The sequence below is a fragment of the Cygnus atratus genome, chromosome 2 (genome assembly GCF_013377495.2).
Source record: "Cygnus atratus isolate AKBS03 ecotype Queensland, Australia chromosome 2, CAtr_DNAZoo_HiC_assembly, whole genome shotgun sequence".
Taxonomy (NCBI): domain Eukaryota; kingdom Metazoa; phylum Chordata; class Aves; order Anseriformes; family Anatidae; genus Cygnus; species Cygnus atratus.
The window spans coordinates 40,215,810-40,484,286 of NC_066363.1; the positions used below are offsets into that span (position 1 = coordinate 40,215,810).

At 38.9% G+C, this 268,477-nt stretch overlaps 1 protein-coding gene across 1 annotated transcript; it reads left to right on the top strand.

Annotated features, from left to right (window-relative positions):
- Window positions 1–14,289: 14,289 nt before the first annotated feature.
- Window positions 14,290–226,607, top strand: LOC118252782 (ubiquitin-conjugating enzyme E2 E2). The gene is made up of 6 exons (XM_035556441.2): window positions 14,290–14,587; window positions 18,375–18,563; window positions 26,495–26,545; window positions 188,367–188,499; window positions 201,906–202,053; window positions 225,856–226,607. Exons 2-6 carry the CDS (start codon window positions 18,388–18,390, stop codon window positions 225,951–225,953), a joined length of 606 nt encoding a protein of 201 aa, XP_035412334.1. The 5' UTR covers window positions 14,290–14,587; window positions 18,375–18,387; the 3' UTR covers window positions 225,954–226,607.
- Window positions 226,608–268,477: the final 41,870 nt, after the last annotated feature.

Consider the following 268,477-nt stretch of genomic DNA (forward strand, 5'->3'; position numbering starts at 1 on the left):
ACAAAATTTTCCCAGCATTGTCTGGGTGCGATGATGGCTGCTGTCATGAATACAAATTACATGGTTTAATATCTTCTCTTTGCTGTGAAAAAGTGATTAAAATAGAATTTTAAATTGAGTTGGTTTATAAAAAGGTTACGAGTTATTAGAGAAAATGTATTTTTACTGTAGAATTATTTTAAAATGACAGAATATGGAATGGAGAGGCATTCTAGAAGGACCGGAGACCTGCAGAGAATTTTTTTTTTTTGAGGTGAAAACCCTGGTGTTTTAGTAACAGCCTTCTTTGATAATCAGATTTGTTTTCAATTAACAGTCCGTTCAACATGTGCGTTGCATTATCAGGAACCATTGTGCTTCAGAGACCTCTCAGTGAAAGCAAAGACACAGTGGAGGGTGGTGCAAAGACATTGGAGGTGGAGTCAGCCACACTTGGGCTACACCTGGGAGGAGCAGATTCACATCAGCATGGTGCTGTGCACTGCAGCTTCTGCCAAGGAGCATTTTAGCTTGGAGCTAGTGTCTCTGTGCAACTGGCATTGCCCAGGCCAGATGAACGTTACCCACTATACGGTATGGACAAACCCTATTTCTACTAGGATTGAAAATAATCTGGAATCAGGTTGCACAGTAATACAGCTGACCAAATCCACAATGGCCAGGTTGAATAGGGTAGCAGCTAAGAGTAAAAAAAATTGTTGAATCATTTCTTTGTAGAAAAGGGACTGAAAATAAGAAAAAATAGCTTCTTTGTATTCATACCCTTTCTATTCTTATCACTTCCATAACTGACCTCACAAAACAGTCACACTAGACACCAGTTTGCAGCTATTTCTGATGTCTTTATATGTTCTCAAGAGAGCTGAGATGAGAAGGGGACAAAAAATCTAAGGCTTAGCCTACGTGAAAGAATAAATATTGGTAACTGATGCCCACGGGAGGTGAAGCTGAATGCTTATTCTGGCTGAGGAGATGCCAAGATCACTGCATTTATTTTTACTAAGAGTACCATCCTGGTGTTAACTGTGATGACATGTATCTCATAGAGTCACATAAATTAATCTGTATTTACATTGGTGTCATCTCTTGTTACATTCTGCTAATCTTACTGATGCTGAGTTCTGTATTACCTTCCCAGCCCAGATCCCTCCAGTAAAAGTGTTTAAGAACATGCCCTTCTACCCAATTTGTACTACTGCTAATTACAGAGGTATGAACTGTCCCTGAGTGATCACACTAATTTCCTTCAGCAAGTGGATGTAGGAGAGTGCTCAGCCTACTGAAGGTAATGTCAATGCCATCTCAGTTTACGGAGTTGATGTGTTAAATCACTTTGTGACTGCAGAATATTGACTATAAAAAGATTGAGATTCTTCTGGGTGATCACCATCTGGGATCGCTGATTTGAGACAAGGGTGTGAAAGCATGCAGCCTGTGTGAATTGTCTGTATCCTCCCAGTTGCTGCTGCTCTGCGTCATTCTTTGAAGTATTCCCCAAGGAATGGCCTACTACCCAGCTGAATCAAGTACGGTTAAAGCTTGCCATAATATCACATTTCCAAAACTGGTCTATTTTAGCCTGAAATGAGTTATTTGTCCTTTGTTTGTATATCTTGTTTCTAAACCTTAAAATATGCCTTTAACAGAACAGAAAGAATTCCCCCCTGAAAGCGTGTTGAAAGAGATGTGATAAATCAATTAGCAATAAGATATGTAGGGCTGGCTTGTTCAAACAATTCTCCTCTTGACCCATGCTTTCTCTGAGTCTCTCTGAAATTTAATTAAAGAATATTTCAAAACACTAATTCTGAAAATATGGTTGATGTTTTGTGTTTAATCAAACAGGATGGGTTCATTCTGCATGTAAACTGACTTTAAGAAATCACTTTATTATCACTTGAAGTTAAAGGAAACTCCTTCTCGGTATTTGTCTTCCTCCCCACTAAGACTGATTTACCAAAGCATCCAAGTTCAGCACTTAAATGGCGCCTTGGACCAAAGCATTTGTGCACAGATGTAAAATTACAGTCTGGGTCATGGCAGAAAACATAGGTATTACTCAAAAAGTAGTAGAGGAAAAGACACAGAGAGAGAAGTCTCCTCCTTATTTTGAGTGCTCTAATACAGCTGAGTTGTTCGGTTTGCTGACCAGTATTGAAGGGAGTAGAGACACTTCTTGTCTTGGGCAGTGCCCAATGAAACTGTAAGACAGTTGCCTTTCTTATGGTCCTTCACATCCACACACCTCAGATCTAATGTATAATTTATGTCAAGTCCACCACCCATACGATCCCATGATATTATAATTAATTACAAAACAAAACAAAACAAAACACTTCTGACAGTACTATTCCTGTTTTAATTCAACTCTCCATCTTATAGTTCTTCTAAGTTGATGTTAATCTAGAAATGTTTTCCACTTCTGAAATCAATCATCACTGAGACTGCTACTACTGTACATTAGAATCCCTTCTATAGGTTTCCAGATGTGTTAAAAGCATAAACCAAGGCCATCACAAGGTCTTCAGACTAAAAAGGAAGACTATCTGGTCATAAATGCCATATTTTGAGAGGTTGGAGGCCCTATATCACTAGATTATGATATATCCCAATAGAGAGAGGGTACAATTTCAACTACTGACTTGGATTTCGAGGAAATCTGACTTTTAGTGTGGATGGTATCATAGCAGAACTCATGCAGGGGAATAAATATCTGCTCTTACAACTGCATGTCACCTCATGATGTTATAACAACAAATACAGTCATGCAGGAAACAACACTAGATAGGTACCTGCTTTGTGCTTTGCCTTTGAAGGTAGTTTAGATACTCAATGCCTGGAAGATAACAGTTCTCTCTGATTAACAGTCTCCCAATTCATCGTCAACCAATGATCTGTGAGTTAGTTTGTGAAGTGAGGGACTAAGGCATTTACTTACATTATCACATGGAAGGAAAATATGCACAACAGATTGGACTGGAGGAGGGAAGATCATCCAGGGACAAAGTCAAGAAAAGAAAACACGTGCAAAAAGACAACAGGGAAAAATAGAGAGTGGCTGGAAAGGGGAAGGGAAGCAGGGAGGAAGAAAAATAGCAAGCAGTTCATGTAAAAAGGCCATATTTAAAGAAAAACAGAGAAAAAAGTAGCAGGTAAAAGAAAGTGACAAAAAAAAAAAAAGTGAAATGAAAGCCAAGGCAAAGGTACAGAAATGTGTAAAAGGACAATGGGAGGCTTATTCAAATAGAAAGAGTATGAAATGCTCTTATTATTCACCATAGCTTTTTTCTTCCTAGTGCAACTCTTTTCCACTTGCTGTAGGGGCTTTTTTTTTTTTTTTTTTTTTAGTTTTGTGGTTTTTTAAAGCTTGAAATACTCAGCTCTATGAGTTTTCTCAAGGTTAATGAAAGAGAACATCATTCCAGATGTGAAAATCTGTTTGCTACTAAATAAATAAATGAATAAGGCCATAAACTGACAGACAAGTCAAATTTATAATACAGTATCATCTGTTTGTTGAAGGGATAGAAGGAATAAAATACTTTATTTGTGCATAGATACATTTTGCCTTGGCTAGCAACCTTTTAAAGCAACATCATGTGCAAAACAGGTTTTACACAGAGTTCCCGTAACAGTCATATTGCCTGCAGAAGGCCAGCTATGAAAGCAATCCCTGCCTTCAAAAAATAAAGTGTGAAGCCTCAGAAGGAAGCACAGAGGAATGAGACAGGGCTGTGGCTTTTCTATTTGGGCAGCTATATGAAGAGTCCTCTGAAGCAAACAACAGGCAACCTGGGGCTTTGTGTTCCTGGAAAATCTAAAAGACACTGGGAGCGAAAGAAGAGGAAAGTCCTACTGAGGCACGTGCCTTCCCAGAGTACATTTTCTTGGTACCAAGAGGCTCTATGTGACTTTAAAACTGTGACAGATGTGAGGTTTGGATACTGGGATATTTTAAAAACTATAGGATTGTTATGAAAGACTGCAAGAAAAAGAAAACCGCAATAGGATTCATTAGGAACACTTAAGTATCCAGTAAGGACAAAGCTCACGCACCTGTACCTGGTCCCTGCCAGGCACTCATACAGAACGGCAGCATGTGGCAAGCAAAACAAGTTTGTAGATTGGTTATTGTTTTGAAATACATCTTTTCTGTAATACTTTTGCCATCAGTAAGTAGTAAGGTTGGTCAGTTGTTGATTAATTCCATCTTTGTCCCTGATATTCAAGGCCAGATGCTGAAGCCCCTGGGATACCACATTGGGGCACGCAGCTATAAATTTTTGCTATGAACAGCAGGGAACACAGGTCCTAATCTTGAATCCCACCTAAAAGAATACGATAATGCAAGATCTACAGCTTGTGGCAAATTATATTGAAGGGGTTGAAGTGGTGACTGCTCTTCTCAAGGAGTCCTCATAAAGGTTACCAGACTGCTCCCGGAGGTTGCCACCTCCTAACAGGGTGGGCTGAGCAGCTCATGAATCAGCTCTGAACCACCACAGCTTACAGCTTGGCCTATTAAGGTAAACCAACATTGATTTTGGTTTATGCTAAACTGTAAGGCTCAAGAGCTGATTCACGAGCCGTTCAGCCACCCCTGCCACAGGGCAGATGCCTCTGGAAGGCAGCTGGGTTGGGGGCATTAATTAAAATTCACGGGCCACTGCATTTTAAACTGCCATTAGGTGTGTGTCAATGTGTTTATGGGGAGTTCCCTGTGGAGAAGACCACAAAAAATAACAACCAAACAGAAAGTTACAGCTCAGTCTGAAACTGTGATAATCATCATTTGTAGCTTACTTAGCATCTCTGTCTTCCCATATAATTTTTAAAACTGTACATTAGTGTTGTTATCAAGAATACAGCTGTCATCTGCAATCTCAGATGTAAGTTTTCTTCTATTTTATGAGTGAAAAAATGGTATCACAGTTTACCTTTATAGCTATGCTGTGGAAAATGAAAGTATTCACTGGTGCTTTCAAGAGCTATATTAATATTTTGCGTCTTGATCTGAAGGACTCATAATTCTTTACAAATATTAGGGGGGGGCTGAGCTTTTTGAAATCCATGTGACTATTATGAATATGTTATGAAAGGGAAACTAAGGAAAAGCTACTCAGTTTTTGTAGTCACACAGGTAATCTTTGCTCTCCTGACTTTACATCCCAACATTTACCAGAAAAGACCATTCATAACAAAAACTGAAACCACATGAAACTAGGCTGGTTTAGGGTTTCAGTGCAAATTTTAAACTTAGCCCATTTTTATAAAAAGTCTTACTATGACATTCATGAGCTTTTGATTGAATTTAGATACGGTTCTGAGCAAACTTGCCTATAGATCTGGTTTGATGACCAAACTATGTAAAGTACATGAAACCAGATCACCCAAGCTTTGATACTTCTTAGTCACTTTTGGTTTGCATTTTGGAGTTCTAGACCAAAATCGTATTTGAGGGAATGAACTGTTATGAATCAGAATAAAGAAAATGTTTATGTGAGGTTCTCCCCACCCCATAAAAACACAGACTTCTGCACAGTTCTCTGTTTTCCGTACAAAATGAAATAGTGCTTTAAGCCTTCCTTCAGAAATAGACTAAATTCTTCTGTCAGAGGGCTTACCCTTGGTGCAGTTTCTAAAAAGACATCCATTTTAAGGAGCACATTCCCTATAGTACATTCAGGACTGCTTTATTAAAATACATACATGGCAAATAATGTATGGCGTCAATAAAAAGGTTTTATAGTGGCAATTAGGATTTGATCCAAAGTCCATTAATGTCAATGGAAATGTTTCCACTGATTTCAAAGGAGTTTGAAGCAGGCCCACATGAAGAAAATGTATAACTGCTTCTAGGCCTATCCTGGCCCACCTAGGTGGGAAGAAATCCGTGTGTGTTTCACATCTGCCCTACCTTCTGTGCTCTCACCAATGGATTTTTAATTGCCAGTAATGGCCAGACCATTATATTTAAATTGCCAGCCAATTTCTGGTCCATTGTTTCAGATTTGTGGGCTCTGCGAGCAGATGCCGAGGCAGCTGTGAAGCTCAGAGCTTCTGTGGCATTCACCTCACAGGAGATGTAGCATTGCAAGCCGTATAGCTGGTGTCCCCCGCAATAGGGAGCTCTGGTCCACTACAACTGAGCTATCCAAGCTGCAGGCTCACAAGAGTGAAAAACTATTGCTGAAACTCTTCCAAAACCAAATTATATCTTCCATTGTCTCAAAGGAATAATAAACCCTGACTGGCTGATTGTAGAATATAATAATCATCTAGCTGAATTAGTGGGCATTCCTGGGAGTGACTGATTTCTGCTTTTCCCAAACAGAACTTTTTTTTTTCAAGATAATAGTTCTTCTTATCTAAAAATCGGGATTTCTCTATACATAACTACATGACAACTAAAATTAACGTATTTAGAAGTGGTGAGATTCAGAATTATACTCTCTGGGTGCTCACAGTCAAAATGAAAAAAATATGGCTGTTGAAAGCTATTTTAGCCAACACACTGGTGGGGCCCCCAGGGCACCACCAGGCCTGACTGACCCTGCTCCCCTTGGGGATTGCACATCCCAGGGTGGGGAGTGGATCTGGGAGTAGATCCCCCACCCAGGCCCAGGACCCCCAGCTGAGGCTGTCAGCCCCTGCTCCAGCGAGGCCACAGCAGGGCAGGCCTGCCAGGCCAGGCCATGGGCCCCACCTAGGCAGACCCATCCAAAGGCCCGTAGCCTGGCCTCAGTTTGTCCCTGTCCCCAGGAAGGTGACAAGTGCTGGTGCTGCCCTGGTGCCCCCAGTTGCCCTGCTCCTGTCTGGGGCAGTGGGACGGGCCTGCCTGCCAGACCCTGTGAACCCCATGGGGAACCCCTGGCCCCAGGGAACAGCCAGCCATGGAAGCGCCCTGACACACAGCACTGCAATAACATTTAGACAAAGATGCCTTCATTGAGACTGGCGATTCACCTGGAATACCAGGTCTTTTGGGCTCACTCAGTCTGAACTGGGCGCTTGAAAATCCCCATATTGAGTAAGTGCAGTCTCATAGCATGTGTGAATCAGTAACATGCATTTTGTGACTTCAATTTATTTTTTCCAGATAATGGTGCCTTGTGGTATTTTCTGCTTTTAAGTAAGTGATGTCTTTGATCTTGTGAGTGGAACCCCAAATTTTGATGGCACCAAGCAATTTAACACCTATTTCTAAGCCCGATTATGGTTTTTCTATCCCACCTACAAATACTGGCCTCATAGAGCAATCATTCCCACCCTCATGAAAGAACAGGCATAAACACTATTGAAATGGGAAGCAGTTAGACTTTTCACCAAAGATGTCAGAGACATGGGCACAAATTGTCTGTTTTCCTGAAGGAACACGTTATCTCAGGTTGCTGCCTTGAAAACAGGCCGCGGCATGGAAAGGGGATAGGGGACTTCTTAATCTCTCTTGCTAATGCTGTTCCATTTTGAATGGGATCATTAAATATTAAAAGAGTGAAAGATCAAAAGATACAGAATGACTTTTAGCCTGTTTGTTAGGCCTCTCACGTTTGCAGTTCCAATCCAGCGTATACGTAGATCTTTTTTAGAGATAAGAAGAGTTGCAATGAGAAAGACCAAATAAGCCAGGCACCAAAATGCCATAGTGGTTGAGACACACTTCTGGGAGTTAGAAATGGTGTGTTTTTGTCTTTTCAGTCAGCAGACAGAATTAAATCTCCATTCACCACATTCTCAGTGATGCCTCCATCACCAGAAGATTGAATGGGCAAGGGTCTTCTGCTCATTTAATTCCACGAGATGGATGTAGGAACCCCCTAACTAGAGGCCCCTACCAGATATAGCTACCTATATTTTTGGAAGATACTGTGCTGCTGTTATCTGTCTGCTTGCCACTTCCTAATGACTAGGTTAACCTGCTCACTACTCAGCCAAGTATTTGTGGACCTCCATTGTATTAATACCTAGCTCTTCTGACGTATTTCACTTGAAACATATGGTCCTATCTGAGAACTGTGAATTTCATTAGCCAATAGAGTTTTTATAATTAGAAATTGCAGCCAGGATCCCAAATTGTCTTTGTGGGCATAGTCCTCAACAATGCTTTAGATTCCAGTTCAAAGAACCTTGCCTAAAACAGGGAATCAAGACAAAGAGGCATTTCAAAGAGAAACTATAGGTTGGATTATCTAATTAGTTTCCACTAAACTATTAAACTATTAAAACTAGGTACTTTTATTTTGCCAGATACCACCTATTATATTCATGTGGCCTGCAGAATCATTGCAATATCTTATCAACCCTTTTTGCTGGAGCCCATCTGAAATATGTAATCCCTCTTTTTATTTCAGGTCTTAGTCAAGCATCCAAATTTAGACTCATGCTCAATGATTGCCTCATATCTGTTCAAGCCTCAACTAACAGAAAAGGTTTGAGTTATGTCTGTATAGCTGAGATGAGCTGAGTCCAGCAATGTCCAAACACCTGCTTGCACTGCTTAAAACTGTGGTACAGGAAAAAGTCTGCTTGCTTAGCAAGTAGATGTACACCTGTGCTGTGCCTTGAAGCTTTTTTAAATGAAGTGCATGCTTCACCTGTGTCCTCCCCACTGCTTCTCCATGACTTCATCTGCAGCCCTGGGAACAGTCCCAGTGTGATTAAGAGTGCCTGTCCCTCCCCGAAGCTGCTGCTTTCACTGCTTGCCTACTTCCTTGCAGGTCAGTGAGGAAGAGAAGCACTAGCTGTTCTGTTTCCTTCTCCCTGAAGCTGTTCTGTTTCTGCAGGAGAAGCTTAGGGAACAGCAGACAGGAGTTTGTCAGGGTCTACCTGCCTATAGGCAAAATCTTTTACTCGCTGCAACAGTAACCACTGAGGATGAGACAAAAGATATTTGTTTCTTCCTCCATTTTTCCTTGTACTTAGAAACTGGTTAGCTACTTTATTGGCATTAGTTGTGTATAAGGTGCCATAAACCAGAAGGGATGATTTAGGCTGATCATACTGCAGACATTCCCTTTTATTCCTTCCAAGTACAGCCCAAAGCAGGCTGTCTGGCCAGGATCTTCAGGAAAGAAGTGCAAAACATGAGTAGTCTGACTTACTGCTGCAGGGGACTTCCATTTCACTGGGGGAATCCCCAGCAGAGAACATGTGGGTAATTTCCACTCTCTACAAGGCAGACAATCTGCTTCAGACTGATTGTGGTCCCTTGGGTTTCTGAAATACATTTGGTCAATCATATTGAAAGGATTGAACGAGCTTGCTGTATGGGGTTTGGTTTGCCGTGGTGACTGCGCTAGCCTACTCCTTAAGCATGTATTAATCATGCATTAACCATAGAGAATATTAGCCCACATTCTCCTGGAACCTTAACTTTATTGAAAGGGAACAGGAGTGCCCACGGCTTCCCTTTCTGTGTAAAGATGTAACTTTCCCTACAGAACCACAAGAGATCCTCAGAATTTTACCCATTTCTAACCAGAAAAACAACTTCTGATCCTGTGAATTAAGATGCTATGAAAGCAAAAGGAAATAAGAAGAATGTGGAGGTGCTGAAGAGGGTGCAGAAATAACACCTAAAAAACCACAATTTTCTTTTCTAACCTATCATCACTTTTCAACATTCTCTCCCCCATATGGTGATGAATTAACACAGGCAATGCAGGGAATTTTTCCAGTTACAGGTCACTGCATTACAATAGCTTTGGAAATAAAGATTTTTCCCTTCAGTACATACAAGATGAGATTTTTAAAACTGTGTCTTAGTCTAGGAGTCAGTTGTTAACAACTTCTGTCTAGAAACTATCAGAGAATTATCCTAATTATCTTAAGTTGGGCTCTAAACCAGCACAAACTTCCATTCTGGACACTAAGCAGGGGTTTATTCCCTGTCTTAAAGAAAAATCCAGGCTTTCATTAAGGACATGGAAGCAAGTTAGTACATCTCCCTCCCACTCATCCCTAATATGTTTTATCTTTATTCTTTACAATCCTGGATAGCAATGCGCCTGAGAGCCATGAGGATCTCTGATGCTGCATGGTTATTGTCCCAGTTGTTTCTTCTGGTTCCAGCTGAATGACAGCAGGAGCTGTTCTGCTTCTGAGCAAAGGGGAGGAGGAGGAGCTGCAAATTCTTATTTTTTTTAGGTGAGTACAGTGAAAGAGATCTTAAATTGTTTGCATCACAACTTACAACTCTTTTCATATTTAATGGCTTGAAAAGATTAAGGTGAACAAATTCTAATAATTTGGGGGTTTACACTATTGTAGAGCAAATAAAGAAGGCTAGTAATAACTTGTCTCTGTGCCCACACAATCATTTTACTTCAGAATGCCATGAAAATACTTTAAACAGATTTCTGTCAAGGCAGTATTTGAATAATAGGCTTACCTGGTGTTCAGGATTCAATCATGTTTTCCATGACACAGGGTGTCATTTTTTCAAGGATGAGGACATATGCAATTAACTGAAAAATCTACTAAAATTTCTGCTGCAGATACCTTCCGAAAATCTGTCCTTGCTACTCCACTTCATTCTACATGATGATAGCTGTAAAACAAAATGAACATGAAGAATCCCCATCTCTGAATCACTCAAACGCTACTTCTTCAGACACAGCTTCAGAGGGTTTCAGAGATCAGGGTAACTCTGAATTTCAGTTTACATTCACCAACATACGGTGTGGCATTTGGCCAAGTAGTGACAAAAGCAAAGCAGGATCATAGAACAAAAAAATAAAAATAGATGTGCTGTGAAAATAAGCTAACTACAAATGGGAGGAAAAATTATCAGGGAGAAAAAAGAACAGAGAACAGGCCAGATCCTCTGGACTGTCCTTGTGGCTTTATGCCATCACAGTAGTACAAAGAAAGCCAGCTATGGGAGAGGAATCCCTTAACAGCATAAAGCTACTGTAAAGACATGCCATTCTGTATTCCCCCTTCAACTCAGGATGAAGGGCAGGAGGGATGTCCCACTGCAGAAAGCTGCCCACTATCTGCTGTGGGGCCCAAAATGCATCAAATACATTAAGCAGCAGGGAAGAAACAGGGAGAGGGTGACACAGGCTGGGGTAGCTCCTGCAGAGCTGACACTGATACAAGGTAAAGAATGAAAAAAGCACTGTCATCCCCTTTGCTCCAATCCTCTGCTGACAATGGTTCAGATGGATGAAACAATCTAGTTTGTCATGATTTGGTTGAAAGAAACTGACAGAACAACAGGACAATCCATGGATGATTGAGTATCTTCAACCTCACTCTTTAATATAAAACATTAAAGTTTTGAAAGTCAGATGCTGAGAGTTGCTGTTATATTTTCAGCACTATCATGGTTGAGATACTTCCTGGTCTTTTTCTACCTCAAAAAAACACAATCCCTTCAATTTGATTGGCCAAGCATGCAAATTTTTATCAGGTATAACTTGATCATGATGTACATTTACCAGCTTAAATAGCACTATTAAAAGGATTTCCCATTTTAAATGTGAATGGACAATAACTCATAAATGCAGAAGAAACCTCAAAGTTGCATTTTTCTATTTCTTAATTTGACATCTAACAATAATTCATCATCTAATTTCCATGGTTTTTTAACTGAATAAAGATGGGTGAAACTTGCCAGAGATGAGATCTCAGTACAGCTAAATATGTCTAAAAACCTAAATTGATCCAATACAACCTTAAATTAAACACTCTTAAATGGAAACTTGGCTCAGGTTTCTCCAACTTCATGAATTTTGATTGATGTATCTGTCCTCATAGCAGACACTCTAAATCAAGAGGCCTTAACAAAAGTGTCCTTAGCTGTAACGGTCTGACAGCATGACTATCTGTGCCAGGTGAGCTGAACCCTGGTGTGCTTCTCTGAGGAAGCTGTAAGCTTCTGTGTGAGTAAAGGTTGTTTTGGATGTGTCCAGTATTGTAAATAGTGTCAGCTGCTAGAAACCACACAAAGCTGAGCAGGGAAAAAAAAAAAAAAAACAAAAAAAAAACAAAAAACTGTAACCCTCCAGCATGGTTGAAACACTGGAGTATTGCATCCAACTTCAAGAGGGCCAGGATTTCACGTTGTGTGATCTAAGCTGACAACAGCCTTCCAGAGAATTTTAAATAACACAGTGTTGTACAACCTTTAACATCTGAGGGCCAAATGCATTATTTCAAAAGGTCAAAAGGATAAATATGGGAGCAGCTGACTACCCTGCCCTCTTTGCTTTACCACTGCATAGGCAGGGCTCCTTCAGAACCTTCACTTCTAAAATCACATGGCACACCTCAGTGTGCATGTCCTGGTCGTGAGGCAGGACAAGCCTTCTCCCTCGTTTGGTTGCCCTTAATTTAAGCTACCATCTAGGGCTCTGTGCCAGAGGTTATGCACCAAAAGAAAAAATCGGGGCCTAACTCTCAATGACTCAAACCCTTCATTTGGTGCTGGAACGCTTCAGCACTCCCTTGATTTTTTTTGGCACGGGGAATTTGTGACCCAGATTCTGGGACATGGTTTGGCCCCATCCTACCCGTCTGAATTAGGCTATTCACGGCTCTTCTCCCTCTGTGCTTCCTGTGGATTCTAGCAGAAAAGAAGAGAGACAATGAAGCACACCGAACTGTCACTGAAGTGAAGTCCTGACACAGGCTGAGGAGTTTCAATAGGAGGGGTATTCTAACAGGAAAATGTACACCTCCTTTAAGGTACCTTTAAGCGATATTAAGGAAATGTGGCTGGAGACTCATTGAGAAGTGTATTTCATAGCTTCCTGGATGGCTTTCAGGAGGTCTGTTTTGGAGTGCCTGAAAGAAAAAGGCACGTTTTAAATGATTTTAGAAAAGGGAACCGTGATGTCAAGAGCATGCAATGCAGCCAGCAGCCTTCCAGGACGATAAGAAGCATTGCTTGCAGAAGATCTGCACTGTTTAAAATATTTTTATGCATTGTATTCTGTTGATTACTTAGTTATTAGTGCTTGTAGAAGTCAACATGTGCCCACTGATAGAAACCCACCTCGATGACATCAGGGGCTCAGTAAAAGCAGGGAAATATACTGTAAATGCACACAAAATAGGTAGAACTAGCTGACTGCGGCGTTTTTAAGTTTTCACCTAAACGTCACTGGGATTATTTAACAATGAAACAGGAAGAGGCAATAAAGCAAGTTATTTCAAAACAATTTATCAACAAAGAGCAAGATTAATTTTATGTACAGAGAAACTGCAAAAATCACTTCTGCTGTCCGGATATAGCACGAGAGCCGGGTGCCAATAAAGCTCCTAATCCTTAAACGTCTCGGCAGCGCTTCAAGTTCTCAATTTCTGTATGTTTGGTAGCCTGGACTCCACCTACACCATAACCATGAGTCAGAAAAAGTATAATGCCCTGCAGCTCAAGCAGGGAGAAACTTTTCCTTCTGCATGCGGGATGGCAAGAAGGCGTTCGTAAATTCCCTTTCGCCGGCAAAAAGGGGGAAATATTTTGACTCCTCGACCCGTGGCCGGCGTGTTGGCCGAAGCCGGGCTCGATGAAGTAAAAGTTGACACAGCACAGGTGAGCTCCACTTGCTCGCTACGCCCCGAGCGAAGCAGCGGCGGCGGCCCAAGGCTCTCCCTCAGCTAGGCCAGCGGAGCCGGCTCCCTGACAGCCCCGGGGGCTCTGCCTGCCCCGGGGGGAGCCGCTCGGGGGGCAGGCGGCGAGCTTTGCCCCCGGCCTCCCCTCACCTGGGCGCCGCCCCCAGCCCCCCGCAGCCCCCTTGAGAGCCCCGCGGGGCGCTTGGGCACCGTGGGAGGGTCCCGCAGAGGAAGGGCCGCAGCTGGGAGGACCGGGGCGGGGGACAAAGGGCGAACAAAGTTGGCACCGCGCGGCCCCGCGGATGCCGCCCCCTGCCCGGGGTCCGAGCCGTGCCGTGCCGAGCCGAGCCGAGCCGAGCCGTGCCGACCCTGCTCCCCCGTCCCCCCCCCCCCGCTCCTTCCTGCCCGTCCCCGCTGACCCCGCCCCGTCCCCGGGCTTCCCTTTAACGCGCGCTCCCGCGGACGGCTCTTCCCCCCTCCTTTCCCTTCCCCCGCCCCAACCACAGCGGGAGCGCGCACCCCCTTCCCCCATCCCCTCGCCCAAAGCGCGTTCCCGCGCGCCCCTCCCTTGAGCGCCCGGGCTAATTGGCTGGCGGGGGCGCGCGCGCGCGCGCTCCCTGCCTCCCTCCCCCCCCCGTGGAGGGAGGGGGGCGGAGAGAGAGAGGGAGAGGGAGAGCTCTCGGGAGCGCGCGCGGCGGAGGCGTCGGCGTCGGGGGCGCGCGCGCGCGCGTCCTCGGCGGCGGCGGCTTCACTTCTCTCTGGGCAGCGGGGGCAGGAGCGGCGGCGGGAGCAGCAGCAGCACAACAGCGGCCGCCGCGGCTCGGGGAGGGGGGGGGGGCAGAGAGAAGAAAGGGAGCGGGCAGCGGGCAGCCGGGGCAGGGCAGGGCAGGGCAGGGCAGGGCAGGGCAGGGCAGAGCGGGCTCATGACTCAGTGACCGGCTGCTGCCCCCTTCCCAGCCCCTCGCCCGGCCACGGATCGTCCCGCAGCCCCGCAGCAGCGAGAGCGACCCGCGCTCGCCCGCAGGTAGCAGCCCCCCCCATCCCGCCCCGGTCCTGCTCCCCCCCCCCCCCCCCCAAGCCTTCCCCCCCTCCCCATCCGTTTAACGGCGACCCTCGCTGCCCACCTTCATCCCCCGTCTCCCCTTCTCCCCGCACCCCCGAGCGCTGCCCCCCTTCCTTGTCACCCCCTTTCCCACCGCTGTCCCCCCCATCCGGCCCCATCCATCCCCTGGCTCCAGCCTCCATTGCTCCCCGGGCCCCCCCCTCGCACCCCCTCCAACAACTCTCCCCTCGCCCCGCTGCCCACCCCCCACTCCCTCTCTGACCCCCCAAGTCCCTCCCCCCCCTTCTCCTTTCCCCACTTACCCCCCCCAAGAGCCCCGCTCGCCCAACCCCCTCCCGTGCCCCCGCCGCCTTCCTCTCGCAGTCTCCTCCTCCTCTTCTCCCCCCCCGCTCCTCTCCCTGCCCTGCCCCGGCAGAGGTGCGGGGAGCACCGGGGGTGTCCCCCCCACGCGTGTGCGGGGCCGGGGGTGGGCCCACGGGGCTGGGCTGCCCCCGCGCTCCCCCCGCTCCTTTGCGCTTCCTACTGGAGATGGAGGAAGGCGGCTGCTGCTGTCTCTGCTCGCCGCGGACCCCGGAGCGCCCAATTTGTCTCCGCTCCTAGGAAATTAGGGGCGCCTTGGGAAGGCATCATCGCCTGCTCGGCCGCCCGCGGGACCTTGCCCTGCCCGCCGGCTCTTTTCACTCCGCTAGCCCGGCAGGGCAGGGAAGGGACGGTCCCCGCGGCAAAAAATGACAGGGGCCGGCTCCTTGGGACCCCCACGGCTCGCAATTTACCGTCGAGGCAGCGCTTGTAACCCCCGGCAGTGCTGAATCATCCCGCGGGGTGCTGACCTCGCAGCCCCCTCCGGCCGCCCCTGGGGTCCGGGGGGGTCCCGGGGGTCCCGATCCCCGCAGCCCCTCCCGGCACCCCGCAGCCCCTCGTCCCCTGCCCCTGCTCTCCGGCTTCAGGCGGCGCCTCGATTTTCTCCGCCTGGCTTCGTGGCAGCGAAATGTTTTCCTAACGCCCTCATTCCCCGCTTGATTTATTTATTCCCCCCCCCATTTTTTTTTTATTCGTACCTGCGTTTGTCTCTTCAGTATGACCGCGTTTCAAGTGTCTGACTTGGGGCCCTTTAAAATGCACTTCGCCGAGCATCCCTGGAGCTGTGCGTTATTGCTAAAACTGCAGATATCGGGAGGAGAGGGCATGGCCAGAGTTGTCTGGGTGTCAGAAAGGGGAACAGAGAGAGGAGAAGAGGGGGGAGGGAATAAGAAGCTAGCCAGACATCGAGTGACAGATTTAAGCATTTTCTTGCTGTAAATGCTGGCATTACATGTTACTGTAATTATATGCTCTGGGCTACTGTTACAGTGTTTGTCTGCTGGATAGTAACCTGAACTTATGAAGTGATACAGTTGTTTTGGGATAATAGTAATATTTATAGCCGAGATTATTCGCAGCAGATGTCCTATGCATATAGGCTTCATTAAAAATGCTTTTAACTTTCTGGCCTGCAGTGTTAAAGCATATGTATGTCGTGGAGAGAATTTTCTCTTTAAAATTAAACGTATTAAGCAAAGATCAGAACTAAAATCTAAAGTAAATGAGGGCCATCAAAAGCTTTATTAAAAGAGACCAGATTGTGTTTTAGCTATATGTAGAAGACTGGAACCTACTACTGAAATTTCATTATAGCTATTAAGTGCATATCTTAACTTGTCAGAGTACGGTACTTTTGTGTTTTATTACCTCTAAGTCTTCTGTTTCTTTTATCTTAACATCTGACAAGCAGGATCTAAATATCTAGATGTTAACCTGTGTACATATGTGAATTGTGTTAATATGTTGTAGCTGTACTGTAGGGAAACTTATTCCGCTAAGAATGAACAATTTCTTAATTTTCGTGTTAGGAATCAAACCCGCCATTATTTCAGTTATCTCGTGCAGCAGGCTGGCTGTTGTGTTTTAATATAAATTAATACATGAAAATATAGTTCAAAAATATTATCTCAAAAATGAAATCCAAATGTAGCGTAAGCTGATGAGGGGAAAGCTTGTACTATATCCATCACTTACTATTTCTTCTAGCGTCTAAACATTTTGAATGTTTCAGACGTTCAGGTTTTCCTTTCTGTTTAGCTTCATCAATTAGACCAAAAAACCCTTAATTCCTCCTGAAGTTAGTTGGATTGAGTTGTGTGAATAATGCCTGAAAAGATTAGTTCTTCCACTCCATGCCATGTGCTGGTTGATAGCATCAGAGTTTGGCAAGGCTTCTGCAGGATAGAAGCAAATTTATTTTGTTATATGCAACTGTAACACTTAGGCCTTTTTGAAAAGTGCCCTTTTTAACATAACCCTGTTGGCATTGATGTTACTTTACTTTTCCTTTTCTGCCTCTTTCCATAAATAAGTGCAGGGAGACAAACTTTGTTTAATCCACTGAACAAGCATGGCTGAGTCTGAGCCTGCAATCTTTTTATTCTCCCTGGAGAACATATTAAAATGAATAATTGTCAAGGTGAATGGTTATGTTCTTAATTGTGATGGTGTCTGTACATAGGTAAAAGGAAAAGCAAGTCGAAGTTCACAGCAATTTAAGCTCTGTGTGTATGAGAGAGCAAACTCCTGATTCAGACAGATTCGATCAGAAAAACCACCCAGATACATGGGGATTGCGTGGGTGTAAGCGAGTAACGTTTGGGCCTGTGTGCTTTCAAGGTGGCTCATTTGTAACAGAGGAAGATAGATAAAATACATCTATAAGCTGTGGATGTGGCCTTAAAGGAAGGACAGTGTGTGTTTTTCTTTTCTTTTCTTTTCTTCTTTTTTTTTTTTTTTTGGTGAAATTTTCTAACAGTCATTGCCACCACATATGCTAATTTACTAAGAGTTTTTCATGGACATCTGCCCTTCATTAGAGCAGTTTGAAGAGTCATGACAGCTGTAACAGTGGGCTTGTAATTCCTCATCTGTCGGCATATTGTTATACTATTTAAAATGAAGGAAGAAATGAAAATAGCTAACTAGTATCAGAAGCATGCAAATAAAGTGTTAACTTGACTTCTGGAAATATACTGAGATTTCTTGTAGCTTGTGTTCCCTGACAGCTTTGTCATCTCATGTCGCTTGAACAGAATTTGTCAGAAAAAACTTCTTGCATCCCCTACCAGCGTGCTTACCACTCTAGCAGCGTACCGTTGCAGTAAACACAAACAGATCTGTGTTAGTGCCTTTTGGTTCTGTGAATGTTTCCATCAAGCATGCCAAGATGTGGATTTTGTAATGTGGAAACCCACATTATAGACTTGGAAAGAGCCCACAGGTTTATTTCATATGGGATAGCAGAGAGTCTTAAGATAGTCATAGTTCTCGGTTTTTAACAACTGTGCTGGATGTAGACTGGTGGCATGGTGATGAGAAAGTTAACTTATGATATGGCCGAGGGGTTGGAAAATCTCATTTACAGCAAATGGTATTATACTTGCACAATCATGTTTCTTGCTTAACTACAATAACTTATGATTTTCATATATAGAGAGGATAGGTTTATTATTCACTTGTTATGGGATTTAAAATGACCAACTCCTGAATTATTGTTAGGATTTTTATGGCAAAACTCTACGGTACCTCAGTAATCTTAGTACTGAAATGCAAGCATTTCTGTATGAAGGCCTAAATCTTGTGCCCTATTTCCTTAAGCGTTGCAAGAAATACTGTTGGACAGTTTCTTCTGAAAAAGCTAACTTTTGTTGTTTGTGTTTTTCAGTGCAGCATCTGCCATGTCTACGGAGGGGCAGAGAGTTGACGATAGTCCAAGCACTAGTGGAGGCAGCTCTGATGGAGATCAACGTGAAGGTGTTCAGCAGGAACAAGAAAGGGAGCAAGTTCAACCCAAGAAAAAAGAGGGCAAAATATCAAGCAAAACAGCTGCTAAACTGTCAACTAGTGCTAAAAGGTACAACGTTCTGTTTCTCTACCGTTCTCATTTTTTAGCTGGCCATCAGATGTATGTAGAGGTTCAGTATATTCATTCTCTTATTGTTTTATTATAACATTATTGTGTCAGTGTAATAGTCTTTTGAGGCTGGTCACGATAATGAGACCTGTATATTTTTTTCCTTTCTTTGACAGATTGGCTCTTTCACATGGTTTTAATAGTAGCTTGCATGATAAAAGCTGACATTTTTTTATTGCTAGTAAAACTCAGACAGTTTTGTAGCCTTATAAAATATATCTCTGTATGTGTACGTATGACTGATGTTGAAACTTGTCAGTGTAACTTACAGTTAATTAACCATAAACATTTCAGACAGTTCAGTAACTCAGCATGTTAGGACTACCGTAATACCTATTGCTGTAAAGTACTGCATTTCCTTTTCCCAGATGGTCAGGTCAGAGATATTTGAGTGAACAACAAATGCATGTTGGTTTCATTACTTTAAACTGTGGTCTGTTTTAATACCCATTTCTTTTCCGTCTCTTTTCTGCTTGAGAAGAAAGGTGGATTTGTGAAATAGCTATTTAAATTATTCTAAACTATCACGTCAATTTCCAGATAATGACTGTCATGCTTGGACCAGCCAGAGGGAACTTACAGCTTAGCATTGCTCCATCAGTACATGTAGGGGTGTTAGTCCAGGCAGCAGAATTCTAATTGGAGTACAATGATTGTAGTTAAACGCTTCTAAAAGAATCTGGTGAGACCAATTCTGCAGACTGTCCTGATGCAGAATTCCCAGATCCTGTTTTTCACTAATTTAAGGCAGTGTAAACTGCAAGAAAAAACATTGGAGTTGTGCCACCGTGGTAAAGGAGAAGCATCAAGGCCCTGACACTGTAATTTATAACACATGCTCATAGGAAGAGGCCATAAATGCCGGTGTATGAGCATGTGTCTACATCTCATCAAGATTCAAGCCTGTGTCTTGGCTTAGTCTGGCCCTTACCATTTGCTTACTTCTCTGTCCTGAACTCTTCTGTCTTTCTGGTGCAGTGGAAAACGCGTTTTATCCTGTTTCTCTTCTACCACAGGCACCTGCCTTACAGCTAGCCTCTGTGAGGCCTTTGCTTTTTTTTTTCTTTTTCTTTTTTTCCCTCGTGAGATGTTTTCTCGAGAATCATTCCTACTATGATGCTGTTTGGAGATTACCTAGTCATGTTGGTTGTGGGATAGCTGGCAACGTTTCTTTTTGTGACTAAAAGAAAACCAAAATGAAACAATTTTCACTTCAAAGTGCGATGTTATTCATGTAGTTAATCCTCATAGTCATTATTGTTTCTGGGCTTCTTCTCTTTTGCCTGCTTCCTGCTATTGTTATTTCACAATATTAGGAATATTAGACTAGACAGGATTTTTAAGGTCATAAAATCCAGTTTTTAACATCTTTAGTAAAGAGTCTCTGTATTCTGAATTTTGTACAATGCCTAATGTGATGGTGCCGCAATTCTGACAAGGGCCTGTGGACACTATCCTATTAAAAAATTAATAACGATATGTCAGAAATTGGTCTATTAATCTTAGCTTTGTATCTTCAAAGCTTAGAGCTTTTATCAACACGCATTTCACAGTGATAAAATTACTTAAACCTTTTAAAGTTTAATCATATCTGCTTATGGTTCTGCTGAAACTAATTATACCAGCTGCTGACATCAGTATGTTTGCCAGTTAGACTCTAAAGCAAGTTTCACATGTTTACTAATATTGAAGAAAAGCCTTTGATTCTGCATTTTAAAGCTGAGATGATTTTTATAAATATGAGAGTTCTGTAGAAAAGGACATAATAAATAACACTTTTGGAAAAAAATATGTTTTTAGGAATGCTGGTTGTCATAGCACTGTGTAGAAATCCCAGCAATATAGTCTTTATAGTAGTATAGTGGTTTGTTTGTTTGCTTTTTTTTTTTAATAGTAGTATAGCTTTTTTTGTAGTATTCAGTAGTTTGTGAGTGTGTTGGAATAAAGATAACCTTTCCATAAGCATTCTTAATCTGGTCATGTTTTCATGTTACTTGTTGTTTTTGTTGTTTGCTTTTTAATTAAAATCACTAAAGCCTGAAGAAAGGAAAATCAGAAATTAGAGTATAGATGAAGAGGAAGGGAGTAACATCAAGGAAGGAAAAATATATTGTCACATATTGAGGATTCTATGCCTATGTGGTTGTTTTATATGGACAGTTTCTATACTACTCATTTTTGTTCATTAGAAATGAACAATATTGTGGGACTAAGGCTACATTCCTTCAGTTGGAATGTTGTTTGTGGCCAGGTTTAAAAAAAAAAAAAGTGATCTTTTAAAAATTGAAACAAATTGCAGCAATTCAGCTGTCCTAGTGGGGAAAAAAGACTGGATATAAGCTTAGTGATGTTTTCCTTCATTAGCTTTGTTAACTGTGGTTTTGTATGGCATTACACTAAGGTGACAATAATCTTCACGTAGTTAAGTGTCAGCCCTGCTGAAATCAGTGAAAACCCCAAACAGCAGAGCATACAATAGTTAAGGCTTTTGTCAAAATTCCTTAATTTCTATTTAGAACAGAGAGTGCTAACAAGTTAAGAGAAAATCTTTCTTTGGGCTTTAATTCGCAGACTACAGGCTTGGTTCTAACCTGAATTTGGAAGCCACGTTTTCACACTTGAAGAGCTTTTTCATGCATATGGAATTGTAGTCACAGTAGTTTTGGATTACATTATGCTACCTAGTGTATATAGGATTAGAATTAAGATTTGTGCATTTGTAGTTGGAATAATTCTGTTCTGCTTTTTATTTGCATGTTTGTGTAGTCAATTAGATTTACTTTCAAAGAATTTCCAGTAGTATTGACTTTATATAAGTCAAGATTTAGCAGTGCTCTTTCTTTCACTGTGTAAACATACGCTGCTACCTTGTCTTGCACAGGAGTGTACTACACCAGCAATTTAATGCTTTCTAAAATGATTTTATTATGAAGGATATATGAGACTGCTTGAATTTGTATTTAAGTCACAGCAATTTTGGTTTTCTTCTGTTAGCATCACCATAGATGGCATCAAGAAGGCAGAATGCCATCACAAGCTGCCCTTCTCTGTTAATAGTTTTAAGGCTAGCTGCTATACAGGTGTAATAGCTTACAGCATATGTCGTACAGTGTGCCGGTCCTTCAATTTTCCTCACCCAGAGGGCATCACCCTAAATAGCAACCTTTCTTACCTAACATGTCAAGATTGAGAAACTCACTGCATATCACAATTACAGTTCGGACACGGAATTGAATTGCTGTCCTTGAAAACAGCAGGCATCTTGTTACCTCTTAAGCAGCAAATCTTAGCCTGACCTTTGGATTGAGAGAAGTGTAACCATTCTTGGCTGACACAGTAGCTCAACAAATAAATGTATTGTTTTGCTTGGCTCTTGAAGTTGATAGTTGAAAATCTGTCAACTTTAGTGTCCAGTCTTGGATTTCTTTTTATATATATCTGTACTTAAAATGAATTGTGAACTCTAAAACTTTAGTTGTAGGCTTTTCCTGTTACGTAGAAATAGCAACTAGGTAATGGATTAAACTTGATTAGAAATCAAATTAAAATGAGCTGGTTTTTTTCACCCCCTTTTTTTTTCCCTCAGAAGTTTATCACAGCACTGTTTCAAGGAATCTAGGAATTACATTTAGCATGTTGAATATGGTGGAAAAATGGAGTGCTTTTTCTTATATGAAATATCGTTGTCATTTACATATGCATCTAATATGAAAGAATGAGTATTTCTCTTCTTTCATCATGAATCTAACCATCTTTGGATAAATTTCATGCTCAGTCACAGTTTCTGTAAGATTAAAATTTATACTAGCAATTGCATTTCTTTATAACATGTTCTTCAGTATGGTGCATTGGTTCACATAACTTTTATGCATAAAGAGGTATGTATTTTAGAAAAGTAGATGTGGTAAAATAGGTTATTGTTATTAGTCTTTTCTTGCTGCTTCTCCTATGAATTATATCGGGGAATCCTCTAACGTGTTGAGTTCTCCCTAAGATTTAGAGAACTTCAACTGTTTCAAGAAGGAAACACCAGATCGTCCCCCTAGGCTTGGAACAGCAGTAAATATATGTCTGTAAGAATTAATAATATCTGAAATCCACAATGTACTCTCATGCTTCTGAATTTAGGGGTAAATTAACCTTTGCACTATTTCTTGAAGGCAAGTATGCTTGTTCTTTCCCATTAGTAAAATGAAAGGAAAACACAGTAATAGTAATTTTATATATGTATATGTGTGTGTGTATATATATATATATATATATATATATATATATATATGGAGAGAGGGAGGCAGGGGAGACAGGCAGAGGTCAAATGACTTCTTTTAAGATCAAACAAAGAGCATCAGATCTGACATTGCAGATTAAATGTCCTATGTGTACAGCTTAGGGCTTTGATTACCAGAGAGACTTCTCTTCACTGACCCACCTCCTCCCATCCCCCAAATATATAGAGTAGACCAGCATGTCATTAATTTAAATCTAAAATGTGTGTGTGTATAATTATTTTAATTTAGAGTCCTTTTTTACTCGCTGACATAACAGTACTTACTGAGCCAGAAAATCCAAAGAAAGAAGTGTCAGAGAGGACCCTGCAAAAAATGTCATGTTGCCAGAGGCCACACGCTCTCGCGGTGAACCCTCTGTGGTCAGCAAAGGAAATGAGGCACATCCTCTCCTATGCCAGATTCTGAAGACAACTCAATGGAGATATGAAACAAGTGCCAGAGCAGTGGAATAACTCATGCAGACAAAGGCTAACTTGCGCATCGGAGGTCTCTGTCAGTGCAGGGCTCTCCGGGATGTTATCTGGTGATTTAATTGTAACTTTGAATGCCGTGACATGTGAACAAGCTATTGCATGTCAGCCACTCTACAGAAACTGTTTATGAATGTGCTCTCAGCATGAATGCAAGGTAAATTAAAGTTGCAACAAAAGAATTGTAAGGTGTATATATTAATTTCAGTCTGGATATGCCACAGAGGAGGAGAATAAGCATGGAGTACTTGTTGAGGAGTAGTTGATGGACAGTATCATATTAATGTTGCAGCTTGTTTGTGTAATAATAATAATAATCATGAATGAAACATCGTTTTATCTTAGATGCTTGCTAAAGCAATTAGGACTTCTGAACAAAAATAGAAAGTATCATCAGATCAATTTTTATTGCTTGAAGCAGCAAGGTGTTTTGTTCTTGCTTTCTGAATCATGGGAAAAGCTTGATCTAGGATTATTTTAGTGCTCTTGGCATTTGAAATTAGAAATTTTTTTGTTAAGCTAGAACAGAGGGAGAAAAAGAAAAAGCTCTGTACCCATTTCTTTTCAGAATGGAAAGGAAATGGACTAGGATTTAGGAGGATGATTGGAAAGCTTTTGATCTAGGGCTTAAGCTACACTTGCCAATCCATTCTTGATGTCTCATGGGCTCATTGTAATGCAATGAAATATTAACTGCTCCTATTATTATATGTAAAGCAAAAGAATCATCCCTGACTCTGTGGAAGTTCAATACCATCACTCGCTCACTTCCCAAAAGGCAGAAAAAACAAATCAACCCATAAAACATGAAATTGAAGGTTTCATGCTATTTAAGTTTTGTGTTTTGAATTTGCAATAGCATAAATTTCAAAAACATGGTAGAACTATGTCATAGACAGAAGAAATATTTTCAGTGTCTCCCACAGCTGTAAGATCTTCTCTCTTTTAAAAGGTGTAAATTGTTAGGATTGTTTAAATCCAGTGACTTTTTAAAAGAAACATAAATGTTTGGTGTGCTTAGACTTCACTAATGAGATTTTTCTTTCTAAAAAAGGTGTTGGGCTTGCAGTATTACTACAATGACTTACTGCAAATATTGATTAAGCAGCCTCTGTTTGTATCTTTACAAGAAAAAAATATAGATACTTATTGGTAAAATTCTACTTCCTGGAGATGTAAATATTTCCATGAATAGAATAAACAAATAAACATTGAATTTGTTTCTCTCTACAGGAATAACTGGTGTTTGTATGTAAGGTTAGGATGGACAGGGGTTGAAAGAAAAGCTAATGTGTCTGAAAGACTGTTTTTAATCTTTTCAACTATGTTGGCTGGTCTAATAAAAGATTATTACTTCTACCTAACAATCTTGCCGATGTATGTCCTAATTATTTCAGAATGTGAATGATAAAGAGTTGGAATTTCTGGTTCAGGCCAGTTCCTCTACTGCTTTTGGTTTGTTGATTCATTACGGCCATAAAATCAACACATACTGGCATAAGGGGAATTTTGATAGTGGCTGTGAGACTCCTTAGCATGTAAGGTTGTATTTGGATCTTGACATTATGTAGAGAATTAGTGTAAACTGCTCATTTCCATGTTATATGTGCCAGTATATGTGAATGTTTATTTTGAGATACTTTTTTTTTCTGTATTTATGTGCAAGATGGGTGGCAGTCATTTTTAACAGGATGTGTGTGTACTTCGCATCAGACCTGAGATTTTTGGTTGTGGCTTGAGCACCTATCTCAGGAATTTGAGTGGTGTTGTCATTTAGGTTTTCTTTCTTAGTGTGGGGAATGCAAGTACCTGTAGTACATGAAATCTTGAGCAGGAGAAAGGGAGAAGAAAATACGGAGGGAATGCTGTCTTTCTTTTCCTTCCTCCTTCTAAATGTTTGTGTTTTTGCCCAGAAATAGCAGCCTATAAAAAGGCCTTGGGGTATAGTTTATAGGGAGAGTGGCCATTGCAGTCCTGCGTATGGCGCTCTGGCATATCTTTGGCAAATGTACAACTCCTACAAGCTCCTTTGGGAGCTCAGTGAACTCCTACCACGTACACTTGCATTTTTATGGAGTGGGAGATACTGACTTCCATGGAGATGCTGGTATAAAGAAAAGGAGCCATATCACCAGATGTGGTGCAGATTAAGAATTCAAGGGCTTGGCATGGTAATATAAGCCTTGTAGTACCCAGAAATCCATAAGAACTGCATTGCAGTGCCTGGAAGAACAACTCCAGCAGGGTGCCAGTAACAAGTGAGCACCGCTGTGTCGGCCTGCACTAGGCCAGTCCAGCCTCAGGCCTGTATCGGTGGCCGGGAGGATGTGGCCGAGCACACGCTCTCATGTTTGCGGATGACGGTGAACTAGGGGGAGCAGTTAGTATGGGCGAGGGTAGGGCTGCTGTTCGGAGGGACTTAGGCAGGCTGGGTTGACGGGGGACTCAAGAAATTCAACAGCATCCTGGCTGCGTTAACTGGAGCATAGTCAGTAGGTAGAGGGAATCAGTCACCCACCTTTACTCACCACTCGTTAGGCTGCATCTGCAATAACCTTTCCAGTTTGGGGCCTATTAGTACAAAGAAACGGAGCACGTTCAGCAGCAGGGGGGCTTTGTAGCAGCCCCCCGACACCTGCAAGAAGGCTATGGAGAAGGCTGGACCAGGCTCTGTATGTCAGAGCAGGGGTGAGGATGACAGACAACAATGTTGTACTGATGGAGCAAAAAAACTGAACTGCACAAGAGATATCAAGCTAAATATTCTGGAGAGCAAGGCAGAGGGCTGTGAGGCATATAGACAGAGGGTAAATGGAGAAGTAAGGTGTATGAGAGCTGAGAACCCTGACCTCTAGGAAAAGCAGGGTTTTGTAGGTTGCTGTGCATGGAATAACTCATCCGATATTTGGGTGCTCATTTAAAAAAAAAAAAAAAAGTTTGTTTTTTAGCATCTTGATCTCAAGCAGTTTCATGAAACCTTATAGCATCAGCTTTCCATTAGAAATGTTAAGAAATATTATTATTAATTACTGTAGAAATGTTTATGAAGTTGAATGAAATATTTTGCAAAAATAAAGTCCTGACACCTTTTTTTTTTTTTCTTCTTCTCAAGAATTCAGAAAGAACTTGCAGAAATTACGTTAGACCCTCCTCCCAACTGTAGGTAAGTTCACATGGATTTCTTTTAATTTGGAATATGGAAATGGAATATGTGGAATTGTGGAAAATACATAGAGGCTGGGGGTAACTGTATCCACTCCTTTATGGTAATGAGCAGTTTTGGAATAAAAGATGACAGATAACGTTTGCCTACATTTGAATTGATGTGACATACTTCCTGGTAGCAAAAGTAATGGTAAAAACTAATGAAAAATATGACGTGTTGATAGATACAAGGTAAAAATCAAATCATCTCTCATTTGAGGTATTAAATAGCATTTTTTTTTGATTCTGTAAAGTGTAATTTTGGTGGCAGTTACTGGTGTGTTTGATTCCTTTTTCTTGCAAATTGTTAACACACTGTGAATATAATGGAGAAGGAAAAATGCTACAAGCGCAAACTATTATTAATCTTCTGACTGTGTTTCTGGTGATCAATTATGATAGTGGAAACTTCCTGAAATGGAGGCTATCATCACATATGCTTCTTAATAATTACCGCTTTTCTTTTTTTTAATATTTTTTTTGGTGAGGTATTTACTTAATGGCGTTTTTTAAATCTGCTTTGAAAGGAGTAATGAGGCAGGCCTAGAAAACCTCATTGCTTTGCAGCTGGGGTGGTGTGTGGTTGTTTTCAGATGTCTGTCCGGGGCTTCTTGCCTATCAGCTTGAGACGTGGTCTGTGCAGGGCATGCACGAGGGCTGCTCGGCACTGTTTGGTGGAGCTGTGCAGTGGTACTGCTGGCAGTGAGCAGTCGGGCACGGGGCAGGTGAGCAGCTCCATCCTGTCCTGCCACCTGACTCCAGCTGATGTGGTGGCTCGCGTTTGTTCTATCAACGTGGTAAAAGGCAAGATTGATAGAAATGGCTGATTGCACGCAGCTTTTGTAATGAATCCCAGTACGTTTCAGTATCGAATTAACTAAGCAACTGGTAGTAAAAATGACAGTTGGCTTTATTGTTTTGGTTTCTTGACAAAAGCATGAGAAAATATTCTAACAAGATTTGATGTGGTTGTGCTGGGTCTCAAGATGTAAGTCAAGTGGCTACATACTAAAGCACTGCATAGCAAAGTAGCCTTGCAATAATAGCATTCAAAGAGTATTTCAGTCAATTAGGATGAACAGTTCTTTGCTAGATGAAATATTTTAATAGCTAAGCTGTTCTGTCATACTTACGACTGTGTGCGATTCCAATCACTTCAAAGCTGTTTCAAACGGCAGGTCTTTACTTAGGTGTTGATGACTGATGCCTATTAGTGGATTGATTTGCTGAGATGAATATAAAACTTCAGTCTGTTGTAGAAGAATGCGTATGTCTTTGAACTGAGTCCAGAAGACTTATAGTTTTTACAGCAGTAGCATTTGTTCTGGTTTTCTGAATCCTTCCCTTTGTAACAAAGAAGTTGTTTCAGTATACAAAATACTGTTGTTTGCTTTTCTTTTGCTAGCAAATGTAAACTGAGCATTGGCTGTCTTAGTAGAAAGCCCTTTGGTGACTTGCAGTTTAAAAAAAAAAAAAAAGTGAGCTGCAGATTTCCTGTTTTGCTTTGTTTTTGAATTATTTACACTAATGATAAAATAGCAATGAAATGCACTGCATGATGCTGTTTTGCAAAATCAAAAAATTGTATCTAACTTAGTGTCTGCTGTGATCCTGATAGATAACCATTAGTAATTTTACTATTAGCAAATATGTTTTATAGTCGATTCGGAATTACTTCATTTAGTTTTATGCTCTGTTGACACAATCTAAACAGTGTTTTCATTTGAACTTCATCTATTTTCTATTATAGTTAAACATTACAAAATAAATACATCAGCCAGACATGGTTCTTTAGCATAATGAAGAAAGCCAAGCTGCAATAGACTATCTCTTACCCTAAAGTATTGACACATACTTTCTTGTTTTTAGTAGAAGTTAGGTCATTGTTTTAAGTGGTGGTATCTTTTCAGTTAAGAAGTTACATTTCATAAAAATAAGTTCCTTACAAATTAAGGCTGCTTGAAATGGTTGCAATTCCAGCCTCCCTTCACTATGTGTCCTTTTTTATTTCAGTGGGGAATTTTATATATATAAAAAGTCATGCTTGGGCAATAGCTATCCGATAAAGCTCCAAACTAAATGTCACCAGATGCAAAGGAAAACGTCATAATTCACGAATACTATCTAAGCAGGTTTTTAGGAACTTTTGATACTCAGGATATTGAGCTGAATTGGAACTTGGGTGGAATATCGCAAGATATGCTGGAAGACTTCCAGTTAACTACAGCAAGCCAAACCTTCGTGTCTTCCTCTTTCTGGGAGGAAAAAAAAAAAGAAAATGGAACAATTCCTCTAGTACAGTAGCATCTCTTAATGGCATGGTAGGCTACAGAGTCGATACAAGCTCCAAGCGAGTTGCAGCTTCCACTTCTGTGGCAGCTGCAATGTTAACACTTCCCCCGCCTCATCCCCCAAAAAAGAATAGGCTATGTAATCTTCTTGTTTGCCTGAAAGACCAAAAAAAAAAAAAGTCTTGCATGCACATGTGCTTTGTAATGGGCAGATTATCACTGCTGTGACTTGCAGCATCTTTTCCCAAAACTATGGAAAGCTGTGTATTTCAGAATTAATTAAAAAAAAAAAAAAAAACTATCACATTCCTCTTTAAAAGAGGATTTAATCTCATAAGAAGTCAGGGTTGCCTGTTTCCCTCAGTAATGTATTTTGTATGCTGTAGTTTGTGTTCTGGCAATAAAAGGAGTCCTATTGACAAACTTTGGATCATTCCCCAGGACTGAGAATATATAATGTACTAAGTGTCAGAAAGTCAGGTCAGGGGGTGTGTGGGAGTTGAGCGGTGTAATCATTGCTATTTTCGGAGGAAGGCATGTAAAATAAAGTCTGTTATACATTACGTTTTACAGAAAGAACTGGATGTTTTCTGGTGTGTGTTCCCCCCCCCCCCCCCCCTTTTGTGCAGAGCTTAATTTACTGTCAAGGAGAGTCATGAATGCTAAGCAGGTACGTTTGTATTTTAAATCAGCAACATTGTGACATTTTAGTTTGTCAGGAAACAATATAGCTAAATTGTAGAGATTTTGCAGCCTGCTCTCTTTTTTTTTTTTTTTCCTTCTCACTGGAACACCACAACTTGATTGCTGAAAATGTTGCGCATCTGATACCTCAGAGTAATACAGAGTATACCTTTTCTCACAGGTGATTAAAAAAAAAAAAAAAACAAAACACTAATCTTTCAGTATCATTTTCATATGTTGCACTGCTGGAATATAGGACTAGTTGGGAATTCCTGTAGCTAAAATAATGCCATTTAAAACTTTCCTATATTTTGAACAGCATCTTGTCAAAGACAGCAGATATCAGAATACACCTATTGTCAGCATTGTATACTATTTCCCTTCTTGCTAGCAAGAGAACATCTCTGTGGCAACTAATACCAATTGGTTACATGGGAAAATAATATCTGGAAAGCATTTCATGTATTTTTAGCTTCTTTCAATCTGAACTTAACAGCTGGAAACAAGGAGAGCCAGCATAAAGCGAATAGCAGCTCTCTGTGGACAACATTTGGAGCAACTGCTCAGAATTTTCCTATTAAGTCATTGTTGTTCCCCATCTTCCTCTTTGTGTTTTCTTTTGATGTCCTCTGTGATAGGTGTCACCGTCCTTCTCTTTTCTGTGTATTTACTGCAATTCTTTTTATGTGTATTCATTTTATTTCCTTTTCCCTGTAGTGATATGGGTGATGCTTGAGGCTCAGAAATAGACTTTAAGCAGCTGTGTAGCTTAGTGGACAAAATGACTGATACACGTTCCAAAATAATCAATTTAACACCCTGCATGTAGCTTTCTCTCTTCTATTCGTTTGGAATCATTACATTAATTCATTGCTTCTTATGCTGTCTGCAAAACTGACAAACAACCAACATATCTGACCGTCATATTTCAGCTCTGAAAGCCAATCACACTGAAAAGATTATTAAAACGCAGTTCTTCTTGGGGTGATGTAGAGAGGAGTCAAGTGGAGCGGGAAAATTATTTGACTTGGTTTAGGAGGAGAGGTCAATGTGCCTCATGCATGCCTCTTGTGCTATTAATGACTACATTAAGGCTGACATTCCTGTTCAATATTGCTCTGGCTCTGTTTTTGTTAAAATGGTGAGGCCATGATCTTCACAACTCTAAGGGATTACGTGAATCCCGTCGATCTAAGTTCTTCTCTTGGGGCCATTTGTTTAAGCTCTTGCCTCATAGTACTTTAAAGCTAAGGAGATGGCACGTGTCAGGAGCAGAAAACAAACGTTAGCACGATTTCATAGGAAGACCAGAGGGAAAGGACTGTCAGCATTGCTCCCCAATGCAGAGTGATAGAAGTGCAAGGAGTTAGAGCAGTAGGTACGGTCACTATCTGTCATGCTACCCTGGCATACCCGATTCTCCTTCATTACCTCTTGCTCAAGGAGATCTTCCCCTCTTCCCCATGTGCATACACCCATCTCAATCATGGATGCTCACATTGCTTTACAATGTGAGCAAATAGATGCCTTACTGTTTTTTGATTCGGTTTTGTTTGTTTTGTTTTAGATCTTGTGCTCATGACATCAGTTTCTTCTGGTAGGGGTTTCATTGAAGGAGAACCTGGGTGCCAAATTCAAGTGGGGAAAAAAAAATCCCTCAAGATGTAGCAGCTTATATCTCTATTTTAAAATAAACTGCTATCAGTGACTTTGATTGTTTTAGTTAAGGATGCATCAGTTTGTTGCCATAGGCACATGACTGTGATGCATGTGATGCTAATGTGTGAGCAAGATGAAAACTGGAATAAGGAATGCTTTCTTTGAACATTTTTCTTCACAAGCATTTCCAGCTTCCTTGGCATGAATGTGGGCTCTCTTCCTGTTACGTTACATTACCCGTGGAGTTTACCTTCTGCCTATGTAGGCTTACTTTGATCTGCAGCTAATTTCCTATACCCTTTTAGAGAAAGTGTGACACAAAACTATATATAACTTCTCCTGGCTGGACCTCTTCAGAATTTATAGCAAATAGCAAAAATTCATCAAAAAGATGAGCCTCAGAGCAGTGATGTTAATGCACAGGATCCCGTTGTTTTAAATCTATGAGGTATCAACATTCATTTGAGGGTAGAAGAATGAATGTAAAACCTTTCTGAGTGCCATTGCAACTGCTTTATTTTTTAATGTTGATTCCCTTTCTGCTTCAAAAGCAGCAAGGAACATATCCTAAGAACAAGTAAATTGATGATTGCACTGGGATTATATTTTATAATAGCAACTATATTATATTTTATCACTTGAGTTTGTCTGGTTTTTTATAACTATTATTTTGGATTTATTACCATGATATCCTGAAGTACCTTGGATGAAAAGGGTCAAGTTACATTTTAATATATAATCTTTTAATTCCTTTAGCTATTTTCTTTTAGGACAATGCAGGAAAGTGTCAGTTGTGCCTTAAAGTCAAAAATATGCAGCTCTACTAAAACATATTTTAAAAAAATATCTAGTTTTGAATGTTGAAATGACCTTTTGATGGAGTATTGTTCTTGAAGTATCTGTTATTAAAAATAATGCATGCAAGTTTCCTTTTGCGGGTTTTCCATGTGTCAAGATGCACTGTACTTAAATATCTAAAATATAGCTGATGTTTCTTAGTGATCTGATATCTTGGAAGATGTATGTTTGAGATGAAAAAGTACTAGACAGCACTTTGCTGGCCACTGCCCTTCCCTTTCATAGGTGTAAGATAGCAAAGAAACAAATTACATATTTTTTTTAATTTAATAAACTAAAATTTGAATCTCCACTTGAGTCATTTTCTGCTTACTGTAGAGGGGGTGATTTTAGGATTGGCTAGAGGCAGCCCTCAAAAGCTGCAGGATCCGTTGCAGGCATTGGTGGCTAGAAGCCTAAGCAACTCTTAATGAAGATCACTGGGGAGAGAGGAGGGGCAGGGGAAGCAGTAAAGGGATCCTGCCACTGGCTGCTTGCCAGAACTAGCAACTTCACTCACCCATGACAAAACAAGGAACAGGCTGACGGCACCCATGGGTACCTCCCGGTGTAACAATACCACTGTATTATTCCCGTCAATTCTGCCAGTTTTCCAGTGGTGACCCCTTCTCTCCTAGAAGGAAAAGAGAAGAGAGAACTGTATTAGCAAAGAATGAAAATAGTTCAGCAAGCATTGTGTTAGTGTACATTTGGAAGAACAAGGGGATGCCATAACTTATTCCCTGGAACAGCTGAGCCAGGAGTATGGGTGGAGATTTGGATGTAATGAGGGGTCATGATGATTGCCTGTTCTTTGAAGCAGAAAAAGACATGCAAGTGCCCAGAAAGGAGTTTATAGGGGACATGGAAGGATCCTTGATATTTGTAGTGTGTTTAGTGTACAAGAGAATTAAAGCTCTAGTTTAAACCCAAGTATTGGGAGGGTGGAGTGGATGATTATACCAAGGGTAAAATAAAGTAAAACAAAAAAAACACTAATATTTATGGTGCAGAAAATTCTGAACAGAGAAATTTTTCTTCCAGTGGGTTTATATCTGGTTCAACTTGTCTTTGTAAGCTACCCTGTTAGGAAGTGTAACAAGGACAGTCCTCAATGCTTTCTGGTCCAGAATTTTTCAGACTACCTTCCATAGACATTTCTTTTGGCCTCTTTTATTTACCTGAAGAAAAACTTTTCCTGCCATCCTGAACGTGGTTTATAGCATAAAAATGATATTGTATGCATATGTTTTTGTAATCTCTTCAATACAGCCATCATAAAACACCAAAAACCAACGTCTCCCCACCAAAACCTAAAATAAGTGTGTCAAATAAACAGTCATTGCTTGCCAGCAAGGGAAACAAAACCATGTTGGCTAAGACTTTGCCTAGTTGTTAGGAGACTTTGTGAAGAAGTAGTTATATTTGTAGCTTTTAAATTGTTAGCTATTTCTGTGGTGCTTTTTTTCTATTTTTTTCTAAATGTAGTCTAGTGTTTTGTATGAAAACCACATAAGAGTCAATTTCTTTGCAGAAATTTCATAGAGCAGAGTTATTTGAAAGTGACTGTAGTAAGTATTGTTGCACTGAACAAGCAGTTACTTACATTTCATAATAATCATGTAAGAAACATGCTTTTATTAGCAACTCATTACCCTTTAGTAAATTACTCATTATTGAATAAATGGGGGAAATGGAAGGTACTTTGTCTGTTGGTTAGGACTGACAGCATTACTGATAATGAAGTATTTGTTTCCTTAAATAAATGGCACAATCTCAGAAGCGCCGAGTGCTGTTGAGTTCAGTACGCCCACATTTGATCAGAATTTGAATTCTGATCTTTAAAGTAATACTGTAAAAATATTTCCTTTTTAAGAAAACTTTAAAAAGGCATGTAAAAAAGTCATGTTATTTCCTGAATGCTGTTGTGTATCTTTTATGTCTGCCAAAGAAAAACTAATGATTTTTTTTTTCCCTTGGGAATCTTAATAAATAAATAACTAAATAAATCTCTCAGTTTCAACACCACGATTCTGCAGCTTTTTAACAGCTGTTAACTTGCATACTTTATTCTTTCATCTCTTTGCTTGTTTTGTTTGTTTGTTTATTTTTACACAGGCATGACATTCTAAGGCAATGCTGTAATTTGTCTTTTATTCTTGATATACGCCAAATGTTTACAGATTTACAATTAATAGTCTAATGAAATAGGAGATTTTGGAAAACTAGCAGGCAAGCTGCAGTTTAAGAATAAAAAGTCATGAACTAATAACAGAGCATGCTTTACAGCCTTTCGGAAACAAACTATGAAATTGATCTGGGTGCTGTTTTCTTGGTGTGCAATAAAACTTATTTATGCTGTAGTTACACATTTGCAGCTTTGTTACAAGCTTTTTGGGGTATCTAATTGGCTACAGCTTTGAATCATATCATGACACATGCCAAATGTTGCTAATTACAATTAAGATATCTACTTGAAATAATCTTTGTTTTCATTTTCTCTGACAATTTATTTTTTCACTTATTTACATGCCTTTAATTTTTCATTTTAACAGTTCTTGCAGCACTTTAATTTATTTTTGTTTCAAAGCTGTGGAATTGGATTAAACAGGGTTTTTTAAACACTTCCATGTTGCTTGGAAAGAAGCCAGTTACTGTGTATCGGCTTAATAGAAACCATGCTTAGCAGCGCCTCGCATATGGCAGCTCGTGTTTGTGTGGTAAGGCATTATGTATTTTAAATATTACCTTTTATGTGATAGTCAAATTTATGCCAGAATCTGAAGTTTCCTCTGATTAATGTTAACAAAAATAGCAGAGCGCCAACTGTTTCTGTTTTTTACAGAGAAATATGTAATTAAATACATGATTTACTGTCTGCTATGCACAAAAGCTGTATTTATGTGGCCTTTATTAACTTGAGATGTATACAGTGCCTCGAGAAGGCTATAGGTGAGTGATAATATGCTTTCTTGATGTTTGTAGCCTTTTAATGCTGTAAACATTGTGGAGGCTGAGATGTTGATTCTCTAGCTAAGACTAAAATAGAAGGGTTTGTACCTAATTTAGGAGATTGAGTTATATTTGAAGAATAGGCTGTCTACTATTACATCAGTTACTCTGAGTAACACCTGACACAGCTGACAACTTAGAGCTTACATCTTTCATGTTTATTTTTTAAGTTTAAAGCTTAGCATAACAGTTATGAAACCTGGACCTTAGTATGGCCTTTATGAAATTTAGAGCTTTTAAAAGCATTTGTTCTAAATTGCCTGAATATAGACAGTCTTCTTATATAAAATCCAGTAGTGTCTCTTCATACAGAAATTTGTTTAGCTGAAAATGATGATATTGTTCAGTGGAGAAATAGCCAAAAATTTCATTCTTTTGAAATTATTGCATTCCTTTTAGTATAGGTCCACTTTTATGAGAGTAGGGCTTTTTATATGTTCAAGATTAGATGATATTCAATTTAACTTTTGTTGGGGAATCATCGACAGTAATGACCACTGAAAATCTATGTTCTGAATCTAAGAAAGGTGATTATCCTTCTTATTAGAATTTTAAAACTGCCAAAGAAAATTCTTTTTTTTTTCCCCTATGACACCAGGGCTGTATTTAATACATCTGTCGTAATTACATGGGTAATGCATAAAAACATGTAGTAACAAATTAGATTTATTTTACATTTTACTGTGTTCTAATTCGAAAATGACAAAATAAATGTTTTATTACACTAACTTGTGATTAGTCTGCTAACAAGTAAGAAGGCAGTGTCTAGGACTTTATACTACTGAGCAAAAGAGAGATTTTTGAGTCCTGTTTTACCATAGATGTGATCCAGAGAACTTAAAAACGCTGTGCACATATTATTTGGTACCTTGGGTAGCCTGCATAAGACAAATAAATATATGTATTACCTGTAAAATTAGGCATGTTATATCCCTTCAAAATTGTATGGATAGCATGCAAGTAATGCATTTAATTTCAGAGAAGTTTATGAATGAAGTATTAGATGTCTGCCTAGCACAGAATTTCAGATTTCTTGATTACAAATAACTGGTTGTTAGGCTCATGGCTGTGGTATTTAGGTATTTGCAAACCTGAAAAAAAAATCAGTTTCAAATGTGGGGCTTGCAGCCAGAGCGGCTTCACAGGAAAGCCGGTTTCAGAATTAAGGTTAATGCAGCACTAGTTGGTGTAGTAACAGAAAGTAACAGCGGGTGGGATTTGCTAAAGTTTCTAGGTTAAGCCATTGGCTGGAGTTAACTGGACTTAATCGTTGCACAGAAATTTAGCTGAAGTCTCCAGTGTGAAAATGAACTGTTCCCCTTATTTCAGATTTTGCTGGGTAGCTTGAAACAAGTGGCGTTCTTGATTGAATTGCTTTATAGAAGCATGTCTGGCCTCTGACTATTGGACAGGCATTAGCATTGATCCATGTTATACTGGGATAAGTTCACTTTTCTGCAGCAAGCATTGTAGGAAACATCCTGACTTGCTCATTCACAATTCTTTGTGGGAGCATGGGCACTGTTATCTCCCACCCAGGAGGAGTGGCTTTGGCTGGGTCAGCAACACACCTGCTTACACCTAATCTGCCACAGTGCTTGCCAAAAATGATCTCCTGGGGTCACTTTGTGCCGAAGGTACAAAGAGCATGTTCTTCATCTTGCTTCTCTCTTTCCTGAGGTTCTTGGATAAGGTCTGCTGTAATTTGGCTCAAAGGTAGTAGCTATCTCTAGGGGGGAGGAAGAAAAAAAAAAAAAAGAAATAAACACCAACACCTGCTTGGCCCCCAATTAGCTGTTTGTCTTAATTATTTGTGTTCCGTTGCAGATAAAATAAGACCTGTCTATAAAATATTTGTGAAAGAGAGCTTGCTTCACTGCCATATCTTATTCACAGGGATGTCCTGTCGGTAGCAGTGAGAGCAGTAAAACACTTTGACACGCAGTGCGCACGTTACAGAAATGAAGCGTCATATCAAAAATGGCTGTAAACATTTTCGCAGTCCCTTGTCATTGCAAGTTTGAAGGTGGGAAATTTTTAGAGGGGATGACTCTATTTTCTTCCTTCCTTCCACGTCTGGGGTGCCTTAGAAGGGAAGAAGCATCTATATAATGTGGCATCACAACAGGCTGTTGTGGACACAACTACTGTAATCTGTCTATCTGGGTATACCCTCCACAGTCTGATCTGGCATTAACTGAATTATAGGTCTTCTGATTTGTAAGCTGTAGTTGTGAACAAAAAGATCAGGTGATCAACGCTATCGTTGGGATGGGAAACTGTCTAGCTGATAGGCGTCACGTTATCAACTTGAAAATCTCATTTGGGTCTGGAATTACTGTATTGTAAATCAGATTTAAATTCATGATTGAAGTATAATGACCTATTGCATTACAAACCTCCCTGAGAGATACTTAGTTAATAATGTATATTAACTGTGAGTGTTTAGGCATACATGTATGGCATACATTTTCAAGTAGCCACAAACACAGCCTCAGAAGCCCACAGTGTGAGGGCTCTAGGATGATGCATTTCTAAACTGCTCTGCAACAACCTGCTTTGCTTCTTGCTGAACACAAATAGCTGAGGGATGACAGCTATCTCAGTTTCAGTAGAATCTTTATGATTTATATGATAATGATAATTCTATTCAGCTGCCAGTACAGAGCACTTTGCAGACTGATATCAAGGTTAATTGTCACTTTGAGAAGTGAAGCACAGTCTGCCAACCTGATGCTCTGCTCAGCTGAGAAATTTAATTGTTATTCAAGTAGTATTTAAATGAGCTCAAATGCTGATAAATATACAACCAAAATATTTTATTTTTTTCCTCTCATGTTCATTCACTGTGCTAAAGAATGAGGTCATCACTGTGTATAAATATCACTAATGGACGCCGTAGTAAAAACATGCTGAGTATTTACAGAACTACAAGGAGTGGGTTTCCCCCAGTGTGGGCTGTGGGGAAATACTTTAAACTTGAGTTCCTCTTGTCAACACATCCTAATTTTTTTTATGTCTGTGGTTGCTTTTTGCAGCTATACTGTTACCTTATATGTGGCTTCTTATGCACTGTGACTTGACCGTACCAAGGCATCTGGGAGGTCATAATTTGTGCTGTGCCTTGCAAGTTGTTAGCATTACTCCATGTATTTCATGCAGATTTGAGAGCCTTTTTTTTAAAAAAAAATAAAATAAAATAAAAAATTATTATTTAGGCCTTGGTAGCTATGCAACTTTCTAAGGGAGCTGATCAGCTGTATAAAACAGCATAGTCCCATGTCCCAGAGAGCCTGTCCCGAAATTTGGAACTGGCAATGTTCAATTTACATAACTCTTTCTGCCTTAGGGTGTTCAAAATTAAGATTTTACCACGTAGCTTTTCTTCTTTTCATAATATTTTAATTTAATAGAATGCATACGTTTTGTTCCACCTGCTGTCCCCCTGGAGGTTTTTTTTTTTTTTTCCTGTGCTGTTTAAAAATTATTAGCTGCAGGGGTCTTTTAGCCTTGAGAATTGCTAATTCATTTTTGTGCAGCAGTAGCTGTATCTAGATACTGGTGTTCCTTCTTGCACTGCAAAACTGACTTTACCCTTATTCACATGAGTACCCTTGGGTTTCTGATCAGTGATTTACTTGTTTTCACTAATATTTCAACGAAGTAAGTTCTGTTCCTTTTTTTTTTTTTGTTAATTTGATGCTGTTTTTGTAGTAAATTTGTAACTGGTATAACTCTACTAGACAGACTATATTGTAAATATGTCTAAAAACTTGTACAAAGCACATTAAAATGATAGAATAGTTACTTTAAAGACTTCAAGAAGTAAAGAGAAAATGAAGTTATGCTGGTAATTTTTTTGCCATGACTATCTGTGGATTCATGGCTAAGGTGTTTGCATACTACTTGTACTTACGAGTAAGTCATTATTACTGGTAGGAGACTGCTTTCTTCTTAATTTAATTCTGTCATTTAATATTCATTATAGACTTATGGCTAAGAAACAAATTCTGAAATGGTTTCTTTTCACTCCTAAACACTTGCATACGTTTTTGTAACATTTTTAGATTCTGTAAGGCTTAGTAGCTTTCCACATGACTAATGAAGATTTTAACAAACAAAATGGAAAAGGGCCAACTTGTAATTGTTAGTGCAGTGGCATAATCAGCCATACATGGTTTGTTTGTTATAGCTCAGCAATAGAACAGTGTTTCAAAGAGAAAACATGCAGAGATGATTAGTAAGTACCACAATGATGTGAGACTGTCCAACTGCAGAAGTGCTCTTGTTGGGTTATTCATACGAATACTTAAGTATATGCTTACATTTTTCTTATCATAATGGACACTGCTAATGTCTAATTTTAGTAGCCATTTATATTGAGTTACTAAGAAGAAATAAATGATTAGATATTTTTTTTGCTTGGATAAATGGTTGTGTTGCAGACATGCAACAAATGCCATCTGGTAGTTTGTACAAAATATCAAACTGATTAGAGGTGACTTTATGCAAATATGAAAAGGTGATAAATATCCGTCAGGAGGACAGTTACTTTTAAATAACTAAATGTTTATCAGACATTTATCAAAAATACAGATAAGTAACTTCAGTTTTTATGTCGTTGGCAATTACCAAGGCTACAAACAGGCATCTCTTCTTTATTTCATTGTCCAAAATAAAGAAATTGAATCAGAAATAGCAATATGGTGTGATAAGTAATGGAGAGAAGACTCAGTTGTATAATAGTTGTTATTATTACTTTTGACTCTATTTTGCACGTGTTGCAAGCAAGCTTTAAACCAACCAACCACCACCACCAAACAACACACAACCCAAAGCACAGCCAGGAAGGAAGTACCAAACATGATACTGAGAGTTTAAGCAAGAATCCAAACATACTGATTCTTAAAACTGTGCCATTGCTTGGTCACTTGAATAAGTTTAAAACTTCTCGTATTTCACTTTTAGAAGTTTCATTCTCCCCAAGAATTTCCAGTGACTTTGTGTCCTGCATTAAGGTAACGTTCCTCCAGCAATTCCTCCTGCCTTTCTCTCAGTTGTAGAAAGTGGTCAGTGACTTGAGAATTCAATATCAAATACAGAATGCTTGTATAGTCAATAGAAAAGGTACGTTTGATGCTTATCTATGGAGAGACAATATATTACTGTTCATTTTTCAAGAATAAATGCCGTTCAGTCCTAAAATTTCCATTGAGTTTAGAGTTTGATTTTGCTTGCCTTTTCATTCATCTAGTTGGCTTGCAAGCCTTATGCTATTTTCTTCCAGCTTCTGTTACATGTTTTTATCCCTTTCATACAGTGACTTGATCCATCAGCTTTATCTAAATATGCAAGCCATGCAAGTTGATGAATTGGTTGAATTAGTTTTAAACTGATTTTAATTAAAAAGTGTCGAGATAGATTTTTGAATTCTTTTGTTTCTGTCTTATTTAGCATTATATTAAGTCTATTGATTTTAAACTGAATCAATGTAAACCTTGTTTCTAAATGTTCCTGCAGCTTTTTGACTGGTTTATCTAAAAATAGTCTTAAATCTTGTGTTTTCTTGAACTGTGCAAATTTATGCATAGGAGAGCCTTCATGTAGATGTCCGTTTTGCTATTTTCTCCTTAATTCTTCCTGAAGAGAAAAATAAAAAGTTGGAAACTAAGTAGTATGCTGGAGAAACACCAACTAACCATAGTTAACTTTTTTGTCTTTACAAATTTTATTGGTTTCAGTGATTTTATTTGCTGGGAGCCTTGTTTTACCACAAAAGATATTTTTTGATGGCAAGCTTAATATCTGTCATACAACTTGATTTCTTTTTTGGTGGAATCTGTTTTATGATTTTCATTATAATTATAATGTAAATTGTTTTGTTGAAAAGTATGAATTTTTCAGCATTTTTTGAACTGATCAATCATTTAAAAACCTAAAGGTCAGTTTATATAGTTTTGTGGTTTTTTTATTGAAACAATTAGGGTGACATGCAGCTGGCTCACATTCTGTGAGTTTTGCTTTATTTCATGTATAAACACATTCATTGCATATTTTGCTATTGTTGCACCATACTGTGCAGTGTTTCTTGTTAGACCTGAGTGCAGCTTGTGTTTGTGGATAACGAATTGAAACTAAAGGATGTACTTAAAGAAACTGAAATGAATGTGCAAATCTTTTGCCCTTTTTGAATTCTGTTAATTCTGGCCTGACATTTAAATTCGTTAATTAAACCTCTGTTTGAGAATTTTGCAGAACTATTTTGTTTGAGCAATATGTAACTGCTTTACTCACCTGTATTGCGTTATTTTATTTTTGGATTTCTAATAAGTAAGTGTTGGCCAACTGTTGTCTTTAACAGTGAAGTTTAATGCTGTTAAGTGCTTTCATCTGCTTACTTCAATGAAGTGACAGAGATGAAGAACTCTGTTCTTTTTCCTGAACATTTTTTTTCTACACTTGACAGTTGCTGGACTTCTCTGCAATTATTGTATATCCTTTTGAATCAGAAACCAAGAGTCAGCCACAGTTCCTTAAGGGTTTCTAAATGCAGCTCAAATCCCTCTTAAACATGTAACCCATTTCATGTACTCAGACACATCTCACCCCAGTTGTAGATTGTCCAACAAGTAAATTTGGAGCACTTCTACAGAGTTGCTGGCCACCTCTTACCAGCAATGGTGTGGCTCCTGCCCTCCCTTTCTCTCACTGACACAGCAGAATGGTAGGAAGTGGTTTAGAAAAAAATCCCACATTACTCAAAATTTTCTTTTATATCAGAACAGTAAATATTCTATTTTTTTGTTTTCTGCTTTGAAGGAAGTAACTAAATAGCTCCATTTAAAAAAAAAAAAAAAGAACAGGTGACTTGCTTAGACCTTAATTGCCTTGCAGTAGTTTGATTGCAGTAGTTTGATTGAGCCATCAGAAAGGCCTTGCTGATGAGACATTGCACATGTTGTGGGTTAGGTGAAGAACTGGTACTGAATAAGAAAAATAACAATTCTGGACTTGCATTGTCTCTGTACAAAGCCATCTCATGGGCCACTGTACTCTTTCTGAAAATCATTCTTAAGAAGCACAAGTAGTATTCTTGAGATGGAAAGCAGAAACATTTTCCACCAAAGATGGGAGAAGAAGAAATGATTTTAGAGCAGTGCTGCTGATTTTCCAGGGAGAGACTCACCCTTGCTCTCCCTAGGGAGAGAAGAAGATGATTTGCTTGGGAGACAATAGTGTAGGATTCAGACTACATTAAAAATGATAGTTATGCACTGTTTTGTTTCCACTCACAAATAATATTCATATGTTCAATTGAAAGACTATTTCAGATGAATACAAAATGCATATAATGTAGGGGTGAAATTCATTAAAAAGTTTAAAAAATTGTAAAGAGGATTTTTAAAATGGCACCCATGTTACTTTAAAAAAAAAAAAAACTTTTCTGTTTTAGTACTTTTTGTTTAAAAAAAATATATTTTTAAGAATGCCTTTGACAGGCTGTGTAGTAAGGCAAGGTGTATTTAGCAATCAGGAATGCAGTTCTTCAGTGTTTGCATGATTTTGGTGTTGCTTTTTTGTTTGTTTGTTTTCAATTTAATTTAACCAAATAAAAACAAAAAATCAGTTGTTCCTTTCAGCCCAGTATCTTTCTAAACCACTGGGATTTCATTTGTGGACAATTTGGTTCATTATTCTTACCGTAAAGATTTTGTTCTCTAATTTTCAAGACTTAACTGTTAACACTTGTGACTTTCATTTAATTGTCTTGCTCCTAGTAATTTTAATAAGTGGAAATTTTATTCTTTAACTACAGTTTAATGGAGAGCAGACAGCATACTCTCAACACTGTTTTAGATGAGCGTTAACATCAGGAGGGGTATGTCCTGTTGCTGACAGTTCAAATACTCCTTTAAAAGAGGCGTTTACCTGAGTTAATGATGTCTAAAGAGCCATACGATTCCTCATGTAAGAGCTATAGATTCCTGAAAAAGCTTTTGAAAGTATCCTTTAAATTGTCATCCATTTTGAAGTAACCTACTTGAAGATCCAGAGGATAAATTTAACAAGACTACCTTTGCTGCCAATTTGGTCTTGTATAAACATACGTATTGTAAATAGACATATGTTTAAGCAAGAACTCTATTTAGACCTTGTGGTTAGTGAACCTGTTCATCATTAAAAATGCCAGTGGTAGAGCATGTGACATAGCAGTGGCCTTTTCATACCATTGAAACTAAAAGAAATGATATTCACAAAGTAATCTGGCTAAATGTCAAAAGCAGGGGGAAAGCTTTGAGTATATTAATTGGGATTTCACTGGGCTCTATGAACATGGCAAGAATTTATATCTAGATCAACCACTGAATTGCAATTGGGATTAGATTGTAAATTATCTGCAACAGAATTTGGGGAAAAATACTTCTTGCAATGTTAATTGCCCTGAAATACTAACAACAATAAGACCAATAAAAATATATTGCTTCCAATATTTCTCCTGAAGTAACGGGGTGGGAGGTGGGGGAAGGCTATTTAACATCTTTGGTAACAAGATGTTCATCCCTTGTGTTGCTTCTTGGCTTGTCCTAACCCCTTCAGTTACCTCCCTTTATTTTTTATGTACTACCACTATGTGTTCACAGGGCAGGTAAGCCCTCTGGGCTTGTCACTTAGGTCTATAGTGATAAAACAACACTACCAGAGGGCATTCTTGAACCATGAAACTCAGTTGTTTATATTACTAAATTATTAGAACAGTCTGCCAAGGTGTTGGACAGCATCAACCAGTGTTCTCCTGAAAAAAATTCTGCTCATGGGTAGGGAGAGGCAAAGCTGAAAGACATTCCCATCAAACAGTTGTATATGTTGAAGGGTAAGGGTGTATGGACACAGGCAGTTCTGTGTCAGCTGGCCTTAGTGCCAGCAGACAGTCTTGGCATATTTAATTTACTGTTATAGGCACAGTCTTTGTCTTGTACACCACCACGAACAGAAACTGTGTGAATCTGGGCACCTTTCCATGTTGAGGGTGTATATATGAGGGGTTATATATCACTTGTCTATTAGATTGCTTTCAGGCTTCTCCCTTACTGCTGGGTGCTGTTGAAAGTGTAACTTTTATAGCTGTGATTGGGCCATATTTATTCAGAGTGAAGGCCACCAGGTGTCTCTGGGAAATACCTCCGTGGGCCGTGGTTTTGCATAATTGTCTAGACAGGATGTTTTCGGAATGTAGCTTGCTCTCCTGAATGCAATGTTGTGCTAGGAGTTTGGTAATGCTCTACAGCAATAATATAGTTATTAAGTTCACATTTTAAGAGACATGAATAGCACTGATTTTAAAAGGTGATAGAAATTTCATGAAAATTGTGCATAAATTCAAAGAACCCTGTGGAAAGGGAACAAGGCAACTGCGTGCCTGGCCTCTACTGAGAGATTCAATCTTTGACATGTGATCCTAGCTGGCTGCCAAGAAATATCACCCATATTTTATTATTCAGGGTTGTTGGCATCAATAATGATCACTGTTGCTGGCCGTGCAATGTGGAAAGACTATTCCAAGGCTGTCACTTTAGGTATGCGTCTGTGGACTTTTCAGATTACATTAAAGGTGATACGGATAAAAAAAATAAAAAAAAGTTTTACTCAGAAGAGTATTGGTGTCACACTTTTAACTTGTGTTGGCCAGAAGTATGAGACTTAGCTTTGCAATGGCAGAGTTTTATGAGTTTTAGTCTTCAGATGCAGAATGTCTGAGAAGAGCTGCCATCCTCTCCCAAAGCAGAGCCATTGTTAACCTGGTCAAAAGTTACCAAAATGTGCATTATAATTCTTTAAATGGCTGCATGGTGACATATTACATGGGAGTGTAATTGATGGTGTCAGTTTTAATAAATAATTCAGTAGTTCTTTCTCTTTGATTGTATAGCAGGATTTGTAGATGATAGAGGTCTGAGGACTAAGTGTGACTGATGAGAATGGATGGCATATTGTTATCAATCTTGTCTCTTTCTACCACATGTAAAAATTGAATTTGAATTATTGACCATCCCGCAGCATACTTGTCCTCTCATTGTGTGTGGACTGAAAAATGCTCAGAAGGTAATTATTACACTTTGTGTGCCTGAAATAACTGAATAAATGCTGGTTATATAGCTTTACTGATATATTTTTATTATTTACATGCTAAATGGATAAGCAAGCAGTAAAAGGAGAATCTGAAAATCACTTAATTCTTAATTTCATTGAATTTAATTTTCTTGTAGTTTAGCTGAAAATGGTTACATGTATTTACTGTTCTGAAGTCAAACTACACTTCATGTAGCAAAAATGAGTCTAGTAATTATGATGAATGTTTTATAGTAAAATGACATGGCCAATAAATGAAGATGTTATAATAGCATTTATTTTTCTGTGTCTCTCTGCTTGACATAAGAATAACCGTCTTTGGCTAAATTTGTCTGATTCCCCATAATTACCTTTTTTTTTTTTTTAACCTTTTCCCTCATTTTTGCCTCCATTGCATTTCAATACTCATCAGCTTGGAGTCTTTTGCACTCTCTGTTCATCTTCAGTTCTTCAGTCTTACCAGGAATGTTGGCCAATTGCTCTTGATTCATAGGCATACCCTCGTGTATGGTGATGCCAAGAATTCAAAATATTACCAGATATTTCTTTATTTGGGTGTGTGCAGGGAGAGCATGAGATCATTTCTGCCTACCACATTTCTTGTGGTTTTGGTTTTTTTTTGATTTTGTGTGTGTGTTTTTTCTTCCATTGGAGGATTGTGTGGTTGTGGTTTTGTTGGTATTTTTTCTTCTTTCTTTTTATTTCTTTTTTTTTTTCCTGGATCTATCACTCATCCTTTCCAGGTTCACTGAGCCCTGAATATGTTTGAAGTAGAACAAATAAATTATTTTTCTCCTTTGAGAGACAATATATTATTGCAACTTTCGAAGCTGGTTTGTTTAAGGAGTACCATAGAAGCTTTCCATTCTCTTAGGTAGTTTCCCATAAAAGAAAAGAGAAGCTATTCCTGAAGATGTGGGAGTAGAAAGCTTGCCTTCTTCCATGTACACATAAGAGTGCACATGGAGAGATTTTGTCACATCATGACTCCTCATCCAGCGAAAATTCCATTCATCCCCAAAGTTGCCCCTCTCATGACTCTTCCCTACACCACTTAGTCAACTGTGCTGTCTCTCTGCCCAGTGGATAGTGCTAGGAACACTCCTGAACTTACAACTCTGAACTTTAGGCCCCAAGCTTCATCCTAACTCCTTAAATCTTGCTACCAGATCTCTCATAGTCCTTTTCTTGTGGATCCTGAGAGGATCCATGGGGACGAGCTCCTCCCAACCACTCTCCAAGAATCTACATGGTTACCAAGTCAAGTCTGCAACTTTGGTGCTTGGAAGGTGGACCGTTCTGTGGTCTTCACTGGCATCATGAAGCTGGCTATGTGTTTGATAATGAGCCTCTTTCCTTTCCTTCCCCCTGCAAGACTTTTTTTCTCCTAAGCACCAGCAATAGGGAATAATATTCTGGATGTCAGTTGCCCTGTGCTGTGCCTGTAACTCTCTTGTTGGTGTACCTCTCTGTCTTTGTGAGTTGTGTGTGTTTGTTTTTGTTTTCACTTTGGCCGAACTGTCTTAAAAGACGAGTATTTTAATCTCTGGCATCTATAAGCTGTCTGCAAGAGCAGCAGCTATACATAGAATCATAGAATCATTAAGGTTGGAAAAGACCTCCAAGATTATCTGGTCCAACCAACCCCATACCACCAATATCACCCACAAAACCATGTCCCTAAGCACCATGTCCAACATGTTGGACATGATGCATTAACTGAGAAATCTTCAACTGCCAAGTTGGTCTTAAATGATTATATAATGCCACAGCATGCTCCAGGAGTTATTCCTGTTCATAGCTTCAAACTTAATGTACCTATGTCTGTTCCAGTAGAGACCAGAAAGTTACTATAAGTTAGTGCACAAGTAGTAAGGAGTACATAGGTCTTGTAGTCCAAATGGGTCAATGGCTTTATTGCCTCCCCTCACTATGAGGGATGCAAAATACTAGGGCATATTACAGAACTTCTGTTAAAGATAAAGCAAGCTTGAATTTAAGATTTGGTTTTTGATTATATTAATGAGAAATCTGTGGTGTTGAATTTCATGTTTTGATGAGGGACGACAGGATGGAATGGCATTTTGGTAGACAACTGGAGCGCCATCAAAAATAATGCAGAATGTTGGCACACATGAATAGAGAGTATTGTGAAGTTGCTTGCTCTGTGATGAAACTTTTTCCACTGAAATAAAATGCTGAGGATGTGCTGGTTGCATCAGTGGATAAGGAACTGTGTCCTTTTTAAAATGAACGACACCACTCTCCAAAGTTGTCTACGCTCATTCAATTTCATTTATAATCATGATTTACAGTTTATATACTCTCCAGATTTAAAATCTATAAAATACAAATATCCTGAATAAATGTAGTCATAATACATTTACAATAAATCCATTTGTAATATGACTATCTGGAGGCCAGAATCATTTAATCAGGTGTAGACCTCAATACTGTGTTATTTTACCTGATGTATTGTTTCATTCACAAGCCAGCATTTGTATTATTTGCAGACATCCTAGCATAATATTGGGTTCTAGAAGTAACTAAATGGCAAATAAGATTATATTTTTGTATGTCAGTCATATACACTCTGTACTATTTTCTGTAAGGATAATGAAATACTCCTTTATGGCTTAAACTGGCTTAGCTTCTGAACTCTATTTTAAACCTTCATAGCAGTAAGCTTGTACTCTAATATTGTACTAATTTCTGTAATGCTAAGCTTACATTTATTAAAGCTCCAGCTTCCAGTAAACATTTCTGTTTGTGAAGCTGTCTCCTCTAACTTCTCCTTCTAGCTTTCCTGAATAATAGAAATATTTATTGTTTTATGCTGGTTTTGTATACCTTTTAATCTGATTTTCAACGGTAAAAGATTATGCAATCGCAATGTCATTTCCGAAGTTTTTAGAGAGGAAGCTCAGTGGCTAATTTCAACCAATTTGACAGGAAAGTAGGAGTCTCAAAGATGCTAAATTCCTACAATAAGCCTACACAACATATGGCCCCGAGCCCACATGTAATCCTTGCAGCTATTGCTTTCGTGTGCCAGTGGCCAGGGGGCAACATGTTCTCTCCCATCAAGAATTCAACAAATTATCCAGAAAACCAGAAAGATGATTTCTTCCAACAGCTTCTCAAGTAAAATAAGCTCAGGGGTGACACAAAGGATCTACGCATACTTCTCTACTTTCTTTGGATAGTCAGAAGTTCCTGTTTAGGGATGTGTTAATATTGTAAAGGAGCTAGTGTTTGGAAGTACTTCCATCTGTGTTCACGATAGTGAAGGATCTGCTGTTTTTGAAAAGAGCTAAAACAGAAACTTTCCCTTGTACCTTTTTTCTCGCTGTCTGCCTCAGATTGCCAAATATCAGGTATTGTGAGAAAACAATGAGCTGACTGGTATTCTTTAAGTGTTACGGAGTTTCTTCTTTGAACTTTATCCTTCAGAGATATGATAGCTCAGTTCTTATTCAAGCAATAATTTTAGAAAAAATGTGCTTCTGTTAGGGGAGTGTAGAGTACTGTTTGGCTTATGGTATGGCAGTTGACTGCCAGTGAAGTGCATTTACCTGGGGTGAGATTCATGGTTCCTTTGGTCAACAAGGATGAGAAGATACTCATTCCTATGGAATTATGAGCACTCTAAAAAAGCAGTTCTCTAACTATTGTGATTTTGATAAAAAGATATTGCAGTATCTTTTTGGATCTGCAGATAAATGCTGTGGCTTCTGGCATGCTGTAGTCAATGAGATAAAAGTGCCCTCCGTCACAATTTTCATGCTTCTCAGAAAGTAACAGAGTACTCTCCCAATACTGAAGCATATGTGCAAAACTGCATTGTTTTTTCTAATTCAGCTGTCAGGGGTGTGGGATGAGTATTCATCTTCGAAATCATATGGCTGTTTCACTCTAGCATAGACCACATTTAATGGTAGAACAGAGAATCCCCAAACTGGTGTTAAGGTGTAGTGGTTGGTGCATTCTAGAGAAAGAAGAGACAACAAGGTGCTTATTCTTCATGTTATTAAGGAAATTGAAATTTTGGAATATACTTCCAAGTTAGTCTATTGTGAGGGGGGGGAGAGTTCTACAGCAATGAACTACTGGTGTTAAACTAAGGAAGTTCTTGATTCTTTTTCTTTTCCTACTTTTGGTCTGTGTAGAGGTGTGAATTTTTAATGTCTTGTTCAGGTGATACGATTTTTGGGGGGGGGAGAGTTCTTGTGAAACGCAACTTATGCTCTTAGTTTGCCTAAGTATCCTCGTCAGTCCTGTCAGCTCTCCTTTCATGCCAGTACTTTTTCTCCCCAATAACCGGTCAAATTTCAACCAAAGCTGACAGAGGGAAAGTGGTTTCAGATATGTTAAATTCATATGGGGTTTCTAAAAATAAGAAAACTGATAAAAGAGAGACTTTCACCCTGTGGGAATATTAATGTGCAAATACAACTCATCTTAGACATTAGAGAATCCACATGGCAGTTCAGTCGTGCGACACAAACCCATAAGGAACTATCTGTTACTCACTGCCACTATCTTGTTTTCTATTTTTACCCGTTGATTTTAATTTTTTCTTCTTTCTTTCTTTTTTTTTTTTTTGCTTTGTGAGAATGGGGAAGAAGAGGGAATAAGAAGACACTGCTCTGTAAAAATAAAAACCTGTTTCACTTCTGTTTCCTTTAAAATTGTAGCAAATTTTGAAAATGTTGTTGCTGTTCTTTAAAGATAATACAAGGACTAGATGTCCATGATTAAACACAGGTTGCAGTCATCTTTTTTTCTTTGAAAAAATCTTATGCTTTAATTGTTCTCTGACATTTGTGATTGGAAATACCTATTGTATCTCAGCTCTTCAAATAAAGTTAATCCAGCAGTTAAGTGTTGTTATAGTTTCATTTTATTTTTAAATGAAAAATTAAAATAAATCACTGCAATTAAAGTGCAACTAAATTTTAAAGACACATATGGTGGTGGGAGAAACCTTCTGAAAGGGAAGAACAGTGGGGAAAAAAGTTATACTGCTTAATTCTGTGTTTGTGACTGACAGTTATGAAAAGCCCTAGGTATATCTGTGTAAACATATTGACACATTTCAGACTGGGCTGTAATGAGTCTCTCTCCCTGCACCGAAACTGAGAACTTCCTAGTTAATGTATTGATGTGCAGGGGTCTTGGATCTACCACAGCAATATACCGCTGTAGGTGCGTTATATAATGTTACTTAAATGATTTCTGTTTCCAGACAAGCACAGGAAGGTGCTGTATAGAATTTGTACCAAACTATGTATACTTGGTCTTCAAGTTTGTAATGTAATTTTACATCTTTTGTTTTGTTTTGTTGTTTTCCCCCTACCCCTTTATCCCTCTCAAATACTACTCAAGGCATTTTGCTTCTTGACTATATCTGGCCTACATTTGTGATTCTCAGTTCTAGGTGTCCTGCAGGCTACTGATTAGTTCATTCTGGGTTGAATGTTAGGTTGATAGGGATATCGGTCCACTAAGTTGTTACATAGAAGGGGTGACTGATGTTACTCATGGTGCTGAGCCAGGTCAGGTACAGCTGGGCAGATTTCGTTACAGGCCGTTTACCCAGGACTCTAGCACTTCAGTTGAGTACCCAAGGAATTGTCTGTAGGAAGAATATGCATCAGCCTCCACCCTCCCTTGGATTGTAAGCCACTAAAGGAATTGCCTTTCTGCTAGTCCTAGGAGAGGAGTTTGTTTTGGGCCCTCTTTTATGCCAGATACCATTACTGAATCCTTACGGTTGCTGCTTATGTTTCACTGCCCACATTTATTTTGCTCTTATCCCTCCCACCCCTGCCACACTTTGCATGTATGCTGTATGTTGTTAGGAAATAACATGGCGTGTCCTTCTGTCCCCTGCAACGTTTCACGCACTCTGCAAAGGAGCTGTGCTGTGTCAGGTGTTACAAAGCCTGCATCTATTGAGGAGCTGATTAGTATTAGAGCTAATGGGAGGTAGTTTTGCTGATAGTGCTGAAATCCAAAGACTAAATGCAGCTTTGTGTAAACAGATATGACACTGCTTTTTAATGTAATGTAAACAGAAGAGAAGCAGCTCCCTTCAAAAGCACTGGATTTCAGCATTAGGATATATTAGTGAAATAAGTAAATAGTGTAGAAGCAACGTCTGCTGACTTCTGAGTAGGTCAAGTAGTATACAAGTGTTTTGAAAATGTGTATTTTGTGCATGAGTATGTCTGCAACTCAGACATAGCTTCTGTAAAATGAAGACTTTCTTACTTAGCAACAAGCTTGCATTGATCAGAATGCTGCAATGTATTCTTAACCTGCACTCTGTTACTCTGAAGTTTTGTTTTGTTTTTTATTCCCTCAAAGAACTAAAATAAATGAAGGTATCTTATATTAAATATCTGTATTTTAGCAGGAATTACCATACCAGTGTTCAAGACTGAAAGTTTATAATGCTTTTTATCCTGTCTATGCTTATCTATTTTAAGTAGCTTCAGTGCTCTGTGAAGACAAAGGCACTGGTGTACATGCCACTGATAATAGACAGTGTGACCGTATCATGTATGCTTCCTTAATAATGTCTGACATTATCAGATTGATTAACTCGGCAGGGGGCCTTAATCAGATTTAACTACTGTTGGCAGCTGTACACTAGCAGAATAGTAATACATCAGGGAATAATATTGAACTTCTTTTATAAGCTGTATTAAACACGAAACTAAAAAATGTGCCATAGAGATGATCATTATTTCTAGTACTAATGTAAGGAAAAGTGAAAGCTGTACATTGTTCACCCAGCAATGATCTCGGTTCTCTTTTGGATCACGTTTTCCCAAATATTCTGTGGTCAGTAGTTCCAAGTACCAATCTTCTTTTGTGAAGAGAGTGTATTTTAAATAGTTATTTCTCTTTAGATTCAATGACCATTAAATCATTTAAGACTGAATGACTTAGACAGGCAAGAAGAAAATAATAAAAACATTTGTAGCTACAGATTTAAGTATGTATGTATATATGTGGCAAAGTAATAGTAGTTGTGTTTTGTGTTTTGTTTTTTTCAAGTCTAATGCCACATTATGACACGTTTCTTTCATTTCATTTGATACAGAATATTCCTACTATTAATAAAGAAAATGTAGGCCTCAAAAATGTTAATGTAACATTCATTCATAGATTAATAGGTCAGGAGGGACAATGGCGATCATCAAGTGTGACCTTCTGCCTTTTGCATGACATTAAGACTTTTCTGAGCTCATTCCTGTTTGAATTAAAGCATGCCTTCATGAAAAGATTGAGTTTGGATTGAAAAAAAAAAAAATAAAAATGTCTCAGTGATCAGTTATCCTTTCAGGAAAATTGCAATCTGGATTTGTTTAACTTCAAGATACTGCATTTCTTGGTATCTTTCTATTAGAGCTAGAATATAGTAGAAATGTGTTACAGTTATTTTATAGTTTTGTTAGTTTATAGTTAATGTTATTTAACTATAGTTAACAGCTGTTGGTAATGATGCCTTGTGTTTCTGCGTTAACTTTTTCTTTGAAATCAAAATAATTCAAGTTCCTAGAGTCTCTTATTCTGAAGTAAGCTTTTTAGATTTTAATTATTATTGTACAATATGTTTGTGTTCAGCTTGTAGTGACACATGACTCTTCCTTTCTAAACTGGAATTTCTTGTTGTTCTGAAAGCACAACCTTCATTTCTGCATCTGCCATGTAAGGATTTGTGTTTCTCCATATTCCAAATCGTACTATTTGCTTGCACACATCTTATCAAGAACTTCATGTTGTTTTACCTAGGCAATTGAGTGTTTTCCATTTCTTCCATCTCTGTCAAAGCTGTAATTGTTATCAGTGATGATTTAGTTTACTTCAAGTCATGAATATAAATGTTAGACAGCAAAGGACCAAGACCTGATCTTGTAGGTTGCTGCCAGGCTGTTTCAATTCCTCCTTTTCTGACTGAGCAAAAAGCCCTGCCATCTTACTTTTTGCCTTCGTTGTATCATAAAGGGATTTGGAAGAGTATGGCCTTCTCTCTTCCTTTCTATCCTAGTAATGTCTTCTAGATTTCAAGTCCTTGATGCTTGAAGACCTGTAATTGATGCCCTAGACTAAGCTGCATGTGAAGAATCATTTCCTCATTAGACTTTTTTTTTTCCAATTTTGTGAAAATACTATTCATAAATAGTCTTCTCATTGCTAAAATACATGATGGGATGAATAAATTACCCTCTAACTTGCAGAGTCTTCAGTGTTCTGTCTGTTTTTAGCTATCTGTCTTAGATACTAGGTAATAGCTGCTACAAGAGCGAATTTACAGAGATAATGCGATAAAGCTTATACAAATTCAGAGGGGTTCAAGTACACCTTTACTGTCGTTGCTGACAGAACAAAATCATTGGTTGTAAGTTGGGTGAGAAAATTATTAAAAATGCTGATAAATGAATAATACAATTATAATGAAATATGCAAATTATTTGTAATAGACATCTAATTTAGATTTTTTTTCTAGAATACCTAGTTTCTCACTCCAAACAGTAGTGGTGATTACTGAAGTGATATTGGAAGTACAGCGATATTGCTGCTTTGCTGAGTTTGGTAATAGAAGTGCCTTGGGTAATGACAGCTGTGTGTGCTTCACTATATATAATAAAGACATTTCATTTATATAGTGTAAGCAAGCAAAGAGAAATTGTTTTGAATATCTTTGTAATTACACAGGAAAACACTGTCAGAGACCTATGAAATAGATAAGCATTGATCACTATAGCAGAGGTGAAAGAGAATCAATGTTAACATACACTCAGACAAATCAAACTAGCATTTAAGCAATTCAAAAATATTATGATTTCAATCAGATGCAGTAAGGACGATCAAACACGCTAATAGTTCTCCAGTATGCTTGCAAACCTGAGGGGGAGGGAGGTGGGAAGGATGGCAGGTTGATAACTGTCAGGTACAAGAAGGAAATGTTTCTGAGAACAAGCCAATGTTTAAGCAGAACGTTACTAACATCGCAAGAAATGTTGGCATCTGGCAGTCGTGTAATTTATGGCAATGTATATTTAACTAGCAATTGCTCAGGAAAGCAACATATTATAAAAGAATACATACAAATGTTTTCTCTTTCTTGTTGTGGTTTTGTTTGTTTTCCTTTCACGCTTGTCCTTGTTTACCAGCGTATTATCTATGGGGCTGCCTTGCAGATCATGAAGGTGTTTTGAAACTGCTGTTGGATGACATCCTTTTACAGATTACTTTCTTTGCATGTGACAGAAAAATATAGTTCCATGGCACTGTTATGATAGATATAATTGTTACCAGTCTGATGGTCTGAGAGCTCTGTAGGGAGTGCTTATATGTATTTACCGTGAACTGGAGAAGGTCTATTATTTATAGGTTTCATTCATTGTTTCACATCTCAATTCTCTGTTTTACTTAAGGCCAAATGAAAGTGGTTTGTGGGTCTGACTGAGTCACAAGGTAATAAAATAGTACAAACAACAACAACAATTGAAACATCCCCTTTATAGACATATTTCATGCAGTGTTATGCAAATGCTATACCTAAATCAGTATTTCCAGCATTTATAGCTTCTATTCCGACTTGTTCAGGATAGACTTGAATAGCCCTGAGTGTTCAGGGTCTCCTCACTAGTACTTGTATGTTATTTTTGGCAGGTCAAACTTAAATAAGGTAGCAGAGGGAGGTATACTGAAGGGGTTCAGATAATCCAGTATGGCATAACATGGAGTCAGTTGTCGTCATTAAGGCAGAGAAAGGAATAGATCCTCTGAAAGGACGTGGAAGGTTTGCTCAGTGCTGCGTAGCACAGTGTATGGGATGCAGAGATCAATCCATCTGAATTTCTACTCGCTGGTAGATGCTTTGCACCATGTGCCCATGAATGTATGTACTAGTAAGAGAAACGTCCTGTTAGAGACTTTCCTTCCTTACTGGTTAGATTGTGTAAATGATTTTTGCCTTTCATATCAGTCTCTGAATACAAAGTATCTTATGAATTTGCAGCTCCACTTGCCTCTAGCAGCTGGGAGGAACAGGCTGTCCAAAGCATTCTGTAGGCTGTGAGGCTGAATGCTAGGATTAGATCACTTGCTTCTTTTGCAGCCTGCCTGCTGTTGCTTTAAAAGGGGATTTTTTAAAGCCTTTCACACAGTTCCCCAGGGTTATCTGGGTTATCCTGAGTTATCTTTCCTTCCAATGAGTCATTGCTACTACTCATGATGTTTTCTTTTTCACTAGTAGAGTGAGATCCACATGCTTCTTGCTAGTTGTCTTCAATCATATGCCAAAACCAAAGAATTGCTAAGAAGAAGAAGAAGAAAAAAGTTAATTTTCATTCTGCTCCTGTGTGCAGCCAGATAGAATTTTCTTTAGACTTGGGAATACAACCTTGCTGGCTTACAGTTGGTTATTAAGTTCATAATTGGAAAATTACATTTTTACCATAGAAAGAGAGGAAGCTATTTTTGCTGCAAAATGTAATTATTTTTCATAAAAACAATTCTCGAGTTAGATGACAAAGTGGTTATAAAGCATTTTCTACTTGTCGCTACTATTCAGAAGAGTGGGTTTTTACAGCCCTATTGCAAAGGAGCATCAGATTTTGTTCTAGGTGGTTGAGTTAGGATTCAAAGATAGGGCAAATAAATCCTGGAAATATAATCCCAAATAAAAGATCATACACTTTCTAGTAGGATGGAGGGCTCAATTTATTTAGTGTCTTAAAAATATCAGAACTTTATATCTGGTGACAAAGCTTGTCATTGTCAGAGAAAGCAACAGTAGTGTCTTGTATAAGATCTAGGGGAAAAAAACCACAACTGAATATGAAAGGACAAAGAATGAGAGCAAACAGCTCTCATCAATAGGTGCGTTATAGTAAACTCAGCATGCTGGTAGATGTGTAGAACAGATCATCATTCCTCTAATGCAAGTGACATTTTCAGTCTAATATTTGAATGAATAAAATAAGAAATATGTTGAAAATCTATTTTTATGGGAGTAGTCTTGCCTTAAATGAAAAATTTCCTTTTTATATGAATTATATCTCTAATAAAATAACTAGAAATAAATTATAGTATTTTGGGTCAGGTTACTGCAGCAGAAATATTACCTTTAATATTCCTGTAGAAATACTTCCAGAATCCCCATTAAATCTGTGAAACAGTGGGGCATTCATTACAGTGTCAAACATTGTTCCTTAGGTTTGGGCACTGAAAGAGAGAGAAAGAAAAAAAATCTGTTGTCTGGGAGGGGGAGGGAATTACTTTTACTTCAGTAGTCTTGAAGCTAAAATGCTTATTTTTTATCAAGAGTAAAGAAGCAGTTAATTGTTTTATAGAAGTCTATTGAAAATCCATTACTGTAAGGGAGGGCAAAATCAGTTATGCATCTGTTCACATGTTTACTGATCCTTGTGAAGAATGTCACCACGGATTAGAAGGGTTCTGTCTTGGGATCTAAAGATTTTGTCTTCCTCAAACTTTATGAGAGAGAGAGAGAGAGAATGGCTTGCAATGTCAAGGAAGACACACTATATCCATTAACTTTGCAAGAAGGACATTGGAATTATGTTGTATTATCATAAAAAGTGCTAAATTGTTCCTCTTGGGAAAATGTATCATGAATTCGGTGGCATTTTACCTCAACTAAATAATTGATTTCTCCCTTCAATGGATAGGAAGCTTACTCCTGTAGCTGACTTTAAGTGAAAGTAAGCTGATCCGATCTCATCATTGCACAGAATTATGTGTTTGATAAATGGCTATTAGGAGAAGTGTGTGGCTGAGGGTGACTGTGAATGCCCAGAGACATAGCTAGATGTTGAGGACTTCTGCTTAGGTGGTCTTAGCAACAACCTTGGGCTATCTTGGGCTCACAGAGTTGAAAACTGTGTCCCCCCAGGAAGCAATTGGCATTGTCCCATAAAATGATGGGGCTAGACAAGGATTCAGACAGAGTTGTAGGTGGTCAATTAACACATTGGTATTGGTTGCTCCAAATTTACACTGGTAAAACTGCTTTAAGAGAATGAAAGCTGCAGTAGGAAATGAAATCTGTAGTAGTGTGTCTAACATACGTTTTGCTCTTGTTTTGTTTGTAGATCCTTTTCTAATTCAAATCTTAGCAGGCTTCCTTGCACCTCCATGAAGTTGCAGATCAGATCTATAGAATTCTAGATCAGGATCTTACTTTAATCAACAATTAATCTTAAATGAACATACTCTGTGGATAATTCAGAGTAGCTTGCCATATGTAACACGGATATTATGTAATTTTATATTGGAATTACCTTCTGAAAATATTACAGTGCTCAATTTTTATATGCTGCTATTTAAAACACCAAAGAAAATAAACACAGATTTAAAGAGTCATCCGAGAATCTTTTTTTTTGTACACTGGTGGAGTATCAAAAACAGAAACACGTTTACAGATGTAGTTCATTTTAGCTTAAATGGTGTTTCAGGTAGTTGGACTTTCAAAAAACATATTTTAGCCAAATTCTTTACACAACTTTTCTATATAAAAATCTTGTAAATAAGCATCTCAACAATGAGGAAAACATTTTCAATAATTACAGGTTTCTCTCTATTTAATACTTTTCCACAAAACTGTTTTCTCTTGACTTTTTCTCTAGACTACCATGACAATCCTGAGTTGTTATTCTCCTGGATGCTGAGGTCTGCCTAGGTCTTTCTGTGTCAGCATGCAAATTTTCATAACAAATTCTTTAAAAGAGGAGGTTGCAGCCCCTGCTATGTTTTGCCAATGTGTTCAGATAAAAACTGCAAGACAGCGTCAGGATAAATTTTTGTGATGGATACAGCTACTAAGCTTTGGGGGAGGAGAAAATAGCTTTAGTTTAGGTTTTAAACTTTGATCCTGTTCTGGACAGAATTTCAGGTTTCATCTTTAGGGAGAATCAACAAAAGCAAGTATTGATTGCTCAGTTAGGCTAGTAAGGGGACTCAGCTACAAAAAGATTTTGGAAGAAACGTGAAAGAGAAAAAGTATGGACAAAAGAAATGAACAAATAGGGATGTTTTCTTTGCAGATGAGTGCTTATAATTGAATAACATATCACAGCAAGAACTGGCAGGAGAGAAGAGATGGGGAGAGAAATTGCAGCATGTACAGATAGACTGGATCCTGTTTTCAGATCCTTAAAATTATTTGATTAGGAGATAGTTAAACACCTACAGAGAAATGGGGAAGTGGGTGTTTCACTGCTTTGTCTAGTACTGTGCCTGTCCTGTCCTAGTTAAAATGAAGAGAGAATGATTTCTAGAGGGCTTTGCATGGTGCCCAGAATCTCCATTTACTTAGCTTTTGTGTGTGTGAGCTGAGAGAGGGGAGCTGTAAATGTAGTGTCCACAAGGATGAAGCTCTGGGAAAGTGTGATTAGACTGCTGCAGCATCTGTAAGCCAGCACCTAAGCTTGTTTTCTCTGCAAGGATTTTCAGACAAAGCCCTTGACTCCAGGAAGCATCCCAGAGAGGACGAATCAATACTTTAGGCCAGAGCGCACAGTTCCTGTCTATTGGGGACCAGCTGAAAGCAAAGGAACTTCATCAGGACTAGGGGAGCCACATTAATTGTGCTTTTCTCAGAGTATCTGTGACACGTTTCTCTCTGCTGATGGCCACAACAGCAGAGGAATGCAAACCACATCTGGATCCCTAAGGTAACATTCAGCCTCCAGCAAAAGTGTATGCAGTTCTTCTTCTGAGCAGCTTCCCACGGGCTGTGGTCAAGCCAGTGGTTCATGTTGTTCCACTGAGTCGCTCACTTCAAGAAACTTAATTATCTCTCACATTTATTCCAGATACAGAGAGTGTGCCTTGCCCGCCAGCTCATACAGGATTTTACCCATTTTTCATCATGGCAGTATGTCTTTAGAATATAAAAATTACCATAGGTATCATGGTTGGCAATGGAGGCAGTGAAGTAATCTATTTTCCTAGTGATGCAGCAGTGCCTTCAGATGGAAGAAATTCCTTCATACTTCATTAACATCTTTTCTTACATTAGCTAAGTACCCTAAAATCCATTATTTCGAAATTGAAATGTGAAGTTTGATCTTTGTGTAAGTCATAATGGTGGTGATTCAAAAGGATTTCAAGACAACAAAACAATAATGACATTCTAGTTAATGCAATAAGCATGCTGTTTTAAAAAGCTGTGTTCTTGCAGTCGATAACTGGGGATATTCTATTGAGTGTGCCATTATTTTTCTCACTTCTTGTTAAGCTTAGAATCAGGTAAGGCTTAAGCATCCTTGTAAAGCAGTGTTCTGATTTTGAGTTCATCTTGAATTAAGTATGTTGCAAAAATGAAACAAGGTATAGGGAACAAATGTAGATATTAGAAATAGAGTGCCAGGTTTGTAAAGGATTGTTCAAACTCTGGATACGATTACGTGATGTCAAAATTAGTGTTTATACACTTAAGTTCCAGAATGTGACGCAGCAATTGCATGTTTTGTGTTACAATCCTTATGCTTGATCTCAGCCTATACACAATCTTTAATGGATTGAGAATAGACTGCCTGAACAAATAACGGTTATGGAATTAGTACTGGGGAAAGGAGTGCTTTAACCAAAGTACTGAAGCCCCTAGTCCTGTTCTTAAGTAATTGGATTCAGTCACACTTTCTGAGACAATATTGAAAGCATAACTGTCTATATTTACTGGCACTTAGATTGGTTTAATATGGTAAGAACAGATTCAGACCAGCGGGAATGTCACTTTGAAATACCCTCTTGTACTACATGTTTACCACTGTGTTACAAAAATGGAAAAATGGGTCTAGGTATGTAGGTGGATTTTTTTAATCTCCAACAAAAAAACATATTCCTTACATGTATCATGTTAGAATATTACCCAGTGTGTGTATATGTTTCTTGTTAAAATTATAATTACTATGTAGTGTTGTACACTTTCATTGTTGCTTTGCCACACTGACTTGCAGTTCAGCTGTTTTTCTTGCTTCAGGCTGGGTTAAAAAAAAAAAAAAAAGCCTAACTTCTATTTCTCTCTGGTGTTGTGTGTGTGTTTTTTTGTTTTGTTTTTCCCCTTAAACTGTGATTGAAACACATATATGATATGATACTTTTTATGTATCTATATTGTGGATGTATCCTGCTTAGTATCTCCAGAAAAGTAACACACACAAAAAAAGAAACATCCTGTTTTTGAAACTGGCTTCTGTAAATTTTCTTTAAGGACTTTGTAACAGAACTTAATGTATTCAGGGAATTTAAAAAAGGCCTTGGTCATGTGTAAATATAGTAGACACATAGAGTAAACAAACGAGCATAGTTTACTGGGTCAATAAAACAATTTTCATGAGCTCTAAGCTTGTGTTTACCTGGTCTGTTGTAAACAAAAGAATTACCTCCCTTTGTAAATAAAAACTGGAAAATGGAAACAAGTAGTGTAAAGTAATAATAAACTTTTAAGCACTGATTAGTTTTAGTCTGCATGGATATCCTCCCCAAAGTACTTTGTCCTGTGAGAGGAAATAGGAATCACATCTTTTTCAAATGAACTTTATGAATCATGAGCAAACACTTGGATCTGAACTATAACCTGTTCTCCTGGAGAGTACTTTCCCTTTGTCCTGGTAACCGTGATACTGTGGATTTGCCTAATACATTGGAAGAAGCCCCTTAACAGCCTTTGAGTGCAGAAGAGGGGAAGCATCTTCTCCAGGTGGTGGTTTTCCCTCTTCATGGAGCAGGTACAGCAATGGCTGGTGTGAAGTAGTTCTCTCTTGTGGGACGTTTTCTCCTCCTTTACCTGGTTTGTGTCATTCTTTCTCCCTGAGCCTGCTGCTTTTTATAAGACCAGGCTTCAATGTGGAAGCAGTTAATTGAAGTGAAGGCCAGCACACAGAGCAGTACAGACCAAAAGAGCCTCCAGCGGTGGCATCTGGCCTGCTGGGACTGCTGGATCACACTGTGGTTGTCTGTTCTCTTGTTCCCTATCTAGCTCCTTGAAGTGTCTATTTAGATAATTATCTCTCTTCTGAATTTGTTGCAGTTTTTTGGCTTATTGCACCTCTCAAGATGATTAAGCAGGCCTTCCTAACTTCAACTTTACTTTGCAAGCAAAATTCGAGTAGGATTGGATTGTAAATGTAAAAGAGATGGCTAACCCGATAAAACATGTATTGCCTCAATTTCTATATGACAGTGTTTACTGCTTCAGCCTGCTGGCTTTTTGCTTAACTAATCCACCATGATTTTACTTTTCTTCTTTAGTGCCAATCACAAATGTCAGATAATACACTGCATTTTAATTCTGGTTTGAATCACTCCTTAAGTGACAAACAAAATGACTGCACATGAAGTGCCATATGTTTGCATCATTTCTCAGTATAGGCAACTTCAGTATAACTATTTCTCCTATAGTGATATATATATATCACTATATATCACACAGGGTGTCTACATGTGGGTTTGTATCTATTCTTCAATCACAGCAATAATGAGTTTATTAAGGAAAAAAAAAGGGCTTTTTGCTTTAAGCCTTCAAATATGCTTTACAAATTCTACACTGAAGGCTTCTTGATTTTATCGTTTTCCAGTCCAGACATTTATTTTTCTATTAACTTAATTTTTAAACATTTTTTATTAATTTAATGCAAACAAAACACACGATCTGGTTGTTTTGACTGACTGCAAATTCTGCTTACCCTGTTAGAGGAAGAAAATTTGAAAGTATTTTTAAAGCTGCTCTCCCCACCCTGTGTTCCCTGTGGTAGAAATGTGCCTGTAGTGCTTTTGAACTGCTGATTTTAGCTACCTGGTAGAAAAAGGATTTCTTGAGGATGGTGAGGAAGAAAGCATAGAAGGTTGTCATGTGACATAGGTCAGAATAATTTCCGGACATGTATTTTGGGCTGGAGAAATGTAGTATAAAGAAGGTCCTATTCCAACTTGTGTGCGCTGATCTGACCAGGTGCATTAAAGGCTCTGTCCGCTGGTGAATATCATCAGTTTTTGTGGTATTCAAGGCCTTGTAGCTTTATTAAACAACCTAATTTCTTGCCAGTTGCCAAGTATTTGTCCAGTTACGTTCTCAGGACGATCACCTTTGAAGATGCTACTTGTATAGAAGGTGCCTTTTGGCAAACAGAAATACAAGTACTGTAATTTAAAGTTGATGTGTTTTTGCTGGACCTGTGACCAGTTATTCAGCCTCCTATTTGTCATGAATGCATTAGGGTAGCAAAAAAAAGGGAACCTATTAGTATATATGTCTAGCTGTGCTGGTGAAATAGACTGTTAAACATCTAGTACCTCCTAAATATCTACTGTGCAAGCTCAAGTGATATAATGGTATGGATTTCCAGAGTAAGTAGTTTCAAAATAAGACAGCTCAGAAGTAATTGATTTTCTCCTCTTTTCTCTTTATCTATATGTATGTGGGTATAACATCAGAATAGCGGTTGCAAATGCTTATTATAATTTAAAGTGTTTCCTAAAAAATTTGCATGTAAAGTGCTCTAATACTAATCTACTATTCTATTTGTGATAAGAAAGCAAATATATCGTACTTGCCTGATAGAATGATAGAGATCAACCTGAAGTGGGCATCCTCTGGTTTCTGGCAACAAACCTGCTGTAATTTCCCCTCTTTTCTGGGAAAATTCTTAACTATTGTTGATTTCAAAAAATGCATAGAATCCTTTAAAAGTAGAGAACATTTCTGGGCATTTCAGCTTTTGCTCAACCAAAATACTAACATTTTTACACTACGTTTTCATAAATCTGCGTGTCAGGACTTCAGGGTGCTGGTGTGTGTTTTCTGCTGGGGTGCCTTCACTCGGTGCTCCCTGGGCAGCTCTGGGGGGGCTTCCCTCCTGGTGCCAACCCCTGGGCTCCAGTGTGGGTATGGGGGCACAGCCTCTGTGGGGTGTCTGGCTGCAGCCTGCTCCCAGCTGTCCCTGAACACCAGCAGTGCCTGGTGAAAAGCACTTCTGGGGGAGCAGATGAGTGACCTCTAGCCTATAATGGATTGCATTAGTTTTCTCTTTCAAGAGTGGAAGTCGAAATCTGGTTGAGAGAAACCCTTTTACTGGGACTTAATCTTTAACTTTGGCTTTTAGTTACAACTGGCATTGGAAGCCAAGAGGTTGAAGGGGCAAAAACAGCCTTGAAATGGATGCTGTATCCCTCAGGCCCATGCAATTTCACACATCTTGCCTGACCCACACCTGGAGAGGCAACAGCAGCTTCCTGCTGCCTCCCAGCACTGACAAATGGGTTCTGGCAGGCTTTAGTGCAACAGCTTAAGGTGATAGCATCCCCAGATGCTTCTGATCTCTCTGCTGGCACATGCTACCTGGGAGAGGACGGGCCTCTGATGAAAATGATTTTTTTCACTGTGATGCCATGATGTAAAGTGTGAAAATCGGTGTGTAGACACATGGACTGTTTTCTCATGGCATTGGTAATCAAGGAGAGGTAGTGGGTAAAGGGAGATGGATAAGTTTGTCTTAAGCTACTTCTACTAAATACATGTAAGCTCCTTTGTTAACACCTATGCAGCTAAACCTTAACTGGGAATTTACCACTGAACTTCTATTAGGTGTGGGCACCTACTTGAGGACACTCACTGGTACAGAGTGACCTATCTCATTTTCTGGCATTTAGTCATTACACACCATTAGTCATTCCACAGTAGGAAAAAGCCTAACCTTGCAGAAAAATAAATATAAATTAAGAAATATGTGTGCCCTTGCTGGAATACTGGCAGTTTTTCCAAGAACAGAAAATATATTCAAGTAATGAGATTATCCATATCCATCAGAGATGACAGAATTGTTCTGATTCTCATTAAATATGGCAGAGGGTTTAGTAATCAAAGTAGGAAAAAAAGGAATGGATAGATCGCATAGTTCCAATCATTTCATTTGCTCTGAAAATTTTGCTGTCACATCATGGCACTGATTTATGTTCAGGCACACATTTTCCCAACTTTACTATCCCTGGTTGGCTGCATCATAGTGCTGTTCCTTCATCTGTAATGATGGGCAAGGAAACAAATTTGGAATAGCAATAACACAAAGCTAGTGTAGTTCAGACAGTCTTCTAGTGCTTTATGGACAACGGTCTTTCTCTGTTTTTGCTTGCTCAGGAAGTGCATCATTGCTACACTATGTTCAGCTTTTGTTTCCATGCTACCCTTGATAGTGTGCCTGCAGTGAGGCCAATGTGCCAGCAGATCACCTGCTGTCATTGAATGTTCTCAGATTTTTTTTTTAAACCTAATTCACAACTGATTGTTTTGATACATAAGATATTCTTAGTAATGTTTTTTTTTTTTTTCTTTTTCTCTTATGGAAGAGAGAAAAGGCTGTCATGCAGAATGTACAGCAAGAAATAAATTAATATTTCAAAGCTTCATTTCCAGAAAGGCAGTTTTAAGTTGGACTAGGGAATATTGCTTATCATGTTAAATTAAAAGTGGTATTATTGAAATAAGTTCAGAAGGTTTATTGAACTTCCTTACTGTTCCCCCACAATACAGGCCGAGTGAAAGGATATACAGAAGTGATTAATGCTTCATCTGCAGCCTGTTCTGTTTTACTGTCATATAACTGCCAAGCGTGTTGCTGTTGATCACTTTTGCAGCAATGGCACATTAAGGTGTAATGAATTAGCCAATTAAGCAACTTATATTTATATAAAGAATGCAATTGGATATATAAAATAGAATCAAGTGATGTTGTGTGCTGCTTGTCTCTTTGCTTTCACAATAATTAAGCAACATCCATGCTTTCAGTGCAAAGTGAATAGACAATTGAATACGGTAAATAGTGAGGCCATTATGCAATTACTCACTTTTTTGGGTTATGTTCTTAAGGGTTTTTTTGCAAGAATATTCACCTACTGTATGCTGTGGACACCAATATTAGCACTATATATTCTTCTTTTTATGTCAGTCTCCAGATTTAAAGCTTTGCTTCATGTTTTTCATATTTGTTAGATGGAGAAATAAATCTCTGTTTTACTACATATTTTGAAAAGTTTTCAAGGTTTCAATTTGTCTTGGGTAATAGCTTGCATGAAAAAACTTTCCTGAAAGTGCTACTGATTTTTAACACATCGAGATTAGAGATCATGACCCAAGAGAAGTGAAATGATTTTTTTCTATTAATGTTTTGGTTTGTGTTGCCATTTGAAGTGGGTTTCATAATCAGAAGCATGGTCAGAGCTGGAAAAGTTTGTTATCCTCTGTCCTCCAAAATTAAATTAAAGAGACAGGCTATCATACTATATTGTGAAATAACAATAACTATTTTATTTAATTTTTGTAAGAATTCTGGTGTAAGTATAATAAAACTGAAAAAAAAAATGATGGAAGGATCATTTAGTTTCAGTTCTGCTTTGTGCCCCCCCAAATTAATATCTCCTTAAGTAACACTTCTAGTGATGTACAGAATTGTGCTTTGATTATATTGAGATTTCTGTGATGTCTGTGCAATGATTTGCATTGCTGTCAATAACCCTCACCCATTTTGGATTTCTGTTTAATTTCTTTGGCATTGATAAAAATTTGACTTGACTATTTGTATGATTTAAGAGGATTCAAATTGTTGAATGTACCAAGTGGTAGAATATAATTTTTGACTTATTTTAAACTTTGTGCTTCTAGCTCTGTAGCTGGTTAGGTGAATAGGTGCTGTGCTGTTTGTAAATTAAGATCAGATTTCAAAGTTCTCCTAATGTATTCTGTCTTGCAAGGTAAGGAACAGTTTCCCTCATTTAAGGAACAACTGAATAAAGTTCTTCAGTGTGGACCAAGGACTACCAAAGATCCAATATGATAGAATTCTATAAAATCACCAGTTTCATAAGGAGGTGGCAGTTCTCAAAATTTTTAGATGCACAAAGTAAGGACTATCAAATGAAATTAGCAGGTAACTCATTTAAGAATAGTTTCACAGAATGCCCATTGAACCTGTGAAAGTCCTCTTTGACAGCTGCAGCGGATGGTAACACTTCAGGTGGAATCAAGGAAAGACTGGAGAAATGCACAGAAGAGAAATTCGTTTTACATCCATGGTGCATGTAGAACCTACTGTTGCCTCAGCCACAGAAGGTCTCTCAGCTGCACTGGAAGAAGTCAGAGATACATTGCATATAGTGACCCTGCTGTGATTTCAGGGAGTGTAGTGATAGGATGAGGACTAATGGCTTTAAACTAAAAGAGAGTAAATTAGATTAGATATTTGGAAGAAATTCTTTACTATGAGGGTGGTGAGGCACATGAACAGGTTGTCCAGAGAAGCTGTGGATGCCCCATCCCTGGAGGTGTTCAAGGTCAGGCTGGATGGGGCTTTGGGCAACCTGGTCTGGTGGGAGGTGTCCCTGCCCATGGCAGGGGGGTTGGAATTAGATGATCTTTAAGGTACCTTCCAACCCAGACCATTCTATGATTCTGTGATTGTATGATCTCTTCTGTGCACATCCCTTTAGGCCACTATCAGAATCAAGATCCTGACCTTGGGTGGCTGCTTTATGCTCCTGTATAGAGATGAGTATGTTCAAACTTCCTGCTCAGCCCACATTAACACCAGTGGAAGTTTTGTGTATTAATTGGTGAAAAAAGGACGCCGCTAACTGGCAATCTGTACAATGAGAGCCATGCGCCTTTTTTGAACGCATTTGATAGATTACTTTTTGCTAGAAAATACTAACTTTGGTGGCTGAAATCAGACCCATAGTTCTGTTTAACCAGGCATATTAGTTATGTTTTGATTCATGTTTTAATGAACACAGATTTATGAAGTTTCTGATATGACAAACCTCTATTTTGTTGTCTTGCCCAGTAGCATGTAACCTGTCATTTAACGTGGAAAAATTGCTGACTTAGTAGATGCAGTTAAAATAGAAGTTGTAGAAAGCAGTTGGTTCACTGAGGCCTGTTTTTTGCCTTTTGTTGACACGAGTGGTTGTAGAGCAAAATCTTGACGGTCCTCAAGAAGTATCCTATTTAAATCTGAATGACACAAATGCTAAAACTGACCAGCAGGCATTACGTGTATATGAATACAGGCGCATGTTTAGACTGTTTCGTACAGCACTTGATGTTGAAAGTTTCCTTCTCTTGGCCATATTTTTGGAGGTTTACAATCTCCTTTCTTAACTGCCTGCAAACAGTCACCAGAGCTGAAGTGGTTTTGCATCATCAAAGTGGAACGATCCTGTGCTGTTCAGAGCTCTTCACAGCTGTGTGTAAATGGGCCTTCTGCAGTCACCGACAGTGCCAGCTTCTAGGCATGTGTAAGAAAATGGGATATCTTTTTAGTTTGCTTTTCATTATTTTTGAGAAGTGAACTCAGTTTGATATCTTTTTAGTTTGCTTTTCATTATTTTTGAGAAGTGAACTCAGTTTAACTGCCAAAAGAAAGAATAATCTGTGAAGAAGTTAGTGTAGAAAAATTGGCAAAAGAAAGGTTAAGGAAAACACGGCAAGTAGCTGATACCTTAAGCTTATTTTGACCATTTTAATTTCTTTTCCAATTATTATGGTACATTACCATCAAGATTTCAAGGTTATAATGTAGCATCTTGGATTAGTGGAGCAAAGCACAGCTCACAAAATCTCAAAAAGCCATGGAAAAATTAATGTCAGGTTGATAGCAGTAATAAAATTTAACATTAAGGCCACTCACCAGGATTAATTTAAAGGCTGCTGTCATGAAATACCAGACTGCAATGAGGTACTTGATAGCCTACCTGAGCTGCTGATAGGATGCACAAACATTTGCCCTCAGCCACAAAAACACAGAAAGCAGCTGATATCGCTGGTAGCTCCACTCCACCTCTTTGATTCCAACAGACAATGTTATTTGATGCATTCTAGGAAGACCAACTTCTTTTTGGTGGTAAATCATGCCAAGTTATTTCACAGCGTTATTGTTCATGAAGCATATACCGTGATTTTATATGAATTCATTGTTTGGCTTCATTTTTGTGGTATCTTGCCTGGTTTCTAGTACCTATTTTTGTTTGTTCTGTTTTTAACTAACTATGGAATTTGACTAGTTTACAGAGTCTGTTGGAAAAACAAAGCGTAGATGATTTTGCAGGTTTTGAAAGTTGAATTCTTCTTTTGCTGTGTTGCTTTGCTTTTTTTTTTCCTTCTTCTCCCCTACCCTCACCTTTTCAAAATAAAACTTAACTGAAATTAGAGCAAGTATCAGTAATCAGAAGATAGAAAATTTCCTTAGACTTTGGGATTTGCATCTTTCCACCTGTTTTCTGCTTCTTAATTACATTAGATTACATTAACAGCAGAACATCACCTGCTACGCTTACAGTAGGTTCTAATCTCCTCTGCTCTTTAAGGCAACATTTCTTTTAGATAGCCTTCCACTGACTGCTTTACTTTAGGTAAACATATCAGAACTGAACACCAGTGAGCAACCATTAACAGAGTCTCTACATCCCATCTTGTGAACCGAGTTGCTTTAGCCTGACCCTTTATTTCGAGGCTTCTGTTCTTCCTTTAGCCAAACTGCTTGGGCTCACGCTTCCCATGCAATGTAGAGGGCCTCCTTTGCTTGTTCCCTTAATTCCCCTCCTCATTCATCATCACTCACTGTCTTCCTTCGTCACGCCTACATGTGACAGATGCATGGCTGCTTAACACACTAAAAGTTGAGCATTGAAATGGGTACATCCAAAACCAGAAATTTAAATGGTTTAGTACTGGATCAGAAGAAGCGGTGTTTTCTTTTACCACATTTAGTCTGTATTTGGTTTGTGGGTACCTAGATTACTCAGTTTTCAGTTTACTGGCATTTATAACTAGCACATGCTTATTACAAGGTGTATGTCAGCTTCTTTGTAAAGAGGAAATCTCTTTTCCAAGGAAATTCCAAACCTTTCCTGCTTTGCTATGTCTCTCTTATCTCATCAGTTTGCTCTGTGTCATCCTTTTTTTTTTTTATATGTAATAGCATATTTTCGGTTTCCATTGCAAAAATCTTTATGTGAAGTGGTTTTTGCTCTAAATAAGTGCTTTCATGAGGACTTGTATAGTCTTTACTGGACTAGCAACAAGAGAGGAAAGTGGCTGCTTGTCTTTGAGGGTTGTAGGTGCTCCACTACTAAGTTTCACTGACAGATGGCTTGTCAAGTGGACAAAAAGAACAGAAAAATTAAAAAAAAAAAAAAAAAAGTGAAGGGGTATGGTGGTTTTTTATTGTTTTGATGGCTGTTCTACAGAATGCAGAATGAGTGCATTCGTTAGTCTTCAGTGAAGAAATGTTTTTTTTTAAATGATTTATATTTATGTGAAAGAGGGAATTAACAGGTCAAATTTGTTCTAACAAACTCAGAATTATTTGGTGACACTCGAAATTACTGACATATGGAAACTGTAGTGAACAATATATAGAAAATGTTTATTTCTTAATCTAATCTACTTCTATACTATTAATCTGTTCATAATGACAAACAGAAAGATAACTGCATTAAATACAGTTGTTTTTTCTTCAGCTCATTGGTACAAGAAAAGCCTTATAGGTCCTGCTATTTCACACTTTTCGTAGAATAAAAACATGGTGATTAAGTACTATATTAAAAGGTACACATAGCTGAAAAAGACTATAATTATGTGTAATTTCATAAGAAAATATTTTTACAAATCCTGTATTTCATATTTTATGTTCATCCTAATTAGTTCAATAGAGAAATATTAAATACTAATTTTGCCATGCCTGCCAAGATACCTGAAGGGTTATTTTAAAAGATATTATTAATGGGACTGGATACAATGTGTGTGGTTCCTTAATGATAATTAATTCACTCAAGAGACAGTCCTAATAAGCAGATGTGAAACCAGAATTTGAGACAGAAACATTCTGTTTGGTTGTGAAGTTCATCTGTTTTCTAGTACAAGTTTGCTTGCTCGATAAGTAATTCCAATCAAACTGTTTTGTGTACCCATCAAAAAGTGTTTTATCAGTATGCGTTGAACTGTAGGTGAAATTTTATCATGAAAAATTACACATATACTTCATAAATATTCCCAAGATTAAAGCTAATTTTGCTAGGCCTGCTGGTATGATCACAGTTCATTTACTTTGATTGCACTTATTTTTTTTGCTTTGCACCCAACTATTTCACTGTTACGCCAGCTAGGTAATATTGATTCCTCACTGCAACAGTACTTAAAAGCTTTTGTGAAAACTAAAGGAGTTTTTATACACAGCTGCCAATTTCATTTAGACTATTTTTAGGTGTCTACTAGAGTAATGGGAGATAACTTTTATTTCACTGAAAATATTAATTTGCTTTTATTTAAGCTTAGCAGTTTGACCAAAAAAAAAAAAAGTGTGGAGAATATTGCATTAAATATTACTAGTTTTTTCCATCGGGGTATTGGAGGCTTGTTTTATTTTATTTTTTTTAAGAAATAGAAAATCTTTTTAAACTGGTCATTCTATGTCAATCTTCTAGACACTGTTCTTTTTGTCCTCAGTTGAAATATAAATTCATAGTGTCTGTTCTAGCTGGCTTATTATGTTGCATGGTTTCAATAATGATAACAATGCTTTCTTTTGTATTTAACTCTAAAGAAAAATGTTGGTATACAAATCGTACACTTATGAAAATAGAAAGAATTGTGTCTGAAAAATAGGCCTATTAAATAACAATAGCATTAGTTATGTATTTACTAAAAAATATTTACAGTAATTTCTATGGCCTTTACAAAAGGAGAAAGAAGGCTCAGTCATACTTGCTGCACTTGTTATCCTTCAAATTGCAATGTTGAAAAATCTCTGATTCATTCCGTAGATAGCTGCCAGCATCTCCTACCTAAGACAAAGCAGGAAATTATCCATGTTGTTTTTTTGTAGTGCTGTTGAATCAGCTAAATGGATCCAAGTCTTAGTCTGAAATAAGGTCATATACAAGTTGTCTTTTAGAGCATCTCGACTGTCATGTGCTCACTGTTTATGCCTAAATATACTATTACCTCTCCTAGTTCTGACAAAAACAACAAAAGCATTTGAACAGAGATTATTAATTCACATAGTATGCTTTGGCTATGAGATAAATAAATTTCTTCATTAAAAATTTTGCCCTCATTTTTTAATGCTTTAATTGAAAACAAACCCAGATTTTTGAGTCAGACAAAATCTGCCCTGATGAACACGATAAAATCTTGCAGTGATAATTTATGAGCTGCTGGCTCTGGAGCCCATACCAGCTTCTGTTCCACCATGATAGCTCTTTGCCAGCAGGCAGTATCAAATCCCTTACAGTACTTTCTGGGTTGCTTTCATACTTCATCTTAAGTGGTATTGGAATACCAGTGGTTATTCTCATTGAATGGTGCTTTTCCCATTTCTAAATGTCTTTTTGATGTATATTTTTATAAGTAAAAATTAAATAAGGTTTTCTTTTGTATATTTTTTTCATAATGTCAGGAAAACTGTAGCCTGAGGAACAATTTTCTGTTATGATTTAAAACTAATTAGGTATTTTTAATCTATCTTGATTTGAAAGTTCATTCCAGATTCTGTCCAGTGTGAATGTCTTCACTTGCTGTCCCATGTTTTGTTCCAGTTTTCTTAGCTGTGTTTGCTGAAAAAATACACTTCGTTTTGGTAGAAATGAATACCTTGGTACCTACTGTCAGGTCCACTGAGGGCTTTGAAAGTAAGGACACTTGGCGTAAGGTTTGGCAGTATCATCCTAATGAAAGATACATAGTTCTATAAACAGAGGGCTCTGGAAAGGTGCTCATATTCAGGACGCAGAATTCATTCTTAAATAAGGTAAATTCAGAGAATTACAGAATGTTTGGGTTTGGAAGGCACCTCTGGAGATCATATAGCCCAATTTCTCTGCTTCAAACAGGATCAGCTAGAGCAGGTTGCCCAGTGTGCAGTTAGGCGAGTATCTCCAAGGATGGAGACTTCACAACCTCTCTATACAACCTGTTCCAGTGTTTGACTGCCCTCACAGTTTAAAAAAAAAAAAAAAAAAAAAAAAGTGTTTTCTTCTGTTGAGGTGGAATTCCCTGTATTTCAGTTTGTGCCCGTTGTGTCTTGTCCTGTCATCAGCCTCCACTTAGTGTCTCCCTCTTCTTCGTTTGCTCCATCAGGTATTTATACATACTGCTAAGACCCCTGAGCCTTTCTGTCTCTGAGCTGAGCAATCCCAACTCTCTGTCTCTCCTCATTGACAGATTCTGCAGTCTTTTAATCATCTTTGTGGCCAGTAGCTGGACTTGCTTCAATGTATTCCATGTCTGTCTCATACTGAGGAGCCTAGATCTGAACCAAGCACTGCGGGTTTGTCTCACCAGTTCTGAGTACAGGGAAGGATAACGTCCTTTGACCTCCTAGCAATGTTCTTCCTAATGCAGCTCAGGATGCTGTTGAAAACTTGCTGAGTGCACTGTTGCAGCCATCAGGTTGGTCAGGCAAAATTTCCCCATCATGAGTCTGTGTCAGCTACTCACCCTCTTGCACTTCACGTGTCTGGAAACATTCTTTAGGTTAAATTGTTCTATTGCCTTCCCAGAAACCCAGCTGAGACTGACTTGCCTGTAGATCCCTAGATGCTCCTTCCTGCCCTTGTTGATAGGAGCAATGTTTGCTTTCTTCCAGTCATGAGGAACATCTCACTGTCACCATGACTTTTTGAAGATAATTTTGGGAGTGGCCTTTCAACATCAGCCAGCTTCCTCAGAATCCTATCTGGTCCCATGGATTTGTATGTGTCCAGTTTAAGTGTTCCTTAACCTGTTCATCTCCCACTGAGAGTAATCTTCATGCTCCAGACTTTCTCCCTGGTTGCAGGGGCCTCAGATTTCTGAAAGCTTTACCTTCTTTATTGAAGCAATATAACCTTTATGATCAAGACCCATGCCTATTCAGCAGCGTGCCCACATTTCCCCATGTCTTCCATTTACTGCTCACATAGAAGACCTCATTGCCCTTCATGTCCCTTTGCTAGCTTCAGCTCTGGGTTGCTTTGGCTTTTCTAACCCAATCCTTGCAAGCTCAGACAGTGCACATATATTTTTCCTGGGTTACCTGGTCCTGCTTCCATGTCTTGTATACTTCCTTTTTGTGCTTGAGTTTTGTCAGGAGCTCCTTGTACATACTTGCAGGCCTTCTGCAGCCTTTACTTGTGTAAATTGCGTTAGTCCAGGCAGGAGGTAACAAATGGGAGGATCATTGCCATAATTTCATTATGCAAAGTTGTAAGTTTGAGTGGGGATTGTAATGGAAGAAGAAAGTTAAGGGTGAAAGAAGGAGGGATTTGGAAGTATTGCTGCAGACAGTGCAGTGGAATATATTGCGAAAATCTTATTATGAGAAAGATTTCAAAATAATTCAGTACACATACAGTAACGGTTATTGTAAACAGATAAACCAATAGAAGGTTATAAGGTGTTATACACAAAAATTTTAAAGTGATTTAAAATATTTCCTGTAATTTACAATGTGCATGTCAAATTCTTAAGTGAAAATAGCTTGTCTGTATTTCAGTTGAAATGGCTTCCTAATAAAAGCAGGTGGGTGAATGAGTAAGATTTAATGAGCTCGTTCTCAGGTAAGCATAGCCTGTCACCTAAATAAATACAGCGTACCTGCCCATGATGCAAAAGAAAATGGGAAGATTTAATGATTAATGATGATTGTCAGCACTGCTTCAAATACCAGATAAAAAAAAAAAAAAAGAAAAAAAAAAGAAAAAAAGGAAAGAAAGAAAGAGGGGAAAAAAAAAGAAGTATGACACATTTGCCAGGAAATGGACAAAGAACTTGGAATTTTCACAGTCAATTTGACTTTTTTTTATCAGGTTGAGATCTGTGCTATGATTTCAGTAACACAGTCCTCTGTGCATGCTGTAGAATTAACTTTATTTACTTTACTGCAGTACTACGTAACTGTAATTACAGAGCAGAACCCTAGACTGCTGCTGTACTTAGGCATTTTACAAGTGAATGATGGAGGGAAGCAATATTGGCAAGTTGGAGATAAAAGCTGATAAAAATGAGAAATGGTCAAGTGGAAATAGGGCATGAAGTGAAGACAAATAGTTTGTATTTAATAAGATGGAGGAGCAGGTGTCAATGGAAGGAACTTATAAAGAGGGTTGCATGGTGATTCAAAGAGCTTAGGAAACTGATCCTTGCAGGCGCACTACGAGCAGATGTGATTGTGGTAAAACTGCATTTGTTAAAGAAATTAGAAAGAAAAAGGCCAGAGAAATAAGAGATGCAATAAAGAAATGTGATGTGATCAGATCCCAGATGGGAATATGCTTGGTGAGGGATGGGAAAATGTAAATTATGGGGCAGTGACAAAGAAAACATTTAGAAATGGTTGAAATACAGAGAGCTAGAAGGAGACCCAAATAAGAAATACCACCTTAACTACCAGCAGCAGGTTGAGGATAGTGCTAGGAGAGATGAAGGAAAGAGGATATGTTTGGTATGAACTGGCAGATGTTTTGAGAGATGTGAATATGTTTTGATTTGCTCAAGAAAATGCAGGGTATCCAAAAGAATAGCAGATGCCCCAGTGGTCTTTGAGAAGTTTGTTTGGTGGTGGCTTTATCCAGAGGTAATGTGCAAATAATGAAGGGAATTAATTGGAAAAAGACAGAATGCTTCTTTCCTGCCTATCTTGCTTTCTTCCCTCCCCCTTGAAGGGATGCTTCAATTCTTGAGTCCAGATAAATAAACTCCTCCTAAGGAGACACTTGAATGATTAATTAGAGAAGTAGGAAATGGAGAGATGTGACAGTTTTATGTCATGTGTCACCTCCAGTATTGCGTTGTGATCTCATTTTACATCAGCTCAGAAGACCAAACTTGGGAAGGAAATGTAAGTATTATTTCAACAGCCAATCAATCATTTTTGACAATGGTGGAGGGCAGAGGTGATGAAAGGCAGAATGCAAATTTATACTGTGAGAGGGGCATGAGTTTTCCTTACTTACTTACATGACTTCTGTCATGTATAAGTCTCATATTGTGGAAGAGGGTATTCTGATGGTCAAGTGTATGTGGAAAGGTAAGTTTCTTTCTATACTTCTTAATGAAAAATAGGTGACGTTTATTTTGTAAGAGAAAAGATTAGAAGATGGAGGGGGAAAGAGAGAGAGAGAGATGGGGAGGAGGTTGTGGAGGAAAGGAGGAGAGTATGAAAGGGTGGATATACGATTCCTACTCGTTATCTGTCCATCTTCCTCATACCTTTTATCTCAACAACCTTGCTGTTCACTGTAAATTGGTCTGATACCAGAAAATGGTGAGATACCAGGAAGGCACGTATATAATTGTCCGTATGTATAAAACAAATGAGAAAGGCTGAAGAAGTAAGTGATTGTATTCAGTATTATATTTTACATAAAGAGAACAGGACCATGAAGTATTTCATTAGTAATTGTCAGTAAAATCAGCAGCTAAAAGAAATATGTGATTCTTTTTAATGGATTTCTTTAGCTTCCTCCTCTTCCCTTCCCTAGCTACAATAAAAAGTGATGCATAAGGAGAATGTTATCACGTGTATCAGCAAAGCACGTATTACAGTGATGCTCGTGCTTTGCAGCCTGAGGGTTGAACATATTCTTACAGAAAGGTTAAGAGACCACAAAGTATATTTTGACATACTTTCTCTACCATGTTTTGTCTTCCTTTTTTGCACAAAATAAAGAAGGAATGCAAGTGACAGCAAGGACCCAACAAGGACAGTTAGTCTGGTAGTGCACAGCCAACATTGCTGAAACCCAGAAGCAGGCAGAATCCTGGGTGCTGTGGGAGGAAAGCATCAATCAAGATGCACACGAGATTTACCCACAGCAGTCTGATGATCTAACGTAGAATAATTTCTTGTATAGCTTGACAGGGAAGAAGAAGTGGAGCAGCGATGCTTTTAGGTTCCCAGACTATCCACTGGCTTCTGCTAGGCCAGCTACACAGGTGAAGTAAAAATGAACTCATTTTAAGGAAGCGTGTGCTGTAACTGAGCTGTGGTTTTCAGCGAGAGCCGTCATGCCCTGAGAGGCAGCGGAGCAGCTGGGCTCCCTCCCCTTGCGGTGCTGCAGCCGGTGCTGAGAGCCTGCTGAGCAGCTGCGTTTGGGACAAGGCAGCAGTTGCTCGGATGGGTCAGCCCAGACCCGCTAAATTGTGTATGACATAAGAAGTCTTTCATGCAAGTAATTCTGCTTTAGGTAGTGAATTTATATTGCCTCCAGCTGCAGGACTGGTTTTAAATTATGGAGAAGTACTCCAGTGTGTTTGAAACTTGACATTTCTCCCTAAATATTTAGGGATAGCAACTGATTCTGAATAATAAAGTTAGCATTCTTTGGGCTTGCTGTAGATAAACTAGGCAGAAGTTGTGACATAGGGTACTAAGCTTAACAATGTCGACAAACAAAATTGACAGTGTTCTGAGTCATCAGATTCTCAGCTGATGGTATCACTGGCTCATGCGCCAGGAAAACATACCATTGTTTAGGGGTTTGTTCTAACAATCCAAGAAATAGTTGCTATTTCTGCACTGATTCAAAACTTTGTAATTTGTTGTGATCAACAAAAGTTTAAAACTGAAATATTTCCCTGAATTTTCTTTCTCCTAGATTGCATGCATAAGGATTTGTTGTATCTATGCTGTGTGTGAGAGTTTTGGCTGATGATGTATTGTTATACAGAATATATGGGTATATATTATTTCAGAGAAAACAGTTGCAATGTTTTACATTAAGAAACAAAGAAATGCCCATCAGCATGGTCCTTTTCAGATGGAGGTAATCTAAGGAAGAAAAGATACTAAAGGATGGTGCATTATATAGTTTTGACTTGAGAGCTGCTTAACAGTTAGATTCTTCTTTTTCTTCAGTGCTACAGAACATAAATTGCCAGCATGAACTGCCCTTAAAACTAAAGGACAATTTAAATCCATTAATGAATTGCTAAGGATCTGGAAACTTTTAGAAATCATTGAAATTATCTTAGTCATCTAGGGTTTCTTTTGAGCTTATATTGTGTGACAGAGCTCTGTAACTGACAGAATCTTTACAAGCATGTAATTCAATGAGGGAATTCTGCAGGTTATTTGCTGCTACCTGGCTTTCTTGACACGTCCTAAAAACACTCTCTATAACGTAGCAATACAGCAGACTTCTAGGATTTTCTTGAATTTTTTCTTGAAATTATTGTAATACCAAGACCATGCTTTGGATTTTTTTTTTTCTGTTACATGTGGATTAAGCACTTGATATAGTCAAATAAATCCAGACTAAGTGTTTGAAGTTTTATGTAAATTCTACTTCACAGAATTAAAATAAGAGTGTTCAGAATCCAGGGCAGGAGAACACCACTTGTCAGATTTTGAGGTGCTTTTTTTTTTTGTTCATTCTCCCTGGGAATAACTTGAACAGCTTGCTTATACTGATGGTAGAGAAAAGCCAGGGAAAACATAGGGGAAAGGGAGGGCAAGTAGAGGGCAAATGAGAGAGTGCTCCTTGAACTGAATCCTCTCCCAGCTTTTATGATCAGGCCCTGTACTACTTCCATCGTTACATGGATCTCTTAGGTGTATTTCCCAACAGAATGGGTGTATGCAGGCTAAATTCAAGGTATACAGTGAGCTACTCTGCCATTGCTGCCTCACAGAACAATGAAGGATGTCTGACATCACCCTTTGGATAGGGTTGTCCCACCACATTTTGTAAGTGTGATAAATACACAGCCAAAGATTTCTTTTTTTCTTATTCAGAATTTTAGTGCTCTTAACTGGAAAAGATAATCACATTAGGGACACTAAAAAAAAAAAAAAAAAAAAGGAATATTTTGAGGATAATTAGATGTGAAATTATCTCTTCATTTGGGGAATGTTAGAGGTTTTTAGAAATGTTTTAGATCAGGACACCACAGAGAGGTCTTCTTCCTTGGCTGTCTGAAGTCTAAAGGACTGTCACTTTGTGCCACCAGCTGCTGCACATGGCTTTTAACCAGCATACCTTACAGGTACAGTTCTCCTACTCAGATGTAAAATACTAATTAAAACCCACCATTAGTGTAATATGGACTTCAATATATTTTTTTCAACCAAACAAACTGAACAGCAGCATAGGGAGTACTCTGCTGGATTTGTACGTCTTCTTTGTAGATGAAAAAGATAAGTAAATACATCCATGGCAATGGGGCTCAACCATCTAGACCTTTTCAGGCAAACCATCCTGCTGAGCATTTTGCATCTCCTTCCCTTTTGAAGTCTGCAGAAGGGGGTGGTTATTTCTATGTCCATCAGTCCTGACCACAGCCTTGATCACCAGTTACACCAGCATCTACTGGTGCACATCTTGTGACGCCTCACTGCTTATGACATTTTCTCCTTCTGAAGAAATACCATCATTTTCTTAACACAGCAGTGACTTGTAGGATCCCATGTGCTGCCGTCTTTGCTTTGCCTTTTCTGTGGTGTGTGTATTTGCAACTCTTGAGTGGAACATCCGTTTCTAATTTAGAATTAATTAATTGTTGTTTTCAGTTTTAGAGAATAAAACAGCAGCAGGTGACAGTCTATACTTCATTACTGTCACTCTGTACTTGAACAATGCTTGAACAGTATTGGAGTTGCACCAGAGTTGGCCTTTTTTCGGTGAGCAACTAGATCTTTTGACACTTCTTTCCATTTATTATTTAAAGGAGAATAAGGAATAGCAGCCACAGTTTTGAACCCGTATGTAATGCTGGAACTATGGCTGCTTATTTCCTTAGTCTTCATTTGTGGATTTAGATGGATAAACCAATTGGAAACACAAGTTGATCTGTTCACATATGTGCTGTTAACCAGCAGCAAGAGCAAGAATTTTCAAGATAATGAAATATGAATAAAGTAACTCAAATTACCTCACTTTTTCTAAAATTTCGCAATTGAAAAGGAAAAAGAATTTGAGGTTTCAGTTGGGACACAAGTTTGTTTTCAAAACCACTTGTTTTCTTTAAAGATTGTAATGATAAATATTGCATTTTGGGTTATTTTATTTGTTTGTTTCCTTTTTTTACACAAGGAAAGTATATGGTTCCTTCTTAAATCATACAAATTTATATTAGTTTCAGCTTCTAAACTAACATAATACAATACCTCTGGTTTAGAAATATGACCTCAGTAGATTAAAATGGTCATGCTTTCTTCTAAATAGACAGTGGAAGTGCCATGTGAATGACAAATACTTTACCTGGGACTATCTGGATTCCTGCCAGGAATGCAAGACAGTTATCCAGAGCTTTTTTCCAATTATTTGGAATAAAAATTAATCTAGGATTATGTTGTCTATTCCAGCAGCACCTCACTGTCCTATCAAGAGAATAGGTCTGGCCACTTACACTATTAGATTCTGTAACTTTGCCTGCTTGACAGTAAGCCTCTTTGTATGTTTCCTGCACTTTAGCAGCTGTTAAACTAGGTGTATTTTGAGTTTCAGAAGTCATCAGTTTAATTTGTGTTTTCTCAAGAGCTCAGTTACTGATACCTTATTTTTGATAAGTTACCATAATGTTCCGGTAAGTTATGAGACATTTTCTCTGACGATGATTCAGGAGAGTTCTCAGATTCAGTTTCCACAATGTACCAATAATATATATACATGTATATATATTTTTTTCTTTTCTTTAATCTCTTTAGCCTTCATCAGGAGAGTTTAAAATTTTTAGATTTAGTTTTGCATTTTTTAATCGTAGTTTCTACTCAGAACAACAGAGTGTGGAAGGGAGGGTACCAAATGTTGAGGCAATTATACCTGAGCCGTAAGTCTTTACCAGGCAGGAAAAAAGGTAGAAAAAAGAGCTCTGGGACTGCAGGGTTGGAGTAGAGATAAGCGGTAGATAGAATGAGGAATACTCCAGATGTTAAAAAGACCTGTTAAGTTTGTGCTAACAACCACTAAGGTGCCTTAAATTTAATTCAGTTGCAGTGAAATAAATTTAATCCTGTTGCTGTTCTGGTATGTTCACATGAGAGACTGGCAAGATTTAGTTTGCTAATGGTAGTGTGCCAGAAATAAACATTTTATGTTAATAGTCATGGCAGAAGTTGCGTGTAAGGGGAGTCAAATTGCAGTGAACGTGCCCGAGCCTGACCACTCACTGTTGAAGACACGTCTTTCTGGTCTACAGGTCAACTTTATGCTAGGGTCCCCTAGAGGCTTCTATTTTCTGAATTTGAAATGATTTCCCAAGTAGGAATAAATTAGTCCTCAAAGTATCTGGAAAAGTAAACAAATATTATCCCATTTAAATTGTGGGAAAAGCAATTTAGGAAGATGAAATTATTTGTCACAAAGAAAAGCTGTATCAGGGCCAGCAATTGAAGTCAGATTTCCTTACGGCATGTCCTGCTTTTTTAAACCTCCCTCCCATGGCTGACATATGACATGCTATTGTCCGTCAGTATTTCCACTTTGGATATTATGCACATTGTAATATGTTATCAGAATGCAATGCCTTCCTGAAGGTGACCCTTCAGTCCACCCACTGCAATACTTATGCTAAAGGAGTGATACCACAAAGTAAAGAAGTGAACAATCAACTATTAGATCAGCCAGAAAAGTAGGACACAACATACTCTTTGCCAGTGTCTTATTTACTTTTCAAAGTAGCTGTTTTCAAAAACAGTTTGTGACATTTGTGTATACAGAAGAAAAGAGTTCTTTTCAAAGAGTGAATGTATTAAATATTCATTTATTCAGAATTCATATTTACCTACTTTAATGTATTTGTACAGCAGGAAATCATTTGTACCTTTTTAATTGTTATTTTCTCTAGATATTTAAGTCAATTACCACTGAGCAGTTACACTCCGGTAGCTTTTGTTAAGTTTGGAAAGGAAGAATTATGGAACTCAAAGTAAAGCAAGCAGCTGGTTCCCTTAGAATTAAACTCCCTTTTCTTACGATGACAGAATGTTCTGATGTCAAGGCTGATCATTTTAAAAATAGCTGCTTAAAAATAAACCCTTAAATGCTTTTTCTTTCTAAAGCTTTTTTCTTGTCTCTAAATAGATGATAATTTATTTTTGGATGCTGATGCTTAACATTTAAAGTTTGTTTACAAAGCTCTCACTACTTAATAAAAGTGAGGAGCTGTGAAAGTGAAATTCTCAGCTGGTGTGGTGCTGGATTGGTTGACACCATCTCACCTTCCATCTTCTGAATTCAGAAAGAGGCCTACTGTCAATGGAACAGAGTGCCAAAGATTATCACACAGCTACAATATTTCAAGCCAGATTGAAAAAAAATCAAATATAAAAAATGAGAATTGTTTATCTTATTTTTGGAGTCATGGCTTTCTATTTGGCTGCTATTGCTATTAAATTACCTTTGAAGCAATAATAACGGATGGACTTTTCTGATGAGATTTATAATCACTGTAACATTTACTATGGTAATTGTGGAATTAACAATATATACCCTTTAAAAAGTGAAGTGATACAGCTAGATATGGATAGATGTATTTTTTCTCTGATTTCAGATTGGGGTCATGTCCAAGTTATGTACTTCTAGAAACTGAATAAATAATATTGCCATCCTTAAAATAAAAGGAAAACGCAGATCATCAAAATATCTTTTCTATTCAGATATATAAATTCTGGCCATCACAGCATTGTATCACTAGCAGCTTGACTCCTTAGTCATTTTGGATTGGATTTATTCCACTTTGAATTGGCCTCTGACTGATTTTGTTAAAGAAGTTATAGCTCTTTTACAGCATGATTATGATGGACTACTTCTACTTTAAATTCTTCGGAGTGGTTTCCAGACACACGAGGGCCACCAGAATAGCTACAGACACCGATGATTCTGAGTTACTCTTTAGTCCACACATGCTGTCATACTACCATGAGCCTGTGTGTATTCATCCCCAAAACACGGGGACGTTATTTGTTAGTTATAAATCAATAACAAGTTGTTACATCAGATATACTGACTAGTTGCAGGGGGGAAGAGGTAAAGCATGTGGAATGCAAAGCCTAAAAAGGCCCATTTCGTAAATGTCAATCTGCAAGCATCTACAATATTCACACGTAATGAATCTGTTTCTCTAAAGAAATCTGCATCTATTCAGTTATAACTTGTTTTTTGTCATCAGTTTCCCAATGGGTGGTTTTGAAAAAAAATAAATGCATCCTGAACAGACTGTATTTTCACCTTTTTAAATGCTTCAGAATTTAAAAAGGGCTGAAGTATCTACTTCTAATAATTTATGATTTATACAACTACAGTGATTTTTTTTCTATGTTCCATTTTACATAGATATATTTAAGTGTAGGTTTTTGAAATACCACTGTATTATGATAAATACATTAAGGGCATACTTGGGCCTGCCTATTTTGGGATTCAGTTTGCATGTTTGTGGCCAGCTAAGCCAGAGCTATTTGTTCTGGGCTAAACCCTAGTGTGCAAAATATTACTTGTTCCAGCAAGTGTTGGCATGGTCTCAGTGAGGGCTGGATTTTACAGGTGCAAACTGCCTGTTTCTCTTTCCCAAAGCTTATCATGTAATGATTGCAGCTAGTGAATATTGCAGCAGGCAAGGCTGAAGTTAGAATTATTAATTAAGCTCCGAGAGTCTAACTACAAATTACCTAGTCATTGTCACCAATGCTTTTTAAGTATACTACTCTAATTATAATTCATTACCTGTGCTGATCGAGCAGTATGTTCTGCAAATTCTCACTTTTAATTATTGGTATTGGAGCATGGAATCATTAATATAGTCTGGGACTTCGTAGGCTCCTGTGACCATTTTTCATACCTGGGTTCTACTTGTGCTTCTGTGTGAGAAAGTTACCGTATCAGTAATTAAGTAAACGTCAGAATATATTTTTTATTCAATATTTTGAAAAATATTTTAACTCATTTTTTGCATAAACATGAGTTTATTCTTTTATATTCCTTAAATTGTTTTTGAAAGCATTTGTTCATCTGCCTTTCCTTAATTATTGCAGGTATTCACTGGGATTCAGTTCTGCCTTTCATTTTTTCATATGCAAGACTAAGTGCAGGTTTAGTAAGAAACAACAGAAAATGTGACTGCAGATTTTTTATGAACTGTTAAAATATTCAACATAATTTCCTAAATATTCCATGTTATTTACACAGTGTTTTTACTGTTTTGTATTCTTACTATACTGTACTGTATTTTTAGACAATGTGTGGAGAGGAAATCACTTAAAAGCATTTCCAGGGAAATTTATGTATATGGCAAAAATATTTAGCACAGAATATTTTTAGAAGGCTAACAAAAAACCTCCTTCTGGCAAGTTTCTGTACAAAATACATTTAACTATGCGTTAACTTTAAAAGGCTTGTGAATTTGCAGGAAGAAGCTGTTGGTAAGGTCTATGTAATGAGATTTAATAGTTGCACTCCTAAACATTATATGTATATTTTATTAATTTATTTAAAATAGAGCAGTTATCCATTGGAATATCATAAGACTTAATGAATAAATGTTTAATTTATTTAAAGAGATTTGGTATAATCTAGAATCATTTTATTTTTATGCTTAATATAATCCGAAACTTAGCAACTGTAAGTAGATTTAACTTGTTGTCTATAGAAACCAATACGATCATAATACTTTATTGTAATAATTAGGATAAACCAACAAATGGAACTCCACAGAATTGCATCATTTTTCATGGCACAGCTAAGGTATGCTTCGCTTTAGGAAAAAAAATCATATTTTTGCAAACGAAAATTGTGACAATAAATGCTAGTGATTGTATCGATTTCAAGACTGCTGAAGTACAAGCTATCTAATATTAAACATTTTACTTCAACATGAATCCTGATATTTTAAACTTCCTTGTTCGCAAGTTGCAGCCATGCTGTGCAGGTTTCTCAACAAGTATGTCTGCTACACATTCCTGTATCTGGGAGAAGTGTTGCATTTAAAACTGGGGTATTTAGGACTGGTAGTTTTTATTGCTCTTTTGTTGATTTTAATCAAATAATCCTTAATGTTTCATCTTAATCACAGATTGTCAACCGGCATTTTATGTCTGGGCAATGAAAAACACTGTTGAAATTCAAATTTCACACCAATTATTAATTGTAACACATCCTCAGGGCTTTAACAAACATGGTATCCGAGGGTTAATAAAAACGATTTTCTAAGAAGGCTGTGCAGAAGCTTGCCTTCCATAAATAACCTTCATGGGTTACAGTACATACATTAGCAGCTCTTTAAAGTGTTAAGAAACAACGAACTTAATTCTCATTTGTTTCTTTTTTGTTAAAGTATTTATAAAATAGGTTATAGGCACATTGATCTCACGCTCTTGCTTGTGACTGCGAATGTGTAGAATAATTGGCTTTCTGTCCCATTTATAAAGTATTCAGTCATTATCCCAGCGCATAAGGTAATACTGATGTTTAAAGGGCTTTCACAGGAGGAAAAAGTAGCGTGGCTCAGTTTAGTGCATTGCCTGTCAGCATTTTATTTGTCTACAGAAGCATATGCCACAGCATTTCAGTTTTACTGAAGAAGCGCTGCGTGCTCTTCAGCGATGAGGAAAGCTATAATAGGAAGTAGGTCAGTGTTTGAACGCAAGCCTCTCTCCTTTTTCCTGGATCTTTACTGATATTTTGAGTCTGTGAACATTCTTCCTCCTGAAGATGTTGCTTTATTTAAAAGAAAAGAGAAACCAAGTGTGTTCTTCACTGTGTGAAGCTTTTGGGGAGTAAAATGAAAACTCCAAAGTTTTGTACTTCAGGTCTGGTCAGCTAAGGAAGGTATGTGGCACCATGAATCTTAATTTATGTCTTTACTAAAACGTGGCCTATTTACTCCAACAGACCAAAATCTCCATTAAACTGACTCTAAGGCATGTATATGAAAAGAGATGTCCTGTATCATTGCTGCATCTTCAAAAAATTCTGGGTGAAAGGCTAACAGTTAAAATGCTGCAGAGGGATGGCATTATGTTTGTTGCTGCATTCACTCGGTGTGCTCTGAAACTTAGTTTCTCATACATCATTACAAACTTGTTTTTTCTAGACTACCTGAGAAAGCAGAGTGCTAAGGTTTAATGGCTCTTGCCCCTGTTCTAGCAGAGATGGGATGCTCTCGAATGAACAAGTTATGGAATCCAAGTATTTCTTGACCCAGCACTGGTATAATAAAGCCTTTTGTGCAAACTTGTAAGTTATACATAAGGAGTTTTAGAGATAAGGACAACTACTCTGTTCATGTTATGAAAATAGATGGTCTAAGGAAGAAGCGTGGTGATTGTTTGTGTTTGAAAAGCAAGTGCACAAGCCAATAGATCTGTTTTCTGTTGCACTTTACCATCATTCAAAATAAAACTTCAGTTTGGTAGTGCTTATAATTCTGCTTATGAAGAGCTTCTCAAAAAGTCCTCTTTATTCATTTGTTCTTCAGCAAAATGCCAGCTTTTTTTTTCCTGCCTTTTTCCTTTAGTGAAGGAATAACTTCATATTCATAAACCACAAATATAGTTTTCCTCTTTTGCGATAAATCCAGTTAGGCATTAACAGAAGTTATCAATATAGACCTTCCATAGTGCTGAAAATACAAGGCGTGTTAACTTGGTTTTTGGACTAATGAATGGGAACAGATATTTTCTTGAGTGACACACATCCACAGGGGAAAAGCAGGGTAGTCATGTTATAAGAGAAAGGCCATAATGCTAGTCTGCTGCCTTGTAGTTTGGGGTATGCGGTTTGCAACTTTTCTTTTCCTGGACCCATGCGTTGGATCTAGTGGGTCAGCAAATTACATGTGTGTCCCCTGCTCTCATAGGGAAAAAAGCTGCAGTACTACCCACAAAAGCAAGAATTTCAAAGCATTAGCAGGGTCATGGGGCATTCAGAAACGGCCAGCTGATCTCTTTCTCTTGCTATGCACACTATTCTTATCACAGTGCAGTGCTTACTGGACCCACCAGGGATTAAGTCGTCTCAGGTACAAACAGAAGCAAAGAACAGTCCTTATATTAAAAAGCTGTAAAGTACAAAAAAAGGGAGTGAAGAGGTGAAATTGTTCAGCCTGACAATGACAGGGCATCTACACTAGTGAGTCTCATGTTTATCACGGCAAAGTTTTTATGCCTATGAAGAAGGAACTCCAGGTCTGTGCATGCAGCAGGAACTCAATTCCTTCTTCTGGTTTCTGTAGGTGAGTCTTGCCTGTCAGCTATGTGTGGCAGAGGGTGCAAAGAAGAAGCAGAAGAAGCTCTGCACCAACTTGCAATAGTCTTAGTGTCATAAATGGTTCTTCTATCCTCTTTGTCTTGTCTTCTGTAAAATTCAGAGGTAGAAGTGGAATGGAAGGGCAGAAGGTGATGGAGGATTTATATGAAGTTTTTGAGAACTAAAAACTTAGGTTGCTGCTGTAGTACTGCAAATCTGGTAGTTGTCTCTTTTTTTTTTTTTTTTTTTTGGGGGGGGTGCCATGTTCTGTATATCTAATCAATTTCTGCGTGGATGGCAGGGGGGAATTCTGGTCAACATTCATAAAGGATATTGTCTTGAAGGGTTTTCTCCATAGCTCCTCTTTTCTGTCATTCCACATGTCTTTTTTCCAGGCAAACTGGAGAACTGGATTCTTGCTCTGCAATTTCTCAGTGAAGGTTTTATTTCAAATAAGACATCAAATACCAACAAAGAAGATGCATAAATTCTGTCTCAGAAAGTATCTGTGTCACATCAGTAAAGCTTTTTATCCTGCTCTGCTTTAAATTGCAAGCACTCTTGGTCAGAAAATCAGATGATAACCCAGTAATTTCATTCTCAAAGGGTGGTTCTGAAAAGGCTTTCATAATAGCTCAGAGACTAATAGGAAGAAGTATGAAATGTTGTTTATTTTTGTTCCCTAACTTGCTGCATTCATACTTCTCTAATTGCAAAACCTTGTGGAAACTAGATTTCAGACAGGGCCTGTTGCCCAGCTCTTAAGAAAAACAGGCAAACTACAGTTTCCATGGTTTCAGACACTGCTGTTCATCCTCTCAAGGCTGTTCTACTCTTGGTAGGACAAATTCAAGTACTGGGAATGTGTGAAAGGCTAAAAGTGAGATTATTTGTTTCAGGGTTATTTTTTCATTTTCATCTCATGCATGATATAGCAGGTAGAGTTTTTTCCAGATTGTCAGAGCTGTACAGATATTTCTCCCAGCCCCATAAAGATTTCTCTATGATATTAGGAATTTGTCTTTCTCAAACAAAGCGGTCTTGCAAAGTTTTTTTTCTGAAAAAAGTTACATTAGTATTTGCATTTGAAGTGTTTTTCTTTGAAATTGGAAGGCAGTTTTCCTTTATTTATCTTTTAGTATGTTTATTTCAAACAAAAAGACTTAGGTTCATTAACCACAGGTTTCTGTTTCCAGAGGAGCAGCCTCCTCTTTTGGTAGGTTATCCCATTTCTTTGAAGGAAATTGCATTTCCTGGGAAAGAAGAGAGGAGGGGTGAGGGAGAGGAAGGAGAACTCATCTCTCTTTTTTGCCTGCCATTCTTTGCCTTTTTCCAACACAAAAACACTTAAATGGTGTTCAGAATGTTCAGTCACCTCTGAAACAGCTAAATGTAGCTCTTGAGGATTGACCATTGCTTGCAAACTAACCTCTGTCACTGATTTTCATTTGTATTTTAATTATTTTTGTGTCTCCTTGGTAAAAACTTGGGAAGGAGAGGATTTGTGATTTTTCCAAACTTTTGATGTAGCAAGAAACCCAGTCAGCCTTTGCTTTAGCTCCCACATTTAAGACAAGTTCATGGGGTGTCAAAAGTTCCAGCTGGCACCTGGGTTTTCCTGATGGCTGTAGAAGTGGTGAACTGCAGTTAGCAGAAGTCCTAGCCCTCCTCAGAAGCTGTTTCACATGTAGTTGAGTTGCAGAGGTCTTTATGCAGCCAGAGGCGATAGATGAGCATCACCAGATCCACATCACCTAGGGTGAGCTTTCCTGGTCCGGCTATCTGGATCAGATTCCTTCAGTTAATGTAATTGAAAAGCTTCATGCTACTTCAGGTTGTATCCTTGATAATTTTGAGAAGATAATAAGTTAAAGCAATAAGTATAGAATAAAACTGATCTTTTTTTTTCCCCCAATCCTTCTGGGGCAAGAGGGTGATGAGAGAAACTGCTGAGAAGAGACATCCTTAACCACCAGCCCATAAGAGAAGCTGTGAAAGCAACCACTTCTACGAGAGAAAAAAACAAACAAACAAAAAAACACTTATTACCAAACCTCTGCCCCTGACTAATTAATATTGAAACTAATGTAATACTTGGATACTTGGTGCATCTCTCAGTTCAGTGTGCTGGTGTGTTATTTGCCTTTCATAAGAGTAGAATCTCTTTGGCTTTTCAAGGCAGGAAATGACAAAATTGCTCATCAGAAAAGGGACTCCTCCCTGCATACTCGTAAGCATCACAATACTATACAGAAAAGAAATAAAGCTGAGGAATACCTACTTTTTTTTTCCCAATTAGTTTGCATGTAATTTTATGACATAAAACCTAATAACTATGTTTTTTAAAAAAAAAAGTTTTTGTTGATTTTATTTTCCAAAATCTGTCTTTTCTATTAGATATAGGCTGGCTTTATTATGAGAAAAATGCATTACTGGCACATAAATTATGTAAAAATGAGTTCTAGCTTACTAGAAAAATGTTCAGTGGTCTGTAAGTTTGGGGAAAAAAAATCCTCTACTGTAGCAGAACCTTAATGTTATTGGAATATTACTTTGATCCAGTGGCCTATTATTTATGTGAAGGCAAATTTAAGTATCTCACTGTACTATTTCCTTCTTGGTGTGTCACCAAATGTCTTCTCCCCCAGGTCTCTGCTTAATTGCTGCTTCCCAGCACCACCACATGAGCTGCTAGAAGTAGTGAACAGCTGCTTTCCCCACTGCCAAGTGCCACTACTTGGATAGTTAGCAAAAGATGCTGATTTATGGAGTGATCGGTTTCCTCTATCCCAGAGGCTGGATGAGTCACTCTGGAAGGAGCCTTGTGCTCATTGTCCCTGAATCTGAGCTCATACTTCCCCTGCCTTCATGTTTCCCACTGCTAGCACAATGAACTGTTCCCCAGGGAACTCCTTCACAGGGGGCAACCGTACCCTTTCCAGCACAGCTTAAAAGCTGAAAATAAGTATTTTCAACCTACACTGATGAATTGCCTGTCCAGCTGATTCTGTGCTTTCAGAATTGCTCACTCCTTTAGAGATCCCACACCACCCTTCACTTCTCATCGGCTGCTAACCCTTTGAAGGGTCTTTGAAGGGTCTATCGTTTATAGATGCAAATAAAGTCTTCTGGGGCATATCAGCTCTATAGAAGGAAGAAAATGAAAATAAACCCACTTCAGAGACTTGGGGATGCTTGAACTAGAAGAGACTGAAAATAGAAAGCAAATAGAGGAAAGAGATTGTGGTGCAGGGGAGGGAGACCCAGAACAAACAAGAAAGGTGACAAGTCTCACTATTTTAATTAATTTCAGGAGTTAGTTTTCACTGATAACTGAGCAGGTTTCTGGGGTTGATTTTGACTTCTTTATTGTTGTCAGAGGGGGTCTGCGTAGGAAGCAGGGGAGGAGGGAGCATGCATATATTGGAAAGTGTGTCAGTGCTCTGACTCAACCTCATAAAGTGTTTCCATTTGCTTTGCTGAAAAGTAATAGTCATCATCTTTGTTCCTCTTTCACCAGCCTCTGTCTGCCCCGATGCTGGGATCTTCTGGGGTTAGGGACTTTCCCTTCCTGAGTGCCTTTGACAATGCATCTTGTGTGGCAGGCACTGCCATCAAAAGGGACATAAAGCTGAACAGTGTAAAAAGTGAAATGCGGTATGGGGTGAAAACGTTTTCTTATGCTGCTTCTCTACCACAAACACTTTCACTAGACTTTTTAACACCAGTGTTCCTCCTCTGAATACTTCCATCCTAAATTAAATGTTTTGTCTGTGTAAGAAGTATGTTTCGCTGATCTACTTAATGAGCCTTTAGTCAGAATAATTAGTATCAAGATTTGTAGATACTTAACTAATGAAAACGAAACTCCTAGATTACGTTCAGACATGGAACTGAGCAGAAGTTTCATTATAACTTGATTGGTGGACCCCCAGTTTTGGGGAGGGGTGAGGAACGCGGGGCATGCTTTCGGATGAGCAGAGCTTCCAGACTCACCCCAGCCCCGAGCTTCGAGTGAGTGGCTGCGCTGCCTGGGCAGCTGCACTCATGCATGGGCACAGCTTCAGGAGACAAATTTCATGGGATGGTGCACCTCTTCCGCCTTTGTGTCTGCACTCAAGCATGCACCAGAGCTCCTGAGCTTCCTTTCTTCTGGGAAGAGCCTACAGAGTGCCACCAGCAGTGCAAGCCGTTGCAGGCCACATGAGTGAGGAGAGCTAGGCCTGAGCACAAGCCATAGCCACCGAGTCACTCTTTGGTGCCCATCACCTCTGTTTCTTTTCTTCTGTGCTTCGAGCTGTATCTAGTATAAAATGCAGTTCAGTTTCATCTGAAACCTCCCATATATGTGGGTATTAAATGTGCCTGTGCTTTTATGTAACTTGCATTTATGTCATCTGGGGCTTTGTACCATGCTCAGGAGGACTGGAGAAAGATGATAAGCGGCGCGTCCTGTACTGCTTTGGCTTTCTGTATCCAGTGGGACAGTTTCTGCTCTCTGCTGTGTTTCAAAGAGGGCTGTTGACATGGTGATTGTCCTATGTGCCAGGGCCTTACCTCTCCCAAAGGGCAGGGTGTCTCATAGTACTCTTCCTGCTAACAGACCTTAAGATCTCTCCATGCACTAATGCAAAGGAGACAAGTAGGTTTCATTATTCCAACACCTCAGAATAATTCCTTTTGCTTTGGGTAAAATCCTTCCGATGATGTAATTAGACCAGATGTTGTGCCCTGACCTTTTCTTTGGTCAGCTTAACCTTTAGTTATTAGATATCAGCACATGTTTGAGATAGATAAATGCTGCCATTATCATGTGTTCCGAAAAAATCCATAGCTTCCTCTCTCAGAAAAAAACCTTCATTATTTTCTATACAGCTTTTCAAGAGTGAGCGCTTTAAAACAATAGATATTTGGTATTTTTAAAACTCTTTATTAGTGAGAAGCAATGGTTTCAAATTTAGGACTGTTTAGAATATGCTGAAAGCAGATTTAGCGGACAAGAAACACAAGTAATTTATTACTGCTTTTCTGGTGCTAATTAGCCAAGATACATTGTGATCTGATTTGTGATGAGATTATAATTTTCCAGTATTTCAACTGTCTCATTAGCTTAATGTTTAAGTAATAACTTGCTTCAGAGAACGTATTTGATGTTTCAGTGTTGGTTTTTTTGTTGTTGTTGTTGTTTTGTTTGTTTCAAATATATGAAGGAAATGTTTCTGTGTGGTTTTTTTTGGAGGTTGTCATGATATATTGAAAATTGTCATCGCTATAAGTTGTTGAATATAAATAGTCAAACCAAGACCTTTCAGTTTCATGAAAATGTGAATGTGTGTATAGGCCTCTTCTAAGTTCCCACAAATCTATAGTTACTAAATTAAATGTTTTTTTTTACCCTACTGCTGCCCAACAAGCTGTGTGATACTCATTCTGTTGTCTAAGAAGAATTTAGTAACATTAGTTTAGAGATTGTGCACATGAAAAAAAGGTTTGTAGAAGCAGTTAATACTTCTGTTTGACCTTTTTGGTGGAAACAGAGACCACTTAGTTAAAAAAATAAAAAATAAAAAATAAAAATAAAAAAGAAGTTGAAAGATTTACAATATCAAATTAAAGCTGTAACATTTTATTTTCTTCCAAAGTACCTTTAAAAAAAAAAACAACGGGGGGGGCGGAATTGGAAATGACTTGTTTTAAGTCGTGTGTAGTCACACCTGAGTTTCATATAGGAAATTCAGGACTGCTTGAGCATCTTGGATTCTGCCGAGGCAAACCAGCAGTGTATAAAAACACATCTGGAATAGCCTTTGTTTTTGCATTTAGCTGTAAAATAGATATTTCAAATTTGTACTAATTTTGGTGTGGCTTATTTTATATTTTGTGTTTCTAATGCTACAATTAGATGAAATAGTTTGTGCAAAAACGCATAATTTTCTTTACAGTGGAAATAGGCAAGGTTTTATCGCAAATGTGTAAGCCAAACAAATTCAAAGCCTCTTAGCTCACTCTTCTATTTTTCAGATTTACAGAGCTTCCGATTGGACAGGGCTCAATGCATCTAGGATACAGACAGGGAAATTGCCTGGAGCACATGGACTGTACAGTAGTCCCTTCAGTCTCTCCATCAAACCTGCCCTTGTTTGGAGGACAAGTCTTGATGTTTAATTCTGAAGCAAAGCATTAATTTGTGAACAGATAGCCTTTATCATCCTGCACACAATTGCATTTTCTTAATAGAATTCTTTACTTCAAAATATTAAATGATTGTTGTCAATTAGTTATAAATGAGACTGTTGCTGTTATCAAATAGGAACTTACACTATTATTACAGCAATATTGAATGATTGTCAGTTTTTCTCTCCAGAAAGCAATCCGCTTATACTGTTAACAGTAAATAGCCTGGGAATTTCCGTCTTGATTAGCTACTGCTGAAATAATACTCAGCCTCTCTTCCCTCACTCCCACCCCCCAGCCACACACCAACCACACACACATACGTTTATGGTGTCATTAAGAGAAACATCACAGACATCACATAATAGTGAATCTGATCTGCAGAAAGCCCAAACTGAGACTGTAGTAACCTTCTAGTCCTCAGAAATAAGCGAACCAATCTGAATGTGGTAATAAGGTTGTAATCCTACAAAAACTTACGCGCCTGCTTAACTTTACTCACTCTACTTAGTCCTCATGCAGACATAGTAGTACATATATGCAGAAGTTTTCAAAATCAGGGTCTGATACAAACTTGTAACACGAAAAGTAATTCATGCTTCTCTCAGTCCTAACACCATTTGCAAGAAAATGCCTATAAAACCCTATAATAAACTTTGGAATTATTCTAGTTTTTAATACTCATTTTAACAACTCTAAATAAAGTATGCTCTAAATAAAGTATGAAAGGCAGAAGGACTTAGTGAAATTGGACTCTAAACCTGCTTTTCTGTATATTGTTTTGGATAGCAGGAACTCAAGGTATTACACATAGATAATGTAATAAAGAAGACATCATTTTGCTGAATTTCAGCTTTGGTATTTCTTGTTTTTATCTCTAATCCCTCAAATTAAAAAAACAATCTGTCTTTTTAAAATGTATGATGTTAAATTTACAGCTGTTACTATTTTTATTAGAACATACTTTTAAATATTGTTTCCAGAATTGTGTACCCTTTGGTTAATAATTTTATTAGGACTTGCTATGTGGAAGAAAGAGATTCTCACAAAGGAAATAAATGCCAACCAGGTGAGGAGGGGAGGAAGAGCAGCAGGCAGAATTTGTTTTTAACTGAAATCTTTCTTTCCCATTAGTCTGAAGTAGTGTTTTTAGATACGTTTGGCTGAAAGCATTAGCTAGCAATAAGTTTTGGTTTTTTTAGTCAAGTGTTAGTAACAATCTTTTTAAATTCCTGAGTCTTAAAAAATGTTTAGTCATGATGCTTTTTGTTCAGCAAGACATACAATTTAGTACAGTTGTAATGCTTTGAAGACACTTTATAGCATAATTATAATAACCAGCAGATCCTTTCAATATTAATAGATGGCTGAAAGCAGCGCTTTGACCTGCTTTCTAAATTAAATAAACTGAAATGGTGGCTTAGAGTCATTCAGCCAATCTAAGTCTAGCCAAATACAGCTTTACATCTAGTACATCCTCTTTTCCATGATAAGACTCTGAATGAAGGACAATCTGCTCACGTTCCTTATAATCATATCCTTGTAAATATTTTCAACTTCTGTTTAACACAGGTAGGCCTAATGTTTTCCTGTGTTTCTAAATAATAGGTGTTTTGCATACATTGTTAATTTGAAAGTAGTCTTAAGTTTCTTCAAGGTGTTTCCGTATTATTCTACAGAGTTGTTCAAGAAGCTATATCTGCATCCACTCTTCCATGTCTTGGGTGCAACCAAGGCATAACTGGAAATTGCATGTGTCAGAATGGGGGTAATTAAAATACAAAACAGATAGATATAGTACATGCTTTGGGTTGCTTCCTATGTGAATCTTGATTTAGAATCCTGCCTTCATAAAAGCAGGGAAATAAGATTCAGGAACGAGCATTAACAGGGTTGCCAAAGTAAGGTCATTATGTTCACTTAAAATGTGTAACTGCACATCTGAATTTTGGTCATTTGAAATGGGATTTTAAAACAGATGGGTTGGACATGAGCTCAACTTTGTGTTCATCTAAATGGATATCAGGAGAAGCTGACGTGTGTTGGCAATCAGAACACAGAGAGGAGGACATCTTGGCATATGTGTTCTGTACCACAAGAATTTGAAGTACAGTGTTATGATACCTTGGAGTGAGTATGTGGTGGCTAGAGGTAGGAAAAATGTAGGTTGGAGGTAGTCTTTGAAGTGAAGTATGGCATGCATCAAAGCAGCGTTGCGTTCTCCTGCAGCTGCCGAGGGAGTGCTCTGCAAGTTCATGGGCAGAGAGACCAGTCAGCCTGTAACCAAAGCCTGACCTTGGAGTTGTTTCTGCTTCCACGCAAACAGTGGACTTAAAATAAGTTGTTATTCTTCCTCTTTCCCCTTTGCTTTCTTTCCTCCCTCTTCAGATGTTTCCCTGCATCATTTTGGCAAATAGAACATCAGAAATGGCTTTGATAATGTCAACCAGAAGATCAAGATAAGAAGAAAAATAGCTGTTTGAAATCTTTGAAATTTCCAATCTTTGTTCAATTTTGCAGTAATCACATATTAATGGTAAGCTGATCAAATATATGTTTGGATGCAGTGGTCATAGGATTTTTTAAAAACATGGACTGTCTGCAGGAATGGAAATGATGAATGCTTTGCATTGCTAAAGATCTTGTTTTTGTCAAGCAGCTTCCTTTTCAGTATCTCAAATGGCCAGCTTTTGAGTCTTGCCATTTATTCCTTATGTGAGGCATGTCATAAGTTCCTGGAGAAACAGGAATACTAGTTCAGAATTAGTATCTAACATTCAGAAATCTTCAGTCCAGCAAGCTCTTACTAGTGTTCTTTTCTCCTCCTTTTAACTTGGCTGAAATTTGGTATCTTTCTCGTCTGTAAGTAACTATTTAACATTAACAAAAATTATTGTTGTGATTATAGCCTGTCCTTGATATCAGTCCCAGGTGAAGAAGTAGAAAGGCTGATGCAGGTCTCTCTTATTACACCTCTTTCCTTTACTTCTTTATCGTATACTGATCAACATTAGTTTAACTGTATATCCATCTTTATTAGATTACAGCTTTGGTTGATGAAAGATAATATTTTTGATACAGGATATAGAGATTGCTGTAAGGCTTTATATAGTACTTCCTGAAATTCTGATTTAAAAATAATGATACAAGATCAGTGTGGAATTCTAAGTGGATTAGAAATTGACAAATGAAGGGATGTCAATATACCTGCAAACAATGAACTGCTTCTATTGGGATCTTGTTGGAATCAGTTCTTCACTCTGCATTGTATAACATTTTAATCAATCAGCTGGTAGAAATAAAATTGTTACTTAAAGTGTACACTTACACAAGTAATTGGGGAGGTGATAAACAATGAACAACATGGGGTATACTTACAGAACAGTTATCAGATAACATAAACTGAGCAAGCAAGATGTACATACAGTACATTATTCTTCAAGGAACAAGCTGAGGACATCTTCTGAAGTTCAGCTCTCAGTAAAATAATTCAGAAAGGCTGATGTACTCATTCTGAATTATGGTTGGTTTGTAACTTTGGTTCATAGTTGAGATTGTTTTGGCTTGCCTTATTTGTAGATTTGGGTAGTTGTTGTGGATGGGTTAAGTTGATGGGAAAAGGAGTTGGTTGAAGGACCGTTTAATCTCAAAAATAGTTTAGGAATACATTCTGTGGGAGAGACAATTTCTGCAGCTGAACCATCTACTATACTCCTTCAGTTAGTTTGGTTGTCTGCTGTTTATCTCCACAAAAAGAAGCAATTAGACTTGTGTGATGTGAATGCTAGTATGTTATTCAGAAGACAGGTTCACTTCCACATTCTTTCATAGCTTGGCATGTTGCTTAGTCTCTGTGTTTTAATTGCCTATATGTAAAATGGGAATAATTACTTTTCCTATCTTGCAGGGTGGTTGTAAAGGTAAATTTACTGAAATTTTTCATACGCACTGATGCTAGAACAGTGGAAGCTATGTAAATGCATCATCCTCCAATAATATTTTCTTCAAAAAACATTTTCAAATACTTCCTTGTCTGCTTTTTAAAGCCTAGATAATAGGCTCTCACAGTTGTTTTTTTCATTGGACGTCTTTAAGAAGAGAGTTGGCAAGCAAACAAGACAGATTTTAGTGGTCACTAGTCCATGTAAATGTGCAGAAAAAATCCATTCCACTTAAAATATGCAGTCAATATAATTAAATTTCAGTTAAAATCATTGAATAGACGATGCAAAATGCAAAACATAGAAAATAGATTTGGGAATGTTGAAGGTATGAGGACCGAAAAATCAAATGCGGTAGTAAGAATTTAAAATGACCGAGAAGGCTTTTTGTCCTCTGTTTCCTCAGTTTTCCTCGTGTGCATCTGTTTTGCTGTGATCTTATGTGGAGAGCACATCTGAAGAGGAGCATTATATTTCGTAACTGAATCACAGAAGTGGCTTGAACATATAAGAGCCTAATTAGTACAAGCAACTCCTCACTGTAGAAAGCTGTGTTCTGTATTTAAACCACATGTACATAATAACCATATCTGAGCAGGCACAGACTTTGTCAAGAGAGCAGCAATGCAATTGTCTGCTCTGTGCCCACATACATTACAGAGCTAAATACATTGTACTGTAAGGTTAAACCATACTTGTTACCTTGGCCCGACTGTGTCTTGTGTTGATAGCGCACAAAAAAAATATCTATAAATATCCTGTTTTGCTGTGAAACTAAAGTAAATGTAGCATTTTCATTAACAGCATTTTGGCTTGACAACTTAACCCTTTTGTAGCACAGTGAGCAACTTGCTAAACATTTTAACTGGGCTCCCGTCAGATAAATTTGGTGGTGTAATGCAAGGTACAGCATGATATGTAGGATGGAGAAACTCTGAAGCAGTGAAGCAGTTTTTTTTTTTGGTAGTATTTTAAAACTTCAAGGAAAGGGTAAGAACTGAATGTAGAATTAAGAACTTGCAATCATCTAATGTTCGCTGAAGTAATATGGTTTAAATATATGCCTCAGAAAGGAATGTATGCTAGCTGATGCAAAACATACTCATTACTAATACAGCGGTAAGTGCTGTAGACTTGCGCTTCTAAGTGCACGAGGCTTGACTCACTAAGGCCTGAAGCTACTCCAGGAAAGACATAAGCAAACCCAGTGCTCTTTTCCCTCAAGATTCATCAAAGGATGAGTCATCTGTTAAAAACAGAGTAATCATCAGGCTATTCTGCTTTTCTGCTGACTATTACTATTAGAACAAAGCCTTCAAGCAAAACAAAAAAAAAAAAAAAAAAGAGAAAGAAAAGAAAAGAGACATGGCTTTGATCTCATTCACGGGACTCAAGGCTGGTTTATGCTTTAAAGTTCTGCCATTTTGATTGTTTCAATCATACGTTGGAAAATATTGTGCCATTACCAGGCATAGCTCCAATGGCAAAACCTCTTGGTTTAGATACAGCTAACAGTGTCAAAAACCTCCCTTTCTGATGAAGTAATGTGTTCCATTCAAGACACTGGTATAAGCTCCAGTGCAAAGCAACCCTTTCCTTTCTCTCCTTAAAGCTGTAGTCTCTCAAATGTGGATATACCTTATTTCAGATGGCAATTTTAATAAAGCGATCAACAGTGAAATGACTACTTTTTACTTGGAAGTTTATGGAACAAATGACAACACCCAAGACACAGCATACACAAAGCAGGGATGAAGACCTTTAGACAACAGTCCAGGTGGGAAATAAACACCCATGAGTAATTACATGAAGTCAGAGTCTAAACAGTCTTAGGAAATTTCTGCAAGATCATTTTCTTGAAAAAAAATCTTCCTCTCACAGAAAAGGCAGTGTTCTTATTAGGGGTTCCCCTTGCCCCAGGCCCTTATACTCAAGAAACTCTCCTGTGTAACAGGCAGATGAGCAACTTCAGAAAAACCTTGGTGTAGTATTTATTTTACAAAAAGAGAGAAATGTAGATGATGTTTTGCGAAGTCCACTGAGGATTTTTAACATGAGGTACTTCATGAAGCAAGATGCTAAAACTAAGTAATATCACTAAGCTGCCAAATAAAAAGCCATTATTATGAATAAAGACAGTTCACACAACTCTCACAGTTCAGGGCTTAGATAATCTTTTATGATTGCAGGTAATTTTTCAAATCCTATAAACAGACTGATAACCAAGATTAGTACTTCTTTTTTATATACACTTAGGAGGGCTTCAACATTGTGTTTAATCAGTTTGCAATTATTTTTGAAGCATAGTTTTCAAAAATAGCAGTAGGTGAATTTAACAAGGTGAATGTCCTTCTGAAAATGGTACTTATTTAGGTGCTATACTTTAACTGCTGTTTGATGCTTCATTACTGGTATCTGTATCTGGTATGATAGACATTGAGATTATCCTCCATTTTACAAAGACAGAAAATGCAGAAAATGGTAATATACCAGAACATTTTCCAGTCTGGTTCCTGAGTGACAGCTGTGAGCTACCTCTTTGTTAAGGCATAATTTCTCATTTACTCAACAAGCCTCTTTTGCCTTGCATATTATAATCTCAGGTACAAGGAGAGAGACCTAAAATCACTGTGCTGATCCTTTGCTCTGGTGTTCTAGACAGGATGGCAAAACGGCCATCGCCATAGAGTGGTAAACTCAAGTACCATCTCCCTAAGTCTGTATACACCATTTCATCAAATGAACTAATTCTCAATTCTTTTTAAAAGTTGTTTTTATTATGTCTTGCACAGTTGATTCTACAGCACTTTTAATACTTTCTTTGCTATAGAAATGTAAAAGTTGAGATGTCATTCACAGTCAAAATTGTCTGCTTTGCGGGAAGTTGAAATATCTTTCAAAGCAGCAAATGTAAAATAACTTTCCCTTAATGACATCACATGCAAATTTGTAACTTCAATGATTGGTTACATTAGCAATTAACAAAGACCTGAACGTAATTTCCTCCTTTTATGTATGGTGCAGTTTAACATCAAACCCTGTACCAAGAATGTAACCTAAGTAAAAAGTGTCATGCAACTTCTCATACCAGTAAGTGAGTATTGTACTGGCCAGAAGCTTAGATTTCTCCCCAGACAGTAACTTTCCTTGAAGCTTAATCATGAACTGAAAATTAAATTCATGTCAGAAATACTTTCTTATTATTTGGTCTTCCCCGTTGTCATCTTGGCAGCAGGATTTATTTCAGTCCTTTAAACACTCTATGCGGATGGATGCCATGTGTGCAAGCTCCAAAGCAGTTCTCATTATAACCTAACCTAGTGATAAGATGAAATAGCCGATGAAGTTGTATGGTTTTCTAGATTAGTTTGTCAGTGGATGATCTTCGAGTCAGGAAGGGAGGGTAAAAGTCCACGAAAGCTCTGTAGCCTCTCTTTTTTTTCGTATTAGAGCACTCCAGAATCACCAGTGCTCTTTAACATGGGCTGCATTATTCTGCAAGCTGCCAGGGGGATTAAGACCAGGACTCTCATTTGAATGCCCTTTCCTGAGAAAATATACTTGTTTCCACCAGCTGTATTTCCTACTTGCACTTTGCTGCACGAACAAGATGTTTTCAAAATATTGGTTTTGTTTGACTTAAGAAGTATTTCGCTAAATATGATGCAAGCCTTACATTAGCTTTTACCAAATGATATTCATCTTTTTTTCTACTCCTGCTAACAATAAGGAAAAAAGGCAAAATGATAGTCCTTTGGTACTACTTGTGATGAGACAGGATTTCCCAATATGTATATACTCTAGGAAAAGGAGGGTTACAATAAAAAATCAGTTATGTCTCTATTAAAACAGAATACAGGCCTAACTCTTTACTTAGAACACTAATTATGTATGTATAGATCTATATTTCTGTCTATCTCTACGCAGTTTTGTTGGTGTTTTCTAGCTGGGCTCTATAAGATTCCAGCTTTATTCTTCAGTTGAAATTTGGAAAATGTAGTATATTCCCAGGGGTTAAAAAATACATAAATATGTAAATAAAAACTTTTTGTCATTCTGTATCTATATTTCTTAAGGGTTGCAAGCCTTCTGATGCCAAAATCTAGGCTAATAATTTTCCTGAGGTCAAGGGCTTAATGGTATTCAATATATACTTCATGTTTCAAGAAATAAACACAGGCATATAGTTTGCCTATGCTTATGATAGTTTTAATAGATGAACACATTTGTCTCATTATAGCAAACCAAAATCAGTATTCAAGCTATTCATAATGTCAGGAAAGAGTAAGGATTTGTGAAATTGTTCAGGCAATACTGTAATATTTAACAGCGTGGCTATTACAGCTACATCGGGAAATACTGAGAGCTGGCTATCATTCGATATATGAAAATTATGTTCCTCGTAATAAAAACAAAAGCAAAAACTGCTGTTCCATTTTCATTTTTAAATGTTCTTCCTAGGTTGAAAATAAGCCAGCAATTTAAAATTTTACTTGTGATGTAATGTATCTGTCTTCACTAGAACTTCAGTCACTGGTCTTTTGAATCCCATTGTAGTTCTTGTTCTCAACTGTTGAATTGATACTACTTACTGTAGAGCTGAATATTTCTGCAATGTGATCATATATTTCCTAAAGTAAACAGGTATTTTCTTATTAATTAGAAGAAAGAAAAAAAAAAAAAGAAGCCTAGTCTTTCACTGAGACACACGTTTTGTATTAGAATGCCAGGAATTTGTATTTTTATCTGTAACTGTTCTGTCAACACAGATTTAATTTTTGATTTAAAAACAGGACATCATGAGCCAGTTTATATGGGCAATATCTTCTCAGCTTTTATGCCTTGCCACTCAAGTATCTGAATAACAGATACAACATAAAGAAACATCTCAATATGAATTAACTAACAGAGTGATTTATCTACTGTTTCATGGTAATTTATAGGCATATATTTGTCAGCTGTTTCACAGTAACACATATTCAAAACATCTGAATTTTAAGGAAAGCCTCCTAGATTTCAGGTTTACATTGAAAAAATCAAGATTAATTTAAAATAGGCTAGATTCAGTGAAGTTAACGAAAGGAGGCATTAAACCATATGTGTAACATCTGCATTAAGTTTTTTGGTTTTGTTTTTAATCATGGTTTGCAGCGTATTTAAACCTGCACATAAGGAGTTATAATTGCTTCTTTAAATCGTTCTTACTTTTAGCCTTCAATATTAAATAAGGCAGATACTTTTTTTTTTTCTCCAGCAAAAATGCAGTGTTTTATATTACATCATTGTTGGGGAATACATCTTCTACATTTACTATTCCTCTGTCCTCAGTTGAGCAGTCCTTTTTTTTTTTTTTAAAAAAAAAAAAAAAGAGAGAGAGACATACATAGTTTTTAAAGTCCCTGTTGACACCAGCTGAATTTAAAAGTTTTTTCCAAAACTGGGAGCATGGGGGGGGAATTGTAATTTATCCCCCTTGAAATGGTTATGCAGCTTCTTCCTTATCCTCTGTGCAATTTATACAGTTAATAGGGAAACTAGTAAAGTTTCAAAAAATAGATATTTGTTGTTGTTCCTTTACTTTGCTGAATTCAGTGACAGGAGCTCTCTGAAATAAAGACATTATAACACCTAAGAATCTATGAACCTATAATACCTATTTCACTATGAAGTGATCTGTGATATTTTCTGTAGCTACAAATATTGTTACTTTATAATTCTGAGACTTAAAAATCTTCAAAAGTACTTTCTCAGTGATCCACAGAAAAGATGAAAATCCCCCATTTGGGGCGATTCCACATGCCCCAGAGATACATGTTTATTGCACTTGGAAGTCAGGGTGCTTCAGGAGGATACTAAACATTTATTTAGTAGGCTAGTTCCAGGCTTAGGGGCTGTGGTAGTGGGCACTTTGTACCAAGCAGAGCACTCCTGTGTTTGGTGCCCGAGAGCTCAAGCCGAAGCCATGCTATTGCTTGTGATGTATCTGAGACTGGAGCAAGCCCAGTTCCCTTCCAGCAGCACTGGCTTGTGCAGTAAGGACAAGTTTAGAGAGAGGAATCTTGAAAGCTTTAAAAGGACCCTCCTTTGTTGCTTTTGTTTTAAATATCCATGTCTGTGCAGAAAAAATGAAATATTGTTCACACTCCAGGCTGGCTATTGTAAATGCACGCCTTACCAATTAACAGAACTGCACATGTAGAGGGAAAACAACGCTTTGCGTTTCACTGATCCTGAGATAGATGGTTGCATTGTTCTGTCTTCACCTTTTCTCCACTCCACCCCATTCCCTCCGTTGCACAAGGACTTTCCCTAGTTGTATTCCTTTCGAAGACACAAGCAAATAGTAAATGACACTGAAGCATGAAACTATAGTCCTGTAAGTCTGAATTAAGTTAGGACAACCAAAGAAATGTGGATTAGCTGCTATGAATTAACACAAAATATTGTCATTTTTCTGTTTTTATTATTTACCTGTCATTAATCATACACAAAAGGGTAAGGTGGAAACTTTCACTGCAGAATTCCTCTGAGTGTTACAAGTGGCTCTTGGCAACATGATTTCCTACAATTTCTGCTGAGTTATAGGTACTCAGGTATTCTGATGATGCCAAGTGATGCAGCAAAGGGAAGGCCATGGGATAAGAATGCTTATGAATTAAAGGCTTGAAGGCATATCTCAGATATTTGTACTTGTCTCTTCCATCCTAACCACAGAGTGAGCTCTGTCAGACGCAAAAGAAAGGTATGAACAGAATTTTGATGAAGATGGTGAAGAAAACACTTTTTCATTGTCACTCTAGTCAGAAGGGGTCATAATGCGATCGTGTCTGGGACAGAGATACGGGCGTTAAGCATCTCCCGTCCTCAGGGAGAATCACCCAAGCGTGCCTGTGTTGTGCAGCAGAGCTCTGCACAAACTGCTGGTGACTTATTCGAAAGCTGGCGGCAGCATGGGCTTGTAGGTACCTACACTGAGGAGTCCTAAAGGCACAGCCTGTTGGCCTCAGTGTGGCACCAGGCTCTCACTGGCTCTGCTGCCTCTTCATCAAATTTGGGGGCTGTTGTACTATGTGCATGTCCTGAATGTCCCGTGCAAACATTTCTGGTTGGTTTAGTCCTATCCTGTGGATCTCCTCACCACACCTCTTTCTTTGAAGCAGGCAGGCTTATCTCACAATTGAACCCTGTTAACATAAATCAGTGTTGGCATTTCATTTCCCCTACCCCCTGCTACCAAAAAAAAACATATTTGCTTACATGGTTCCTTATGTGGGAGGCATTAATTTAGCCTAGGGTAAGCAGTGGTGTTCCTGATATTTCCCACCCAACAGTTTGAAAGCCTGTAAAAGCAGCCACCAAGATGACGAAGAAAGGGAGCAGCACTGAGTGGAGAAAATAGAGTTGACAAGCTACTAAAATGATCCTGCCTGAGGTTGAGCCATTAATGAGCAAAAGAAAACAAACCTCATCCAGAAGAAGACCGCCTGTCACTTTGAATGTTTATGTTATGAATATTTAAATTAAAAAAAAAAAAGACACCAGTTTTCTCATCTGAAACTCAGAAACTAATAAATTGTTCTGTAGATAAATTATGTAAAAAGATGTCACATTTTTAAGGAAGGCAATGTGTTGCTAATTTGAAAGAAAAGAGAACCAAGTGAAGATAGTATGGTACTTTGGGGACAGTGCAAGAATCCAGGGAAAATGAGGAGAACAGCCTCTCAAGAACTTAATTTTGTTTATTTTCCATAAAGTGGAAGAAGAACAAACCAGTGCTGTTGCTGGGTACGCATGGGAAGCTTTTCTTGCCCCAATTTTTTTTCCCATATGTATGTGGCTAGAAACCAATTAATGTGACTAACATGAGGCGACCATCTCACACAAAAAAAAAGAATGAAAACATAAAGACATATCTGACACTGTAGTGAACAATTTTGGCAGCTGAAGCTGTGATTAATCTGTAAACAGGTTAGTAATATTTAATACTTCAATTTGTATGCTGGGAGATTTTCTTTTGTTCCTAACAATTCTATATTTAAGATTACCAGGGCTTCAGGCAGAACTGTTTGGGTAGTAAAGTGATAAACTGACACCAGAATACTGAGGGTGAAAAGAAAAAAAAAAGAAAGAAAAAACATTACGCTAACAGCAGCCAACAGCAGTTAATGGTTTTCAGCTGTTGCAGATCTAATTGATCTTGTTGCTATAACAGAAAGCAGTTCTCTGTGATTCATGTGCTTTCTTACTGGAACATATTCTACTCTCTTGCTGTTTTTAAGCCTCACTAACTCTGTTTTTTCCCTTTTCTTAAATTCCATTGCTAACAACACGTTCTATTTAGAGCTAATATTAGTCAAATAAAAATTCTGTTAGTTTGCTGAGACTTAAGTTTCTTCTCTTGATTAAAACAAAAGGCCAAACTATTTAAATTCAATTGTACATTTCTTATACTTACTTATTCCCTCCTTTGAACTGTCACAGCCAGCAGTCATTATTCTTGTTTTATACGTACCTTGAAATCCATATCTGCCATGGATGTATCAGACCAAAATGACGTAAATATTTGCCATCGGTTGCAGTCTGATTTCAAAATCTCTTCTCAATTCTGCACGTGGAACTTCCATTGATTTCAACAGCATACAGTACGTTTTCTGCAGGACGTGCTTTGACTGATGCAACTGATAGAGCTGCCGGTGCCATTTGAAATCTGTATGCAAGCGCTTTTCACTTTTTTTCTCTATAGTGTTTGTAAACTTCTGAAGTATTAGTTACATTTTCATAGAAGCATTAATTTGAATTATTTCACTGGAATTTTAGTGTTATTGTTATTTTATTGGGGGAGTTGTTTTCTTGGTGTGATTTTATTTTTTGACAAAAGGAAACTGGAAAAAAGTGTGAAAATAAATAGAAACTTGCACTGGTAGTTGTAATTCTAACTAGAAGAGATTTTGTAATTCTAAAAGAAGAGACTGTTTTATTCTTATAAATGTGAGGACATAGCAAAGGGGAATTTCTATTTAAAATGTCAGGAATCTGAATGGAAATGCACACTACTTTTTGGTATCGTTCAGATTTCATCTTCACTTTAAGAGCTGTGTGTATTCCTATGCAGGCAGACTGCTCTACAGAATGATTTTGCCTGCCAGTTTTGTGTGAAAAGAATCTTGGCTTCCAGCATGTGCTGTAGCTGCATTGCTCACTATATTATTCAAGTAATACTACGTATTAAGAAACTTGAAGCATCTTTCTCTAGAAAAAGAATGGTTTTGCAACTGTTGAAGTGGTGGAATGTCTCATTATACCTCCTGTTCATTTCTTTTTGTTTTTGCAAAGGCATCCATCGCTGTACTGGAAGACAAAGTAACATTTGCAAACAGAAAAGAAATGGGGATTTTTTCCTTTCTTCCTTTTTTGCTTTTGTTGCTGTGTTGTTCTGATATATTTTTTTAAAGGTTGACACAGAGCCCCCTGAGAATTTTTAACATATGAGAGTAGATAACCTTGTTCTTTTGTTCACTCATCCCTGCCCTATTCTGATTGCCTGGGGCTGTTTTCTGAATATTCCATTTCATATCTGTTTAACACTTTCTCCATTCTTCTTTCTGCCTTCATTCATCAGTTCAGAATAATGTTACATCCAATGTATCAGCAGAAAGCATAACAAGGACCTTTCAGACATAATCTCATCAGTGTCTCATTGAAGGAAGAGTCCCTAAGAACAAACCAAGGTTGTATAAACACAAACAAGAACCTCATTTCAGCAAAATGCCCAAGTTCAAATTTAGCATTTCCTGGAGTCCTTTTGCTTATCAGAGACTTGACATTTGTTAAAAGATTTTGCTGCTTCACCTATGACAAAAAGCGGTTACCTCCATGTGCTGTCCTCTCTGGTGTCCGACACGTTTCTCACAGAATCAGACACCATCCGGCTGGGGAAGTATGGCGACATACAGCTCAGAGTAAAGCTTGGGCTTTACTCTGAGCCCAAGGCTAAGACTAAGAAAAAGACTAGGAAACTCCAGTATGCATAGTTCAGAATTAGGAGTTTTCCAGTTATTTTGAATAGTCATCTCCGTTTTTGACCAAAAGAACTGCAGCGTCTTGTCATCCTGGTTGAAGAAAAGGTCTTTTAATGAAAAGCTTATAAAGGAGTATCTTGCTTTTGTGAAAAATGAACAAAGAAAATGAATTTTCTTGAAACATTAACGATTTTTTAAGTCACTCCTAACTGTGGAACAAAGTGCACACTTAAGAAACACCTTTTCCTGAGCACAGTATTTCCATTTTTCCATTCAAATACTTTCACAAAAGGGTGTAAATTTAACAATTATAGTTAGGCAGGGCAGAGAAGAGTACCTAGCACAGCTGTGTAACCGTGTAAATGCAAATAACCCATGTTCATGGACAACACACATGTACCGTTAGGAATGGCATATGCACTTTTAAGAATAAGACAACATTTAAAGTCACATTTTGTATGTGAGCTTAGGAATATGCCATATCAGATCTTAAATTTCAATATAAAAACTTTATTGGCAATATAAAAGTCTTCAGTTTCTTAGAGGGAAAACTGGAATACTTATAAGAATGTAACAGTAAGATAATAGAAGGCACAAATTCATCTCCTCTGAATTTTAGAAAGAGGCCAGAGACAATCACAAAGTAAGGTTTTCAGGAGATGTACAATATTTTTTAACCGAAAAAAAAAAGTAAAACTTACCCTGCAAATGACACAACAGCAAATAAAGTTTACACTAGAAACCAAAGCCATCTGGCAAATTAAGTGAAAATTAATGATTAAAGAAAATCTCACTGTGTTTGTAGTGTATTTTCATCCATCTGTGCCCAATTATAAAAGAGTTGTCAAAGAAAGGAAGCCACTGGTGGTTAATTCCAAACTAATCCAGAAAGCCTGAAAACGTCCATCAACGCATTTCTTACAGTTTCTAATCTCTGCAGGTTTCTGATAAGAGCAGCATTAAACCATGGTGTCATGAATCTTGGCTCTCACATTTGAAACTAACAGAGATGTACTACCTGTGATCATTTTAGATTAAGGAAATACCATCTTTCAAAAGCACACTACTGATAGAATTTATAAAAAGGAAAAAAATATGTTCAGATCCATTTCTGTCATACAGTGCCAACATAGCAATTGTAGTTAACAATATCTAGACTCTAAAACCGTCAGCTGTGACCCGAGCAGATAGTGCTAAAGTGCTGTATTATATTTCCAGAGTAGGCGGTGTTGGAGAGGCAGCATGCCCTGCAGCAGGTCCATGTTGTGTTAGATTCAGACGGCTTTGCTGCCCAGGGCACCTTGGTGCATGGTAGTTTAAGCTGTGAGTCTGCAAATTTCCTGACACTTTACATGCTACTGCTCTGCAGTTTCACACCCTTAGTTCATTGCACATGCACCTATATAGATTTGCTCGGCATCCTATGAGTCACAGATCAGCCATACATTGTTCTCTCTACAAAGAGGACACTGTTCTCTGTTTCAAAGGGAAGGAGCTGGTGATAATTTTGCTCCTAGTTTGGGCTCTAAGATTATTTTCTTGTAAGGTCTAACTGTGACTGCAAAGCTGTTGGGACTTCTGACTACTCTTGCTTCGTAATAGATAACCTTCCTTGGGTAGGCTATCCTATGGTCTTTCTCTAGAACAAATGGAGAGGGGGATGCATCCAAAAAGCAATTTCAAAGAGCTGTCTACCTCATAAATGCCTTTTTGAGGTCCTTAACCACTAATTGAAATGGGAAACTTGTCTCTGTATTGTAAAGTTATCCTTTATGAAACTCCTCCTCCATAATGCAATTTAGTCTCAACAGTAGGTGCACAGCAGCAGAATTAGTGAGGAACAAGCATTGGGATGGGCAAGTAATTCCATTTGTGTTCTGTGTTTCCAGATAGGGGTTTGGTGTCAGAGAAGTGAGTGACAGAGGGACATTAGGTAACAACATTAAGCAAGTAAGCAAGTCCCTTTGTGTGGATTTTTTAGTAGCTGGTTGAAGGGCATGAGCTTGCTCATGAGCCTTCGTTGAGTTGGAGACAACTTTTCTACCATGGCTCCTCTCTCATGAATGATTTAAGAGAGCAGTTTGGAACTGTGATCAGGAAAAAAAAAATAGGAGAGGTGTCAATAGGAGAGGTGTCATTCTTCTCCAGCACTACCCTGTTCATTGTCAGACTCCTAGCATTGTCTCTGTAGGTTTTTTGATTTTTAGTCATTCTCAAGGTCTTTGTGCAACTTCTTGCTACTGGGGTTCATCTGACATGGTCTCTATTAGAACTCAGCCAGACTTGAAAAGATCATATGTATGAAATATCTACAGTTGTAAAACTTCAAAACTCAGTGACATCTGCTTTCTTAAATGAGCCCATATGAAGCTGATGTGCCCAACCCTTTTAAATAATGCACTTGAATTAACCCCTTACAATCTTCTGATAGTAGACAGCATAAATCAATGCTATCAGCCAGCTATGTAATCATAACATTTACAGACATCTCAACATCCTTCATATCTAGTACATTAAAATTGTCTGCTCAAACATAGACCATAGTTTGACATGTAATTGCTTTTGGCTGCAGTTCAGGCTTATACAGCCCTTGTAGCTCCTTGGTTGTGTTGGTAGAAGTATTTGTGCAGCCATGCAGTGAACCAGATCAGAGAGCTGAGCCAAGTTACAGAACAAAAAAAAAAAATATATATATATATGTATATATGTATATGTATTTAATAAGGTTATTTTTGAGCTAGATCAGTTCCCTGCACTGGCAAACTGGAGGCAGCAGCAAAAAGGTAGGGAAAAGTGAGAACTTATGCCAGCATACCATTGAAATGGAGGCATGTCAAGCCATGTTTTTGATGTAAACTTCCAGTGCGGTGTAAAAGATTGCTACATCTAAATACCAACATTAAATGGTAATTCAGGAAAGCTCTTTGTTATTGTCAAAGTAGAAATTACCACATTAAAAAATTTATCGAGAATGCAGAACTCGTTTTTTAAGCTTGGCTGTCACATTCTTTAGTAAACATTATTGTTGTTCGGGGGGGTAAATTTATTCTTATGTTTCAGGAATGACTGATAATGCTATTTTAATATTGCAAATTAGATTCTGCTTCAAATGGAAAACCCAAACATAGCTACCAGGGGCTAGATCATGCCTGAGTTACACCTGTGTATTCCTATTTACTTCAGTGATGCTGATTAAAAAGTAATTTAGGGCAAAATTTTGTCTGACAAGTTTCAGTGTAGTTCTTATGTACAAAGCATTCATTACTGCATATCTCTTAATATCATCTACTCCAATAATGGCTTCATATGTGAATTTTATTTTCAAGCCCTATAGGGATTTCTGTTATGCATCCATCCAGTATTTCTGTAGGCATATGCAGCAGTAAAAGAGGAAATCTTAGCATGGTGGTTTAAAAGTCCAGATGTATGATTTCTTTTCTGCTTCTTCACTTCTGTAGACCAGCACCGTTTTGAGCGTCATGGTGCTATGCGCCATATGAGCTTACAGAATTTACTTGACGCGTTAAATATTTAACATCATCTACATTAACTGAATTTAAAGTTCAGGCCAGTTTAGATTGGAGGTCCTGAGGCCAGGGAGATACCTTCTACAAAGTCAGACTTCTTTTTCCTATTGAGAATCTTAACAGTATTAGAATAGCTTTTGAATACCTTATGAATACCCCTTATGAATACTTTTTTTTTTTCAAGGTAGGACAAACATTTTATGACGACTTAAATATTCCTTGAAGACAAACTTTTCTAAAATAAAATAACATTGTCAAATTTTGAATGGAAATTTACCATGAGCATACTCAATTTCCAACCTGATATTACTAACCTTAGAAAGAAGAGATCTATGGTATTTCTGTAGCAACTCTCACCTATATAATGTTACGAAGAGAGCTGCATGCTGAAAATTCACCCCTTCTCAAAGCTGTTCCCCTTCCAAACCTGTCTGGTGGGAAGGACTGGCACAGTTACTATTCTATAATGAAGCCGTCATCCTTCCAAGATTTATTTTGAAAATTAGGAAAGGTCTGCAAAAGTTTTATTGTTTTTCCTTAAAATTATTACAGCTAATTTTCTGTAACAAAAACCGATGCCTGGAAATAAAAGCAACACTTGGCATAGATTCTGTGTGTCAGCCCATTTTTTCATTCATGTATAAGTACATATTTTTTATATGTAAGAATATATGTTAGTTCATTCATAGATATATATAAATCTATCTATGTATAGATACATATAGAAAACATGAAGTTTTTCTTGCATTTCTTTTTCTTTTTGGAGGGACGGGAAGCTAGAGCAGATTAGTGCTTCCTGAAAAATAAATAAGGAATTGCTAAAGCAGTCACGGTAAAATCAAGCCACAGGCAAACTTGTATCTTGTACAGTAACATGATATTCTGGTTGTATGCCTGTTTAATATCTTTTAAGCCACCCTTGGGCAGGACCCCACTGTAAACAAGCTGTCGAGTTTGACTTGGAACATCCTTTTAAAAATAACACTAATAAATAAACATTCTGTCTTCACACATTTTGCTGCCAGGGATTCTCCATTTCTAAACTTATGAGTGTAATGATTTGTAAAGGTTTTTTTTGTGTTAACTGCACTCTCCATTTTTCATAAATATTCTTCATTTTTCATTTGTTTAATTCTTTAAAATTAAAACTTCAATTTTACTTTATAATTATATACTGTCATTTTAATAAAGTTTTTTTAATTGAAATCAGCCCCGTCTGTTAAATTTTCTTTCTGGCAGTGCTATATAAATCAATAATAGTAATATTAGGTAATAATAGAAGAGGAATATGAGTCTCCGATTATTAATAGCTGAAGTAAAAGGCTGCACATAGAAAATAATTTGCTGTGTACAGCAAGTTCCACTGATTCAACAAAAGCCGTTGAGATGTGTAGCACTGAATGCCTTCTGTAATACTTTATCTGTGAACATTTGTCTAAATGTATTCTTCAACTCCTCTCTGCTCCTCTCATATCCTTGTAGCTGCTCACTCTTCCCTGCTAAGTTTGGTTTGATCTGGTGTTCACTGCCCCCAGGGCTGTGCAGTGGGTTTGGGATCTCTCTGCTCAAAAGTAAAGGGCTTTTGGAACTGAGTAGTATCATTCCTTGTACCCTCAAAAGGCAAATGAAAGGTCCCAGGTTCTGCTTTCATGAATGGCCAAATGTTGCCTCCAGTAACCAGTACTTCTGTGCAAACAAACAGGAGTCTCCTTGGACTCCTTCAGTTTTTGTGAGCTCCATGCATAACTGAAAGAAGAATTGAATTCTTAGTGTGGCGTTCCACCAGGGCTGCCTCTGAATTAAAAACATATTTGCTGAACAGCAAGTCCAATGGATGTATTTAATTAGACGAATTTGTGAACATCTGAGATTCTGTTTCTGCCGTGTTTGATAGGAAGCAGTTTGCTAGACTTCAGAAGTGACAAGGTTTCACTCCACATTATTTGATACTTAATTTGTGAATGACTGAGTCTTGTTTGCAACAACTCCTTAACATTTTCTAAAACTCGTTTTTTTAAGCTGTACTAGTATTTAGTTTCATTATACCTTTTCCCTCTGGAGAAAACATAGGCATGGATACACAACGTTGACAAAACTTTCAGTTTTATTAGGAGTGTATTTTACTCTGTGTGTGCACATGCACAGTGCTTTAGAAAATATGTAGACCCATTGAAGACTCAGCCTTTGATTAAGAAGAGTAAGATATCTAATTCTCATGGTTGTAGAGAAAGCCAAAAGAGTGTGCTCTTAAAAGTTAATAATGAAGTTAAATAAATGGAATCCTGAGCAAATCTTACAATTTTATCACTTCTGTTTGAGTGCTTCAAGTTGGCAATGCTGGGTTGAGTATTGTTTTTGTGTTTAAGATTTCTGCAAAGTAAGAATATAAGATAATTTTAAAATCCATGGAACAACTTGGAACAACATCTCTCTTGGAACAATGTCTCTCTTACAGTAGCATAGATGACACTGCTGTCAAAATCAATGAGAACTGCAGTAGAATTCAGTGAATTCTGTGTTGCTGTCACTTCACATAAGTATTACTGGCCCTGTAATGCTGTTATTTCTTACCGGGTCACAAAAGACCACAGTAGCATGTAAGATGCTCTGCGTATGAATGGTACTATGATTACAGAGTAGTTTCATTGAAAGACCTTTTAATCCTGCTGCTGGAAGTTTAAAAGAAATTCTTCAGCAGTAGTGGAGAATCTTTAATGAACGTTGTTGCCAAGCTTTTGCTGGTTCTTTTTGAAAGACATATAAATACGTTTTAGAATGAATTTTCTCTGCTGTGTTTCTCTGCACACAGGATGAAAATGGCACCTCAGTATGGGCAATTGCAGTGTTTTTAAAGGGTCCTTGGCACAAGAAATATGCAGTGCTTTGTGCCCACATTGCTTTGTTTGACAGTGCGATTTTTGTGACAGACTGGAACCGTGAGATAAATTTCATTTATGATGCATGTTTGACTGCCTCACCTTCACTCTCCTCACTAGTCATTTTGATTTGGACTCAGTGTTATCTGGAAGTATCATGCTGTAAAATAAAGAAAAATAGCTCTCCGGGAAACATTTCTTTTCTCCTGCACCATACGCATTTTCCAAAACAAATCTAAAATGCTTTTGCCTTACTTTGTCTTACTGAGAGGTCTAAGAGCCAATCTTTCGTGAACCATTAAAAGCCTGATCTATAGAGCTGCAAATTCTGTTTGCAGGTATGGCAAGACATTCTTTTCAATTCCTGGTAGGTTCTGAGTTATTGGATGTTAAAACTGTACTACCATGACTTATAGGGAATATATTTTAATAATTTTCACAGGTTATTGAAATATATTCATTATCATTTTATTCTCCCTTTAAGGCCTATAAAGTTGAACTCATGACAATAAAATCAAGTGGCTTTATGTGTAGATATTTAAGAAATAATAAAAAAGTAAAACTCTCTAACACAGATCTAAAACAGATTGTCTGCAAAATATGTTATAAATATGATAAACGGTGGCACAAAATAGAGGTATTATGAACACTCCCTTGGGATGATCTCCATTAAAATAAGGGAATATCACCAGGTTCATATATAGTAAAACCTTAGCCATACAATTCATTAGGACAAGTGTAACAATTTATAGCCACATGAGTGTATTACACTCATATATGTGTATCTGACTTTTGTTATAGAATTGACAAACTTAATTTTCCTGCAAGTTCTGTTCTATCTTTAGCCTTCCTCTCAGCTGCATCAAGCATATTAAGTATTTGTTTTACTTTGTTTTCTGTGAATATCACAGGTGTTGGAAAAATTTAATGTTGTTTTGATATAAAATTTGACTTACAATTTGAAATGAGTTATTGTTTTTTGATGAATCATTATTTCTTTAGTTCAGTTGTTTAATCTTTGCTCTAATCTTTGAGTGCAATTGCCTAATGACACTCAATTGGAATTTCACATTAATAAGAATAGGGTAGAAATGATGTCATAAGAAACTTGTACGGATCACATTGGACTTATAGATAATTGCTTCAAGATTTTGATTTTCTTATTCTGAAGTGCTATTTCCACCTCCTTGCCTCCAGTTTCTGCATTTTACATAAAGTCTGACTTCAGCACTTAGGAGATTAAGAGTATGTATTAATAAACCATGTACCTTTGAAAAGAGGTATGGAATATATTCCCTGAAGGCCTGGTGGTTCGTGGTCCACAGATTATTTCAATCCTTCAAACCTAATAGAAGCTTTCATTCAAAGAGTTAGGTACGTAAGCCTCTGGATTCATACCTACCTGCCTAAACAAGTGGATACACCTCCATATTTCTCCTCCATTCCCTAATTTAGGTATGGTCCTGGATTCATGGGTAGGAACAGGTAGCTTTGTAGTAACGTTATGGCTGCTTCACTCTATATTCATGGCCCATTTTAATGGTGTTTTTGTTTGTTTGTTTGTTTGTGTTTTGTTGTTGTTGTTGTTGTTTTGTTTTGTTTTGTTTATAGGAAGGAAGGGAATTCATATGTGTCTATCCAGATGAAAGTTGCTAGGAATAGTTAAAAGGCAGAAAAAGAAAGTAACAGAGAATGAATGGCTAGCTTTTGAAGAAAGTTATTTGAGAAGGAGTCTGAAAGTGGAAAATCCTAGTAGCTTGGAAGATACAAGTGCTGATCAAAACTAAACTCAAGAAGGAAGAGAAAATCAAAAACAAGGCACTTCACAAATTGAAAGAAGTCTCACAGAAAAACTAAGTTTCCTAAAACACTCAATAGCTCACACACTGTAAGTAAGAGTGGAAATAGGGGAATCTGATTACTGAGCTCAAGCTGAAGAGGCAGACACAGAAGTGGAAAAAGGAACCAGAGCACTCTGCTGTAAAGGGAAATAAAGAGTTGACAGGATAGAGTGCAGAAATGACAAAAGAGTGTAGGTAGGCAGCAGAAAGGCAAGCAGAATGAAAGCTTTAATTTGGAGACAGCAGTCAGGAGAGACCCAGAATAGGAGATGATACAGAGTTTGCAAGATCGAGGAGATAGTATTGCATTAGATAAGGTATATCGAATGGAGAAGAGAGTAGAGGAAAAGATACATAGTGGAGTGACCATGTAGAGAGAAGGGAGGAAAATTCAAAGCCTATCTCATTCCTTAGGTTTAAAGGCATAGAGAAGAAAATAGGAAAAAAGAGCAAAGCAGCACTTTCTTTTGTCAAGTTAGGGTGATACTGAGACATCAGCAAAGTTTGTTTTTGTTGCTCTGAGGAAGTGCAGGATTAATCTGTACATGGCATCATTTCTTACAGTGGTAAGAACAGTGCATCCAGGTAGTTCTGCTTCATCACATGAGAATGGGAAGTGTGGGTTATGGGCTTGCTGACTTAATGATGAATAGTTTTACTAGTATTATTTAATTCAATATATACAGTTTTCTATTGTATTCATTGTTCAATCTATTTATGCTTTAATATTAAGGGGTAATAAATAAATTGCTCAAGTAACAACTAAAGTACTGAAATCATCACAATGAATTAATTAGCTGTTTTATTTGTGGGTTCTGATCAATGATTTAAATGAGTATCTTCGGTTTAGTGTGCACACTAAATATACAGGTACGGAGTAGTAGCGAAAAATGCATTAGTACAAAAACAAAATTTACTTTATGATTTAACACTAATCAACCATTGCTAATGCGCTATAAAATACTACTTAAGGTAGATACTGATTTCCATTATTAAAGTTAATGGTCTTAGTTGCCTCATCTGCCTTATTCCAATATATTAAGCATGCAGACCCCATAATTTAATTATCACCTGTTAATATTGGTTCTAAATTCATTTTTGTGCTTTTGGGCTGAAGCTGCAATGATGAGCCAATTAAAAAACATTATCTGGCTGCTCAAAGCATCACATTTGTAGTTATGCTCAATAGTACATGATTCTACAGGGACTTTCATGATGGAACATGCTGCCCTAATGCCTTTAGGGATTAGCTAAACAAAAGAAAAAATGTAAAGGAAATTTTAAATATTTTCTCTTCTGCAGGATTTTAATTTTCAGATCTCTTCCTTTGCTGTATGTTACAGTTTTCCTTGAAGCTAATTTGCATAGCTGTAAAAGTGTAGTGTGTAGCTGAATTACAAGAGAGACTCAAATGAGACCCTGGGTTTTCTTTAAATCCCAGAGGAAGAATTTGGTTCGAGAATGTACATAAGGTACTAATTACAAGGATCATGTTAGATAGCTACTATTTGAATGAGAGTGGTGAACTAATAAAATACAGCACATCATGACCTCAGTTGATAATGAAAAAACGAGCATTTAATTTATGTAGATGTTCTCAAAGCAACTTGAAAGGACAATAGCCACACATTGTATCAGTCTCATTACGTTGTTTATTAACACAAAAGACTCCTTTTTCTCTTATGTTATCAGCTTGCTGCTGACAGGGAATTTCAAGTGCAGGTATTTCAAGTTAATTTAAATTTGTGCTTTTATAATGGATGACTGAGAAATGGCTAATGTATACAATGTAGATTTGTTGGTGGAATATATGCATTTGGTGTAGAAACGTGTTTGTTTTTTTTTTCTCAGTCTGTAATACTGTGATATAAAATTCCTGTCTCTTTGTGCCATGTAGTGACCTCCTGGCAGAATACAGAAATTAGACTATTTGGTCTCCTGTAGCTATGCCATCCTGCATAAACACAAGGATGGGTCTTAAAGTTTCTTGAGGAGTCAGTGAAATCTTCCTCCACAGAAAAAAACCTCTCTTCTGAAGTGCAGCTGTCCTATTATCTCTTTCAGGGGCCTTTTTTTTTTTTTTTTCCTTATGGTATAGTGGGGGAATATCCCTTTGCTTCCCTAATTCATATGAGGTATCAGGGACTTGAAATTGACTTTTACAGGACTAGTTCCTCAAGTAAATCAAAAGTCATGCCTCAGGACACTGCAGCAATTCCAGGCATCAGTATAGAAACATCCAGTTATTAGCCACTTAAAACTAACAGAAAGTGGAATTACTGCTGAGCATCCTCAGCCAGGTTTTAAATGAGGTTGGAGCTTTTCAGGGGAAGAGAAAGCTGCCAAAGATAAAAGTAGCAGCAGCTGAAGTCTGAGGGAATTCTTCAGCTGATGTGTGTGTGTTTGGGTGCTGGTTTGCTTTGGTTTGCTGGCTTTCTGCTTACCATTTTTTCACTATTGTGTTGTGGGCATGTGTTCTTTTGTCAGCGAAAGCTATTAAAAACAGAACAGGAACCCTGCTGTGTCTTAAAATTAAAACAGGGGGGAAAGGGTTCAGGCATGAGGAGAAAAAATCAAGCATAGATAAGAAATAAATGTAAATTAAGTTATCAGGGGTAAGTAATTTTGACCGCAAATGGAGAAATAAATACAGCACACTATTCTTAGAAATTCTTCTGCTTCTTTGAGTTGGTCTGGACAACTGTAAAATAATAGTCTGCTTTTCTCATGAAATGAGATGTACACAGCTTTTCTGTCTGTCATTTGTTCATTAGTTTGTTGTACAAGTTTCAACAGTGGAGCAGATCTGCTGATTAGCTTTTCTTTGCCACTTTGCACCCACTTAGAGAAAGTCCACAGCATTAACTTGAGAAATTCATCTTCATTTGGCCCCCATTCGGTTTCTAGCCAATCTGTGCCCATACATCTGTGCCCAGAAATATTTGTAAAAAAAATGATAAAAATCTGATAGGTAAATGCTGGGCAGGTTGAGGAAGAGTAGGGAGATGCTGATGGTATTGCACTGAAGTGAAGCGAAGTCATGAAGAACATCTGACAAGACAAGAGATTATTGTGACAAAGTTTTTGGAAGGTGTAAGACATATCAGGACAGGAAAAGTTTTCTTTGTATTCACTGTTCATATAATAACTTGGCTTTTTGGTATTCTTTAAGTCTGAAGGTATCTTTTAATGTAAACTGTAAAATTGCATTGTGATAACTCAGTTTCATGAAACTCAATTTGCCTGAAGAACCAGAGTGGTATTTTTTTAAGTAAACAGAGTATCATTAGTATTTTCATCAATCACTGTGACAAGTGACTGTGTTATATGTCTTTATTAGTAAGTTGCCAAGACAGTTTGGCAAAATTGTAATGATCATAGCGATAGCACTTGACCTTGCAATTGCAAAGCAAGTTGGAGTTTACAGTGAACCTCTGCTATTGTTGCTTCACTGTTTATTTCTAGATGGACATGTATTTGACATGATCCCATACTTTTCTTAGCTGAGCAAATCTAAGAAATCTAATTGAAAATTTTCCAGTTTAACAATTTGATCTCGTTGTTTAAAAGTAAAACCGTTTCTTCAGAATCACAGCCACCTACACATCCCTCTGTGCATTATGAAATTTCACCATATATACAGATTTTTTTTATAAATACACATATATGTATTGGGCACAGGATTATATACAAGAATTAATTGATTTGATATGTCTCTCTTTTTTTAAGAGGCATATGCCCTTGGTTCAGATAGTGTTTGAAGGCTTGGTCTCTCAACAAATTTTGTATTATTAAGCTATACTTTTTTTGTATTTATTTAACAGTTGTTAAGTTATTTAGCATTTTAAAATGTTTGTAATGTGTTCTGATGAATGAAAACACATTAACCTTCTGAACAAGAGAGTCACAGGCTCTGTATAGTAGTTCTGGTTTAGATAAAGCTCCAAATATGCCTTCAAGGCTTGTTCTGAAGCTGCAGGAAATGAATTTGCATTCTAGTGGTACTGACTGGCTTTGACTGAATAGCTTTACTTTATACTTAGAACAGGAATCAAAGTGTTTTGCTCTGTACAAAAAATGAGGTCTCTTCTAATGAAGAGTAATTACTCTTTGAGTAGAGAATAATTTTGCTGAAAATTTACATTTGGATTAATATTAAGAACTCTAGCTTTTGTGTCATTATTTACTTTATTCTGGCTGGCCTTAATGATAGAGTGACAAGCTCTTTATGTAGAGCTAAAATCAGAGCATTTCCAATGGGCTATTTTAGAAGGAATTATATTGTTGTTGAACTAAATTATTGAGTGCTTATCTTCCCCATTGTGTTTATATAAATGTTGTACAGACAGCACAACAGTTTGAACAACTCTTTAGTAGAGCCATGTGTCTTGAGAAATTACTTAGGCTGCCATGAATCTTCCTCTACATGGGGAGGTAGTTCTCTAATGGTCTCTGAATTTCAGCGTTGACTAGCTGATGCCTTTTCAACATTAATATATTAACTGCTCACATTTTTAAATAGTTAAAAGATTCAGTCAACATTATGGAAATGCTCATATAGAAATCTTAATAGTACAGGAGGTTGTGAAACTTCTTCTCCCTCCCATGTTATGACTCCTACGTATCTGATAACTCCATTTAAGAATTGTGAGAAATTATTTCTATCTTGAGATATTCTATTTTATCTGGAAGAACTTTCACATAGGGAAAACATAGAAAATCACAAAAAACTGTGGTAGTGAGTGTAGAGACAAAAAGGAATAAAACTAGAAATTAGTATTTATCAAATTTTTGTTCTATGTAGATAATGTAGCTTGGATTATGACAGCATGTAAGTGCACCTGCTGTAACTGGTTAAACAGGAGGAGAGTTGATAATAATGATCTCAAATGGAATTATTGTTTGTCATGTATTTTATTGGGATAGATTCTTTTTTCTCTATTTATTTAGAGGCTTTGTTTTGTAAGACACAATTATTTAAACAGAGAATACCCAGAGGTCATTGTCCTATTAGCATCCTCACTTTTACAAGGTAAGATGACTTATCTTTTAGGATGTTATTTTTTCCTGAGGTGGACTGGCTGCTTTCAACAAGGAGTCAGATTTGAAAGCCAGGCATGCCCACTGGATTCAGAGCATTTCCAACTTGCACCCTTTAGACTTAGATAGTTTGTGACACCAAATCTGATCTTGAACTGCATGACTGTAATGCTGCTGTGGTTACTAAAAATATGACTGAGCACTTGTGCCTAATTGAGGTATGACAAGTGGATATTTGAAGTATAAATACAGATCAGAATTTAAAAAAAAAGGCTTTTTAAAATAAGTTTAATCACTGTGCAGACTGTGGTGGCTGTGGTGCAGGTATCTGCAAACAGCCATTTAAGGACATGAGGGCTTTCACCAAAGCCAATATAAACATTGGATTTGAAGGAACTTTAAAGGTCACCAAATCCATTCCTCTGCTGTGGCATGCAATATTATACAGTCTTTTCCATAGGCTGATCAGGTTCACCTATTAGATTCTCATTCCCTAATCTCTCCTTTAGGAAGATTGTTGTAGGACCCCATTCCTGTAATGAAAATTGCAATCCTTCATTAAATTTCCATCCTTGATTTATTCATGTCTAGTTTCTACCTGTTTGTTCTAACACCAACTTTCTCTCTTAGATTTAACAACTCTTTTGTCCCCAGTACATTTGCTGCAAGCAATCATCTTTCTTCTTGGCCTTCATTTTTCAGCATTAAAAAAAAAAAAAAAAAAAGTTCCTTCAGTCTCCTCCCATACGATACGTTTATATTTGATCTCTGTAATAATCTTATTTGGCACCTGTTCAGATTTAAATTCATCTTTTTTGTTTGAACTTGTATAACTGGAATTATACACAGTACTTCAGATGAGGTCTCACTACAGGCTACACAATGGTATGAATACTCCCCCTTCTTTATCAAAATACCTTGCCTTGCCCTTTTCATGGTCAGATTCAATTAAGTGGCTCATAGTCATCCTGTGACTGACTAAAATAGGCTGCTATTTCCAACTAATGAGCTCCCAGTATATATCAGAAATTCTTGTTATTAATCCCGTGTGCCCTTTGGACTATTACATTCAACCCAGTTCTGTTTCTGGGGTCTTTGAGATCATGCATTCCCCCCACAGGACATTCAAATCCTCCTCTACCTCCTGACTTGTATCCTCAACAAACTGCATTAGTGCATCTTTATTTTCATTCCAAGGTGATTAGCTAAAATATCAAATAAAATGAATCCCAAACTATAAACCCAGTATTTTTAGAAGATGTTAGTCACCTTTGTCAGGTAATGATACTAATGGCTCCTAAGTGACCCAGGAGGTAATTTCTTTTTAATACAGTATGCACCTCTGTGAATCAATTCATGTTACTTTTGAGCTCAGTATTTTATACCCAAATATTCAGTACTTGAAACTTAAACCTAGTGTTTCAAAAATTGCAAGGTCACGTCTGATACAAAGGCGTTCTTCTCTAAGAGCATAGCAATCTGTCCAGATTTTCACCAAACACCATGCAGGTTAGATAAATGGGCCTCTGTGGATGCAGCGTTTGGCAGATTAGATGCCTGTTATCTGTTCTCTCCACCCGCTAACATATTGCTAATTAGGTTTGAGAGTGAGGTGAAATGATTCATCTTAGCAGAACAGTGAGTGTCTTTAGTAAATCCTTACTCTACTTCAGTTCCAATCCACTTGAGAGAGGAAAGGAGAAAGAAAGTGAGAAATGTTTGTCAGATTGTGCATGTATTTTTACATTTGTTTCTTTCCTGTCCTTACCTCTAAAAGTCCTTAGATTATCATTAAGTTGGTGAATGAGATGTTTGTGTCAATTAGTAGTAAATGCAGAATAAATTCTGTGTAACTGATAACTGTACACTGGAAATGTGAACAAAGAAGTACTACAGAGAAATCGTCTGTGTATTTGTGTAAATAAAATGGCGAGACAGCTAGATTATCTTTATGTAGTGCAGAAGATGACTGCACGATGTGTAGAAAATACAAGTGCACAGACGACCACCCATAAATCTGACATTCCTGAACTTTCAAGCACTTGATTTTTCATCTTAATTAGGATTCTTTGAACACTGGTGGCTCTTTTTTGTTTGTTTGTTTTTGTTTGTTTGTTTGTTTGTTTCCTTTTGCCTGTGTATGATACTGCATTATTGAGTTCTTCCTATAGCATCTCCTGTGACAGTTCCTCTTCCCTCATTTTCTTCACAGCCATAATTGTGATGAGTACGTCACATCTAATGATCTGTCAGTATGCCAGCTCCTTCTCCCTTGGGATAATCAGGCAGGTGATCTTCCCATACATGTCCTGCAGTTTATGCTAAGAATGGTTCCCCAAACCGTACCATATGTACATATTCCAAGGCTGGTGTTTATAAATGCCTATACAATGCCATTTGCTGTATGTGATACCATTCTGCTATACCGTAGTGAAGAGCAACATAGACAAAGAAAGTAATTGCAATATCTGCCTGAGATATGACTGGTTGGATTACAGATATTACATTTATATTCAACTAGGAGAACAATGAGATTGATTTAGTGCTCCTCACTTGCATAATACAAAATGTGCTATACCATTTAAAACACTCCGTAATTGTTTTAGTCCTTTGTTGATATATAAATGGCATGTTTGTATGCATCTGTGTAAGCACCTCAGAGAATTTAACAAGTTGAAGAAATGTGTGACTGAATGAATAACATGAATCTTTTCATGAAAAAAAAAAAATGTGCCTCTCGTGGAGATGTCTAACTTCTGTATTTATTGATGCAGGGGATGATATATTAGATAAGTGCCCCTTGGTCTGTGGTTTCACGGGATGAATATTGTCTGAATATTAATCTGTCAGTTTGTGGTTGTCTGGTGTTGAGCAAAACAGCAGTGTTCCTGCTGTCTGTAGTGGGTATGAGCTTTGTAGATCCAACTGATACTTTTTCTCCATTCAACTGTGGACAAGGAGCAAAAAAAAATGTGCCCTACGCTCTTGTGCTTTGATAAAGAGAGGGGGAAGATGACTGTGAGCTCTTTCCTATTTGAGCAACTTTCTCAGAGATTGAGGAGGGGGAAGATAATTCACACATAACTTTGTGTCCTTGCAACAGAGAGGGATGCTGCAGAGGCTGAGAGTTGTTCCTCCTAAAACTGCTCTTTGCTGTGGGAATTTCAGTCCTGTGGTAATGAGACCATTGATGTCACAAGCTAGAGCGACGGATATCCCCATGAAGCTACTTAGATTAATTTGAGGAGAGTGACACTACCAGCTGCCACCTTTTGAAGAGGCTTCTGAAGGTGTGGAAGGGGATTGGAAGTGCTTTCTTAGATCCTGGAACACAAAGGTAAAAGAAGCAGTGAGGGGAATCAGGGTTAATTAAGGCAGTCTTAAGACTAGTCATTGCTTCATGGCTCTGTTAATCATACAAGAGCTGCTGTGAGATTCTTGATGGAGAAGGCAGGGGCAGTAGCAAGCGATGTCTTTGCCTCTGATAGAGCAACAGCCTGCTCTCCTTGGAAAATGCAGATTTCCTGAAGCAGTTATAGCTACAAAAGAAACCTTTTGGATGCTAACTTAGTAGTTAAAATGTAACTCCAATTATAGGTGGTAAGGTTTTTTTTTTTGATTTAATCCCTTGGCATGTGTTCGCCCCCCTGCTTCTGCTCCTGGTGGGATTCCCTAGAGCTTTGGATTAACACTGAGAAAGCTTTTGTCCTGGACTTTTTATAGATTTGTGAAAATGGAACTGTATTAAATACAGTTTTCTTTTAATTGAGGGTATAAAGCATATTTGCTTATTTAAAGGAAAAATAGAGTTTCAATCTTGAACTCTAGGACCCCGAGCCTTCAGATGAAGCTTGTAGTGTTTGTGCTCTACTCTGACATGCTAGGGAATGCAACCATTCAGGTGTGTTTAATGTGAAATTTAGTACAGTGGTAAATCCTGTTGGGTTGCTTTAATTTCACACCTGAACCAAAATATCAGTGGGAGAAGAGAGTTTGAGATGGCAGAGACAGAGGATCTTTGAATTAAACTTTTCAGATTCTTTCAGTTTTCCTTTGGTTTCCTTTCATTCTTCTTAAAAAAAATAAAAATAAAAATAAAAATAAAAATAAATCAAGTATTTTTAAAATTGTCCTAATGAAAGTGTAAGAAAAACCAACAACAGCAAAAAAAGAAGGCATGCACAAAAGAGTGAGAAGAAGAACTGGTTTTATTTTTACCCCTTAAGAAGGAGAAATGCATCCAGATGCAGGAAAACCTTGCTTAGTTTCCTTTATGGCCTGAATAGATTTGAATCAACACTTTCCGTTTCCTATGAAGGTGTCTGGGGAAACACTGTGCCCTGTGGCATATTCTAGGAAGGGGTACTCTTTGTGTTTCCTCATGTGCTGTTTGTGTTTCTATAAATAATCAGTCATCGACTGGAGGAGGAAAAGGAAGTTGGGCATATCAGGACTGCCTATCTTTCTTTTACTTATTTATTTATTTATTTATTGGGTGTGTGTGAATTTATTCAAGGGGGGAGGAGAATTCCTGTTCTTCTCTCTCCCGTTTCAGAGACTAGAAACTGTATATTCTCAGAGGAATTTCTATTTATTCATTATCTTCTCCATAAAGGGGGGCTCAGGAAGAATATTCTGTGGAGTCAAATTATAACCTGAATACAGATCTAACTTAATTTTTCATCACAAATTCATGACAATTCAGATAATTACTCTTAGAGTCTTTGTCAAGGTACTACGACGATAATGAAAGAAAGTAGATATTCTGAAATAAATAAAAAACATTAAAACATTTTATTAGACATTTAACACATTACATTAATCTTCTGATAGCTAATATTACGAGCAAAGCTATGTCTGGAGAGAATAATAGCAAAGATCTTAGGAACTGAAATAATGTATTTTTAACATCCAAAAGAGGATTCAGAGGGCTGGTTGATTGTTATGAAAACTACTGCTCTTAGTGAACACATTCAATTGGCAGAGCACTAATCTGATGAAATGTAAAACGTTGTCCCCTAAGAATGTAATTTACAATGTGGAAAGCTGATTTAAATATGTAAAATAAAGCCATGAAAATGGACAGCATTGTTACCAATGAATTCTTGTAGATTTGAATGTAAAACTTGGCATCTATAGATACCTCACATTACGCATTGAATCAGTAAAGTAATATTTTAATTATAAAATTCAGTATATCTCCATTTATTAGATTAAATGTATCAGATAGTATTTTTCAGATATTTTAAATAGTGTGTTTGATCTGCCCATGATAAAAAAGTGGAAGTTGCAGAAAGTAGTCACAGTTAAGAAAAGGACTCCAAAGCCTGAATCTTTTAAAGGTACAGAAGCTTCCTAAAATACTTTTAAAAGCTTCAGTTTATCCTTTAGTCTGACAAGGTCTTCTTCTCTGGGCAGTTATGTGCAGCATTTTCTATTTTTTCCTTCCTGAACAAAACCTAGCTTCAAAATGTCTTCTCCTGTCTGCTTCTAGGTGTCCGCAAGGTGTTGTTTAATGGACTAGAAATCTTGAAAATCTTCCTGTTATTAAAGGAGTGACAAAGTCAGCAGTGGGAGGATAGAAAATGGAAGTGCAATTCTTCAGGGTTAATTGTTGCTTTGTTCCCCTTCTACAACTTTTCTCCAAGGTCAGGCTTTGTTTTGCCTGATATTTTTGTAGGAAGGGTAAGAAATTTTTCAGGACATCTGTGTTTAAGTGGCTAGAGAAGCCCAAAACTTGGGAGGCTAGATTCAAATTTGATCCTGGTGTAACAGTACTGATTTCACTTGACTTAATCAGAGACTTAGTTGGCCTTTGTGGTTTTACAGAAGCCTGTTTGCTAACCACATTGTGTGTACTACATGCGCTCCAGCTTGTAGGCACTTTGCTTCATCTGTTCCTGTAGTAGGGGGTGCTTAAAACAGTGTTTGAAGGATGATGTGTTTAAAAATTAATATTCAGCAGTTTTGCAATGAGACGCTGTGAGCGTATCAAGGTCAGGTGCGGCAGCAAAGCAGGATTTCCAGTTGCTGTTTCATAAATTAAAACATCAAATTTGCCCTTGGTTGTTTTTGCTTATATAATGTTCTGTGACTAAAAACACCAACATGTTCACATGACGATTACTTTTAAATATTGCTAATAACCTTCTTCACAGTGATAGATACCGCACATTCAAAGCATAGCCTAGAACCATCTTTAATTCCCTGAAATTCCCTGGAAGTCACATGTGTTCAGGAGATTTTACAACAGTTACAAGCCTCAATCCCTAATTTCGTGGTTATTTGAATCAGGACCTTATGGCTATTTTACAGCATTTTTCTGGTGCTCTGTGGTTGTTATTTAAGTTTTACTGAAATACCTAGCTATATTTATACTGGGTGTGTTTTAAATAATATGTCAGTTGTAAAATGTATTTGTCACATAACATATGTATCAGCTCATGGAGATTTGAGTCCAAATTCAGCAAAGTTGCCCATGTAATTTATAAGAAGTCAGAGATCCTTCTGATTTTAACTGTAATCCCAAATCAATGAGATTCCACTTCTCCATGAAATTAAATTAGGATGAAATCATTATTTTGGGTCCTGCTTTGTGGCATTTTCTCATATCTCCGTCTATGCCCTCTGAAAAGAAGTGCAAGGATGCTTTGGTAGGCAAAGGTAGATAATAAATCAGTGTAATAGAAGCTAGTAATGGGGTCATACACAAAATCATCTGGTTTACAACCCAATACATCAGGTACCTTTGTTTGCTACTGTCTTACAAATAGTTGTGTACACCTGGAACCTGTCTTTTACCTGCTGGTGCACAAGTAACCGTTGCAGACATCCTCTCACAAAGACTCTACTTGCTCAGGTCTTTTTTCAACAGCAGTTCCAGCCTCTGTATATTCAGTTAGCCTTTCAGGTTATTATTACCATTATTATTGCTTCTTGTTTTATAACTGTGTCACTTCATCCTATAGCTATATCAAGCGGCTATGCCAGCATAGATCATGACACCACAGACACAGGGACAAGAAATGCTACCTCTGAACATGTAATCAAGGCTTGGTTTCTCCCCAGATCTGCAGAGAATAAAGCATGTGTTTTAGATGGGAACTGTCAGATTCAAATACTCTGGGTAGTCAAATGATGGAGGGAAATGGGAGTTACTGTGAGGAGCTTGGAACAACTGCAGGATTGGTTTTAGATTTTTGAATATTTTACTTTAAATGGCTTGCTTTGTATTTAATGCTTAGTCCGTGCTTTACTTTTTCATTTTATTATCTGTATTTGATAATGGGAATGGTTTCTTCATGAGTACGTGCCAGGTTGAAAGAAGTAAGTGGGAGATTTTGTCCAAGTGCAGAAAAAGAAGCAGATCCTGCCTACGCGTCAGGAAAGTTCGGCTGTGTTAGAGAACAGTGTCTTTTCAGAAAGCACTGATTCTCCTCTCGGTTAGTGTTTGTAATAGGCTGGATGCCACAAAGCACTGCTAATGGCCTATCCAGCCTTTGATCTTCGAGTCTGAATCCTGTCCAGGCCAGCCTTTTGTGGCCTGTATACAAGAGGAGCTTAATCCCTGTTTATTTCTCACTTCGCAAGTCATTGTTACACTGCTACTAACCTATGTGTTACTCACAGAAAACCCAATCACTTTAAGAATGTTTATAGTGTGTAATTCATTGGGTTTTTCCTCTTGCCTGGGCCTAGCTCAAGCCCTGCAAACAGATCTTGAGAAAAGCTCTGCAAAAGTGCAGTTCAAAGATACGAAACATTTCTTTTTTATTATAATTTTTTTAGAGTCTTGGCAACTCATTTGTGAGTTTTAAACTTTTGCTGATGGGAACTGATTGCTTCTCCCTACAAAGGTCTTGGCCATGAATGCAATATGCGTTAAAAGATACTACTAATTCTGAAGAGTATCAGTATCAATATTACTACTTTATGTAAGAGCTACATTCCATACTGTTATGTCAACTTCTTTTCAAAGGCTAAAAATGTCACATTAAAGAACTTAACTTCTGGAAGATCTTTTTGACCCAGCCACTTATTCTATTCACTCATGCTTCAAGCTGATTTTTGAATCTTTTCTCTCTGTTGATCTATTTATTCAATTTTATTTTCCAAAAAAATTGATGCTTTGTACTCACATTTCCATTCTTTGTACTTCAGGAAAGCAGCTCTGGGAGCAGGTAGTTTTGTGATTTTGATCTTCTTAAAAATCATTTACACTAGTAAAACAAAACCAGCTTCATATGTCAGAGATTTTTGCGTATTTGTACAATAGAAATATGTGCTTTGGTGCACATATGCAACATAGTTGTTCTTTAAGAACTGAGAAAGTACTTGCAACTTCATGAAAATCTTGCATAATGGAAGAAGAGACTGAGAATCCCAGAAAATACTTTAAAATTTTAAATATTGCAGCTATCCTCTGCATTTCTGAGGTGCTACTACTCTTCTTTGCCAGACACTCCACATCTCACACCATTTATTCTGTGGATTACCGGCTGACTTGAAGCAACCAGTAAAATGTATTTTTAGACCTTTATGTAACTTAGAAACAAATTCTTGTCATTTTTGCCAAAAATCAACAACTATGCAGTTGTCTGCATAGAAATCAGAGAAGATGACAAAAGGTGGAGGAGGATTACACAAGGGTGTGTGTCTTCCAGCCAGTCAGACAGCACTAAGCAAAGAAATAACCCCACAAGAAGAGCATACAATAAGGATGGAATGGCATTAATTCCCACACTGAGGTCACCCTTCTCCATTGAAGTATATGAGAAATCTTCTGGATCTAACTTTGTTTGTTATCAGTGTACACTGTTGTACACATACGGAAATAGATTCAACTCTCTGGCTGCAGTTATAACCGGTGTTTGTGGCACTCCAGGGAGTCCTGCTTGGTGTTAACTAAAACTAACAAAAGTGCAACAGTTTATAGTGAAAGATGGGTCACGAAGATGCATTTGCACAGCCAGTGTAAAGTAATGCAGATTTTTTCGCATATGTATGGTCATTTATTATTGAAGTTTTACCAGCTTTATGGATAGGTAGTATTCACATACTCCAAAGGCATCCACACACCTTTTCCTCTCTCTACTAGAATTTATTTGTGTGAAAAGAAAACAAAGTAAAGAGAGGAGCATTCTCCAAGAGGAATAGACTTTTAAAAGGAATTCATGAAGACACAAACGTGCTGTTTTGAAGCAGCATGCACCAGTGGGCTTTCAGACTCTACTGTATACAAGCTGCAGAAATTGTTTAGTTGTGTGTGATGTTTTCTAAGGACTTGCACAAGATTCATTTCAAAGGAGCTGTAATTATATTTATATGTCTTTTGAGAGGATCTCTTTTCCTCAAAACCAAGCATTTACTCTGGTTATAAATGTAATCTTAGCATTATTGCTCAGGTATGCATGTGTTAAGCAATTATTTCCCGTTACCATTTTTCATATTTCATCTTTAAAGATTTTTCCTATGATTTGTAGCTACACAAATGAGTCTCCAGGGATAAGGGAGTTGTGTTTTCATGCCATTTACAGTCTGAGGAATTTGAGCTCCAAATTTCCAGTTTCATCTGACTACAGTTTATTCTTATTTGGGAAGCTTTCCATTTCTTGTATTCAGACTGTGAAGAAAAGGCTGCAGGAGTCATTTGAAGGTTAGAATAAAGCAGCCAAATAAACCAAACCCAGAGATCTTAGTTACATCTAGAAAGTGGAAATACCTCTCTTATCACAGTTATCCCTAATATATATATATATATATATATATAAAGAAAACCTCTATTTGAATGAGAGCTTCACTTTCTAAAACAAAACAAAATAAAAAAGCAAGCAACACACACAAGTCAGAACAATTTCTTTCAGCAGGTGCACCACTCTGCGTTTTGTCACATCTCAGATGAAATCATCCCTTTGATCCCCAGTTTGAATCTCTCCATTCTGCCAGCCTGAGTAAGCCTGGAAATGTAGGGCCAATTCCCGTGCATTTGCTATGCTGTTTGAATACTACAGTATTAAAACAGAGATCATTTTCTTCTTGTCTCTTTGTTTCCCTGACTTTGGTAAGCGTGGGAATTTAATGTGGACTTTGATCGAGTTCCATTTACTCTGAAATAACCAGTGAGAAAGGAGTCCAACAAGGATCAAAAATTCCAGTAGCAGAACCTGATCTAGCCCCTTATTTAGGATTTATTTTGTTGTTTTCTGTGTTACTTACATTGTCTTTGATTCCTCAAGTGTGTCCTTGACTATGAAACTCCCTTTCTGTAGCAGCATAAGGGTTCATTCTAGCTGCCCTGACACTAGTGTAAGCCATCTGAAATGTATGTCAACAGGTGGGGTGGAGTGGCACACACTTGGGAGTACAGGAATAGGCAAGGAGACATGGGGTGGATTTCTCTTTTCTTAAACTGGTTGGTTGTGTGACCCTAGAGAAGTTGGAGGACCTTGTATTGAATTAGTTTCCCTCTGAGTAGTGGTAAGGCACCTGTCATAAAGCATGGGAGCTTAGGTTAAAAAAAGCATGGAGAGGATTATTTTAGGAAGAATGGAAGAGACCCAGATCTTTGTTGTCCTTGCTGTTCCAGCTGTGTTTCTAGTGATTAGTCTAGCACTCTAATTTTATTTGTATGCCAACTTGATTCTATTTTGTCTTCTTAAGATATCTTTAAAGATTTTTAAATGCTTGTTTTTTCCCATCATGTTCCCATCTACAGCGTAGGACAGTTCATTTCATGCAACTCTTGTTTGTTTTATTTGAAGGAAAATTAGATACTATTTTGTTTTAGGCAGTGACTGTTTTGACACCACTGTCTTGCAGTCATTACTCAAATCACAGAGTAACACTTTCTGTGTATGCACACAAGCATATTATAAAGGAAAAGATGAAAGACGATGGTTATTTCATAACCAGTGGATTTTTTCATTTTGGGTGTTACTTGCTCACCTGCTGTTAAATTGACCCACTGTAAAATTGATAAAAAGATGGTGTGAAATTGCCCTAACATACAGTCAGCTTGAGTTTTCTCTATGCCATTTACAAACACTAAACAAAGAGGGTTTAGTATGCAGAAATATAAGTAGTTGGTTTTGAATGTTCCTGCAGCAGAGGCAACCTGTTAAATTTACCTCAGATGTTTAAATAAAATAAAAATGATAAAGTCAATTTAATATGAAGGTTTATTTTATTTTTCAAGTTGAACATCGTTAGAAAGAAATTATTTGTCTGCTTGGGGAATTCCAAACTTTAAAAAAATATTCTCTCTTTTTTCATTTTAATCTGGAAATCTGGAACACTTTGTTTTAATCAAGAGATCAATTACTGTGTTGAAAACTCAGCTTGACGTATTAGCCAGCTTGAAGAGAATGGAAACTGAAATTAACTTCTCTCCTACCCTCAGCCAGATGTTAAGATCTTCACCTTTTGATCCTCTGGGCCAGGCTTTGGGAATTGCGAGCTTCCTCCCAAACTGTTTGGTGTGCAGAGTCTGTAGTAGTCACTTATATGTTCGCTTAGTAGGGATGTGCTCTAGCTGTCTTTGGACCCTTCTGTTGACACCCTCATCTTTACTTTTAAATTCTTAGATAGAAATGAATCTCTTCTGAATACTACATTTTATTTCTAGAGAAAGATAATTCTCTAAAACTCTTATTTATGTACCATTATTACAAAACATGATATTACTAAAATGCTAGAAACAAAAGCTCCATAAATTTCTTCTCTACTGTGTAATACCTCTCCATCCCTGTTGCACCCATCAGTGCCCATCCTTACACTCGCTGCAGGGAGTTCCTGATCCACAGAGACAGCAGAGCAGAGCAACTGGTTGCCTTCTTCAGGACAGTCCCAATCATTTCTCCATTGCTGAAGTGCAAGGGCACTGTAAGAGTACAAGTTTTGTGGAGATCCCTGAAATTCAGATCTCACTACTAGTCCTAGGCAGGGGCTATCTGTGACAAATCAGCTCATCCTGAGATGCAGTTACATGTGAAACCAGAATGACTTTTATAATATTAGATGTACAAAACTAGATTGGCAGAACATTTAATTGAATGGGATAACCCCAAACAATGCTGCTTCATCTCCTTTTTGTACAATGTGACGTGAGTTACTTGGTTCTCTGCTTGCAGGGCAGCCTGTCTTAGGTGGAATCTGGCTTATTCTAGCAACGTACTTGGTATGTCCATAATAAATGCACATATATTATAACAACCAAAAGAATTCATGTAGAAAAGGCGTTTCTAGTTATATGGGTAAGAAGCTATAACTTGCAGGTGTTTGCAGCCCAGATGTGGCTAGACCACACCACCACCACCAGACACACTACACCAATTAATCACACCAAAGCTTTTAGTGAATCCTTAGCTCCCCTGTTACCAGCGTCCACTGACATCTTTCAGCTCATTGAAACTGCACAGTGAGAAAAACTTCTGTTTTTAACATGTGAAAGTTGTGTGGTTAGAAATCGAGGTTTTCAGCTGTCCTGCCTGCTCCACCAAGAGGAGTTTTCTGCAATACCTGGTCTCATGTGCATGTGCAATGCCAAGCTTAAGAGCATGTGGCTCGGGAATTACATAAAATGGTGAGCTTACAAATAATTAAAAGGCATTGGGGCTGCAAGTTATACTTACCTCTTACTGTTTACCTTGTAGAAGAATTTGTACATAGCAAAGTGGTGTGGTTTGCCATATGTTAATGTTACTGCACTTTGCTTGAAGTTTGATACCTGTCAAAATGCTTTATTTTTACAGCTTTTGTCTGCACTTTCCTTAAGAGACCAGCTCTCTTTGAAAGTGTGAGAAATACTGTTAAGTGTGTCATGAAGGGACTGAAGGGAAATCCTAAAGCAGTTATGTTTCACAGAAATGCTTTCACATATTATTTCTGTAAAAGCCTTTGAATCAGTGCTGTTTCAAGTACTGAAATTGAATCCTAGAAATATAACTCTCATAGGTACAATATTTTTGTAAACATTAATATATAATAGAAGGAGAAATAGGGTTAAATCTGTCTCTGTGAAGTAGAAAAATTTAATGCTAAAGAGATTGGTGAAGATGCTAAAACCAAATATATTTTATGGTATGTGATATAAAATTAAAACACTCCTGAAAGAAAATGTTTGTCAACCATAAAAGGGCATAATTTTTATTTATAGCTTTTTAATCTTATGGCTGAAATGGTTTACCTTCTAAGTGGTCCATTGTATTGCTGTGATACTATGGGCACTGCTTAAATTCTTTCCTTGCCTTTTTCTTAAAAATTTGAAACTATAATGCAGTTTACTATTTCCAGAGTAAATATCTACATAGCATATTATAACATCCACAAATCCAGCATTCTCTTAGTTTACAAAACCTTCTTGGCTGGCACTTGACTTGAGAATCATATTCTTTATTATTACACAGCAGAACAATTTTAATTGCTCCCTTGAATGTTACAATACTTCCAACCATGAAAAAAATAGCATAACAACCAGGAAAGTAAGTCTGCGCTATTTCAGTCCCTTTTCCCATTTGACAGTGAAAATCATATGTTTAAAAAAAGAGAAGCTGCAGTCATGGAAAAATAATTTTAAAAAGGTACTGCTGATGTATTGTGGAATGGAAGCAAGGAATTCCTGTGAGGATATGATCTACTTTGCTCTGCAAAAAGAGAAAAATACTAGGTAAAACATAGGAAATCATCCAGTTAACTTTTAAAAGCTGTCCCTTACATGTCATGAGTGCATCAGTTACATGAAGTACCAAAATATGTACAATAGAATGGACGGAGTGTTATCAACAAAATCATCTAAATGACAATTAAAAAAATACTTTGTGTGCTGTTAAAGAATAGTTTAGGACAAAAATACTCAACAAAATTGAGAAACATTATAAAAAAGGATAAGCAAATACTAAACTGTTGAGGATAATTTAGGATAATGATAGTTTTAAGACTTAGGTACAGAACTTACAGAAGTTATATGGATGTTCTTATGTTGTCAATCCTTCTGTGAACATTAAAGAAGGCCCTATCTTATCCTGATATTGATTCTTACTAAAACGAAGGCACTGATTTCTTATTCCTCTGTATTGCAGAGTTCTGTTTCTTGATGAAAGTGTGTGTTCTTTTTAATGCCTGTATGCAGGCGCTAAATGGTGGGTATGCTTTAAGGCAGTGATATTGAGTTCTAAGTCTGAAACAGAGGTATTTCTCCAGTAACCATGGTGCCCCAGAGAAGTTATCCAGGGAAGTGAGCCACAGTTTCTCAATACCCAAAAATTCTTACCACATTCCTTTTTTAATATCTGCCCTCCTTCCCCTCCCCACCCCCTCAAAAAAAAAAAAAAAAAAAGCTAAAATGAAATATGTTGTGTGGCTCTCCAATCATTCTATGTGCACATATGGTCATCAAGAAGGCATATGCTGTTAAAAAGAAGTCTTTGTATCTCTTACTTAAGGTCTTGCCCATTTATCAAATACAGAAGATTCAAACAGTGGAGAACAAAATTAGTGCCTGATAATTTACCTGTCTCTTCTTACAGAGATAAGCACCTTATCAGCCCTCTTCCTGCTAATACCCTACTTATTCCCCAGATATTGAATCCCTTTCATTTGAGGTGCTCTGACTGATTAATGCATGTAATTAGAACAGTTTCCCCCACTTTGTATGTAGTTTTGAAGATGGTTGCTTCTAATTCAGGGTGGTAGGGGTTATGCATTCTTTAATCCCAGTATCCCAATGGGGACCTAATGCTGAAGACTCCTTCTGGAAACTCTCAGCTCCTCTATAGAGGTGTTTCTTCCAGGTGAGTGCCTGAAAGTACAGTTTAAGGCAGCTTTACCTAAAAATACTTTAAGGTCCTGCTCTTGCTTTGTCAGTCAGAATATAGTTGTAGCTGAGGATATGTGATTGTACCCAGCTCTGTCAGACACATGCTCTATCTGGGCCATTGAAATCACTGGTAAATGTATTCTTTCTGCAGTTTTTGATAACCTGAGGAAAACTTTCTTCTCTGAATTAAATTATCACCTAGTTTCAGTTCCACAGTGTTGGTCATATCAGTGGAGACAGGTTGATTTACAAAGGAATTGGGCTCGTGCCCACTCTGTATTCATATATATAGCAATTAGCCAGTAACACCAATGTGTAATATTGTATGCTTATAGGTAATTAAAGTTGTACTGCTTTCAGTATACTTTATGGTTAGAAACTGATGCAACACCATTTTCAGGATTTCCTTCGTGTCTGTTCGAAATTAGAGCTTGGTAAATCTTCACAAGCTGAAAAGAATGGACGTGGGCACAGTGAAGGAGGAAACCTTCGGGCAGCAGGGAAGGCCAAGCTTTTCCGTGTTCTTTTTCAAACACTTCTTAGTCTAATGGTTGTGCTTCTTTTTCTAAGCACTCTTATGGACAGCAGTTGACTCCTGTAATTTGGGTATGAAATTTCAGTCTCTGCTCTCAGACATGCATCTCAATGTGATTACTCTAGAAGCTGGATTCAAACTTCATTGCACTCAACAGGAAAGAATCTGGTGCACTTCAGTGAGCTTTAGATCAGCCTGTTAGGAAAACCACTTGAAAATATGGATGTACTATTTAGACAAAAGGCTTGGCCCCAAATCTGTTGAAGTCAGTCCAATTTTTTCCTTTACTAAAGTGCTTTAATGAAAGAACGTACTCTGTAAGAAGACAATGAATCCTCAGAAAGTTCATAAATGTTTTGGTGTGGGTTTTTTGTCTTTTTTATTTTTGAAAAGTAAAATTGACTTTTTAAGTCCTGAAATGAGTATGGAAATCAATTCCCCTTTCAGTTAAAAAAAAAAAAAAATCATGTCTAAATTTTGGCATGTTAATCTGCTGCCATCAGTTTCAGATAAAGTACTTTAGTTGAACATCATGATCTGATATTCAAATCAGAGTGCTACCTTAAATATACCCCTCTAGGGTGAGGTACATACACCGTACATCTCACTGTGAGTTATAATGACTGTTCCAGCAGCCCAGTACAGAGCTTTATACAATGTCCTTGTGGAAGCAATGGAACCGTTTGTAGGGCACAGCTTTGAGTTACACCTACCCTCCGGGCTGGCCCATGGTGTCACAGAGCAGTGGCAGCCCAAGTGCCCTCCCCTGGCTTGGTCAAAATGGTGCTCTGCATCAGAAGACTGCTGTGCACTGATGTCTCTCCTGCTAATTGATGTGGAAGAGCAGTGGTAAAATTGATGGTCAGTAAAGGCATGCTTGAGGTGATTAATTTACAAGACTCATTAACATTACCTAATGTTCATATACTCAGTGCAGTCATATGAAACAATAGTCATTAAGTACAAAACAAAAGAATATTATTCTAAAAAAAGGTTTTTACAATATGATATCCTCAACAACCTTATCTGAGGTGGAAAATGCACAGGCCTTTCACACAGCGTGGCTAAATACGACTCTTAATCATATTTCATTTCCTCTCTCACCTCCTGTGTGACACTGCTTACAGATTTTCCATGTAATTACTGACCTCTGGCTATCAGTGGAAAAAAACATCTCACTGCTATATCTGCCTATTCTTCCTTTCTCTCATTTTGAGTACTTGTTTACCAGCTCTTAGGCAACCTTCACAATGTTATGTACCATTCTGAAATAATTCCCTGGCTTGATGACCAGTTTGAAGTCATGTTCTTTTTCCTGACCTAACGAATAAATTCTGTATTCAATAGTTTCCTTTCATTGAAGATAGGTCTCAAAATTCCCTTAGTTTACCTCAAGTTACCTAAAAATATCAGCCTTTCATTTTGTATCTCTTCTCATTTTATCAAACATTACAATCATTTGTAGGATGATTTGTAGTCAAAACACAGATGCCAACTTGTTACTTTTAGAAGATGTAGTTACCAGTTTTAGAGCCAAACTTCATTTTCTTTTTGTGAGCCTGCACTATTGATCCATTTCTCTCCTGGGAAAAATGGGATCAATACCTTAAACTATAACTATTAAATGAAAGGATACAGGAGAATCTTATACTGTTGTTACCTGTTTTTCATTTTTTTAGACTCACAGGCTTTAAGTCAGAGGATACTACAAGGCAGGCTAATCTCCTGTTTATCGCAGACCCTCATTTCCACCACTTACCTTTACCTCAAGATTAATCTAATTTTTTGTCCTCCAGAAAGAGACCTTCTCTTCGTTGTAAAACATTAAAAGAATCCACCACTTCCCTGGGCAGTTTATTCCAGTGAAATCACTTTCACTACTAAAACACCATAGTTTATTTCCAGTTTGAATTCATCTGGTTTCAGCTTTCAGTTGTGCATTACAACACTCTTTTTGCTAAATGAAGCTTTCTTTAGAGTCCAGTATTCAGCAGTTTATATCTTTCACTATAAAGCATTTTTTTTCCAGACCTTGACCCATTTTTATGGTTCTTTTCCTCACGCTCTCCAGTTTTTCCAATAGCTTATAAAAATATAAGCTCCAGAACACTATTCCAATGTCATCTATATAAGTAAATTTTTTTTCTGTATTGACTGTATGTCCTTTTTGCCATGGCATAATGCTTAATTTTGGTGCTACATTGCTTATCCAGTGCCATTTTTTAGAACCGTGATTTTACAGTCCCCCATTTTGAAGACCTGGTGCAGAATGCCCGCACGGTGCGTTCCGAAATGTTTGAGCGGGTTAAAATACTGAGCGTGACTGAGCTTCGTTTATGATACAATCCAGATCGCTCCGCAGTCCTTTCTACCCCCCAGATCCAGATACTCCCCAGCTGTATCTGCATGAGACAATGTCGGCTGGAGGCACGCAAGGCAGCCACAATCTAAAAGTAGCACTGCTGAGTCAGCACCCGTGCGCTGCGTCGCGCCAGGAGCTGGGCTGCGGCGTCCTCACTGCACTGCAATGTGCTGGGAATGCTTACCGATCCCCCCTGGGTCTCCATGAGCTCTGGGCTTCTGCAGCATCCTCACATCATTTTACTCACCACCTGTCTTTGTGGCATTCTTGGGGTTTATCAGAAATTTCAGATCGCTGATGAAAATGATTGAATAGTGTCGGTTCTAATACAGCTCCCTGGAAACGGTGTTAGAAACACGCATTTAATCATGAGCTTCTCCTTATTCATGGTCATTATGTGAATGCAAAGCCTTTAGTAGTTGTTCTCGGATGCAGCTAAATTAACAGCTAAATCAGGAGTTTACTCAGATGTGGGACTCCACCTTTACCTCAGTTATTCACGTTTCAATGCACTTTCCCATCATTCCCATCTTAAGCCTGTCTACTGATGATCTAGAAACAGTGTAATTCCTTCTGAGGAAGCAAGCCTCCTTTTCTCGTAAAGGCTTTTGAATTCATTACTTACTCCGAATGTGCAAACTGCTGCCCTGGAAGTTCTCCACAGGATTTGTAGCAAATCTTAAAGCATACAACTGTATCCAGTAGTAATTTGAGTATATACATTTCAAAATGGTACTTACAGATATTAACCATTTAGACCAACAATAAGGCACAGTATTTCAAAAGGCTGTTAAAGTGTGGAAACAAGTTTCTGCTACATGCAGAGCATTTCCGCTATCAGTTCTGTGATGCAGTGCTTTGAGCATGTAAATTGTATGTAGTAAATCACAGAGGGAGAAGTAAAGTGAAGGTGTTAAACTCGCGATGACATGGCTGTTGTCAGCAGATGACAGGAAAAACTGTAAAATAATCTTTATGAATAAGTAGAATAAAGTTTCTCAAGTATTATTTCTGTGTTCTGGGTTGCACAGAATTGTGTGGTGTACTTTGCAACTTCTCTGGTGGACGAAGCATTTTACAATAAAATATTAATGTTTCTGACATTTTGCCATGCTGAGGGGAAGAGGCTGTCCTTTGAAAGCAGTCTGCATTAACACAAATACCAGTGTTTTTTTTTTAATATTGACTTTGACATTCTTGCAATAAATTAAGATTCAGTGCCAGGATTTTGAGTTTCTTCCTTCTTATGGTTTCTGCTATATGACACCCATTTGTCAAACTTAAGTGGCCAAATCAATAGAGTGTTTCCGTAGCATGTAGTAATTGCTTTAGACTTATTACCTATACTAACAGACTTTGAGTTCTTACCATCATTCTTCACTGGATATCCCAAGCTGCCTTTTACTAAAAGGTCTAGGATACCACTGTTTCTTTCTTAATACTTGTTAAGGATTTAAGATTGCTCCAGAAGAACTGAAACTGGTGGGTTATTGAAGCCTACTGTTCTGTAATACTTAATGTGTGTACTTATGCAGTAGCTGCAGTCTTCAGTTGTTTATGTTCAGTCAATACTGTGAACACATTTGCAGTTAATTTTACGCTTTTGTTCATTAGAAGAAAAATTGTCCTAGATAATACTTTAATTGTGCTCACCCTTAACAAGCACTGTGCATTTTCACATTCACTGAAAGATTTATTGGTGCTGGTATTAGAGAAATTTAGCTTTTATGGCAAGTAAAAAGTGTTGTTTTCTCTCCTGAGATAATGACTTGTACACCCTACACTTCTATGGCATCCACTAGATTTTTTTTAAAAGAGCTTTAATTAAGTTTGTGGTATCGCATGACATAAGGAAGCAATGTTTTTTGCCTTATCTCACAAATCAAGATATTAAAATGAATTAATTAATAGATAGCTATGGACTGGAGATCTTATTAGTAGACTAAATAGCTTATAGATTAGGAACTGGAATATAGGATGTTGTAAAGTGCAGATATTACAGCATCTTTAAGTACCTTAGGTTCAGTTAATGCTTTCATAGCTATTTGGCTAACTTTTGCTTTTTGACTATATGCCTAAATAGCTCTTTCCTTGTTCATATACAGGCAATAATGTTAAGCTCCTCACTTGCGCCTGAGTGGTGCTGCTGCAAAAAAACAAAGATCCACCCTGCCAGAGTAGGCAGGTCAACTAAAATCCAAATAGCTGGACTGCTACTTTACTGACATTTTCCTTATTCCTGTTTCCGCCACCTTACAGAGGGAGAAAACCCAGGGTGACCTTGTTGCACTGAACAATTGAACAGCAACAGGAACAAAATATTGTTGTTTTAGTTTGTGTTTTTTCTCTTCTTCTTGAGGAAGTCTTACTTTACTCAACAAAAGTGATACTATGCATTCCTAGCTTTCTGTCCAAATTTGTTTATCTGTCATAAGGGACAGAAGGAAATGTAAGTGAAGGAAAGGAAATCACATGTGGATATGTAATATTCATACGGACTAGCAGACCATAATGCTTTGTGCCAAAACTTGTGAGAAATATGTGTAATTCTTAACCCTGAGGAGAAAAAAACATACAAAGCTTTAGAAGTCCAATCAAATAATAAACAGAATATTTAAATAATACAGCAATGACAGTAAATATTATGGAGGAACGTTTTTATTAGCTGTTAAAATTTTAATGCCTATTCCATTTGAGCGGATACTTTTTTCATAAGAAACAGAAAGATCATTCATTAATTTCAAATCGCAGCCTTAAACTCCCTGGAACAGGAAGCAACTGCCAGTGTCTGTGTGCACAGCTCCTGCCACAGTGAATTTCCAAGTAAATATGTATCATGTAGTAAAAAATGGGTGAAAATAATGCAGATTCATTAACTTTGTGAGCCCCTCACTATCACAGTAGTGTTTAAAATCTTCTGGCTATCTAATCCTACAGCATATTTAGAAAACACACCAGCAGCAATGCTGGGAGGCCAGCACTTTACATTGAAAGTTACACGCAAAAAAAATAATACCAGGCCAGCAAAGGATAAATCAAATTTCCCCCACATCTCTATGCATCTACTTTCCTAAGCTGGTAAAGCAGTGGACTTCCCTAATATCTGAAAAAAATAAGATCCCTAAGTTAATTCTTGTGTAAAAATAAATGTGTCATTTATCTATCACTTTTAATGTTGTCATTTCTTACTAAAGTGAATGTTCCTATGTTATTTATAGAACTTCAGATTTGAAAGCTTACCCATGCAGCCTGAACATTTGCCAGAATTACACTATCAGTCTGTCTTGGTGATGGCCAAAAAAGACAGGAAAACATCTTAAGATAGCCTAATAAAATAAAGTTTGAAAAGGCAGGAAAGAGGGGGTGTATGTGTATTGTCATTCGAGTTAGCATTTAAAAGCAGGTCACCAACCTGTCAGCAAATTGGAGTGGGAGTCTGACCAAGAAGAAGAAAAACTGGCAAAAAAAAAAATGCTACACTTTGAGCAAATGAAATTTCAAATACCTTTAGGAAACTAATAAACATGATTTGAAGTAGTTTAGCACTGTTCAGTCTTCTGTGAGTTACTCACGGGCAATTTAATAAAAGTGGTATATTTTGAAAGGTACTGCCAAAATGCTGAGCAGTCTCTTTCCACAAAGCATTTATTAATACCATGAGAACACCACAAAAAAACTGTGACATTTTATGAGCATGTCTATTTTGCAGTGGTGTAATGTAAAAAAAAAACAAACAAAACAAAAAAGAGGTATTCTAAAAATTCAGAATGGCCAACTTTTATTTATTTAGGAAATAGCATGCTCAGCTGATAAACAAAAAGGCTATTCTTAAATTTACAGCACCCTTCTTATGGAGATTCTCATTTCATCGTGAGTGTTTCTATGGGATGTAGCAGAAAAGATAATACTTAAAAGCACTCTCCACACCTTTATGTTTCCTAGTTCAAAGACATCTTTGGGGATGGTTGCCACCTAGTTGTTAAAATTCGAAGTAATAATAGTTCCTCTTCTCTATCTTTCATGCCTGTGCTGATTCTGCATTACCAATGAATAAAGTGCAGTAATAAGATTGTGGCTTTTCTGCAAAACTCAACAGATTGTTGAATTCATCCAGAGAGTAAAACTGTTGAGAAAAAATATTGTTGTTTTTACTTAGTTATTTTTCCAACCACAGTTGTATTGTAACAGCTCTTTTGTTTTTTTTTTGAGTTGTTTCATTAAACAGGTTGAGAAATATTTCCATAGTTTCATACCTTCCTAAGCTTATAAAAATATGACTTATGTGTTTGTATCTAATCAAATTCTACAGACATGGCCAACATTAAGCACAGAAAGTCCCATTTCTTAATATTTGGGGAAGAAAAAAGTCCATGCCTATGATCCTGAATTTCAGGTCTATATTGGGAAAAGGAATTCATAATTATATCATATGTGATAGTCTCAACTAAAGTAGCAGATGAACAGTCTGATGTTTCAGCCATTTGCTAAGATGTGTCGCCTCCTTACCAAAGGAAATAAATTACCATAATGACAACCTTAGAGGCAGCAAAGATACGGTTTATGAGGAATACAATATGGTCAGAAAAAAAAAAACAGTTGCTTTGATTTGTGTATTGTTGTGTTTCCCTAAGGATGTCATCTGTAGTGGATAAGTATTTCTAAAGATTGCCAGAGCAGTCCTGTAACCTCTTTATTTGTTATCTTCGTAAGTTTACTGGGCACATGTAAAATAGTGTTTGCTGGTAGTTCCTGTAATCAAAAAACTACTTAATTTGCCTGAAACAGGCTCTGCCATCAGCAGGTGAATGGCAGCCCTATCTAGAAAGAAGGCTCCAAGTTCTTCTGGTCGCTGCCTTTACCCTGCTGGCTGACTTTCCAGGGTGCCCTGCTCCATTTGTGCAGGTCTGTAGTGGGGACCCCCGACTACATTGCAGCCACCTGGCCTGCAGTGGGTGCCCGTAGGTAGATGAAAGAAGAGCATGTACCCAAACCCACGGCTCTTCTCTCCACCTGTGTCGGCTGATCTAATATTCTTCTTAAATTCTTCCCTCCTTGAAATTTCATTTGCCTATGTGTACACTGGCTTCTTTGAATTAGTATGATTCACGGCTCCTCTGCTGTGAAAAATACTGTTTATCTTGTTGGACTGGGACCACGCTTTCATTAAATGCAATGACTGTGTTACCGAAAGGGACCTCGACCTTTGATTTGGTCGACACGTGGTTTGACCTCTTGTTATTGCTATATCAAAAATAAGAAGCGTCTCTCATGGGTTTGGTGAGATCAGTGTGTTTAGCTCTAGTTACTGGACAGGTGAGGTACTAAACTGAGTTGACTACCAAGTGATAAGTCAGTGTTAGCAAAAGGATACCTGTCATATAAATATTTAGAGTTAAAATTACAAAGATGTCGGACAGGTCTGCTTAGCAGTATACTTGAGAAAAAAATCATTCTCAGTAGCATGTATTCTGGAAGCTGAGGGGGATGAAGCTTCACTGTAGAGAATTACAAGAAAAACGTTGCCCATCCCTGTAGCTTGGTGTGCGTGTCCACAGCAAGCAAGTGAAATACATACATAACTGAGTAATGATTACCCCTTCCGTAACAGCTGAAGTTATTAAGTTATTAAGAAGTATTGAAAATTTAAAAAAAAAAAAATAAAATTAAGAAGTATTGAAAATTTAAAAAAAAAAAAAAAGAGAAAAAATATATGATGTGGGTACAGGGAGGCATGGGCAATAAGTCCAGGCACATTAAACACACTTATTTTATTACTTTGTGTGCATGGACTTTCTTTTGTGCAGCTGTTGGTTTGTGTTCCTTGTTGTGGACAGAAAATTTCTCCAGCAATACACCCTTAACTGTGTTGTTCAGATATTGCAGTCCCTTTTCTGAAGTATGTCATCAGGTTTTACAAGTATTTAGTTCTGCTTTTTTTAACCTCACCAACATTTTGTATGGTATGTTAGCTTTGAAGGTTTGTAACTTTCCGTGAAGTTAGGCTTGTGTCATTTTTTTACATCTTTTTCATTTCTGTATGTGTCATGTCTGAAAATAGAACTTTGTTACTGATATTATCATGGCCATCAATGCCTGAATATCTTTAAAAATCCAGACTGATGAGCCCTATTGCATTCAGAGCCTGAAAATTGAACTCTGCATGCGCTGCTTCAATTGCAACTACTATTAAAGGCTTTAGGAAGCTATTGCCTTCATCAGTAGCGTTTAGGCTATCTAAATCTCACAAAACAGAGTTTAAGTTCCTGACAAAATGGAAGCTATTGCATTTAATAAAGCATCACTGTGTGAAGAAGTTGTTTCTAAGTATCAGGAGAGGAAAGATGATGGGTTTACAGGAGCAAGCAGGAAATGTGTAGAGAATGTCTGAACTAAATAATTGTACAAGAGAATTAATTGATGCTGAGCTCTGCATTTCTAATCTGCTTTGTGAAGTATATGTCCCCATAAGCACTAAATGCCACAACAGACCTGTACCTCAAACTCTGGATTTTGTTCTTTGGGCACTCGGTCTTTTACTTTCCCCCTCCAGAAGTCAAGTGTTAGCAGTCAGGTATTACACAAATATCTTTAAATTTCTCAAATGTTTGTTTCATCAAACTTTTACTATGTTTGATGTTTCTCATAGTTACAGAGAAAACGAAGACCATTTCCCAATATATTTAATAAATTCCAATCCAATCTTTGAAATTATTGCCCAATTGAGTGCCAGCAAAATACATGTTAATGTGTCTTTAATTTCAACAGTCCATAATTTTGATATATTTCAATCTTTATGCTGATTTAATATTTTCAAGAGCATGCCTGCCATTTGAGGAAACATTCAGAATATGTTTAGCATAATATTGTGTGGGTTAAATATTCAGCCCTGTTATTTATGTTCTTTGACCCTGTCTAACAGAGATGTAGTCAAGGACCTACCCAAGGATCATGGCCACTTAGGTACTGAATGATGCAATAAGAAAGACTTTTTGAATGCTGGATCATTTAGTCTCTGTTGTAGTGAAAAGCAAGTTTATGCTCATGTAGGGTTTCTATGAATTTTTAAAGCACACTTGAGGTTGTACAATATGATAATGACTGCATTAATGTCTCCAAGTGCCGTATTTGGTCACATTCAAATCAATATTTGGTATTACTTTGAAAATGATACTTTAATTCTTAAAATATGTTTAGCAATATACAAATGAGATTAAAGAGTTAGCATCTGTCTAATCAGAGGTCTTCATTTTACAATACCTGTATTTTTAGGGCTTTGATAGCATGAGTTAATAAATCAAAATCATATACTTCCAAAATAGGGCTTCATAAACATTGTTTCATAAAGAGAATTTCCCTTCAGTGGCATGTTTCATTTGCAGATTACAAAACATTTTTATGATTTATGATCATTAAGGAAATTAAGGTACTTCACTTAATGCTTGCTTTATGGATGGATGTAAAACAGATTAGCATACCAAACACAGAGATATGTTCTATTAATGAAAATGCCAATTCTTTTTTTTTTTTTTTAATGATGTTGGGACTCAGTTTCCCCACTTGATACAGATTTTTAATGCCTTGGGAAAAGTAGGAAAACAAAGATATATCAGTTTACTTGATAATCAAGTTCTATAGCTATATGCAAAATATCAAAACCCTGATCAATTTAATCATGATTGTTACCTTTTCAATTATATAATTTAAGAGTTAAAAAAGAAGAAAAAATAGAAATATTCCCAACAAATTCTAGAGATTCATCAGAAATAAGCCATGTCAATAGTTCAGATGAACCACAACTGATTCGTTACATTACAAGGAATGAAGAAAAGCACAGCTACAATAATACAGAAGTCAGCTGCTTTTTATTTTTATAATACCACTAAAATAACCTCAAAGGAAATTTAAATAGCTACCTTTAAAAGAGCAGTAAGTATGTGCCACATCTAAAAGGAGAACACGATGTTTAAATTACTGCTGTTTGTATGTGGCTTCAAAGTATTTAGGAGGGGAAAAAAAAAGGCAAAATATCATTGAAAGTACAAATACACAATTTAATCCTTTAATAATAAAAATAAATAATTATCAGGCAGCCAAATATTTCATTTAGTCTGATATCCAGGGTACTACATGCATCATCTTCATGCAAAAATGTTTGTTCTTTTTAATGGTAAATTAATTGAAGAAAGAAACTAAAGCTGATTCATTCAAGAAAGATCCACTCTATAACTTTCATCTTGAGTAAAATTTCATTCTGTGGAAAAAAAAATGAATTCCTAAAAAGCTTGTTTAGACACATAAGAAATGATAAAAGGATGAGGTATACATCAAGTACTTTATGGCAAAAAGCAGTGTTCAGCCAGACTTGAGCAACGGGCCTCTTATTGCATACTGTTTGTTGAGTGCTTGAAATTCCCCAGAACTTAGCTGAAGATGAGTCAAAAACTTAAAAAATCTGTTTCTTTTTGGCCAAGTAGTTTTCTTTTGTTTGTTCCTCGACCATTTAAAGTTATTTTGGGAAAAAAGAAAGGATATAAGCTAGAAGAAATGTTAAACAAATAGACTGAAGGAGGCAAAGACAAAATCAAATGAGATGTAAATAAGACACTTTCCAGGTACAGTTTTTAATCACCTAGTTTTTGTAATGAATTATCAATCTATATGAATATAATCATGCAAGATATCCTGCAAAATAATCAATACATAAAAGCTTATTTATGTAGCTACGTAAAATGGAGACTGTTATAAGTCAGTGGTTTGAATTTAGGACTGTTAATTTAATTTTACACACTGTTCAGGTGCAAGAGTCTTGTGCCTAACTGTTGAAATTTCTGTTTTCACACACAAATAAAATGCTATCTTTGTAGTATTTCTTTAGCTTAATGCTTTTGCTTGTTAATTGTTGAATCCAGATGTTTCTGAGCCTCATATAATCCAAACAGAATGATTTTGTTCATATTTATGAAAGTAATGCCCCGTAGCTATAAAATAGTAAACGACTATTTCTAGCCCCCACTCCCAATGCTTTCTCGGGGTACATCACTTTTAGGGCCTAACTTTTGCCTAATTTATTATTTCCATTTGTGTACATCGATACATGTAATGTTACAGGACTCTATTAAAATATCATCATGCCAAACAAACTCCAGAAGAGGTAACCACATTGAAAACAGACCCCTGGACTGTTAATGATGAATGCATGCAGTGTTCCAAATGGACACAGCCACTTGTTTGCAGCTGGCTTTGGTCCTTACTAACGTGCAGTGAGAGATGATGAAAAATACACGTGTGTTTTCCTAAGACATGGTATATTTTCAAAAAGCTGCAGTGATGTCCACATGTGTGTATGCATCTCAGTAGATAAGGATGTTAGCTGGTTCCCACAGATGCAAGAAACAGGCTTCCCTTGCGGCAGTGTTTGGTTAGAGAAGGTCCACGTTGTAGACAAGCTGTAGACGTTCCCAACAAGATTCTTTCAGGGAAAGACACGTCCTCATTGGCTTTATCTTCTTTTTCCTCCCCATTCCCATACCTGTGGGGTATGGCCCAGTTCAATGACTGCAGAAATCCAGTCAATAAATCTAGCTAGAGTTCTCCATGTTCAGCCTTCACAACCAGTTTCTGGTGTGATGCAGACTCCTCAGGAATATTCCCTGTACTTGTCTGGTGGTTGTAATGTAGTTGATGACACACACATTATACTGTTTATGCTATACTTTTAATCACAGGGTTATCGCTGTTTTCAGAGGATCTGTGTAAATAACAAATTTGGGTGGATTACACTGAATATCATCTGTTGTCCAGGAAAAATGGAGATGATAAAAAAAAAAAGTAATTTGTTTTCCTTGAGATAGATTCATATAAAAAATGTGTGACAGTGGAAATCTGGGGTCTAGTTTCTGGATAACACATTCTTAATCTTTCTACTATCTGTACTAATTTTTATAACCTTAAGTTACCATTAACAGAAGTTTTTACCCCAAGGCAATGTTTCATTTAAACTATGGGAGCAAAATAAATAAACTAAAGCACTGGAGGTTTTCTAAACTGTGAAAAAAACAGAAACAAGATATCGTAGTCCTCCATGGAGGAAAGACGCTGTAATGACAGTCTCACATAACTAGCTGGAAGGATTTGGGCAGATTTCTAAAGATAATCAGTTTAATTCTAAATATTATGACAAAATCCTTGTTGTCTTGGCAAATCCTAAGAAATGGGCTTTATGGAGGTGACCTACTTGGAGTTGGTGGGAATGGACTCGCATCTGTACACCAGTTGAGCCCTTACTGGAGCCATTCAGAAGGGAGGAAATAACTAGCATTTACCCGTCTTCAGGGCAGATGTTACATAAATTTATTTGTTATTAAATCAGCAATTTTTATTATAATTGCATTGAGTCTAGTACACTTATTATTAAATTCACAAATAAATCATACAGACAAAAGCTTACAGTGTTTGGTACACTAAAGCCATATAATATATGTATATAAGATAATGAAATCAATTAAATATGGTACAGGTCATCGAAAACTAACAGAAAATTCAAGATTCCAAACTGTAGCAGATAATGAGCAAGTTCTTAGTTATATACCTGTATAGTTATTGTAGTTTTACAGAAGGCATAAAAACAGGCTGGTTGTAAGTTTTAATAAGGAGAACGATAAATAATAATACCATCTTACTCTAATATTTTTGTCATTATATGAGATAAAGACCTCTATGTCTGAAATTGATCTAGGCTTAGAAAAATCATTCTCCCACTTGAAGAAAATGTCTGGTGCTTTTCTAAAAATACTATAGTTACATTCAGGAGGAGTGTTTTGTTTGTTAAATTTTTTCACATAACACATGTAATCCATGAAGTTAATAGTTTAAGTGGATTGGGAACTCATCTGTCTGCGATTTGTCCAGGGTAAATCTTACTGAAATAGTCTCATGCCTCATAATGTGGAGACAGGGAAGGAAAACTGAATACAGGGTGTTTCATTTGCTGTATCTACGACTAAAAGATAATGAGATTTTTCCCATGTTGTTATAACAAAACAGGTTTGTCAGTATTTATTTCTTCACTTAACTAGAGTGGGGTTTTGTTTCACTTTATCGCTTAATTTTGATATGAATTGTTTTATTGAACTGAATAATGATTCAGTTCAATAAAACAATTGTAGATAACAAGAATGTCCTTATATAAAATTCCAAGTGCCTGAATAAGGCATTTGAATAGCATTTTTTTTTAACTATGCTGAACTACGTCATTTTTTTCATAAGTTTTAGCTTCAGCATAAGTATTGATTTGGAAATAGAGAACTGAGTTCACTGACGTATTTTGTCTAACTCCTATTTCACTTGTCTAGACCCAGGAATATTGTTACCAGACGTGTGCAAATAAAACACTGTTTTCTTCTTTTGAAGATAGTTAATGATAATATATCAGTAAATAAAGCGGTAGACAGCGTGGAAAGGAGTCTAATTTCATTTGTTGGAAAAGGGAGGGTGAAGAAACCTTGGCAACATGAAGCCATCTTTGGGAGTGTTCAAAATAGTTCATGAATAGCCTGAAAATTGGCAGTGTTAAATAGAAATGAGGAACTTTTTATAGGGATGGTTTAATTAGCTTTGCTAGTTTGTGATGGTTTGTGTGAACTAGGAAAATTTTAATCCAGTTTTAAATACCCATTTCAAATTAGTACATCACTTTCACATGTGTATTAGCCTTATGTAAGGCATCAACATTTTATTTGATTCCAAATCCCTACAAAATGTAAAATAATAATGCTTTTTTTTCCTTTTAATCAGAATACTTTATACCATCTTTTAAAATTGCAACTTTCAATGAAAATACTTCACATACAAATCCAGAGCTAGCTAAAATAAAAATTTGTTTGTTTGTTTACTTATAATCATAGAGGAAGGAGAACTAATAACATATTGGAATTAAAAACAACAACAAAAACACACAAGATCTATATGTAGTTCAAATTATCTATGTGTTTGGAGACATTTTGGCAATTCTGATTCACCATTTCAATTGTGTGTTTAAGTGATTTGGAATATTTTGTAAAAATCCCACTATGAACTTAACAACCAGCAGAATCTTCACTGAGTTTTTTGCTGAATGTTATTAAAATCTTTGTTATTTTGTTGTTTTTATATTCTACTAGCTGTAACAAACAGAAATTCTGACCTGTGTAATGAATATTCACAGACCCCATCCAGAGAATCTTTTGAATCTGGAGGGACTGATATTTTCACTTTCTCTTTTTAGATTTTATTTTCCACAATTCATAAATGCTTATTTTACATTATTGGACACTGCAACATCAGAAGTACTATGTGGTTCTGACTGCCTTTATGAAACTGAATTTTGTTTAGATAACACTGTGATTGAAAGATAGGATAATAGAGCAAATGATAAAATAGTCTTTCATGCAACAGAAAACTCAGTAGGATAGAAAGAGAGGACCCAATTATGGCTTATAAATACTGAGTAACGGTATAGATGAAGGAAGGAATTACTCACAGTCTGGGAAGATATCAAGACAAAGAATAATGGCCTGAGTCCACTGGAAGAAATTTTTAACAAGGGACTATAATGGTCAGCTGATGCAAGCGGTAAATCCCTGCTGCAGTCAAACCGAGGAGCACTCGGTTGGAGTAATCACTGTGACCAGTCATTCCCAGTTTGCTGATTGTATCGGTTTTGCAGAGAAATTTAGCTCTCTTACTAAGAATGAGGTTTTGCCGGGCTTGAACAGAACTGGCTGATGTCTTTCTCCCATACTTTTTACAACCCACTGCCTTCCCGTCACATGTCCTGGTGGTCTGTTTTTCTCGTAATTTTCCTATATTCATTCTTAGCTACCAAGGTGCTGTGGTGTGGCCCAGTTCTCTCAGGACTGTGACTGACACCAATGGAGCCTTGAGCAGCAAGGTGAGGATGGTCCCTCACCTCATTCAGGGAAATAATAAAATCAGATCACAGTAAAGCAAACTAAAAGCCACCTTGGAGCTACAGGCCCTTCACAGTTTCTTGTTTGTTTTTTTGTTGTTGTTGTTGTTTTTTTTTGCGGAGAGGCAAGTGGGAATGCTGCTGGAGAAGAGGGGAGGATGCAGGCTGGTGTTTGGAGAAAAGGGGAAGGGAAAATGAATGACAGCACTGGGTATTTGGACAAGAAAGGGAGAAGTTGTCATGTAAGGATGTGTTAGTGTATGGAGAGCTGCTCTGATACTCACCTGGCTGATCCCTGCAGTAATCAGATCAGTCAAAATAATAGAAAAAATCTCATTCTTGAATGCAAGATGTGATAGTATTCCTCTGGCACCATATGACACTGCTGATTCAGATCCCACCTGTTGAATTACCAGGACCTTTTGAAGTGCCTCGATCCTTTCGGCAGGTCTTCCTTCCTCTCATAGTATCAGCTGTGTTTACTCTACCGTATAGGAAGATCACAGATTTAAGATTGTGGAGTATGTGTTGTTTTGCAGGGGTGCAGAAACATAGAGCAAGTTCATACAAGGAGAGGAGACCTGGACAAAAATACGTGAGATTTGCAGATGGACTACCAGAACATAAAAAAAAATAGTGGGATGATAGGCGCTGAGTAGCTGTAGTTACGTGTGTTGTTTTGTGTTATTCTTTGCTATATAAACACGGTTTTATCATTCAAATGGCATATGGTGAATAAAGGTAAGAGACAGAGTTACTCCTGCCATCTGCTGCTCCAGAGATCATTGCCAGCATATTCTAACTCCCTTTCTGCAAGACTAACACACTTTCAGATCTGTTTCTTAAAGAATTAGGTTCTAATTTACAAGCCTTTATGCTGTTTTTTCATAAAAATCAGGTTTAGTCAGGTTTAAAGATTTCAGGAGTGATTGAATGAGATAGTTACAAACTGCGTTGTTTTGTTTTGTTTTTATCATTTTATTAACTCTTGTATAAATTTCACCTCTAAACTATTGTTTTCTATTCCAAAATGAGGAAGTGCTGGGAGGAACAGAACCGCTGTCATCTGTTCAACTACTCATCTCAGAAACAAAACAAGTAAACCAAATTACTGAATTTGACCAAAATATCATAGAAGTTGCTTTCATTTTAGAAGTCAGATACTCACTATACAGCATGCTTTTGGAAGAATTAATTGATCAGATTATTTGCAAATCCTTTTGACCACTACTCAATCTGCCTTAAGGCTATTATGTTAAGAAAGAGGAAAAATCTCATGAGAAGAATTTTAAAAATTAGTTTTTCAAAGCATATTCATGTTTTTGCATTCTGTTAGTCAGGACTGAGGATTTCAAACACTTGTAATTATAATAGTCTTAAAGAAAATGTCTTCAACTCATCCTCCCAGCTTTACCTGAATTTTCTGCACTCCTTCAGTGTCCCAACTGCCACTTGAGCTCTGATTCTTGTCTTGCTCCTCATCAACCTGTGTTGTTTCAGGAAGAATATTTCATTTTGGTAAGCCATCTGGAGGACTGTATAGTTTCTTCCCTTTGGTAAACTATGTATGTTATGGAAGCATATGTATTTCCATTAAGATGAACAGACATTTTGGTGATGATCAGGGATTTGAAGCTAATTGTTTTGCTGTCTCTAATTGGCTTGTATATGCTTTTATTGTGACAAGATGAGAATTAAATGGCAGCTTTTTTAAGACCCTCTTGCTAATTTTTGAAGTCAGAAGAAGAGTGCTTGCAGTGTAGAAATACCTGCCTATCTGTCGTGGAAAAGTGAGGAAAAGAATAACCAGCAGTATTTTTCATATTTTCATCCCTCAGAGTGATGAGAGGTTTTCTGAAAAAGAAATAAAAGCACCGTAACAAAAGAGGTGAAAAAGAAAACATTTCTTGCAGCCTTTATTCCAAGGGACACACATTCTGGCTTTCTGCCAAAGTAGGCTTTCCAAAGAGAAAGGAAAATCCTCAGTAGCCTCTCTAGAAGATGCATTTCTCTGTTGTTGTTGAAAAGTTGCTATTTGAGCCCATGGCAGAGGGATGCATGGCAGTGCTACCGCTCGGCCCCAGCCCAAAACCCCATGGGAGCTGAGGTTGCTGCGTGCCAAATGATGGTCATCATTTGAGAACGTGTAGAAGTAAAAGACACCATTTGACAGTTTTTACCCTTTTAGTTGCATTTTTGCTTTTTTTCACTTAGCAGTACCACCGAACAAAACATAGTGATCTTTAATACTGTTGCTAACAGCAAATGCTTTGAACACACAGCATTTTTCCTATATGAGGTAGTTACAGCCTAGCAAAATAACACCTAGCAGCACAGTGCCTAGCAAAATAAGAGGTGTCCATTCTCTCTCTCTGCCATTCTACATCTCTCCCTCCCTGGCTTCCCCTTTCCACTCTCCCCCTCTCCTGCCCCTTAATTTCCTTTTTTTTTTTTTTTCTTAATTCCTTATTCCTTAGCTTCAGAGGGTTTTAAATAGCTCCTACAGGAGAAGAAATGTGCTTTAAGGAGAGATGCACATAGGTCTCCAGAGTACAATAGGACCATAAAATCTGTCTCAAAGGCTTAATTAAGTTTGCAATTAATTAATATTTGCAAACCACTTTGAGAATCTGGGTGCAAATTATTATTATTTTCATGGCGTCACTGGTGAGACACATGGACAGGAAGTAGAAACAAAAGGATAATCAGTAAATTTGTGAAGAGCTCCCACATTAAGATCATTAACAATTGCATCTTTTTATATACCATTTTTATCCAATATTAATTTTCCCGCTTCAGTGAACAGAAAAGTGCAAGAGCTCAAAATTTATGAAGACTCACCAGCTAATAAGGTAGCAAATACAATGAAAAGTGAGAGGTGGGGGGAAAACAAGATTTTTTTCAATGATTTTGAATATTGGGTAGGGAACAGGGAAGAGTCATTTGTAGGACTAGTGTGTAATTTCATAATCTATTATTATTATTATTTGTTTACACCTTGTAAAATCTTAAGTGCTGTCCCCACACAATTTCCTAATTTTGTGAAACAATTTTGTTTTAATACATACAGGCATAAAGGCTTTAGATAGTCCCCAACTGATTTTCTCTGTCTGATAATAATATATTGGACAAAATAGCATTGCTATTTGTGTGGGAGTTAATGCTTTTGAAAACAGCTAATACACTTAACTACAGTGTATTAACAGTGGGCGTTCTGCTTATTTTTATTGCAAGCTTTAGCACTGTGCAATTTTCCTGCAACACGTTAACAATAATCCACTTCATGCTGGCACTTAAATATTTATTGAGCATTTCAGTAAAAAAGTTACAGGAAAAATGGTTATTTAAAAAAAAAAAAAAAAAGAAAGAAAAGAAAAAGAACAACAAATTACATCTTGGTGTACCATGCTGTCCATAAAAAAAAAAAAAAAAAAAAAAAACAGTGATGATGAGAAGGTTCAATTCTTAAGATGAGTAAGAACTATTAAAAAAAAAAAAAGTTTTAAGCACACATGGAATGTTTTTTGCATTACCTTCACTAAAGAAATAATGGTCTGACAAAGAAACGAATTCTACAAATTCACACCAAAAATGTTATTGCAATCCCTGGTTAGCACTGAGCTGACCATTGAGGAAAAACTGATAAAAAAGCAGAAAAGACTTGCATGTGTTCCCTTCCATGTCAGTGGGGTCCTGATGCACTGTGGAATGGAGCTTTGATTGCACCTTCATGCAACAGGATGATAATGGCCACAGCAATGTCTAAAATGCTGTGATGCTGTAAAATAGCCTTTTAAGTAATTAGTTTGAAAAATGTGTTTTTACAAAGCCAATACTGTTACAAGTTCCTGGAAGGAGTGAATGCTTACAGTTGGAAAAAGCTCTGCATGTAGGCTTCTGAATACAAAATTTGAATACAAAATTTGGCAGCTTGGCTATAATCTTGGAAGTGTACACAGAAAGTAGTGGGAAGCAGTATCGTATAGGGTGTCCTCCCAATTTGCGTAGCAGCAGCTCATGATATCCAGCAAAAGTAGTTCTACAAGAAGGCAGCAGTACAAATGAGCAAGTCTGCATAAAACCACACAAGCCTGCTAAGACAACAGGGAAGCAGTGCTCAGAAGTCAAATATCACTCAAACATTGTACAGGACAGCTGAACACAAGGAAGCTCAGGAAGGGCTTGTTTCATTTGGAGTTGTTGCATACAGCCCAGACACATTGGGCAGCGCTCTGGAAAATAAGACCCCGCATCACTGCCTCTGGTTGTTCAAGGGAAATCTCATCCAGCTCCCATGGCAGATACACCTAAATGAAGGGTAGAATAAGTAGATTATATTTAAACTGCACATTTGGTAGACAGGTCTAAAGCCATCTGCTGTCTTTCGAGCTTTTGAAACAACTAATTCCCTAGGAAAGTCATACTAATTTATCTGCAAACTTGACTGATTATCTGTGTGTTTGCTCTTGCAATTATTGTGATCATCAGTCATTCTTTCTGGTGTCCTCACTGTGTTGTAAAACAGGACTGTAAAATGTCTCTCCATAATCAGTTTCTTCCTTGCCCTATATGAGCTTTCAGATAAAATTCTGTTTGGAAGGTGATGAAGTAACCATGAAACTTTTTGTTTTCAGTTGAGTAAAGCAGGAAACCTGGCTTACATTTGTCACTTTTTTAATATATATTAGAAAAAACTCCTTCATGTAATAATACCACAAAAGTTTTGACTTGCAAGTCTTTCTTTCATGCTTCACTTAGTCTTATTCAAATAAAGTTGCCTACACAAGTAAGACTGATAAATCTCTGTGCCCCCTACTTTCCAGGGTCTCTTGAAAGGTTTACAGCAGTTGTTTACAGTTGTCCTTCATTAAATTTCATTTAATGAGTTAAATGCATCAGTAGTCCCTCTGATACCTGACAAAAATTATAAACATCAGAGAACAGAAAAACTGAAGGCCTGTTTTACTACCAGTCCAGACTCTCCTAATGAAAACCTCACTAAAGGTGATCCTTAGAGAGAGAACTGTGCAAGCATGGAGGAAAATCATTATCAGATACGGTCTTTACATTGCTTTATGCTGTGTGCTGCATCTCCTTTTACTGTGCCAGGCTACAACCTATGTTAAATAACTTTCAGAAAAAAAATTTTGCTTGAAAATGTAGAAACATGTCTGTGCCATAGTCCCTGGTCCCCATACATGAAGTGTGGAATGATTTATGAAGTCTGGAGACCAGCTTCTCTGTACCCCACTTTGAAATTATGCCCTGAGTCTTCGGTCCCATGAGCCCATCCCTTAAGATGTCTCGGTGTACAATAGGTGTTTAAAATGTTCCTTGAACATTTGACATATTTAAACATACATTTCATCTTACCTGCCTTCAAAGAGCACTTAAGTAGCTCAATACATATAATCAAACATTTTTTTTCCAGATGATTGATTATCATATGCTTTAAGGCAAGATTCTTTCAGTCTCATCTTTTTCCTGGTCCAAACTAAGGCCTACATTAGAAGGGTATGGATATGTGTAGAGTTTATGTGGTAATCATCTTTTGCTGTCACCATTTCAAGTCACCTTCCAGACAAAAGAAATGCTAGCTGCTGAACAATCTCCATAATTAACACAGGATTGATTGCTCTTCCCTCAGTCCCTACGCTAACAGGCCGCAGTGACCGGGCCTGGTTGTGTTTCACACGTGTGTACCACCACCACTCCTGCCCTCCCACAAGACAAAGTCTCTGGCTTCTGACTGTCTTGCAAGCATAAGGATGACTTTCTTAAGAGACTGCAGAAAAAAGATTTCATCCCAATTTTGACTTCATCAAAACTGAATTGAAGGCCCTCTGCGTGGAGGGCAATGGCTAGGAAATGTGATCCAAGCATGTTACTAGCTGTAACTGTTTGGGGTAGAGAGATCATTTGTATCTTCTGCATAATAATTGTCACAGATCAAGCTCTGTGTTTTGTTTTTTTTTTTAATGGCATTTAGAAGAATTATAATGTTATCTTTTATGAAAATGTTATATTGGAGAAATGAAACTAGAAATTTATGCAAAAATGGTTAGTAATGATTCAATCGCAATTCCTATTATTCATACTCATGCCATAATTGATACTGATAAAAAAGCGGAAGCCTTTTGTTCAGTCCCTCAGTGGTTAGAACAATGCAATCATGTATTTTATTTAAAACTTTGTAAATTATCTGTTTTCTTAAATTGCAAATGATCCATTTCCAAACATAAGCATTCTGAATTATAATCCCTTGATTTTATTTTAATGTGAACAATGCCATTCATTGGCTGTAAGCATATAGCTAAAGATCTTAAATTTTAACAATGAGCGTGTTCTGTGTTTAATACTGACAAAGATATTCAATTATATGCAGCTATTTATTAAGTGGAGAACTAATTGAATGTCACTGTTAAGCAGCGTGTCCCTGAAATTTAAAAAGAAGTATGAAGAACCTCAAGAGACTGTCACACAGTGAGGGAGTAATAATATGAGAAGAATGGGTAATATACTCTTAAGAAGACTGTTGTCCAAAATGCAGTAGACTACTGTAAGCTCTCACTTGTTTTAACTCATCTTTTATACTTTCACATGTCATTGAGTAAGATACAGACGTAATCCTGGGCAGAGGGCTGGGAACTGAGAAGAACACTTTATGAGTGGAAGATTCCTGGATAACCCATGCGGGATGTCTTCATTGCAGCACTGGCACAACGCACACAGAAGGGGTCCAGTGACCCCTTCCCCTTGCCCATCCCTGTTTTTCCCCAGTGTAACAGGGCTGGAGCGTTCTGGGAAGTGAAGTGTGTGGATTTGAACCACATCAGGCTAAGGAAGGGATTAAACCAGGGCTCCCCATGTCCTCATATAGTGACACTACAACTCTGTTTGACGAGGAGGCATATATCTTTTTTTTTTTTTCCTTTGGTTTTCAAAGGAAGAAGCAAAGCCCCTAAGCAAGTTAGGGTGGATCTAGGGCTTGAAACCCTGTCTGACATGGGCTCTGCCTTGCAGGCCATAAAAAGATACCTAAGCTCGCAAAAGGAGAGGAATTTAAGGCACACCCTTCTCTCAGTGTTTCTCTTGGCCAGTTTCAACAGCTCCCAGCTCAGCCTTACTGTCTGCTCTGAATTCCTTTCCGAGGCATCTCATTCTCCCAGGGGCAGGGACCTCAGGCACTGAACCCAGTCAGGATCAGCTCACTCTAGATGCCAAGCATTTAGCATGAGAAGCAGTGCCCCTCGGTATGGCGGAGCCCAAATCCCTTCATACATTTAATGCCAAGCACATGCTAATCCCCTGCTGTTACAGAAAACATCCCCATTCACTCAGTGACAGACTGGCCACAAGCTGTACATGACACTGTGTATACCATAAGAAGAAAAACAGGCAAGAGGGAAGTTAGCCTGTCCATTAAAAAAGGATATGGTGTTCAGCCAGATAATAATGTAGACATTGCAGATGTGTTAAAGATGCAAACAAAGTGACAGCAGTCATGCCTTAAAAAAGGATGTGATGCGCAGATTCCAAATGCGGGCTCTGGTGAGTGTGAAACAATTTTAGAGAATACCACTTTCACAAAAATACTACATGGGAGAGGGAAAGGAGGAAAGAATAAAATCTGATTGCTGTATGGTTTTGATTCTCCCTTGTAGACTTTAACACTGAGCACTGAAAGTGCAGTATTTGTACAAAGTGTTTCACCGTCAGGAAAAACAGGAGTGGTTGTAATTGAAATAGCACCTGGTTTTACTGCCTGGTTTTATTATTTTTGTTACAACATAAATTACAGCTGATTATCATTGATTGTTTTTGCCTTATTTACATTATAAAATGTTGTCACTTTAATTAAATCCCTACATGTATTTAAAACCATCACTGCCATGTAGTTCACTTATGCTGATACAGAGGTTCCTTACATTTGTGTATTTTTTCACTTTCACAAAGGAAGTAACTACAACGCTGCAGGTATCAATAAAGCCCTACAGTTTTATGCTCACTGAGTCTTCCAAGCAGAAGTGTCTCCGTACCAAAATAGTGTCGTATAATGAGTGAATTCATTGTACAGGAAGAATTTCAGGTAGAAATTGCCAGACTCCCAGGCATAAAAATGATGCCAGCAAACTTCCTCAGAAACCCAGCTCATCCCTGAAGTTTTGAATAACAATAACAGCCCCATATGTGCTCCCTGCAGTACAGAAGACACAGCTGGTTGCCCAGAGCTCCTCGCCTTAGCATTTCTTATGGTCCCATTCCTGAGGTTTATGATCAGTCGGGAAGAGTGAGTTGGACCTCAAGTGACACTGGCCTTCGGGCTGCTCCCACTGGTCTTGGTAGCTAGGCTGAAACCACCCTCAGCTCTTCCCTTAGCATGGGCGTTAGAGCACAAAATGCTCTTTTGTAGCACTGGGGGCCTGGCACTGTACCTGCAATCTTTGGGAAATGTAATTTTTTTGGCACTCGGTCTTTTAGCTCTTTCATAAACCTCTTTTTATATCTATATTATTGCTGAGAAAACCAAACATATTTTTCTCTTCCAGCTTTACAGTGTACCTGAGAACCAAATAAATATACAGTCTGAGTCTCCTTAGATTCCTATCTTCAGGTTATTATTGTGTTCAGTGAGTTTGTGGTTTGATATACTGATAGTCAAATGAAAAGATTGCTGTCATTACTGGTAATTTACAGCTTCTGTGTTTGATCTGTGAAATGTACTTTCAAAGATTAAACATGGTCTGTTAGTTGTACAATTACCTGAAACTTTTTAGGCTGCAAATTCAAAAAAGAGAAGCTGCTATTTTCCTTTAAATTCCTGTCTTTCCCTCCCAGCCCTTGGTACTGTGAAATGGCACCTTCTGCCCTTGAAAGGGTGTAACTCCTAATTCAGATAGCTGGAAGCATTTTAGAAAGTAATCTTATAGCCCTGCTTTCTGTCTTTTATGAAAAGTAATAATTATCATATTTCTTGGATATGGGTCTCAGTCATCTCTCAAGCTGCATAATATGGACGGGAGCTCCACAGGCAACACTAAAAAAGATTTCATTAGCAGGCCATGATCTTCAGGCTTTCCTTTTGCAGACAGCTAAATTGACCATATGGTCTTTGCTTCACATGGACTAGGACTTACTTTGAAAATATATGCCTAATTTTTTGATGAATTAATTAAAAGATTTTTCATCTTACTATAAACTTAACAATAACTGGTATAATAAGTAATACAAGGGATGCACCAAGGGGTGCACCAATGTCTTATTCTGGCTTTTTTTTTTTTTTCGTAATCCATTTCAGTAATTACAGTGGTAATATTTAGGAAAAAAAAAAAAAACAGCAATATTTTTAAAACTTTTTTGGTTTTATGTTGGGAGAATGTATCCTGATTCTCAGAAGTGTTTACAAACACTGCTAGCCAGAAGAAAAATATTTTTAAAGGTTGATTTGTTGATAGTTTAAATAGTAATACTGGGCTTTGAGAGATAGTGTGGCTGTTTTTTCTGTACAGCTAAATTAACCAACTAAATTTATATTATAAAAATGGAAAGGAATAGATAGTATGTTAATTCAACTGTGTTTCCTCAGCCCTATTCTGATACTTGCTATGTAGAGATGTTGGGAGGGGGTCTTTTTTTTTTTATCTTTAATTTTCTATGTTTTAGAGCATAGCCTAGTCTTCCAGTTACTACTAATTCTAGGAAAGTTCCACCTGATGTACCAAAACAACTGCATGGCAAGAGGCTATAAAGAAGAGCTCACATGGTGTGGAGGGAGTCGGCTAATTTCCTCCCAGTGAACGAATGACCCATGTGACCAGAAAAAACATTATCCATTCTACTTCGTGGAAGTGGTCTTCACTGAAGTGTTAGAAACAATGAGCTGGCAAACATGTTAAAAGCCTTCATGCGAATACCAAACCATGTTTCACTTGAGCTAATGTTTTTAAGAACTCTTAAAATAATAAAAATAAAATTAATGTAGGGACAGTACTTAAAACAAGAGACCCAACTCACTCAAGAGCACTGATTTATGATGGAATAGGCAGGTATAGGGATGGAAAACATTGTTCATGTTTAATCAGACTGAGTGCTTTTAATTAGCCAGAGAGGAAGATTGTGAATATTTCTATTTAAGTGAGTGTTACTGCTCAGAGAAATGCTTTCATCATCAGAAAATGATGGGCTCACTTGGCATACATGAAGAACTCATTATTGGTGTCTTTTAACATATGATGTCTTTTAACATTGCATGTACTAAGCAATAACAGGGAAGATGAGGCACCTGATAACTCTCAGCTTTTTTCTTTCTTTGTCTTTCTGCCTTTTTTAAAGCTTGGGTAATAATTGAAGTATAATTAGAATATTTCCTAAGATCTGGATCTATTTAATTGATTTAAGCATGACTATGCTGAAGATTCATTTCAGTTGTTGGTGTTTTTAAATCACATGAAGACATTTATCTTACTCTCTCATTTTTTGAGCTGCTCATAAAAGAATATTAGAAATATAATCAACATAAGACTAAAGTACTAATGTGTTATTGACATCATTAAAATTAAAGTTGTGGATATTACTGAATTATGTTTTGACTTTCAATGAAATGACATTCCACTTCTACAACACTTCTGTTGCAAAATATTTTCTAAATCTGCAAAGAATATGCTGTTAATGTCACTAGAGACTCCTTTTTGTCTGAGAAATAATAAACACTTTTATCTAGGATCAAACATGTAATATGAAAATTGAATTTTAGGAAAATAAGGTCTTTTTCAAATAAAGTATGGGGCTGTCCTGATGATGTTAGTATTTGTATTGAAATCAGTACTCTCTCAGACTCATAGAAGGAAAAACCGCTAGGAATACTGTAATTGTAATACTGGGGAATTCTTCATAGGAATATTTAGATTCCTACTAAACTCCTAGAATGTTTCCCTGGACAAAATATTTTGTATGGACTCAAAACATTTTCCTTTTTTCTAATTTATTTAGTTGGGATTTTGTTCTTGTTGTTGCTGCATTTTCCCTCTTACTACATTACTTTAATTAATTTCTGCAAGACGATATTTTTCCCACATTGTATGGGAGATATTGAGTTATCATGTATTTTCTTCTAAGTAGAAAGTTGTATTACTAAAATGGCCATAAGTTCAGCAGATACAATGCAGTGGTGACTTCCTGTTGCCAGTCTGTCCCATGGTAAATGCAATGGCACTTACCTCTGCTTTATTCCAGGCCAAATTGTCTTGAATAACTTTGCATTTCCAGTGTTTGCACATCTGTGGGAAGTAACTTATTAGCCTTCTGTTTGTGTGAAGACGGTCTCCCCCAACCAAGGATATAAACAGATCCTATGGCCAGTGGTTATAAGACTGAGGAAGTGGTTTCATGATGGATTTAAGCCTATTTAAATCCCTGGGATCACTGAAGGAGGTTGTCCCTCCCTCTGCTTTATCCTTCAGCCGTTCACTGCTCCCTCTCTCCATGCCAGCACCAGGCCTGTCAATTCAGGGAGCTGCTTCAGCTGAAGAAAATAATTTTTCCTTTTTCTTTCATTTTTTTTTTTCTGGTCAGATTACTTTTCAGACCAGCTGCACAGCTGCTCAAGCACTGATGCCAGCACAAACAAGGGAGCTGGAGCACACAGCCACAGAGAGCAGGAAGGGTAGGACTGCTGCTCTCAGTAGCAGTAAATAAGGTTAAGTTACTCATGAAACTGCAGACTGAGTATGAGACAAAGTCTAAGTCAAGATTTCAGATTTATTTTTTCAAATCCTTGAATTTGTGGCTAACCGTATGTGAACAGAATTGGGTGTGATTTGCTGTTTTTTTTTGTTTTTTTTTTTTGACTGAAACTATTTTTTCCATAAACCAAGTAGTTTCACTGGAAAATACATACATACTGATTTATTTTATTTCCCATAATGAATTAAGAGGACTTTTTCCCCTGAAACTGTATTAACCTGGCATTTCAGTTTCTCATTGCAAAATATTTTCTCAGGACATTTTTCCTCCGGAGGGAAAAAAAAAAAAAAAAAAAGGAGCTTCATATCCTCATTTTACAACTGGATAAATGAGAGCAAGTGAAATGAATTGACTCTGCTGCCCTGTGTGATTGCCCAGGAACCTGTGGCAGTCAGGAACTGAACCCAAATCTATTGCATTTCATTCCAGACCAGTATGAATACAGCCAGGGACTGCAAAGCCAGAACATTTCCTTTGAATGGGTTACCCCCAACAAAAGTATTATGAGTGAAACTTCAGAAGAAGTCCATCTTTTTCCCAAAATTGTTATGTAGTCCTTTTGCAGCAAGCATCCCACAGTACTCTCCATCGCTTTAGTTCCAGCAGATGCGGATGTTCCTCTGTTTGGAGATGACCACCAGAGTTTGTTAGGCAGCAGCGTTCCTGGGCAACCAACACACTTCTGTTCACCTTCCCTCACTTGGGAGAATTATGGTCTGTATTAGAAAAATCAATTAACAATTTGAGAGGAAATTTCAAATTTAGATGTTACCCACAGTGAGGAGAGCAAAATTAACTCATTTAATGTCAGGCCTTCCATTAATTACAGAATTAGCCTCCTGGCACTTGGAAATAATTTAATATGAGTATACATTTAAGGTCCAGAAAACTCTGTGACCTTTTGCTGGCTGTCATGCGGCCTTCGGCCTTTGAATTTGATCTTCTTCTGGTTAGGATGTGAGCTGCAAGGCACAGTCTACTAGAGGCAAGAAGGACTGTCTGAGAGTATTGCAATTACAGAAGATTAAAACGAAATTGCAGCAACTGGGGGGATTAAGAGAGTCACTCAGTCAGGACGTATGTCTGTTCAGCCTGGCGGGAGGAAATAAAGAATTCTTCTCTTTACTGTAGAGTTGCCTCCCGTTTGTTTCTTTCTTTCCTTTTTCTTTTTTCCTCTGGCTTCCCTGAGGATAAGGTAGACTTGAGTTTTACAAGCCTTCAGCTATGCCATGGATGTGCAGCGTACACCGGGCAATGACTTCCTCCTATGGACAAAATGATGTCTAAGTATGTTGCGTCACTCTGGTTGACAGTTGTCCTGTGCGCGGGTGGCCTGTTGGAAAACAAAAATCTCTTGGCCTTGCCTTGAATGTCATTAGTGAAGATACAGGAAATGAGTTAGTACAGGTATACCTAGAATTGTTTCTTTAACAGATACAAGTGAAATTTATATATATAAAGTCCCCACATTTGTGTGGGTGGAACAGATGTCCATAGTTACCCAGTAATACTGTTTTCCTTCATACCACTTGACTGGCCACAACTGAGCTCCAGTTCTCCTCAATTACCCCCTTTTCGTTTCATTTGAGTCCATGGGCTGCGAGACTCAAATCTAGAATTTGTTTCACCTTTACAGTATAGGAATAGTTTGACATATAGCATCAGCATATGCCTTTTAAACATAAATTGCTCTGGTCTATACCAAAGAATTTTAACTTTCTAAAATGTTGTAGCAGGGTTTTTTATCTTAAACTACCCACAGACGGAGGATAAGAAAATATGGGTATTTCTGTGAAGTGTTCCAAAGCTTCTGCAGAACTCAAAACTGATCAAGTGGCATTCTGGGCAAGCTCTGTAATACATACCTCACCCACTGGACTGGAGTGAACTCAAAAAGTATTTCCTGTGTTGGGCGCCGCTGTTTCCGGAGTCTGACTTTGAAGATCAGAGTAAAACATATGCGTTTGGGTTAGTAATTAAGCAGTTATTAAAAGCTTTCTTGAATCATGACCTAACAGACTAATTTTGGAACTGCTGGTCAACCACACGTTGGCCTCAAAGGTATTTGTGAGGTCTTCGCATAAAAATGTCTAACATAGTTACTCAAAAACAGAGGCGTCTCAAATGGGAGATCAGTTTGATAGTTTGAGACTGAACTTTCTTCTTAACTACAGCTTGTATATTTGTCAACATTCTTGGAACATGTTTTGGAAATCTGAATATTTTCCTTTTGCTGGTTGCTGGTTTTTTGATAGCAGCCAGGAATTCTGTAATCTAAAACAGTGTCTTTAGTCTGTCATTGTGGTGGACTCCATTTTCTAGGAGGACGTTTTCCTCATCAGAATTTGATTCTACCAATGGGGATACAGCAGTGTTGAGCAACTGTTACAGTTCAACTAGACTGGACTCACATAATGGTATTAAATTTTTTACCCATCATTTTGCAAGGAAAATACATCAACATCTTATTTTGCTCTAATGCAGAAACTCCTTGAATTACATGATGCTTGGGTTTATTACTGGAATTTTTAACATGCGAAATTTATTTTTTCAAAAGCAGTAGGATATGTAGACTGTTGAGATAAAGTACTTAACACAAGGAGGTTTCAGTCTAAAATCAATTAAAGATGCTTGTGATTTGGTCTCTTTGGTCTCTTTTTTTTTTTTTTGGCTTATTTGTCTGTCCATTTAGGTCAGAAACTTGAAAATAACTTTCCTACTGCTTTTTTCCTTTTGTGTTCCAGAAGCACTTATCCCCTTTCAGGTCCCCACTCTAAAGGCATATAAATTTGCACAGCTTTCCTGTTTGCCTCTTGTTCTTCACATTGTCATCAGTTGTGACAGCCCGTTCTAGGAAGAGAAATGGTTGAGCTATACCGCCTCTGGTGGCAAACGCATTTGTGCATTCAACTATAGAAAATGCAAAATTATATTTGTAAAGAATATTGAAATGAATACAAAATTCCTTCCAATTTTGTTGAAAGCAGGATTGGGACAAATGGTGAATGTTTTTAATCTCTATAGGGCAAATCTTAATCCCAGAGAATGTTCCAAGCTTGAAACACTTTATCAGGAGCCTGTGCCACCAACTTGCCTGTATTCAGCAGTAATAATCTTGTACCTATTGCTAAACAGTCCTTGCAAGAGAAATTTTGCAACTATTTTGTATCACCATAATCCCTAGATTTCAAATGTGAGCCTGTAACACAAGAGAAAGAGCCGAAGAACTTCTGCACACCAGAACTCTTTCCCATTTTGCATGCCTTTATTCTTCCCTTAGATCCAGGCAGAAAGTGCTAGGAATTGCTCACTGGTGCTGTAATCTCTGAAGCACAAGGTCTGAACATGTCTTCCTCACTATGAGTTTGAATTTGAGTTCACACTTTCATAGAATGAGGAAATGAATCCAATTTAAGTGGTCGAATGGTACTCATATTCGGTGTTTCATTTGTTTGTGCTTCTATTGTTAGACACCCAATGGACAGTGTATGAGCACGCTCATCAGTTAGTATCAGCACAGGAAAAAAAAAATTCTAACTGTTCCTAGAACTCATATTTCAGAGGATGAGTTTCCAAATAGAGTGAAAGAAGTTCAGAGTATGATGACTTTTGGCACAGCAATTATCAATAGTATGAAACTGGTAGGATTTAGAGAGTATTTCAATGTCAAGTTCTCAGATGTTTGCTTTTATACACATTGTCGGTTTGAAGGTAAAATCAGAAATCTTAGTTAAACACAATAGGATTGGAATATATATAAGATAATTCCACAAGAGGATAGTGGTCTAAAAGGAGAGCATATTTGAGAAGTCAAGTATTTGTCAATGTTCTTTCACAGAGTTAAGACTATGAAAAACACATAGAAAAATCATGAAACTGCAAAGTCAGCATTAATCAGCTCTAACAGCTGCATTCCCTGATTTGATATGGCTTTGTGGATAAGTGACAAACTTACTATATTTCAAATGCAATATTTTTTGTGCTTTAAAGGTCAAATGTTAAAAGGTTAAATGTTAAATATATTGCATTCCTCATCAACATTGCATTTCATTTGCCAGCTGGAAATTTACTTTGACTTTGTATGTTAAAAAAGGGAAATGGCTGTGAGCTGTTTTTTGGCACAAAACCATAGTAAGGAACAAGTTCAGTAAAAAAGTATCATGACCTGAGTCATTTCTTGCTCCAGAAAATTATTAAGTAAGGACAAGAAGATTGTATTTGTCAAGTCCTCTGTGTATGTGACAAATGCTGAACAAGTTAAGTCAGCAAATACACACTTGCAACAAATAGGTAATTCTAGCTGCTGATGCATAGGTTGTATGCTTGTCAGCAAGCAGAAACCACTGAAGAGGTAATGAGAAATCTTAAATAAGAAACAGGTGCCTCTTCTCTTACAGCCTTTAATTTTTGCTTAAAGGGGTAGCTGTCAAAGCATTTGCTTGGTGGCTAGCCCTGCTCACTCTAGAGGGTGCACTAGTGTAGTAGGGCCAATTGGCCATGCTGATACTTATTTAAAGAAAATCATCAGGATACAGAAAGGCAGCTGATCTCAAAATGATTCTGAGGTTACATCACTTCTGAAGATGTCACGTATACAAAAAGTACAAAATTGTTGTACTGATTTTAGAAACAATACATGCAAGAAACTATCACTCCATAGCAACAGGTCTGATATATTTGCCTCACTGTCACTGGATGCGGACGTTGATCTGATACAGAACAACATGATTGTATTTCCCAAATGGCCAGTTAAATTGAGACAGGTTTCAGTGTTAAAAACTTCAGACTGAAAATATAAGAGGGTTTTCTTCCACATACATGTCTTTAATAACATTAACGTAATATGAAAAACAGTAAATTCTTTCTACTGTCTACTGCAGTCACACGGTCCGTACATAGATCTTGCAAACACACAACGTAGGTAAGAATGAATGAACGTGATACTGCAAAATCTTGTTTAGCCTAGTGAATAAACACCTTATTTCCAATTCACATACCTTCTGTCAGAAGTTATTTTTGATGACTGTCAAAATATAATGCCAGGACAAATTCACTCCTTCTTCTACGTTTAGACATAACATTCTCTTTAGATGCTCCTATGGTAATATTACAAATTTTAGTGTTTATCAGGATAGCAAACCATTTGGGAAGCTGACTGAAACCTCTAGGTTTCATAAACAAGTTTTGAAGAGATCATTTCCTCATAGCTTTTTAATGTGACTTTGCCAACATGTTTTGAGAAGTCCTCCCTCATTATAATTTATCTCTTCTGTGTCCAGAGCCACAGAAGAACCATGATAGTAATATTCAGTGGTCACCATATTCAGCTGTGTCAGGCAATTAGCCCAGAATCAACGTCACACCACTGTGACACACCTATTGCTTAAATGATGCTTTTTCCTCTTGACTTTGAGAAATTCCATAGAAATTACCCTCAGGGTAGATGTACGTGATTCTGTAGGGTAGATGTGTCTGGTTCTGTGAGAACCAGATTAGATGGTGCCAGGTATATCCTGAGCTGAATACATCAGTGCACAATCCATTTCTCACACATTTATGAGGTCAGAAGAGTCTCCTTTACTTTCTGCAGATTGGCAAAGTGCAGACCCAATGTATTTTCTGAGACATAGATAAGTGAGTTGACTGACTTTGAGCAGCTGTGTCTTTTTCCTCATCTTGTAATGCAACATTTTCATTTTCTAAATTTCAATAATGTTTAGAGATGCAGAAATTTTACCTACTTCATTCCCTTTTTTACTTTTTCATTCCCTTTCTTTCTGTTGTCTTGTCTGAAGAGAGCAAGCCTTTCATAAAGTTTTCTCTAAGGGGAAAATGTCTTCTGCATTGAACTTCAAGGAATTATTTTATTCTTAGTTTTGTGGTAGTGTATGTGTGCTACCTTTCATCGGGTGATATACTGATAATGGTGGTCTTGGTGACCATACAGAGTTTTGAGTAACTATCTTTCGGCTTGTATTTAGACTTTTACACCTCTGTGATTTTACACAATTCACTTTCATGATTTCCAAAGATTATTTCCATAGTCTTTTGTTTTTCTAGTAATCTTAGTGAGCTAAATTTAATTCTTAAGTAAGCTAGTACCACTCCAGTGGAGTCAGTGAATTGCATCATGACAATGTTGGGCCCATTACTTTGATTTATGAGAGGGTTTTTACATACATATGTATTAGAACCTTTTTTTTTTTTTTTAATTCTGCTGCAAGCAGCTCTAGTTGGTACACATAAACTCTTGAAAGTGTATATATTCTGATAAGAACACGCTGGGGAACATGCAGAGGAGTAGGTGTTCATTCTAGTGAAAATGAAATCTTGGAAATGTGTGTATGCCCATCGAACTTCATGTACTGTGATTGTCCTGTTATTTTTGAATATAGAGTGACAGTATATATGATAGGTACTGTTCAATTTAAATGGGAAGAACAGAGTATATGAAAGCCCTTTTTAAAGATAACTTCAGAGTTAAAACTTTCTTCATTTGAGACCTTCCTGTTACTATAAACTGCACACTAGAGCTAGCAATGAAACTCTCCTTATCAACACCCGGCAGTTTTCTGTGAGAGTGGACTTCATCACTTCAGGTTGTGTTTTCACTGGAGCAGATTAAATTTGTGCAGAACTCCTTTAGGTGTCCCCTTGAAAGACAGCCTTGTTGACATTTTGGCATTGTCTGTCTGGCCATTGTCTTACAAGCTACTGTGTAGACTACAAAACCCTAAGTAACCCCTCTTTTTTTGACTGAACCTCTTGCCATACCTTCATGCGGGGGGGGGCGGGAAATTAAGTGTAAACACTGTTTCTAAACAGTCAGGTATTTTCTTCTCTTCAAAAGATTTTTTTCCATAAATTTTTGTAGAGTTACTTTTAATTTATATTTTATATTGTCATCTGTTCTGAAGAAAAGATGTTGATTTTAACTATATGGGGGTCTTACATTTACTTTCTTGCTCTGATTGCATTACTATAGACAAGTGTGATATAAAGGTAGTATTATTCTAAGCTCTATTATTAAGCAAAAGTATTCTGTGCATCAGTTTTCATATCTCTAATACAGGGACAAAAAATCACAGAGCTGCAAAATCCTCATATGAGAGATGTTATATTATTCATTAAGGGAAAATTTCCAATTAAAGCATATTACAAATGGTTCCACTCTAAGTAGTGTTTATTCTACCCGTTGACAGAGATTTTGCTCACCCAGCTTAGAATAAATAGATTCCTTATAACCAGTGAAAATGGGCAGAAGTATTCTGCTCATTAGAGGTACCACAGTCTGTTTTCTCATTTTCCTCTCCCTGCAGGATGTATTGCAATGAGGCTGAGCCTGTTTCTACAGCGAAAAGTCAATTACAACAGGCAGCCACTAGCATGCCAAAGTATTGTGGTGAAGCTGTTAGGTCCCTTTGCCCAGTCCCCTCAAACGTGTTTCCCACGCAGTACGGCAGATGCAGATGTTCGACACGGGACGTCCTGTTTGTGAACTTCTGCTGAACAGATGAAAACCTGATCATAGCATTCCCACTGAACCGATAACAAGCCTTGTGCTCTCTGCCTGCTGTGGGTACTAATCTCATGTTCCATACCCACAAAAACCGACAACAAAACCCCCTGAAAATCCAACATGAATCTCTTAGGACTTGTTCCGAAATATTCCAGCTTTGGGTAATTGAGTTTATTCATTGCCCGACAGAATGGGATAGACCTTTCTCAGTAGTGTCTTGTGGTAGTGTACTGGCTGAAAAAATAATGCTATAAAATAATGTATTTCAGTTGCTGAAATCAGACTTTTCACTTAGCTGTCAAAAACTGCAAGCTGCAGCTTGGAAGCGTACGTCCTACAAAGCTCTCATCCTTAAGTAGCTTTCTGGGCAAAAAACATTCACATCCATATATATTTTTGGTGCTAGGTCCTAACATTTTGTAAGGTCTGAAGATAATTAATGAGTCGCCTTTAGAGTATTGTGAATATTTTCATTGGCATCGCCCATGAGAAAGTATTTGCAGCAACATGCTATTAAGTCTTACGTACTGAAGGGCAATGACTGCAAGCCGTGGTACATGTGATTGTGGGGAGACAGCTTTATAGCATTATTCCATAACACTTGGAACCCAGGCCTTCTCCACAGTAGTAGTTGGAAGCCCATGGGAAAGGACTGGGTATTGCTCAGAACCATGCTCCTTTCCCTTTAGCCTGTCTCTATACCTCGTGCTATTGAATGAATGAGGAGCTCCCTGACCATGGGTTGTCAAAGTGTTTGAAAATCTATTCAGCAAGGAAGGAAAAGGCTGCATGCCCCTGCTCTCTGGTCAGGGGCTTCTGGTTCAGTTTCTGATGAGGTGAACTGACAAGAAATGTTTTTAAAGAAGCAAAGTCTTTTATTTAAAATGATGAAGTAGTCTCGGATTTATATTTGCCTGTCTATTTTTTGGATGTTTATTCTTGGGCATTGATATTGGCTAGTGTAACAGAAACTCCCTGGAAAAATCATATTATTAGGCATGTAAATACGTTTTCTAAAATTTGGAAGTAGTTTTAAACCCCAGAGTGATAAATTACTAGAGAATATTATAGTGAGTTTCACTACAGCTGCCTGAGCATGCAGTAAGAGTTACAAGGCCACTTCTACTCCTGATGTGATTATGGGGGTAATAAGTTAAAGTGTCAACTGAAGCCCCAAACCACTTGAATTTTATTTGATTCATTAGTAGTATGTTAAACTGAGAAATGTATTTTGGTATTGAAATGTACACTAGATAGCTATAACAAGTATGCCAATGCCATATGTAATGAATAACTATAATGTTTTATAGCCCACAAATGAAAAATACTTGTGGCTATTACAGGGAAACAGATGAAAAAGGATGAAAAAAAAGTCACAGATTTCTTAGACAAGAGATGCGTCAATACAAAACTTTTGATTAGCATTGTTGGGAAATCCTAATTTGTCTAAATTGGTAATCATAAGTTGAAATTGTATTTATGGCAGTGTCATCTAACTTGCACTAAATCTGCCCTGTCATTTTTTGGAAGTACATGAAAATTTCAGGCATAATATTATTTATACAATAAGATATATGGGCTTCTGAGTAGTAGCTGTTGATGTTGCTAATACTAGCTCATTTGCAAAAACAAACAAACAAACAAAAAAACCAACAATAATATTTTTAAGCCACTGCTATTTCCCGCTGTTTATACTGTTTTGTTTACCACAAAAACCTCTGGACAATGGCAGACAGATTTTGAAATACATGCTGTGTCTAATTTCTATTTGTAAATATTATCATCCTGTATTTTAATGAAGTATTTGTGGTCACATCCAAGGAGGTGGCTGGCCACTCACATTTGTGAGCCCCACTCAATCACACAATCATGTTTTTAAGGAACATAAATTTAGTTCACCTGTCAGTTTGCCAGGATCTCAGTTTTCTGATTTTCAACAGAAACAGTATTCCTTTGCTCAGGACTTTTGAGGTAGAAGTGGCTGAGAAGTAGGGTGGGTTTCTGAAAGGGTATGGGATTTTTTGGCATTGTTTCTATTTGAGTAGTTTATTCACTGGTAGTGCAGCAAGCCAGAGCACTGGATTGGCATAGATAAATTGGCAAGTTTAAAAAAATACACACTAAAATAAATAAATGAAAGTTGACCTTTAAGCCAGACTTCTTACCTTCCTTTTAGTTTCTTTTTCTCATTTCTAGTGCTATTCAGTGTAACTTTTTACCTCTCTGGAGAAAATATTCAAGCATTGCGATTTTTTGAAACTGTAAAGATTTGCGTCCTAAAGTCCACAATAATCACTGTGATTGATGAGTTGAAAAGAAGTGTAAAAATCCAAATTAAAATACAGATACTCTTTAAATAGAGAAAACTCACTTTCAGTAGTGCCTATCTCGGGTGGATGCCCCTCTTGGAGAGGGCCCCCAGGGAGCCGCAGGTGGGGCTCTGGTGGCTTGGTGGGCTTTGGCATTGCTGTGGAGCAAGTGTGGGAGCACCTCCATGCTCTGACAGTCTTCCTGTGCCTCTTCCTTCACCTCTTGAGATCACAGAAATACTGGAGTTGTCCCTTAACAAGGGGCAAAGCTTTCTTGGAAAGCACAATGGGAGAAATTGTTCCATGAATGCACTGCATTTTTCACATCATAGTTATCCACTCCCACCTTTACTGCATTGGGACTGATCTTGCCCCAGATAATTTGAGATTTGGCTCTCTGAAGTGTTCCTAGGAACATGTGGAAGGGAAGCTGTTCATCCAGCAGTTTCACAGCTGTGTTTCTCTACCTTAGCTTCACAATCAACAGCTCTCTGAAAACACACATTGTAATTGTGCTTAGGAACTTCATATTTGAATATTAAATAAAACAATGAAGAAGTTTAAAGCAACAGCTGCCCTTTGTGCTCCTAGCAGACCCCATAGAAATCACCGCAACATTTAGCAGGCCCAGAATCCTGTGCTGGTTTTAAGCCTATTTTACCATTGCTGTAGTGGAGGGATGCAGAGCATCCGAGTGCCTTTGATGAAAGGATGACACACAGTGTAACAGAAGTGAGATGCTGCAAAGGCTGTGCAGGTTTCCTCCTGCCCCTGCTTATTAGTACATTGGATTTTCCACAGCTACATTAATTTCAGTTGTTTTTGGTAGGAGCTTTCTTGACTTTGAAGCTTTGTTGGTTTTTTGTTTGTTTGTTTGTTTTATAATCTGAGAATACAATTTTAGAATATACTTCCGAATGTGGTAAACTGAAAACAATTTAAAGTAGGTCACCACAAATTTGAATATACAATTGCACATGCAAGATCCTTTTATGAGACTCACTAAAATGGGAGATTTTAAAATTGAAAGCACAAATGCTTGCACATCGTGTGTGCTTACCGGTGGCTCACCAGTGCTCTTGTTTGTGCATCTCAACATAGTGAAGTCAGTGGGAGTTTTGCCACTGCCATCACTGAACACAGGATCAACTCTTGATCTTGCGCTGAAGTGAGCCTTTGCTTCCCAGGGAAGTTGACTTTCACATCTTCTCTGCCTTGTGGTTGAATACACTTAGTTTGGCCAACAGCAGAGTGCCTTAAAGGAACACATAAATCACAGTGGTCTTTTTAGGAAAAAAGAGGACAAAAATAAGTCTGAAGTATCCCGTGAGGGAAACGGTGCTTCGGGTATTAAAGACTGCTGAGTTGACTGTTTCTTTGTGTATGTCGTATCTTGAGGTAATTCAAGATCAGCTGCGTGTGGAGCTTGTGGTATCTCTGTTACACAGCAGTGTCACTTGACACCAGTTAAAGTCTTCAGGTAATTTCTCTGTTCTGACATTTTCCCCGGTCATTTTTGCTACATTTCGTGAGAACATTTGTTAGTGTGGCTGAGTGGTGGGTGGCTGTCCTCAGAGCACAGCTCCAGCCTTGCATATGCTATACATTTGGTTTTAAATACAGCATGTATATGTTTCAAGGGAACTGCGCTGACTTGATAGTGCTGCCTGGGGGAGAAAAATGCTTTCAGGCAAAGATTGTCATGGGCCTTGGAGTGATAGCTGAAAGTAGCTGGCCTTATTAAGTGAAGTTCCTGGAGGTGTTTACATGTCTATGCAGCTGTAAAATATCCTGTCTGCAGTCCTCTTGTTTTTTCCCCCCTTTCTCTCAGTTCTGTGTTTTAGGTTGATTTATATATTGTTGTATGTGAGCTTCTGTCTAGAAGAAGATCAAGAGCAAGAACTAAATCCCATTTGTGTTACTCATGTGGTTAGTTTGGTTGCTTTCAGTGTGTCTACTTCAACAAGTAAAATAAAAGCAGATTTAATTCCAAATCCTTTTACTGACTGGCAGGGAATTGTACTTGTTGACCATAATAATATATTAGCTGGGAAATACATGCCATCTATAAATGATACACATTTTTTGGTCATTAAGTCACATTACAGAATACCAAGTTTTGCCCTCAGCATAAGTACTCTCTTGCAGCCACATCTGTCTCTTCACTATGCAGAGAACATGAAAGGAAAATTGTTTTACCCTATTATCTAAGAAATTGCAAAGCTATGAAAAACAGATTACTATTAATAAACAAATTTTTCTTCAAAAGGCTGTGCATACAGTTGTGAAGAAACAGCTGCTCTCCCTTCCAGAATATACAATTGACAAGTATATTAATTTTAAAAAAGATTATTTTGAAGGCATCAAAAGCAGAAAAAGTGCAGAAACAGTGACAAGAATACATATGCACACTGTTGTGATTCAATACAATCTGACAGAGAAACTCTTTTTCCTCTTAATACATAAAGTTGTATATTTATATCTTTCTCAGACAGCTAGATTTCTGCTAAATTCTCACAAACAGTGCAGGTGAACCACTGCTGATTTTGATCGTAGCTGAGTTATTTAAACAGTCTTTAAATATTTAAAGGCTTTAAATGTCTCCACCGCAACTTCCCTCTGCATTAGGAAAAAGAAAAAAAAAAAAAAAAAGACCTTTTTCTGTTTAAACTATTACACTCAACACAGTGGTTGTGGAGAGTACCCAACTGACCATTGCAGGGATTAGTACAGACACATTTCCACATACCCTGAGAATCACTGGCAAAGACAGGCAGCTGCACGGCACGTTTTCCCACAGCCTTCTCAGCACCTCAGCCACGAGGTTGTACATGCAGCCAAGGAGCATTTCTTCTTCCATACAGGCAGAGTTGCCGGAGAGGTTGCAATCAGCAATGATATTCTTATGACCTGGGACATTTGTCCACTAAGAGGTGGATTTGTTAAAAAAAAAAAAACTATTCATCAGACACAGACCACCAAAGAGCCTCCAAGTACTCACAGTTTGGACAAATGCCATCTAGGCTAGCACTGAACCAGAAACCACAAGATGAACATTTCTGTAGCTCATAGCCAGTTACTCCAGTCATATTTGCCCTCTTGTGAATACCACAAGGAGGAGAAAACAACTTCTCTTTTTGTATAAATCCAACTCTTTGCTAGTGCTTAATCTTTTTCCTTTATTTCCTCACATTATGCTCCTATCCATCCCGCATGCTCTTCAATCCCCCACCATTTTGTACATACATATTTTTAAATCCATATTTTTAATTTCACTTATTAAGTCTTTCTGAAAGTAATAAGTTGGAGGGAGCCTGAGTGTAACAGACATTGTTCATAACATGATTACATGTGTCACTATTAATCATTTATAGAAATGCATCCATGTTATTGTGAATCCAGAGTGCAGTAATTGGAATCATAATTGGAATCATCTGCTGTTTGCTTTGAATATACAAGAATTAAACAAGCATGATTAGGACAATAAAGATAAGCAGTATGATAAAGACAAGTAATATAACTCTGGTGTTCACAGGTTAAGCGACATGTTTTTTTTTCCTATTGTGAATTTCAGAATGACTAGCATCATGTTGTGTGGTCTAGCTCTTACTCAGACTGGTCGTTTGTCACTTACTGCAGTGAATGCACACCACCAGTAATATTACAAGTGAATAAACACTGATGAGAGAAGGTATCACGGGCAGCTGAACCAGGGAGATGAGCTGGAACTGAAAACGGGAAAGAAAATAACAGTAACGTAATTTTTATCACGCAAAAAACATCTGCGTGAGTAAGGATTCCAAACTGTTGTTGCAGAGGAAATTATAATGGTAATTTCAACTATTGATGGTATTGCATCTTGATGTAGGGAATGTACACCATAGTTATATACATAAATATAAAATAAAATAAAAAAAAAAAGGTTTATCTTGGTGAAGTTTAATTCTTCTGCAAGATTGGTTGATTACAACTTACAGGTTAGTGTTGCCTCTCCTGTACTAATTAGAAATGTTGACTCTTCATTAGAGAAGGTATCGTTTCTAGAGTAGATCGTGCAGACTGATCCCAGAGACTCCAAGTCTATGGTGAAGACTGCTTTTACAAACAGGTACCTGCCCTCAGCGGGGTGCCTCCCTGTCCCCAGACAGTCCCAGTGGTTGGGAACTTGCTCCTACAAGCCCTACACTTCCATGACAGCTCTCAAATGACAAGCAAACATTCTTCTTTTCTTGATCCCATTTTGCCACCATCCCTCCCAGGACTACTTTTCATCCTAATGCTTTGGAATAAAACCAGGAATGAAACTAAGCCATTAGGGTTTTCTAATATGAAGTCCAGGTCCTGGGATTGCAGTGGAGATTGGTGTACTGAGAAGAACGTAGCCTCATATGTCCTAAACAAACTCACCTCTACTGCAAAACAAATCAGAAAGCTGTTCTTATGGTGGAGGCTGTGGCACAACCAGCATTTCTGAGCTGCTGACAGTGCTAGCAAGTTTACTCCGTAACTCCAGCTCTGACTTTGAGAGGATTTCCAGTGACCTGAAAACACAAAGCTCAGTCCAGCATAAGCCCCTTTGTAACATCAGCCTCAGAGATGCCTCCAAAAGATTCTTGGAGATAATTATCCTGATTGTTAGAGAAATGAGAAATTCCTGTCTATCTTATTTTCTGTTTACCCTGTCATGGATAACTGTCCATGTCCCGAAAGGTCCCCCACCCCAGAAAAGGGGTACTTTTCAAAGTCCTGGCAGTTTTCTAATGAAGCAGAACAAGCACCAAACCAGCACCCAGTCTTAACTTAAACACTCCCGAAAAATCTGCAAGATCCCCATTTATTTGGACTGGTCAGTCAAGTGGTACAAATTCATCAGTCCTCACAGAAGCCACAGAGAAAACTGCCTGTAAATAGTGGCTTTTTTCTGCTAAATCAGAATGTGGTCTGCAATGGGGGTGACCAGTCTCAGTGAAAAGTTGGGAAATTTTAAGGTTTTTTTTTCACCTTGGTCCTGTGGCTGCTTTCCATATCTGAAATAAGAGAATAATTTCAAATGAAGAACAAATGTTGCAAAAACGTGTCAGTTTGCCAACAATTTCCAAGTATATTTTCTTCTGTTTACCAGAGATCTGGAGAAATAAGACAGCCTCTTAACTAAATTGACTAAATAAAAGGAATCTGCTTTTGAAGTATATGGATTTCAGAATCAAATTTCCTTTTTCTGTGCCTGTTGGCTTTATAGGCTTGTTTACTCAGGAGGAAATGACTTGTTTTATAATGTGTTTAACATCATGTTAGTTAATCTATGCCATAATATAGAGTTGTTTCCTTGTGTAAGCAAGCAATTCACATGTAAGCATGTGTGAATCTCTTGCCGAAATTAGGGGAGTCTGTATTCAAGTCTGTTTCTCTGTTTACAGGATGGGCAGAAGAGCTGTGCTGCTGGTCACACGGTTGTATCAGATGCTTGAGATCTCTCTGTGAAAACAAACTTCTTTGATTTTTCCTCTCATTGCTTTCCCTTTTTAATATTTTGGGCCAGTTTCACAACCAGCTTATCTGTAGAAACTAAGACTCTAAAACATAGAAACTAAGACTCTAAAACATAGAAAAAGGAAATATCAGAATCTGGACACTTCAGAAAAAGCTACACAATCACTTTTGTTGCATAAGGTTTCAAAATTTCCAGGCTCCTATTTAGACAACTGCCTGTAGATGGGATTATTAAAGATGACAGGCTTGAGCAAATCAAACCTCTTTATAGGCAATTTGATGAATTATTTCCAACTAGGGGAAAGAAACAATGACTAGTGGTTATACAGAACCAGCTTTCTGAGGAACAGAGAATATACAGTCATTGAGAAATATTTCTGCTTTGCTTGTAGTATTCATAATCATCAGAATATGTGTGTGTGCATATATTAGAAATCTTCCTGTATAAATCTTTCTCAATTACCGAACTGGATGAGTACTGCAGAATATCTTTACACTGACGTTCCTTAAAATAAGATACTGTAGAGATCTTTTTTTGGATACAACTAAAAAAATCCTTATATAACCACGTTGAATTTCTCTGGCATTTGATGTTGTCTAAAGAGATTTTGCTTCAGTAGTTAAGTGTATGGAATCATAATTATTTTATTTACTTAATTTTATAATTTAATGGCCAATAATAACATGAAAATTTGAATATGCTAAACCAAAGGTAGTCAAATATTGTCAAGTTTAAATAGATTGGAGGTAGCAGAAACAGAAAAATTCCGCAAAAGCATAGTTATACTCTGGTTTTATGTATTAAATTTTATGTATTATATTAATTTTATGTATTAAAAAGTATAGAACCATCTTTGCTCTGATGCTGGAAACCAAAATTAATGACCTCATTAGTTTGAATTTATTTACCACAGGTTTCTGCAAGTTATATCATTATATGGTATGGTTTTGGATGTCACTAAATGCAATCTCAGAAAGCCGCTATTATCTTGTGTCCAGGATCCTGCATAGAGAAGGATGAATATTAGCTTAGTCACAATGAAGGATTACAATTAAATACCTTCCTTATGTATTAGGAATATCTGAAAAAAACATTAAAAATGCCTGAAAATCTTTTGCCATTTATACTTAAAATGTAAGCTAATCATAAGAAAATCAAGAATACTGGACGTGGAACAGTTAAACAGTTGATGAAGTTTAACACAAGATGTTCATAAAGTTAGTTCACCTTCTATAGTTTCAAAGCAGAAAATTGGAAAAAGAGTGAAAGTCTTTGTTTTTATTCCACTGGCATTTGATACTGTAACAGTAGGTAAGATAGACATGTTATGGGCAGGCATTAAAATATGTCTGATGTGCTGCTGCTTTGCAGTTAATTTTGTAAAAATTGTAAAGCATAGTAATAGTCATTATATAGTTATTAGTTTTAACGTAATGCACAACTGAGGATGAGTGATGGAAGTGCGTTTTTTTCCCCCACCTCATCTACTTCTGTTGAACCCCTCTATGTGTGGTGGAAACAAAGAGCCTTCTACCCATGGGGTGGGCTGGTATGCACTGTTGTATGTTAATGCACCTGCCTTCATCTGAATTCTCCCACCCCAGAAGCTGAAAACCCAAGTCTGCTCTTGATGTAAGGTCTCCCGATCAGCTCTGTGGGGAAATCCCACAGTTCCTCATCAGAAAGTGAAAGAGACTTTAGTTGAAGTTCAGCCGATCCATCCATCACTAGTACCTTGTGTGTGGTTGTTTTCTTCACTTTTCATCGTTTCTGATGAAGAGCAGGAGTTTGGAATTATTTTTATATGAATGATCGCTTATGAAATTGATTTCATATCCAAAGGCTTCAATATATTCCGTGCGTGAATTACAAGTCTTTCTTGTCTGTTTGAGCTGGGCTGCCTTAGCCCTGTCTCTCTCTCTCCCCTGTACTCCCTCTAAGGTTTCCACAGAAACTAAAAAGGCAGTGCTGTTTTAAAGAATGCTTTCTTCCCCACTGCACCTCTTAAATCTTCTGGCTGCTGTGGGGTTTCTGTGCTATCTGTCCACACTCAGTCACCTCATCCTTTTAAATTAGACTTAGAATTTAAAAATATAATGCCTGATGGTGCCACCCCACTGTTTTGGGTCATGTTTGCTGTTTGACTTGGAAACGATAGAACACTAAATTACAGCTGGTGTAAGTAAGGGGAAATATTGTGAAATTAAAAACTAGTTACATTTTGGAAAATAAATTATTGTACCGGGAAAGAAAAAAAAAATCTCAGGGAAAAGCAAATTGGGAATTACAAGGAAATAGTGCCATTTCTCAAGTTGCAAGGTTAGAGGTCATGTTAAAAGGTCCCAGGAATGTCTATTCATTTATTTGTAGTGTTTTTCATTCCTAGTTACTTGTGTTTTCCTCTTTTCCTAAAATTTGGCTACAAACTATGCTTGATAGTATTTACTGTAGAGAAAAATCATCCTGATTAATATTTTATTTAAACTATACAGGTCATTTCTGGTGTTATAAAGGAGCTGAAACTGCAGTTAATGGTATTACTCTAAAAGAAAGGAAGAAAGGAAGAAAGGAAGAAAGAAAGAAAAAGAAAGAAAGAAAGAAAGAAAGAAAGAAAGAAAGAAAGAAAGAAAGAAAGAAAGAAAGAAGGAAAAGAAAGAAAACATGGCAAAAGGGAATCAAGCCCATAGATATGTAATAAGAGGCAAATCATTGTTTCCGGCGCTGAACAAGGAAAGCCTTCTGTGAAGGGTTTTAAGTAATTTTGTTCAGCTGAACAAAGTGGAGAATACTTAACAAAATTGCCATTTTAAAAATCTCATTGTGAATACTCAGCATGCTGTGATCATACACTGTGTAATGGTGTTTGCAATGAATAAATTGCTGTAGATACTATAATATAAATAACTGTTTTGTGCATTAAGAAGCAGTTCTCTTCATGATGGTTTCTGTCTCAGGAACGCTCTGAAGACAGGACTTTAGAGAATAAAAGCATCGAAGTACTCTCTGAATAATACCAGTCTACTAAAGTGCTGGGATACCTTTAATACTTTTTAGTGTTATTACTTAGAAGTGAATAATAAAATCTACTAACTAAGTGACATTCGCTTTGTTCTTAATCTATTTGTTGTTTTTACTGTGGCCAAAACTCATGAATTTTAAACACAACACAGCTTCAGCAGGAGGGAACCTGTGTTTCGGGTTCCCTTAATAATTTTTAATGGCTCCAGTGACAGGCAGGCAGAGAACTTTAATCACAAGAAAAAAAGAATTTGCCTCATACAGACTTTTGGCATGCTGAGCTGGTGTGCTGCAGGTTTGTTGCAAGGAAGAAAGTGGCTGGAAGCCCCAAAGTTAAATTGTGTATCACTTTTGGTGATAAATGTACCCCTAAGAAACATCTTGCTAAAACTAGAGGAGGCTAATGGTGAAACAATGCCATACTGTATGGAACACAATTGCTCTCAGTAAGTACACAAAACAATATCTAGCATTACCCAGTAATACGTTGCTGCGCCTTTGACAGCTCATTGGGATCAGTTGTCCTCGGTGTTCTTCCAGTCACATTTACCACAAACACATTGGTTCCAAAGTGCAGATGAAAATGGTAACTGGCTTCAACAAAAAGCATTTGATAAAAGCAGGATTTAACCACTTTGAAGGGATTGTAGCATGAGTTAGAAAAATGTCTTAATAGCCTTCTATTACTGATTGCCTAAAAGTACTCTATTTTTTTTAATTTTTTTTTTAAGTTTCTTATGGAAAAATGGTCTCAGTCACAAAACTGGAAGAATGTGAAGAAAGTCTTATCCAAATTTTTCAGCTGAATTCTCCCACTGTAATAGAAGCTAAGTGGTATAGGGGATTGGTCTGAGTCTCTCTTCCTGCCAAAGCCTTTCTGAGTGACAAGTGGCCCAGTTGCTTCACCCTCAGTTTCCATTATGAATAATTAAGTCTAATGAAAGATACATACCCCAAAATGGTGCTTACCTCATCTAATTATGCTGATATTCCAACATACATAAATTCCCAGTAGTACAGCAGGATGACCAAATATGATGGATCTAGCATAGACCCAAGTTTGAGTGTTAGATTATGGAAAGCCAAGCTTTTTCACTGAAGTAAGGTCTAGTTAAAGGAAAGTGAACATGTCTTTAAAAATATTTTTCCTTAGAGTAATTCAGATCTCTTGGGCCTCAAATTTAGTGCTGAAAAATTCCCAGATTTGGTCTAGATTGAATCTAGTAAGAACCATGAGTACCTTCCAGTATTTTGATAATAACAGGTTTTGCACCAGATAGATGAACAAAGTGAGATAAAGATAGATGAACAAAATGAGATAAATTAAACAAAAAAAAAAAAAGAAGAAAAAGAAAGAAAAAAGGTCTTAGGAGTTTCCAGAGGAAAGAGGAGAGGTTACACATTCTAAAGGTACAAATTTGGGGAAGGTTTGTTTCTTTATGATAGGTTAAGTCTTCAATATTATAGCCAAAGTACAGCACTTCTAATTCTGAAGGGGTTTATGTCTTTAATTGTTCTTTGATTTTACTGCTAGGAGACTAGGCTGCTAATTTTATTCATAGCAGAGATGTTATTAACCATACAACTGTGCCCATTGCCACAGGCAGTCTCAGTGCTCGCTGCTATCTCTTTGTTTTTGTTTTGTAGAAATGTATTCCTTTGGCTGCTGTGGCAACTGTTTATTACATACATTTATAAAAGTACCTACTGATATCACTGGAGCATCTGGGTAGGCAGCTGTGACTCCCTTTCCCTTCCCTACCCCACTGTTGCTGCAGCACCCGTTCTGCTTGCTCTTCATTTTGTATGTCTCAGAAGAGGGGCAACAGAGAAGGAAAGAAACAAAATCAGTAACTGCTGTACTGTAATAAAATCCCCCTGCACTGTTTTCCACCCCCTCCTCCTTTCTGGAGAAAGACAAAAAATAGCAGGATGTGTTGATGACTGTTGATGAGAGAAAAAGAAAGAGAGTGTTTATGGAGAGGTGGATCTGCATGAACCTGAAAGGAGGAAGCATCCTCCATGAAGAAGGAGCAGTGAATTCTTACCATGCAGAGAGAGAAGCAGGGAAGTGGACCAAGTGGCTTCCAAAATACCAAAAAGAGAGAACTGGGAGGAGAGCAGATGACCAGATGTCTGCATCTGTTCCAATGCCAAAGATGCAGCAGTGGGAAATCCGGGCGCAGAACCACAGTTGCCCATAGGAGCATGATGCTGATGCTTCTTGGTGGTACTATTTTTGTGTTTTGTTGAACAGGGCTGGGCTGGTTGTGCAGGTCACCTGGTAATGGTAGCTTCAGCAGGCCTCCTGCTGATTTACTTCTTCCTGTCAGAGGTCTTCCAGCAACCACTTGGCTAGCACAGACCCACTGCTGGTCGCTTGGCAGTCCCCAGGCACAGGGACAGCCCTGAGCTGTGGTGTAGACCCAAGCAACACTTTTGCTTAGCACCATGTTCAAAAAGGAGAGCAGAGGTATATACCAGGCTTATTTTAAAGAGGCTTCATCTGAGTTTCTCAAGAGATGTATCTCACTGAAAGCTGAATCTGCAGTCTTCTGTTTTGTCACATCCATCCTCTTGTCTCACCAGCTGCACTCTTAAATTATTTTGCCAATCTCCCCATCGTTTTGTATCCACTTTGCCCTCAGGGCAAGTGGCTTCTCAGAAGCATTCACTGAGGGCAGCTAGAGGCGGGATCAACTCCAGCATAACTTTAGATGTGCAAGAAACAGGATTGCAAGAAATTATGTTGTATGTCTTATAAGTGAAGGTGATTCTGTGGTGGGCTTCCCTCCTCAGAGAGAAATCTCTTGAATAGTAAAGTCAAGGCTCCATGTAGTAATAGGAAAGCAAGAAAAGAGTCTAGGGTGTGACCCTCTTCTTTCTGCTGCTGTATGTTACCAAAGAGAGTTGAGAGGGTCTGCGTCTACCATGGACTACACTTCGTGCATGGGAACCCCAGTTCTGAGGTGTGTTTCTGTGTGCCGGTGCAGTTCAGACTAGATAATGCCATACTAAAAGTGAATTGCCATAAGGAATGTCACAGAAAGTGAGTTACCATGAACAAAGTTAGTATAGCAGCCTGGTCCTGCTTTATTCTACCCTGTTATGAAGGATGAGGATAAAAATGAACTTAACTCACTCAGTCCAGAAGAACCTTTCCAGTTCTTTCTGAGTCCCGAGGAATGGGAAGGCTTCCCGACCATCCTGCTTTCCTGTTTTATTTGGCTGTATTGCCTCCCTCCACACACCATTTGTGTGTTGGAACTAGAAGGTAACTGAAGTTAGAATTTCTTTTCTTCCTTCTTTGTTTTGTGCTACAGGCTTGCCTTTCTCTTGTGCTAAAGAGTACAGTTACACTGTAAAAGAAGTGGATTCCAGCAAGATTAGAGACCAAGAGTAGAAAGGAAGACATTAAACTAGTCCTTATTTTCCACGTCACCAGAAACACAGAATTGAGATTATGCTGCCTCAGTTATAGATGCCGGGAAAGCATGCAATCCCTCATCAAGAAACATAAGTTAGATTAGGAAATAATAACATTATTTTGACTAACTTATTCCATATGACTGCTTGATAAACATGTGGGGTACCATTATTTCTTTGACCTTCTATATTTTCATTGTTTTGATTTATACTCTGGAAATGGAGTAAATTTATATACAAATCAACTCTGATAAAACTAAAAATCAATTGTACTTTCATAACTTCTCCAGATAGGTTTTCATCTGGTATGTCTCATAGATGCTGTTGTTTACATACAGCTTGCAAGCATAATTTTAAATTGAATACTTTAGTATGTTCTAAATGCAGTGAAAGCCACCTGTTTTTTTGTTTTGTTTTGTTTTGTTTTGTTTTTTTGTTGGTTTTTTTATGCATTGTACCGGACAAGCAGTTTTTAGCAGCACTACTTTCAAGTAACTACCTGCCTAAAACATGTTGAGGGAATGGAAAATACTCAGTGCATTAAGCGTATTTAAAGCAAAATGAATTCAGTTATAGTAGCATTTAAAGTATTTTGCAGCTAAGTGCAACTGATGTGCATACATTTCACTTGCAAGTATGTATGTAGGAAGCAGAGGCAGAACTGAAGTATACAAGGAGAGGCAAAGGAGGGTGAAGTACAGAGCAGACCATTTCACATGTATTGACTTAATTCGCCTAAATTTCACACACCAGTACTGCTATCCTTCTGAAAGGGGCTCCACATCCAGCCTCCCCCAGCTCCTCCAGCGAGCAGAGCCTCCCTGGCAGGTGGAGCAGGCATGGTTCTGTGGGATGTTTCATCAGCTATGGGGGAGTAAAGGCAGCAAGGAGCTATCCCTTGAGCCATTGATAACTTGAAGTCTCCAGGGCCTTCCTGCCCCGCTGCACCCCTTCAGCTCCCACCTGGGAGGTGGCACGGGCAGTGCTGAGAGTGCCATCCAGCGTGCCACAGCATCCGTATTGCCAGAATCCTTGCTTGTTTCACTCTGCAGTCACCAGGGCTTCAGAAACGCAGCTTGAACTGGGAGGCTGAGCTGCTGGTCAGACAGCAGCTCTGTCCTTACCCTAACTTAATCCTTACAGCTCAGCCACCTCCACCTGGAGCTGCCACAGCCACCACTATTTGACCCCTGATGCTGACCAAATTAGCACCAGGTTACCAGCATGCAGCATGTATGTGCTCCGGCTCGGGTCAGTTCAGTTCAAAAAGAGTTAGCCTGCCCTTTGCCGAGCAGGTGCACATCTGAATCAGTCCTTCCAAAGATGACAGGACTTCAGGCACTGAGACTTTCAGTTTGCTTTCTTTGAGATCCGTGGTTTGGTTGCCAGTAATATTAATAGAGCTGGAATATAAATCACAGTGAATGTAAACCATTTGGGCTGCAGCGTGCCGGGCAGATATCCATGCAGAGAGAAGGGCAATTAAATCCTCTTGCATTATAAACCTTACAGAATCAGGCTCTGGCTGAGGTCTTGCACATATGGGAATTTTCTCTGGTGAAGCCTGATGAGTTGTCGTTCTTGTTGCCAATAATGTGGATAAATAAAAGGCTTAACAATTAGGAGAGAAAGGAAACAGAGATAATACACCTGTCAAACTTTTTGTATTATTAATGTGCAAGTGAAAAAAATGTTATTCCTGTGCATGCTGTTGCCCTCAATACCAGCTGTTGACTGTGCACATGAATCAGTATTTTACATGGGCTGAAAAGCCCTGCTGCCAGCAAGCACTCCAACAGGCAACATCGATAACAGCAGTCTACCCACACTCCATACAATTCCAGCTATTCTTCAAATTAATAATAATACTTAATAAAGCTTCATCTCTCATTTGCAAAGAAAACCTTCAATTAATGTTAATCAGCATCCTCAGAATGTGATCAGGCTGGGCTTGTAGCTGGACGTGCCGAAACAGTTCAACTGGCAGATGGAGCATTTTCCAACTATTTTAATTAATGACTGCTCATTTCAAATGTTAATGCAATTAAATAAATAGGCAAAACAAATAAAAATAATGTACATTATGAAAATGCTACTACCAGAGGCAATTTTGATCAAAAAAGTGAGCCTTGCTCAAACCCAAGAAGGGCCCAAGCATACCCTGCTGGCTAGATAAGCTCTAATAAAGACAGGACTTGCTTTTGTTACTTGCTTTTTCCAAACATTTTTCTGGGATTGACATTTATATCACTTCCATTTTAACCTGCTGGCATCAACTGAGTCATTGCTTCTCCGAGTATTAGAACATTTTTCTGCAGAAAATGGGAAAGGATTTCCTTCACATGATATAGGCTTTTTTCCGTGTAAGATTTAGACTGCCCCTGCTTCTTGGCTTTTGTATTTGAACTAATTGCCTTATTTTTATTTTTTTTAAAGGGCTTTACTTTCTGTGAACCTTGTATACCATAGCACTGATGTAGTCCCACATTCATTCGGGCTTATAAAGAGTTCACTTAGCCCCTTAATGCCTAGTTCAGTCACAATTAAACCACCTTCCCTGTTGACTTGGGATTGGTCTTTCTAAAGGCAGTGGAGGTGTTTTTAATTATTTGTTCTCTGGTTTGTTTCTTACAGCAGCCTCAGCTGTGCTTTATTATTCAAAGGTTAATGCAAACTGAGAACTGGGTAAATTAAATTTGTTTGGCAGCTAACAACCTGATGTATTACAGACACTGTGAAAGATGGATGGATGGATGGATGGATGGATGGATGGATGGAAGGATGGATGGATGGATGGCAAGACTTTTGCTGTTGTGACACTTGAAAAGCCAGATTCTGTCTTTAAAACAATTGCTAGTTTTGGTTCTATGGATGGTAGATAATGGATGTTCCATAATGTTATATTCTCTGTAACCCTTTTTTGTTAAGAAAGCATGTAGTTTAGAAAGCCAAGAAGCATTAACAGCTATTATAGAAAATTGATGTAGGTACCATGACTAATGAACTACGCCACACAGTACTAAGTCACTGCGTTGTATACAGGGAATCATGCAGTCAGAAGTTTTAATGAAGGGAGCCCAAGGAATTTCAGGTGAAAGAGGGTTTTATTAACTTTCAGTGAACAAAATGAATAGTTGAGCAGTGAACATGACATGATGTCGTATAATAATTGTATGCCTTGGGTACATTGTGAGGCATGGAGCATAGCCAAGAGCTTTCATCTGTTCTACACATAGGGTTATTTCACAAACCCCTGCACACTGTGGAAATCTTTATTGCAAACATAAAGAGAATAGTTTCACAAGAAATGCCCTAAGACAATACCACATCATTTATTTGAAAAATCTACCAACACTGCGTTCCTGTGGAAAATATTAATCAGATATCCAGAAGTCACTATCCCAATTGGTCCTAACTAAAATTCAGGTCCTGTATCAGTGACTTGTATCAGCAGGCTGTGAACCAAAAAGAAGTCTTCGTATTCCTTAAGAGGCCACAGCCACCCTGGGTAAAATATGTCTTTCTGTGGACAAGCATTATGCTGTATGAAAGGAGGCTACACTGGCTTTTGGAATAGTAATGCCCAAAAATTTTAGTAGTTTTTAATTTGTTGTTTCCAGGCACTGAATGTATAGGTGAGAGACTTTTCTTGTTGCGTGTATAGGGTTATATTTTGTACATTTTAAATATTGTTTCAGTTCTGTGTTTTTAAATGAGGACTTTGAATTAACATAATCCAACAGTTGAACCTGCTTCCTGTTATGATTTTTAAGATAGCATAACAGTTGCAGACTAAAGCAGCCTTCTGTACTAATGACTGGAGGAGTCCTTAGGACAGTAACTTAGAAAATGAAGCTGCGAGGTCATTTGTACCATGCTGTCTTTAGTACAGTGTGTGCTGTATAATAATGTGTGTAATTACACTGCTACTGACTGATGAGGTAGGTGGATGTGGATGTAGGTGAAAATAGGATGGCTTGTGAGGCAAGACAGTGACAAGACATCTCAGCAAAGTCTCTGTATCCTTGTACTGTAAATACTTCACATTTGCCCACTAAAATATTTGAGATAAGATGGTCAGGAATTTTCTGTGCTTATTTGAATAATTTATAATGTGATTTTAATACTTCTTCCTGGCTGAATATATCACTTCACTGACAGAGCTTAGGACGCCAGTGACATGTTATGCAGGACTAACTTAATAAATGTGATACACAATTTTAACTTACAGCATTGTTGCAAAACCAGTGGTACTGCTAGTAGAGTGTAACTGATGCAGTATTTTCTTAACTGTATGTGGTCATCATGGTTTTTTTGTTTGTTTGTTTTCTATTTTAGTGCTGGACCCAAAGGAGACAACATTTATGAATGGAGGTCAACTATACTGGGGCCTCCAGGGTCAGTATATGAAGGTGGAGTTTTCTTCCTTGACATTACCTTTTCACCGGACTATCCTTTTAAACCACCTAAGGTTAGTAGGAGGATATTAAAAGTCTAGTAGGAGTCCTTTCCTTGTGATATTTTTTAATGTGTATGTTGGTATAATGCTGTAGGATGAAACACAAAACTTTCAAGGCAATAATGAATATTTAAACTGAGTATTTTGATGGAACAAATTTAAATAACTGCTTAAAATTTGCTTGCATGTCTCCAGTATAGCTGGATAAATATGGATTTATTTAGCAAATGGTTGCATAATTTCCAGCAGTTATTTGTTTGACTTGGATTTGTTTCTAATATGAAAGCATTTATATTTGAGTTGCACCCTTTGTAAGCAGCTGAAGGTACTTAATCTTTCCAGTTGACCCATATCATTCACCAGAGGTCTGTGGCAGTCTGACAAAATATGCACCTTTCGTGCTACTCCATATAAATTACTTCTCCAGATGCAAACTACACTACTCTTCATGAAACTATAATTAATTGCTTTCCATCGGTTTTCTGGAAGACTGTGGAAATATGGCAACAAAGACAAGAAATTGGAAAGAAAGACGACTTACAGAATTCCTTGCAGATTTGTTTTCTAATGCTGTCAGTGATGACACTAACCACAAATGTAGAACTGTTCCAATAACGTGAAGCTGGCAGATCATTATCATGATAGAGTAGGCTCTGAATGTCATACAGGAAATACCTAGTGGTTTTGAAGACTGGAGAAACAGAGGTGGGATGAAATGCACTTGTGCAAAATGTCATTGATAAGCAGTACAAATAATGGCTGAGAGATGGTGTCAAAATGGGGTTTTATTGGTTGATCACAGGATTATTACAAACTACCAGTCTAATGCATCTGTGAAAAAGGCAAATACACTTGTAAGATGCATCATCTGGCATTTCCTGTAGAGATAAGGAATTGCTGGCGTCATATACAAGACATTTGTAAGACCTAATCTGGAAGACTGAGTACAATTTTTGACACCCATGCACAGTATCATGAATAGAAACTGGAAAATTTACCCAGCATGGCTATTAATAGAATCAAATAAATTGATGGGCCTGTCTATTATGAAACAAAGTGAAGAGAGGTTAATTTTTCACCTTCCAAGTTAGAAGAATGAGGTTTTGGAATAGGTCTTCAAGAAGACTTATGGGAGTGGAAATATTTCCTTTCTTTTTGACATGTTTGTGAAAAGGTTGATACACCATGATTGCCTGTAATAGAGTAGTTGATTCCTATTTGATTATTGTGAGTACACTATTGAGAGAGGAGCATTTATAAACAGCATTTTGATGCTGCAATAGTAGTGTTTATAGTAGTTAACATTATTATCAGGGGAAAGTTTTAAAAAAGAATGAGAGAGGTGAGTTCAAAGTACTTGTCATTCTGTAAACTGCACTTTCCCAACCAGTGACATAAAGACGGGACAAAACCACATTTTAGGTAGCAGATGCAGATGGCCAAACTTTGTTTCCTACTTCTAGCATTCCAGCTTAGGGAAGCTTTGAGGTCACGGACGAATATTGCAGGGGTTGTACACCCTGCTGACCACAAATTTTCTGATTTAGATAATTATGATATTCAGTGAAGAAAGAATTTGAAACTTTATAACTCCAAGCTTCTCATTCAGTCAGTTAAAGCATTGGCACGCAGCTCGGGCAATGCTCTGTTCTTGCCTTCCTCCCAGCCCAGGCCGTTCTGGCTTTTGTTATATGAGGTCCACCTCGACAGGCTACTTCTGTTTGCTTCATTGCTGCTTAGTCTGTGTGCAATAGCTGTAATGCAAGAGTTACATTCAGTACCCTAGCCAATTAAAAGGAGAATTATTTAGTGGGTATTGGCATATTCACTGGCTGTATTTCTTGAGTATTAAATAGAGCACATAGGGATATTTCTCCTTCCCTTTGTTGAGTCTGTTGAATTTTAGTCAATTTGTTCAACAGCATCCTTTTAAAATAGAAGGTGACAGTCCAGTTTGCTGTTTCGCCAGTAGATAAAGTCTTTTTCAGTCCACCCTCAGTTGTGTTTGGCAACTGTATTATTTTGAGACATGAGTAATGCAGCTGTGCATTGCTTATTAATGAAATACCAAGCAAAGAGGTGGTTCTTACCCTGCTTTGTAAAACATTTTTGTCTGCCTTTATCTTGATGCCAGTTGTCATTCTAAGAAATGTGTGCATATAAATCATATGAAAATGTACTGCTTGATAAAGGACAAGAAAGCTGATGATACCATATTGTATTACTAAAAGGGCAGTATTTATGATGAGGGAAATTGTTATCTATAAGAAAGTAATGAGTACATGTGCACAGGGGACTAGTGTCAGATAGAACTAATATTTCACTAGCATATTTTATACGCATAGATTCTTATTCTTTTCACTTGAGCCACTGTCATAAATAACCCATGTTTTCAGTCCTGCTTTAGGAGCTCTTAAGCTGTTGCTACTTCATTACACATCTTTCCCAGATTCTGTGAAATTGATTCACAGGTTAAATAGCCTGGGAAGTCCCTTGAATAAAGCAGTGTGGGAAGACGAGTGCTGGCCATAAGGTAGCTTCTGCTAGTCAATATTGTTGGGAAACGGTACTTAAATATTTACTCCAAACACTTATTTCTAGCAAAAGAAAGGTATTGAGTTTGTGGAACATAACATATGGCATTATGGTACAGTGCTATCTGTGTCACCGGGTGCTGGCAACTCTTCTACTTTACCACAAGATTTGTGATATTTGGGGCTGTTCTTAAAATCATGGTTCTTAGAGTTATGGGAGTGGATAATGATAGATTTATTTTTTTCTAAGTATATTCCACTCCTCATGGCTCTATCAACTTAAAAAAAAAAATAAAATAAAATACAAAACTGTGGAATGTACTGGGAAAGTCATAAAGTATATCCCTGACTTGGCAAGGTTACCTCCATGTCAGTACACAGCAGAAAGGGTCTAATTCACGTTTCTGCTATGATTGAATTCATACATTCCTCCTGAGATTTCTGTGGGCCACATTCATCCCTTTCTTACTATGAAGTAAGAAGGCATTTAAACGAGTGCTGTCAAAATTGGTCTTCTAAAAATGTGACCACAAAAGACCTGGGAAGAAACAGAAACTGTATTTCCCAGATGCTATTACTTGACCCAGCTTGAGGTTCCAAAGGCAAATGCCCATGTCACATAACATAGTTACTGTTAAAAGACCTAATACAAAGTGTATTAAGATCTGCAGAAAGATTTCCACAATCCCCTTTCCTTATCCTTATTCTGAGATGTTGCACACTCTTTTATCGTGCGTATGTATGTTGCAAATGCATGTTGGGAAGCAAAAAATAATTTTTAAATTAGGAAAAATATATTAAAATTAAATTCTGGATACATATCTTTTTTATTATTATTATTATAATTTTTAAAAATGTGGTGTAGCCATTTTTTTTTGTATTATACAAAGATTTAAATATTTTCTAAAAGATCCAAATTCTTTCTATAAACCCTGTTGATGCTTATTCTGATCATTGGGCACCCTGCTGTGTATTGGAAAACATGAGTTAAAATCAAAAAACTGAGAGCACATTTGCACATGAAGAAAAGATGTTTGAACCTATGTTTTGAGCATGGAGGGGATTAGCAAATGTATAAAGTAATTTTCGTTTGTTCTTCTAGATAGTTAACCTGCTTTCTTCAAATTTTACACCTTTATTTTTCATGTCCTCTGATTGCACTCTGTGCCTCATTTTATGTTCATAGTTTTGTATACCCAAACATCAGACAATCAGGCTTCCCCTTAGTCTTTCCCCTACAGGTCATCAGTTTTCTTTTTGTCTGTCTTTGTACTGACACCTGTCAGTGTCTCTAAAGCTGAGCCATAAGCATAAAATCAAAGTAAGTTATTTTTCAACAAAGTAGGAGATACCATGTGATAGGTCAGAGTATAATTTGCTCTCATGATATTCCTTTTTTCCCCTTTGAAGTCTGTCTATTTCAGTCTTTCAGCTTGGTCTCATGCCTTGAAACCAGACTCCAAGCTTTCTGAGCCAAAGTGCAGTGACCCTTTCAGCTCTGCTTGCCTTTAAGACCCGTGGCATTTTGCTTTACTCACAAGAGCAGAACCCTGGTGCGGAGGAGAGAGTCCTTCTTCCACAAGGAGCTTCTCTATGTGGGCCAGATGCAGCTTGACCAGTGGTGACAGAGGCTGTCCCAGCCCAGCTCCAGTTGCTTTGTGTAACCGGAGAACAAGATTTTTAGAACAGCTCATCTGAGAAACGACAAATTAGCTTTGGCTTTCTGGGAGGCTCTACTCAATTAAAAATCCTTGCTGGCCTCCACTGTGAGGAGGCTGCTGTAATGCTGTGCAAATGAGCTGAGCACCCCCTTGGCTGAGTCAGCAGGAACAGGCAGGCTGCAGAATTGCCCCTTCCTTTGCAGCAGTCCCCCAAGTCTCATGCTGGTTTTTATGAAATGAGGCAAGAGGAAGGTGTGGAACAGGTAAAGCAAGCCATAGATACGCACCTGATCTCACCTTCTGCTAAAGGCCAGGTGCCAGTGAGACTTCATTCTTGGTCACTTTGAGGCTTCGCTTCAGCCACAAAATTCAGCATCTGTCTTGTAATGCAGCAGGCTTTACAATAAAGAAAGAAGCGGCCTGTTCAGAGCAGCCACTTACAGAAATGAATAAAAATACTTAGATGGCCTGCCAAGGAAATAACCTTGCATTTCTCCAATGCCTTAATGACCCCCCAGCCCTTTGTAGAAATACCTTTGAGGTTCCTTTTTCCTGCTAACTACCTTCCTTTCATCTGTAATGAATTCAGACTGTTTCTCTCCTTGGCTTTTACAGGGGAAAGCTCTCTCTTGTTCTGCTGCTTTCTGTGGGGTATTGGATGGGATATATAGTTATGCATAGAAAGGTGGGTGTGTATGTTTGGGTGTATGTGTGTATATATGTATATATATATACATATATATATTTGTATGTGTATGTATACATATATATGAGTAGGAGGTATCAAATCCTTCAGTCAGCCTGGAGAATTTAAGCTAATTTCTCTCCTTGGTCCATATACAAAATCAGTGAATTCCCCAAGTATACAAATTTTTTGACCTGAGGTCCTTTTAAAGTTTAGCCATCGTGACAAATTGACACCACAACATTATACAGGCTATAATTGTTGAAGGAAGGGCAGTAATTTCGTTATCCTGCACACTGTCCCACCAGACCAGGAAGTCTTGGTGCAGTCTTTCATACAGGTGTTTGCAGAAAACTGAGAGCTCTTCAAGAGCACACTCCCTCCAGGAGTTGTCACTACAGTGGTGTCTGCATTTTCATCAAGAATAATCTTTATTAATAACTTCTACTCAGATATTCGACTGTGTTCAGTCTGTTACAGTGTCAATTCAATTTAGCTGTAGCTGATACAATATGGCTATATCTATCATTATCCTAGTACTCTGCTAGCTTTATTTTTTAATTTGAGTGATTTATAAAATCTCTTAATCCCAACTCTACAATTAATCTTGCTAGGGACTTTAATCTCAGCTGACTGAAAAATGGTCCACAGGACTTGAAAGCTGCAATATGCTAAATCACCTATAAATCAAAATTAAAATAACAGAAAACTCCATTTCCTCCCTGTACATCGTGTATGTCTATCAAGTGACTGAAAAATTGTTCTCAGCATTTGAAAGCTTAGCTGTCTTAAATCAACTATAAGACTGTAAGGAGAGTCTTTTTCCTTTGTAACTTTAAAGTGCAGAGTCTATAGAATCTGGACTTAATGGCAATATTGAACATCTCTTCGGGTTTTTTTCTTTGTAATCATCATAACACTAATCTATCTCTATGAACAAAATATCATTACGTGGAATCCTTCTCCTGCAGTACAAACTTTGTAGGCAGGGCTTCAGTCCACCTTCTCTTGCCCTCCCTATGGCTGTCGCCATGACATGATCAGCCTTCAGACATGATGGTCTCCTGTTACTGCTATCCCTGACATCCATCTGCCTCATCACCACTCTTCTGGAAGCTCTGCGTGCCGTAGGCTGTGTGTCTGCAGGCAGTGCTGCACCTATGGGGCAGTGCACAGCACTGGGCCTGGGGCGCATCAGACCCAGGTGGCTCCCTCAGAAACTTCAATGCCTCTCAAAATGACAGCATCACAGAGATGTGGAGAATGGAAATGCAGGAAGAAATACATAAGGCAGAGGAAAGGATCTATAACTATATTTTATTACCAATAAATGCAAAGGTCACATTTGATAGAACAATATCCTGTAAACCTCTGAGATTTCCTTTGCATTTAGTTACCCGAGAGTTCTTCTACTAAATGCCAAGTTGAATTGCCATTTCTTCTAATGAATAGCCTTCTTTTTCACTCTGTTTTAATATACTAATTTATATCAGTAGTTTTTATTTTTTTAGTCTTGATGAAAATGGCTCTATCCAGCTAAACTCTTCCTGCTTCTCCCCTTGCCCCCAAAAAAGCTTAGAAGGTTCATAATTTCTTCCTGTTTCCTATAAATACCCAGCACATTAAGCTCCCCATGAGGACCTGTAGAGTCATCTTGTGGGGGCTCTCTTCTACCTCACAGTGATGGTTTGCATACCGCCTGTCAGGTTCACTTTCAAAAGGGGACATGATGGCTATCAGATGCTTGGGAAACTAGGTATTTCTCTTATATCACATGCGTTTTTCACTACTGCATAAAAATCTACTCGTAATCTAAAAATACATCATACATCAATGTTCGTTCTCGTCTTCTTTTATGCACACAGATATATACATTTACAGATGTGAGAGAAAGAATTTTATATTTATGATATCACTATAGAATAAGAACAAACTAGTAAATGTTCAAAACCTAGTCAGCTATGGTTCTGAGGGGAAAGAGCACTTTGGGGACTCAGAGGAAGTGCATGTGGACGATTCAGCCCACGTGGTTTATTCTATGAAAGGGAGGATTTGTTTTGTAAAAGTTAAATGGGCAGTAATTCCATAAAATTTTGCTTTCTCTATAAATGGACTTTATTACTGACTTGCCATATACAGTTACTAAATATAATAAAGATTATGCTGGCTATAATTAAAAAACATTTAAAAAACTCTTATTGACATTGTCAGGCAAAGCTTTTGACATTTTGCATCATAAAATAGTTTCTATTCTGAACCTCCCTTACCTGGACAGTTTTCCATTTCCTTTATTCTCTCCTGCTATTCTTTTATTTTCAGAAAACTGAACAACAATTTAACAATTTAAGTTAATTTTTTACTTGCTCTCTCAGGTACATCAAAGATCAGTTAAATTCCTTTTTACTTTTTCTGCTATTAGATCTGTGTGCAAACTGGGTACATTTCAATAAAGTACACATTTAGTGTTGCTGTGCTTATTGAAATGTATGTTTTTTTCCTGCAACAGTCAATTCAGTGAGACAGTGTGAGTAGTTACTCAGCTTCATAATTACCGTGGATATAATGAATAATTACTCACATTGCATACCGTTTCATTTTCAGCAGTGTTAAAGGTTAACTCATATGAATGCTATTACATGCCTTTTAAATCATGATCACTTCTGGCTAGTTATGTCTCGCGTGGTGCATTTTGTTACAGAAACCACAGAGTAGTTTGCATATCAGACTTTTCTGTAGGTCAAACAAAAGTAACTGTAAGTTATTATTTCCTGCTAATGTAGATGACATATATTTTCCTTTGATGTAAGAAACTGTAGCTATTACCAACTGAAGGTTTGTAGGAACTGGCTGAAGTTCATTTCTTGGCATATATTTAAACCGTGCTCTTTAACAGTGATCATCATATGGTCTGTCATTTATTATGCACTTTATGTGATAATCCATTAAGTATCTCAACAATTGCTCATGTACATGCTACAAATCTGTAGTTGCAAAACAAAGATGGATCATCTTGTTGTAGAAAGGCAGCCTCAGCACTGGATATAGCTAAAATGAAGTGCACTCCGTAAGAAATTTAGGTATGATAATTAACATAAAGGTTAACATGGACATTGTGTCACTCGCAGCTATAGATAATATTCACTTAGATTGTTTTACAGTATTGCTCTAATATTACTAAAGAGCGAAGGCCTGATCTTGTTTTTATTATTCTTTCTATTTGAGGAGACAAATCTATTGCTCATAAAGTCTGAAAAACTGAGATGGGAACTACTTGCTCCCTCCTGAGCTCCACGAACATCATCATAAAGGGCATCATATTTTTAATATATATGTAACCTTTTATGTATGCAGTACAACTTCTTCCACTTCAGGTAGTGCCACTGTAGTTTTATTAAAACAGAACTCCTGGGGAATATTAGTGAAAGACAGAAGTTTCATCTCAGGAATGACTGCAGGATTGTGCCCTTGTAAGAAATGAAAGAGCTTGAAAGGAAATTTTGCAAAACTGCGGGAATGAGAGCCCTGGGATCTCAATCTTGCTTCCAGTGTTGGCTGAGCAAAAGGGTTTTGGTTTTGTTTATTCTCCTGTAGACTCTGAATCTTTCATCTCTCCCTGCACAGTTGCCCAGCTTCAGTGGGAGCAATAAAGAAAAGGGGATGGGGGCTTGAACCCAAACAGGATGAAGAATGCAGTTCCTCAGTGCACGCTATTACGCTCTTGCATGCTAGTGTGCAAAACCAGAGAGTCATTTCTTCTTCTAGACATATTTTTTAAGAATTATGACTGAATTCAGTGGAGTCTGAAAGTGCACAGGTTGTGTTTGCAGGACCAGCCCTTTCAGATCTAAAGCAGCGCCTTTACATGCCTGTCTCTCACTAAAGTTTAAGCCAGTCACCCACACGGCTGCCAATGACAAGGTGGCTTCTTGGGTTTACACCTAACATGAGTTTTACATGCAAAACAGAGATAGTGAGTGATTTGAAGACTAAACCTTGCTGGAAAACTGGTGTTCAAAATCACCCTGACATACAGGAGTGATTTGTCTTGTCTCCGATCAGTTGCCTCCAGTCACTCAACTGAAATCCATTTTACTTTGCCCTTCCTCGGTTTTGTAAACAGTCTTTCTTCTGTCCTAAAACTTACTCAATGAAAAGCTTTACATGTACTTCTTTTCTCTGTAATCATTTTCTCTCCCCCTTTTAAATACATAACCTCATTTTCTTCTTAGAGATTATATAAAGTTGTTTCTTTTAATTTGTTTAATTCTGTTTTACAATACTCAGAAGGGTTTAGCATTCAGCAGTAGGTAAATAGATGAGTTTGTTATTATTTATTTCCAAATATGAACATAAATTCTTTATCATTACCTATCAAAAGCTTCTTTATAATACTTCTACAGTTTTCAGAAAATAGTCCTATTTTTCCCTATTTCCTGCAATTCACATTACTCTGACCTGCACTTTTATTCAACAAAAATGAGATATTCTCTAAAAACTGGAGAATCAAAGAGAGTAAATCCATAGAGGGTACTTATCTTTCAAGAAAAAAAAAAAAAAGAGATAAATTACTCCTCTACGATTCAATTGTCGGAGGATAACTCCTGCTATACACCCACACACTCCCTTGAGCTTCTGAATGGGATTGTTTAGGTGTTTTCATTAGGGAATAAATGGAATTAGAGTGCATCATTTATAGGAACCATTTAAATGGCATCAAAGGTTAAAATATGACGATATTAAAGAAAACAGAGTTCCCCTGGAACAGTGTTATCACTTGACTTCTCTCTACATACATAACAGAGATGACCCTGCATAACTTTAAAATGTGCGTATGGCAAACGCAGCGTCCTTGTCAGCGTTTCCCATGTTAGATGCAATTTGAGGCAATACCTGGATGGGGAAAGCAATATGTCATCCCAGCTGTCCTGCATCTTACTTACATTTCTCTGGCATATGAAAACGGGATGGGGCTTCTCACCTTGTCCCTTTTTACAATAGCTCCTAAGTTCATTACGATTTCATTTTGAAATTGAACAGATCTGGGGGGGGTGTAATTATCCCCAGGCCAGAGGTTGCAAGGTAATTGAAGGTAATGGTTTTCCTCCAAGCTGCCCCAGTTGCTGAGGAGTCGGACTGGGAAGCCACCTGCTTCCTCACGTGCCAGCTCCATCAAAACCACCAACACTCCACAAAAGGGGGAGAGGGCAGGCATTTCCCAGTTTGCCACAGGACATGGAAATCTGTGGGGCCAGTCCTAGCTCTACCACTTTTGTTTATCTTTTCTGTGGTTGTCTCTTCACCCTGACCAAGGAGGCCTGGGTGGCGTGGGCCACCGCCAGCCATTGCAAGCTCTGTGGCATCTAGGGGCAACGTCACCTCCCACCACCCGTCCACAGTTCCTGGCGTGTCATTCATACAGCTCCTTCTGAAATTCTGAAAACTTCAATTTTTTGTTGTTAAAGTGTCTCTGTGTATTTGTACAAGCATTGCCAAGTGTGCTGGCATGTTTGGCGAGTGAGTGACATATCTGTCAATGATAAGCAACGATCCTTATCTTGTGACTGGGTGCCCTCCTCAGTGTCATGGTTTAAGGTATACTCATAGTGAAAAAACCTACAGTTCAATTCTAAGTATTTGCAAAAAATAGCCTTGCAACTACAAACAGATGTAATCCCACCTACATTTATCCACTAATAGCCTAAGATGACAATGCAGTGTTGAACCGTTTATATAAGATGTGAACTACCTCCATTCATTCCAGTGGCTCTCCAAGTCCTGCCAAATTTCCAGTGTCCCTTCTTGGATGTTTCAAAGGGAACATGTGGCAATGTGTCTGTCCTCTAAGCTGACAACAGAAGTTACACATTAAAATACAGGCTCACATTGATGGCATTAAGTAGGCTATAAGCTTAGACTGACCCCTATCTTAAAATAAATACAATAGGTACAATTTAATCCATGCAAAGTTTACTCAGTGTATTCAGATATTGCTGAATAAAGTCCTCAAATTGTTATTCATGGAAGCATAGGAAAGCACCTTTTTTCAGGAAAAATAATTAAGCAAAAACTTTATTCCAACTATATACTAAGTAAGGATATAATACTTATAATTAAGCCAATACTGAAGTGTTTGCCTGAGTCTTGGGACAGCCTGCTGTGAAATATTCCCTGATTCAGTGTTATATCAGGTGTTATATCAGGTATTAATAGTGCCTTAGAGTTAATCTGTCTGGGGACCTAATGAACACTGACCTAATGAACACTGACCTAATATTTACAGGGTGCTCCTCCACACCAACTCCCTTTGTGGACACTTTTAACACACAGTGTAAGGCATTTTGCCACTTCTGTGCATTTGTAACCTTCCTTATTCACAATAACTTCTCTTTGTAGATGAACATTTAATTTTATCACTGAACACTGCTTTTTTGATCTTTTTGAGACTTTTCACTCCAAACGCTGGATGTGCTTGGAGTTCTTATGGGAGAAAAAAAAAAAAAAAAAAAAAAAGATTGTCTGGCTATAGTGTTTGGATGAATTGAGCTCATTGTGCCAGAAATATTTAAAATTCTCATAAAGGTATTGGAAGTGAAGCACTTAGGCTGGAAAAGAATAAGTGAAACCACGACATTAGGGGAAAAAGGAAAGAACTTATGAATATGTAGAGTACAGACTGGCAAACTGTTCAAGTGGCCTATCAGTTGGCAATACCTTTAGCTGCATGTAAAAACTGGTGAGCTTTCTTTGTTGGGATCTTTGTCACATAGCTCACTGATCCATGACACTGCACTCCGGGAACGCTTTCCCAGATTTATGTGGAAAAGTACTTACGAGAATAAATATTTCTTCTTGAATCTAGCGCTGTAATACCAGAAATCTACTGCCTTTTCCTTCCATTATTTTGTCAAAGCGTCTTGATTTAATCAAAAGGGGCAGAATTGCTCCATGTTAGATAGTGATTTTTTTCTTAATAGAGGTAGAACAGGTACCGTGTTACTTCAGTTGTGTCCTCTGTTCTGGTTCTTGGTGAGTGGCCCGATCTTAGTCCTCCTAAAATCACTGGGAATTCTGGTATTAAATAAAGCCAGAAAAGGGGCATGCCTGCCATCAGCTTCAATTTCTATCCAGACCCAGATTTATCTGCATGGTAGAGTAGGGATAGGTTCATAGGTACTCCCAGTTATTAGCACTAGCAAATTCTAGTGAAGAATACATGTTTCTGAGATTTGAGGTGTGCTTTGCCTGCGGTTGTCTCATGCCCCCCTGCCTGTCTATTGGCTGATGAGGTAGACCACCAAAATGATACATCTTAATTTTAGATGTTATGAACACATTATTAAAACTATCTGGTTTAACTTGTCATTTGTGTAGAAATGATGGAGAAATTAATCTTTCATGGAGATCCCAAGATGCAGGGGTTTTGTATTGTCCCTTCCTATCCAGTAGCCCCAGTACTTATTCTGAACTACACAGAGGACTTTAATAGCTGAAATTATTTTAAAATAAAAGGTCTGTATCTTCCACTTGATGCAGAAACACATCATTCTAGACTAAAAGAAATGATCTCCTCCTCAGTGCAGTAGATATAGGATCACCTGGGAGAGCATATAAAATGGGTACTGTGGTGGTTTCACCCTGATGAGCAATTAACTCCACCACAACTGCTCCTCCTCAAAGGAAGAGGGAGAGAAAATATGATGGAAAGGGCTCAAAGGCTGATAAAGGACAAGGAGACCACTCACCAACTACAGGCAGGGGCAAAACAGATTCAGCATAGGGAGATTAATATAATTTATTACCCATTTCTAACAGACTAGGGCAGTGAGAAAATAAAAGCAAGCTAAAAACACCTTCCTCCCATCTACCCTCTTCTACGTCCTCCCCTTGAGCAGCACAGGGGAACAGGGAATGGGGGCTGCTCGGGGGGAGCCTTCCTTTTCTTTCTTCAATCTGCTCTCCCAGAGGACCACCCAGTGTCGCTCATGGCTCGGCTCTGGCCAGCAGTGGGTCCCTTTGGAGCCATCTGGAGCTAGCTCTGATCTGACATGGGGCAGCTGCTGGGCTCTGCTCACAGAAGCCACCCCTGCACCCCCCTGCTGCCAAAACCATGCCACATAAACCCAATGCACATACAGAAATCCTAAAAAAATAAAATACACACACACAAACAAAAAGGTATTTGGAAGCAATTATACCGATTCAACTGTGACTTAAATTTGGAAATGAAGAATAGCCTTTTTGTTCCCATGCAAGAATAATGAGATCAGTGGGACCAAGGCAAGAGGAAGCTAAGGAAACTTGGAAACTTGTCCCATTCTTACATTGCAGAAACCAGTTCCATTGCTGGCCACAATTGGAGGAGGCAGACTTTTATTTTGTAATGAATATCCCTATTTTGCTCAATCTTTAACTGGCAGAATAGTGTAATTTCAACCAGGGAAGCAAAGTGGTCTTTTGTGTAAATTTTTTTTTATTGCTTAATAATCATGTAATTATTGGCTTGTACACCACTGCACTTAGACACGCTATCTTTTCTAGGTAACGTTTCGGACAAGGATCTATCACTGTAACATTAACAGCCAAGGCGTCATCTGCCTGGACATTTTAAAAGACAACTGGAGTCCAGCATTAACCATTTCTAAAGTTCTCCTCTCCATCTGCTCCCTCCTCACAGACTGCAACCCGGGTAAGACGAATTAAGTTTCACATTTGCGTTCATTCATGATTCGTGTTCTGTCAGCTATTGGGATGTGGTTGGTGCACTGTTCTACTGCTATGTACTAAAAAAAGAGACCAAAAAAATTAAGTTTTAAATTCATTTAAATTGAGGCATAGTAAAGAAAGAAAACAATTTTAGGATCTCATGTGCCTTTTTAGTAGTTGAAAATAAAAATCTGTTAATTCAGAAGTTTAATCAGTGGAAAATACCTTATAGTAGGCACTAATTTGGATATTACAAGCAGGATATTTGTACCAAGAAATATTAATGTGTTAATACATATTGAAAAGGAAAGCTTTCATTTAAATATGCTGATAACATGTTCTCTGAAAAGAATGTTAATAGTACTGACAATGATAGAAGTCTAACACAGACTCTACAAATAATGAAAATTAATTTAAAAGAAGTTTATTCAATATCCTGGACAGCCAATATGAGTATTCAAAGCAAGCTGTCATTCATATTAAGTAGCATAGCACTTAACCTCTTCCCTCAGCTCTTTTAGATTTGTTTTCTGCAGTTGACCACTAGATCTGTAATTTGCACTTTCTCTTACCCTGTTTGCCAATGAACGGTTCTGACTGTAGCCGTGGAAAATTGTAATATATAGAAATTACTAAAGAATCATTTAAAGAAAAACTAAGCAATCTGTTTGCATATCTTGAGTGTTCTTGTGGTTTTGGTTTTGTTTTGTTTTGTTTTTATTGTAGACTTAGTTTTGTTTTATTATTATTAATTTTCCATCTAGGTTTTAAAACTTTAGGTTTCCTGTTTCTATAATTTTCTCCCCAACCAAAAGGCTAAAAAAACGCTTTTCAAAGGCCAGAATGTGAGATTCCTGTGCAGTCAGGTGCCAAGTCAAAGGCTGTAACAGGAGACTGAGTTATTTCAAAGCTCCAGATAAGGTGAAAGTGGACTTTCAGTTACAATTGGCTGCATTTTTTTCATGTGGGTTTGTTACTGCATATAGCATTAAAAACTGCAGCATTCTCCCAGCTGAGAGATGGAGCTGTAGGGGATCCCTGCAGTCTCATTCCAGGCACATTTATTTCAGGAGTGCTTGCTGGGCACTCTCTGTTTACCTCTCAGGAAGATTGACTTCTGGCAGTGCCACCCCAACCGATGCAGAGGTGCCTGTACAAAAGCAGGTGGATTGGTGACATAAGCTTAAAGAAAAGCAAATGGATGTTTGCTCAGCTGTGTTAAGGTCCAGGTAAAGAGCTTCAGAGACACCGCTGTAAAATCAGTAGCTGTCTATCAGCAAATATGGCCATTTCAGGATTTAACAGCAGAGCTGTGTCGGGGAGTGAGGAACTGGAAGTAGATGTGCACTCAGTTGTGCTCACCTGTCTTTAGAGGCAGGCATACAGGCAGCTTGAAAGCTGGCCAGTTTCAAGCAATGATTTGAAGTTGGGAAATTTACTATCTCTGCCCTCTCAGTCTTTTTCCTTCCCTTAGGCTAGTTTACAGATGTTGTTGGCACAACAGTGAGCAAGTAGGTCAGAGGAACACTGAAAACTGTTACCCATAGGATATGATCATATGCAACAAGTTAATGTACTAAAAATGGGAAGTTACTCTTCAGTTTCTTTCAGTTAGTAGCCATAAGCAGTCACGACTGTAGTAAGTCAAACAATTTTATGACATTTCATTTTCAATTTAAACATTCTCTTTAAATATGAAGTGGTTGTGGATTTTGTTACTGTGCCCTGTTAAAAATTTGCTATGTTTTTTGAGGAATGAATGTAATTTCTTTACTTGTATTGTGAGTTCCCCTCTTATGAGGAGCCGATGGCAGTAGCTGTGAACTGCTGAGTCATTTTGCCTTCCTTTGATATGACCTGCCTAGTGTTAGATACTTTGTTTTTATTAAAAGGTGAACTTTGAAGTTTAGCGATCTACAACACAAGGCTTCTTACCTTTCGGTGTATAGCCTAACATGCTACAGCCTGTTCTGGCTGTACTGCTTGTCCCGTTCATTTCAGATGAAATTTTATCATTAACAAATCATTGGAATAGATGTTCCTTGCCATCCAGATTGAATATGATTGACTGATAGATAGATGGATGGATAGATAGATAGATAGAGAAAGATAGGGATATGTATCTATATATATCACTGAGATATATATCATATACTTATACGTATTATTATATATATATATGTATGTATTTTGCTCTCTGTCAGCTGGAAGTAATTTTCTAATCCCCGAGTCCTCTCTTCATCAAACTAGTTGGCTCCTTTTTAAAGGCAGCAACCCAACAGGGATCTCGATTTGATAAGCAACTTTGAACTCTTTGTTCACTATTCATCAGACAGAAGTAGATCAGGTCAAATGGAAAGGAAACACTGAATCTCCCACAAACATAAACACTTGGGATGGGTGAGTTTTCCACCCCCAGCCCCTCTGAAGGGAAGAATCAAGTATCAGTTACCCCCAGCCTTACATTTATGCAAATCTTCATTAGAACAACAAATAGCAGTAAGAATGGCAGCTAATTAACCCTCAGTCATACACAGTGATTAAACTGAGCCAGAGCACAGCTGCAGCTTCGTTGGCAAGCACTGCTATTCTTCTCCAGCAGGCTGAGCAAATGAAAAGAGGTATTTGCTCCTGCCGCTTCTGTCATTCACACAGCCATCTACAAAAGGCACGAAGAGAGTCTCTTTCCTCCCTGGTTATACATCACCACCCTTTGTTCCATATCACTCAAGGCAGGAGCTAGTTTGTCCATTTTAAACAACTCATATAATCCTTTACTCATAAGCTGTCTCAGACCCTTCAGTCCTCATTGTTATTAATTGTCTCTATTTTGCTTGGCAGCATCAGAAGGTAAACTGTGTTAATGAAATGTCTGAATTTTGTAACAGCTGGCTGACTTTTTTTGTGGGGGGAAAGGGTGCCGTAGTATTTGTGTGTAAGTGAACATGTGTGAATTATCTGTCAGTGCAGGAGAGCCAACTGGAATGGTATCAGAGAGATGGGAGAAATGATGGGATGTGCTAGCATTCAGTCTGGGGATTACTGCCTCTCTTTAAGGTGGTACTTTGGGACACAGCACACATCTCTTCTTCAAAGCAGGGCCCCAGTCCTGTAAACATTTCAGCATGTGCATGAGCAACCCTACAAAACCTGGTAGATGCATTCATCTACATAAAACTGTGTGTGAGTAAGTGCTCGTAGGCTGTGTGCTCGAGTGATGAACGTATTTACTTCCAGTGTTAGCTGCTAGGGCTTGCCTACATGTTAGTTATTCCAGAGTAACTCCATGTGTGGACACTCCCTCTTTTGAAAATATATTGAGGAAAAACTGTCTTACATGGAGTAAAAGTCAACTGTACATTAAGTATGGAAAAGTAGCCCTGGGAGTATAAATTCCCATACTACCTTAATCCAAAATAGCTTTCAAGTGTGGATGGCCCCTGAGGTTTTGTATTTTTACAGAGATTGAAAGAAATTAATTATTTTTATATTTAGACAGCTGATGATGATGAGCTGGGTTAAAATGTTTACTGCTCTCTGTTGGTCATTCCCATCTCAGCCCTGCCAAAGGTTCTCAAGTCTTATGGAAAATTCTCATTTGCTACAGAAGAAATGAACTGAAACATTGACAAGACTGCCCTGAAACTTTTTCCTTCTCATGGCCTCCTTTTTCACACATGCAAAATCTGAACTTTGCTGGCCTGGTTGTCCCTGATGTCTGAACAGTCTAACGTCAAGCCATGTCTGCTTAATAACACATGGCTAAGCCTTGATTAGGACATTAGAGCAAAACCTGCTAAATCTCCATCACTTTTTCATCATTGTTTACCTGTAGTTAAGTACCATTTCTTCCACACAACAGTTCTACAGCCAGTAAGATCTCTGTCCCTTGGTTGCTCCACTGGCATTCCCTACCAGGAAAACTGGACCTGGTGCCTTGGCCTTGCTGCTGCCCCTGGTCCCTGCGGGACAGACTGTGCCCCGTGACCTCATTTGGGCACTGACAGGCACCACCTTCCAGATGGGGATTTGTGTGGTGCTGCAGGAGAGAGGGTGGGAAGGTATGGCCTGAGGCTGTAAGCAGCCTTGGCGTTTTTTTCCCCAAAGTGTGTCTGGTTCCACTGAACACTTGGCTGGGCGCTGAAACACAACTAACTACTGAGAGGCTGTATGAGCTTCACTTTCTTCACTCTTTAGAAATCTCTGCCAAATTTCTAGCCTAAATTGATGCATGGGAATTTTATACTAACTTGTTTTTCAGCAACTTTTATCCTATAGCTTAAATTACTATTTTCCCTTGCTGTTTTTCATTCCTGGTGTATTAATGAAGATCCACCCTCTTTCCTCTTGTCTTTATTTGCTGCACACTAACCAGGCCTGTGTATATTCACTTCCACCCATAAGACGGCCTTTCCATTCCCCTTATCACCCTCGCTGCCCTCTTCTGCCCCTGCGTCAGGCTGAATTCATCCTTCCTGAACGTGGCTGATTTGTGGGGAGTTCATCAGTGCATGAGGCACAGCTAGACGGGCTAACCTGCTGGTGGTCACCATCATCCGGACTGAAAAATTTACTGTTCCCAGTTGGATGTTCCTGTCTCACTCGCAGCCCTGCCAAAGGCTGATTCTTTCTTAGCTCTGTCATTTACACCACTTGTCTGCTTTCTAACCCAATTCAATGAAATGATTCAGAAAGGGAAAGGGAAAGGGAAAGGGAAAGGGAAAGGGAAAGGGAAAGGGAAAGGGAAAGGGAAAGGGAAAGGGAAAGGGAAAGGGAAAGGGAAAGGGAAAGGGAACGGGAACGGGAACGGGGAAGGAAGGAAGGAAGGAAGGAAGGAGGGAGGGAGGGAAAAGAAATAAAGCTTTTATAAGAATACTGCATTGACCTGTGGCAAAGAAAATGAGCAAACAAGTGACAGCAGTAACTGCTTAACCTGGATCAGCACTACCCAGGTTAGTTGTTGTGACTCTGCTTTTAGATCCCGCACTGGCATATTATATTAGCAGTGTAAAGCTGCTTATCTCTTGTTATCCTTTAAGCACCACAGAAAGTGTGAAGCAGTTTGTTCAGTCATATATTTAAAGTTTGCTGTGAACATAGTTTCAGATGGAAGCATGTGCGTGTCCTCAGCAGTGAGAGCACGCATAAAAGTAAATGAGCTGGATGGATATCGCTGCATTACTTTGATGTGAGTCCCATCAATTTTTATAGGAGTTCAGTTGCTCAGCATGTCTGAAAAGTAGACTGTTTATGTTAAAAAACTTTGTGATGCATGTGTGGTACTCAAATATAATACCTCAGTTAGAAGTATGCATGCTGTTTTTTACAAGTACTGCCATGAATCATGACTTTACTAGATGGTTTCATACTTTGTTAACCCGCACTAAGTAATATGGCTGTGCATTTTAATGACTTGCATTTATCTAGGCACAGATAAACAAAGTCAAACGACATCCTAAGGTTATAGGGATTTTAGTCATCTCACTAAGGGACATGAGACATGCTTTCAAGCTTTCTTTATATTAGTCACCCTCATGTTTTGCCTTTATCTTTCCCAGAAACTTCATTGTTTTCATCACAGTAATGGTATAGTTGGCAGTTACTGATAACGTATTATCATTGCTTTTCAGTTACTATTACAATTTATTCACGTGGTTTGGCATGATTTAGGTTTGTCTAAGTATTTTCTGCCAAAAAAATACTAGTACCCTTACCTCCACCTGCATGAGGGTGCTGGAATTAAGAGATGGGATACAGTTATTGCAGTATTTTTTCTTCATTTTTTTTTCTTTGTTGCTTTTCTAAAGGTTTGCAAGTCTCTATACTCTTACTGCTGGGAGTATAAAATCCCAGCTCTGTCATCCTTTGCAGAAAAGGATTCAATAGTGTAATTTAATGTATATCTTTGATCCTCAATGGGATCAGAAACAGCACTTTGGAGAGTGACTTTTCAACATAAACAATAAAAGCCCTAAAAGCCTGAGTGGTATTTGCCCTGCTACAAAGCTGCTGGAATTGCTGCTGTGTCCAGGAGCTTTGCAAAACCCTAGTGGGTGGGAAGAGTTAAGTCAGAAGAGGTGCGAGGGAAAGGCTCGGTTTAGCACATTGTCCTTATTTCCCAGCCTTTCCTCCCTCTCAGCCAATAGCATGCTCTTTGGGAAGGAGCCTGTCATTGTGCTGCAGTGCCACGGCACCATCCCTCGGCAGGCCCACCGTCAGCAGCCACCCCACAGCTCACTGCTGGGAGGGTTCCAGCTGTGATGCATGGCTGCGTGCCTAGCACTGGGCCCAGGGCATGCGGACAGACTCACTTCTAGGAAGTTATGGGAGCCTACAGTCTGAATTTGTGGTAGGGTTTGGGAAAACCTAGCCTCATCTAAGTGATTGTAACAGTTCCTGCATCACTAACTAGTAGTATATGCAGGTATGTTGGCACTGGCCCATGTGGATCAGCTGGTTGAGGAGGTCCCTCACAGCCACCCACAGCACCCATGGACTGGGCCTTGTCCCACCTCTGGCACCGAGAAGTGGGTTCATGTGAACCCTCTCAGGAAAAACCATCTGCTGAGAGGTTGGGTTCAACTGCCAGCCTTCGACTTGATGCCCCTGGACATGCTCCCTTCTGATACCTCTTCAGGGTGATCGCCTCTGGTACAGGGGCAGTAACATCCAAAACCACTGTGGCCACTTTTAAAGTGAGCATCTGTTTTATCTGCTTTAGATTCCACAGGAACACAGGAACAGCTCTGTTTTCTCAGCCGATAAGCTCCAGCCATACCACCATGCATTTTAACAGGCTAATAGGTGTCCACTGTATCAATAAAAAGATCTGTTTTCAGAATTACTGAAAGATCTGAAAGCACTAGCCTGTCCAAAAAAAGAAGAGAAAAAAAAAAAAAAGATTAAAAATAAATCTAAGGCAGCTTAATAAAGGAAAATGTAACATAGCTGTAAAAACAAAATCTGTTCCATGCTGGAGTGTTTGGCTCCAAGCGAGGATTTGGCTGACTTGTGGTCACAACTCTGCTGTTTGGCTTCCATGTCCTAACTCTAAAATAGCTACCCAGCCCCGGGTAATGAGGAACAGGTCCATGCCCCTCGGTGCTCGGCAGGCTGGAGGTGTCTGTTCTTTCTTCTCTTCTTCTATACATCTAGACCTAAGAGGAAGCATGCATGATATTTGTCCTCATCTGGTGCTTCTCCATAGCAGAGGCTGCTTTCTGTCAGCGCCGGTTCATGTCAGATATTCCTTCTGCAATTTTTTAGGCTTTCCAATTATCATTCCTTCTTTTCCCCTCACCCCAAGTTGTGAAGTGAATTTAGAAACTCTGGATGACAGCAAGTTTAAGGGATGAGCCACTTCTCATTTTCCTCATTCCTGTAATTTTTTCCCTTAAAGGCATAATCTGCACATTTTGCTGCTATCAAAAAACTTTACTTCAGAATCAAATCTGATTTTTTTTTCTTCTTCCCATTTAGCAGCTTAACAGCTTTGTTCAGTTTATTAAAAGGACTTCTAGTCTCCCCTGTACCCAAATATATTTTCCAGTGCTTTGTAATGGAATGTGATTTTTGTTTAGAATATTTTTGTCAAGACATACAGAAAACAGGAAAATCATAAATACTCCTTCTGCAATAATCCAAACCATGTTTGAGTACATTTGTCAAGTGTGGTGAATATTCTGAATAATGAGCAAAATTCTTAGAAATTGGCAAAATAATATTTAATTTGGTCAATTCTATTAGGCTGGCTAACCACTGATGCTTTGATTCTTCTCTGGCACCCACAGGCTACCAGTTGCACTGTCATAGTACAGTACTATCAGATTTACAACAAAATAACCTCGTTTTGCCATATATCCCTTTTGTAAGCAGCAGAGGGTTGTGTAAACAATGAAATTGCTCTGTTGTCTGAGATTATTTATATTCTTCAGCTTGGAGCTATTTTTCCCTTTTCTTCAGAGTTTGTATACTGTCAGGAAATGGGATGGTTTCTAGACTGTTTCAGCACAATGGAAAATGCTTTCTTTGTATCTTGAGAAGCAAAAAAAAACCTATGCCTTGTCACTCAAACATGGCAACAAATAAGAGATGGCAAACAAAAGTTAGAACAGTTAGGAATCAACTCATGGAGTAATGTTGTTATGTGGTTCTAAGTTGCTATGTAACCTTTCTGTCCTTTTTAAAATCTCTACCTTGGGATGTCTCCAAATGGATTTAGCTCACTTCTGAGGCTTTTCCTTAACAAACACAAAGGTCGAGTGTGGTCTCTCTGCTATATTGGCACTACTGGATTATAAGCAGAGTGGATCGGTGCACGTGGCTGACTTTCACATAAGGCCATCCTAGTAAGCTGTCCTAGCATAGCATGAAAAGAAAATGAAACACAAAACTGATCATTTTAGTTCTGCTCTCTGTGACTGCAGAATGACAAAGTCCAAGACAGGATTGCCTTGGGAAAAACGCATCAGCATCCATTTCATTCATATGAGCAAAGCTCATGGCTCTTTCTGGCTCTTTTTGCCAGAAAGTACCTATTTGTCTTTAAATACTTCAAGTTCCCATGCCATTTCTATAGAACCTGCTGAATATCTATTGAAGTAATATGTACATGTGTGGACTGATTGTATCATATGTTCTGGAGCTGATATTTACTAATTCTTGTTAATCTATCATTGCTTTCTCTTTCCATACCTTTTAAAAGATATTGTGCTGTGCTATCTGTACCATACTAGAGTATATATACTATGCTAATTACTATACTATGGTTTTACTCACATATAGTTTCTTATCTTATGAGCTGGACACACAGCACCAATATGTTGAAGAAATTTAGGCACCTAAAGATGCAGGCAGACAAGCAGCAGTTTTTTCAGTACTCCCAGGGGGATTTAGGTATCTTAAGTCCCTCTAAGGACTCTGTACACTCAGGAAACTACAGACTTGTTACACATCTGGTCTTTATGTATTTGCAGACATGCACACCTGTATGTTTTAAACTCTGTGGACGTAACGTATAAAAGTGAAATTAAACATATATAAATGCAAGCAATGCAGCAGCACTTTATGAAAATTGTGCATAGATAAGCATTAAAAGAAAATTAATTTGCTTGTCGATAAAGAGGTGATAAAAATGTTATGAGATTTTGTTCCTATCAACGGACCGAGTCCCCACAACATGAACTCATGACTGTGGGGATTATTATAACAGCAGGAAAAACATTTGTGAACTGTCATCCTTTTAGTATTTCTCAGGAAAATATGTCTTGGAATATCTCCTAATTATGCGTGCAGAGGGAGGAGGCTTGGATCAGGATTGCTGTTTATGTTGGCCTAAATCTTTGCTCTTTTCAGTTACATACTGACAACACCGTATGGGTAGAAGAGCGTTGTTCGGGGGCATAGAGGCATTTCATGTGTTGAGATTTATACTGTTCAAAACTCTCAAGACATTGTTAAAAAGATTAGCGCTACTACAGAAATAAGGTTGTTTAGAAATATTTAGTTTAAACATGCACACTTTCAGAAGTCTGCAGTCTGTTTAAGTATATTTTTCTCTGCAATGTGACTGGAGTTAACTGCATAAGAATATTGGTGGTTTTATGTACTTTAGAAAGTAAATGGCAGAGCTTAGTTTTTAAAAATAAAATGTTCAATCTGGATTTTGTGGTGTCTAAAGTCATTAGCTATAGCTCCAGATACCTGTCACACATGCTCTTACCCTATCCTTTATTTTTATCTGGTGTATCTGTAACTCTACAAAGAATGATGGTTAAAAGGAAGAGAATAGCCATTCTCAAGCAGAAAAACAGTCATGCGCCATTCAGTAGGTATGTTGCCTGCAGCTGCTTATTGCTCAGTGGTTCAGTGAAAAGTGTAAAATTCCCTCAAAGCACTTCACTCACACGTAATATTTGAGAGGAAATTCCCTCTTAACCACAGCTAATGATCAGATTATGTGATGTAGCATGAGCAGTAAAAGCCTTAGCAGTGGTAACTTAGGTGGTGCCATGACTAGTGTGCTTCCTAATCCTTTCTTAATTTTCCTAAATTACCTTCTAGTATTCCTACACTGTATTCTTGTATGTGTTCAACTATTTGGTGTATGAAATATCTACTTCCTTTCAACCTTCTCTAAATGTGATTTGTTTTTGTTTGTGTTCTTTTCTCACTATGAAAGGATCAGCAAGACCACTTCTTTTTAATAATCTCCTTTATAAAAGTACCTATCACGTTTTTTTTGTCTTTTTTTTTTTTTCCAGACAAAATAAGCTTAGATTTAATCATTCCTTAAATGGGAAAGGTCTGATAATGCTGTTAATGATTTCTTGTCCTTTTCAATAAATTTTCTACTCCTATTGTGGTTTTGTTTTTTTTTTTTTCATTTAAGGCAATGTGAGAAAAATTGAACTTCAGATATAATAATATCCAACCATCAATGGCATTTGATTAAATCAGAGATTGACCAAAATCCAAAATAAATAAAGAGGCCTTGTACATCCATATCAATAAATAAATGTAAATGGACTTTAGGCATCATGAAATTAAAAGTACTTGTAAGAATGCATGAGCGATAAATGCTACAAATACAAAAGGTTACAATATATTTTCCTGCCAATAAACATATATAACTTAAAATAATGCCAGTGGAGATTTCCTATGGTATTACCATAGAGAGAAGACAGGTAATTTAATGCATACCCATAGTAAATCTTTGTGCGAACCAGGACCAAAATAAGTCATCAATGTTAAATATTTTACCAGGTAAAGGGTTTAGATAAAGGAGTTATTTCATATATATAAAATATAAAGTCCTCATTATGTGTATTTTCTTTGTTTCATGCAGATTTTTTCTAGCCAATGCAGACATGTTCCTATTTACACTGGCTTAGACAATTCTATTTCCACTGATGAAAACTATTCTTGTTTCCTTAATGGATATATTTTCTCACTAATAGAACTGTATATGTATAAGGAAAAAATAATTAAAACTAGAAAGTAAATAATGTGAGACATCATATTTTCTCTGTATCCCTACACTTAATTCTCTAATCTCATAATAATTTTGTCTAATATTCATTATTTCAGTTAGTACAAATAGCTGAAATCTCAGCTGGAACAAATTGGCATCACTCCTGCTGAATATCTTACCCCAGATATCTCATTTAGATTTTGTTCAATTTTATTGTGTTGGTTTTTGTTTGTTTGTTTGTTTGCTTGCTTGTTTCTTTTCCTGCTATACCTTTTCTTACATGAAGGCAAGGGCAGAATTTTAAATGTATTACCATATATTTCTAACTGCCTATGAGCCACCTCCAGGACACTGATTAGCACAACTATTTTAAGGCTACTTCATCCTGTTCTTAAAATACAGTTATTCTTGTTTCACCATAGAAATCACACCATTGCATATTTTGTAAGTTCCTGAAAATCTTGCTAAATTTGGCTCTTTAGCAGATTCACAACAAGAATGTAGAGTCAGTCCTGACTAAACTAAAACAATATTTATAATCCTGGGTGTAAATAAGCTAGCTATTAAATCATTTAGTCTCTCACTTCCTTGAGTAGGATTTCAGAAATTAGCATTCCTGAGTTGTTCAGATTCTACCTTTAGAGATGATTTACACTACTGCAAGACATGTCTTTTTGTATTTTGCATGGCTAATTTTCTACATTATTCAGCAGGGGAGGAGGAAACAGTTGTTTGTTTTTTCACAGTTTTGCAGATCCATCAAAGGCAAGAAATAAGTCAAATTATATGCAGTGTGTGTTTCGGAATCCCTATTTTCATAGCAAATTAAGTTCAGGTGCATTAATCGGAGTAGGCAACAGTTACTTAAATAGCAAAGTGCATGGTGTAACTGTCCTAAACCTAAAGATGGGCTGTAATGTAAGATTTCGTTTTCATATGGGACACAGAAATAGAACTTTGATTAATAAATTGTTTGTAGAAAGTTCCATCAGCACAAGGTGTAGAAAAAAAGGCCCTTGTATGGATCGGAGCATTTTGCAGCTTTAAGATGAATTAGATTTTGGAGAATTCTCAAGGGCTGGAATCCTCATCACATGGTTTTTATAATACGGATTAGATAAAGTGGCATAGAACTAGAAATAACTGTAAGACACAATATTATACTAGCAGAAGGAATGCCCTCATGACCTTCCATGTCTTTTTCATCTCTACCTTGTACATTTTTTCCTACAGATCAGTCTTAGCACTTTATAGGCCAATGCCTGAAATCCCTTGACAAATTGACTATCATTTAGCCAGGCATGACAATGGAGTCAGTATGATCCCTCACACAGGAAAGATAGGATATCCAATGAAAGTTATTTTACCTGTTATTAAATATAAAATTATCACTGTAAATGTCATAAACTCCATCTTCATCCAGAGTTGTCATGTAACTTCATTGCAACTAATCCAGGAGCCAAACCTGCCTGCATGATGAAGGCTAATTATTTTGTTTAACCTGTTTTTCCTTCTAGTCCTATTAGAACTTGTTCTTAATTAAGCTTAATTATATTCATGTTCAGAAGTTAATTTAGAAATGGATAGTCCATTTGGTTACTAAAATGAGGTTATTTTCTCACTCACCTGCTGATTCCTCATTGCCAGAGCTGGCACCACCCTGCTCCCGTTCTGCAGTACTCCATGTCACCTAAGTACTTAGTATCTCCAGAAGTACTGCTATAACTAGCCTGTGTAAATATTCAGGATGGTACCCCACTTTTCATGCTTTATTGAGCCACTATGCACTGGTAGCCACATGGTACAAGCATCTTCCTTGGATGCATCTTTTGGTAGGACATTGTTGCTCTATATTCTGCAGCACCCAAGGGATCAAAGTTCACCACTCTGGACTGTCAGAAACCTGTCAAGTGTCACACGTCACTGACTCCATAGACCCCTCTCCCATACTCTGCTGAGAAGGCACCTGTATTTCATACATTCACAGCACAATAACATTTTGGGACGCCTCCTCTAGGAGAGTGTGAGACACAGATACAGATGGCAAGCATGAGGTACAGTCTCAACATGCCATCACACAGCCTGGCTCAAATGACCTGTGCCTGCAGTCCTTAAAAGCCCCAAGAAGTCTGCCCCATTAAAAACCCATCTGGGCCATGGCAACAAAACCCCTGAACACAGAATCATAGAATCGTTTAGGTTGGAGAAGACCTATAAGAACATCACGTCCAACCATTAACCCAACACAGCCAAGTCTACCACTAAACCATGTCCCTAAGCACCACATGGTCATTACCAGGCATTTTCCTTCCACTGCCTCATGGTGCCACCTCCTTCCACATGTTCCCTGGGAAGAAGGGAAAAATAGGCAACTTAAATAGATGAGTTTAAATAGTTAAGAGGCCAGACTATTTTTGAGTTACTGGAAAACAGTAAGAGGTGTGCTAATGCAAGGCACACCGAAGTTCCTATTCTTGTTCCAAGGGATGTTCAACTTCCCAAGGGATTTCAGGCCCTGGACTATGGAAAGGGAGTCCTATTGGTATTAATAGGACTAAAATTCTTCACCAACCCTCCTCTTTGTAAGTAAAAGCTTCTTGTATTCCTTTGACATTCTGTATGGGATTCCTAATAACAGTTTTGGATTTAAATGAGTTGAATTAATAACAAGATTTAAAAGGACGAGAAAGAGAAAATCAGATTAAACCAAAATAAGCAGCATTCATAATGTATGCAGGCTTTTCTAGTTACTCCCTGGATTAATTGCAGTAAAGGAACAAAGGGATAGATTCAAGAGCAGGATTCAGATGACTCCTGTATCTGACCTAAAATGACCCTGATGTGTCTAAGTTGAAGATTTTGGTATTGCTCACATTCAAACCCTTCTCCTAAAAGTGAAGATACCTGTGGGACTCATTTTCCTCTCACCATCAAAACGCAACCAAAAGACAAGACAATGCAGTACCTATACAGTAATATTCGCACCCCTCCCTGTCCCCTGGAAATCCACACAGTAGGTGGATCCTGTTGGACCAACTGGTTTCTTGCAGTTGCGAATCTACATTTGGTGCCTGTAGTTATGGGATGTCTGACAGTATACAAAGCATGGGCACGGGAAATGCCTTTATACCCAGTTACTTTGGGATTAAACTGTTCATTTGGGATGTTTAAGACTCACAGGTCACCTCTTTCCTCAGAGATGGTAATTAGTGGGAAGTGAGAAGAGAGAAATCCAGAAAAAAAAAAAATGTTTTTTTTCTTTAAAAGAAATAAATTTTAAACACACTGGAATTCATATAGAATACCTCTCTCTCCTTCAGTAAATCTTGAGACAAAAATAAACATCCACAGTATTTTATTTTTTTTTTCTGAAAATATAGTTATCAACCTATGGATACATGCCAGTTACAGTATGGATCTTAGCATTTTGGTTGTTTGACAGCATTTTGAGTAATTCCTTTATTATCTACTCAGTGATCTTTCATGAGGTGAATGCATATTGTTATAATACATTTGCTGAAATTTTATCAAGCCATGTGCCATGTAATGTCTTCCATATCAGGTTCTTAGTTGCTAAAACTTTTCTATTAATTTTTTTACTAATGACAATGACTGTTTCTCAATCAAATTCATTGTTGTGAACAGATACTTCACTAATGTATCCATGCTTTTAATTTTGAAATGCATCCAAGCATCAAAGTAAAGTGTGTTATTTCAGAACTTTAATTGTTCCAGCATGATAGCACTTCTAATAGGTGCATGTTCTTCCTTAATTAAAGACAACTCTTCAAGATCGGTACACTGTGCCTCATTGATCCATGATTGCCTCAGCTAACTCCCAGCCAGCCCCTGAAGTTTATAGAAACCCTGCTAAAAACTGCAGACAGAAAAAAAAAATGACAAGAATGATTTCCCTTGGCAAGATACAGAGATGAATCACTGCCAGCGTTTTCCTTTAAGAGCCATGTTAATAAAATTGGGCCAGATAATACTCCTTATTTCTGAAACATCTTTTTCTGGGGCAGCCTCATATTTCACACAGATCTGTGGTAGGTAGCCTGACAGCAATCAAATGCAAGTCTAGAGAGAGGGATGAATTTCTCCTTCCATATATCCAAAATGTTTTAGTAAATGGATGTTTTCTAAACTGGATTTGCAGAGCGCTTTTATTTTTGAAGATAGATAACATTTTACTCCAGACATCAGTTTGGACATTGGAATCAAGTCATATATGCCTTAATATTTGTGTAACAACTCTTCCAGACACTATATGAACTAACAGAAGTCAGATGTGTTTCTGACGATTCCACAGAGCTCAAAATTTAGAGTGAAGTCATGGCGTACAGCCTCTTTATGACACGTCTATACAGACACATTTACTACAGTAGCCAGATAACTTGCAATTTTTAGTGTATGTATTCTCAGAATATCCTGTGTGATGGAGAAGCATTAGCTCACTTTTACAGATGGGAAATTAAGGCACCAGTGTATGACCACTTAACTTTCTTAGGGTCATCATGACTACTTGCAAACCACGAAGACCATGAAGCACTCCAGAATTTCACTCCTTGCAAGCAGTGTGATGTGACTGCTTCCCTGCTTACCTGCCCAGACACATACCCTGGCTGTACAACAGAAAGAGACCTCAAGATCTTCCATTCTTTATCATGTTCTCTTTCTCCTCCTACACCTACCCTGATCTTTCCCAGGAAAAAGGCATTAGGTGTATAGCTAGAGAGGTAGGCAAGGACTGGATGATTGGGTGACCAGGCCTGTGGGATGTACTGGTGAATACAACTTAATAGGAAGCCTTATGCAAAATCATGTCTCCTTTATCCCTATGTTAGCACAGTGACCACTAGGCTAGCTTTCCTAGCTAGGAACAAAGCCTTTTTCAAAACTTAGGCTTTAAAGTTATACACTCTCCAAGCTATTTTATATAGCACAACTTTCACTTAGTTCCCTAACTGCGGAGGTGATGAGTGTAAATGTTCAGATCTGTTGAGACCTTGTCTCAGGTTCTTAAACATCTGCCCTGTATTTCCTTATTTCCCATGTTATATCTGGAAAGACAGTCTTGGGTTTTGTCTGAAACTGAGAAGTGACATAACAAAGTCAGTCTTTGTTTCTTCTGACTCCAACAAGTTAAATCACCTTGTATCTAAGAAGAATATGTCAAAGGATATCTTACTGAATCTCTCATTATTTTTCTTTCGTGGGAAGAACCCTTGAAGGACTGTTGTGGTTTAACCTGGCAGGCAGCTAAGCACCATGCAGCCATTCAATCACTCCCCATACCTCAAAGTGGGATGAGGGAGAGAATCAGAAAAATGAAATTAAAAAAAAAGGTAAAAACTCATGGACTGAGGTAAAGACAGTTTAATAGGACAGAAAAGGAAGAGACAATGATGATGATAATAACAATAATAATTATGATTGTAATTATAATAATATAATATACAAAGCAAGTGATGTGCAATGCAATTGTTCACCACCTGGTGACTGAAGCCCAGCCAGACCTTGAGCAGCAGCTTCTCCCCTGCCCCCCAGCCAATTCCTCCCACTTCTACTGTTCAGCACAACGCCACATGGTGTGGGACACCCCTTTGGCCAGTTTGGGTCGGCTGTCCTGGCTGTGTCCCCTCCCAGCTCCTTGGGCATCCCCAGCAGAAAAGTCCTTGGCTCTGTGTAAGCACAAGGTCATATGGTTGTCCACTTCATCAAAGCCAAGTCAGCCATAGTAGAGAGCCTAATGAGGTACATGAGCTCTAAAGCAATTCCAGCAGGCGTATTTTGATGTTTTAGCACACTGACGTAGCCTATATATATTAGAATTATTCTGTTGAGTGTTGAGCTGTAGCGAGCCAAATCTGCACAACTAGTTCCTGAAACAAGAAGCAGAGTTTGTTACAGTCCATATCATATGATTTCTGCTCTAAGCTATAATTGCTAAAATGGATAATAACTTCACTGACTTTCTAGAATTTGTTCTTTTCTCCTCTAAGGACCACTTTTTTTCTTTACTGAAACAATCCATTTTATTTGTTTTGCTTTTTATAGTGTTTATGGATCACTTCATCATTCTTCTGTACAGTTTTCAAAGAGCCTCATAGATGGATAAATGCATTATCTATGGCTAGTTGGAACGGTGATTTTATGAAAGCCAGGAATAAATTGTGCTTCTGCTTGTAGGGTGTGTAAAGCAATCCAGAGCCCCGCTACTGCTCTTTGTTCTGGCTTGAATCATTCTGTTGTTCCAGTTCATAAGCATGTGTTGATCAGACTTCCAACTGCGAGGCTAGTTTTATTGCTGCACAAACAGGGATTAGTGCCACGCTGTACTCGTTTTCATTCGTGCCCTGATTTTTGAACACTCTTTTCGAAGGTGAAAGGTTAGTGGAGTAATTCAGTGTGCCACTTCACCTGCCTCTGCCTCCAAAGAATTACTTAGCCTGTGCATTATTATTAATGATAGCAAGAGAGAGAGCAGCACTGCTACTATAAGATCACCGAAGGATCGTATGATGCATTTCACATGCCTCATTTTCCACATCAAGACACACAGTATCCTTGACATGGTCTTCTAGGAGTTCATTAAGTTGAAAATAGGTGACATGTGGCAAACTGTGGAAACTTCCTAAGGCAAAGTGACACTATAAATAAAATTACTCACAAACAATTCATCTTTTCTTAATCCCTTTCTCTTGGAGTATTAAATTGTTCTATGACATATTTGGCGTAGCATGTCTCGCATTGCTTTTGACTTCAGTTTTCACTGGCTAGTCTCCCTATAAGACAAGCCTGGACGTCACTGAAAACAACATGAGAGTATAATTAGAGACAAAATATATTTTTAAAATTAAGTTTAAGGATGTTTTTGGTGTGTATTAAGCTGCCAGCATCAGCTGTTAAGAAAACTGGTGTTACAGAGAATTATTAGTTTCTGCTTTTTTCCCCAATCTTTTTTTTTTTTTCATTTGGCTTTCGGGACCTATTTCTTAAAGGTTGGTACAATATTAAAAACCACAAAAATTGGATTCAGAAAACTTGGTTTTCACTGCAAGCCATTGTGGGAATATATACTGTCCTGCACTGCTATTTGCACTGAAATCACCAAACAAAATGTAGTTATTAAAAATATTAAATTTAATTTGGGGGGGGGGGGGGTTAATTTCTGGGTAACCAATCTTGCCTATGCTGCTGTGTAAAGATGGTTCCAAGGCAGCTGTACAGTAGGTGACATACGGAGCACCTGCACTTTTCCTTGAAAGAGTTTGAAAAAGCAAGCAATCCCAATTTTTTTAATTCAAAAAAGCAGTACAGCAGAATACATGGAAAGAGACCTAAAAAAATCAATCAGTATTCCAAAAATCAAAATCTCTTCTAAACACGTAACTGAAGTCCAAAGAGATTTAAAAAAAAAAAAAAAAAAAAAAAGATTTTTGTTTTTTTCACACAACTGGTTCAAAGAAAGAAAAGCAGATTTAATTTTTGGTGACTGATGTTTCAGTACAAGTAGTTCCATAGAGCCTCTCAATGGGATGCCTCTCAGAGCTATGAGAAAGGAGTAGTTTATGGCTCAAGAGACAGAATAAGACCTTTCAAGTTGCATCTAACCTTTGGAAATTCTTCCAGTTTAATTCTGCTTCATCAGCTGGAGGCCAGCTCTTCAAAATTCCCCCTGATACAGAGCTGAATCTAAACCCAAACCAAAAAAAAATACATATATATATATATATATATATCAAATATTTGGCTAAAGAAACTATAAAATTTTTATAGGGCTGTGGTTTTCAGTTTTTAAGGTGCTCCAGAAATCTTTCTGAGAACTCATTTCTGATGGTGTAATAACTGGCTCCATCAGCTGTTCTCTATTAAAACTGTAAAATGCTGCAATAGAAATATTATTCTATTTTATAAATGCTCATAAATATATATATATAATGCATACAAACACCCATAATGTACATTTTAAGTCTAAATGTGTGACTCGTTAACCATATTGGCACTACCAATTGGAATTTCATTGCATATCATGTGGCTGATGGAGAAGGCACATTGAAATCAAGCTGTTAAATACACTATCTCCATTTTTTATTTCACTAGAGTATGTTTGCTGTATTTTTAAAAGAGCATTGGAAAGCCCAGGAGATGAATTCTGCTCTGAAATTGCTATTTGCTGACATAGAAATAGCTGTAAAAATACAAGCAGAGAAAAATATAGCGTAGCAATATATTTTCATTTATTTGGGGGAAAAGTAGTTTTAAAGAAGAATTATAGTCTGTCTTCTGGATAATAAAGCAGTGTAACTAGCATTAAACACAGCTGAAATTTTGTAATGACCAAACCTCAGCTCATCCAAATCCCCAATAGCATTAACTCCCCAGAATTGGGCTGTAAATTTGATTAGCCTTACAACAGATATGAGATACAAATGTTCTTCCGTATACAGTCATATTAAGTGGCTGCAAAAGAAGATGACAAGTCATTGCAGGGCAGCACATCCAACCACTGAAGAGAGGCAGGAATTCATCTCACCCAGCTCTTCTTCCCATCACGTGCAGCACACAATTGCTCTTTGCTGTCCCAGGTTCCCAAATATCCAGCACTCCGCTGGGGTGTCCCTGTTTGGCCACAGGACAGAGGGGGGGCTGTGTATGGAAGGTGTCACACCATGGCCACACCAGCTCTCAAGCCAGGCATGGTGCGTCTGGGGATCCGAGAGGTCCCAATATACAAGCATCCTGCCAGGCTAGCAGTTGCCCGTGGTTTGAATGGGTTCATTGCCCATGTTTCCAAGAGTGGCATTGCCTGAGACTGTATGTGTGACAGTGTTCTCCACAACGTTTTGTTCTGTTTTTGCCTTAATTTATAGCATTTGAATATGGCTTAATTGTGCTGTTCTTATTAGTAATTTATTGTGGCTTTATTGTCATTTATTTCACTAGGTCCTTCTGATAACACATTTCTTTATATTCTGAACCCCTGGTTTTCACTGACATTTGGACAAAGCCCCACTGGGAGTAGATTTCTGAAATGAACCCTGATTCACTGATGAATCACAGTACTTCCTAAAAAAAAAAAAAAAAAAAAAAAGGCTAGACTGGTTTACTAATTATGCAAACAAATTTCTAACATTGAGAATAAAACCACAGATATATACAAATGGAAAATAAGAAACAGGTTTACTGTAATGAGGAATGGAAACATGGGAAAAGTAATTCTGAGTTTTGAGATCCAGTATTCCTTTTCATCTTTCAGTTGGATAGTTTATGCGGCAGTTGTTTTGTAACTACATATTTGGCCCTACTAATGATGATTTCACAATGCTCCTTGTGCTGTGTAGCCCAGCTGAGAACCAGCCTATGCTCAGCCATTAGCCTGTTTGTAGAGGGGGTAAATGGGTACTATTCTTTCTTCCTCTTCCTCGGTCTTTTGTAGGACTTGAACACTATGGGCACAGGCTGTGCGTGTTGAGGATGAAATCTTCAATATTATTTTAATTAAGCTGCTTTTATTTATTTATCTGATAAATTTCATTTCCTGGCCTGTTGCCATGAACTACGTAGAGATGGTAACTCATGACTCACTAAGTGGTGAGAGATGTCTCTTTGGGCCTACTGTCCAGCTGCCTCCTCCAGCAGGGACAATGTGGCTTGGGCCTAAAGGTGCCCATCTTCATGCAGGTGCAAAACGAGACCATTTGCATGTCTGGAGTTCACACACCATCCGTATGTCCACCAGCACAAATGCAGTCTGCTGTATCAACTTGGCCAGTGTGCCACTAGTTGGGAGACTCTGATCTAAAATTAAAAGTTTTCTCCTCACCAGTTGTCCTGACTTCCCAAACAAAGCTGTTGTGCTTCCTGATGGTTTTATGGCTTCACAGGAACTGCTAAAATAAGCTGGCTCTTCCAACACCTGTTGAAGAGTCCTTATTAAAGTCCTCACAAGTAATGACAACACAACTCAAGACCCTCTGGCAGAGATGTGACTTAGGAGCCTCTCTGGCAAGAAGTATTTGTCTGTTCTTTCAGATTGGGATCTCAAACTAGCAAGTGAATTTGCCAGACTGTGGTTTTGTTCTTTTATTCAACGTTGTTGTAAGCAATAAAATGTATAGACAAGCTGCCAAATTGCAAAGAACAATGTTATTTCTGTTATTACTGAGAGCAACTTCTAGCAACGTCCAATCCACAGCTGGCTGTTGGTGCCGCTGGTCCTGCTCATGGTATGGCAGGCAAGTACTGCTCCTTGCGTCAGCACTCCTGCTTCACACAGGCAGGTGCTGGTGGAGGAGGCCCTGACTCAAGGCATCCACCCCAAGATGATAGTTGATTCACAGACCACTCTCTTGGTGGGAATTTACACACCTCCAGCAAAAGCTAGATAGACCTCAAGCATCTTGCAGGTAGTCACCTGTCACCTCCACTCCTTCCCCAAATACAAAACAAAACACACAAAGACAAAGGCTTACAGCCTATTTCTCTTTGTCTTCACAGCCAGCATCATCACCAAGCCATGAATTTAGACAGTGTTTTAAAGTACTGCACACAGTTACTGCTTTGGCAAAAAAATCATCTTTCCTCAGGCTGTTTCATTCCCTTCCTTCCTCCCCTCACACACATGTGGTAGGGAACCACCATCTTCACTTCAGCAATATGGAGGACATCATCAACACATGGATCTGGGAATTCTTTCCACAGGAGACACAACCCATTGTGTCTTACATTACTGGGCTTCAACTGATTTCTCCACTTTCATGACAAAAATAACTCTCGCTGATTCAGCCACCCCAAAAGAAAGTAACCACCCTCCCATGACAGGAGGAGGTAAGAGAAGGAGCCTGTACTTCCCAAATCCTCCTGAAGATGTATGTTATTGAGATAGTACTTGCCGTGTTCCAAATGACAATGCCATGACATTCTTGCAGGCAGTCACCATCAGCTGCTTCAGAGGCCAAAACACACCTCACCTTTCCCAACAGCATCAAAACCAACAAATTCATGAAATTTTGCTCCAAGGATTCCTTTTGAGTTCCACCCTTAGTCTCCATTTCTATGTAGTTGTGCGGAAGTGTTTCTCCATGCAGGAGGGTGTGGGAAGTTGGAGCAGTGCTGTCAGACTCATCCCTGAGCTATACAGCCACTGTGACAAGGTTTCCCTCAGGCTGCTCCCTAAATTTTTGTCAAGAGAAGTTTTGCCTTTTCCCATTCCCCAAGTTGCTCATTTAGTTCTTCTCAAACCTCATTCCAGCCATGAACAACTTTGCACTCCTTAAACACCAGTAAAGTGTCAGCCTCCCATCTGCACAGACCAAAATCCTTCCAGTAACCCCCCCATATAGTTCTTCTCCTTGTCTGAGGAGCTAAAGGTTATATACTTTCTATTCTGAAACTTTTAAAATGGATCTTAGCTCAGCTATACCTCTTTGACACCCGTATGTGTAAAAATAGCAAAGTCCAGACCTCAATGACCTCCTCTGGATATATTAAGATATTGAAGTTAAGCATATGCAGTAGGTGCTTGCAGGACTGAGACTACAGGGACTTAGCGTGCCATAGCTGCAGTGGTAACTTGCCTTACTAATTTAGAAGGTGCGAATTTAGGATTCAAAGCACAGGCTCTTCTGAACGTGCAGGGTACATATTCAAAGCAAAAGATTTTTTTTTTCATTAGATGTTATCCACTAATATTCAGTACTGTTGGCAGTAAGCCAATCAATTGATTTTTGGCTAAAGCAATGTATTTATCCTATCATAAACGCTTATCATCAAACAAACAAAAAAGCCCAGATTTACTCTGCTTTGCAGACAGCCTGACATCTCGCTCCGGGAATCTCGGTGGTTAATAATGCTGTGCAAACACAACACTCAGATTATGACTGTACCGGGGAAGCTGGTATTCATATTGTTCAATGGCACCATCTTCAGTCAACTATAGAGCTGATTATTAACTGCTGCTAATAAGTCAAATGTGTCTTGCCTAAGTCAGGGAAAAAATGGTAACAGTGCTATTGAACTTGCATGGTGTGGTGATACAGTCTCAGGAAATGTACTGTTGCAGGAGAGCTATCAAGAGTATGGGTCCCCCCAAAAAGAAAAATCTCTGTGCATTTCATCTGCATTAAACTGAGAAGAAAAAAATGTTGCCTGAGAAAAATGTTGATTGCACACTGTCTGTTCTGTGAAAGTCTTTTCTTGGTTTGTTTTTCTTAGAGGGCTAACTGATTTTATTCAATTGTTTGGGAAGTAATTTGTAGATCTAGATTAATGTAAAATTACTTTTTCTGTTTATTACTTCTTTTTGGAAAAAGAGAAGTAGCCAAAGAAGACTGAATCATACAGCATTCTGGCCATATGAGCACTCAGAATGGTCTCACAAATGAAATGCCAATTTCCGAAGTTTGAAATTAAGTTTTGCTGCTTTGAAAATAGTACTCATTGCCCCATGCATTGCCCATGGAAGTTTAATACCATAACTAAATGACTTTTAGTATGTTCATTCTTATCACCTGAAATTCTTCTTGCCACTTTTGGCTCAAACAGAAATTATTGGAACATTTGTTCGTGAGAGAATGGTTCTAGTCGTATGTCTACCAAAAATGTATAACTAATTGCCCAGCCAGCTCCTCCCCTTCCTCTTGTTCTTTTCCTCCTGTATGCATGCGTGCTTTCAAAATCAGAATAATATATGTAGGCACCTTGTTCTTACAATTAAAGCCAAGAAAACAGAATAAATCTGAATCTGAGAATAGCTTTTTCATCCTTCCCAAGCTGACAAGCATTTAATGGTTTGTGTTTCCTTTTCAGCTGACCCCCTGGTTGGAAGTATTGCCACTCAGTATATGACTAACAGAGCAGAGCATGACAGAATGGCCAGACAGTGGACCAAGCGATATGCCACATAGGAACCTCCTCTAGGATTTGCTGGACCTGTGCAAGCACATTCACTAAGTGCATCAATAGCCCTTCCCTTCATTCTTATTTTTTATTAAATTTTGAACCATTTTGTGACAAAAGGTTGTCCTTACTTTCTTTTTGTTTTTATTTTTATTTTTATTTGTTTGGGGGTTTTTTTGTTCTGTTAACTTGAAAGTTGTTTCCCTCAAATGTAGACAGGGAATTTTGGTTATCAGTGCAAAGAATGTTGGATCTGTAATAGTATAGAGCTTTGTCACAAAGCTTTGTATTAATGTGTGTTTTTTTTTTCTTTCATGTGGTTTTTGGGAAAACAAACAAATTCAGAATTATATCTCGTTTCTACTTAAATGTAGTGTTTAGGGTTATTTTTTTGTACTGAAGTCTTTAATGGTGGGTGCATGCTACTGGGAACAAGTTTTGTATAAAAGCTTAAAATCAAGAATCACTGTGCATTACTAAGACTGTGTTTATCACTAGCCTTCCGTTTCCCACACAAAAGGCTATTGCGTTGAACAAATTAATATGTATTTTGATTTACTTAAAAGAAAAGTGCTTGTAAATTTCTTAGGGACCTGCCACTTTTGACTGTGGATCAGTTGATGTACACTTGTATTATTAAAGCACTCAATAAAACACTGTGGCTGATAAATGCGCTTTTTGCAAGACGGTGCTTTTGCCTTTGTGCAGTATAGGCTGCCTAGTCCTCACATAATACAACTACAGGTTAAGCAGCTATTTTTAGACCTAGATTATTCATTTGTTCTTAACAATTCATTTCTTAACTTAGAATTCCTCGTTGTGTAGATCTTTCATATACAAACATCTTCCAAATTTTAAGGCCATTCTTTCACATGCTGGTGCTAAGCTCAGCTATTCTGAAGCCTCTTGCTGAATCTTTTGTACTATAGCTTCACTATATCCATCTTGTTACTTTTAAAATGGTTGGCTATAAAAATAGCCTTGCAATGGAAGCAGAATATTGATGACAATTTTATACAGCAGGCCTCATTTTGCCTTTCTCCAAGCTCTTTAATTGTAAAAGCAACTGTTATTTAAAAAAAATAAATGAAGGTTTTCGATGGGAAAATTGAGCCCATTGCACCAATCATTCCCGGCTCATTCAATGGCAAGGGTATTTCTATTCAGATTTGACCTTCAAGCTAATTTTAGATATGCAGCCATAGAAGGAAAACTTCTTCTTGGCTAAGGAAATGTGTGGGTGTTGTGATTTAGAAAATATATACTGTGATGCTGATATCTAAATGTTCTTTGTGTTGCAATGGCATCCTGGAAAATCCCTGTCTCATATAATTAAATGTTACAGATGCCATATAAAGTGCTTGGCTGCCCTCTCCCTCTCTCTCTTCCTCTTACATTTAAGGAAGAACTTACCTTAAGGACAATACGTTTCAATAGGAACACCATAAACTTACATGGAAACCCAGTCCCATTGCATGCCAACCCAACTTTGACTGTCCTGAAAACTAAAGAAGACAAGGTGACAGCACAGTTCCCCTACACCAACCACCATGCGGCTCAGCACGGCCAGGCTGTTCTGCTTTTCCCTCAGCCATTTGCTGGTAGTTGAACAGCTGTGCATCTTGAATCTACGGGTGAGTTATCCTCTGTATGAATAGAAGCTGAATTTTATTGTAGGTAGTGTATTATTTTTCTTGAAGAAATAATCAGTCTGTTTTGATCAAAGCAAACAGAGAGTCTTCTGGTGTCTGCAGAAGCCAACTGCTTACAAGCCCAGCCAGGCCAACAGATCCCAGATACAGATGTGAAAGAGTAATAACAATTTAAAAACAAAACAAAACCCAGAAGACAGACTTCTCTGATCTAGAACACCTTCTCAGGACAACTGCTGTATGTGCTTTCCTTGGAAGTTGCTTTCACCATCCAACTCACCACAAAGTGCTTCCAGGTCTGAAGGGAACCTTCCTGCTGTAAAAATACAACAAAGGAGCAAAAAGATAAAAAGGACAACTGCATCTTGCTCAGTGGAGTAACAGCATTACTTCTCCTGTTATCCTATCTGCTAAAGAGATTCGTGCCATGAAAGAACTGTATCCCCTGAGACAGCAATTAATGGCCAATTTCAAGTTTCTTATGAATTACTTAAGCGTCTGCTGCTCTGCAGGCTTTATTTACACCCAGCTGAATAGAATGCAGTATTTTCCAAGGTACATTTTAAACATGTTTCACAAAGAAATATTCCTACTATCATCTATTTTTTTGCCAAAATGTAAAGAAGACATTATAAACAGAAGAGCCAATTGTACCTGTAATGAAGATGTAACTGAAAGACTGCTGAGGTACTTTGGAAGGGGAATCACAGAATGCTTAATAAATGTCTGTTCTCGGTCCGTCAGCTCCAGCTCACCTTCCTTGCTGATCAAAAGCTGCACAATTCAAGTTTGCGGGTAAGTTGCCCTCTGTGTGAAGCTGAACAGTGTCTTTGTCATAGATAATATAAAACTACTGCCTTAAGAACTGTGGGGATCTCAAAGAAATAATCAGAAAGGATCAACCCACGTTGATTAAAGCAGATGCAGAGTCTTCTGGCGTCTGCAGGAGCCAAATGTTTGCAAGTCTGGCCATAAAACATTCTCCTCTATTTGCAAATCTGCTCTATTTGCCTCCCAAGTAATTCTTTTTCTTCATCTGCTAAACCTGGGGAATATGCAGCATTATTTGAAACCTGCTGTTGTCGCTGAGGAGAAATGAGCCGTCCCCAACAGAATTCAGTCTGCCTCCAGAGCCTCACTGAAAAAAAAATATATTGGCATAGAGTCTTTTTCATCTATTTTCTTTTTACCTCTAGAAAATACTGCATATTATTCTGTCCTGCCTTTGTTTTCAGATGCTCTGCAAATTTAGCTGATTCCTGCTTCCTCTTTTATGCCATATCATCTTCTTTCTAACTTCTTTAGATGAAGGCCACATGCTGCCCTCTTGTAACTGGGTATGAAGATCATCCAGATGACTCATACAAAGTAAAACATAGTCAATAGTATACAGTTGTCTAAAACTGTCCTTTAAAGGCGTCTTACAGCTTTTCTGACTTCGGCTGCAATATCCGGTAAAGCAGCATTGACTTTCCTGTAAGCCCTGCTAAATGTCACTGTCCCACACCCTTTGAGTTCAACTCAGATGAAGCAGAAATCAGGGACCTCTCCAAACTGTAAGTCCTCATTCACTAATTATTGAGGTGGTTTTCACATCCCTGTGTCCAACTGACCAGCTGATTTCCCTTTCCAGAACATAACAGAATAACATAGCTCAAATTAAGGTACCCCAAAACATCCTGTATTTACAGAGACAGCATTTGCAGAGGCTGCTCCAGGAGTGAGTTTTAGCAGCTCATAACATTTTGATTGCATGCATTGTGGGTGATTGCATCCAAATGGTTACAATCCACTAAAAACAGCTGCTGTGCCTTGCATAAAGCAAGAATAATTCCTGTTCAAAGATCTTGCTTCAGGTTTTCATGCTGTGTGCTGCAGGTAGGCTTCCCACCCGTGCTCCTCCCAGAACGGGGAGTGCCGCGGGCCCAGCGCGTGCTCTGGGTGCAGTGCGTGCTCCCAGTTGCTATTTCAGCCTGCTCTTACAGCACACAACCCTCTCACTGGCTGTCTTATCTCTGTCATTAATCCCTCTGACTCGCTCCTCTTTCTCATGCACCCTCTCCTCTCTGGCTGCTTTCTTCTGCTTGACTGATTCATTACTCTCAGCTGAAAGGCCACCCAAGATACTGATCCCAGTTCAACAGTTCTTCCCAAAGTTGCCCAAGCATTAAAATTTCCTTCTCCCCCAAAGACTGTGACCAGGATGTGCCCCAGGCCCCCTCTGCTCCCTCTTGCCTGAGGCAGTGCCTTCTGGAGCAGCAAAAGCAAACGCAGCTCCACTGGAGATGAAGATGCCCTGTGATGGTTCAGACCGTGCAGCAGCTCCCAGCTACTCCAGCCCCAGCATTGTACTGGGGTCCCTTTTCTCCTTCCCAGTTCTCAGAAATTTCTCTGTGAAGTCAGACACCTTCCCCCAGGCCCAATGCACTTTTCTGTGTTTTGCTTTGGGTACATTAGAACAAGAACTCAGTAAAAATTCTGGCACCTCCCAAGTCCAACTGGCCAGCCTTGGCAGCTGTGGTTCCTGCGGGGCCAGCTCTACCTGCTGGTTTTCTATCCCGGGTTGCTCTTTCTCCTCACCTCCTTCTCATTTCCTTTCATTTCTACTCCTATCCTTTTTTTCCACAACAACTGTACTAAATCTTGAAGCATCCTTCTCTCCCCTCCGTCACGGCTCTGTTCTTGCCCCAGTGCTAACGAGACCATGTCACGTAACACTGGGCCTCCCAGAGCTGCTTGAAATCCCCAGATTTTTGAGTCTCAGAAGCAAGAAGAAGCTTTGTATGAATTAAGTGCTTCCTCATTGTGCCACGCCTGGCACTGGCTATAAACTAAATCACTTCTCCCACACATGTCATTAGCAGTAATGAAATCCGTGCTGCCCTGCCTTCTTAGCATGACATCCAAATGCAAATGCATTTCCTCAGCTCAAATGATCTGCAGAGCTAGTGCAGGGCTGCCTGGGATACCTTCAGCAGCCTCTCTCAGGTCACAACTGGTATATATTTGGGAACTACCAGTTACCAGGAAGAGTTTTATGACACCTTTAAATCCATCATTCTGCTCCCTAATTCCATCATGAACTTTAATAGGGAGCTGCAGCACTTCAGGATGATGAAAAGGGCAAAGCAAAGCATCCCTTTCATGTCTACTTTGATTGTGAAAGAACGTGGTCATGGGCTAATGGAAGGCTGAAATAAAGACAAGGCTACTAAGCCATCCTAATCCCTTGCCAGTCCTAAATTAGGAAAAAAAATGATTAAGTAAAAGCTGTATTTTGTTACAGGTTTTGGAGCACCGAATTAAAAAAAAAAAAAAAAAAAAAAGAAACACCACTGTCACAGTTGTCCCAGTAGTCAGCAAGGTCAGCAAGATCACGCATTTCTGGAGAGGCTTTCCATGGACCTGCTTCCACCAGGAAGAGCTTCCCCACAGCCCCATCTCCTTTGCCTCTGTCCAGCTGCACACAGGGTCCCCCCGTCGGCAGTCCTTTGGGAAACAAGGGCTGGAAACACGCACCTCAGGTCACTCATTGTCACCGCTCCTCAAATACACTCATTCACAACAGGCATTTGTTGCTGCAGAATCAGTGCTAGGGTCCCCTTTTGTGTCGCTGAGGACCTTGGGGTCAAGAAAAACAAAGGGTCACACTTCAGCTTCTGTGAAATGCCTCTTTTCTTTGCAGTTGACTCATACCCTTTGTAAGCCCCTGAAGGGAGTCTCTTAGTGTGAATGGAGCTCCTACCACACAGATTTCAATACAGCCCCCCTCCTTTCTCTGCTTGTCATAAACAGGCACAGAAAGTGCCTTGGCCCACTGCACTTTGGAAACACCTTGCCTGTAGCAAAGTCTAACTGCGCTTTTGCCCATCTTCTAACTGTTCCCATTTGCGTTTCATAGACACGTCCCAATTATAAGAGCCTTTCTCTAGCAAGCACTCCTCAGCACCAATGACCTGCAAAAATATCCCTTCCTTCTTCCTTTGGACCATATGCAAGCTGCTTGCCTTCTACATCAGTCATCCCTGCTTCTCTTCTGCTGTTCCCCAGCTCCTAAATCTTCTTCTTCGCTTGAGCTTCAGCAACACAAACCCCTTGCTAAGGCCACAAACACACCAATCACCGAAGTCACCTCTACTTCAGGCTCCTTGCATCCCATCGCTGTCTCACCACGGTGTGCGGACATCTCACTGAGGAAGGGAAAGCTGAAGCCAGCACATGAGTTTGCTGCCATCCACACAAAAAGAGGAAAGAAAACCTACTTTAAGCTCCGTGGTGTGAAAGATCAGGCAGTGCTCTTGCTGCTCAGTGGTTGCACAGAGGCACAAATGCTGTCTCCAGATATCCTGTCTTCCAAGTTCACAGCAGCACTGTCCATTGCACTTGTCGGAGGAGTTTTGTAAGTAGTAACAAAATGGATTGTATTAAATGCCCTACATGTTGCTTATCTAATAAATACAATGAAACTTTCAAAAAAATAAAAAATAAATCTGTGTGCAGAGGGAACTTCATCATCTTTTATGCAGGAATATAATTGTGTGAATTAAAAAGTCTCTACTGCTTCCTGTTCTGCTTTATTATTTATTGTCCATGCACTACCTCTTGTTGCAGTGTTAGAGGAAAATCTTCCTGAAATCTACTTAGAATTTAAATCCTTACTGCAAAGCAGCAAAGAATAATCAAAACACCCTCTGTCATATCAAAGTAATCTAATCAGAGAAGCTCGTGGAATTATTTATATACATACATTCTTATGATAATTCAATAATTGATACGCTTAAAGAAATAATCTCATTTTCTTCTATTTCAGAATATACATCATGAAATACTATATTTCATTACGGTGTAAATTTGCTGCTTTATCTATTTAAAATAAATACAGATTTGAATAACTTCAATCAAAAGTTTTCTAGTGGAACAAGATGTTGATACTTGTGCAGAGTAGTACTATGTGGACTTAGTTGTCTTAAAAAATATAATTCTATTTCTAATGTTTTCCTGTAAATTTGTATAAAAGATTGAGAAACTCTGCAAGCAAAAAATGACAGCTGGCACTTGAGTCCTGCTAATGTCCTGGCTATTGCTGCTATGTGTAATAGCTACATCTTATTTTTCAGATGGTGGCACTGAGACTCTAGAGGCAGAGAACATGGGATGCAGTCAAAGCCCAAGAGGAAATTAAAAGTAAAATAATTACAGAAATACACACTGTGCTCATGTGCTACCCATATCCTCCAGTCATCTATACATCCTGCAGCATCCCCCCTTAGGGCAAGACAAACCCTGCTAGCTGCAGGATACTGAACTGTTTTAGCAAAACATATCACAATTTACTTCTTCCAGGTCTGATAGCTTTGCACGGCTCTTGCTCGCATACCAGGCCCATGGCTGTGACCAGAAACATGAAGACCCAATCCCACCAGCGCCAGGGGTGTCCCTTGGCAGGGCACCTCCCCATGCCCCTGCAGAAACCTCAGTTCCTGGGGCTGCAGGGATCAGCCCTGCTCGCCTTCCTCCTGCCACCCAGCACTGCAGCTGAGATCCTGGGTTTTCAGAGCTACCATGTAGCCCTGTGACCAAAAAGAAACCTGGAGTAGTCCACTACATGCTGATGGCTAATGAAGATTTTCCTACCCTGGTAAATATAAAATGCCTGGCCAGGAATAAATTGTCCTGGTCTTGACGTTTTTATAAGCAGTCACTTTGGCTGAGTGTCTGGAAAATTACTGAAGTCTCTGGCATGTTCAAATTCAACATAACAGAATCAGAGGGATTTTTCCAGAATTTTGAGACCACGCATAAAGACAAAATTGCCAGTACGTAATGCTCTCCCATAAGATATTTCTTCACATAAGGACAAGTCAATCTCCCCTCTGTCCCAGCAGTACCACGTAACATTCACAGTGCAGCTTTAGCAATCACCATCCTGGAGAATCACTGTTAAGAAACTGTTGGTGGTTGGTTTGGGTGTAAAGAGAGATTTTTCGTCTTTTTCAAAAAAAAAAAAATAGCATACACTACCTTTGTGCATGGTGCATCCTTTCCTTTTCTTTTCCCACCTGCTCTGCCTCCCCCCAACTCTGGCAATGAAAGGACCATTGGGCTGAGCCTGGGCATCCGTGCTACATGCACCTGGATCTAGATGTGACTTCTTGGAGAACAAGGAAGTTTCTTCTCTCCAGATCCCGCCAAAAATGTGTAACCACTGCAGCTGTGAGACGTGACTTAAAATTCTGTTCTCAGGCAGCCTGGTGCTTCCTCAGTCCTCCTGAGAGCATAAATAAATATGTCATGTATGTGATACATGTGTATTGATGCATGTTGTATATACACATATGTGTGCCCACTTTGAACACACACTGGTGCCTCTAGGACCAATGAGGGGTTCAGCCCCAAGAGCACTCAACAGCGTGATGGTAGGTGCAAGGAGGGGGACAGCACTGGGGGAAGTAAAACAAAGAAAACATTAACAGGAGTTGATGAGGCGGTATATAGTAATAAAACTTTTGGGGGGGGGGGGGAGAGAGAGAATTAGGATCAAAATGTCACCCAACAGTAGTAAAGAAATGTCCCAAAGTACAGCACCCCTGTCCAGGCAAAAGGAACAAGCCACTTCCACGGGACACAAGGTACATCGCCCTGAAATTTATGGACTCACCTTGCTCCACGGAGAGAGATGCTAATACTCAACCTAATTAGAACTATTAAAATTTTTACAAACATTAAAAATCTGCTAAAGCAAAATCATTTCCCATACTGAACTACTTAGCACTATTACTTGTCCTTCAAAGGCCTGTTCATCCAAATGAGCAGTCCCCCTCCCAGAAAGCAGCAAAGCCCACCATGAGGCTGTTCACCAAAGCAGGTTTGTGTTCAGAGGATTGCTCTCCTTCATCTGTCTCCTGTTGCCTTTGTAACAGTCCGATCATTGGGTGAGTGGCGTTTTCACTCTTATGTAGAGAAGGGGAAAAAATAATAATCTCCAGATCTTTATTAAATCATTTAAGGAATGTAAAATATATTCAATTCAATAATTCTCCGGGAAAGTGGTAAGGTGATAGTGCCTGGTTGAGATGGCTTCCCCTATGCCCTAGGGCAGCTCCCACACTGCTCCACCACCTGAGCAGGATGGACAGACCACAAGACCCAGGCAGAGGTCTCAGTCAACCTGCTGTGTGGTTACAGTCATGCACCATGAGCCACACACATCTCATAAATCAGTGCAACCACTCTCCATCCACCAAGCTGAGCGCATGGAGACTTCTTTTCAGAATTAAGACCTTTTATATGGTAGGTAGCTTTGTCTGGGAGGAAGAAATTAGCATTATTTTCTATAAAAACCAATGTAAAACTCACAGAAATAAAAAATTAAAAAAAAAAAAGGATAAATGGCTGTTTATCTTATCACTAGTCCTCCCAATATTTATGCATGGAAATGTATTTCATTTGTGTATATGAGATCTCACTAATGTATCTGCTACAGTTGGCCAAATAACTTTTCTCTAGGATATTGTTTTTCCTTCATACTTATTTGTTTTTAAAGTACTTTACTTGTTAAAGTGCCTGCCCTCAGTAGGGGTCTGCTTTAATTTCACAGAAGTACTTACAAACAGTCCTCCACGGATTTGCCACTCAAATGCCGCAGCACTGAAAAATCTAAATATAAAACACAGCATAAACCTAAAAGTAATTGCCTTATGGGAATTGATGTTTATTGTCTCAGCTGACAGAAAAAGAAAAGAGAAAAAAAAAAAAAAAAAGGAAGAAAGAAGCCAAAAGCACACAGAAAGTAAATTGAATGAAGCGCCAGTAAGCTGAGGTGCCATTAGCAGCATAAGGCTGCTGTTCACCATGCGCTGTGTTTGGCTGGACGCTAGCACACAGGGCAAGTCCCCTCTGGCCGCCGAGGTGACACATGCCCTGTGGCGATGCCACCACAGCCTTCAGCGTGGGGTGACGTCCCCCTGTGCTGGCCACTGACCAGGAGCCAAGGAGGCCGGGCGCTGGAGCTGCAGTTGGAGCCAGGGCGAGCAGGCCTCTTAGGTTAGGTTGTGGAAGGCTGCCTAATAGAGCAGTGCCTTTCTGTTTATTGGAGTTTGGCTGTAGACAGCTCTTTTTTATTTTTAGACTTGCTCTCTGAACTTAATGCATGCCGCTTCTTCGTGATTTGGCTCCAGTAAAACCAGCGTATTCTAGGCCTGTATTTAGGTGCCGGTGTCACCTGCAAGCATCAGGCCGCGTTAGAGGGACGCCCTCTGTCAGGCCTGAGCCCACCGGCCTTCCCCACAGCCCCGCTCCCTCTGCCTCTGTTCTTCCCCACCCAGCTCTGCCAGCAGTTGGGCTTACTGCTCCCTCTCAGCCTCATCTGCCCCTCATGTGGTAGAGAGGAAAGACATCAAAGAGAAAGGGTTATAAATCCTTCAGTGTACGAAACTTTTTGCAAAGTGAAAAGCTGTTTTGTTCCAGCAACCGAAGCCTTGGGAGGTGCCCCAGTGCTCAGATGACAGTTGATAAAACTGTAGGATGTATTTTCTGTTTCAGGTGAAAGCTGACAGTAAATGAGAGGGATTTATGTGCAGCTAAAAGGACAGAAAGTGTGAGAGACCTCTAAAGCACCGGGGCTCTTAAATGTGAATTAGAAGGGAGATTGCCATGGTGAGATAACAGTGGCCTTGAATCAGCTTCTGTTCTGGTGTAAAGGACCCCCTGCCCGGACACTTCTCACTCAGTTAGGGTGACCACCTTAATGGAGTCTGTGCAGGAACCATCCTGTAACAACTGTGGTTTTCTGCTCTCTTCCCTGTAGGTAATACTTAACTCTCTTACTGGGTTCCAAAAAATAAAGCAACTTGCCTACACAGTCATGGCTTCCATCCCAGCTGTGGAGGGATATACATTCTAAATGTTAAATATATACATATACATATATTTATTATTTTTTACAGGAGTGAAAAAAGGTGAAATGCTTTAGGTAAAACCAGAAGGTGGTTTCTCCATGAACTTGTGGCATCCAGTGAGAGCTTCCAGGCCAAGCAGCAAAACTTGAAGCAAAGCAAATGACAATGTAGTATTAAAACAAAACGTCACGCAGCTTGAATAGGTGATGTTACCTACCCAGCCTGTTTACAACGCTGAAATGCCTGTAGGTGATAGCTCTATCTTGGAGAAACTGATTCATTACCATTCTTTCTCTCTCCATATGCTGTTTCCACAATGAATCAGGCATTGCTCAAAACTATACTGCATTCAGAGCTGCTGAGAATTAGCTAAAGTTGATTAAAAGAGCAAGTTTGGAGAGTTTAACTTTACTTGTGATAAAGTCTAAGCTATTTTTGCTATTTGTTTGAGACATAAACTGGGGAGAGAGGGAGCTGATCTTTATAAATCTTACGGTTTTCAGCATAACCCCAGCTAGTTCAGATCTAACTTGGTCTTTCAATGGCCGACCTCTGAGTTTTACTACTACATGAATTGGTGGGGAGAACTGGAAAGTGGCCCTGATGCTAAGCAGTGAGCCTCATCATCCTTTGGGCTATTCACTGATAGGCTCTTAGTGAAAATCAAGATGAAGTTCCTGGGAGGCTGAGGCTATCAGCTCTCCATGTCTTCCAAAACACACCCTTGGCCCAGAACAACTGGCTCAGTGGGAGATCTTCTAGAGCCAAGAATTAAACCTCAGTTTCCAGTCCCTTACACATGACATTGATTTTCCTATCAAAAGGCTTACTTCTGTCTATTCAGTATGGGCTCCTAGCTTACTCAATGATAAGCAACAATTTTCTTCCAGTTTAATTAAAACACTTTTGTCTGCTAGGATGCCAATGAACCTATCTTAATTGTACTGCCAGTCACAGCTCATTTGCCCTGTAGGCACAGTGGTCAGGCTGAATTTCTAAACAAGAAAAAAACTGATGAGAACAAGTCTTGAAGATGTTTCATCAGTTTATAAAGTGTGTGAGAATGGAGAGAAAAAAATAATAATAATGTAAAGGTAATACATCCTGAAAAAGGAAAAAGATCAGCAATTCTTTCCCAAGCCTCCAGTCTCTTGCAGAAGGGAGCTTGACTCTGGCTTGGGATTAGCCTTGCAGGAATCCTCTCTCATCTCTCTCCTCTCTCTCTCATCTAGCTCCAGCACTGCTGAGCAGCCCTGCTCTGGCCTGTTTATTCTGGTTCTCCGTCCTTTTTCCATGCCACTTTGTGCAATACTCTCATTTGGGGCATGCAAGAACGCTTTTTGTTCTTTTAGCTGTTCCACAAGATTACTTGTCTTTTGTTCTGTGTCATGCAACAAACCCATTGGTTTAGTGTCTCCGCGATAAGCAATTTGCTTTTCCACACATTTCTGGAATATTTCACAGAATTGATTTGCCTGAAGATGAATTACCAGGGCCCTGCTAAGTTTGCTTGTTCTGGTGGAGCACACCACTTCCTTTGCTCATTTCCTCTCCTTTACCACATTGTCACAGGTTGTAATATATGATAATGCACATGAGGCATCATTGCTATTTATAGGTACAGACAGCTACATGTGAGGTGTGGAAGATAGAGTGCTACATAATGTACGTAGAAAAATTCTTTACAGATGAACACTTATCCTCATATTTAAAAGACTTTCTATGTCATCAAGCACTGGCATGTGAGTGAAGGGTATCCTGTGGAAATGTCAGTTATCTTCAGTTATCTTCAGGCTGTGTGGTTTTGCTTTGCTTTTTTTTTTTTTTTCATTTTTTGTATTAGGTTCTGGCACTTTGAAATTCCTTTAAACTGACCTTCTTGAAAGATCTGACTTAATCCTTGGCCTCCTCATCCTACACCAGGGCTAGCAGAATTGCACCGTAGGACGCCGCTGTGTAACCAGGGCTGCTGGATCCTGTGCAGAGGAGCACGGCTGCTCAGCCCTCGCTGCAGCGGGTGGCTTGCTCTCTTCAGTGCAAAGCTTTGTCTCCAGTTCTGTAGCCCGGGCCTGAGGGTAACAGGGACTCAAATGTGTACAGAAGCCTGAGGGTAGCGCTTGACAACAGCACTTAGCTGATCTAATGGCTCCCTGGTGTTGAAAGGGAGCAGTCCGCACTGCCAGCCATGCATTGCCGTGCTGGTAAAGGCTCTTGCTGAGCTGCATAAGTTTCCTGACCTTGCAGAAACCAAGCCTGTGTGTGTGTGTGAATGTGGAGGGAGGAGGGTCAGGCTAGGCTTTGGATAATTCATCAAGGGCTGGGATTAAGTGGCTTAGCTGGAGGTAGAGGCAGCGGGACCACAGCAACAAGCTGCCAGCTTCCTGAACGCAGCTCTGAAGAGCATGTCTTCACCATCCCGCCCTGCCGCAACTGTGCCGTTCCACCCCTGCCTTCACACCGGCTCCGCCGTGTATCTGACCTCGTGACGAGTCACATCAGTGTGCTAAATTCATAGAGGAGGGCTGATTTTTTTTGGGTGTCAAGGGTGTGCGTTCCCAAATGGCTCAGAGCAGGGCGAGACAAGCACGAGAGCTGGCGCAAAGAGGGAGACGGGGGAATGTGCATCCAGGGCTGGGAAGGCGGGTGGGATTGCAGCAGACAACAATTAAATTGGTTTAAGCTGTTGTTTTGTGGCAGCCTGAGCCAATTTTAGGGGTGGCTTAAGCACAAGTGTAAGGATACAGTTAAGTGCTCTCCCAAATGAAAGCATTTTCCTCAGCAAGTCTAAATAGGAGCATTGTGTGGCTGTTTTTCTTGATTTTACAAATACTCACATGGAGAATTTTTTAATGTTGCATGTATTCATAACCAAGGAGACAGCTCCTTAAGAACTGCATCCCTGTATCTGCTCATTACTGCGATGGCTGTGGGAGCAGTGCCTCTTGTCAAGAGAGGTTTCTGCTAAAGACCTCCCGTTGCCTCCCCTTTGGAGGAGGACAATCCCAGCATGGAGGCTGCATCTTCTGGAAAGCAGAAGTAAAATTTTCTCTGATAAACATTTATCAGCAATATTTTTCGGCATTAGCCTTTCTCTGTTGCTTAGTATGTTCCCCCTTGTCCTAGAAAGGAGGACTCATTCCCTAACTGTACCACCAGCCCTCTGCAGAGCCTGGGGCAGGTCGCCTGTGATAGCGGCCCTGGGCTGTGTGCACCAGCTGATGCTCGAAACACAGCACCCTTCTGCAGCTCTGCCTTGGCCCTTGGAGCCTGCCTGGCTGCTGTAATCTCTGAAGCCCAGCATCAGGGTCCCCTCTTATCTCTCATGCCAGTGTGAGTTGATCTCTGGACAGATCTGCACGTGAATGGCCACAGATGGGAAAAGTGGGTAGGGATACAGGCTTCCTTTGTGCCTGTCACTACCAGAAGTGCCATTAAGGAGCATGCCAAGGCCTTAATGAAGCAGCGCCGGGTACTTTTTCCCTGTTGCTGGAGCAAGCCAAAGAGGATGGGAGCATGATGCCTCGTGTTGTTTCAGCCAGGGTCTCCATCCAAATGGCAGCTGTTCTGTTCTTACACAGTGGTCCAAAAACAGTGGAAATGGCCTCAGCAGCCTGTCAGATCATTTCATCTAGGAATCTTCTGGCCCACAAAAGCTGCTAAGCATAATTACAGTGTCCCCAAACCAAACATTAATAAAGGAACCATCACTATCTGAGGCACTTCATTTAGGGGCTGATTGAAAAACAAAATCCAAAAACATCGGTGGGAATGCTTTGTTGCTTTTAACATGCTTTGCATCAGCCCATGGGGCCCAGGTGTTGCCATGTGTTGTGCAAAGTCTGCATGATTTCAGAGCTGCATGCAGCAGCAGCAACGCACAGGGAAACTTGGAGTATTTGGGTGTCTAACTACAGCTGGAGGAAAGCAGTGTTGCAGGAATGAAAGCAATCCTTTCCCTGACTATTCACAAATATATGCCATACATGTCTCCTTTTGGTACACTGTAGCTGATCACATCAAGCTGTAATGAGGGGCTGCAGGGACAGAGAAGTAACCCGTGCAGTTGCATGGGATCTCACCCTACAGCTCATTATATCGAGGTTGTGCAGTGTGCTGTGTTGGCACCACGGGGATACTCGGGTCTGGATTCACTCTTCACCCTGTTTTCCCTATGGCAGCTGCAGATAGGCTATTGATCTTTCTTCTCATTAATCAGAATAATTTTGAAGGAAAAAAAAAGGGGGGGGGGCTCATTTCCTATCCATTCTTCCCCTTAGTTCTTTAATTTACAAACAGCTTTATTTTGAGCTTTTCCTGTTTCCTGCCTCCTTTATGAGGCACCATTCAATGACTGCTGCTTATTTGGTAGTGCTCTGTGACTCACAAAGTGACGGGAGTTCTGCTTTGCAAAGCGTTAAGATGGGAGTAAAAGAGGAGAGAGGAGGGTCCCACTTTTGAACGGGACTTGCTGTGCTGAAACTTGACCAAACTGCTGGTAAATGGATTCAGTTGTTTGGGGTGGGGTGGGAAACATGCAAGGTTTCAGTCGTCTTTGGGGTTTCCATTTTTAAATGCAAATAAATGCGTCTAGCTGGGGAATATATACTTCTCCCTTTACTCCAACCTCAGGATCTTAAACTACGTTCACATCCTCACTGTTCAGCAATAAAATGCTATTATCCTCACTTCATTTCTTATCCCCAGAAAAGGAGAGAAGGCAAGAAAGGCACAGGACTAGCAGAACCCAGGCCCAAGGCGAGAGGTTTATGATCTTGCCAGAGCAGATGGAAGCTTTGTGTCTAAGCAAACTGCAGCAAATCTGCGTGCTGAGTGGGGAATTTTCTACTTTGCCAGAAAAAAAAAAAAAAGTGAAACAGAGAGGCCTGCCTTCTACTTCACATTTCATGGACTGAATCAAAGACACATGGAAGAACCCCCATCTTCTTTGGATCCAGGATTTGTACTTATTTCATACCGATAGGAATCACATCCAGTTATTCAGCTAAATGATTTGGGCTCCCAGTGACCTTGCAAAGAACCTCACAGGTTGCACAGGTGGAGGAACAACTGAAGCATAGAATGGGCTTTGGGTATGAGAAAGCCACTGAGCAGCTTGGAATTGCAAGCACCGAGGGGCTTTGGAGGGGCTGTGGAAGCCTAATGTTTAAATAACTGTTTAAACTGGTTGAAATAACAGTTAGACATGAAAAGATTAAAGCTCCTTTTGTTTTTCAACGCCTCTAGAGCTGATGGCTGAGCAGATGTGCTGTGGCTTAGGCACTGAGACCGTGGCTCTGAGTATGGGCTTGCATTTCAAGCCCAGCACCCAAGGATGGAGACTTCCCACTGGGCTGGTATTATTTTGGCTTGTTTCATTTTTTCTCCTTGAGTTCTCTCTTTTCTTTTTTTCCTTCCCCCTTTTAAAGAACTTTTCTGAAATTAAAATAATTGCTTCCTTTTTATGCAAATCGAGTGAGAGACTGGAATGAATTGCTGCTTTTCATGCTGTAGTAGGCTAGGTGTGTGCAAGCACCAGTTAGTGAACTCTGTAATGTGATACAATGTTGTGGGCTTTTTTTATATATACAATACAAAATACAAAGAGAAGAGTGACTATACCTGTTTCAGGTTTGTTTGGAGTCTTCTTTGAGTTGTTTCTTTATTAAGCAGTGAGTCACAAGGTGCAACATGTACGTTGTGACTCATGATGGGCAAAACCTTTATCTTATCACCACATGCTTTCAATGACATTCCCAGTATTTCTAAAATAACCAGTATGGTATCAAACACAGAGCACAAAGCAGAAAGGGAGCATGTTATTTAAGAGGAAGTTGTCAAGCTATTCGCTGCTGTAATATTGATGAGGCTCCTTGGGCAGCTCACGTTAGGATAGCATGATAGGAAATGAAAACTTTCTTGTGACTCTGAAGTCAGCGCTTGGGGAATGTGATTTTAAATTGCTCAGCACCTATCCAGAGGAAACCAAAAGGATGCTGCCAGGAAGCAGGTGTTGCATCTAGCTCTCAAACTATGTAGCGCGTTTGTAAGGCACTGCTGGGGTCACAGGTGCTATTAGGAGGTGGTGGGTAGCTGTGTGCTTTTGATTCCCTTTATCAAAAGGGATTTGGGTTTATTGCAGAAGTTCTGACAGCTCAGCGGTGCTCACTGCCTTATTGTGCCTACTGCAAAAGGTCAGCAGGTTCTGGCTCAGGCAAATGCTTTTCTGCCAGAGTCCTCCTGACAATAAACTATAAATGTTTTGTCTGTCATAAGGTGATGGTAGCTTGGTATTGCACAGCTTTCTTGTGCTACTGGAAATCTTTTTGTTTATATAGGCTCTTCCATCTCCTGGACTTATCAGCCTGGCAGCAATCATAAAAAAACTCCATGGGTTTGGGACTTTCTCTTGATGTTTTCAGGGAAATTCTAAAATGTATTGGTTCTCTCACTGAGTTACAGTTTGTTATTCTGAACTCATGAGGAAAAAGTGGCTGGGGAATTAAAACTGAAATCTCTCTCTACCATGAAAAGCGAAGGGAGTTCCCCTTGGGGGTAATCTCATGGGACTGTGCCTGGGGCACTGCAGAGGGCTTCGTCACACCCAGCTCTTCTGGCTGACCAACTTCATCAGTGATTTCTGTCTGGAAGTGGCAGGGAGGGGGAAATCTTCTATTCCAAGGGCCTGAGCCTATCTATACATCCAAAAGTGAAGACTGTAAATATGGGGTCTGTTGACTGAACTAGCATTGGAGAACTAGCTTTGTTAGACACCGTCACCAGACTATCTAGTAGCTCTAGCATCTAATAAATGGGTATTTGCATTGTGTGGGAGTGAGAAATTCCAGCTATTAATATCCTGGAGCCTGTTTTCCCAGTGCAAACACACTTATACCAAGCTGTTCATAAAGTGGTCCCCAAGAGCTTGGGGAGAGAGTGGAAAGGGTACAGAGTTGCCACCTGAGGGGGTGAAATCCTGGAACCAGAGGACCGTAGTGATGATTTCATTGTGCAACAGTCTTGGGCCATTAGCAGGTGAAATTGTGCCAGTGTAAGTGCTCTGCTAGCCAAATGCATGAGATCCATGGTACTCTGAAGACATGAGCAGATCCAGGCACTGACCTTGGAGGTGGAGAAGAGCTGAAGAACAACGTTATACTGGAACCTGCTTGTAGAGTAATATGGGAGACTCCTCTGCATAACTGTTTTGGAGGTAAGCATATAATGACAGAGAGTCTGATTCTGAAGGTTACCCAGAAGTTTAATCTGTAACTGAAGTGTGAATTGGGGAATGAGGATGTACAATGTTAAAACAGACCTGAGGTTGCTGTTTGGTTTCCATGCCTACAGGGGCCTGCACTCAAAACAAAAGGAGGGGGCCAAGCACCACAAGATCTCTTGCAGGTTTAAAACGCACAAAAATAACAGCTAGAGAAATAAAGGCCATTCATCTGTCTTTAAACACAATCAGCACCTCTGCTTTTTGACCTGAAAGCTCCAGATATGTCAGAAGTTCTGCTGAACCAAGAAAACAAGTTTTTGGGGGGAGAAGCAAGCCTGATCTTCCTGTGATGAGAGATGATGACTGAAGATAGAAGGTTTGGAAACAGCAACTAGAGCTCACAGGCATTTCAGTCCAGGAGTCAAAGATGTAAATCCTTTTCTTCCTCCCATCTGCCCCATACTGACTACCCTGACCAGTGATCTAGGAGGGGAGAGTGGGATTAATGCTTCCTGCTTAGTTTCAATCCTGTCAACTTTACATCCTTTGCCACAGACCAGTAGACCATCAAGAGGAGGATTCCCTGTCCTCACTCACAAGAATTTCCTCAGTGTGCATTTCGAGGAGGCATGCGTTTGGATCTTTTCTGAGTTAGAAAATAGTCAAGCCCAAATCTCCCTGTCTCTTGAATCAGTGCCTGAAATGGAAGGCCACCACTTGAAAGGCCACAAGAGTGTTTCTGTGCTATTCAGGAGGTGGCTTGGAGCTGTCAGAGGTCAAACAAGCAGACGTGAGCCTTCCTGCAGCCCTCATCCACAGCTGAAGTTGGGGCATGGGAAGAAGTCTGGTGATCACCTCTGTTGTTCATATTTTCTACGGGATCACTCTGGCAGCTCCACACTGTACAGCCAGGAGGCCTGGGTTTCCTGGGGGGTGTTTTGGATCACATTTTAGAAACGTGGCCTCGTGTTGTACATATGTAGGCTACTACTGGAAGAGGTGAACCAGCTTTTCTATCTGCTTCAGCCATGGATTGCAGTTTACCTCTTTTTGCCTCAAATCTAGCTCTTCTACAACCATAGGCAAACCAGCACAGCTTGCTAGCCTGATGTCAAGGGGTTTTGAGGCACGTGTGGAAAGGGCAGTTTTCTGAGAAACTGGGCAGACTTGAAACTGAGCAGTGCTGGCTGCAGAATCACAAAATCCGTACTGAAGTGCTGGGGATGTCTCAGCAGACAAACAGGGTTAGAGAGGAATTTGGGACGGACCCTTCTGGCAGTGGCCTGCAGGTATGCCGGATTAGGAGAGGCAGCAAGCCCCAGCCCCAATAGTGCCCTTTACCCCCCAGCTTCAGGCAACTCCAAAGGTCAAGAGTAGAAAGCTGTATCTAGAAGCACCGACTGATCACAGGCTTGTAGTTCCTGACCCCATAAAGTGCAAATTATCCCATGTGCAAGGGAAAGCGCCTTCAATTCATCTCGTAGGCAGTGAAGTATTTTCAAGATCTGGCCCTGATAAACTGAAGGGCTTTTTTGGCTGCATCTTAAGTGCAGAAATTCAGTGAACTGGATGTTGGTGAGTATATTCTATGTATTTCTAACAATTTCTTCTGTGTGCTCTTGGAGAACAATTATGCTCTTCTGTCTACTTACATTTCATTTCTCTCTCTGTCTGTTTCTAGTTTAGACAAAATGATTATTTTTTTTTTTTTTTACTCTTAACACTTTTCTCAAAAGGTAGAAAATAAAGTGCTCCAGTCCTTCATAAATGCTTTGTTTCTGCCCTCCTCCCCCAGCTCATTCGGTTGCAAGTGGAATGGCACATGTTGTCAGATACCCAGCAAAAGGACAAGTACATAACCCAGAACCTAATAAAACAACAAATCTAGTGTGCCCTCCTGGTCTGCAATCCTTCAACAAGCTCCCTTCATTAAACATAAAGCCATGTGTTTCCTACAGCAGATCACATCCCTGGTGCCACAGTGTGGTATGTGTTGCTCTCACTGTATTTCATGAGTTTTTTGTTTGTTTGTTTGTTTTTAATTTACAGCAACACAGTTTTTATTCTTACAAGGATTCTTGAAAAAGTACCAAAAAAAAAAAAAAGGAAAAAAATATATGGGCAATACTGCTGTCTCAGAGACCTGTGAACTACCTAAAACTGCTCTGAGCAGCAGTGCTTGCAACTAACCTCAACTACTCAGCTTTATTCCTGGAACTGTCCGCAACAGCACAAATATGCCTTATTTCTTCAGGCATTTTGGGAGTCCAGGTGAGAATCCCAATTAAGCAAGCTGGCTCCAGTTGTTGTGTGTTTACACTGTGGTACCCATGAGCAGAATTTATCCGTGGGCTTCCTGCCCTCTCCTGCTGCTTATGCTACATTTCCATGGCATGCGTGGCGATGGAGCACCCAGGAGGACTGACAAGTGACAGAGATCTTCTGCTTGTGTGCTGCCACCTCCCTTGGGCTTTGGCATGCTGATTGCACTATTGGTTGGAAGCACAGGCTAACAAGGTTTGTGGCCTTAAGCCTCTAGCTGGTGTTCGGGCTGCTTTGGCTAACTGACAGCGCTGGTGAGCAGAGGGCACAGACAGAGTTTCTTTATATTTGATTAAAGAATGAATTGTTGCGAGCAGAGAGAGGAAACTGAGCTTTCTTGTAGAACAGGTTTGCACTTTGCCACGTGGGTATTTTTAACAATAAAAACAGTTCTTTAGAAATGACTGTGGTGGATTGTAACTATTAAAATTGCTTTTTTTATTATTTTATTTTAAGGTGAAAACACCATATAAAGCCACACATGTAATTCAGGAGGTAAAATACATTGCACTTCATCAGGAGTGTTGCTTTTCATTTACAAGCACAGGAGAATGGTTTTTCACTACCTGAACTGCCTCCATTTTTCTATGCACAGCTCTCCTAATCTTATCTCAGTGGGCCAAAATTTCTGCTGGATTAAATGATAACAGTTAAATTATCTCAAACGGTGTCTTGGTCTTTTACACAAGGCCTGCTGTTATGAAAACATCTGCAGTGTTTGTTAATCTATTAAATTTTGAGTTAAAAAAAAAAAAAAAAGAAGCCACAAACTAAAAGGGTTGCTAATTAACCACAGAGCTGAAAAGTTAAAACTGTTACTGCAGACCCATTCTCAGTTACACTAACATGAGTGTGAAGTAATTTTACTAAAGCCAGTGCTGTTCCCAAGGACTTTCACCACTTTATCTGCAATCAGAATCCTGCTCAGTGTGTCTGAATGTCTTTTGTTTCGGCTTAGTTTCAGCCCAGTGACACATCTCCAACTTGCAACCAACCCATTGGCTTTCATGAATGTCTTTTTTTGTTGAGAGCACTGCCATTTTGGTTTCCATTTAAAAAGAATTAAAAGATCCAATTATGCAAATTAATTTTAAAAGCTTTATCACCTCTCTTCTGGGAGAAAGTTTATTGCACAAAGGTTGCAACAGGCTTAAAGCAAGGCTTCTGGGGCTTTGAAATGCATCCCAGTGCGACACCCGCCTCTGCCCAATGGTGGAGCCGATAGGGACAGATGAAGGAAGAGGGATGGATTAGGGTGCCACCCAGGAGCCCCAGGAGCTGCACTCAGGTGGGTCAAGCTTCATAGTTTGGCTGCAAGGCTTGGAGGTTGAATCTCTGCCCTATTATTTAACGCAGGGCACTGAGAGGAAGCAATTACTTTGGAACAGGGTGGAGTCTATCTCAGGAAAAGCATGTTCAATCACAAGCTTATGTTATTTAGGCTTTAGAAATTATCCACTGTAAACATTAGGCCAAGACAGGGAAGAGCAGGGACACACTAAAATAATATTTGTAAGTAATGTGTGCTGTCTGTGATGAGCAGGGCTAACTACCCTTCCTCTCGTTTCCATCTGACATGGGGAAACGCTCTCACAGTGATGCAAAGCTCAGGAGCTGGCTGGGTGAAAACTCAGCAGCTGTGAAAGCAGCTACCGTCCTTCCTCGTGCCTCCCTTCCCCATATCCAGCCTGTTCCTAACATTAGGTGAAAGCTGCTCAAGTAGCAGAAGAGTTGCTCCTCACTTGTTCTAGCAAGCTGTGGAAAGCCATGGGTCACAGGGATGAAAATAATGCTGAAATTAAACATCTATATCATGGCAGCTACAAAATATCTTCAAGCTGCTGCTGAAGTAAAGAAACCAGAGATGAGCAAGTCAGGCTGCAGGGTGCACCCGGGAACCCAGAGGAGTCATCCTGGACCTCTTTGGGCTGAGCACACAGATGAGAAGATGCAGCAAAATTCAGAGTGGGAATAAAACTTTGGGGAGTTCAGGTGTCTTCTATACCTAGCCTGGGAGAGAGGAAACTGGGGGAATGATGCCTCTGTGGTGCCATGAGCAGCCCGGCTTCATGCAAAGTCTGCTTACAGTATCTGCAGAAAGCCTTCACTGCACTTTGGCTCACTGTGATCTCAGCAGTCATAAAAGAGCTTGTTTTCTCACGTGTCATTTGGCATCCCCATCGCACACTTACTGGAAACTACTCATCGGCTTTTGGAAATGAGCTGTACACCAGACTGGGTGGCTCAGGGCAATGGGCGAAGAGCTAACGTGCTGCAAGAAGGTGATTGTGGCTGGTGTGTTGATGGTCACACTGATACCCACATGTTAACAAGGCAATGGTCAGCAGGCGCTAAGGGAAGATAAGCTTACAAAGAGGACTGGAAAAATGACTTGCAGGCTTGCTCGGTTCACAGAAATCTTCCTTTGTAGCTATATATATCAAAAGGTGAAAAAAGCAGCAGGCTTTGGCAAATGCACTCCAGTTGAGAACACTGCTCTGGAAATGTTTCTCAAAAATGGGGTGGCTCTTACCCTTCCCTCTCTGGATGTTGATGGGGTAAACCTGTGGAGTTGCCCTGACTATTTCATACAGATGTAAGTGAGAAGACATAGAGGTCACCACATCACTGTATGTGTTTGAAGTAAACTGAGGATTTTGGAATGGGAAGTCTGTCCCATTGATTTTTTTCCTTTTAAATTCTGACATTTGTTACTAAGAAAGAAAGAAAAGAAAAGAAAAGAAGAGAAGAGAAACAGAGAAACAGAGAAACAGAGTGTCTGCATTTATGTGGAGCCGTAACTCTCAAACAGAAAAGGTTTAGTGGACTTTTCAGACAGAATGACTCTGAACATCCTTTCAGCATGTTGTTTTATATATGCTAGCATGCTCTGGCCTCTGCTGCAATAGACAACCCCAATGTTGTAATAAGAGCCCTCAAGACTCTACGGTATAAAAAAAAAGTCACAGCATTTGAACAAGAGGTGGTCCCAGGATCACCTTCTGCTGGGATCACTGAATGTGCTACTGCAAGGGAAAAATCACTCTTGCATTTGTTGTTAAATGCCTTTCCTGTTGTTCATTTAGAAATTTCAAAAATTGCCCAGGTTATAATGAAATAGATTCCATCATGAATTAAGAATCATGACCTAAGAATTTATATGGCTCAGGAGAAAGTCTCTTATTTGCAAAATCCCTGTTGGAGGACTGCACAGACCCCCCCAGCTGCTGGTAGTGGGGAGTTCCTGGTAGCTCCCAGTGCAGTCCCAGCTCCATCCAGCAGAAGTCAACCTGACAGCGGTGCACTGGCCGCTCCCTCAGCACAGCTCACTGTGAAATCACTGAATTGCCTGAGGCAGGAAGAAGGGCATCAACCCTCTGTCAATACTGGTCTGTGCAGAGCTGAAACTTAAGGCAGGATAGAAAAGGGAGGATCCAAGACACCACGTGTACAACGGGGCTTTCTCAGAGATGGCAGAAGCCAGAGACTGAAGATGAAGAATGGGGAAAGAAGCCATTTGATTCACCTGAAAGTCTCGATGCTCCTGATACTACATTGCAGTAGCCAGAGCATTAGGGTGAGTCAGGATTCCACTTTGCTCAACATAAAACGAGTGAGCAGAGAGGAGAGTGTTCGGGCAAGCTGAAGTGGGACAAGGCCAGAAAATGAAGAGCAGACCCAGCACAAAGCGAGTCAAGTTTCTTCATAATGTTGTTGGCTCAAGATGGTAAGGAGTTCAGACAGATGGGAGCTTTCATTTTCTTACTTTTCTTTCAGGATGAACTGTAGATGAGCAAATCAGCATCTGACCAGTGCTTCCACTCCTGGTGTTGATGGGTTCTGTTGATTTTTTTGGGTGCTGGGTTTTGTTTTGTTTTTTTTTCTATCGCATTTGTGCCCAAACAAGCTAACCACTAAAACAAACTCCAGCACAGCATGTTCGGAAGTGGTTTGAATATGCTGAAGATCAAAGGGAGGTGCTGCCCAGTGTTTGAAGTACACTTGTTTTTAATTCAAGGTTAAAGAAACAGTGAAAGCAAGGATGTACAGAATAGCCCCTATTGAGAACGCATCTGGGAGGTGAGGGGAGAGACATTCCTCCCTAGAACCCCATAAAACTACGCACATATGCTTCTCCCTATTGTTAATCCCTTTTGCTGATGCGATGTGGAGGAGATTTTGTACAGTGGTGCAAAATGGAAATCTCTTGCAGGAGGAAAGAGTGCTGCAATCCCAGAGGGACTCTTATGTTCAAAACAAAATACAACAATGGAGTTAATTAGCATTGCATGGTTCACAAAATCCCCTCGAGGGGATCTTTCTCTGTTCTAAATCATCACTTGTATGTGAGATGGAAAAGCTCCCACTGAGCAGGCCCCTTCCACAAACTTTTAATAGATATTACCACGGTTTTTCATCATTTGCCATTGGCTTTGAGAAAGGTAACAGCTGAGCCAGGGCTATTCAGCTGCATTAACCAGCTGCATGTTAATACAGAAATGCTCTCCTGCTCCTCCCTTCTGCCTGCAAACCTCCCCCTCCCCGCCAACAAATTAACCCTTTCCTGCCACACTTTTCTCTGCCGCTCTGACAAAGATACAGAGGCAGAGGGCTGAGCAAAGGTAGAAAATTAAGCAAGGGAGGACCTCGCTGTGATTAGTTGAACTTATCTACAGGTGAAGGCACCCAGATGCTGTGGATACACCCACCTGGAGGGACAGCCCCAGATCCAAAGGTCTCACAGCTGAGCAGTGCCAGGACGGAGGGCAGAAGGCCAAGAGGAAGGACCTTTCCCTGACAACCCCACAGAAATCAAACCCGTGCCTCCTGATGTCCTCGCCTGCTGTTCGTCTTGGAGCCTGCTGGCACAAGACCCTCAGCAGGCCCAGCTGAAACACCCTGTGCCCACACGGTGCAGTTTCCCCTGGGCATTACCACTGGAGACAATCTGTGATCTGCTCACCACCAGCACATGCTGTGCAAGGACTAACACTTCTCCGCCTGTTCGGTTGGCCTCCAGTCACCCTCCCACTCTGTTCTGTGCCATGCCAAAAACAATCAGTACCTGCACGTCCCTCCACCCATTTGCAATCATGCTGGCCAGATGGCCAAGTCTGCCTTTCAGGGCGGGCGGGCGGTCAAGAGCAGCTTGCTCACAGCCACAAACTACTAGGATCACCACAGATATGACTGCACTGCAGTGCTGACCTGAGCCTCATGCACCTCTCTGCTGCTGATCCCACTTCTCCTTGCCTCCTAGGGAGAGCCAGGAAGCCCTGAGGAAATATTGCAGTATGGCATTCATTGCAAAAAGCCACAGCTGAGGAATTGTTGGAGGAGGAACAAGTCAGGGCACCTGGTAGATCTCAGTCAAGAGCTTGGAGCTGAAGTGCTTTGTAAGGGAAGAAGACAGACTCTGGCAGGGTTTGTGCTACCTACCAAATTCTGGTAGGCAAGAGAGGGTTTTGTCATGGGTCTCTTTCATTAAACTATGTTTTATGATGATTCTCTCAGATTATCAAGACTACTGACAGGGCATCTGGGAAGGAACACCTTACTGGTAAGCAGAGCTAACTGTAGACTTCTCGTAGGTCGGGGAGAAGCTAGGAGGTAAGCCCCCTATTTCCATTTCAGCACTGGATGTGCTTACAGCTTCCTGTCTTAGCTGAGCATGTTGAGCAAATCCCCACACCAGGGAGCTGCTGTGGTGGCTGGGCCCCGAGAGCCACTCTGCTTGTAAGCAAGGACTCCTTTCTGACACAAGAGGGAAAGATGCATAGAGAAGGCAGGCTGCTCACAAATAAGCAGACAGACAGGGCAAGGGACCTCAGGTATCTGCCCTCCTTTACATTTCATTAGTGTTTAAATGGTGATGAGACTGGTGTGAAAGGGCCTGTGAAGGGTGGTGATCGGTTCCGAAAACAAGCCATCTGCTGGCACAAACCACCTTCCTCCAGCTGTGGCTGAGCTCTGGGCTGCCCGCTGCCCCCTCGGCTCCCCTCCTTCCTGGTTCTCACCTGGCACGCCACAGCGGCATACCGCTGCCTTCCCCTTTCACACGCTGACAGCGAGCAACCAGCCCAGGGTGAGAGGAAATGGTTAAGCACATCACTGCTTTGAGAGTCCTCCTGAGCCTCCCACAGCCCTGCCACTCCTGCTCTCTACTTGCTTTTTGCCATTTTCTTCCTTTTTGCCCAGCGTGTTAATCCCCCGCTTCTCCCCCTGCTCTCAGGTGCACAGTTTTGTCAGTGGCATCCTTACTGCCCGTGGCAGATGGGGTTGGAAAGTCCTCCCAGCCCTTGAATGCTGGCTGCCATTTGTTAGTGTCCTACTTTGGCCAACAGACTACTCTGGGCTTACAACCTTGCAGAACTTGCAGTGCTGATGACATAATATTTCATGGCTTTGCAGGCGCACTCAGAGCTCTGTGTAGTATGTCCCTGAGCATTTTATCACAGCACGTGAGGAGATGTTTCACAGTATTCTATCTAGGCACTTCTCCTGGCCCAGAGCCTAGGCATTTGAACAGTAAACTCTTTTTAGGACTCATGTGAATGTGCACAGAGACAGCGAGGCAAGAAACAGAGGATATAATTAACCACTGAATTTCTTGCAATCATTGCAAAATGCCAGCAGACTCTGTTCATCTCTACAGAGAATATAAAGTGGAATTTAAGCACAAACAGGACTCTGTTCTTGCTCTAGCAGCCTTACTCTCAGATGTTAGGGGCAGAGGCGGTTTCCTCGATCTCTCTGCGTGCCCTTTCTTTCTTACATCTTCTTTGGGAATTTGTTGTTGAGTAGCTGCTGGTGCACAGTCTGCCCTGGTACAGACCTGCAGAGCCATTTGAAGATGTGATCTGTGCTGCTGAAACTCAGCCTAGTTTCTAGAAGCAATTTGTGGAAGTGGCTCAAATCTTAGGGACCTGGCTGCGCAGAGGACTTTCTGCTGTAGGGCAGAGTGTATCTGCAATGCGCTGCAGCTAATCCACAGTAACTCTGCATGCAGCATCTTTGTTCCATTATTATAATGCATTTTGCACTTCACTAAAACCCAAACCCAGATTGTCTGCATGGGGGGGCCTTTTCACAACTGCTCTTCCTGTTGACTGAGTTTTCTTGGAAGGAAATTTTGGAAATCCACAGTGTGGGCAAGCTTTAAGTGACCACCTCCAGTTCTGATTTTGCTGCATTGTAGAATCAGCATGAAACGAATAGAAAAAAGAAATGTGAGTGTAACAACCTACAGTAAGAGCTGCAAGGAAGCTGCCCAGGTCTCATGAAATGCACCAAGATGCTGAAAGGTTCAGATAGGTGTCTAAGCACCTTGAGTGGTGTTCAGAGGAAAGCTAGTGCCCTATTGTTTGAAGTTCTTAAAACTGTCAACACACTGGGAAAGTCCCTGTAGAAAACAGGCCTGCATTGACTAGTCCTCCAGTGGTCTTTCCCATCTTTCACTTCTGTGATTTATGTGCTCATAAATTCCTCTGTACTGACCTGGAAATCTTGCCTGGGGCTGGGATCCAAGAGCACCATGGTGGAGTTTTGTTCGGCCATCCTTTTTGGCTCCCATTGCCTGTTCTCTGCCTGAATTTTGATCCAGGAGAAGATATAAGCCAGAGGCATCGTGTCCTCTTCAGACAGGAAGGCAGCATTTTCCTGCGGGACATCCATCCGGATCAGTTCTGCCCGGTGAAGGCAGGGAGGTGCGATGCCCTGTCACTGCCTGCTGCTGTCCTTGTGTCTGCTTTCCGCATGCCCTGGGTCAGCCCCTCAGCCTCAATTCTGCTTTCTGGTATTTAGAGGTGACTGCACCGGGGCAGGACTGTTCTGGATTCAAAACAGGTCAACACCCAGTACAGGCTTTTTGGAATATTTACCGGATATCATTTTTCAGCATGAAGTTTTCTTTCTAAATAGCAAAGGGGAATTGTTTGTTAATGCCTCTCTGTTTCATATGAGCATGCCCAAAGCTCTTCTTTGCCATGTATACAGCAGTGTATTTGCATATCAGAAGATTTCACATAGCTTCTCAAGTTACCGTACATGCCTAAATGCTTCCAATTGCCACAGTAACATTTCGAAAAAAAAAAAAAAAAAAAGCTTTTACAAATGCTTCGCCAGACAAATCACATTTTAGCAGAAGCAGAACAATTCTTCTCTCTTAGAAAGATGTTTTCAACGAGGCTAGAATCAGTACAGTGCTTAGTTACAATACCGGAGTGTCAGATGTTTATTGAGTCAGCAAAGGAGATATAAAAAGAACTGGCAGGGCTCTGGAAATCACTTTGATTTTTAGTAGTGACTCTACTACGGTAAACAGTAAATAATGTAAATAGCAAAGGTGTTCTCATTCACAGAGAAATGAAATGGGAAGTCAAAATCCTTTTTTTTCCCTTGTGATAAGAAGTCTTTTGAAACCCTCTGATGCCATTTCTTATTCCATCAGTATTGCATTAACTTGATATGTTGCTGTTAAACAGCCACACTTAAATACATCACATGGATTAATGCTGGCACTTTATCAGGTACAGTTTGTTTCCTCAAGACATCTCTAGACGTATAGAAAGTGCTTGAAATGAGGGAGGAAGTTTCTCCTCCGTGCTGAGTCGGGGGGCTGCGTGTATCCAGCAGGAATTCCTGGAGCAGCCTGACCAGCGCCAGGCTGGCACGGCTGTGGCCAGGCGGATCAGCTGAAGGCCGGTGGATCCATGGGCTCTGGAGGCTGCTCCAGCTGATGTGAGTTAGCACCCAGTGGTACAGGAAGGCCACCACGCTGCAGTTTGGGCAGGTGTAACTGTACCGCAGCTGATGTATAGACTTGGTGAGCTGCCTCACACTGCCTCTGCTTAGCAGGTATCGCCACAGGTAAATCCACAGGCCTGAGGAAGGGAAGAAGCTGCTCGCATGAGAGGGTTATTTCATCGCTGATATAGGAAAGCACTACTAGCAGTGAGTCACTGGGCACTGCGGAGCAGTAAATAAATGCTGTGTAGTCACTTTTCATTTGTTTTTTTTAGTATCACCAGCAGACCAAGAGCTCCTCCCAGTCCAGCCCCAGTCCCGTTCTGGTTCCTCTCCCTCAGGCACCCAGCAGCCTGGCCCTGTAGGACCGGGGCCACCTCACAGCTGCAGGACCACGGGTGGACAGCCCTGTCCTGCCCCCCCAGGACGTGCCCTGTCACTGCCCTAAGCACATGGATCCGCACACATCGCCTCCAGCTCACGGCAGGGCCTGCCTGCCCCTCTCTCCAGGAACATCACCACATTACGGCCAGCCCTGGCTCAGCGCTGCTCCTGTCACCTCGACCCGGTGTCACGGTGTCTGGTGGAACAGGAAAGGTTTCTTTTCCAAGAGGAAATCCAAACGCCCCAAAAGGAGGTCCTTCCTCCTCTGGCAGGGTTTTCAGCGCCCAGCCTTGCAGAGCAGGGCAGTCGGCCATTTCCTTCCCTTCCAGCCACTGCCGACACACGGCTGGGCGGCTTCCAGCCTCCTCTGCGCACATGTTCTGCAAGTGTTTGTCTTAGCAAAGTGGAAAGCCAGCCGCACCTTGCAATTAATAAATATGTGTCAAGGCTCACTGCAAGCCCGATCATTATCACTACCCCAAAATTAGAGGGCTGGCACAGTCATTGAGACGCCTGAGGGTCTGATCCTGCCAGGGTGCTCGGTGCTCTTCATTTCTATGGGCAGCAGGAGTAGAGATCAGGAGGGAATTATAGGACCAAACTATTCAAAGGGGGACGGTTTTTTTTATTTTTTATTTTTTTATTTAGTCTCAAATGCTGAAAGAGATTGCTCCTGTCAAGAGAGAGTTGCAAAACAGAATTAATAGCTAGGGGCTGTTCCCACCACTGCTGTAACGTAGTGCCTCTCACTTGACAGCAGTGGATTACTGCTGATTTACACCAGCTGAGAATCTGGTCCTGGGCTGGTAAATATGAAATGGAGATTATAAAAGGAAATTAATAACAGTGAAAGCTAACCTGAAAGCTGGAAGCATATTCAGGGATTCCCCTGTAGGTTACAGTGCAGCTGTACAGGGCTTGAGTTGAATTTCTAATCCATCTTGATATCGACAGGTCAGAGAGCTCCCCATTTTATGCAGGAAGCTCTGCCTCCCTGGAACCAAGGTCACGCAGATGTACCTGGAAGGAGGATTTGAATCCTCAGGCCTGATTACAATTTGCAATGATACCTCTTTTCACTGGAAATGTTGCAATGTTTACCTAACTCATTGTGCACTGCTGGAACAATAAAGAAACCATGCAGACAGATCTTCAAGGGTGGTTATTTCCCTGAAAATGCGGAGGGGCCATATTTTTAAGATATCTTCTTTCTAAAAACATCTCTTCAGGTCAAGTCCTTGGCTCTCCTTGATTTCTTCAAGAGTTAAGCATAACTCCTGCATTTAGCAGGATTTGTGGAATAACTAGTCTTGTGGTACCTTCATAAATTGGGAAATCCTACCTTTCCAGCAAGCAGGGGACTGGGCCGTGCAGCAGGACTTAGCTGCATCCTAAGGAGCAAGGCCCTAGTCAAAGCTGCTGTGTGAGGGTTGAGAACTGAGCGAGCAGGATGGAAATGAGCAGGTCCTTGATGGAGAGTGATAGCCTGGAGTACCATCGGGCGTAGTGGTGCTTCCACAGGAATGCAGGAGAAGATGCTCACTGCCCATTACTGTCCTCCATCTCTGTCAGTTTGAGCTCTACTTAGCACCATTCAGAGCAAGGGAAGAGCTGAACTGGGTACTGGGGAGATGATTTGAAAGGAGAGCAACCCAAGAAACCTGCAAGGGTTTCTGAAACAGCTGCCTTGAAGGAGGCCTGCAGCCAAAACCCAGTACAGCCCTAGGTCTGGGGACTGCTCCTTGAATAAAACAACAATGGCAACTCCTCCAAGAACTACCGCTAATAAATCACTTGTTACCCCAACCTTCTGCCCCTTTCTAATCCATGCTAAAGGCACTGCTACAATATCAAAGCCTATTGATACGCCCCAAGCCTGTTGCTGTTTAAGAAGTGTTTGGACAATGCTTTTAGATAAATGGTTTAATTATTAGGTTGCTCAATGTGGAGCCAGGAGTTGGGCTCAGTGACCCTTGTGGGTCCCTCCCAATTCAGGATTCTATGAAAATTTCCATTTTAATGTGCTCAAAACCCACATCCTCTGTGAAAGGCATAGTTGACTTTCTTATTTTTATAACACATTTGCATCTCCGTACACAACAACTCAGGAAGAAGTCTGATGTGTACAGCTGTGTCAGACCTCCTGAGCAAGGTAGCAGAGAAGTGCCTTACTGCAGGGGCTCAGTGCTCCCATGTGTGTCTGTGTCTTGTGCCCAGCTCCCATCTGCTCCAAACAGCAGAGCCCTCACTGAGCCCTGGATCAGGCACTGCCACAGTTTGTAGCATAGCACCGCTTAGCCCTCATCATCTGCATCTTCTTATCAGCAGGCTGCCCATAAATCACTGAAAAAAAAAGCCACAGCCTGGTTATTTTCCTCTAAATTTCTCCCTGAAAGATCTCTTTTTATGATGCTCTCCCCCAAAACTGCAGCCCAAACCTGTTTATGGTTTACCTGCTACAGTGCTGACACTGCCTCTGACACTGTCTATTCTTCTAAACTTCTTTAGCCAAAAGTAAAACTTTTTTTTTTTCTTTTGTTTTCTGTTCATACATTACGTAGCAGGGTTGTATTCTGTAGTAGAGTGCAACTGACCTGTGAGCTCTGCGGTAACAGAAATATCATTATTTGTTTTTAATAAAATGAGGGGCTACTTTTTCATTTTGTGGTAAGGCAGCAGGAGCAGCCACAGTTATGAGTTCCTTGGTATCTCTATGTTATATTGCTTGTGACTGAAGTTAGTTGACTTTTTGCCTGTGCTCTTTAATGGGAAGAAGTATTCTCCCCAGAACTGTGTCAGTGTGGCTGAAATTCCCTATGGCACCTTCCTACTTCTGGATAACCCAGCCTTCACTAGAAATCAGGTTCCTTAAGAGAATGGGGGCAGGAGGGACTATCTTACAGGAGATGCAGAAAACAGCTCTGCTGTCAATCCTGCATGTCTCTTTTGAGGAGTACTCCACCATCTGACACAGGCACAGTGCTGCTGCCTGGCAAGCAATACCCACCTCCACCTCAGCTCTGCTCTTTGGGACTTTCCTGACCCTTTGCCTCAGAGCCTGTATTTGGAGGGCCTGTTCTGCACAGGATGCCAAAGACACTTGCTTTAAGACCTTGTTTGTGCATTTTGACTGTAGGAGATGATTAAATGAGCTGATTAAAACCTAGATCCTCAAAGGTATTTAGACACCTAAATCTGGTTAAGCCTATTCGATCTCAGTGGGGTTAGGTACCCCTGTGCTTAGTGTCCTGGATTTGGGGGAGGAGAGGACAAGGAGCAAGAGGCATTTTTCTGCAAAATGTTGGAAAGCTGGAAATGAAGGGTGTTAGACCTTGAATTACAAATCTGGAGATGATAGAACTAAAAAAGAATAAAGGATGGAGATAAATTATATCTGTTTAACTTTAAAAGAACCTGCATTTCTTGCAGCTTCTCAAAATACACTGGGGCATACCACACTCTTTCCAGCACTGAGATGCCTTTTTCTTCTGTCTCATTTGTTTCTTTTCCTCACTGCTCATCTGCCACTGACTATCATCCCCTTCAGGCAAGGACTGTGCTCTCCTTTGTGTCCAGAAAGTGTTTGGCAGACCCTGGGCAGTAAGAGCGAGCCTTTCAAAGCCAGCCAGGCAGTGCAAGGATTTTCACTGCCCAAAAGACCCACACAATGGGAAGGGAGCAGTGTGTGCTCTTTGGTATTTGTTATTTTTGGTCTGGTGTTCCGGTAGGCCCATCCCAGCTCCTTTTCATGAGGACCACTCTGGGACAACCCAGCTTCAGCTGTGATGGGTGCTGACAAGCATCTGAATTGCAGGGAAAATGTCATGGCTGTGCCCAGGTAATTCCTTCATGTCTGAACCAGGCTGCTTTTGGGCACAGCCACAGGCTGGGAAAGCAAAAGTAAAGGAAGATGAATGGTTATGGGTGGTGGCTGGTCCTGGGGACCCCATCACGGTGGTTCCTTGGATTGCTGGTGCTGGCTCCGTGCAAGGAGCTGCACCGGGAACCCACAGCTGGAGCACGTGCCCATGGACCCTGTGGAAGAGGAGCTGGAGGACGTGCTGATGAAGATGTGAGAAGCAAAACCCCACGGCAGCAGCTGCCTTCCATGGACCTCCGGAGACACCAGGAGAATTTCCTCTTCAGCTATTTTCAGGCAGCATCTGCGTCTCTCACCAGCCACGGATGCCACGAGGCACGGTGCCAAAAAATCAGCAGCTTGGCAGCTTCTCTACATGGACTCAAGAAATATATTCTGGATTATCTGTACCATCTGCCTCTCACAGGTGTTCATCTGGAAGCAGGGGGGAGGAGAAGGGCACCTGAGGGCACCAGAATTGAATGGAAGGTATTTTATAGTATTACCACTATGCATCGTGGCAGCTGGTGCTGATGGAGGAGGAAGGATGAGGGCAAACAGGTACTAATTCCTAACCTGGAAAGATTAAGGAAGTTTCCTGAACAGTTTCACTGAAACTGAGCAAGTCTCTGAGTCCTTACCGCTTGGTGTGCTGTGGGGAGTCAGGACAGGGGAAGCTCAGTGTAAGGATCCTTGGGGTTTTGTATTTTGGTTGGAGGGCAATTTTCTGGGTAAGTTTGTAGAGAAACTATGCGATGTGTGGGTAAATGGAGGCCTGGAGTTCAGCATCCACAGGCCGTGGGCTCGGTTTTTTGTAAGCTATGGCAAAATGCTGCTGTCTCTCGGCAGACACTGTGAAGGTCTCATCCTCCTGTACTTATTCATGGTTAGTCATTAATGTTTTCCTGAAAGTGGCACTCTGCTGGTTCTCACAGAACGACAAAGCCACATTTATAAACAAAGATCTCGTTTGTGAGAAGACGAAACCCCGACAGCAGTGAATGGTTTGCTTTCCACTGTGCTACAGAAACGCCGTTTCCTGCCCCTCCCATGAAGAGGACGTGCTGCACCGTCCCGGCGCAGGCCGCACACCTACAGACACCGCCGGCACACGCTAACAGCGTGCCCACTCCCACACAGCCGGCCAGCAGAGGCTGAGGCTCTTACACCTGCTGGGTTCCACATCCTGCACATCAGAGGTGGTCATTGGGCATGCACTGCATCTTCTCCTTGTGTCTGGCAAGGAACTGATTTGTCTGAAGCAGGGAAATTGAGGCATGAGGGTGTTTCTGCTGTTTCGAGACCACTTTGACCTGACACTAGGTAGATGTGGCCCACATCTTGTCCAACAGGTGCTCATGCTTTCACCCTCACTGTGGGTCTTCAAGTATTTACGAAAGAGCTGTGAAAGTCCTTTCCCGGCCCCTGTGTAACCATTGGACCAACATCTCCTTTAAATCCTGCAGAAGGTGCAGGGATAGCAGGGCACCTCCATTCCCATTGCCTTCAGAAATGTTCATGGGAGAGGACCGACTCTACAGCTACTTTGCAAGACAAAAGGCTGTGCAAGTCACGAAAGAGTTGCACAGCGGGGAAGAAAAATAAAACCACTTTCTGCTCCTCATCTGCAAGCTGTCGCTGCTCAAGAGCGCAGTGCAGAGCTGGTGTGAGGAAAGAGATGGTTGTTTCATGTGGTTTCCAGATAACCGCCGATAACATACAGGATTGCAGCTGACCTTGTGATACCATATCGCTACTTTTGTTTTCTTTAAACGTTCAAGAAACCGTGATGCCAAATGGAAATAAGACTGGTTTTGGAGAAACAGACTGACGGCACCACTGGTGGCAGGGCAAGTGACTAGAATATTTTGGCCACTGCTCTCCTCTTGCCTTCCTGTTGTGCCCCTCATCATCTGGGCCACATACTGTCTTTGTCATTTGACTGTCAGGTATGGCCCTTCATCATTACCTGCATGGCTTTCTAATTCCTCAGCCTGTACCATGGGGCTTTTCTTCATCTGTGGAGCTACGCCTAGTACTTTGCAACACTCCTGCTACTACACAGGCTCTAGGGAGGTGCATGATGCCCACCTTTTTGGTGGTTCCCTACCACCTGGCTTCAGGCCTAATTACAAGTTAGAGCTTTTCCACCAGTGACACCGCAAACAAAGCAATTTTAATTTGATTCATGGTAATCAAGACAATTAATAAGAAAAAAAAGAAACTTTGCTCTTTCCAGCTAAACCAGGAAAACCTAGGCTGAGCTTAGGGAGGCCCACAATGTACTCTTGATACATTAGCTACCCACATTGTACAGGGCTCCAGGGAGTTCTGGTTTTATTCAATATACTAAATAACATCAGTGTTTATTTCCTAGTGTAGATTTTCTATTTTTATCACTACATTTTTGTTCTCAAGCACAGAATAAAATATCCCAGATGCTAATGGATGTTTATAGGGAATGTAGAAAGTGGGAAAATGGAAATTCAGGAATAAAGTTGCAATCTCTTATAGATAGGACAGGGCAAAGGATATTGAGCATTGTTTATATGTGTTAGAATGTGTATAAAGTTATATGAAGACATTAATGTCTTTGGGCACCTTGTCATTTTTAATGCTAACTTTTTGTGTCACTTATTTTTGGGATAAAGGAGAGAGAAGAAATTGTATTAGTCCTGGTGAAAAGTGTCATACTGACAGCCTTGAAAACAAGTACTTGATAAATCTCTGTGTCAAGCAGAACAGAAACACCCACCCAAGGTGTACTGAGAGGAGCCGCACAAGACTTCTTGCCTATGAAGGGAGAACTTTCTGGATGCTCTCCTGGTCCTATCTGGTTCAGATTCTGGAGAGGGAATCTTAGTATAACACAGTTACAGCATGGGCCAGTGCAAGCTATTGCAAGCATCCCAGGATCATACAAGCCATGGTCACGGCTGACTCCCCAAAGGTTTGTACTGATTTCTTGTGTCCTCAGGTATTTCATGGTAAGCTGCACCTGAACTTCAGGAGCACCTCTAAGTTCAGTCATTACAGAGCTGAATTTTGCAGGTTTGATGAATAAAAAGAGATTATTATGATGAGATTCTCATTTTAAAAATGAGATTTGCCCTGTATGATGTTTGCACATATATCAGAGAATAAATTGCATGGCTGCTGTGCTGGTCATTAGCAGACGCATGCCCAAAGATCCAGGGTCACTGTGTGAGGTACAGACAGGTTGGACTGATTTCAGTCCCAGGGGAAAAAGAGAAAAGAGAAAAGGCAGATGATGACACAAGATTTAATTAATAATGAATTTGAGAACTGCAATATAATAATTGCCAATCAACAGATTTTGTGGAAAAGAGGTCAGACAAACTGAATTTATTACATCTATGCAGTTATTTTTACCAGTTGATATGTTTGACACAATAGTACAAACCATTTTTTAAAAAGTCAACACTACACAATTTCCACAGAATATGCCTACAATGGGCTGGGAAACACTACTAAGCCTCCAGAAAGTATTAGTAGCAGTATGACATGGTACTGTGGGGCTTCCTATGGGGCTCTGCAAGCATCAGCATTAGGATCAAGAGCATTCAACATTTCAAATGAAAGCTCTGGAAATGAATACAAAATTGCTGCTAATAAAATCTGTCAATGACATAAAGATAGTGATGAGGACAGAGCACTCGTACAAACTGACCACGATCTTAGTGATCCTGGATCATTCAGACAAAATATGATTTTATGCAGTGAAATGTAAGTAATTCATTTAGCAACATGGAACCAAGCCAAAGTTGCAGACTTCATCCTGTTAAAGAACGGGTCTGAAAAAGATTATGTCAGTATAGTAATTCAATGGGGACTCTAAAGGTGATTCTGTGATAAAGCATGACCAGTCTTACCCTGGGACTTTTAAACTGATGATTAGTGAGTAGGACTAAAGAAGCGATTTTACTGGATAGAACACTGTGGCAAGTCATATTGGAATACAACATCTGCTTTTTGATGTCCACATGTTTAAAGGATATTTGAAACAGGAAAAAGCCTCCAAAAGGAGAGAAATCTTTGTGGACAGTGATGCAAGATCTTAGAGCTTTAGCTTATCAAAAAGAATATTGAGTGGACTGGACTATAGCACAGAAGTACCTTTGTTGTAGGCAAAAAAATAGAAAGGTTCTGCAGTCTAGTGGAGAAAACTGTAATACAGACTAATGGCTGGAAACTAGGAAAATTCAACTTAAAAAATTAAGGGTTGGGATTTTTTTTTGTTTTATTTTTGATTGGGGGGGTGGTTTTTTGTTTTTTTTTTTTGTTTTGTTTTGTTGCTGTTGTTGGGATTTGTTGTTGTTGGGTTTTTTGGGGTTTTTTTTTGGGTAGTGAATGTGATCAACCACTGGAACACATGACCAAAGGAAGAGGTCATTCTGCATCTCATGACATCTCCAAATCAGGCTGTGCCTTAGCTTAATGCAAATTACTGGCCTCATTACAGACGCAACTGCACAGAATTTAATGGTCTGTGATGCACAGGAGGCTATACCAGATGATCTAATGATCGCTTTTCACCTTAACCTCTGTGCATCAGTAAATAAAAGGAATGAATGCTAGTACTGCAGAGAGAGATTGCCAATGAGGAAAGGATGAACTGGTGCTTTTGACATCCAGAGAGGAGTGGATGATGTTTCTAACAACCAGAAGCTTGTTCAGACTCTTTAGTGATAACATTAAATGGCAAGAAATTGATTTACTTTTGTGGGAATTCCCATTGCTAAATTCTTTCCTACCAGCAGCCTTGAAAAACAAAATTTCTTTATTTCCTCTCCTCTAAATTTATGTTTTCAAGACATTCATTTAAGCAAATGAATGCCTTCATTTGCTAAGCAAATGAAGCAAATCATCTGAAGGTTCCTATTATTATCTGTGATAAATAGTCAATACTAAGCCCAATCTAAAATCAGTCGAAATTAAAGGGAGTCTCCACAGAGTTTTTCCAGTGGAAGTGGTATCAGGCTTAATGACATTTGGACAGCCCTTATGCAGTTTTCTAGTAACTACACCCAGTGATTAGAATAGACTGCAGCTACATTGGCGTAGATCTGCGTGCACACCTGGGAAGCCCATCTGCACTGGTTCAGCCCCTACACTCTGCAGGCATTTTTTCATAAACCAGCCAGAAGCTTTTTAAAATGACATGTAAGAGTCTGTTCCCCCTTTCTGGAGCAAATTATATTTTGCCAAGCTTCAGGTTATTCTGTAGATACACCATATTTCCATAACTAGGAGGGTATTATCTTCCATCATTAGGTTCAGTTTCACAATATCAGTACCAAATTATTTTATTTTATTTTATTTTATTTAACTTTTCTTGTTCTCCCCAAAAGAAGGGACAATATTCTAGAAGACCTGGAGGGAATTCATCCCGGTAGTTTTGATTTAGCTCCAAAAAATTAAAACACCCTTTTCTGTAAAGTTCATTTTTGTCTGTCATACCTGCCTCATCAAATTTATCTTGTTAGCACCTATTACATCAAGCCTCTTGAAAGCTTGGCTTGTAGGTGCACTTGAAAAAAAAACATGTTTAAGCAAAGATCTTGAATGTGCACTCTTAGGAGTCAGCTCTACTTCTGCTGATTTCACTGGGAACTGCAAATCAATTTTTCTCACTATTAATAAGGTGGGTTTTTTTTTGTTTTGTTTTGTTTTTTTTAATGTAAGTAGTAGCAATACTGAATACTGTACATTAGGCAAGTTAGAAAACATATAACAAGGCCACTATTCTTCAGTAATTGTTCTGTTACCTGGCTGCTTTTATTATATTATTCTTGCCTATAGCTGATGCGTATAAAGAAATATCTAGCATTGTACATACATTATTCCAGCATAGTACTCGTCCATACTTACCTCTCCTAGCCAGCATAATAATAATAATGATAATAATAATAATATCACATTGATTATAATACTTGATATACTCCACAGGCAGAAGACTATGTAACTATGATATATCTATTAGGATGAAGAAGGCATTTACCTAACAGGAGGCTGAGTGAAAAGAGAAGAGAACAGGTAGATCCAGGGCATTTGGAAACAGTATAATATAGTAAGGTTTCTAGATACAAATGTTTTATTTATTTAACTGGTTTATGAAGCTATACATACATCTATATATATTTAATACATACTGAAACTTTGCCTATTCAGAAAGCATGACACTACATATTTTATTCTGCAGTTAAGAAAAACCTGCAATGTTACTGTGTTCACATGTAGTCCAAGTATACCAGCTATGCTTTTCTTCTCCTTCTCTAAAAAGAGAAAGACCCATAGAAATGTATCACTGATGCACTCCTAATGAGGATATACTTTTTTTGAGCTTGGAATGACAAGCTGTCAGTAGAGAGGAGATACTCTGGGGGGGAAAAAAAAAAAAAAAGCAGAAAAGAAAGGGATTCCACAAAGTGGAAAGCTCATCATGAATTAGAAAACAAGTGATCAAGTTCCCTGTCCTGCCACTGGTACCTCTGTGCCTTGAGGCCACGCAGAGAATTTCTCTTTAGTGGTCCCCCTCCAGTAGCTCTTCACCACACAGACATGTGGTGAGCCCCTTAGATTGCATTGTAATGAGGAACCATAGAGAGAGAGAGCTGAGTTAGATATGAGAGACAGCAGGATAATATCTGCCTTTATTAGGGTAGAGATACTGCCTTGAAAAGCCAGGATCCCTGCCGTTAGGATATGAACACGAGGATTATTAAACGAATGGGTGTCGTAACAGAAATAATAACACTGACCTCTAGTTTTCATCAGTCTTAATGTTGTTCCCTCATTATAACAAACTATTTACCCTTTGGCCTCACTTTATGCACATGGGAATCAAATTATTGCCTCATAAAACAAAGGAGCAGTGAGATTATCACTTAAGTAATGGCCCCAAACATACTGTTAGCACCGTGTCATGGACTGGTGCAGTACAGCTGAGCAGCATAACTCCTTTCATTAGGGCACGGTCCCAGTAACATGGGCAGCAGAGCAGGTAAAAATGTCATGGCGTGAGTGAGCACAGCTTCTCATCCACCCTCAGAGCAGTCAATCCCCAGAATGTTATCCCTGGAACTTGCTAAACCTCAGAAAGCTCGTATCCACTTAGAAGTGATAGCTGCTGCCTCCATGCCAAATTGCTTTATCAGTTTTAGATAGCTGTTTTTTTTCCCCCCCGTGGTATTTGCTGATAAAATGTTTGCACACTGTTACATGGTGAAATGCTGAGCACCCGGAAAAAAAATGAAAAAGAAAAAAAAAAAAAAAAAGCCTTGATAATTTAAGAGCTGGCATTTCAGAACTAGAATGTCAAGCAGTTTAGATCTTGCTGACGTTGAACCCTCGAGCTCTCCCTCTGCCCTTTTTCTTAGTGTTGAGGGCAGGCAGAGTGATCCAGCGCCGAGGGTGTGCAGCCAGACACCTCTGCTGGGGATTCTGGTGACCGGCTCCAAGCACGCAGCAGAAGCTGAAGTCTGGGGAGACAAGGATCTGCAGATATAATGCCGGCATTGTCTACACGTTCATTTCTGCCCTGTGCTGGCCTCTCTCCTCCTCTGCATTCATTGTTGCTATTACATTTATCTTGGGAGAGAGGCCATCACAGGCTGCATATTTATTAATCCTTCTTACCTGCTTCTCTTTTTGTTCTTGGCTCTCATTCTGTTTGGTGTGGGGAGGCAGAAATGCAGTAGCATATCATAGCTGAAGTCCTTACACAGCATTTTTATCCACAGATCTCCAAGTGAGCACTAAGTGCATGCTAATATTACAATTACCAACCCTGTTTGTTATATCAGAGAAGTGAGGCTAAGAGATAAGCCCAAAGGCACACGTCAGGCAAGTGATACATAGTGGGAGAGACCTCACAGCCTCCATACAGTCAGTGTGTTAGTTGTTATGCCATGTACTTCTTAATCCAGGTAGCCAGGTGGAAAGACCTCTCCTGTCCCTAATCATAGACATTGTGATGACCAGAAGGCATCCTTTTAAATAGCCGTGCTCTCTGGGAGCTGCAGGGCTCCTTGTGTTAATGGACAAGCCAGTGCAGTGTGATAATATCTGCACTGTAGCAATAGATTTACTTTTGTCTCAGGACTGTGCAAAGCTCCTTCCCATCCACTGCTTCCCACAAATATTGCTAGGTTGGCTGGGTAAGCAGTCTGCCAAGGGTGCACAGAGATCAGGAAACGGATAAGTGCATCAGGAGATTTAGAGGAGGTGATGAACCCCCTGACTCTAATCAAGTCCCACCAAACAGCCCTGCCTCCCAGTGCTGGGGTCTGACCACCCTGGGTAGGCAGAGCTTTCCCTGATTGCACAGACAGCAGCAAAACTTTTGATTTCCCTGAAAGTACTGGTGTCTGCATAACATCACCCTGATGATTTTTATACCTCGATTTCAGCTTTGTTTATCTTCTGAGAACAGTTATAAAAATAAAATCCAGATTATTTTTTTTTTTTAAGTGCTGATGAGGATGGGAGTCTGGATGTCTCAGGGATTAGGTAATGGGAGAGAGAGTCTTTGGCTTTAAGTCACCCATTCAATTGTGGTTAGGTCAGACGTGTGTTAGCATTTATATTGTCCACTATCCCATGCACTGAGAAGTTGGTGGTCTTATTCTGATGTCTAGCTCAAAAGGAACATTTTACTTACAATGTGATGGGGATTTATTAGCAAGAAGGCTGAGACATACACGAGCATGGAAAATTAAGCAGACCTGAAACTTTCGTTCAGCACCAGGATTTCAGTGCACTGGAAGATGCTGTGGATAATGCTGACCGTGACACATACCTCTTGCAGGTAATGGACCTAGGGAAAACGTCTTCAGTGCAATCAATCCGGCACTTTCTCAAAGGTGGTATCATCACTTTTAAAGAGGATGTACATTAGTATTGTTTCCCTTTGATAATTGAAAGTTTGAGTAGATACAAGATTTAACCTACCCCTTTATGGCTCATAGCAGCATATGAACTTCAAGTCATTTTGTGTATTATTATCTCCACTGAAGATATTCTGTGGTTTCTTTTTCCCTGCTGGTGTAAGTACAATGTCTATAATGCAGTACTTGCAGCCAGGGCCTTGGACAAGTTGAGGGGGTGGGGATGTGGGGATGTGAATTAAGAGTGGATTTGAAAAAAATAAAATAAAATAAAATCCCAACCCTAATGGTACCTTTGTAACTGATTAGATTTAGTAATGGACTTGCAAATGAAGTTTAAACATTAATCTAAGAGCTCAATTAGCTAAGGTATTATGGTGCAGCAGAGATTTCCTCCATTCTCCAAGCAAGTAAAAAAAAACCTTGGAAATGAAGACAAAATCAGCTTCTCTTCTTTCTTGTCTTTGGAGAGGTTTAGCAGAGGTTGTTACTGAATTAATGAAATACTATTGATTCATATATCCTGTCCAATAAGTGAAATGGAA

Bases quoted from the DNA above. Each gene is read 5' to 3' on its own strand.
- LOC118252782 (XM_035556441.2), top strand. From the start codon at position 18,388: ATGTCTACGGAGGGGCAGAGAGTTGACGATAGTCCAAGCACTAGTGGA. The intron at 18,564-26,494 runs GTACAACGTTCT...CTTCTTCTCAAG, and splicing joins CTGTCAACTAGTGCTAAAAG to AATTCAGAAAGAACTTGCAG. The intron at 26,546-188,366 runs GTAAGTTCACAT...TTTCTATTTTAG, and splicing joins GACCCTCCTCCCAACTGTAG to TGCTGGACCCAAAGGAGACA.